Source organism: Oncorhynchus tshawytscha, linkage group LG10 (assembly GCF_018296145.1).
Source record: "Oncorhynchus tshawytscha isolate Ot180627B linkage group LG10, Otsh_v2.0, whole genome shotgun sequence".
NCBI lineage: Eukaryota > Metazoa > Chordata > Actinopteri > Salmoniformes > Salmonidae > Oncorhynchus > Oncorhynchus tshawytscha.
The window spans coordinates 15247565-15535922 of NC_056438.1; the positions used below are offsets into that span (position 1 = coordinate 15247565).

At 42.0% G+C, this 288358-nt stretch overlaps 13 protein-coding genes, 1 long non-coding RNA gene and 1 pseudogene across 26 annotated transcripts in view; 3 read left to right on the forward strand and 12 right to left on the reverse strand.

The window, feature by feature from the left end:
- The window catches only part of LOC112233960 (butyrophilin subfamily 1 member A1-like), a 13096-nt gene extending 10023 nt beyond the window's left edge, over positions 1–3073 (reverse strand). The window contains exons 1-2 of the mRNA XM_042329494.1: positions 2896–3073; positions 2438–2517 (exon numbers count right to left, since the gene is read on the reverse strand). Of these exons, the coding sequence (XP_042185428.1) occupies positions 2438–2517; positions 2896–2957 (142 nt within the window). The 5' untranslated portion in view covers positions 2958–3073. The remainder of the gene's footprint in view (positions 1–2437; positions 2518–2895) is intronic.
- A 26124-nt stretch (positions 3074–29197) lies between these two features.
- On the reverse strand, positions 29198–41341 carry LOC112246448 (butyrophilin subfamily 2 member A1). Of its 3 annotated transcripts, none has more exons than XM_024414765.2 (11): positions 41023–41211; positions 35521–35600; positions 34736–35074; positions 34303–34590; positions 33716–33835; positions 33490–33516; positions 33267–33302; positions 33112–33159; positions 32989–33015; positions 30910–30936; positions 29198–30440 (listed from the first exon to the last, which is right to left on the reverse strand). In XM_024414765.2, the coding sequence occupies exons 2-11, from the start codon at positions 35591–35593 to the stop codon at positions 30184–30186; spliced, it is 1242 nt and encodes a 413-aa protein (XP_024270533.1). In that variant the 5' UTR covers positions 35594–35600; positions 41023–41211; the 3' UTR covers positions 29198–30183. The 3 variants fall into 3 exon arrangements, with proteins under 3 accessions (XP_024270533.1, XP_024270535.1, XP_024270534.1); XM_024414767.2 differs by having other exon boundaries at positions 29198–30353; positions 41023–41210; XM_024414766.2 differs by lacking the exons at positions 29198–30440; positions 30910–30936 and adding an exon at positions 30944–32264 and having other exon boundaries at positions 41023–41341.
- A 5016-nt stretch (positions 41342–46357) lies between these two features.
- Positions 46358–57689, forward strand: LOC112233964 (butyrophilin subfamily 1 member A1-like). Of its 3 annotated transcripts, XM_042329511.1 has the most exons (7): positions 46359–46489; positions 48133–48213; positions 48459–48608; positions 52933–52965; positions 54033–54065; positions 55287–55304; positions 56483–57689. In XM_042329511.1, the coding sequence occupies exons 2-7, from the start codon at positions 48144–48146 to the stop codon at positions 57034–57036; spliced, it is 858 nt and encodes a 285-aa protein (XP_042185445.1). In that variant the 5' UTR covers positions 46359–46489; positions 48133–48143; the 3' UTR covers positions 57037–57689. The 3 variants fall into 3 exon arrangements, with proteins under 3 accessions (XP_024257692.1, XP_042185445.1, XP_042185446.1); XM_024401924.2 differs by lacking the exon at positions 54033–54065 and having other exon boundaries at positions 46358–46489; XM_042329512.1 differs by lacking the exons at positions 48133–48213; positions 48459–48608 and having other exon boundaries at positions 46360–46489.
- A 109-nt stretch (positions 57690–57798) lies between these two features.
- LOC112233962 (butyrophilin subfamily 1 member A1-like) lies at positions 57799–67873 on the reverse strand. 5 transcript variants are annotated; one of them, XM_024401920.2, is made up of 13 exons: positions 67763–67861; positions 64113–64266; positions 63695–63774; positions 62908–63246; positions 62475–62762; positions 62011–62109; positions 61745–61864; positions 61519–61545; positions 61295–61330; positions 61140–61187; positions 61018–61044; positions 59465–59491; positions 57799–59179 (listed from the first exon to the last, which is right to left on the reverse strand). In XM_024401920.2, the coding sequence occupies exons 2-13, from the start codon at positions 64226–64228 to the stop codon at positions 58374–58376; spliced, it is 2013 nt and encodes a 670-aa protein (XP_024257688.2). In that variant the 5' UTR covers positions 64229–64266; positions 67763–67861; the 3' UTR covers positions 57799–58373. The 5 variants fall into 5 exon arrangements, with proteins under 5 accessions (XP_024257688.2, XP_024257689.2, XP_042185417.1 ...); XM_024401921.2 differs by lacking the exon at positions 62011–62109; XM_042329483.1 differs by lacking the exon at positions 67763–67861 and having other exon boundaries at positions 64113–64341.
- Positions 67874–71780: 3907 nt separating this feature from the next.
- LOC112233979 (E3 ubiquitin-protein ligase TRIM39-like) lies at positions 71781–82143 on the reverse strand. 2 transcript variants are annotated; one of them, XM_024401945.2, is made up of 9 exons: positions 82062–82143; positions 80557–80768; positions 79955–80136; positions 79641–79800; positions 79351–79446; positions 74995–75228; positions 74503–74650; positions 72822–72848; positions 71781–72641 (listed from the first exon to the last, which is right to left on the reverse strand). In XM_024401945.2, the coding sequence occupies exons 2-9, from the start codon at positions 80764–80766 to the stop codon at positions 72103–72105; spliced, it is 1596 nt and encodes a 531-aa protein (XP_024257713.1). In that variant the 5' UTR covers positions 80767–80768; positions 82062–82143; the 3' UTR covers positions 71781–72102. The 2 variants fall into 2 exon arrangements, with proteins under 2 accessions (XP_024257713.1, XP_024257712.1); XM_024401944.2 differs by having other exon boundaries at positions 79955–80166.
- A 4268-nt stretch (positions 82144–86411) lies between these two features.
- Positions 86412–89555, reverse strand: LOC112233967 (tripartite motif-containing protein 29-like; the record flags this gene model as incomplete). The annotated part of the gene is made up of 5 exons (XM_042329537.1): positions 86412–87294; positions 88389–88415; positions 88510–88906; positions 89041–89136; positions 89220–89555. Coding segments are annotated over 3 exons (603 nt in total), but the record flags the coding sequence as incomplete, so codon positions are not given.
- A 7419-nt stretch (positions 89556–96974) lies between these two features.
- On the reverse strand, positions 96975–98810 carry LOC121847614 (zinc-binding protein A33-like). The gene is made up of 3 exons (XM_042329534.1): positions 98314–98810; positions 98182–98208; positions 96975–98044 (listed from the first exon to the last, which is right to left on the reverse strand). The coding sequence occupies exons 2-3, from the start codon at positions 98195–98197 to the stop codon at positions 97464–97466; spliced, it is 597 nt and encodes a 198-aa protein (XP_042185468.1). The 5' UTR covers positions 98198–98208; positions 98314–98810; the 3' UTR covers positions 96975–97463.
- A 1864-nt stretch (positions 98811–100674) lies between these two features.
- On the reverse strand, positions 100675–116813 carry LOC121847613 (E3 ubiquitin-protein ligase TRIM47-like). The gene is made up of 3 exons (XM_042329533.1): positions 116795–116813; positions 116112–116207; positions 100675–101437 (listed from the first exon to the last, which is right to left on the reverse strand). The coding sequence occupies exon 3, from the start codon at positions 101433–101435 to the stop codon at positions 100821–100823; it is 615 nt and encodes a 204-aa protein (XP_042185467.1). The 5' UTR covers positions 101436–101437; positions 116112–116207; positions 116795–116813; the 3' UTR covers positions 100675–100820.
- On the reverse strand, positions 108191–119046 carry LOC112233966 (E3 ubiquitin-protein ligase TRIM7-like). The gene is given in 10 exon segments (XM_042329335.1): positions 108191–108703; positions 108706–108768; positions 108771–108782; positions 110533–110680; positions 110858–110969; positions 114346–114467; positions 116112–116207; positions 116808–117032; positions 117195–117814; positions 118970–119046. Coding segments are annotated over 9 exon segments (1872 nt in total). The 5' UTR covers positions 117813–117814; positions 118970–119046; the 3' UTR covers positions 108191–108227.
- A 5755-nt stretch (positions 119047–124801) lies between these two features.
- On the reverse strand, positions 124802–134023 carry LOC112246374 (nuclear factor 7, ovary). Its single transcript, XM_024414674.2, has 10 exons — positions 133847–134023; positions 132955–133082; positions 132392–132732; positions 132095–132290; positions 131627–131722; positions 129777–130010; positions 129472–129619; positions 127661–127687; positions 126776–127043; positions 124802–125945 (listed from the first exon to the last, which is right to left on the reverse strand). The coding sequence occupies exons 1-10, from the start codon at positions 133851–133853 to the stop codon at positions 125675–125677; spliced, it is 1716 nt and encodes a 571-aa protein (XP_024270442.1). The 5' UTR covers positions 133854–134023; the 3' UTR covers positions 124802–125674.
- Positions 134024–135925: 1902 nt separating this feature from the next.
- Positions 135926–145714, reverse strand: LOC112233968 (E3 ubiquitin-protein ligase TRIM7-like). Its single transcript, XM_024401931.2, has 8 exons — positions 145518–145714; positions 140178–140768; positions 139737–139832; positions 139125–139358; positions 138611–138773; positions 138502–138528; positions 137399–137772; positions 135926–136273 (listed from the first exon to the last, which is right to left on the reverse strand). Exons 2-8 carry the CDS (start codon positions 140757–140759, stop codon positions 136061–136063), a joined length of 1689 nt encoding a protein of 562 aa, XP_024257699.1. The 5' UTR covers positions 140760–140768; positions 145518–145714; the 3' UTR covers positions 135926–136060.
- Positions 145715–145726: 12 nt separating this feature from the next.
- Positions 145727–147873, forward strand: LOC112246381. The gene is made up of 3 exons (XR_002952916.2): positions 145727–146049; positions 146595–146678; positions 147027–147873. It is a non-coding gene; the product is annotated as an uncharacterized LOC112246381 (long non-coding RNA).
- A 9727-nt stretch (positions 147874–157600) lies between these two features.
- Positions 157601–169323, reverse strand: LOC112246376 (E3 ubiquitin-protein ligase TRIM41). Of its 4 annotated transcripts, XM_024414678.2 has the most exons (7): positions 169190–169323; positions 166995–167557; positions 162007–162102; positions 161246–161479; positions 160966–161113; positions 158860–158886; positions 157601–158781 (listed from the first exon to the last, which is right to left on the reverse strand). In XM_024414678.2, exons 2-7 carry the CDS (start codon positions 167553–167555, stop codon positions 158237–158239), a joined length of 1611 nt encoding a protein of 536 aa, XP_024270446.1. In that variant the 5' UTR covers positions 167556–167557; positions 169190–169323; the 3' UTR covers positions 157601–158236. The 4 variants fall into 4 exon arrangements, with proteins under 4 accessions (XP_024270446.1, XP_024270445.1, XP_024257700.1 ...); XM_024414677.2 differs by lacking the exon at positions 169190–169323 and having other exon boundaries at positions 162022–162102; positions 166995–168241; XM_024401932.2 differs by lacking the exon at positions 169190–169323 and having other exon boundaries at positions 166995–168240.
- A 31300-nt stretch (positions 169324–200623) lies between these two features.
- LOC112246406 lies at positions 200624–217798 on the reverse strand (annotated as a pseudogene).
- Positions 217799–231506: 13708 nt separating this feature from the next.
- On the forward strand, positions 231507–239326 carry LOC112246458 (E3 ubiquitin-protein ligase TRIM38-like). The gene is made up of 8 exons (XM_024414776.2): positions 231507–231609; positions 234339–234920; positions 235276–235371; positions 235693–235926; positions 236278–236440; positions 237300–237326; positions 238245–238624; positions 238961–239326. The coding sequence occupies exons 2-8, from the start codon at positions 234348–234350 to the stop codon at positions 239174–239176; spliced, it is 1689 nt and encodes a 562-aa protein (XP_024270544.1). The 5' UTR covers positions 231507–231609; positions 234339–234347; the 3' UTR covers positions 239177–239326.
- Positions 239327–288358: the final 49032 nt, after the last annotated feature.

Consider the following 288358-nt stretch of genomic DNA (forward strand, 5'->3'; position numbering starts at 1 on the left):
GTTAATGAGTAACTTCTGAGTGAGTAGCAGTCTTTTTGTGTATTAACCAATAACAGGACGCTGGTATCAGGACAACTGAGGTACAGCCTTGTTCAACGTTAAACCAAATACTCATTTCACATCTAATGTCTATTCTACATAAGCCTTTCTCTAAATGACTCTGCTGCACTGTTCATTCGAAGGCCAAACTCACTGCTGGTGTAAGTCCTCTATTTTTGTGTGATATGACCATAGCACTGGTTCCAATCCAAGTGCCAATGCAGTTTAGCATTTAACTCCAGGCGGTGCTATGGTTAGATTACATACAAATATAACTCTTTGGCAATGCACACCAGTGGTTGGTTTGGTCTTTGAAAGAACAATGGATATAAAGGAAATACGTAACCCTTAAAATAAAATATTGTGGTGGATCTTTGATGTTATGGGGCTATTTTGCTTCCATTGCTCCTTGGGCCCTTGTTAAGATCAACATCATCATTAACTTTAAGAAGTACCAGGACTTTTTTGCTAAAAACCTGGTTGCTGAAACTTGACCGCAAGTGTATCTTCCAGCAAGACAATAACCCCAAGCACACATCAAAATCTACAAAGAAATTGTTAATTGAACACAAAATTTACATTTTGCAATTGCCAATCCAGATTTTGGACATGTACGCTATTGAAAACCAGTGGTTTGAATAGAAGAGAGCAGGCCATAAACGCAGACAAAGGATACCTTACAAAATATCCACATGAATTTCACTTGTGATCACGTGATTTTATGTGGAGTTAATGTGATAACATGTGACAACATTTGAAGCAACAGGTGATGAAACTACACGTGACAACATGTGAGAACATTACATGTTCATTATAATGCTTAGAACATTGTGTCATGGTCCACTGGAGATTTTTGTCTAGGTGTGCTGAAAATATGTTAAATCTAAAAACAAGTTACTGCATTTTTTACAGCTAAATTAAGGTGTTAATGGACATTAAGCTGGGGTATGCTGATTACTTGGGACAACCTCACTTGGGACTGACAACCTCCTGGTTGATAACTACCTGAAGTTCCTGCTGCGCCACCAGGTCTGTGGACGTAAAGTAGATTGGCTATGTATATATTTTTGAACTTTGCCTAAAGTACTGTAAATACTGTACAACAACTTGAAGGTGTTACTTCTATAAAATGACAGTATGCTGCTGTATTCTCATTTCGATTAGTGTTAAACAAATATTGTACTGTGACCACACTTGGGCTCAGATTTGAACTTATAACCTCTTGATCAATAGCAGCCTGAAATGTTCTGCTATATGTCCTGCTACACAACTAGGTCTACGAGCCTGAACGAGACAAGAGCTACAGACTTAGTGGCAAGGAAACAGGTCTGGATTTTGATAAAAGCTGCCCAGAATCAAGTTAATAATTGTCAAATTATTGCCACCAACGTAACATCAATAGAAAACTAGCAGTGGTCAAGGACACTTGACCTAGAGGATACATGAATGCTCAAGCAATTTGAACGTGCAAACTATTGGTTGAGTGCATCATTGTTTCTGCATTGCCACCACATCCATACTTCTTGCTTGGAATATGTATTAACACTCTGTCAAAGAACAAGGGCATGGTTAGGGTACAGTGTTGTTCCCTAGGGTACAAAAAACTCATAGGTAAACTTAACAGGTACACAAATGAACTCACATGGTACAGTTCAGTACATTGTAGGTATAATTGGACATTTTTCCACCCAATATTTTAAATGTAAGGTACAACCACCACTGTGCTTTGATAGATGGGGACAATGTACTGTACTGTGGGGATCATTTACATATTTGGGGGCACGGTCAAATATATGTGTATTTGTGGCAATCGTGTTGTAGCAGTTAAGTGTTTGATGGTTGTGCCAATGCCACTTGAGCACCTCCTTTAAAACGGTCTGTTCTGCAAACTAAACTAAACTTCTACCAACTGAGCCACATGGAACCCCAAAACATCACAATCAATGAAAACCCCAAACTGAGCTTCACTTTCAAGCATTATGTAAAGATTTTAAAAAAATCCAATTTACAAATCAACAACAGACATAATATTCTGTTTTGTATGCGAAATAATTTGATTTATTGTCAATGGTTTACCCCAAGTTCACCTTTGCATAATAATCAGAACATTTCATTATGTTGCACTTAGCACTACTGTCATCCTTGACCATTAAGACAGGTGAAGACATCACCTTTTATTAGTTTACTTTAGCAGATATGAAGGAAGATAAATTGTCAGGTTATGGGGGAATAGCAAAATGGCTGCCACAGGAGGTATTTTTTGCAATGTCTCCCTTTCTGAGAATTCTCAGGGTCCCAAACTTTACAAGTGTACCAAGACTCATGCTTTTATGAAAAAGTTAACATCCTTTTTACATATGCCTGGACTAATACAGTATATGCTTGTAATATTTATTACCTGCAACAGATGAAGTGGCATCGAAGACGACGAGGAAAGTTAGCAAACAGACTTTGTGAATCAAAGGTTCCATTATGCACCTGTCAGAGAAACAAACCAGGTTCTGTTAATCATTGCATTTGCAAAGTCTTAACATAATATATCCAGTTGCATTAAAGCATTGGTTTGTTTTTAATTCACAGTCCCATCTGAGTAATGTTTGCTGACAAAAAATAAGTAATAATTCAAATATTGTGTTTACAATAATGACAGTTGAAGCACAGAAACAAATAGAAGTGAAGCAATGTGTTTTAGTTCAATGCCAATACTAAAGGTATGGTCAAAATATACAATGGAAATATGTAACGGGACATAAAAAAATCCACCTTTACATTTTCATTATACACGCCAACTTTTTTTGAAAAAGAAAATACCTATTAATAAAATGTTTTAGCCATTATTTCACTGGAGCCTCTTACCTGACTGCTGGTCCCAGGAAAGTATACCGGAGAGTCAGTTGTAGATATGAGAACACTTTCATTTTCCATCAATGACTGTATTACACACCCACTTGGACATTTAGTAGGGAAAACACATTTCAAAAGATAGAATATAGTATGGTTTTCAGTTACTGTTAAAGCTGTCTTAACATGTACATATGTATTAATATTCTTTAGATTCATTTATCATGTATGTTAAAGTATAACGTCTGCATACTGTAGCTCCCAGATGTATGGTACACAAGCCCCCTCTACAGGCTGCTGTAGGGGTAATGTGAGAGCAGTTCATGGTCAGTTTCTCTAATACACCAGTTTGTTACAATATGTGGTTATCCTGCTGTGAATGTTAGAATTGTTAGTTAAACATGAAGCCAGGTTAAAATGTATTTTGACAATTAATCTAGTGACTGTTAGTGGAATATTTTATTATGTATATATTTTTAATTCCAACAAGCCAAAGTATATATAGGTGGTTATTAATCATTAAACTCATTGTCATAAACAGCTCGAGAGAAAACTAAAACGTTTTTCATAATATATACAGTACCAGTAAAAGGTTTGGACACACCTAATCATTCTAGGATTCTATTCTTTATTTTTACTATTTTCTACGTTCTAGAATAATAGTGAAGACATCCAAACTTTGAAATAATACATATGGAATCATGTTGTAAGCAAAAAAAAACCTTGAATGAGTTGGTGTGTCCAAGCTTTTGACCGGTTCTGTGTATATACACTGAACAATAATATAAACGCAACATTCAACAATTTGAAAGAATTTATGAAGTTACAGTTCTTATAAGGAAGTCACTCAATTGAAATAAATGAACAAGGCCTTAATCTATGGATTTCACATGGCTGGGAAAACAGATATGCATCTGTTGGTCACAAATGCCAACAACAACAAAAAAGTAGGGATGTGGATCAGAAAACCAGTCAGTAACTGGTGTGAACACCATTTGCGTCATGCAGCGCAACACAACACATTCGCATCTCCTTCAAGTTGATCAGGCTGTTGATTGTGGCCTGTGGAATGTTTTCCCATTTCTCTTCAATGGCTGTGCAAAGTTGCTGTATATATCCGCGGGGACTGGAACACACTGTCGTACACGTCGATCCAGAGCATCCCAAACATGCTCCAATGGGTAAAATGTCTGGTGAGTATGCAGGCCGTGGAAGAACTGGGACATTTTCAGCTTTCAGGAATTGTGTACAAATCCTTGCAATATGGGGCTGTGCATTATCATGCTGAAACATGAGGTGATGGCGGCGGATGAATGGCATGATAAATGGACCTCAGCATCTCGTCACGGTATCTCTGTGCATTCAAATTGCTATCAATAAAATGCAATTGTGTTTGTTGTCCGTAGCTTATGGCTGCCCATACCATAACCCCACTGCCACCATGGGGCACCCACACACACAATGCCATACACGCTGTGTGCCATTAGCCCGGGACAGTTGAAACCAGGGTTCATCAGTGAAGGGAACACTTCTCCAGCGTGCCAGTGGCTGTCGAAAGTGAGCATTTGCCCACTGAAGGCGGTTGCGATGCCGAACTGCAGTCAGGTGAAGACCCTGGTGAGGATGACGAGTATGCAAATAAGTTTGCCAATTGCACGCTCCCTCGAAATTGGGACAACTGTGGCATTGTGTTGTGTGACAAAACTGCACATTTTAGAGTGGCCTTTTATTGTCCCCAGCACAAGGTGCAACTGTGTAATGATCATGCTTTTTAAATCAGCTTCTTGATATTTCACACCTGTCAGGTGGATGGATTATCTTGGTAAAGGAGAAATGCTCACCAACAGGGATGTAAACAAATGTGTGCACAAAAGCTTTGTGAATATCTAACATTTCTGGCATATTTTATTTCAGCTCATTAAACATGGGACCAACACTTTACATGTTACGGATATATTTTTGTTCAGTATATGTACAACTATATACAGTTGATGCCAAATATATTAGTACTATATTAGCATTTCTCTTAAATAATTCCCTGTTTCTTCTAAAATACTATTTATGTGTAAATTGAAATATCCATTTGGTCTTCAGACATAGTTATTGGATTTTTAGCATTTCAGAACCAATTTAGGTTTTTGAAACTTAAGTTTATAATTTTTATTTATAATAGGGAAATTATTAACCCCCAAGACTCCACACAGATTTTGGCTGAGATAACTGCTGACAAACACTTCTTGTAGCCATCAAGGAGCTTGCAGCATCCTTCTACTGGACATTTGGATCACTCTTCAGCCGCAAACTGATCCAATTCTGCAATGTTTAAGGATTGCTCTCAACCATCTGCTGTTTTCAGATCTTATCATAGGTTTTTAGATTCGATTCAACTGTGACCATTCCAGAACAGATGGTTACAAGAAGCATTTGTCACCAGTTATCTCAGGTGAGGGCTGTGCAACCAAGTATAACATGATGACCACACCACCCACGTTGCTTGTGCGAGCGTTGCAAAATAAATGTACACGCGTTATTCACTAATTTCATCCAAACTGCTTGCGCTCGTCAACGAGCGTCTACATAGCCAGGCGCTAAAATAGAACTTGGTTTTATTTTTGATGCATGATGCTCTGCAAGCCCCGCCTCTCTCATCTGCTCATTGGTTTTTATGCGCATATACCCACGTGGGTCATCTAAAGATGAACTGAGGTCCCTGCTCCAGTCCAGTTGGTGGCCGTAATGAACCTTAACGTTGGTTGCCAACCGTCATTTTAAATCTACAGAAGAAGAAGACTGAAGGAGGATAGATTACTAGAAACTAACTACTTTTCCCTTTTTATCTGTGGATTCATTGTTGGGGTAGAGAAAAAATGATTTTGCGTGACTCAAAATGGCTGAAAATTAATATATTACAGTTAATGTTCTGTTGGTAGGATAATCGTAATCGTAGGTCATCAATTTTATTTTCCAATGATTGCATGTTAGCCAGTAGAATGGATGACAGTGGGAATTTACTCGCTCGCCTACAGATTCTCAGAAGCAGCCTGACCTTTTTTATTTTCTTCATGCAAATCACAGGGATTTGGGCATGTTCCCAGGAGAGCTTCTTCCAGTTTGTGGTGAGTAATTGTTGTTCTGATGCCCAGAAGTTATTTTCGATCATAATAGATGGTAACAGAAACATTATATACACAGTAAGTAAAAAAATAAGTTATAAACAACGCAAAAAAACTAACTTTGTTAGTTGGTTAGGCGCATGTAAAACGTCAGCCATCCTCTTAGGCGCCAGTAGAGCTCCGAGACAGGATTGTGCCTCGGCACAGATCTGGAGAAGGGTACCAAAACATTCTGCAGTATTGAAGGTCCCCAAGAACACAGTGGCCTCCATTTTTAAATGAAATAAGAAGCACCAAGACTTCCTAGAGCTGGCCTCCCTGCCAAACTGAGCAATCGGGGGAGAAGGGCCTTTGTCAGGGAGGTGACCAAGAACCTGTTGGTCACTCTAGTAGAGATCCTCTGTGGATCCTCTGTGGAGACTGGAGAACTTTCCAGAAGAACAACCATCTCTGCAACACTCCACCAATCATCCCTTTATGGTAGAGTGGCCAGACGGAAGCGACTCCTCAGTAAGGCACATGACAGCCCACTTGGAATTTGCCAAAAGGCACCTAAAGGGCAATGACCATGAAAAACAAGATTCTCTGGTCTGATGAAACCAAAATTAAACTCTTTGGCCTGAATGCCAAGCGTCACGCCTGGAGGAAACCTGATACCTTTCCTACGGTGAAGCACGGTGGTGGCAGCATCATGCTGTGGGGATGGTTTTCAGCTGCAGGGACTGGAGCTGAAACGATGGAAGGGAAAGATGAACAGAGAAAAGTACAGAGAGATTCTTGATGACAACCTGCTCCAGAGAGCTCAGGACCTCAGACTGGGGCGAAGGTTCATCTTCCAACAGGACAACGACCCTAAGCACACAGCCAAGACAATGGAGGAGTGGCTTCGGGACAAGTCTATGAATGTCCTTGAGTGGCCCAGCCAGAGCCCAGACTTAAACCAGATTGAACATCTCTGGAGAGACCTGAAAATAGCTGTGCAGCGATGTTCCCCTCCAAAGCTGGTAGAGCTTGGAAGGATCTGAATAGCGAAAAGCGCTTTTATTAATAAATGTGATCTAGCAGAGGTAAATGGCAAGTATGAACCATGTATGCTGTCTATATTGCTTATAATTGATTTAAGTCAACATCTAAGTATTGTTATTGTTATGGCAGTATTGTTTTTAAAAACCCAATAATGTTGTGGGTCCATCAGACCTGCGAACATTGGGTGAATAACAAAAACATTACCACCACACGTTAAAAATTGAAAAATTGTCTCCGCCAACAAGAGTGGTGTGAACAGTTTGTGTCATGGACGAATGGGTCCTGAGATGTTTTTTTTACTATGCCAATAAATGAAAATATCCATCTTGAGCTTTGCAACATGGGACATTTGTGTGACTGGACCGCTGACGTAGTACCACACAGCTTTAGATTAATAATACAGTATCCGGATACCTTGCTTTTGGTTAAACAGTAACTAGCTGAAATGAAGTGATTACTTATCTCCAGCTTTTGGTTGTCATATAACCACTTTCTAGCATTAAGCAAACGTATAAGATATCCGAGGATGAAGTGATTAAACGCTGTATGTGAAAACAGGTTGTATCTCTCCCAAACTGAAATGTATACAAATTCAACACTATAAATCAGGTCATGAAAACATTAGCACAACTGCTCGCTGTATGGTGTTTGGGTCATTGTGGACTTTGTGCACAACTGTAATGGTGCTGTCAATCTGTTAGCTGCCATTAATGATTACCTCCTGAATCTGAGTAGATTCCGTTCCGAGGGCACATTCAGGAACGAGACACTCGTATCAGAGAGAACCCAGGTAAAGCCTTTTTTATTATTATTACTGAACATGACCATTTTTATAACAAATCCCTTGAAATATCAAATCAAATTGTATTAATCATATGCGCCGAATACAACAGGTGTAGACAGTGAAATGCTTACTTACGAGCCCCTAACCAACAATGCACTTAAAAAAAATATGAATAAGAATAAGAAATAAATGTAACAAGTAATGAAAGAGCATCAGTAAAATAACAATAGCGAGACTATATACAGGGGGGTACCGGTTCAGAGTCAATGTGTGGGGGCACCAGTTAGTTGAGGTAATATGTAGGGTGAGTTATTAAAGTGACCATGCCTAGATGATGACAACAGAGAGTAGCAGCAGTGTAAAAGAGGGGGAGGGGGGGCAATGCAAATAGTCTGGGTGGCCATTTGATTAGATGTTCAGGAGTCTCATGGCTTGAGGGGTAGAAGCTGTTTAGAAGCCTCTTGGACCTAGACTTGGTGCTCCGGTACCGCTTGCCGTGCGGTAGCAGAGAGAACAGTCCTTGACTTAGGGCTGGGCGAAATTGCCAAAATTTCATATCATGGTATTTAAAAAAATTCTCACGGTATTTGACTGTATTTTATGTTTTTGATTAATACAAGTTATACATTTGCTTCATGAGTAGTGTGTGACCCTAGGCTGGCAACACATAAACTCAGCAAAAAAAGAAACTGTCTTTCAAATTTAATTCATGAAATTCCAAATAATTTAACAGATCTTCATTGTTTAAACACCCTCTTTAATTACACATGTTTATTTCTTAACACTAAATCATTATATCACTATATCAAAAGCATTTTATACCAATTCATTCAGTTATTATCTAAACCATTTGCTCCAAATATTGCTCACATTTGTAAGCATTATGGCGATTGCCTTAATTCCACAATTTCATCTCTCTGCCATTGGGTTTGAAACTACAGTACTATATCTCAGAATAGCATACAGAGTTTCCTGCAATGATACTTTCTTATCAATGTTTTATGGTCAGCATTACCTTCAGTACAATCCGTGTTTCAGGGTATTACAATGATTATCTTGTCTTTTCACCTGAACAGATGCAAAGAATGTGCCTTCAGAAAGTTTTTCACAACCCTTGACCTTTTACACATTCTGTTGTGTTACAAAGTGGGATTAAAGTGTATTTAAGTCTCTAACAGCCTTTTCACACCTGGATTGTACAATATTTTCCCATTATTTAAAAAATTCTTCAAGCTCTGTCAAGTTGGTTGTTGATCATTGCTAGAAAGCCATAGATTTTGAAGCTGATTTAAGTCAAAACTGTAACTAAGCCACTCAGGAACATTCAATGTCATCTTGGTAAATAACTCCAGTGTATATTTGGCCTTATCTTTTAGGTTACTGTTCTGCTGAAAGGTGAATTAGTTTCCCAGTGTCTGGTGGAAAGCAGACTGAACCAGATTTTCCTATATAATTTTTCCTGCGTGTCCTGTTTTCCATTTCTATTTATCCTAAAAAAGTCCATAGTGCTTGCTGATAAAAAACATACCCATAACAGCCACCACCTTGCTTGACAATATGAATAGTGGAACTTCATGATGTGTTGTGCTGGATTTGCTCCAAACATAACGCTTTGTATTCAGGACAAAAAGTGAATTTCTTTGACACATCTTTTGCAGTGTTACTTAACACTAGGAGCAGCGCAATTCCATAACTACTAGAACGGTCATGACGGTCATCATGACCGTTACATTTTCAGTTATGTAAATATTCGATAATAAATAATAAATGGCTCAATTTACCATGGCTCTGTGTGTTCCTCATGGGAAAAGGCTACAGGTGATGATCAGCAATAGCCATTTGGGAAAAATATCCTTTCTTCTCTTAAATTCCATTATATTTTTACTGTAAAATATGTGTGTTGACTATGGTAGGGCAGGGACTGTGATGTTAAATTAACACGTTGATTACATTGGCATGGTGCAGCTACTAAGCACAGATAATTGCAACTCAAAACATGCTATTCTGTTCTTTTTAAATAAATAGTCTTGGATCTTGTTTATGTCCTTCCTAAACAAAATATGAATGGTTTTCTTTGTGATTGTGTATATTAAAACTAGAAAGACACAGAGCATCATAATGTAGCAAAATTAATCGAAATGTTTAAGTGCTCTGCCATTTTTAAAGTCATGTCCCCCTTATCCTTGACTTTCCCCAAATACACTACATACACCTGCTTGTCGAACATCTCATTCCAAATTGATGGGCATTCATATGGAGTTGGTCCCCCCTTTGCTGCTATAACAGCCTCCACTCTTCTGGGAAGCCTTTCCATTAGATGTTGGAACATTGCTGTGGGGACTTGCTTCCATTCAGCCACGAGCATTAGTGAGGTCAGGCACTGATGTTGGGTAATTAGACCTGGCTCATAGTCTGTCTTCCAATTCATCACAAAGGTGTTCCATGGGGTTGAGGTCAGGGCTCTGTGCAGGCCAGTCAAGTTCTTCCACACCGATCAACAAACCATTTCTGTATTGATCTTGCTTTGTGCACGAGGGCATTGTCATGCTGAAACAGGAAAGAGCCTTCCCCAAACTGTTGCCACAAAGTTGGAAGCACAGAATCACATAGAATGTAATTGTATGCTGTAGCGTTAAGATTTCCCTTCACTGGAACTAAGGAGCACGAACCATGAAAAAATAGCCCCAGACCATTATTCCTCCTCCACCAAACTTTACAAATGGTACTATGCAGTCGGGCAGGAGAGTTCTCTTGGCATCCGACAAAAACCCAGATGATTCATCACACCAGAGAACACGTTTCCACTGCTCCAGAGTCCAATGGCAGCGAGCTTTACACCACTCCAGCCGACACTTGGCATTGCGCATGGTGATCATAGGCTTGTGTGTGGCTGCTCGGCCATGGAAACCCATTTCATGAAGCTCCCGACAAACAGTTATTGTGCTGATGTAGCTTCCAGAGGCAGTTTGGAACTCGGGAAGTGAGTGTTGCAAGCGAGGACAGACAATTTTTACACACTATATGTTCAGCACTCATTGGTACCATTCTGTGAGCTTCTGCGGCCTACCACTTCACGGCTGAGCCGTTGTTGCTCCTAGACGTTTCCAATTCACAGCACTTACAGTTGACCGGGGCAGCTCTAGCAGGGCAGAAATTTGACAAACTGACTTGTTGGAAAGGTGGCATCCTATGATGGTGCCATGTTGAAAGTCACTGAGCTCTTCAGTACGGGCCATTCTACTGGCAATGTTTGTCTATGGAGATTGCATGGCTGTGTGCTTGATTTTTTTTTTACACCTGTCAGCAACGGGTGTGGCTGAAATAGCCGAATCCACTCATTTGAAGGGGTGTCCACATACCTTTGTGTATATGTAGTGTTTGTCTATTTATTAACCCACTGCCGTTGTTAGAATCTTAATATCACGACAGAACTGGAGATATAACCAGTTTTAGGAGGGCATGTCATTTTTTAAATGGTTTTCCCTGTTAAGCACATTTTTGGTCAAATTTATTTAAGCTTGCCATAAAAAAGGGGTTGAATACTTTTGTTCTTATTTTCTATTAATTTCCCCAAAATTCTACAAACAAAATTCCACTTTGACATTCTGGGGTACTGTGTGTAGATACATTTGACAAAATGTAAACGTAAATGTAATACATTTTAAATTCAGGCTTTAACAACAAAATGTGGGAAAAATAAACTTGGTGTGAACAATTTCTGAAGGCACTGTATGTCTCTACTTAGTGCAAAACTTGTAGTTGTTTTGCCTTAGCTAATTCTAACAGCAACCTTTTTTGTAATTTGTCCTACTGCTTGCTGAATTTAGCAGTATCTCTCCTCACTTCTTCCCTGTGTTTTTATCCACAGAAGAATAATACAGTACACAGCTGTTTCTGAACTTGGTCCCCATCTACTGTTAGCTATAATGGGTAAATCTGCTGCACAGATTAAACTGTACACTCTTAAAATAAAATAAAAGCCAATTAGGGAGGGAGATATATTTTGGGGTTATACATTTTAGTCTCAAAAATGATATAGTCCCAAAATGTTGTATATGTCAGCAATCAAGTTTAAGAAATGTAACTTTCAAAATACAGAAATCTGTCCCATATGATGCATTTTCCATCATGTGATGCAAATTACATAATGCAGGCCAGATGTCTGTGTTTAGAAAGTTACATATCTTGAAAACGATTGCTGACATATGAAACATTTTGGGACTATATCAACAATGGACTAATGAAATAAATACTAAAAGATAGTTTTGGGTGGAGTTTTCCTTTTAATAATGTAAAAAAAGTAATCTATAACCCAAAAATATATCTCCCACCCTAATTAATATCATTAATCAACTATTACTAATATACTCATGTATGAAGAAAGAGATGCACACATTTTGAACAAAAGAAAGTACATACTGTATATCTCTATCAGATCACGATTACACTGCAGTTTCTTCCTTGTACAGGTGGCTTTGTCAGTAGAAGACCTGTTGACACAGGTACATTAAGTTGGTTGTATTTGCTGCATTAAAATCATAATGGTGGATTTAATCATTGTCTAGTTCAAAAGAGCAAAGTAATATCTTTGGACATTTGGTCATAACTATGTGATTTGAACAACACGTTGTACAGGAGCAGACATCCAAAATAACTATAGTGAACATTTTTTTACTTCAAAAGTAAAAGAATCCCCATGTTGTACATTTAAAATATGATTTCTAGGATTTAAGTGTTTCAGATGAAAACTGTTTTATCAAATTATGAGGAAGTCTTTTTTTTTTACATGAATCATATAACACCGCAGTTATTAAACAGCCAAAGACGTCTACCACACCACCCCGTAAGCAAGGTACTGTAAGGAATGTAAACTACACACACATACATGCGACGATAAGACATACATTTAAATCAAGATATACCATACAGTAAGTACAGCATTATAGGAATACCTGTTATTTACTGTGTATTTCCAGGTTAATATATTTGAATTATTTTGATTCACTTGTAGATGCATCAGTGCAGCCCATGGAGCAGTCAACCGGTAATGACTCTATTTCTTATACAGTATGCTCATCAGGATGATAGTTTGAATGAAATGTGAGCTTTGTTATTGCACTTCTCTGTTTTCATTTTCTTAATTTTTTTTCAGATGAGAAGTTACACGAAGGTACTAAGCTATTTACTATCATTTTTCTTACATGTGGCTATTAATATTTTGTCACGTTTTCTAATCAACAGTCAAAAGTTTTTGACACACCTACTCCAGGGTGATTCTTTATTTTTTATATTTTTTATTTTTTATATTTTTGTAATATATTAGTGAAGACATCTAAACTATGAAATTGCACACATGGAATAATGTAGTAACCAAAAAAGTGTTAAACCAGTCAAAATACATGTTAGATTTGAGATTCTTCAAAGTAGCCACCCTTTGCCTTGATGACAGCTTTGCACACTCTTGGCATTCTCTCAACCAGCTTCATAAGGTAGTCACCTGGAATGCATTTCAATTAACAGGTGTGCCTTGTTAAAAGTTAGTTTGTGGAATGTATTTTCTTCTTAATGTATTTGAGACATTCAGTTGTGTTGTGACATGGTAGGAGTGGTATACAGAAGAAAGCACTACTTGGTAAAATACCAAATAAGCAAAGAGAAACAACAGTCCATCATTACTTTAAGACATGAAGGTCAGTCAATCTGGAAAATGTCAAGAATTTTGAAAGTTTCTTCAAGTGCAGTCGCAAAAACCATCAAGCGCTGAAACTGGCTCTCATGAGGACCGCCACAGGAAATGAAGACCCAGAGTTACCTCTGCTGCAGAGGATAAGTTAATTAGAGTTATCAGCCTCAGAAATTGCAGCCCAAATACATCCTTCACAGAGTTCAAGTAACAGACACATCTCAACATCAACTGTTCAGAGGAGACTACGTGAATCAGGCCTTCATGGTCGAATTGCTGCAAAGAAACCACTACTAAAGGTCACCGATAAAAAGAAGAAACTTGCTTGGGCCAAGAAACACGTTCCAACCGCCGTGTCTTTGTGAGACGCAGAGTAGATGAATAGATGATCTCCTCATGTGTGGGTCAGCAGGCACCCTAGTGGTTAGAGCATTGGGACAGTAACCGAAAGGTTTTTGGATCGAATCCCCGAGCTGACAATGTAAAAATCTGTTGTTCTGCCCCTGAACATGGCAGTTAACCCACTGTTCCCCGGTAGGCAGTCATTGTAAATAAGAATGTGTTCTTAATTAACTTGCCTAGTTAAATAAAGGTTAAACAAATGTGAAGTTGCAAGCATGGAGGAAGAGATGTGGGGGTGCTTTGCTGGTGACACTGTCAGTGATTTGTTTAGAATTCAAGTCACACCAAAGCATTCTGCAGCGATACGCCATCCCATCTGGTTTGCGCTTAGAGGGACTATATTTTGTTTTTCAACAGGACAATGACCCAACACACCTCCAGGCTGTGTAAGGGCTATATGAAGGAGAGGGATGGAGTGCTGCATCAGATGACCTGGCGTCCACAATCACCCGACCTCAACCCAATTGAGATGGTTTGGGGTGAGTTGGACCACAGAGTGAAGGAAAAGCAGTCAACAAGTGTTCAGCGTATGTGGGAACTCCTTCAAGACTGTTGGAAAATAATTCTTCATTAAGCTGGTTGAGAGAATGCTAAGAGTGTGCAAAGCTGTCATCAAGGCAAAGGGTGGCTATTTTGAAGAATCACAAATATATTTTAATTTGTTTAACACTTTTATGGTTACTACATGATTCTATGTGTTATTTCACAGTTTTGATGTCTTCACTCTTATTCTACAATGTAGAAAATAGAAATAATTAAGAAAAACCCTTAAATGAGTCGGTGTCTCCAAACTTTTGACGGGTATTTTTTTAATCAAATATGTTTTCTAATTTTTGTACCTTTTAAATGGGTCCTACAATTCTAAATCAAACAGCTAAATGATCCATGGTATTACCGTCTTAAAACAGTGCCACATGTTAGCTTAGTACCCTTCCCCCTCCACCCCAACGGCTTAGAGGTTTTTAAGATCAAAATAAGAAAAAAGTTTCTTCAACATTATGTATGTGTTTTCTTTCCTCAGTGGATGTAACTCTGGATGTGGACACAGCTCATCCTAACCTACTGATAGATGGGAAAACAGTAAGCTGGATAAAGGAAACACCACAGAGACTGTGTAGTGAGAAGATGTTTGATGAAGATCCCTATGTGCTGGGCATTATGGGCCGTGCTTGGAGGGCCTACTAGAATGTGAATGTGGAGAAGAAGGATGACTGGGTACTTGGTGTTACCAAGGCAACATCTAACAGGAAGGGACAATTGGTTCTCAGCCCTGCCAATGGCTTCTGGGTAATCAGGCTGTCCAATGGGGGAAGACTGAAAGCCATGGATGATAAGGAGCATGTTCTTGACAAAGATATTCCAGATGAAGTTGGGATCTATCTAGATTATAAGGAAAGGAAGGTGACTTTCTACAATGCAGAAGACAGCTCACTCATCTACTCATTTATCAATGGACCAAGTTATCAGGATGATGTCCGCCCACTTTTCTCTCCCTGGAACAACGATGCAAAACCAATCAGAATATTGTCCATTGAAACTAAACAATCTGAATCATCTAAAGCATGAAGGATCACCTCTGCATCAATCAATAGGGTACTTTATTGTGATGGAGAGGTAAACTTGACTGGTCTTAACTACACTAATGATGATTAATATGCCATACATGAATAGGAGTAATTGTCACTAAAGTAATATTTAGGCATTTGCTTTATGGATATAACTGTATGATTCTTTGTGCTGCTCATCAAAATGTGACTCTTCGTCACATCTAAAAAATAATTGCAGACGCTCCTATCCAGAGTGACTTACAGTAGTGAGTGCATATAGTTCTATACGTTTTTTAACTGGTCCCCTTTGTGAATCAGACCCACAACCCTGGCATTGCAATCACCATGCTCTACCAACTGAGCCACACAGGACCAGCAAGGAATTGACTTTATATTCTTCGTCCTAATATAATGGACAGCTATTTCAGTAGTATTTTTTCCAAACCACATGGATGTTATAAATACAAATCATAGTGAACAGGTCATGTTACCTCCATTCATGCACATTTACTGCACGCTGTATTGATTTGTGAATAAGAAAATATTGCTTTTAGGACTTGGATGTGTATCAGTTCATGTCTTGGGATCATGAGGATCAATCAGTTTATGCCAGCTCTTACATAACAAAGTATGTATATGGAAGGTTTGTAATAAGCTATAATAAGTAACCTTGTACAAGCCAGAAGGGCTCATAGAAGCAGGAGCCTATCTCCTGTTTCTGTAGCGAAAAGCAGCATGAGTCTATCGCAGGGCCTTGCCCCAAATGCATCTCCTTGATGCTGATAGCCAAGTAGAGACGCATCAGGTCTCAATTTAAAAGCCTTTGGTAGGACTTGGTCGGATATCAAACCACAAGATTAGCCATAGGTAAGCACAAATTATAATGTCAAGACTGCTGTTCTGCGATCTAATACATATTTTAAAAATACATTTGAAGACAGTGTCACACCCTGATCTGTTTCACCTGTCCTCATTGATGGGTCGGCAGGGTAGCTAGTGGTTAGAGCGTTGGACTTGTAACCAAAAGGTTTGCAAGTTCAAATCTCCGAGCTGACAAGGTAGAAATCTTTCATTCCGCCCCTGAACAGGCAGTTAACCCTAGGCTGTCATTGAAAATAAGAATTTATTCTTAACTGACTTGCCTAGTAAAATAAAAATCTCTCCACCCCCTCCAGGTGTCACTTGCTTTTTCCAGTCTATTTATCCCTGTGTTTCCTGTCCCTCTGTACAAGTGTATTTATCCCTGTGTTTCCTGTCTCTCTGTGAAAGTTTGTCTTGTATGTTCCAAGTCAACCAGCGTTTTTTTCCCGTACTCCTGGCTTTGCTATTCTCCTTTTTCTAGTCCTCCTGGTTTTGACTGTTTACTGTTGGACTCTGTACCCGCCTGCCTGACCATTCTGCCTGCATTGACCACGAGCCTGTCTGCTGCTCTGTACCTCCTGGACTCTGAACTGGTTTTGACTTTTTGCCTGTCCACGACCATTCTCTTGCCTACTCCTTTTTGGTTTATTAAACATCTTAAACTCCAACCATCTGCCTCCTGTGTCTGCATCTGGGTCTCGCCTTGTGTCATGATACACAGATTTAATCATAAATTGTTTGTTTAAAAATATTGTAACAAAGTGATTTTGAAATCATGAACTAGACATGGAAAGATGCAATTCAATTAGATTCTGCATGAAATGTTGTGATTTATAAATTAAACATTATTTTATGTGTGACTAAGGGCAGGTTTCAATCAATTGCAGCATTAACCTGCGTTGGCCAACAACTGCATAGCTCTGTTTTGGCAGTGTTGGAGGGGTAACTGCGGTAAGAGTTGACAAATAGGTGAGCAGCTGCTCTTGTGGATCTTGTCACAAACCACTCCCCTCTTTATTGCGTTAGTAGTATATCTGAATATATATCCCTGCCGCATTAGTAGTTTAACCAGCTATATATATCCCTACCGTGTTAGTAGTTTAACTGGCTATATATATATATCCCTACCGTGTTAGTAGTTTAACTGGCTATATACAGTGGGGAGAACAAGTATTTGATACACTGCCGGTTTTTGCAGGTTTTCCTACTTACAAAGCATGTAGAGGTCTGTAATTTTTATCATAGGTACACTTCAACTGTGAGAGACGGAATCTAAAACAAAAATCCAGAAAATCACATTGTATGATTTTTAAGTAATTCATTTGCATTTTATTGCATGACACAAGTATTTGATACATCAGAAAAGCAGAACTTAATAGGTTGGTACAGAAACCTTTGTTTGCAATTACAGAGATCATATGTTTTCTGTAGTTCTTGACCATCTTCAATGCTCTTACTGAGGGAAGGAGGTTGTTGGCCAAGATCTCGCGATACATGGCCTCATCCATCCTCCCCTCAATACGGTGCAGTCGTCCTGTCCCCTTTGCAGAAAAGCATCCCCAAAGAATGATGTTTCCACCTCCATGCTTCACGGTTTGGATGGTGTTCTTGGGGTTGTACTCATCCTTCTTCTTCCTCCAAACACGGCGAGTGGAGTTTAGACCAAAAAGCTCTATTTTTGTCTCATCAGACCACATGACCTTCTCCCATTCCTCCTCTGGATCATCCGATGGTCATTGGTAAACTTCAGACGGGCCTGGACATGCGCTGGCTTGAGCAGGGGGACCTTGCGTGCGCTGCAGGATTTTAATCCATGACGGCGTAGTGTGTTACTAATGGTTTTCTTTGAGACTGTGGTCCCAGCTCTCTTCAGGTCATTGACCAGGTCCTGCCGTGTAGTTCTTGGCTGATCCCTCACCTGCCTCATGATCATTGATGCCCCACGAGGTGAGATCTTGCATGGAGCCCCAGACCGAGGGCGATTGACCATCATCTTGAACTTCTTCCATTTTCTAATAATTGCGCCAACAGTTGTTGCCTTCTCACCAAGCTGCTTGCCTATTGTCCTGTAGCCCATCCCAGCCTTGTGCAGGTCTACAATTGTATCCCTAATGTCCTTATACAGCTCCTGGTCTTGGCCATTGTTGAGAGGTTGGAGTCTGTTTCATTGAGTGTGTGGACAGGTGTCTTTTATACAGGTAAAGAGTTCAAACAGGTACAGTTAATACAGGAGAACAGGACGGCTTCTTAAAGAAAAACTAACAGGTCTGTGGGAGCCGGAATTCTTACTGGTTGGTAGGTGATCAAATACTTACATCATGCAATAAAATGCAAATTAATTACTTAAAAATCATAGTGTGATTTTCTGGATATTTTTTTAGATTCCGTCTCTCACAGTTGAAGTGTACCTATGATAAAAATTACAGACCTCTACATGCTTTTAAGTGGGATCAGGGTGCTTGACACTGGGCAGCTGTAACAGTGTCGCTGGCAGTAGCTAGAAATGTGGACAATATTTTCCCCTCCCAGGATTATATTTCAAATAGTATTGCAGTTTACAAAATAAATAAATTATATTAGTATCCATCTAGATGTCATCGTGATACAGTCTACTCAATGGGGAGGCATGAATGGCAACAACACCATGACACAGTGTCCTCCTTAGCTGTCACAACCCTGTGTGATTCGGTTCACTCGGCTCTCAGCTGTGCTACATATGCCATTGTTTTGCAGGCCAGGAGTGTCCGAATAGCCTCATCCCGCTAAACAACATTTTCCCATGATGTTACAATATTAGTTAACACTGTTCACTTTATTATTCGTATGCAAACGTTTGGTGGCACAGAAAGAAAGGAAAATATTATGAATCTGTTTAATAATCTGTGGTATTGTGTACACTATAGCAATGTTTTATTAGTTAGCTGTCTTATTTGTATTTATCAATGCCTCAATTGATTTCATTAACCTTACTGGATATATGGCTGTACAGACTCCTGGTCCACATCAACCCAAGAAACAAGAAAGAATCCTCCTTAGCTGTCACAACCCTGCGTGATTTGGTCTGTAGCCATGAACTGCTTTGAAAGACTGGTCATGGCTCACATCAACACCATCAATCCCAGAAACCCTAGATCCACCCCAAAAGATTTACAGATGATGGAGTCTCTATTGCACTCCACACTGCCCTTTCCCACCTGGACAAAAGGAACACCTATATGAGAATGCCATTTATTGACTACAGCTCAGCGTTCAACACCATAGTGCCCTCAAAGGTCATCAATAAGCTAAGGACCCTGGGACTAAACACCTATCTCTGCAACTGGATCCTAGGCTTCCTGACGGGCCGCCCCCAGGTGGTAAGGGTAGGTAAAAACACATCCGCCAGCTGATCCTCAACACAGGGGCCCCTCAGGGGTGTGTGCTCAGCCCCTTTCCTGTACTCCCTGTTCACTCATGACTGTACGGCCAGGCACAACTCCAACACCATCATTCAATTTGTCGATGACATTAACAGTGGTAGGCCTGATCACCGACAACGATGAGACAGCCTGTAGGGAGGACGTCAGATGCCTGGCTGTGTGGTGGCAGGACAACAACCTCAACCTCAACGTGATCAAGACAATGGAGATGATTGTGGATTACAGGAAAAAGAGGACTGAGCACGCCCCCATTCTCATTGACGGGGCTGCAGTGGAGCAGGTTGAGAGCTTCAAGTTCCTTGGTGTTCACATCACCAACAAACTAAGATGGTCCAAACACACCAGGACAGTAGGGAAGAGGGCACGACAAAGCCTATTACCCCTCAGGAGACTGAAAAGATTTGGCATGGGCCCTCAAATCCTCAAACGGTTCTACAACTCCACCATCGAGAGCATGGTTGCATCACTGCCTGGTATGGCAACTGCTCGGTCTCCGACCGCAAGGCACTACAGAGGGTAGTGCGAACGGCCCAGTACATCACTGGGGCCAAGCTCCCTGCCATCCAGGACCTCTATACCTGTCGGTGTCAGGGGAAGGCCCTAAAAAGGTCAAGGACTCCAGCCACCCTAGTCATAGACTGTTCTCACTGCTACTGCACGGCAAGCGGTACCGGAGCGCCACGTCTAGGTCCAAGAGGCTTCTAAACAACTTCTACCCCTAAGCCATAAGACTCCTGAACATCTAGTCAAATGGCTACCCCCCCTCCCCCCTTCACACCACTACCCCTCTCTGTTGTCATCTATGTATAGTCACTTTAAAAACTCTACCTACATGTACATACTACCTCAACTAACCGGTGCCCCTGCACATTGACTCTGTGCGGGCACCCCCCTGTATTTATTGTTTCTGCTGCTCTTTAATTACTTTTATCTCTTATTCTTATCCATTATTTTTTTAAACTGCAATGTTGGTTAGTTGCTCGTAAGTAAGCATTTCACTGTAAGCTGAACACCTGTTGTATTCGGCACATGTGACTTATTAAATTTGATTTGGTTTTGATTTGATTTGAATCCTGGAAATGGAACAAAGTTTTTGACAAGATGGCCCAGAGAAAGTCAGCTGTTCCCAACCCTTCCATTGCCCCATTCTTCCAAGATCTCACTGAGTTTGAATGAAGTCCTCTAGTGAGGTAAGTACACACGCACACACACACACACACCACACAACCTTGATATGTCCCTTGCCAGCTGTATTTCTACTTGTAAATATCTTCACATAACTCTAAACTTAATCACTTTACTCCAACTGAAATCCAGATGACCAAAACATAAATATAGATCCTAGATCAGTGCAGAGGGACATTCCGTTTACTCCGGCTCATGCAGCTTGGTACTTATGGTCTGCACTTTGAGAGATCTTCTGTACACCAATCAAGCTGCATTATGATTCTTTTTGAAAGACCTCAAAGGTGAACCGGAGTACCTTTGGATAGTTCAAGTTAGAGCATACATGTCAGCAAACAGCATGGCGCAAGCAGATGCGACCCAAGTCAGCTCGTTCAGCATTTACACACCTTCAATGGAAAGAGTCCCCTTCTTTCTGTCAGACAAATATTGCTATGGTGGTCTGCTTCAGCTTCGTCTCAGCCTTACCTTTCTGAGTGTCCTGCAAAAGAAAACAAAGAAAAAATTAATTTTAAAAAGGACAGTGCATTCTCTGATCTTGGAAGTAACAAATAATCATATAGTGTGTACACCTCACTAATGAACAGGGAACATATTTAAGAATATTGCACAATTTCATAAAATGACTTGGAATGGGAATTAATATTGAACAAATATCCTTACCAGGTACTATTTTATCAGGTGTTCAACATCTTCACCCAGGTACATGAGCGTTTTCAGTAAGTATTCTCTTCAGGTGAAGATGTCCACACACTGTAAACTCCAATTGGTGTGCTGTTATTACTCAAAATGTTTGTGGCACCCATTACACTACCATATCTAAGTACAGTTACTTGAAGTGATTTATACTGAACAAAAATATAAACACATGTAAAGTGTTTGTCACATGTTTCATGAGCTGAAATTAAAGATCCCAGAAATGTTCCACATTCACAAAAAGCTTATATCTCTAAAATGTTGTGCACAATTATGCTTACATCCCTGTTAGTAAGCATTTCTCCTTTGCCAAGATAATTCATCCATCTGACAGGTGTGGCAGATCCAGAAGCTGATTAAACAGCATTACACAGGTGCTCTTTGTACCGGGTACAATAAAAGGCCACTGTAAAATGTACAGAGTGAGAGAGACAACATACTGTATCACTGCGGTTTAAGAATATCAAGGTGTCAGATAGGGGGCACTACAATGTCAAGGTGTCAGATAGGGGGCACTACAATGTCAAGGTGTCAGATAGGGGGTACTACAATGTCAAGGTGTCAGATAGGGGGCACTACAATGTCAAGGTGTCAGATAGGGGCACTACAATGTCAAGGTGTCAGATAGGGGGCACTACAATGTCAAGGTGTAAGATAGGGGGCACTACAATGTCAAGGTGTCAGATAGGGGGCACTACAATGTCAAGGTGTAAGATAGGGGGCACTACAAATGCCAAGCTAGCTATTTGGATTGGATTCAAGAACCAGCCGTTATGCTACAGGTTACACGTAAGTTAAGACAAAGTATTTAGCAAAGCTAAACTTCTTAATTCAGTGTGGTGCTTACTGTAATTCAGTGTGGTGCTTACTGTAATGCAGTGTGGTGCTTACTGTAATGCAGTGTGTCTGGTACACAAATCATCAACAATGATCCGTTATGATATGGTAATACTGTTCTTCTGCCCATCTTGAGCAGAGCAGGGCAGTGTCCCCAGGATCTCCATGAGGAAGCACCACAGAGTGTTCATCCAGCTCAGCTGTAGCTCAGAGAACTGGTACCCAGAGCCTCACATGCTGTGGACGGATAGCAGTGGGAAGGAGATCACCTCAGCAGAGACAGAGAGACCCAAACAGTAGGACGCGGTGACTTGTACTTCATCACCAGTCACATGAGAATAGGGATGGACCAACTGGAGGGGGTCACATGTGTGGTGATGTCAGAGTACCGGGGAACCAAGATGGAGTCTACACTGCAGATGACTGGTGAGTTGAGGCACTGGATTGTATTGTCAGCTGATTATCTAGGTCCTTTTTGTAATGAAGTTTATCATGCTTAAGTTTGGTACATGTGGTGGTACACTTAGTTGTCATTTGACCCTGATTGTTTCCTATGGAGGAGCTTTACCTCAGCAGTCTGCCTGACTGGGTTTACAGTATGTTAGGCCCAAATACGTTCAGTTACAGATAAAGGCCTAGTACATACCGTAGGTTCACTTAGAATCTAAATTGACACACACAAACCGCACCTCGCAGACATTGTATTTGGATAGTGACAAGAAAATCACACAGATTCTACAGTGACGTTTTTCTTTAATTTATTCAATGTGTACAGTTGGGTATTTCACAAATGTCGATATTATTACTATTATTACATTATGTCATTGTTGTGTGACATATTTTGTCTAGAACATAAAAATATATATTTCTTCACTTCCAGTTTGTCAGGAGAAAAATAAGTAATTCAGTAAGATCTGGCAGATACTGTACATGATGCAACACATTTGTGATTCATTTTGGGGACAAAACTCCCATTTCTATTTGTGTTACAGTACATACAAAGTTTATTAAGTGAATTAACATGATTTTTTAAGCAATTGAGGCTTAATTTGTTTAAAAAAATATTTATTTCACTCTTTTCAATTCCAAGAGTTTTCACTAAATCCATTTTCTGATTAGATATCATTAAAGATGAAGAGAAAGCAAGTTCTTGCAGAAATCACCAAAAAAGATACAGTCCTTGTTAAAAACAATGCTATGAGTATACACAGTATTATAAATGATAGTTACCATCATTTCTTACATCAATGCCCAGTACTTATTTAAATAGTATTGAGCATTGATGTAAATATGGTTATGTATACAGGACTTACTGGAAACATTTCTGGCTTTTATGTTATTTGGCTAAATAAATGTTATTTATCATTTTGTTTACCATACCGTTTAGATGTCTTTTCCGTCATAGTTTGGAGTCTATTTGTTGATCATGCAGTTGATTTCAAACCAACCACTTTCTTTTCACACACACACACACACACACACACACACACACACACACACACACACACACACACACACACACACACACACACACACACACACACACACATGCACACAAACAAACACACACACACACCAGAGTGTTTTATAAAATATATATATATATATATATATATATCTTTTTTCAAAATATTACTTATCATATTTTATTATATGCTTTTTAAATATATAATAGTTCTAAAGACACTAAATATGTTTTTAAGCATTTGGATTACCAGCTTATGATGGGGGGTGTTGAATCGATCCAGAGAACAGCTACTGGATACTATATTATCCAGAGAATGGCTACTGGAGCATGTTATCATCATGGAGAACTGAGAAGTGTTGATGAGCTTCCCATAGAACTGGAACCTGAGAAGCTGGGAGTGTTAGTGGACTAGTAGGGAGGACAGATACCATTTTTCAACGTGGAGAAGAGGTGCCACATCCACTCCTTTTTGGAACATGGACTAAGATAGTCTATCTTTCTTTGGCCCTAATGAAATGTGGAAAGAGTAACTCAAAATCTTTGCATAAATGCATAAATGTATTTTGGGAAACTTCATATAAAGATGAAAATGTAAATGATCATTTATGCTCATCCATTAAAGCTCCACATCTTTAATTTGTAAAAATAAAATAAAAGACTGTTCCACAACTCAGATTCTCTTTAATTGAACAATTTTACAAAATATAAGTATTGAGTGACTGTATTGTTTGTAGTGTTGTAATGTAGTTCTGTAATATTCTTTCACCTGTATCTAATCGACACCATTCTGTATCGACACCATTCTGTATACTTCCGGCCCTTCTTTGGACACTGTGTTAACAACCCTCCAGGCAAGCTTCAATGCCATACAACTCTCCTTCCGTGGCCTCCAATTGCTCTTAAATACAAGTAAAACTAAATGCATGCTCTTCAACCGATCGCTACCTGCACCTAACCGCCTGTCCAACATCACTACTCTGGACAGCTCTGACTTAGAATACGTGGACAACTACAAATACTTAGGTGTCTGGTTAGACTGTAAACTCTCCTTCCAGACCCATATCAAACATCTCCAATCCAAAGTTAAATCTAGAATTGGCTTCCTATTTCGCAACAAAGCATCCTTCACTCATGCTGCCAAACATACCCTTGTAAAACTGACCATCCTACCAATCCTCGACTTTGGCGATGTCATTTACAAAATAGCCTCCAATACCCTACTCAACTAATTGGATGCAGTCTATCACAGTGCAATCCGTTTTGTCACCAAAGCCCCATATACTACCCACCATTGCGACCTGTACGCTCTCGTTGGCTGGCCTTCGCTTCATACTCGTCGCCAAACCCACTGGCTCCATGTCATCTACAAGACCCTGCTAGGTAAAGTCCCCCTTATCTCAGCTCGCTGGTCACCATAGCATCTCCCACCTGTAGCACACGCTCCAGCAGGTATATCTCTCTAGTCACCCCCAAAACCAATTCTTTCTTTGGCCGCCTCTCCTTCCAGTTCTCTGCTGCCAATGACTGGAACGAACTACAAAATCTCTGAAACTGGAAACACTTATCTCCCTCACTAGCTTTAAGCACCAACTGTCAGAGCAGCTCACAGATTACTGCACCTGTACATAGCCCACCTATAATTTAGCCCAAACAACTACCTCTTTCCCAACTGTATTTAATTTTAATTAATTTATTTATTTTGCTCCTTTGCACCCCATTATTTTTATTTCTACTTTGCACATTCTTCCATTGCAAAACTACCATTCCAGTGTTTTACTTGCTATATTGTATTTACTTTGCCACCATGGCCTTTTTTGCCTTTATCTCCCTTCTCACCTCATTTGCTCACATTGTATATAGACGTGTTTATACTGTATTATTGACTGTATGTTTGTTTTACTCCATGTGTAACTCTGTGTCGTTGTATCTGTCGAACTGCTTTGCTTTATCTTGGCCAGGTCGCAATTGTAAATGAGAACTTGTTCTCAACTTGCCTACCTGGTTAAATAAAGGTAAAATAAATAAATAAAAATAAATAAATAATATCTAGTAAACCCCTCAAGCTCTGAGAACTGTTGACAGGTAAGAGGTAAGACCACAACCAAAATACTTTATAAAGGAATAGCAAATGTGTCTGAGTAGTATCTTATCTATAGATGAACATGTACATTCTAAATTCTGCTAGCGTGAGGCAAACCAGGGATAAAGAAATAAATAACAAAGTAGGTCCTCTTGTTGCTATAGCAACCTTAGTTCAACACAACAACACTTACTGATTTTATGCTCTTGGGGAGGTTAAAAGAGGCATAGTTCAGCCATAATCAAAGTGGAAGTTGTATCTCTTTAATGGAAGCTTGAAGGAATCATTTTTGCTATAATAACCTTCAAGCCTCAAAGTCTCATTGTGGTTAAACAATTCTCTCATTGTTATAAGAAGCTCTGGGGAGAATATAACGTTTATTTCATATCTGAAACATACACTCCGTTATAGCTCCGTGCTCTGTTTTCTGCATTCAGGTAAGAGGTTCTAGTTAATTCATTCATTTCTAAAAGCTTATCTTTATCTATTGCGAAATCATGTGATATGTAAAGTACATGTAATAATACTTTGAAATGTCTTGATGGTTTAATTGTATAATACCGTATGAACAAATACATACATAACATTTATTGTATGTTAGTGGAATTCTAAATTCCTCTGTATTATTTCCCAATCAGAATTAATTACTCCGTCAATGCATTCTATGGGATTGTAAAACCCATATTATTATAGGAATGGACAGAGCCCCAGTCTTAAACTCAGGTAAAAGCGTTTAATTCAAGAGAGTACTGACTCAAAATACAAAGAACATTACATTTTAAAGAGAGAACATAAAATGACGTCATCAGTTTCTCACACCCTCTCCGATCCACACAATAGCGCAGTGTCTTCAGGTCTGGAAATTGTCTTCTACTCCCCTCATAAAACAAACATTCCAATCTGTCTAAAAAGACATCTTCTCCTCCACTAATGGAACATCAAAGAACATTCTTATCTGTCTGAAAAGATATGCCATCCCTCTCCCTTAAACCCGCAAGGTACAGACAATTAATTCGTTTTACTTACATTTTCAGTCCTAGTTTAACCAAGAACCCATACATTTCATACCACAATATAATAGTATTAACATAAATGGTTCTAATTTAAATGTATACATAATTAATCATTTCAACTATAATTTCCTCCAACATTGTACCTCAGAAGTACTGCAGTGCTTAATTTGTAAACCGGGAGGTGCTGCGACAAAAAGTGAGCGCTAGAAGGGGGTGACTTGGAGAGTTCTGAGCTACGCATGAGAAAAAAGTCACCTTTATGAAAAACCTTTGCATGCATATCATCGCATTTTCGTAGTGGCACAGAGCAGTAGAGTAGAGACAGAAGTTGCACACATGGTGCATTTTGTTTGTAGCCTAAGGTCCGGGAAAATGTTTTAAAAACGCATTTCGTGCAATTCTATGTAATTTTACCTGACTGGAGACTTTGTCAGAATCATTTTTAATACCGGACAAATTATCAAAATGGCAGGCTACTTTGACACTGACAAACTGAGAATCTGAGATCAATAAAAACGACATTGTCTTGAATCCATCAATAGCCCAGGCCTAGGTTAAATAAAGGTTAAATAAACAAATACAAATAGTTGTGTGGAGACACATTGTAGGCTACAATATGAGGAAATGATGTCTTTAAAATGTGTTCCAGTTTCACTGACACACCCCCTGGGCTGGTCAAGGAGAAAAAGGACTGGGTACTTGGTGTTACCAGGGCAACAGCTAACAGGAAAGGACAGATGGTTCTCAGCCCAGCTAATGGCTTCTGGGTAATCGGGATCTCCGATTGCAAAGACTTTACAGCATTCGTGGATAATGATGATGTCCATAAGGAAATAATTCCACACCGAGTGGGTATCTATGTGGATTATCAGGAAGGGAAGGTGAGTTTCTACAATGCAGAAGATAATTCACTCATCTATTCATTCATAAAAGGACCAAGTTATGAGGATGATATCCGCCCACTTTTCTCACCCTGGAATAACGATGCAGATCCAATCACAAGTTTGTCCATTGAAACAACTAAACAATCTAAATCATCTGAAGCATTAAGGATCACCTCTACATCAATCAATAGGTTACTTTATTGTGTTGGAGAGCTAAACTTGAGTAATGATTGACTAATGGTGGTCAATCACTAATGATTGTCACATCAGTAATATTTACACATTTGCTTGAAGTTGTTTAAATTGTATGATACTTTTTTGCTTATTATAGAAATGTGTTGCTTTCTCACATTGACTTTATATTTGTTGTATTTGACTTGAATAAAATTGAACAGCTATTTCAATTGTTTTTCTCAAACCACGAGGATATTGTCAGAGAAATCATGCATAATGCATAGGTAATGTTATGCCTCCCTTCATACACATATACTGTACACTGTATTGATTTGTGAAAAATGTAATATTGCTTTTAAGACTTGGATGTGTATCAGTTTATTCCTTGTGATCATGAGGGTCAATCAGTTTATGCCAGCTCTTACATAACAATGTATAGACTGGGAAGGTGTGTAATCAGCCATTGGTAAGCACAACTCTGCATCAGAGGCCTTTACAATGTCAAGACGGCTATTCTGGGACCTCATTAATAAAATGTTTGCACACACAGATTTGATTGTAAAGTGTGCATCTAAGAAAATCACCAAGAACAATGGTATTTATAAATCGTGAACCTGACATGCAAATATGGAGTTTACATAAATTCTGCATGATATTTTTTTGCAACTAACACAACCTTATTTATGGGTGTAGACCTTATTATAAAGGACATATGTCTCATATTTTAATAAATCTTAATAAATGTTCCTACAGAGAAATGTAAAAATAAATAATATTTTGCAAATGAGGCCTCTGTGACTTTAAACAAATATCCACTAACATACAAGGACTTTGATCAGTTCATGACACATTTTAAAATGCCTTTTATTATTGCAATAAAAAGTTTTTACATTTTTACAGATTTTATCACATTGAGTGCAGTGAGTGAAAAGCTTTTTTTTAACACATAATTACAGTGAGTGAGTCAATTATTCTATATTGTCATACAGTACTAAAAACAACTAAGACTTTATATTTAAATAGATTAACACTGAGAGCACAAAACATTAACAACTGCTCTTTCCCGATCCCTTATTGATGTCACTTGTTAAATCCACTTCAGTCAGTGTAGATGAAGGGGAGGAGACAGGTTAAAGATGGATTTTTAAGCCTTGAGACAATTGATTGTGTATGTGTGTCATTCAGATGGTGAATGGGCAAGACAAAATATTTAAGTGCCTTTGAATGGGGAATGGTAGCAGGTGCCAAGTGCACTGGTTTGAGTCAAGAATTTGCAGCGCTGCTGCGTTTTTCATGCTCACCAGTTTCCCGTGTTTATCAAGAATGGTCCACCACCCAAAAGACATCCAGTGGGAAGCATCTAGACACCTTGTAGAATGAAATGAGGCTGTTCTGACGGCAACATTAGGAAGGTGTTCTTAATATTTGTACACTGAGTGTATATTCTACACTTTAAAACTAACATGTGTAAAAGCTACATTATAGGATTTACATTTTCAGCTTTAAATTAAGTATCTATAATAAGCTTTGAGTTTTAAACACCTTGTTTTTCAATGACTTTGTCATCTTCCTTTATTTACACTAACAGTTCTTGGAGGTTGAGGGTTTGTCTCTTTTTACCACAGGTGAGATTTTGAGTTCCTCTTTACAATCAATCAAAGGACCAAAGAATGGATAGAGTTTCTTAGTAAACTTGCCACAGAAGGAGTGTATGTGGCATTTCTTCTCCACGTTGAAAAATGTTATCTGTCCCCCTTCATAGTCCATGAAAACTCCCAGCTTCTCAGGTGTCAGTTCAATGGGAAGGAAAGTGGAAGACGGTTCAACTGTTTTCAGTTCTCCATCTTTGTAACATATGCTCCAGAAGCCAGTATCTGGATACATTTGGATGTTGTCTCTCTTCTCTGTTTCCTGAGCGATCCCAACACTCCACTGGCTCTTCTTCCCCAGGTCAACCTCCCAGTAATGTGTACCTTTGTCATATCCTTCCTTTCCCAAGACACATTGATTATATTTAAACTTGTTTTTAGTGCCTTTGCATTTTTCTTCTAAATTCTCAGCGGCCTCTTCTTTGCCTACTTCCTCAACCTTCAGAGTACCTTCGTTGTTTTGTCCTTTTTGCTTTTTCCAGTTAAAAAATCCCATTTTTTTTGTCTTTGTCTTTTCCTGAAACATTTAACCCACTATTTTCTGTAGGTTTTCCTCCAAAACGCTCTGTGTCTTCTTCTTTGTTTTCTTCTTTAAACTTCATGCTGCCGCTTCCTTTGCCTTTTTCTTTGAAATTCTCACAATCCTTTATTTCTTTTAATTCAACAAATTTGAGACATTTGTTATCATCAGATAAAGAGAGTTTGACATGTGCAGTGTCAGCGTCGAATGTCACATCCACTGAAAAAAACGTCAATGTCATTTTTGTTTCAATGTTAAAAATAATTCTGATATTTTAACACAAGATATAAATCCAATAACATTAGCATATTTCAACATGCTATGTTTGTTCTAAAAATTAATTAGCATGACCATTGAAAAAACAATACAATTTATTTGAATTTATGGTAGGCAATGTGATCACGTTAATGTTAAAAAGATAAAATATCAAACATTGTTATTGAATTGAATCTTATTTGTGGTTGGAAATGTGATCACATGTTAAAAATGAAACATACAATGATATAGGCGTGTGTGTGTGTGTGTGTGTGTGTGTGTGTGTGTGTGTGTGTGTGTGTGTGTGTGTGTGTGTGTGTGTGTGTGTGTGTGTGTGTGTGTGTGTGTGTGTGTGTGTGTGTATTCTATTAGTGCCAAACTAATGACACATAGACACATGACACATATGAAATATAAAAGTGTTCATAATTACCTGCATGATCAACCATCAAGCTCCAAACTATGTAGGGGACAACAAAAGGAATTGATGGAAGTATATATACAAAAGTATTGGAACAGTGACACATTTTTGGTTGTTTTAGCTCTGTAATCCAACCCTTTCGATTTGAAATGATATAATGAGTATGCGGTTATGAGAGTCATTTTGGAGACAATTTGATTGTAAATAAGAATAGAAAATGTTTCTAAACACTTAGTTTTGGTTGTGTTTCAGATCATTTTGTGCTCAATAGAAATGAATGGCAAATAATGTATTGTGTCATTTTAGAGTCACTTTTATAAGAATACAATTAGAAGTGTATAAAAGCACATTTTATTCTTATTTCTAATAAAAGTGACTCCAAAATTACACGATACATTATTTACCATTCATTTCTATTGGGCACAAAATAATCTAAAACACAACCAAAACGAATTGAAAATGTATCCAACAAGTTTGTAGATTCACAAGCTTGATGTACTCATTACGTTCTAGGAATATGGCACCAAATACTAAATATTCGACTACTTTATTCATAAGAATCTTTATGGGTGTCAACAATAATTATCAAAAATGTTGACCTCTTCCTTTTTGACAAAAAAAAGGTAAATCACTTGTTCAACAAAATCTATTTCTCTGAGATATTGTATCTGTATAAAATAATATAATTTCAGGATTTTTTTTAACGTACAATATAGCTCAGTATCTGAATTATTTTTTGAATACAGTTATTATTGCTCATCTTTATCAAGGGTGTCAATAATTGCAGTCCCCTTTAAGAAGTAAGCTTTTCTGCTTATGCATTCTCATTTTGACACCAAACCCACCACTGGTGCACGTGGCCAAAGAGCTCTATTTTCATGTCATCCATAAAATGTAAAAAAACTGCAGTTTGCTAAACTACACTGGCATTTGGATTGGAACCAGTGCTTTGTTCAGATTCCATGAAAATAGAGCTATATGGCCACGCACACCTGTGGTGGGTTTGGTGTCGAAAAGAGAATTAATGAGCAGAAAATAACCCCATAACTACTATAACATATGGTGGATCTTTGATGTTATTGGGTTATTTTGTTCCAAAGGTCCTGGGGCCCTTGTTAAGGTGCAACAGCATCATGAACTTTACCCAGTACAATGACATTTTATCCAAAAACCTGGTTTCCTCTGCCAGGAGGCTGACACTTGGCCGCAAGTGAACTTTTCAGCAAGACAAGCACACGACAATGTCAGTCTCCGGACTTGAAACCCATTGAAAACCCATGGTTTGAATTGAAGAGGGAAGTCCAGACGAACTATATCAAATATCTGGAAGGTTTCTGTATGGAAATCCCTCCCAATGTGTTTTCCAACTAATCCTCACAGGGTGAGGTAATGAAATGTATGGAAAACAGGTGAGTCAATCATTTTTACCTCTGCATTTTTGAGAAAAAAAGTTATTGTTAATCAAAATCTGTTTCTCTGTGAAATTAAATAATATAATTCCTTTGAGCATACAATATTACTCAGTATTAGATTTTTTTTTATCCAATCATTGTTGCACATCTTTATCAAGGGTGTCAATAATTTCGTACCACATTATATATATGAAAACCAAACTACATGGATTATATTATAACGACCCTGGGTTTATAAACGCGGAAATCTACTCTGCCGTATGAGCATGCTTTTGCGATACAGTCGATAGCGCACCGGTCCTCGGGCTCGAAGGTCGAGGATTCGAGACCTGCTCCCTGCTGTTTCATTACATTGGTGTCAGAAGTGATCGGACCTTGCATCCACGACAGTGCGTGTGCTTGGCCGGTGAGCGCGTTCCCGTAAGACATAGAGCCGCAAGCTAGCGCGAGGACGCGCTCCTTGAAAGGAGAGCGTAATGTAAGGACCCTGGGTTTATAAGCGCGGAAATCGACTCCGCCGCACGAGCATGCTTTTGCGGCACATTCGATAGCGCGCCAGACATCGGGCTAGAAGGTTTGAGGGTTTGAGGCCTGCTCCCTGCTATTTCATTACAATATATTTAGATGACAAATCACTTGAAGTTTGTGCAGCATTAATGTGAAAGTAGCCGATAGTTACCAGAGTCTGGGATTGTTTCAGTAATTCCTGTGGAAATACAAAATCATGTTTCTGTATCAATTCACTTTTAATACTTGTGAAAAAAAATAATGGTCCATCAATTGTAAAACACATAATACGTACCCATTAACTTATCCTTATAAGTGAGTTCCTCTGTCTTTTTGATGACCTCTGTAATATACAGTGGAGGAAAGTTGTTATTTTGGTTTGAATTAAAACAGTTTTAAATTATTCATTTTAAGGAAATATTGTATATATTGAAGATAAATATTCCATACCTTGATCCATAGCTTTTAATTTTGTATTCATATCGTCTATTGTAAAAAAATAAAAAATCATATATATTTGTAAATGAGTTCTATATACAGCATATTACTTGATATTTTAATTCCTTGTTGACAATTTCATTTTATTTATTTATAAAGAATGAAACTTGAGATGTTAGTGTTTTCAAAAGTGTTACAAAACTCAGTTAATGCATCTTCCAGTATCGGTTCTTACCCAAAGGCTTCAGTTTTTCTCGAACAACTGGAGGTGAAAATATAATATCATCATTGCACAAAGTACTTGCACAACAGTATTGCATGCAGTAATGAAAGTATATGGAATTTAATTCCAATAACATCTGAAATGGCCTACAACAATGTTGAATCATAGAACCTACTAATAAACGTGGTGATCTATAATTATAACCTGATATCATATTTAAACAACAAGTGAACCCGACCTCTTCTCTGATGGATTAAGGAGAGCACAGATGCAGTGATACACAGCAGTCCCAAAAACACAGGAATCATAAATGCAGAGATATACACCCTGTCAGGCAGACTGCTCATGTAGAATTCCTCTGTAACACAAGCAGGGTTAAAGATTAGATTAGACTACCATTGCAATCAATTAGTCCTGCAAAATGTATGAGGTTCAGCATTCCACATTTTTACAAATGTCACATAATTACACTCAAACCTAATTTTAGTCTTATATAAGATGTACCTTGAGTTGGTAACTTTACACATTATCACCATGATGAACAAACCCTGGACCCTGGACCACTTGTTAAGGGCATTGGTCTACAGCAGGGATGGGCAACTTTGATGGGGGTGTAGGCCACAAAAAACAGAACTCAACTAAAACTAAACATTTTGCCACAAGTTTAGATAGCTGGCCAAAAGACTAACTTACCAATCAAAATGTTTGCTGACATGGGCTAATTGAGTGACTGCTGATGCACAATCAAATTTAGAAATTACACCTTGTGTATTCTATTATTCTAACTCTCAACAGTAAGTTGAGACCTAAAGTTCCTAAACTCACCAGTCATCTGCAGCGCAGACTCCATCTTGGTTTCCTGGTTCTGTGACATCACTACACAGGTGATCCCATCCAGTTTGTCCATCCCTATTCTCATGTGACTGGTTATGGAATACAGGATGCTCCCCTCCTTCTGTTTGGGTCTCTCTGTCTCTGCTGAGGTGATCTCCTTCCCACTGCTGTCTGTCCACAACATGTCAGGCTCTGGGAACCAGTTCTCTGAGCTGCAGCTGAGCTGGATGAACACTCTGTGGTGCTTCCTCATGGAGATCCTGGGGACACTGCCCTGCTCTGTAAAGAAACAGGTGAAATAATAGTTTTACCCTATTGTGAAATCTAAAATACTCTACATTCTGTTGATCTGCTTTGATGATTCTGCACTAGAAAGGAATGGATTAAAATTATCTTCTTACTGAGTAAGTTCATATTTACTTACGTTTAACCTGTAGTACAACAGGCAGTTCCTGAATCCAGTCCATGTAGCTGGCTTGGCATTTGTAACTTCCCCTTTCAGAAGCCATGACATTATTCAGCAGCAGTGACATATTGCCTTTCTCCAACTCCTGAGTGAACACACTCACTCTACCCTCATAGCCTTTCCCCTCTGTTACCTTTCCACCCAAATACAGGTACAGGGGGCTAGCGAATTGTCCTTCCTTAAACCACCTGATATCCATGTTAACAGCACTGGTTTGGGGAGACAGGTGACAGGGAAGGATGACATCATGACCAGCAGAGGTAACTACAGGGTCAGGAGGGACAACAAGCTGCTTATCTGGAGGGAGAGAGGAGAAAGTGTTGCGATATCAGTCTAAAGGACACAAACATAAGAGCGGCTCATATCAGGCAATAACTTATCAAGACATTTACACAAAGTTTACTTTTAACATAGGTGACTATCATACTAATGTATACAGCGTACTACTAATACCAAAGAAATAGACATCTATATTTTTTATCAATAGGCTAACTTATTAGTAAGACCTACTGAATACAACATGATAATAACGTTCAAGAGCATCTTATTGGTGATGCATTTACATATAATAATAAATTGTTATTTAATAAGATGCACAGTGATTTGTAGATCACTCTGCAATCGCCAATCTGCAATTGCAGTCAATCTCAAACAAAACCACTGACACATTTAAATGTGTTTATTATATTTAAGTTGTAGGTAAACATTTACATGGATAAAACATTGCTTGTAATCTTAATTACCTGCAACAGATGAACAGGCATTAAAGAAGATGAGGAATGTTAACAAACAGACTTGCCGGATCAAAGGTCCCATGATGCACCTGACATGGAACATAAAACCAGGTCCTGTTAATCACATGGTTCATTAAGTCTACAAAAATATATATTAAGCTATTAAAAAGTCAAAAGATACCAATATTTTACTTGGTATCACAAAAAAAGAATTCTGTGGGGAGGATATTTAAAATGAATTGACATCCATGTGTGAAAACACAGAAATTAATATCAATGTGTTTTCTCACAAAAAAAGCTATGTATTCTGATGACATATAGGGAAGCTGAGGAAGAAGGAACAATGCCGAAGTCAAAGTCAGAACATTGGATTAATCACAACACTTGGGTGGAGGACTAAAATGAATCTGACAAGATCCAGGATGAATTACCTGCAGCGGCAGGTGTGGTGAAGAGGGCTGAGTTTGAGCCAATAATGATAAGGATGATTCTGGCCCAGTTGGAGTGAGAAGTTTGGAGAGAGTGGATCCTAACCTGCTGGCAGTGTCAGGTTGGGTGGAAAAGAGGTTGGGGACTGCTCATTCGGTGAATGTAACTCAAAGTGGACTTGTGGTGATTTTTAGATTGTTTTTGCGCTCCGGACCACACACCTAAATACAAGAATTCCGGAGCAGGGTGCCATTGAAAGGAGTGATAACTTGGCATTAAGTGTTGAGGAGGAGCAACTGAAATTGACGATTCCTGGTGTATGTGACACCTGCGGTTTGGTACGACGCAGAACCAGTGGAGAGCGTGACGAAACAGAGAAGACTTTGTCTGTCCTGATGAGATTTGATGCAGAGTCTTTACCCGACAAAGTTAAGTTAGGATGTCAAATCAAATCAAACTGTATTGGTCACATACACATGTTTAGCAGATGTTATTGCGGGTGAAACGAAAGGGAGGGCAGACGAGGGCCTTGTATGCATCCCAGAAGTTGGAGTTGCAGTGGTCGAGTGTTTTAGCAGCGCGAGTACTACAGTCAAAGTGTTGATAGAACTTGATAACATTTTCCTCAAATGTGATTTGTTAAAATCCCCAGCTACAATAAATGTGTCCTCAGGATATATGGTTTCCAGTGTGCATAGAGTCCAGTGACGTTCTTTGAGGGCCGTCGTGGTATCGGCTAGAGGGGGAATATACACAGAGGTAGTGTGGTCGGCATTTGATTGTGAGGCATTCTAGGTTGATTGATCAAAAGGTCTTGAGTTCCTGTATGTTTTCACAGTCATACAGTAATAGTTAATCATGAAACATACACCACCGCCCTTCTTCTTCCCGGAGAGATGTTTATTCCTGTCTGTGCGATGAACCGAGAACCCAACAGTTCAATTGCCCTGGAGGGTACGAACAAAGGATCCGATTCAGGAAAGTAATATTCCTGGTCGTAATGTTGGTAATGCTGGTGAGTTACCGCAACCCAGATATCCAAAAGTTATTCCTGGCTGTAAGTAATAACACAAACATTATCTGGCCTAATAATGTAAGAAATAACATAAAAAAATGAAATACTGCAAAGTTGCCTAGGGGCTAGAAGCACGGCTGCCCTCTCGATCAGCGACATTTTACAATGTGTCAGTTATCCCGTGAGAGCTTTTGTCCCGAACCCATTAACGTTGTTGTAGATGTCAAGCTTATGGTGATGTTGCAGCGTTGTGTAGGAAGGAGATTCCTAGATGTGGAAAGTGTGCAGGTGGGCACTAATAAACAAAGGAATGTGTAGTTTTATGTCTTAGCTTTGAGTGTGCCCACAGTGCTGGAAATCGGAGTTGGTCGGTGAGAGAAAGGCAGGTTGAGGTTGCCAGGGTCAGAGTAGTACAGAAGGTGTCATGTGCTGAGGCAGTGAAGGGAGTTGTACAGGAAGATGGGTACATGGCGAGGGATCCTGAGAGGCCAATAAAGAGTGAAAGGAATAATATGTTTCAGTGAGGTGGGTTTCTTAGCGTTCATGTCCATGGTTGTCAACTCTACTTTAGAAAATGGACCGCAACTCATAGAAAACAGAGGTTACGGTGGCAGCTGCAGAGATGTACTTGGGACTGCGAGATTTTTCTGCAGAAGAGTTGCAGGGGGTGTTGAGTGGTAGTGTTCTGCCGTTGGCCTGGTGTAGGATTAGATAGGGTGAAATATTAGATAGGGTGAAATATGGTGGTGGATTTTTAAGGATTTTTTAATCAGTTGGCACGGTAGTTTTTCTTTTTCACATTTTATATCACAAAGTATAATGAATATATACCGTGCCTTTGAAAAGCATTCAGACCCCCTTGACATTTTCCACATTTAGTTAGGTTACAGCGTTCTTCTAAAATGTTTTACATGACTTATTTACTCAATCTACACACAATACCCCATAATGACAAAGGAAAAACTGTTCTTTAGAATTTTTTGGAAATGGAAAAAAAAAAAAAAATGGAAATATCACATTTACATAAGTATTCATACCCTTTACTCAGTACTTTGATGAAGCACCTTTGGCAGCAAATAAATCCTTGAGTCTTCTTGGGTATGACGCTACAAGTGTGGCACACATTTATTTGGGGAGTTTCTGTCAGGTTTGATTGGAAGCATTGCTACCTGTTGGAAGGTGAACCTTTGCACCAGTCTGAGGTCCTGAGCACTCTGGAGCAGATCTTCATCAAGGATTTCTCTGTACTTTGCCTGTTCATCTTTTCCTTGATCCTGGCTAGTCTCCTAGTCCTTGCCACTGAAAAACATCCCCACAGCATGACGCTGCCATCACCACGCTTCACTGTAGGGATGGGTCCATGTTTCCTCCAGACGTGACGCTTGGCATTCAGGCCATATCGTCCAATCTTGGTTTCATCAGACCAGAGAACCTTGTTTCTCATGGTCTGTGAGTCTTTAGGCGCCTTTTACTGAGGAGTGGCTTCCGTCTGGCCACTCTACCATAAAGGCCTGGTTGGTGGAGTGCTGCAGAGATGGTTGTCCTTCTGGAAGGTTCTCCCATCTCCACAGAAGAACTCTAGAGCTCTGTAAGAGGTTCTTGATCACCTCCCTGACCAAGGCCCTTCTCCACCGATGTTTCAGTTTGGCAGGGTGGCCAGCTCTAGGAAGAGTCTTAGTGGTTCCAAACTTCTTCCATTTAAGAATGATGGAGGCCACTGTGTTCTTGGGACATCATGGCATGGTTAATGCTCTGACATGCACTGTTAATTGTGGGACCTTATATAGACAGGTGTGTGTCACGCCCTGACCTGAGTATTCTTTGTTTTCTTTATATATTTTGGTTAGCTCAGGGTGTGACGAGGGTGGTATGTGTGTTTTTGTCTCATCTAGGGTTTTTGTACTGTCTAGGGGTTTTGTAGATGGGGTTGTTTCCATCTAGGTGTTTTTGTAGGTCTATGGTTGCCTAGATTGGTTCTCAATTAGAGGCAGGTGTTTATCGTTGTCTCTGACTGGGAACCATATTTAGGCAGCCATCTTCTTTGGGTATTTCGTGGGTTATTGTCTATGTTATGTTGCTAACCACGCTGTGCTTTGGTCTACTCCATACGACGACCGTGACAGTGTGTGCCTTTCCAAATCATGTCCAGTCAATTGAATTTACCACAGGTGGATTCCAATCAAGTTGTAAAAACATCTCAAGGATGATCAATGGAAACAGGATGCACCTGACCTCAATTTCGAGTCTCCTAGCAAAGGGCATGAATACTTAAGTAAATAAGGTATTTCAGTTTTTTATATTTCTAAAAACCTGTTTTCGTGTTGTCATTATTGGGTATTTAGTGTAGATTGACCTTTTATTTATTTAATCCATTTCAGTATAAGGTTTAAACGTAACAAAATGTGGAAAAAGTCAACAACAAAAAAGAAAGTCAAGGGGTCTTGTAATGTAGACACAAGGAGTCAGAAAGTAGGTGCAGTGAGTTCACTAATAATGTACATCGAGCGATACAAAGCAAGAGAAGCGTCTGACATAGAAACAAATACACTACTACCCGATGACTGATAACAAAAGAGTGCTTTATAATGGGTAAGTAATCAAGGGTGTGATGAAGTCCAGGTGTGAGTGATGATTAGACGCCGGTGTGCATACTGATGGTTGCCAGGTGAGTGTAAAGATGTGTTGGCAGGACCGGTGGTTTTCCGGCAACGTTGTGCGCCGGAGCGGGAGTTGACGTGACAGGTCTGAGTACTTTCTGAATGCACTGTATATCCATTATAGTCTAGCTGGTGGTGGTAATGCAACATATATTGGATGCCAACCACCGTTAAACCTCACCAAAGAAGAAGAAGCAATGTATTACAGACCAAAACAAGGATGTGGTGAATACAAAAATGGTTGCATGTATTAGAAGGTATAAAAATACCTTTTGAGCAGATGACAAGATTACCATCTCTAAATCTATTATTTCCATATCTACAATATTTTTGTATTTATTTTTTGTTGCAGAATGCTGTATATGCATTGTTTAGCTGAGATGGAATGTTTGTATCCTATATATTTGACTGTGATATGTGGTTAAGATGATTGCACTTACTGTAAGTCACTCTGGGTAAGAGCATCTGCTAAATGACTAAAATGTCAAATGTAAATGTTTTACATACAGTACAGATCTCATATTACTCTATTGAATACTATTTATTTATGATGTGACAAATGTATAATTTGTACAGTTTATATAATATTTTTTGCTATTTGTTACATTTGACTTTGTATAACCTAACCGTACTACTTTGTTCCCTGAGAGTGAGGAGGATATATAGCATTTTGTACCAATAAAAAAAAGATTATTTGAATCTGGAATGTAACCCATCAAGTGATATACATTTGTTTAAAATCTGTCTGTGTAACGGATGTGAAACGGCTAGCTTAGTTAGCGGTGCGCGCTAAATAGCATTTCAATCAGTGACGTCACTGATAGTAGTAGTTCCCCTTGCTCTGCAAGAGCCGTGGCTTTTGTGGAGCGATGGGTAACGATGCTTCGTGGGTGACTGTTGATGATGTGTGCAGAGGGTCCCTGGTTCGCGCCCGGGTATGGGCGAGGGGACGGTCTAAAGTTATACTGTTACATTGGTGCCGTGACCCGGATCATTGGTTGCTGCGGAAAAGGAGGAGGTCAAAAGGTGGGTGAGTGTAACGGATGTGAAATGGCTAGCTAGTTAGCGGTGTTCGCGCGAAATAGCGTTTCAATCGGTGACGTTACTTTCTCTGAGACCTTGAAGTAGTAGTTCCCCTTGCTCTGCAAGAGCCGTGGCTTTTGTGGAGCGATGGGTAACGATGCTTCGTGGGTGACTGTTGATGATGTGTGCAGAGGGTCCCTGGTTCGCGCCCGGGTATGGGCGTGGGGACGGTCTAAAGTTATACTGTTACATATGTCACATCAATCTCTTTCAGAATTTCTTGAAACAATAAAAGTGAATTTACTAACATTTCTGAAAATGGATATATAGCGTTATGGAATGAAACTCATCATATGCGTTTATAAATGAATGGATAGAAATTGTTACCTGAACGCTGCCACAGCAAGTTTAAAATGGAGAGTCTGTTGAGAATCAGTCAAACTCTTTCCTTTTCTCCGTAGAGCATTTTATTACAATGATTAATGTTTAACCATCAATGGACTTTGGATATCCTTGAGCAATCAATGTGTCGGGAGCTTCCAACGTTGAGCTGAAATGGGGAATCATAGAAAACAACAGGTTAAATCGAATCCAACAAAAGTGTGGAATGGTTTGAAGAAACTAAGGTTCAAGCAGGTGGGTTTTAAAGTTAGAATGCCTTTATTTACTATGCATAGACCATAATAAACACCAACTTGTATATTAAGTTCACTTTTGCATAACTTAACTTCCAAATATGTGGTTTAGAGGCTCCCTCTGGAGGAGTCTGAAGAGTGAAGGTGAGAGCAGTCATGACTAAACAGATCTAAACAGATTTGCATAGTGCCACTGTAATGGGGAAAGTACCCAAATTCACCAGTAAAAACCTACTTGAATAAAAGTTGAAAAGTTTGTTGTAAATATACTTCAGTATCTAAAGTAAATGTAATTGCTAAATGATACTTCATTATCAAAAGTAAATGTAATTGCTAAATTATACTTTAGAATCAAAAGTAAAATAATTAATCATTACAAATTCCTTATATTAAGCAAACCATAGAGCACCAATTTCTATTTTATTACATTTCCGGATATCCAGTGGCATCCTTCAACACTCAGACATAATTTACACACAAAGCATGTCTTTAGTGAATCTTCCAGATCAGAGGCAGTAGTGATGACCAGGGATGTTCTCTTGATAAGTGTGTGAATTAGACCATGTTCCTGTCCTGCCAAGCATTCAAAATGTAACAAGTACTTTTGGATGCCAGGTAAAATGTATGGAGTAAAAAGTACATAATTTTCTTTAGGAAAGTAATGAAGTAAAAGTTGTCAAAAATAGCAATAGTAAAGTACAGATACCCACAAAAACTACTTAAGTAGTACTTTCAAGTATTTTTACACCACTGGGTACTTTATAGGTAAGAGAGAGGAGGTCAAAGGCCTATCCAATTTGCTCCATTAATTACCCTTGTGTAAATGAGTAACCTAGCCTGTAGTCTGGCATCCCAGACATCACATACTATCCTCATATTCTAGAATGAATGGTCAAGAGGCTCCCTCTGGAGGCTGATTCAGTCTAGAGACTAAGTTACACATTAACTCTGATATTTGGCATGACAGTCAAGTAGTTCAGTGTGAATGAGATCACTGAGGTTGATTCTTGTTGACATTTTTTAAATGTTACATTCTAGTCTCAGTAGGTAGCACCAAGGTTTTGGTTTCAGGTCCACATTCAAACACAAAAGTGTACAAAAGATGATAAAACAAGATTACAACAAATGACTGTTAATCATCATGTTACTCATACTGTTAATAAGTGACTTCTGAGTCTGAGTAATATTCCTTGTCTCTAACAAGAATAGGATGCTCGTATCAGGACAACTGAGTTACATCCTTATGCAAAATTAAACCAAATACTCATTTCAAATCTCATGTATATTCTACATCAATAAAATAAGTGTTTTCATCAGTCAATCTTATGAGGTGGGGTTAACGGGGAGACCCTGTGATATAATAGACATCCAAGTGGTAAATTGTATTTTGTTATAAAGAAAGGACTCATCTTTTTGCTAATGCACTTCACAGCCAAAATAATACTCAAATATTTCTGTAAACTCTACAAAGTTGTGTTCTCTGAGTAGGCTGATACCCCATGTCACGAGTGCACAATCTCTAGCTTAGACTGTACAGTCCAAGATGTATGTTGAAGAAGCATAATAGGCTTTATAGTCAAAGTCACAGTCAAAGTCCTGCAATAAGAGCTAAGATGCTAATATTTGTGTAAACTCTACAAGGTTGTGTTCTGTGAGTGTCACTGAGTAGACTGATACCAGGTGCTTAATGTGTAAACCGGGAGGTGCTGGAACATATAGTGAGCGTGAGAGGTTGGGGGGTTATCTGCTGGAACACGTTGAGAAAAAAAGTGTCAAACACAACATTGCAGCCAAGTAGCCTACTATCTATGGTGGTGAAAAGGACACCACTCTCGCTAATTAATTTCAAGCATTTTAGACGTCACTGCAGTATCCCCACATACTTGTGTATAGCTACAGGGTTTACACATGTCGGAATTTCCTAAAGCCTAATTTTCTAGACATCAATGTACAGCAACATTTTTAGATGACACTGCAGAACACCCGCCAAATCAAATCAAATCACATTTATTTATATAGCCCTTCTTACATCAGCTGATATCTCAAAGTGCTGTACAGAAACCCAGTCTAAAACCCAAAACAGCAAGCAATGCAGGTGTAGAAGCACAGTGGCCAGGAAAAACTCCCTAGAAAGGCCAAAACCTAGGAAGAAACCTAGAGAGGAACCAGGCTATTAGGGCTGGCCAATCCTCTTCTGGCTGTGCTGGGTGGAGATTATAACAGAACATGGCCAAGATGTTCAAATGTTTATAAATTACCAATATGGTCAAATAATAATAATCACAGTAGTTGTTGAGGGTGCAGCAAGTCAGCACCTCAGGAGTAAATGTCAGTAGGCTTTTCATAGCCGATCATTAAGAGTATTTCTTCCGCTCCAGCTGTCTCTAGAGAGTTGAAAACAGCAGGTCTGGGACAGGTAGCATGTCCGCTGAACAGGTCAGGGTTCCATAGCCGCAGGCAGAACAGTTGGAACTGGAGCAGCAGCACGACCAGGTGGACTAGGGACCTCAAGGAGTCATCATGCCAGGTAGTCCTGAGGCATGGTCCTAGGGCTCAGGTCCTCCGACAGAGAAAAAGATAGAGAGAGCCTACTTAAATTCACACAGGACACCGGATAAGACAGGAGAAGTACTCCAGATATAACAAACTGACCCTAGCCCCCCATAAACACATAAACTACTGCAGCATAAATACTGGAGGCTGAGACAGGAGGGGTCAGGAGACACTGTGGCCCCATCCGATGATACCCCCGGACAGGGCCAAACAGGAAGGATATAACCTCACCCACTTTGCCAAAGCACCAACTTACCATCCTGAGACAGGGCCGAGTATAGCCCACAAAGATCTCCACCACGGCACCACCCAAGGGGGGGCGCCAACCCAGACAGGAAGATGACGTCAGTGACTCAACCCACTCAAGTGATGCACCCCTCCTAGGGACGGCATGAAAGAGCACCAGTAAGCCAGTGACTCAGCCCCTGTAATAGGGTTAGAGGCAGAGAATCCCAGTGGAGAGAGGGGAACCGGCAAGGCAGAGACAGCAAGGGCGGTTCGTTGCTCCAGAGCCTTTTCGTTCACCTTCACACTCCTGGGCCAGACAACAGTCAATCATATGACCCACTGAAGAGATGAGTCTTCAGTAAAGACATAAAGGTTGAGACCGAGTCTGAGTCTCTCACATGGGTAGGCAGACCATTCCATAAAAATGGAGCTCTATAGGAGAAGGCCCAGCTGTTTGCTTAGAAATTCTAGGGACAATTAGGAGGCCAGCGTCTTGTGACCGTAGCGTACGTGTAGGCATGTACGGCAGGACCAAATCGGAAAGATAGGTAGGAGCAAGCCTATGTAATGCTTTGTAGGTTAGCAGTAAAACCTTGAAATCAGCCCTTGCCTTAACAGGAAGCCAGTGTAGGGAGGTTAGCACTGGAGTAATATGATCAAATGTTTTGGTTCTAGTCAGGATTCTAGCAGCCGTATTTAGTACTAACTGAAGTTTATTTGTTTATCTGGGTAGCTGGAAAGTAGAACATTGCAGTAGTCTAACATAGAAGTAACAAAAAAGCATGGATTCATTTTCTGCATAATTTTTGGACAGAAAGTTTCTGATTTTTGCAATGTTACGTAGATGGAAAAAATCGGTCCTTGAAACAGTCTTGATATGTTAAAAGAGAGATCAAGGTCCAGGTAAAAATCTGTTTTTCTGCCCCTGAACAAGGCAGTTAACCCACTGGTCCTAGGACATCATTGAAAATAAGAATTTGTTCTTAACTGACTTGCCTAGTTACATGAAGGTAAAAAACCAAACATTTTATACATAAATTATTTCAGTAGTTTGTGTTGTGACGTTAAACAAGCGTTTATTTGTGAAAAATACAAGATGTTATTTGGTATCTGGATGTAGTACATTGTCGACCCTGTGTTTGATCTATTGATGACTAGGATTGAGAGAAACAACTACCTTCTACTGATTGTATGTAGTTGTTTTGACAAATTTGGTAATCATCCATCACATTAAAAATACTATCTTGGTCATTGTGAAGATAATAATCTTTACAATGACCAAGAATGAAAGCTAGTTAGCCAGAGACATGACACAATATATTGACCCATATTTTCATTAGAGATATTTCTACCGACATGCTAGTTCAAACAGTCTGTGCCTGTACATATCTAGCATTTAGTAAACCCCTCCAGCTCTGAGAACTATCACAGGCCACACTAAACCAAAATAATCAATAAAGGAACAGGAAATGTGCATCTTATCTATAGATGACAATGTACTGTAACGACCCTGTGTTTATAAGCGTGGAAATCGACTCTACCGCTTGAGCATGCTTTTGCTGCACAGTAGATAGCGCTCCGGACTTCGGGCTCGAAAGTCGAGGGTTCGAGACCTGCTGTTTCATTACAGTACATTCCAAATTCTGCTTGCATAAATTAAAGACATGTATTTTTCTAAATTATTTAACAGGTTTTGCAAGAGGAAGAATCATTTAAAATGACAACTCTTAAATTTCTGACAATAGAAAGCATTACTGAACACTAATTACTTCTCCTTGAGTGATTAGCGTACTTCCATGTTAACAGACATATGAAATAAGCAAAGACGAAATGTTGGACATTTACGTGATTGTGTTACTTTGCCAGTCAGAGTGTACTGCATCTGTTTGGCCATGAGGCCATACACATGGTATTAAATGTTGAACAGATTTCTTCGTTTGTTTATTAAGTGAGGCAAACAACAGAAAAATAAATAAATAAAGTAGATCCTCTTGTTGCTATAGCAACCCTAGTTCAACACTTAACAACACCTAGTGATTTTATGCTCTTGGGGAGGTTAAAAGAGGCATAGTTCAGCCAAAATCAAAGTGGAAGTTGTATCTCTTTAGTGGAAGCTTGAAGGCATCATTTTTGCTATAATAATGCACTTTTTCAGCATAACTTTTCAGTATCTCCGATTTTTATGTAATTAAATGATTTGTTAAATGTGAAGAGGGCCATTGTTAAACATTTAATTACAGTTGTATGGCCAATCCTGTTTTAACGTGTACTGCTGAAAGAAACCTCTAGAGGGAGCCTCTGAACCTTTGAGCGTCAAAGTCCACAGTTGGTGTGGTTAAACACTACTCTCATTGTTATAAGAAGCTCTGGGGAGAAAATAACGTTTATTTCATATCTGAAACTCCGTTATAGCTCCGTACTCTGTTATCTGCATTCAGGTAAGAGATTCTAGTGAATTAATTCATTTCTAAAAGCGTGTCTTTATCTATTGCGAAATAATGTGATATGTAACTTACATTGAATAATGCTTTCAAATGTTTTGATGGTTTAATTGTATATTACTCTGGTTCATAATGAACCACAAAAAGTGGGTGGTAGAGGGGGCTGAACTGGGGAGTTCTGAGATACCCGAACGCATGAGGGGAAAACAATACCTTTGTCATAAAGCATTTCATGCATATCATCGCATTTTCGTATTGGCATTGAGCAGTAGAGTAGAGGCACTTACAGAAATTGAACAAATGGGAAACATTTTTTGTAACCTACGGTCCGGGAAAATGTTGGCCTTTTAAAAATGCATATCATGCAATTCTACGTCATTTTACTTGACTGGAGACTTTGTCAGAATCATTTTTAATATCGCACAAATGATCAAAATGGCAGGCTACTTTGACACTGACAAACTGAGATCAATAAAAACGACCTTGTCTTGAATCCATCAATAGCTTACACCTAGGTTAAATAAAGGTTAACTGCAATTTAACCTACAATAGTTGTAGGCTACAATATGAGGATATTATAGTCCTAAAAATGCTTTCCAGATTCACTAACTCACCCAATGATGCGCAGTTCACAAAAACGTATCTCCCTCTCTCTTTCTTTTGTAAAATATATTTTTAAATTGATCAAATATTTTGGTGGCCTACAGCATAGAGTCTTCTCTTTTCATCAGGAGTCGTGGCTTTTCAACCTATATTTTTTCAATTTTATATGAAATGTTTTGTCTGCATGCTTTTTTTTCACTGACCGATTTGCCATGCGTTCCCGACTGTAGGCTATTCCTTATTATTGGGCTACAATCCAGAACTAGACTAAATTAAACTATTTAACCTTTGTGGCTAAATTATAGGCCTTCTCTTTGTGTAGTGGGCTATTCTGAATGATTTCATTTATTTCTGAACAGCCAGAGGTAATTATATACCTTTGGCAAATGTATTTCAATGTATCAGGTGTACTGCCAGGCTGTGGTACTGCAGTTCCCCCAGAAACCTTCGCGCAGCTATGATTCTATACGGAAATAAATTATGAAGTGCAATGCTGGAGAAATGAGAGTTGCAGGCTCATGTCTATTAGGGCAGAGAGGGAGAGAGTTCATAGAAAGTTAATCTCATTCTAGTTATGTGAGAGATACTGGCGCGCTTCTCACACAGCCACGCGTTGGTCTTAAACATATATGGTTACAATGCTGCGAAAACCATAAACCCGGACCGGCCCAACCCAAATCAACTCATATGATATTCGGCCCGGTCTGAAAAGCTACTTTTTCACAAGACGTTATTTGTGGAGAAAGGAATATTAAAGAAGAGGCAATTCGAATGATCTTCGATAGCTTTTATTTATAAATGATTTGTCATGCCACGATAGGTACTGGATCCTGCCAATTATGTTCCAAACAAAACAGTCGAAAATGGAGAGGTGCCATTAAGCATTAAACTACTGGCACAAAAGTATATCTAAGTAAACTTGTTGACAAAGATTTTGTTGAAAGAGTATTTGTAAAATAAAGGAATGCTATCCATACTTATTCTTTTACAACATTAGTTTAATAATCTTGATGCAGGTCATGGTTTTATGTTCCCAGGCAGGTGCATCATGGGACCTTTGATCCAGCATATCTGTTTGGTAACATTCCTTATCTTTTTTGCCTGTTCATCTGCTCAAGGTAATAAGCTAATAGTAAAGTATTAGGAAGGGCTATGAGGGCAGACTAAGCCATTCACCCTGGTACCACATTTCCAAACGTTGGTTGTCAGTCTCCATTTGAACCATAAAGCAAAATCAAAAAACAACATATCATGTCCATCACCACTTATTTTAATCATCAGCTGAGAGATTGTTTATTTTCTAACAAAGAGGACACATATTTAAATGTTGAGTTCAAGACCTAATTCTGATTAACTATTGCAGATGGAACAGAGACTGAGAGGCAATCAACTTGCAAGTCAACCAGTACACTGTATGGTTTGAATTGCACTGTGTGGTTTGCTGGATGTGTTACATTTGGGATCATTATTATCCTGGGAGTGGTTTTCTTGGTATGGTATAAGTGCTGTAGAGGTAAAGCTTCATTCATTATACTTTATTACTTTTTTAAACAATATATTTATCACTTAAATCAGGGAATCCCACCACATTACTTTTTAACATCATTTTCATTATCTTCAGCATGTTTAGACTATGAGGTTATAAAGTAGTGGAAATCCCCTTAAATTGAAACTGACAGCTTTTTCAACTCTTTTGCAGATATGAAACAAGCAGACAATCATAATATTAGGAAAAAATATCAAATTCCCAGTTTATCTTTAAAAAATTACTTTAGAAAAGGATACACTTAAATGACATGTTTTGTCATTTAACAGATGCAAATCCAAATCTGCTGGGAAGATTTAATGTCATTGGAGGAGAGGGTGATTGACCAATTTTGAATGTATGGCTAAAATGTTACGTTGCTTCTGTAGCCCTTTCCTGCAGTCAAATGACCAAATCGCTCTCTACTGGCCTCATGAGTGGAATGTTATTCATATCTTTTATAATTTCATAATGAATAAACATTCATAACAAAAACAGAAATCTGGTGTTTCTATGTCAAATGGTTTAGTTATATTTCAGTCTTCTGTGATGTATATAAAGTGTACTATTGGAATGCAAACCCAAAATTGAATACATTTAAGTTCTATATCTGCCATGGTACAGGTCTTCTTTTTTAAAAGCCCATAACCATGTACAGAGCCTTGCGAAAGTATTCGGCCCCCTTGAACTTTGCGACCCTTTGCCACATTTCAGGCTTCAAACATAAAGATATAAAACTGTATTTTTTTGTGAAGAATCAACAACAAGTGGGACACAATCATGAAGTGGAACAACATTTATTGGATATTTCAAACTTTTTTAACAAATCAAAAACTGAAAAATTGGGCGTGCAAAATTATTCAGCCCCTTTACTTTCAGTGCAGCAAACTCTCTCCAGAAGTTCAGTGAGGATCTCTGAATGATCCAATGTTGACCTAAATGACTAATGATGATAAATACAATCCACCTGTGTGTAATCAAGTCTCCGTATAAATGCACCTGCACTGTGATAGTCTCAGAGGTCCGTTAAAAGTGCAGAGAGCATCATGAAGAACAAGGAACACACCAGGGAGGTCCGAGATACTGTTGTGAAGAAGTTTAAAGCCGGATTTGGATACAAAAAGATTTCCCAAGCTTTAAACATCCCAAGGAGCACTGTGCAAGCGATAATATTGAAATGGAAGGAGTATCAGACCACTGCAAATCTACCAAGACCTGGCCGTCCCTCTAAACTTTCAGCTCATACAAGGAGAAGACTGATCAGAGATGCAGCCAAGAGGCCCATGATCACTCTGGATGAACTGCAGAGATCTACAGCTGAGGTGAGAGACTCTGTCCATAGGACAACAATCAGTCATATATTGCACAAATCTGGCCTTTATGGAAGAGTGGCAAGAAGAAAGCCATTTCTTAAAGATATCCATAAAAAGTGTTGTTTAAAGTTTGCCACAAGCCACCTGGGAGACACACCAAACATGTGGAAGAAGGTGCTCTGGTCAGATGAAACCAAAATTTAACTTTTTGGCAACAATGCAAAACGTTATGTTTGGCGTAAAAGCAACACAGCTCATCACCCTGAACACCATCCCCACTGTCAAACATGGTGGTGGCAGCATCATGGTTTGGGCCTGCTTTTCTTCAGCAGGGACAGGGAAGATGGTTAAAATTGATGGGAAGATGGATGGAGCCAAATACAGGACCATTCTGGAAGAAAACCTGATGGAGTCTGCAAAAGACCTGAGACTGGGACGGAGATTTGTCTTCCAACAAGACAATGATCCAAAACATAAAGCAAAATCTACAATGGAATGGTTCAAAAATAAACATATCCAGGTGTTAGAATGGCCAAGTCAAAGTCCAGACCTGAATCCAATCGAGAATCTGTGGAAAGAACTGAAAACTGCTGTTCACAAATGCTCTCCATCCAACCTCACTGAGCTCGAGCTGTTTTGCAAGGAGGAATGGGGAAAAAATTTCAGTCTCTCGATGTGCAAAACTGATAGAGACATACCCCAAGCGACTTACAGCTGTAATCGCAGCAAAAGGTGGCGCTACAAAGTATTAACTTAAGGGGGCTGAATAATTTTGCACGCCCAATTTTTCAGTTTTTGATTTGTTAAAAAAGTTTGAAATATCCAATAAATGTTGTTCCACTTCATGATTGTGTCCCACTTGTTGTTGATTCTTCACAAAAAAATACAGTTTTATATCTTTTTGTTTGAAGCCTGAAATGTGGCAAAAGGTCGCAAAGTTCAAGGGGGCCGAATACTTTCGCAAGGCACTGTATATGAGGTTTATACTTTTCATTCAAAGTAGATTTGTTTAAGACTACCAAGAAAGACTCTGTGTGACCCTGATATAGCCCAATGCAGTAAAAGGTTATAAATGCATTTTGGACTGCCCTTCACTAATTTAGAATTGAGTATTCAACAAAAATGTGATGTGAGAAGATGTACTGTATATGTTTACCTTCAAATAAAAAATGTTTTTTTTTGGTTTGGTTATACAGTACCAGTCAAAAGTTTGGACACATCAACTCATTTAAGGGTTTTTCTTTATGTTTACTATTTTCTACATTGTAGAATAATAGAGAAGAAATCAACACAATGAAATAACACATATGGAATCATGTAGTAACCAAGAAAGTGTTAAACAAATCAAAGTATATTTCATATTTGAGATTCTTCAAAGTAGCCACCCTTTGCCTTGATGACAGCTTTCCACACTCTTGGCATTCTCTCAACCGGGTTCATGAGGTAGTCACCTGGAATGCTTTTCAATCAACAGGTGTGCCTTGTTAAAAGTTAATTTGTAGAATTTTTGTTCTTCTTATTGCGTTTGAGCCAGTCAGTTGAGTTGTGAAAGGTAGGAGTGGTATACAGAAGATAGCCCTATTTGGTCAAAGACCAAGTCCATATTATGGCCTGAACAGCTCAAATAAGCAAAGACAAATGACAGTCCATCATTACTTTAAGACATGAAGGTCAGTCAATCCAGTTGCAAAAACCATCAGGCGCTAAGATAAAATTGCCTATCATGAGGACTGCCACGGGAAAGGAAGACACAGAGTTACCTCTGCTGCAGAGGATAACTCAGTTAACTACAACTGCCATGCAGCCCAAATAAATGCCTCACAGAGTTCAAGTAGCAGACACATCAAAACATCACCTGTTCAGAGGAGACTGTGTGAATCAGGCCTTTGTGGTCGATTTGCTGCAAAGAAATCACTATTAAAGGACACCAATAAGAATAAGAGACTTGCTTGGCCAAGAAATACGAGCAATGGACATAGATTTTTGGTTCCAACTGGCATGTCTTCCTTTGTGAGATGCAGAGTAGGTGAATGGATGATCTCCGCATGTGTGGTTCCCACCGTGAAGCATTGAGGAGGAGGTGTGATGGTGTGGGGGTGCTTTGCTGGTGACACTGTCAGTGATTAATTTAGAATTCAAGGTACACTTAACCAGCATGGCTACCACAGCATTCTGCAGCGATTCGCCATCCCATCTGTTTTGCACTTTCTGGGACTATCATTTGTTTTTCAACAGGACAATGACCCAAAACACACCTCCAGGCTGTGTAAGGACTAATTGACCAAGGGAAGTGATGGAGTTACCTGGCCTCCACAATCACCTGACCTCAATCGATTGAGATGGATAGGGATGAGTTGGACCGCAGAGTGAAGAAAAAGTAGCCAACAAGTGCTCAGAATATGTAGGAACTCCTTCAAGACTGGTGAAAAATAATTCCATGTGAAGCTGGTTGAGAGAATGCAAAAGTGTGCAAAGCTGTCCTCAAGGCAAAGGGTGGCTACTTTGAAGAATCTCAAATATACAATATCTTTTGATTTGTTTAATACTTTTTTGGTTACTACATGATTCCATATGTGTTGTTTCATAGTGTAGATGTCTTCACTATTATTCTACAATGTAGAAAATAGTACAAATATAGAAAAACCCTTGAATGAGTAGGTGTGTTCAAACTTTTGACTGGTACGCTATATTTTCAGTTGGTCACACGGATATACAGACAAAAATATATCTCCCCATCCCAAGATGCCTAAGGCAGTTTCAATGAAAGATGAGGCTGAATGAAGGTTACTTAACCATGCTGATATCAATAGGAAATAATCATTTTGTCACAGGACACTTCAATTAAGAACATCTTGAATAAGCAACAGTCAACCAGAAATGAATCTGTTTCAAGTACAGTTTACAAAATAAATAGCAGTACTAGAATAAGAGTGAATTGTGAGATGTATTACTTTTCTAATGTATTTTTATTATGTTCTAATTGTATTGTATTTTTTCAGATAGGAATATGAAATTGGACCTCCCACATAATGGTAATGTGCTAATCAGTATTAACCATTGTATTTACGATACATAAATTAACTTAACCCAATGAGTCCCACCATATCACTGACACATTTTGGACTTCTAACCCCTTTTAAACTCCTTGATTGTTTCTTCCACATCCGTAAATACCAACCATTAGTCTGTGTGATTAACGGGGGCTGAGCTAGAGCCGTGTTGATGAGACAAGGGCAGGTCCCGAAGGGGCCCGGGGCCAGGGTTGAAAATCTGAGAATCTCACAAACATGCACATGTAACATGTTTTGCTCTATGACCTCACAAGCTACACAAGAGTTGTTAGAAGGTAAAGGGTTGTTCTACAGTGAACATCATAGGAAATCCCAGGACATAGTGTCTATACCACTGTAATAAGCTCCCATATTTTCTGTCACAAACTTTAAACTCCACACAGTTGTAACTGACTAGTTAGATATCCATTTCCTTGTGAGCAAACTGGAACTCCTTCAAGACTGTTGGAAAAGTATTCCAGGTGAAGTTGGTTGAGAGAATGGCGAAAGTATGCAAAGCTGTCATCAAGGCAAAGGGTGGCTACTTTGAAGAATCTCAAATATAAAACATATTTTGATTTTTTTAAACACTTTTTTTGGTTACTACATGATTCCATATGTGTTATTTCATAGTTTATATGTCTTCACTAATAGATTACATGTAGAAAATAGTACAGATATAGAAAAACCCTTGAATGAGTAGGTGTGTTCATACTTTTGACTGGTACTCTATATTTTCATTTGGTGACATGGATGGATATACTGCCATTACAGACAAAAATATCTCTCCCCATCCCAAGATGCCTAAGGCAGTTTCAATGAAAGATGAGGCTAAATGAAGGTTACTTAACCATGCTGATATCAATAGGAAATAATAATTTTGTCACAGGACACTTCAAATCTTGAATAAGCAACAGTCAACCAGAAATGAATCTGTTTCAAGTACAGTTTACAAAATAAATAGCAGTACTAGAATAAGAGTGAATTGTGAGATGTATTACTTTTCTAATGTATTTTTATTATGTTCTAATTGTATTGTATTTTTTCAGATAGGAATATGAAATTGGACCTCCCACATAATGGTAATGTGCTAATCAGTATTAACCATTGTATTTACGATACATAAATTAACTTAATCCAATGAGTCCCACCATATCACTGTGTCACGCCCTGGTCAAAGTATTTTGTGTTTATCTTTATGTATTTGGTCAGGCCAGGGTGTGGCATGGGGTTTTTGTAATTGTGGTGTGTTTGTCTTGGGGTTTTGGTGGTGGTATTGGGATTGTAGCTTAGTGGGTTATCTAGCAAAGTCTATGGCTGTCTGGAATGGTTCTCAATCAGAGGCAGGTGCTTATCGTTGTCTCTGATTGGGAACCATATTTAGGCAGCCATATTCTTTGAGTTTGTCGTGGGTGATTGTCCTTAGTGTCCTATGTGTACTCTCGGTTAGTTTGCACTAGATAGGCTGTTTCGGTTTCGATTACGTTTATTGTTTTGTGTAGTGTTCGTGTTTCTTTATTTGATTAAACATGAATCTCAATCGACACGCTGCAGTTTGGTCCGACGCTCCTTCATCACCACTAGAAAACCGTTACACACTGACACATTTTGGACTTCTAACCCCTTTTAAACTCCTTGATTGTTTCTTCCACATCCGTAAATACCAACCATTAGTCTGTGTGATTAACGGGGGCTGAGCTAGAGCCGTGTTGATGAGACAAGGGCAGGTCCCGAAGGGGGCCAGGGTTGAAAATCGGAGAATCTCACAAACATGCACATGTAACATGTTTTGCTCTATGACCTCACAAGCTACACAAGAGTTGTTAGAAGGTAAAGGGTTGTTCTACAGTGAACATCATAGGAAATCCCAGGACATAGTGTCTATAACACTGTAATAAGCTCACATAGTTTCTGTCACAAACTTCAAACTCTACACAGTTGTCACTGACTAGTTGGATATCCATTTCCTTGTGAGCAAACCATTTCTGTACATACAGCATTCATATACATTTCTTTGATCAGGTTGTTGTTTTGGCTGACCTTTTTTTATTATTGACATTTGTCAATACAACTCATGAATGCAACTGTTTATGTCAACTTGTTTTGTGTTCTATTTGTAGCCCTGGTTGTCATGAAAAGGAAACGGTGAAACACTTAATCGTTGGACATTGAGATAAATTAAAGTCAGAATAAAGGAAATTGACGATTTTTGCTGCGGCCTTGGGACTGATAGGGTTAACAAATCACAGTCCTATAATAAGACTGAAACATGTTAAACCTGTCTGTTTCCTTTTCTTTTCTAGAGGCGCGCTCACATGAAGGTAATCCGCTTTAATCATATTCTTTCTATGTGTAAATATTCAACCCTGCTGTGAAAAAGTATTTCCCCTGTTCTGATTTTCTCTATTTTTGCAAATTATTTACACTGAATATTATCAGATCTTCAACCAAAATGATGTTGTGCACAATATAAATTAATGGTAAATGATGTATTTTGTCATTTTGGAGTCACTTTTATGACAAATAACAATCAAAATTAATTGAAACGTATCTACATGAATGTGGATGCTACCATTAGGGAAAATCCTGAATGAATCGTGAATAATGTTGAGTGAGAAAGTTACAGAGGGTCAAAGATCACACCTCCAAGACATGCTAACCTCCCCTGTTATTGGTAATGATGAGAGGTTAGCATGTGGAAAGACATTTTAAGCTGCCATGCCCTTATTAGTCCCACGTTGAGACAGCTTCCTAGCAATCTGTATCTCATCTAACTTGCTCTTTAAGAGTGCAGTTTTTATTTTTATTTTCAAATCATCACTGTATATCTGGTAAATGTGTTTATTTCATGAAAATAACTGTGTATAAATGTATATACATGTATTTCCCTGATTCTCATTTTGCCAAATAACTGTGTGTATATATCTATATACTTGTATTTCCCTGATACTCATTTTGCCAAATAAATGCTCAGCCTGATGATGATGATGATACAAATGTAAATATATTTACATAAACAGCGTTGATTGGTGGATAGGATCGTCTAGACTCAGAGCCTACCTCGCTAGCCCCTTCAAAGTAGGAGGATACATTATGCAAATTAAAGATGATAAGAATCAGAACAGATCGTGATGTCATGCTGTAGGACACAAACTCCATCCTACCTGAACTGGCTGAAATTCCAAGCTCTAACACTAAAATGGCATTATCATAATTTTGGGAATTTCAGAGTCTTATTTTGACTTCATAGTGTGGAAATATTATTAACAAAACAGGAGAATCACGTTTTTGACCGCACTGCCCCTTTAAAGGTATAATGTTTGAATAAGAAAACACTGGATTAAGGCCTACTATATGGCTAGTAAGACATACTCAGGGCCTTATTAGCTACTCATATACACACTTATGAACCACAAATCAGTTGCTAATATGTGTACCTTAAAATGAAGTCTTACCAAATATGACATAATTGGTTGACTCTTTTTTTTGTTATCATCAGTGGATGTTGTTCTAGATGGAAAAACAGCTCACTCTCAGCTGAAGATATCACGCAATGGGAAAGTTGTGGAGTGGGTGACACAAAAAGGAGGACCACAGACAGAGATTGACAAGAATGACATTGACAAGCATTTTGATGAAGACCCCTATGTGTTGGGCAGTATGGTCCGTGCTATGAGGGCCTACTGGGAGGTGTGTGTAAAGGAGAACAAGGACTGGGTACTTGGTGTTACTAGCGCAACAGCTAACAGGAAAGGACAGTTGGTTCTCAGCCCTGACAAAGGCTTCTGGGTAGTCAGGATCTCCAATGGCGAAAACCTTAAAACATTCATGGGTGATGATGTCCTTAATGAAAGAATTCCACACCGAGTGGGTATCTATGTGGATTATCAGGAAAGGAAGGTGACTTTCTACAATGCAGAAGATAATTCACTCATCTATTCATTTACCAATGGACCAAGTTATGAGGATGATGTCCGCCCACTTTTCTCACCCTGGAAGTATGAAAAACAGCCCATCACAATTTTGTCAATTTCAACTAAAAACTGGAAATAATGTAAAACATGAAAGGATCCCCTCTACACCTGTCAGTAGGATACTTTATTGTGATAGAAAGCTTAACTTGGCTGAGTGGTCTTACAGTAATAATGGTCAAATTACAATTATTGAATGTGAATAATTGTCACTTCAGTAATATTTAGGCATATGCTTGAAATTGTTGAAAATGTATGATATTTTTTTCCTCAAATTTACTTTATATTCTTCAACTTTGTTGAATGTAATGCAGCTATTTCAGTTGTATTTTTCTCAAACCACACGGATATTAGAAGAGAAATCATGCATAATGCACAGGTAATGTTATGCCTCCCTTCATACACATATACTGTACACTGTATTGATTTGTGAAAAACAAAATATTGCTTTTAAGACTTGTATGTGTATCAGTTTATACCTTGCGATCATGAGGATCAATCAGTTTGTTAGATTAGGAAGGTTTGTAATCAGCCATTGGTCAGCACAAGCATCAGAGGCCTTCGTAAAGACTGCTATTCTGGGACCACATTAATAAAATGTTTGCACCCACAGATTTGATTGTAAATTGTACATATGACATCTACAGGAACATGTGATTTATAAATCGTGAACTTGAAATGAAAATATGGAATTTACATAAATTCTGCAATAAATATTGGGATTTATAAATTAAACATGTTTTTTTGTGATGAACACACATTTTAATAAATGTAAATGAGGCCTTTGAGTCCTTTGGGCCTTTAACCCAATATCCGCTAACATACAAGTACTTTTCATGACACATTTTTATTAAAATGCCTTTTTTTATTGTCACAAAACTGTTTACATTTTTACAGATTTTGTAAAAATGTGAGTGAAAAGCTTTTAAACAGAATATTACACGTAATTACAGTGAGTGAGTCAATTATTCTATATTGTCATACATATTGTAATTAAAACAACTGCGACTTTACATTTAAATAGATTAACACAGTGTACAAAACATTAAGAACACCTGCTCTTTCCATGACATAGACTGACCAGGTGAATCCAGGTGAAGCTATAATCCCTTATTGATGTCACCTGTTATACCAGTTTAGATGAAAGTGGGAGACAATGCTTAAAAATCCTTCTTCCTAAAACGATTAAGACATGGATTGTGTACGTGTTCCATTCAGATGGTGAATGGGCAAGACAAAAGACTGAGGTGTATTTGAACGGGGTATGGTAGAAGGTACCAGGCGCACCGGCTTTAACTTTTCATGCTAAACAACATTTTAGGATTTACATTTTCATCTTAAATTTAAGTGTCTATAATATACTTTGGGTTCTAAATACCTTTCTGTTTTCACTGACTTTGTCATCTTCCATTATTTACACTAACAGTTCTTGGAGGTTGAGGGTTTGTCTCTTTTTACCACAGGTGAGATTTTGAGTTCCTCTTTACAATCAATCAAAGGACCAAAGAATGGATAGAGTTTCTTAGTAAACTTGCCACAGAAGGAGTGTATGTGGCATTTCTTCTCCACGTTGAAAAATGTTATCTGTCCCCCTTCATAGTCCATGAAAACTCCCAGCTTCTCAGGTGTCAGTTCAATGGGAAGGAAAGTGGAAGACGGTTCAACTGTTTTCAGTTCTCCATCTTTGTAACATATGCTCCAGAAGCCAGTATCTGGATACATTTGGATGTTGTCTCTCTTCTCTGTTTCCTGAGCGATCCCAACACTCCACTGGCTCTTCTTCCCCAGGTCAACCTCCCAGTAATGTGTACCTTTGTCATATCCTTCCTTTCCCAAGACACACGTATTTTGATTAAACCTAATTTTAGTTCCTTTGCATTTTTCTTCTAAATTCTCAGTGGCCTCTTCTTTGCCTACTTCCTCAACCTTCAGAGTACCTTTGTTGTTTTGTCCTTTTTTCATCATCCTGTTAAATATTCCAGTTTTCTTGTCTTTGTCTTTTCCTGAAACATTTAACCTACTATTTTCTGTAGGTTTTCCTCCAAAACGCTCTGTGTCTTCTTCTTTGTTTTCTTCTTTAAACTTCATGCTGCCGCTTCCTTTGCCTTTTTCTTTGAAATTCTCACAATCCTTTTTTTCGTTTAATTCTCCAAATTTGAGAGATTTGTTATCATCAAATAAAGATAGTCTGAGATGTGCAGTGTCAGGATCGAAAGTCACATCCACTGAAAATATTTTTGTGTTATTTTTTTTTCAATGTTAAAAAGAATTCCGATACAATTCACACAAAATATGAATCCAATAACATTAGTATATTTCAAAATGTTATATTTGTTCCATAATGAATTAACATGATTATTGAAAAAACAATACAATATAATCTTATTTGTGGTAGGAAATGTGATCATATATCAAATTGAAACATAAAATAATATAGATGTGTGTGCCTGCACATTATATTAGCATCAAACTTCATGACACATATGAATTATAAAAGTGTTCATAATTACCTGCATGATCAACCATCAAGCTCCAAACTAAGAAGGGAAAACAAAAGGAATTGATGTAAGTATATATACAAAAGTATTGGGACAGTGACACATTTTTGGTTGTTTTAGCTCTGTAATCCAACCCTTTGGATTTGAAATGATATAATGACAATGAGGTTATGACAGTCATTGTGGATACACTTTTATTGTAAATAAGAATAGAAAATATTTCTAAAAACGTAGTTTTGGTTGTGTTTCAGATCATTTTGTGCCCAATAGAAATGAATACTAAAAAATGAATTGAAACATTTTGGAGTCACTTTTATAAGAATACATTGTGCTTCAATACACTTCTACATTAATGTGGATGCTACCAGGATTACAGATAATCCTGATACAATCATGAATAATGATGGGTGAGAACATTACCCCCAAGACATGCTATATAATAAATAATAATAATTACTTTTTCAAAAAATATATTCCCTGAGAAATAGTATCTGTATAAAATAATATAATTTCTGTTTTTTTTTTAAACATTCTATAAAAATGTCAAATACTGAGTTGTGTTGTATACAGTTTTTATTGCTCATCGCTATCAAGGGTGTCAATAATTGCAGACCCCGCTAAGAAGTAATATTTTCTGCTCACGCATTCTCATTTCGACACCAAACTCACCACTGGTACATGTGGCCAAAGAGCTCGATTTTCATCCATGAATTGTAAAAGCCTGAAGTTTTCTAAACTACATTGACATTTGGATTGGAACCAGTGCATTGTTCAGATTACATAAAAATAGAGCTACATGGCCACGCACACCTGTGGTGGGTTTGGTGACGAAATGAGAATTCATGAACAGAAAATAACCCCATAACTACTGTAACATATGGTGGATCATTGATGTTATGGGGTTATTTTGTTCCAATGGTCCTGGGGCCCTTGTTAAGGTGCAACGGCATCATGAAATTTATCAAGAACCAGGACATTTTAGCCAGAAACCTGGTTGCCTCTGCCAGAAGGCTGACACTCGGCCGCAAGTGGACCTTTCAGCAAGACAATGAACCCAAGCACACGACAATGTCAGTCTCCGGACTTGAAACCCATTGAAAACCCATGGTTTGAATTGAAGAGGGAAGTCCAGACGAACGATATCAAATATCTGGAAGGTTTCTGTATGGAGATCCCTCCCAATGTGTTTTCCAACTAAAAAAAACATTTTAGAAATAGTCTCAGTGTCATAATCTCCGCAAGGTTTAGGTATTGAAACAAAAAGGAGTGTAAATAATTTTGACATCTACCTTTTTGAAAAAAAGAGTAGTTCTTAAACAAAATCTCTTTCTCTGAGCAATTGTATTAGTATAAAATAATATAATTTCCAATTTATTTGAACATACAAAATAGCTCAGTATTTGAATGATTTATTTTATCCAGTCATTGTTGCTCATCTTTATCAAGGGTGTCAATAATTCAGTACCACACTGTATATATGAAAAATAAACTGCATGGATTATATGCTTAGATGACAAATCACTTGAAGTTTGTGCAGCATTAATGTGAAAGTAGCCGATAGTTACCAGAGTCTGGGATTGTTTCAGTAATTCCTGTGGAAATACAAAATCATGTTTCTGTATCAATTCACTTTTAATACTTGTGAAATAAATAATGGTCCATCAATTGTAAAACACATAATACGTACCCATTAACTTATCCTTATAAGTGAGTTCCTCTGTCTTTTTGATGACCTCTGTAATATACAGTGGAGGAAAGTTGTTATTTTGGATTGAATTAAAACAGTTTTAAATTATTCATTTTAAGGAAATATTGTATATATTGAAGATAAATATTCCATACCTTGATCCATAGCTTTTAATTTTGTATTCATATCGTCTATTGTAAAAAAAATAAAAAATCATATATATTTGTAAATGAGTTCTATATACAGCATATTACTTGATATTTTAATTCCTTGTTGACAATTTCATTTTATTTATTTATAAAGAATGAAACTTGAGATGTTAGTGTTTTCAAAAGTGTTACAAAACTCAGTTAATGCATCTTCCAGTATCGGTTCTTACCCAAAGGCTTCAGTTTTTCTCGAACAACTGGAGGTGAAAATATAAAATCATCATTGCACAAAGTACTTGCACAACAGTATTGCATGCAGTAATGAAAGTATATGGAATTTAATTCCAATAACATCTGAAATGGCCTACAACAATGTTGAATCATAGAACCTACTAATAAACGTGGTGATCTATAATTATAACCTGATATCATATTTAAACAACAAGTGAACCCGACCTCTTCTCTGATGGATTAAGGAGAGCACAGATGCAGTGATACACAGCAGTCCCAAAAACACAGGAATCATAAATGCAGAGATATACACCCTGTCAGGCAGACTGCTCATGTAGAATTCCTCTGTAACACAAGCAGGGTTAAAGATTAGATTTGATTACCATTGCAATACATTAGTGCTGCAAATTATATAAGGTTCAACATTCCACATTTTTCCAAATGTTACCTAATCACACTCCAACCTAATCTTTGTCTTATATAAGCCGTACCTTGAGTCTGAACTTTACACATTACTAACATGATGAACAAACATCCCCTGGACCCTGGACCACTTGTTAAGGGCATTGGTCTACAGCAGGGATGTGCAACTGTGATGAGGGGGGGGCCACAAAGAAACAGAACTGATCATTTTGCCATCAGGTGGAGGCAAATGTTTGCAGTTTTTTATGATCAATAGGCCCAACGCCAATCAATAATTCAACTATGCTTACTACAATTTTAGATAGCTGGTTACTAGACTAATTTATCAATAAATAATAAAATAGATGACATGGGATAATTGAGTGACTGCTGATGCACAACCAAGTTTATACATTTCCCCTCCAGTATTTTATTATTCTATCTCTAAACAGTAAATTGAGATTTTTTTGGAGGTGGTCAAGTTGGTCCAACACAAGGGGGGCTGCCAGTTGTCTATTCCTGGTCCACAGTATATTCCAGTCCCTAAACTCACCAGTCATCTGCAGTTTAGACTCCATCTTGGTTCCCTGGTACTGTGAAATCACCACACATGTGACCCCCTCCAGTTGGTCCATCCCTATTCTCATGTGACTGGTGATGGAGTACAGGACGCCCCCCTCCTTCTGTTTGGGTCTCTCTGTCTCTGCTGAGGTGATCTCCTTCCCACTGCTGTCTGTCCACAACATGTCAGGCTCTGGGTACCAGTTCTCTGAGCTACAGCTGAGCTGGATGAACACTCTGTGGTGCTTCCTCATGGAGATCCTGGGGACACTGCCCTGCTCTGTAAAGAAACAGGTGAAAGAATAGTTTTACCCTATTGTAAAATCTAAAATACTCTACATTCTGTTGATCTGCTTTGATGATTCTGCACTAGACAGGAATTGATTAAAATGATCTTCTTACTGAGTAAGTTCATATTTACGTACGTTTAACCTGTAGCACAACAGGCAGTTCCTGAATCCAGTCCATGTAGCTGGCATGGCATTTGTAGATTCCCCTTTCAGAAGCCATGACATTATTCAGCAGCAGTGATATATTGCCTTTCTCCAACTCCTGAGTGAACACACTCACTCTACCCTCATAGCCTTTCCCCTCTGTTACCTTTCCACCATCATACAGGTACAGGGGGCTAGCGAATTCTCCTTCCTTAAACCACCTGATATCCATGTTAACAGCACTGGTTTGAGGAGACAGGTGACAGGGAAGGATGACATCATGACCAGCAGAGGTAACTACAGGGTCAGGAGGGACAACAAGCTGCTTATCTGGAGGGAGAGAGGAGAAAGTGTTGCAATATCAGTCTGAAGGACACAAACATAAGAGCGGCTCATATCAAGACATTTGCACATGTATCAAGACATTTACACAAAGTTTCAACAAAAGTGTACATCATACTACTGTATATACCACTAATACCAAAGAAATAGACATCTACATTGTTTTACAAATCTATAAACCTACTTAATAGAAAGCCGTGCTGAATACAACATGACACACATGTTTGAGCGATTCAAGAATTTGTAAGGCATTGTGCTACACAAGGAAAATCTGATTGATCTACCGTACATATAATAATATTTTGTTGTTTTTTAAGATGCAAGGTGATTTTTAGATCCGCAATGCAGTCAATCTCAAACATACGTTTATTATACTTAAGTTGTAGGTGTAGGTAAATGTTAACATGGACAAAATATTACTTGTAATTGTAATTACCTGCAACAGATGAACAGGCATTAAAGAGGATGAGGAATGTTAACAAACAGACTTGCTGAATCAAAGGTCCCATGATGCACCTGACAGGGAACATAAATCCAGGTCCCGTTAAACGCAGAGTTCATTAATCTACAAAAACAAATATTAAGATTTTAAAAAATCACATGATACCATGAACTTAGTTGGTATCACACATTTTCAGGGAGGATATTTAAAATTAATTGTGCATTGACATCCATGTGTGAAAACACAGCAATTCATATACATTTGATTTCTCACAAAAAAGCAATTTATTCTGACGGCAGAAAGGGAACTGAGGAAGAAGGAAATATGCCGAAGTCAAAGTGAGGACGTTGGATAAATCACAACACTTGGGTGGAGGACGAAAATGAATCTGTCAAGACTGACGATGAATTACCTGCGGTGGCAGGTGTGGTGAAGATGGTCGAGGTTGAGCCTCGTCCCAATGATGATGAGGATGAGTTGGAATGAGCTCTTTGGAGAGAATGGATCCTTGCCTTCTGGCGGATCCATGTGTGGTGTCAGGTTGGGTGGAGAGTCAATGAAAGTAACTTGAGGTAAAATCAAATCAAATCAAATCAAATCAAATTTTATTTGTCACATACACATGGTTAGCAGATGTTAATGCGAGTGTAGCGAAATGCTTGTGCTTCTAGTTCCGACAATGCAGTAATAACGAGCAAGTAATCTAACTAACAATTCCAAAAAAAACTACTGTCATACACAGTGTAAGGGGATAAGAATATGTACATAAGGATATATGAATGAGTGATGGTACAGAGCAGCATAGGCAAGATACAGTAGATGATATCGAGTACAGTATATACATATGAGATAAGTATGTAAACCAAGTGGCATAGTTAAAGTGGCTAGTGATACATGTATTACATAAGGATGCAGTCGATGATATAGAGTACAGTATCAACGTATGCATATGAGATGAACAATGTAGGGTAAGTAACATTATATAAGGTAGCATTGTTTAAAGTGGCTAGTGATATATTTACATCATTTCCCATCAATTCCCATGATTAAAGTGGCTGGAGTAGAGTCAGTGTCATTGACAGTGTGTTGGCAGTAGCCACTCGATGTTAGTGGTGGCTGTTTAACAGTCTGATGGCCTTGAGATAGAAGCTGTTTTTCAGTCTCTCGGTCCCAGCTTTGATGCACCTGTACTGACCTCGCCTTCTGGATGGCAGCGGGGTGAACAGGCAGTGGCTCGGGTGGTTGATGTCCTTGATGATCTTTATGGCCTTCCTGTAGCATCGGGTGGTGTAGGTGTCCTGGAGGGCAGGTAGTTTGCCCCCGGTGATGCGTTGTGCAGACCTCACTACCCTCTGGAGAGCCTTACGGTTGAGGGCGGTGCAGTTGCCATACCAGGCGGTGATACAGCCCGCCAGGATGCTCTCGATTGTGCATCTGTAGAAGTTTGTGAGTGCTTTTGGTGACAAGCCGAATTTCTTCAGCCTCCTGAGGTTGAAGAGGCGCTGCTGCGCCTTCCTCACGATGCTGTCTGTGTGAGTGGACCAATTCAGTTTGTCTGTGATGTGTATGCCGAGGAACTTAAAACTTGCTACCCTCTCCACTACTGTTCCATCGATGTGGATGGGGGTGTTCCCTCTGCTGTTTCCTGAAGTCCACAATCATCTCCTTAGTTTTGTTGACGTTGAGTGTGAGGTTATTTTCCTGACACCACACTCCGAGGGCCCTCACCTCCTCCCTGTAGGCCGTCTCGTCGTTGTTGGTAATCAAGCCTACCACTGTTGTGTCGTCCGCAAACTTGATGATTGAGTTGGAGGCGTGCATGGCCACGCAGTCGTGGGTGAACAGGGAGTACAGGAGAGGGCTCAGAACGCACCCTTGTGGGGCCCCAGTGTTGAGGATCAGCGGGGAGGAGATGTTGTTGCCTACCCTCACCACCTGGGGGCGGCCCGTCAGGAAGTCCAGTACCCAGTTGCACAGGGCGGGGTCGAGACCCAGGGTCTCGAGCTTGATGACGAGCTTGGAGGGTACTATGGTGTTGAATGCCGAGCTGTAGTCGATGAACAGCATTCTCACATAGGTATTCCTCTTGTCCAGATGGGTTAGGGCAGTGTGCAGTGTGGTTGAGATTGCATCGTCTGTGGTAGACTCGTGATGGTCTTTTTGTCCAGAGGGAGTGGGCACTCCGAACCAAGCGCCTAGGGACAAGAACTCCAGAGCAGGGTGCCATTGAAAGGAGTTATAACTGGGTGGCATTAAGTGTTGAGGAGCAATTGAAATGGAAGATTCCTGGTGTATGTTTTGCCCAACGTTTGGTGCGAAGCAGACCTGGTGGAGAGCGTGATGACAGGGAAGACTGTCTGTCCTGATGAGTTTTTACCCGACAAAGTTAAGTTAGGATGTGTCAGTTATCCCGTGAAAGCTTTTGTCCCGAACCCATTACGTTGTTATAGGTATGCTGGCAGTTGGATGTGTCTGGTGAGAGAATGGCAGGTTGAGGTTGCCAGGGTCAGAGTAGTACAGAAGGTGTCATGCTGAGGCAATGGTAGAGGAAGATGGGTACAGGGCGAGGGATACTGAGAGGATTCCGGTGAGTAGGCCAATGGAGAGTGATAGGAATAATATGTGCTTCAGTGAGGTGGGAGTCTTAGCATCCATAGCCATGGTTATCAACTCTACTGCAGAAATGGAACGTTAGTTATAGAAGGTAGAGGTTGTGGTGGCAGCTGCAGAGAAGTACTTGGGATTGCGAGGTTTTACTGCAGAAGCGTTGCAGCGGGTGTTGAGTGGTAGTGTTCCGTCCTCCCAGGCGGTAGGCCTGGTGTAGGATTATATAGGGGAATAGGATTGTGGGGTTTTAATGAGTGTAGGGTGAGTTGGCATGGTAGTTTCTTTCCTGTTCCCATTTTGTATCACAGAGTATAATGAATATATACTGTATACTCCAGTCTAGTTGGTGGTGGCAATGCAACATATATTGGATGGCAACCGGTGTTAATCCTCACCAAAGAAGAAGAAATGTATTACAGACCAAAACAAGGATGTGGTGAATACAAAAATGGGTCTAAAAAGTCCTGTTGCAACAGATGACAAGACTAGCATATCTAAATATATTATTTCTATATCTACACATTTTTCTAAGTGGTGTATTTTCATCAGAAATTATATCTTATGGGTACCTTTATGTGTGTGTAAAATATTACTGTTCTTAGATTTTTTATTGATAGATTTTAGATGCGTATGATTCATTTTCTTTTTTTTCTTCAGAATTCTGTATATCCATTGTTTAGCTGGAATGGAATGATTGTATCAAATATATATATATAACTGTGAAATGAGGTTCTCATCTATTTATTTTAAGAGGAATGCACCTACTGTTAGTTGCTCTGGATAAAATGTTAAATGTAAATGGTTTACATACCGTACAGATATCATATTACTGTATTGAATAGTTTTATTTAAATAATGTCACAAATGTATCATTTGTACAGTTCATATAAAATGTTTTGTTATTTGTTCAAATTGACTTTGTAAAACCTAGCAGAGTGAGGCAGACATACAGTACCCGCCAAAAGTTTGGACACACCTACTGAATCAAGGGGTTTTTATTTATTTTTCTATTTTCTACATTGTAGAATAACAGTGAAGACATCAAAACCATGAAAAAACATGTGGAATCATGCAGTAGCCAAAAAAGTGTTAAACAAATTAAATATATTTAAATTTGAGATTCTTCAAAGTAGCCACCCTTGACAGCTTTGCACACTCCCTTGAATAATTAGGTGGGTCCAATCTTTTGACAGATACTGCATAGCATTTTTATAACATGATGTTTTGTCTCTCTGGAAGGAAACCATTAAGTGATAGATTTGAAAGAAAAACATGTCAGTCATTGAACAACCCCATGCCATGATTAGATAGTGAAAAAACACACCACATCAATCTCTTTCATACATTTTTTAAACAATAAAAGTGAATTTACCAACATTTCTGAAAATGGATATATAGCGTTATGGAATGAAACTCATCATATGCATTTATAAATGAATGGATAGAAATTGTTACCTGAACGCTGCCACAGCAAGTTTAAAATGGAGAGTCTGTTGAGAATCAGTCAAACTCTTTCCTTTTCTCCGTAGAGCATTTTATTACAATGATTAATGTTTAACCATCAATGGACTTTGGATATCCTTGAGCAATCAATGTGTCTGGAGCTTCCAACGTTGAGCTGAAATGGGGAATCATAGAAAACAACAGGTTAAATCGAATCCAACAAAAGTATGAAATGGTTTGAAGAAACTAAGGTTCAAGCAGGTGGGTTTTAAAGTTAGAATGCCTTTATTTACTATGCATAGACCATAATAAACACCAACTTGTATATTAAGTTCACTTTTGCAAAACTTCAATTCCAAATATATGGTTTAGAGGCTCCCTCTGGAGGAGTCTGAAGAGTGAAGGTATGAGCATGAAGAGTGAAGGTATGAGCAGTCATTTTTCATTTATTTAACTAGGCAAGCCAGTTAAGAACAAATTCTTATTTACAACAATGGCCTAGGAACAGTGGGTTAACTGCCTTGTTCAGGGGCAAAACAACAGATTTTTACCTTGTCAGCTCAGGGATTTGATCTAGCAACCTTTCAGTTACTGGCCCAACTCTCTAACCACTAGGCTCCCTGCCGCCCCAATCATGACTAAACAGATCTTCAAAACACTATTTTGCATAGTGCCACTGTAATGTAGGTACTTTATAAGTAAGAGCGAGGAGGAGGAGGTCAAAGGGCTAAGAAGATGGCTCCATGAACTACCCTTGAGTAATGAACATTCATATTGCAACGTACAGCCTAACCTATGGATCGTGCACCCATGAAATGGGGTATCAACCTAATTAGTGACACACACAGAACACAACTGTGTAGAGTTTACACAAATATTATCTTCTTAGCTCTTAGCGCAAGACTTTGACTGTGGGAAATCAGCTCACTATGAAGCCTGCTATGCATATTCAACATACATCTTGGACTGTACAGCCTAAGCCAGAAATTGTGCACCCATGACATGGTATCAGCATTTCAGTGACACACACGAGAACACAACTAACATTCATATTGTAGTCTGGCATCCCAGACATCACATACTATACTCATATTCTAGAATGAACGGTCAAGAGGCTCCCTCTGGAGGCTGATTCAGTCTAAAGACTAAGTTACACATTAACCCTGATATTTGGCATTACAGTAAAGTAGTTCAGTGTAAATGAGCTCACTGAGGTTGATTCTTGTTGAAAAAAACATGTTAGATTCTAGTTTCAGTAGGTAGCACCAGGGTTGTGGTTTCAATTCCACATTCAAACACAAAAGTTTACAAAATATGATAAAACAAGATTACAACGAATGACTGTTAATCATCATGCTACTCATACTGTTAAAAAGTCACTTCTGAGTCTGAGTAATATATATATATATACTGTATATACCATTATTTAACTAGGCAAGTCAGTTAAGATATGATTTCAACAAGGATTGAACCCCCAAAGACCAAGATTGAAGGACCTTCCACTGGTGACAAAGTGCTTCATCTGGTTGTTTTGAGTTTTGTATATCAAGAACGCTGCCGACGCCTGATATTAATAAACTGGTTTAACCCGTCACTTGGACTGGTCGTGTGTGATTGTATGCGTAAACCCTGCCTTACAAAGATCTTGGTGCCGAAACTGCCACAATATCTATACTGATTTATTCATGACTTTATATAGCTTCAGCAGTGCAGTGTATGACCTAATTTGCCCCAAAAGTGCTTTGTGAGTTAACAGCAATTGATGTGTGACTTCAGAGATGGCCAGGGTAACTGTTTTGGGTGGGTGTTAAATTGTTTGTTGACTTGCTCCTGTGTGAATAAGAGGCCTGTCAGCAAAAATCTACAGTATACAGGCCTACACAGAGGGTGCAGGATGTATACACTTATGCTTTGCAATGCCAGTTAGAGTTTTCATTTCATACAAAAAGTCTCTCATTGGTTATATATCTGTGTAATTGATTCAAATATTTTCATCAATGTGTAACAAAGTAAAAAGACAAAATACTTATCTGATTGAATTGACAATTCACCATACGTTACTGTACTAACCCCAACCCAACCTTGCCGTGACCGTATTACTGCAACACCAACGGTCACAAGTCATGAAGGCAGTCAACTTCCATGTGAACGTTTAGTCACGTTAATTAAGCTTCTCCAAGTTCTGATGCTTTCTGCTGGTAATTAGTAGCCACCAAACTTGCTAACTGCCTGGTACTAAGCACTCTATTGTCCATCTAATCACGCTGACATCAATGCAAATGTAATCGATCGAATCTAATCAAACACTTCATGCGAGCTCATGTTGCACAACAGAGTGATGGTCTCTATTAAAAGAGGATCACATCAGCTTTCTATAGGCTAGGCCTACTATATTTTTTCTCAACTTTCTGTTTCTGTTTTATTGAGTGTGTTTCCTTAGGTTACTGCTGGAGGGCACCCTTACCTTGTTTCTAGTTTCCAGGTTACCCTGATTGTTTGTTATTGGCTTCACCTGGGTTTGATTGCCCCCTCTGGTCACCTGGTTGCCTGGCTATTTAGGTTCCTCTGTTGGCCTGGATCCTTGCTTTGATCTTATTTTTAGCGCTCTTGTGCTGTTCCCTTGTTTCTGTTAAGACTTTTAGTAAAGATCTGGATTTACCCTTACTTCTGCTTGCGGTGTTTCTCCGCGACTGGGTTCAAGTTCGTACAAGCATCATTGTAACACCTTCTGAATATTATTAAGCACGTTGCTTATATTTATAACAGGAGTATAGCCTACCTGACTGGAATGAAAATGAACCATGGGAAAAGCATCCTCCATTTGCTATTTAAGAGCATAGATGACATGTTTGTCCCGCTGCCCCTGTTTTGATACAGGTGCATGATAATGGTCCATTCTAAATCAAAACTAATGTCATACAAATATTATTTAGTATATGTAAAGATTTAATCAAGAATAGTCTGATGGGTGACAATATTAGCCGATTATATTTTATCCCTTGTGAATGATGCCCAGCATAAGAAACAATTACTTTTTATGCGACTTTTTCTAATCATAGTTGCACACCTCATGTAGCCTAAAGTTGCCAAATAACTTCTTAAAACTAAGCACATTAATCCGCTTTACACAGGGTGTAAAGCCTAACAGACATACATAAGCAGCGTGTGAGTTTAAAGTTTGGGTAAGATCATTTTCACCAGAAAAATGCACCTTTATAATAACAGCATTACAAGCATAATTGTATTTGCGGTCACTTTTGATAAGTGTTTTCCGCTAATTATAGCCTACTACCATTATAGCCTACTACCATTATAGCCTACTACCATGTGCGCATTGCTGCGCTTATGTGAAGAAATAGCCTAATAGCCTAACATTTTAAGCTAAAAGTTCTGATCTGTTGGGTCAGTCATATTGCTAGTGGTTGTATTAATTTGGGATCTATCACATCCCACAATTGGCCCAGACTATGTTTGGAATATTTATTTATCGCATAGAACAAAATAGGTTGACTTTTGCACTATGGGGGATAGTAGATTGACATAGGCTAGTGCTTTTGCTGTTCGTTAGGCCTACTCATCATGTTGGCTGACGAAAAGTAAATGTGGACAGTTCTTCCAATAACTTAAATATGAACCTCGGAATTGGATAAGGACATGCGCAGTTGTGTCCCCCTTCACTTGTAGCTTGTGAGAAAGACTTGATGGAGAGCCATGTGAGTGAGAGGTGATTCAGAGCGAACAGCACTCAGGAAGAAGGGCACAATGGCTACTGGCTGCAAAAGACATGACATTCTTTAGGATGCATTACGGCCACTAAAATTCTAGGCATCATCAAGTGCTTGTCAAATTGTGAATGAGTGACTGATGTAGTGTGTACAGCCTGCACCAAAAAACTAAGCAGAGCTCATGCCTTTTAAATGAACTAGTGTAGCCCACAGCCATTTGGCACAGCCAGATCAGGACCTAAAATAAGGACATATCAAAGTATGCTATTCTGTTCTTCTGAAATAGACTACATTTTCTTAAAATCATGCTTCTTTAGACCTGTCTAAAATAAATAATGGATTTGTTGTGAATTTGTTGGCTATATTACATGGACTTATTAGACTTTTTCAAATGTTAACGTTCCAAAGGTCTGCACCAGTGGCTTGTATATGTGGAAGCCAGGAGATGCTAAATGTGTTTGTTAATTAACGGTCAACTACCTTGACACCGACAGTTATTTGCTTGACAATCATCGGCTGACAATTTTGTGATCGCCACAACCCTAACCCTACCCTAACTCTAGCTGTAGCCCTAATCCTAACCTGAAGTGAATGTCTTTTACCTATAAGGCTGAGCAATGCGTGACATCACCCTGTTTTGGTGATGACCAGTGGGTCTGAGTTCTCCTCCCCATTCAGAAGATGTGGGCTGAGATATGGATATATTTCCCCAATAAAGGAATACCCAGTGAAAGAATGTATGTGAGCCTTAGCCTCCACATCATAAAAAGACACCAACCCCTCCTCATAATCCACAAACACCCCCACCTTCTGGGGCTTTTCTCTCAGTGACAACAGAAAAGGGGGGTCCCCCAAGGCTCCGTATTTGGCACCATTATAATTCACTATAACCCAGTAACCGTTAGTAGGATTCACAGAGAGCTTCCCCTTCCTGTTGGCATCTCCTCTTGCTATTCCCAGATCCCAACCCGTCTTGTTCCCGACATCCACCTCCCAGTATGATCTCCCAGAGGTTAGCTTGTTGTGTCCTAGGACGCTGCCGAAGTGATCGAAGCGATGCGGACAGTCAGGGATGTCCTGTATCTTCCCTCCATCTCTCACTTCTTTCCCGTCCTCAGATAGAATCAGCTGTGTGTTTGCTGTGTCCGGGTCCAATGTCACATCAACTGAATAACATCATATATGGTTGTTATTGTTAGGAAAAGATATATGGGCATATATAAGGCGTATCAGTTGTCCTGAATGAGGTTAACATGTGGCCTACTACAAAATGAATGTGGTTGAGATGTACTCTAAAAAAAATGTATACTAATGTAGTTTTACACTGAAATAAAAACAATATACACCTGCAAACTTCAGGATCCTCTCAAGTTCTGTGGAAGAAATCACAGATTTGTGCTGTCAGGGTACTTGCAACATATCACGCTAAACAGAAAAACACTGGAAAGTAGTCCTATAATATTTACAGATGACGTCAGAATTTTACATACACTTATGTTGGAGTCATTAAAACTTGTTTTTCAACCACTCCACAAATTTCTTGTTAACAAACTATAGTTTTGGCAAGTCAGTTAGGACATCTACTCTGTGCATGACACAAGTAATTTTGCCAACAATTGTTTACAGACAGATTATTTAACTTGTTATTTACTGTATCACAATTCCAGTGGGTCAGAAGTTTACATACACTAAGTTGTCTGTGCCTTTAAACAGCTTGGAAAATTCCAGAAAATAATGTCATGGCTTTACAATCTTCTGATAGGGTGATTGACATCATTTGAGTCAATTGGAGGTGTACCTATGGATGTTTTTCAAGGCCTTCCTTCAAACCCAGTGCCTCTTTGCAAGACATCATGGGAACATCCAAAGAAATCAGCCAAGACCTCAAAAGAAATTGTAGACCACCACAAGTCTGGTTCATTCTTGAGAGCAATTTCCAAATGCCTGAAGGAACCATGTTCATCTGCACAAACAATAGTACACAAGTATAAACACCATGGACCCAAACAGCCGTCATACCGCTCAGGAAGGAGACCCGTTCTGTCTCCTACAGATGAACGTACTTCAGAGCAAAGGACCTTGTGAAGATGCTGGAGGAAACAGGTACAAAAGTATCTATATCCACAGTAAAACGAGTCCTATGTCGACATAACCTGAATGGCCGCTCAGCAAGGAAGAAGCCACTGGTCCAAAACCGTCATAAAAAAGCCAGACTATGGTTTGCAACTGCACATGAGGACAAAGATCATACTTTTTGGAGAAATGTCCTCTGGTCTGATGAAACAGAAATAGAACTGTTTGGCCATAATGATCATCGTTATGTTTGGAGGAAAAGGGGGAGGCTTGCAAGCCGAATAACACCATCCCAACCATGAAGCACAGGGGTGGCAGCACCATGTTGTGCACTTCACAAAATAGATGGCATCAATCAGGAAGTTAAAGCTTGGTCGCAAATGGTTCTTCCAAATGGACATTGACCCCAAGCATACTTTTAAAGTGGCAAAATGGCTTAAGGACAACAAAGTCAAGTTATTGGAGAGGCCATAACAAAGCCCTGATCTCAATCCTATAGATAATTTGCGGGCAGAACCGAAAAAGCGTGTGCGAGCAAGGAGGCCTACAAACCTGACTCTGTTACACCTGCTCTGTCAGGAGGAATCGGCCAAATTTCACTCAAATTATTGTGGGAAGCTTGTGGAAGGCTTCCCAAACATTTGACCCAAGTTAAACAATTTAAAGGCAATGCTACCAAGTACTAATTGAGTGTATGTAAACTTCTGACCCACTGGGAATGTGATGAAAGAAATAAAAGCTGAAATAAATAATACTCTCTACTATTATTCTGACATTTCACATTCTTTAAATAAAGTGGTGATCCTAACTGACCTAAGACAGGGGATTTTTACTATGATTAAATGTCAGGAATTGTGAAAAACTGAGTTTAAATGTACTTGGCTAAGGTGAATGTAAACTTCCGACTTCAACTGTATGATTTTTAGTACAATTTATATTGTCTCATTCCTTTACCAACTGAGGAGAGCTTCTCCAGCTCGTGCTTGATTCTCTCCATCATGGTCGACCAGCTGCTTCTCATGGTGCCAAAGGAGAGTGTAGTATCAATGGAGGCCTCAGTCCAGTCTCTGCCATCACCCAGCCCCGACAGGGATGGGAAAGTCTGGTGGCGAGACAGATGGAGGGACAAGGGAAAGAAAGAGAGGGAGAGAGGAATCAATAGAGAGAAAGAGACACATTAACAGAGATAGATGACAAAGTTCCTTGAACACTTGTTTTTCATTACACTGTATCATTTCTATGAAATTGAAATTCAACCATTTTTAGACAGACAATAGACACTCCAGTCTAGTACAATCCATGTACTGTATTTCACACAATACTGGTACACAAACACATGCATCAACTAACATCGGATCAGCTTGCAGAATGTTCAGAGTGTGGTACCAGTGGAGATCATTTGTGGATCATATATTAAAAGGGTTATGTCAAAGTAAAATTACTCACCTGCAGGAAGTGAATGTGATCCTTGAGGTCAGCAACATCCTCCAATTGACCAATGGTTTCTTTCAGTTCTCTGATCTCTCTCTTCAGCTCCTGGGTGAGTTCTCCTGCCTCTCTCTCCACCTCCTGCTGCCTCTCCTCCATGGGCCTGAGAGCATCTAGATGGGTCTCCTCTACAGTTGCTATCACTGCTTTGAACACAGAGTCAATCTCCCTCCTCTCTCTGTCCACGTGGGCCTAGAGGATGGATGGTGGACAACAACTCAATATTAACTCAATGTCTCTCTCCCGCCTGTGTTTTTGTCTCCGTCTGCCTCTTTTCACTTTACCTTTCTCTCTGTGCTTGTCTGTCTGTTTCATGTCTCTTTTTCTCCCTGTCTATGTGCAACAGGTCTCTCTTTCTCCCTGTCTATATGCAACAGGTCTCTCTTTCTCCCTGTCTATGTGCAACAGGTCTCTTTTTCTCCCTGTCTATGTGCAACAGGTCTCTCTTTCTCCTTGTCCCTGTCTGTGTGCAACAGGTCTCTCTTTCTCCCTGTCTATGTGCAACAGGTCTCTCTTTCTCCTTGTCCCTGTCTGTGTGCAACAGGTCTCTCTTTCTCCCTGTCTATGTGCAACAGGTCTCTATTTCTCCTTGTCCCTGTCTATGTGCAACAGGTCTCTATTTCTCCTTGTCCCTGTCTATGTGCAACAGGTCTCTATTTCTCCCTGTCTATGTGCAACAGGTCTCTCTTTCTCCCTGTCTATGTGCAACAGGTCTCTCTTTCTCCCTGTCTATGTGCAACAGGTCTCTATTTCTCCTTGTCCCTGTCTATGTGCAACAGGTCTCTCTTTCTCCTTGTCCCTGTCTATGTGCAACAGGTCTCTATTTCTCCTTGTCCCTGTCTATGTGCAACAGGTCTCTATTTCTCCTTGTCCCTGTCTATGTGCAACAGGTCTCTATTTCTCCTTGTCCCTGTCTATGTGCAACAGGTCTCTATTTCTCCTTGTCCCTGTCTATGTGCAACAGGTCTCTATTTCTCCTTGTCCCTGTCTATGTGCAACAGGTCTCTCTTTCTCCTTGTCCCTGTCTATGTGCAACAGGTCTCTCTTTCTCCCTGTCTATGTGCAACAGGTCTCTCTTTCTCCTTGTCCCTGTCTGTGTGCAACAGGTCTCTATTTCTCCTTGTCCCTGTCTATGTGCAACAGGTCTCTCTTTCTCCCTGTCTATGTGCAATAGGTCTCTATTTCTCCCTGTCTATGTGCAACAGGTCTCTCTTTCTCCCTGTCTATGTGCAACAGGTCTCTATTTCTCCCTGTCTATGTGCAACAGGTCTCTATTTCTCCCTGTCTATGTGCAACAGGTCTCTCTTTCTCCCTGTCTATGTGCAACAGGTCTCTCTTTCTCCCTGTCTATGTGCAACAGGTCTCTATTTCTCCCTGTCTATGTGCAACAGGTCTCTCTTTCTCCCTGTCTATGTGCAACAGGTCTCTCTTTCTCCCTGTCTATGTGCAACAGGTCTCTCTTTCTCCCTGTCTATATGCAACAGGTCTCTCTTTCTCCCTGTCTATGTGCAACAGGTCTCTTTTTCTCCCTGTCTATGTGCAACAGGTCTCTCTTTCTCCTTGTCCCTGTCTGTGTGCAACAGGTCTCTCTTTCTCCCTGTCTATGTGCAACAGGTCTCTCTTTCTCCCTGTCTATGTGCAACAGGTCTCTATTTCTCCTTGTCCCTGTCTATGTGCAACAGGTCTCTATTTCTCCCTGTCTATGTGCAACAGGTCTCTCTTTCTCCTTGTCCCTGTCTATGTGCAACAGGTCTCTCTTTCTCCTTGTCCCTGTCTATGTGCAACAGGTCTCTCTTTCTCCCTGTCTATGTGCAACAGGTCTCTCTTTCTCCCTGTCTATGTGCAACAGGTCTCTCTTTCTCCCTGTCTATGTGCAACAGGTCTCTATTTCTCCCTGTCTATGTGCAACAGGTCTATCTTTCTCCTTGTCCCTGTCTATGTGCAACAGGTCTCTCTTTGTCCCTGTCTATGTGCAACAGGTCTCTCTTTCTCCCTGTCTATGTGCAACAGGTCTCTCTTTCTCCCTGTCACTGTCTATGTGCAACAGGTCTCTCTTTCTCCTTGTCCCTGTCTGTGTGCTACAGATCTCTCTTTCTCCCTGTCTATGTGCAACAGGTCTCTCTTTCTCCTTGTCCCTGTCTGTGTGCGACAGGTCTCTCTTTCTCCCTGTCTATGTGCAACAGGTCTCTCTTTCTCCCTGTCTATGTGCAACAGATCTCTCTTTCTCCTTGTCCCTGTCTGTGTGCAACAGGTCTCTCTTTCTCCCTGTCTATGTGCAACAGGTCTCTATTTCTCCTTGTCCCTGTCTATGTGCAACAGGTCTCTATTTCTCTTGTCCCTGTCTATGTGCAACAGGTCTCTCTTTCTCCCTGTCTATGTGCAACAGGTCTCTATTTCTCCTTGTCCCTGTCTATGTGCAACAGGTCTCTCTTTCTCCTTGTCCCTGTCTATGTGCAACAGGTCTCTATTTCTCCTTGTCCCTGTCTATGTACAACAGGTCTCTCTTTCTCCCTGTCTATGTGCAACAGGTCTCTCTTTCTCCCTGTCTATGTGCAACAGGTCTCTCTTTCTCCTTGTCCCTGTCTATGTGCAACAGGTCTCTATTTCTCCTTGTCCCTGTCTATGTGCAACAGGTCTCTATTTCTCCTTGTCCCTGTCTATGTGCAACAGGTCTCTCTTTCTCCCTGTCTATGTGCAACAGGTCTCTCTTTCTCCCTGTCTATGTGCAACAGGTCTCTCTTTCTCCCTGTCTATGTGCAACAGGTCTCTATTTCTCCTTGTCCCTGTCTATGTGCAACAGGTCTCTATTTCTCCTTGTCCCTGTCTATGTGCAACAGGTCTCTCTTTCTCCCTGTCTATGTGCAACAGGTCTCTCTTTCTCCCTGTCTATGTGTAACAGGTCTCTCTTTCTCCTTGTCCCTGTCTATGTGCAACAGGTCTCTCTTTGTCCCTGTCTATGTGCAACAGGTCTCTCTTTCTCCCTGTCTATGTGCAACAGGTCTCTCTTTCTCCCTGTCCCTGTCTATGTGCAACAGGTCTCTCTTTCTCCTTGTCCCTGTCTGTGTGCAACAGGTCTCTCTTTCTCCCTGTCTATGTGCAACAGGTCTCTCTTCCTCCCTGTCCATGTGCAACAGGTCTCTCTTTCTCCCTGTCTATGTGCAACAGGTCTCTATTTCTCCTTGTCCCTGTCTATGTGCAACAGGTCTCTCTTTCTCCCTGTCCATGTGCAACAGGTCTCTCTTCCTCCCTGTCCATGTGCAACAGGTCTCTCTTTCTCCCTGTCTATGTGCAACAGGTCTCTCTTCCTCCCTGTCCATGTGCAACAGGTCTCTCTTTCTCCCTGTCTATGTGCAACAGGTCTCTCTTTCTCCTTGTCCCTGTCTGTGTGCGACAGGTCTCTCTTTCTCCCTGTCTATGTGCAACAGGTCTCTCTTCCTCCCTGTCCATGTGCAACAGGTCTCTCTTTCTCCCTGTCTATGTGCAACAGGTCTGGCTTTCTCCTTGTCCCTGTCTCTGTGCAACAGGTCTCTCCGCCTGTCTCATGATTAAATATGTCACTGTTAGAGTCCTCCATCTCTGTGTTTGCAGTGATGTAGTGATTCACACTAGACACATTTGAACATCTTGGCCATGTTCTGTTATAATCTCCACCCGGCACAGCCAGAAGAGGACTGGCCACCCCACATGTGCTCTCTCTAATTCTCTCTTTCTCTCTTTCTTTCTCTCTCTCGGAGGACCTGAGCCCTAGGACCATGCCCCAGGACTACCTGACATGATGACTCCTTGCTGTCCCCAGTCCACCTGTCCGTGCTGCTGCTCCAGTTTCAACTGTTCTGCCTTATTATTATTCGACCATGCTGGTCATTTATGAACATTTGAACATCTTGGCCATGTTCTGTTATAATCTCCACCCGGCACAGCCAGAAGAGGACTGGCCACCCCACATAGCCTGGTTCCTCTCTAGGTTTCTTCCTAGGTTTTGGCCTTTCTAGGGAGTTTTTCCTAGCCACCGTGCTTCTACACCTGCATTGCTTGCTGTTTGGGGTTTTAGGCTGGGTTTCTGTACAGCACTTTGAGATATCAGCTGATGTACGAAGGGCTATATAAATACATTTGATTTCAATTTGATTTGACTAGACTCCCCTTACAGGTATAGTTCCTCATGTCTTTGTGAATACAGTCCAGATTATTTGTACTATCTTGGTTCCCTCTCCCTGTGCTTGTAACACTGTCTCATGTGTACTGTTACAGTCCTCCATCTCTGTGTTTGCAGGTAAACAGGTAATACCTCACACTGACTTAACCAGGCCTCACCTTGCACTGCTCCACAGACACCCTGATCTCCTCCACCTTTCTCTCCATCTCCAGGATTCTCTCCTGCATATCAGCCTTGGTGCTCCCCAGGTTACCCTAGGACATACACACACACAATGAAACTATCTCATCGTTTTGTGCTAGGTTATTTTATGTTTTCATCACTCAATATACACTCTCATTCAGACTCACTCAATACTACACACTTTTTAAACACAACAAAACATCTACAGAATTTATTGAACAAGTTGAATATATGACAGCATGAAAACCCATTGAAAATATGACACCTTCTTCCTGTCCCACTCCATTTCCACGGAGATGACTTCGTGACCCTCCTCCACGCAGAGGGCACAGACACAGCGCCCCTCTGCCCTGCTATACAGCTCCAGGGGACGACCGTGGGTCAGACACGCCCTCCCATCCAGGTCCTTCACAGGGGCCACCAGCCTGTTTATACATTTTAAACAGTACAGTGTATTATCCATCTAAGTGTGTGTTTTCTGATGAAGTTTTCTATGCAATTTTATTGTGAACTGTTAGCAAGAATCAATAAAAGTCCAAGTAAACCAAGCCATTCAGGACATCCACAGGGGCCACCAACCTGTGGCCCTTCAGCCTGCCTGCTGAAGTGTGGGGGCCCAGGTGAGTCTCGCAATATGAGGCCAGACACACCAAACAGGACTTTTGGGCCTTGAGCTTCCTCTCAGTGCAGACGTCACAGGCCACCTCACCTGGAGCTCCAGAATACTCCCCTGGCTTCCTCTCCTGGGCCTTTTTCAACTCCTGAATGAGAGTACTGAGGATGATATTCACCTGTGGGTGATATTGTGCTTTGATGCTGTTACTGTTCATTATCTATCCCGTTGCCTCGTCACTTTATCCCTAGATATATGTAAATATCTACCTCGTGCCCCGGCACATCGACTCGGTACTGGTACCAAGTGTATATAGCTAAGTTGTCATTACTCATTGTGTTTTTATTCCTTGTGTAATATCAGTTCTACTATTTCAAAATTTGTTCTCTCTGCATTGTTGGGAAGGGCCCATAAGTAAGCATTTCCCTGTTAGTATACAGCTCGGTTAGTCTACAAATCATTTGATTTGATTTTAGAACAATACAACCCCCCAAACAACATGTTGATGTAGTGGGGAAAATGGCTGAGACAGGAAGTGTTATATTGACTTTATCTAGCATGAATTCACCTGTGGGTTCCTCCTCAGATGCTCCTTACAGACGGGGCATATGAGGTCATTGAAGTGGAGGTTGCATTCCAGGCAAGTCTGGCAGAAGGTGTGGCCACAGGGGGTGGTGACCGGGTCCTTAAACAGGCCCAGACAGATGGAGCAGTTGAGGTGCTGCTCAATCAGGACAGGGGTGTTGATGGAGATGGAGACTGCAGATGAGAAGGCCATGTCTGAAATGGGATGTTAGAGATATCAGATTCAGTATCCCTCGTTCATTAAACATACAGTCTGCAGTTGCTACATGTTTTTAAATGCCTCATGAGCTTAGTTCAACTGTAGTACTCCATCCGAACCCAAAATATGGGTTGTTTTACTTCAATGTTTGGAAACAAACACTATGTATCCTCAAAACATTTTGATATAATGGATGGTGGGCCCTTACATGGGTGGCAGGGTAGCCTAGTGGTTAGAGCGTTGGACTAGTAACTGGAATGTTGCAAGTTCAAATCCCCAAGCTGACAAGGTACAAATCTGTCGTTCTGCCCCTGAACAGGCAGTTAACTCACTATTCCTAGGCCTTCATTGAATATAAGAATTTGTTCTTAACTGACTTGGCTGGTAAAATAAATAAAAATCCATTAGTCTGTCTATGAATTTAGGAGTGGTTACATTTCTCCAGCCCCATTGAATAGCTTTTTACCGAAACAGGGGCGGGAATCACACTTTGTTATTGTTTCAACTGCTGATTTCCCCTTTAAGAGACTAAAACTCATATTAGAGATGCATTGTTGGTGGTGCACAGTTTGGTTAATGCCCTAGCAGTACACAGCTGATTCAAATAATCAACGTTTTTTATTTGAATCAGATGTTTAGTGTTAGGGCAAAAACCAAAACGTGCACCCCATGAGGTCCCCAGGACCGAGTTTGGAAAACGCTGCTTTACAGAATAGTCACAACTTTGCTGTGTAACTGAGGCACTAAAATGAACAGTGTTTGGTCGCCCTCTGCTGGTACAGGAACAGTACAACACCATCCAGATGTCTATGGAGGTATTTGCATCAGTCACATGAGATTTCACAGTGAGACATATAGCTATGCCCACATATGGTATGACCACTGACACACCCATGTAACGAGAGATGCCTGTAAGACACCTACCTACTGTACCTACCTACTGACCTACCTGCCTACTGTACCTACATACTGACCTACTGTACCTATTTATCGTACTTACCTACTTTTGACTATTCCATGGATTAATGAATGAGGCTAATGTTGACTAGTTTTGATACAGAAATAATAATAAATGTAGTTGTACCATAGTCCTTCAAAGTATAATATGCCTATCAACAGAATTCCACCATGTCATAATGTATTAAATCTATTGTACCTGTACATGGTCAATAACAAACCATCAATAATACATGACAGTTGAACATCATTCCTCGACATCCTATGTCAACACATCCTGACAGTAGCATAATGTACACATAAAAGTCTCTGTATAAGAAAAAGAGTACAACCTTTCAGCTGATGCGATCTTCCTTTACTTTAGGCTCCTATACTCCCTGTGTATCTCTATTTCTCTCTGTCTTTTCTGCCTTGAGTTTCGTTTCTGCAAATAAATCCACACCCCTTTCCCTGAATCAGGTATTTTGACATCAGTACCAGTGTGGGCCTATGCAAACGTGTGTGTGTGTGTGTTTTATGCTTGAAAGTCAAACATCTTTCTTTGAGTGCAGATTTGTTACCAAAGTTTCACTCCTGTGACATTCTGTTAACGTTAATGACAAGCTGCAATATTTACACAAGACAAAGACAAACTGCTAACTGCACAATCACTAAATGGTGACAACCCTGTGTAAAACTTGATTGGTGGGTCATACTGTTTTCTGGCAAAGTTGAAAATAATTTAACATCTTCACATTTACTCTTGGCAAATTATAAGAAGCCATACATTTTAGTGGTGCGCGGGTCAGCTGTTTGTTCACCCGCAATTGCTAATAACCCATCTGCAACAGCCTGACTATATGTAATAAAGTCAAAATCTGAGGCCCGCACACATCCCTAACCCACAAATATAGACAACGCGCTATAGCTACAGTCAAAGACAGCAGAAAGGTTTTTTGACAGGGGATGCAGGATTTTTTTTTTGCTTGATTAAGATATGTTCCTGCTTATAATTTCGGACATTTTGGTTGGCTATTTGTTAGTCAACGTGTCTATAGTTAGATACATGTAGCTTCTCTTTTGTCATTACATGTTGCCATAGAAGACTAAATAAACCCCTGCGAAATAGAATAATGTAATAGTTTGATAGAATGAATGCTTCAATCTATATAGTTAATATCAGTAAAGTTCTCTCTGTCATCAAACATTTTTATTGTATGTACAAAATGTCCAAATGACACCAGTTTGACCGATGGTAAGGAAAAAGAAAGCTGTGAAAACGACGTGTTTCTGATTCTCAGTTAAGTTTCAGTTCTCAACTCCTGTAGCTGGACGCCGCTCGGGCCTGATGGATGTTTCCTGCCTTGTCATCTGTCCCTATCCGACTGGCCTGTGCTACCTGGAACTTGCCTGCCAAGAAAGTCGTTTCCATCTGCTTCTCCTCCTCCATCTTGTAGTGGTGTAGACAAAGAACAGCAAGAGGATTGTTTCAATCAGCGCTGGTCCCATGTCACAAGTCGTGGAAACAGAAGACAGCGGCATGCTGCTAAGCGGACGGGAGTGTGGGTGAGAGGTTCGGAGCAGATTGACATAAATTATAGCTTCGCTGTACTGGCACCTGATCTACCTGTGCCTTTATAGTTGGTATTGCCTGTGTCTGCGACAGTTGTGCTGATTTCAGCTACGCTGACTGCAGCAGCGGCTTTGTCGTCGAGTCTGGATCCTTTCCCTGAGAAATGTCTCAGTACCTGAGCAAAAACGTTGTGCTATCCATGAGCACGAGTATAAGACATTAATAAGCTGCTCCCAAACATTTTAAACTTACATCAGGAATTTGAGTTTATGATAGTTAATGTGAGATTCAATAATATTATGATGGGCAGCTCAACAACAGCTGAAGACGGATTTTAAAGAACTGATTGGGTCTCTGCTTGACACCAACAAACACCCCATAACATCTGGCCAGGTTCCCTCCCCATGGCATGTAACGTTTCAGCAGACTTGTTGCCCTCCATATATGGCTACGAAACTATTGCAGCTCTGGTGGAGTAACATTTTATTGACAATGTTTATACATTCTGGAAACAAAGCAAATGTTATAAGTAGGATGGGATACACCCAAATCATTTGGATTCCTGGATCCTTTCACAGCATTATAAGGCAACGTTGAGACAATGACTTATCAATGACCCAAGCCCAGCTCAGTTAATACCTGCCATTGTCACTAAGTTGCCATAATGCTTAAGCAAATGTACATTATCCTAGGGGCGTTGGAAGACACAATGTAAGTAACCTAATTTATGTCCCTCTAACTGCTCTGAATGCCTCTGCTGATCCTACAGCTAGAGTTATATACAGTTAGCACTGAGGCGGTGTGCCCTAGTAGAAAATGCAAAAAAATAGCCCACATTACATGGATAACGTGTGAAATACTTGATAATGTATGTGATATCAACAGAGAGGTATATTTTCTGAGTGATTTCAATATTGACTGGCTTTACTTTCAGACTTTCAGCACGCTTATAGGGAAGGACATTCAACAAGCACGGCACTTACATAAATGACTGATGATTGGCTGAGAGAAGTGTATGATAAAAAGACTGTGGGGGCTGTTTTGTTAGACTTCAGTGCAGCCTTTGACATTATCCATCATAGTCTGCTGTGGATAAAGAGTAACCTGCCCAAAAGAACACAGACGGTGTTCTTTAATGGAAGCCTCTCCAACATAATCCAGGTAGAATAAGGAATTCCCCAGGGCAGCTGTCTAGGAGCCTTACTTTTTTCAATCTTTACTAATGACATGTTTACTAATGACCTGTGTGTCTATTTCACAGCGAGTGAAATGACTGCAACACTTAAAGAGCTGCAGCTAGTTTCAGAAATGATGGCAAGGAATAAGTTAGTCCTAAATATTTCTAAAACTGAACACATTTTATTTGGGACAAATCACTCACTAAACCCTAAACCTAAATAAAAAATTGAGCAAGTTAAGGTAACAAATTGTCAGACTGTAAACTGTCATGTTCAAAACATGTTGATCCAACAGTAGCGAAGATGGGGAGGAATCTGTCCATAATAAAGCTCTACTCTGCCTTTTTAACAACACTATCAACAAGGCAGGTCCTACAAGCTCTGGACTACTGTTTAGTCATATGGTCAGATGCCACAAAGAGGGACCTCAAAAAATGACAATTGGCTCTTAACGGCTGGCCCTCGGAGGAGGCACAGGATAGACCGGGCCGTGGAGGCGCACTGGAGGTCTCGAACTAAGGGCCTGCACAACCCGTCCTGGCTGGATGGTGATTTTACCCCGGCACATGTGGGGCGCAGGCACAGGATGCACTGGGCTGTGCAGACACACGGGAGACACAGTGCGCAGAGCCGACAGAGGATATCCTGGCCCGAGGAGACGCACTGGCTGTCTGTAGAGCAGGGCTGGCACCATCCACCCTGGCTGGATCCTCACCCTAGCCTTGCAGATGCGGGGAGCTGGGATGTAGCCCACCGGGCTAAGAACGCGTACTGGCAACACCGTGCGCTCCACCGCATAACACGGTGCCTGACCAGTACGACTCCCACCACGGTAAGCACGGGGAGTTGGCTCAGGTCTCCAACCTGACTCAGCCACACTCCCCATGTGGCTCCCCCCAATTTTTGGGAGGGCTGCCTCTTGGGCTTCCTTGCCAGCCGTGTTCCCTCGTATCGCTGGTTCCCTTTTCCTGCTGCCTCCGCTCTCCTGGCTGCCTCCACCTGTTCCCATGGGAGGTGATCCCTTCCAGCCAGGATCTCCTCCCATGTGTAGGATCCCTTGCCATCTAGAATGTCTCCCATGTCCAGTCCTCCTTTCCATGCTGCTTGGTCCTTTGGTGGTGGGTAGTTCTGTAACGGCTGTTGGAAGAAGAGGACCAAGGTGCAGCGTGGTATTTGTCCATATTTATTTAATGAACACTGAAATCACAAAATAAAAACAAGCGAATGACCTGGCTGGTGCAGACACACAACAGAAAACAACTACCCACAAATCATAGAGGGAAAACACGCTGCTTAAGTATGTTTCTCAATCAGAGACAACGATTGCCAGCTGCCTCTGATTGGGAGTCATACCAGGCCAAACACATAGAAATAGAAAACCTAGAAAACACAACATAGAATGCCCACCCCAACTCACGCCCTGACCAAACTAAAACAGAGACATAAAAAAGGAACTAAGGTCAGGATGTGACAGAACCTCTGCAGCTTTATCTGTCTCTAGCTCCTGGTATAACGCTCCTTCTACAGGCATATACAGCATGACACCAGTGTAGAAAACCACAAAAATGAAAAGTATTATATTAATACTTTAATTTATGAATACTCGTGATATTCATATAATATTAAAACATTATAATAAGCTAATGTCACCTACCAGTCCTGTAATGAGGAGAATATAAAGTCAAGCCCTAGGCCTACAGTGGCACAACAAGTGTGTGAGTGTGTGTGCTGTAAAGCGGCACACTCATTGGTGATCTGCTCACCCAATCAAAAGGGTGAGGACACACCTTGTCACTGTCGATAAAAGGGAGGCACATTTGGACTATGAACGTATAGTATTGCATCTTCCTTTCCACCTATTCTAATAAACATGTCCTAAAGTGGAGCTGGTGCTTGTTGTACTTTCGCCTCTAGCAAATCTTACACATGCAAAATAAAATAAATAAAAAATGTAGAATAGAAAAACATTTATTTAGTTTATTTTGATTTATAACATTATACACTCATGGCGTACATACAAACTAAACAGCCATTGATTCAGAAAGGCAACAGTGTCAACAATATTGAATTAGTGTTCAACGATATGTAAAATGTCTATAAAATGTGTTTTGACACTGTCAATAAAGAAACATTAGAAATAAATATTTATGGAATTTATAGAAAGTGAACCACATTATGATGCATTAGAATGACTGGAAGGGAAACTATAAAATCTGATTTCTAGAGTGCTAGAGCCATACAATTAATATGGTTACTCTTTAGCTTTAGAGACGGCTTGCAGGAGTGATAGGTTGCGTGCTCTTGGGTCCTCCATGCAGGAAATTACCAATGCCTCTGACTTTTTGGCCTTGCTATACACGTAAAAGTAAGGGTAGAGTTTCTCTGTGAAAGACTGGTTTGTGAAAGAGTAGATGTGAGATTTTTCATCCACATCATAGAAGGAAACCTGACCCCTCTCATAGTCCACATAGATTCCAATTTTTCTAGGCCTGGGGTTCAGATAAAGATTCTTAAGGGGGGAGGAATGAACCTTATAATCAAATCCATCTTTTCTCAGTGCAAAGAACCCATGCGCTGAGTTAATTTGGACCTCTTCCTTCCTGTTTACTGTTTCCTTGGCAACGCCTACATCCCAGTCATTTCTTAGGCCCACCTGAACCTCCCAGTAATGGCGTTCAGAGTTGAAGCCTTTCTCTCCTAAAATCATGGGGTAGATGTTGAACCTCTCTGGGTTGTCAGATATGATCTGGGGTGTTTCAGAGTCTTTGATGCGTTTGCCACCATCAAACAGGCATATCCAACGACTTGCTGTGTTCGAGTCCAGGGTGATGTCCTCTGTGGAACAGAAAATTGATAGCAACCTTATTGAAAAATATAGTGCTGCGAAAAAGTTTTTGCCTTTCTGATTTTCTCTATTTTTGCACATTTGTGATACTGAATGTTTTCAGTTCTTCAACATAATCCTAATATTAGATAAAGGGAACCTGAGTTTACAAATAACAAAGTTATGCAACACCGAATTCCCCTGTGTGAAAAAATAATTGCCCCCTTACTCTCAATAACTGGTTGTGTCACCACTGCAATGACTGCAACCAAATGCTTCCTGTCATTGTTGATCAGTATCTCACATTGCTGTGTAAGATTTTTGGACCACTCTTCCATGCAGAACTGCTTTAACTCAGTGATATTTGTGGGTTTTCAATAATGAACTGCTTGTTTCAAGTCCTGCCACAGCATCTCAATTGGGATTAGGGCTGGACTTTCTAGTTTAGGCCATTCCAAAACTTCAAATTGGTTGCGTTTTAACAATGTTATCTAGACTTGATTGTGTGCTTTGGAAAATGGTCTTGCTGCATGAACCAACTGTGCTTCAGCTTCAGCTCACAGACGGATGGTCTAATATTCTCTTGTTGAATTATCTGATACAGAGCAGAAATCATGACCTAACCCCAATTGAGATGATGTGGCAGGACTTGAACTGAGCAGTTCATGCTTGAAAACCCACAAATGAGTGAAAGCATTTCTGCATGGAAGAGTGGGCCACAATTCCTCCACAGTGATGTGAGAGACTGATCAACAACTACAGGAAGCATTTGGTTGGAGTCATTGCAGCTAAAGGTGGCACAACCAGTTAGAGTGTAAGGGGGCAATTTATTTTTCACACGGGCATTGGGTGTTTTATAACTTTGTTAATGAAATAAATGAAATAAGTATGTCATTGTTGTGTTATTTGTTCATTCAGGTTCCCTTTATCTAATATTAGATTTTGGTTGAAGATCTCATAACATTCAGTGTCAAAAATATGCACGAGTCGAGAAAATTTGATAGAGGGAAAATACTTCATCATAGCACTGTATTCATTGTTAATGGCAATTACTGCTCTGATTTAAGTTTCATACTGCTTGTAGTTGAAGAATTTAGCATCTTACCTTTAAACCCCCTCATTCTCTTCAGTTCTGAAAAAATATGAAAATGATCCACTACTACTATCCTCCACTATATTTACATTCAGAAATATATATATTTTTTAATAATTTAACATAAGCTTACCCATGTCTGTTAGTGTTTTCAATTCTCTCTTGAATATCTCCACCGGATTGGACACGGCTCTCCTCACTGTCCCAACACACAGATCTGAGTACACACTGATCTCAGAAATGTCCTTGGTGGATGGAGGGGCACATAGGGTCAGGTAAGTCTGCAGTGAAGGAGATCAGAAAGCCAACAACACTAAGTTACAGTATATACAGTATAGTAATCTTCTGACACATTGACATCAACCACTGAGAGTGATACTGGCCTGTAGGAAGTGGAGATGGTCCTCAGTGTGTGAGAGCTGCTCCAGCTCAGTACTTCTCCTCTGTAACTCAGTGATTTCCTGCTCCAGGTCATTGTTGAGCCCTTCAGCCCTTTTCTCTGCTGCTGTTTGCATCGCCTCCATCACCTGCTTTAGATTGGTTCGTCTTTCTTCAACCGAACACTATTTATTAACTGATTGAATTGTTATACCCATTTTCCCATTGATTACATTGACATTGTGTATTGGTGATATTTTTTATTACGACATTTCTAAAGACTTACCCTACTGAGCTCCACGGAGTGTTTGATTTCATCCACCTTTTTCTGTCTGACCTGGACAATCTTTTCAACCTCTGCTTTAGCGGCTGCAAGCTCACCCTATAGACAGACATTATTGAAATAAATCAATTCTGTTTTTGCAGAAAAATACATGTTAACTGTGTGGTTTCAACAAATCTTACCTTCTGGTGTGCTCCCATGTCTTCAATGGGCACAGTATCGTGAGACTTGTGGTCTGTCTCAGTACAAAACTGACACACACATGTCTGGTCGCTCCTACAGAACAGCTCCAGCAGCCTATCATGCTTGCACATCCTGTCCTCCAGGTTCTCCGCTGGGTCGATCAGCTTGTGTCTCTTCAGATTCACCACTCTCTGATGATGCTCCAGGTGAGTCTCACAGTAAGAGGTGAGACACACCAGGCAGGACTTCAGGGCCTTGATGTCACGAATCCCGCTTCCTGAGTCTGTGTTTGCCTGTGTTTCTGTCCTGGAGTGTGTTTCCGGTGTCCTGGAACGCACCCTGTCTGGTTGCCGGGCGAATTAGCTTGTTGGGAGATCGATGTTCACTCGCACCTGTATCCCATCAGTAATCTGCACACCTGTCCTGATCATCACCTCTCCCCTTCAAAAGCTCTGAGCTGACATCCATTCCCTGCCGGATCGTTAGCCATGAACATTACTCACCCGGATCATTTACCCCATTCCCGCCTGGTCGTCGGAGGATTCCGCTACCCCATTGGATCCACCTATTTACTCCCATCAACTCACCACCGCTGCCCGCTACGCCACCTGGATATATCTACCCATTCACATTCACTTGTAAATAAATACTCACCTTCTTCCTACTCTCCTTGTCCTGGTCTGCTTCTGGGTTCGATTTTGAAAGAACGTGACACTTGAGCTTTCTTGTAGAACAAACATCACAAGCAACCTCCCCAGGAGCAGCTAAGCATTCTGGTACATTAAGTCTTCTTCTTTTGATATGCACAGAGATCTCTTCTATCACAGAGTTGGTGGAGACCTCTGACCTCACATAGAATCGTTTCTGACATTTTGGACAGTGGCATAATATCTCACTGTTATCCCAGTGTCCACTAATACAGGCTTTGCAGAAGGTGTGGCCACAAGGAGTGGTAACTGGATCAGTGAACACATTCAGGCAGATAGAGCACAGGAACTGCTCTTCTGGTAGAAGGCTGCTGTCAACATTCAATGATGACATCTCTATGGGGGAAGATATGTTATTATTCAATTATTATGGCTCTTGAATCATCCATATACTTTGAGTCCATATACATTTAGTCCATTTGCTTACTTTAGGTTGATAAGAAATTACTTCAACCCAAATACTGTGAAAATGCTGTAAAATACACATGTAGAAATATGTATAAAAAAAGCACATGCACAACATTTTAAGCAGATGGAACTGAGCTACACTGCAAGCAAAGGCTTGTACCTATATCATCATTAATAAGACTGTTCTCCATCCTGTTGAGAGTGACTCACTGTACGTGCATGTAACCAAACACCTCTTGCCAATTAATGAAACCTAAAGTTGACCATCACTTTCTTTCACTTCACTGAACAAACGTAAAAAGTAAGACAAAAAGCTACTACCTGTTTTGTCTTTTTTTTAGCTAGATTTGTCCCGGCATACTTTTCAAACACAGACAGGAATCATCAGGACAGGAAATAAAACTATCACACACACATACAGTACTCCAAGAAGATAAATGCTGTTCCTTTTAGAAGGGAGAAGGCTGAGCATTTGAAAAGTAGGAGCTACATTTCATAATTTCACTGAAAATGAAACTTAAAACTCTCACTGGAAACATTCACATGTGACTGTAACAACGTGTGTGTAGGTGACAGGGAAGTCAGGTGCAGGAGAATCGAACTTGGTATAAATGGAGTCGTTTAACTTCTTCGATATAGGGGGTGCTCTTTTAATTTTTGGATGAAAAACGTTCCCATTTTAAACAAGATATTTTGTCACGAAAAGATGCTCGACTATGCATATAATTGACAGCTTTGGAAAGAAAACACTCTGACGTTTCCAAAACGGCAAAGATATTGTCTGTGAGTGCCACAGAACTGATGTTACAGGCGAAACCCAGATAAAAATCCAATCAGGAAGTGCCGCATTTTTTGAAACCGCCTCATGCCAATGACTCCTTATATGGCTGTGAAGGAGCTAGCAGTCAGCTTACATTTTCCATGTTTTCCGCAAGGTGTCTACAGCATTGTGACGTATTTGTAGGCATATCATTGGAATATTGACCATAAGAGACTACATCTACCAGGTGGTCGCTTGGTGTCCTCCGTTGCAATTATTGCGTAATCTCTAGCTGCAGTATTTTTCCGTTTGCTTCTGATGAGAAGCCAACTGCCACCAATGATAGATTATTGAACAGATATGTGAAAAACACCTTGAGGATGGATTCTAAACAACGTTTGCCATGTTGCTGTCGATATTATGGAGCTAATTTGGAAAAAAGTTTGGCGTTGTAAGTGACTGCATTTTCCGGTCTTTTTCTTAGCCAAACGTGATGAACAAAATGGAGCTATTTCGTCTACACAAATCATCTTTTTGGAAAAAATGAACATTTGCTATCTAACTAAGAGTCTCGTCATTGAAAACATCCGAAGTTCTTCAAAGGTAAATTATTTTATTATAATGCTTTTCTTGTTTTTCTGAAAATGTTGCCTGCTGAATGCTAGGCTTAATGCTATGCTAGGCTATCAATACTCTTACACAAATCCTTGTGTAGCTTTGGTTGAAAAGCATATTTTGAAAATCTGAGATGACAGTGTTGTTAACAAAAGGCTATGCTTGTGTTGGAATATATTTATTTCATTTCATTTGCGATTTTCATGAATAGGAAACGTTGCGTTATGGTAATGAGCTTGAGGCTATGATTACGCTCCCGGATACGGGAGGTTAATAAACTTAACAAAACTCCAAAAACCAAAATACAACATAAATAAAAGTGGGTACAAGAACCCATCGCGCACCAATACATAATACACAAACATACAAACAAACAATCTCTGACAAGGACATGATGGGAAACAGAGGGTTAAATACACAACATGTAATTGATGGGATTGGAACCAGGTGTGAAGGAAGACAAGACCAATGGAAAATGAAAAATGGGTCAGGGATGGCTAGAAGATTGGTGACGTCGACCGCCGAACACCGCCCGAAGAGAGGGACCGACTTCGGCGGAAGTCATGACAGTACTACCCCCTGACGCGTAGCTCCAGCAGCGCGTCGGCACTGACCTCGGGGACAACCCGGAGGGCGAGGCGCAGGGCGAACCAGATGGAGATGGTGGAAATCTCGCAGCATGGAAGGATCCAACACGTCCTCCACCGGAACCCAGCATCTCTCCTCCGGACCATACCCCTCCCAGTCCACGAGGTACTGAAGGCCCCTCGCCCGCCGTCTCGAATCCAGTATGGAATGAACGGAGTATGCCGGGGGCCCCTCGATGTCCAGATAGGGCAGAGGAACCTTCTGCACCTCAGACTCCTGGAGCGGGCCAGCCACCACTGGCCTGAGGAGAGACACATGGAATGAGGGGTTAATGGTAATCGGGGGGAAGTTGTAACATGTAACATACCTCGTTCACTCTCCTCAGGACTTTAAATGGCCCCACAAACCGCGGACCCAGTTTCCGACAGGGCAGGCGGAGGGGCAGGTTTCGGGTCGAGAACCAGACCCTGTCCCCCGGGGCCTCACTGCGGTGAAAGTCTTCGCCAACTTTCTGGCACAGTACTGCGCGCTGAAGGTGGACATGGGCAGCGTCTCATGTTTCTTCTGCGCACCGGAACCAGTCGTCCACCGCAGGAGTCTCAGTCTGACTCTGACGCCAAAGAGCCAGAACCAGCTGATACCCCAATACACACTGAATGGGAGAAAAGTTAGTGGAGGAGAGGCAGAGCGAGTTCTGGGCCATCTCTACCCAGGGCACGAACGCCGCCCACTCCCCCGGCCGGTCCTAGCAAAAAGACCTCAGAAACCTACCCACATCCTGGTTAACTCTCTCCACCTGCCCATTACTCTCGGGGTGAAAACCTGAGGTAAGGCTGACCGAGACTCCCAGACTTTCCATGAACGCCTTCCAGACCCTTGACGTAAACAGGGGACCCCGATCAGACACTATATCCTCAGGCACCCCGTAATGCCGGAAGACGTTTGTAGAGCCGTAGGGAGACCGGGCAAAGGGAGGAGACAACAGGACTTAGAAAAACGATCCACAACGACCAGGATCGTGGTGTTACTCTGTGAAGGTAGAAGATCGGTTAAGAAATCCACCGACATGTGCGACCACTGTGTGCGACCGTTGTGGAATGGGTAAGGGTTGTAACTTACCTCTGGGCAGGTGTCTAGGAGCCTTGCACTGTGCGCACACAGAGAAGCGGGAAACATAAACCCTCACATCCTTAGCTAAAGTGGGCCACCAGTACTTCCCACTAAGACAGCGCACCGTCCGACCGATCCCAGGATGACCAGAGGAGGGTGATGTGTGTGCCCAATAGATCAGCAGATGGCGGACAGAACGTACAGATGCCCAGCTGGACACTAAGGGGGAGCGGGCTCTAAACGTGACACCCGCTGAATGTGCGCGTCCAGCTCCCACACTACCGGTGCCACCAAACAAGAGGCAGGGAGTATGGGAGTGGGATCCATGGGCCGCTCTTCTGTGTCATACATCCGGGACAATGCGTATGCCTTAATGTTCTGGGAGCCTGGTTTGTAAGAAAGGGTAAACACAAAACGGGTGAAAAACATGGCCCACCTTGCCTGGCGAGGGTTCAGTCTCCTTGCCACCCGGATGTACTCCAGATTGTGGTGGTCAGTCCATATGAGAAAATGGTGTCTAGCACCCTCAAGCCAATGTCTCCACGCCTTCAGGGCCTTAACGACAGCCAACAACTCCCGGTCCCCCACGTCATAGTTTTGCTCCACCGGGCTGAGCTTCTACGAGAAGACACATGGGCGGAGCTTCGGTGGCATACCAGAGCACTGAGAGAGCACAGATCCTATCCCAGCCTCGGACGCATCCACCTCCACTATGAACGCCAACAAGGGATCCGGATGGGCCAGCACGGGAGCCGAGGTAAACAAAACCCTCAGGTGACTGAAAGCCCTGTCCACCTCAGCTGTTCACTGCAAGCGCACCGGGCCCCCTTCAGCAGTGAAGTAATGGGAGCCGCAACCTGACCAAAACCCGGGATAAACCTCCGGTAGTAGTTGGCAAACCCTACATATCGCTGCACCTCCTTTACCATGGTGGGAGTTGGCCAATTACGCACGGCTGCAATGCGGTCACTCTCCATCTCCACCCCTGACGTGGAAATGCGATACCCTAGGAAGGAGATGGACTGTTGGAAAAACAGGTATTCTCAGCCTTGACGTGCAGGTCATGTTCCAACAGGTGACCAAGCACTTTGCACACCAGGGACACATGCCCGGCGCGTGTAGTGGAGTATATCAAAATGTCATCAATATACACCACTACACCCTGCCTGTGCAGGTCCCTGAAAATCTCGCCTACAAAAGCTTGGAAGACTGATGGAGCATTCATCAACCGGTACGGCATGACGAGGTACTCATAGTGCCCAGAGGTGGTACTGAAAGCCATCTTCCACTTGTCTCCCTCTCGGATACGCACCAGATAGTAAACGCTCCTGAGATCTAGTTTGGTGAAGAAGCGCGCCCTGTGCATTGACTATCGCTGTGCCTATGAGCGGTAGCGGGTAACTATACCTCACCGTGATCTGATTTATACCCCGGTAGTCAATACACTGACGCAGACCTCCCACCTTCTTCTTCACGAAAAAGAAACTCGGGGAGTTGGGTGAAGTGAAGGACCGAATGTACCCCTGATGCAGGAATTCGGAGACATATGTTTCCATAGCCTCCGTCTCTGCCTGTGAGAGGGGATACACCCGACTCCTGGGAAGTGCAGCGTCTACCAGGAGATCTATCGCACAATCGCCCCGTCGATGAGGTGGTAAATGAGTCGCCTTCTTTTTAGATAAGGCGAGAGCCAAATTGGCATTTTCAGAGGGATGCGCATGGTGAGGACCTGGTCTGGACTCTCCACCGTAGTAGCACCAACAGAAACCCCTAAACACCTCCCTGAGCACTCTCGCGACCACCCCGTGAGAGTGGGGTGTGTCCAAGAAACAGTGGGGTTATGACAAGCCAACCAGGGTAGGCCAAGCACCATGGGAAACGCAGAAGAGTCAATAAGGAAATTAGTATTTTTCTCCGTGTGACCCCCCTGCGTCACCATACCCAAAGGAGCGTTGACCTCCCTAATTAACCCTGACCCTAATGGTCGACTTTCCGTGAATGGGAAAGGGCACATCTACGTGAACAACTGGGGTCCCTAAACTACCTGAATCGACGAGTGCCTTTTGCTGGGAATGCGGAGAAAACTCAGGAAAAGTGACAGACACAAACATATGTGCAACAGAGGACTCTGTTGACTCTGAGAATGGTGCCAGCTCACCTGGGGTGACGCCAGAGTGCTCTGCCTGCTGACTCGATTCCCAGAGGAACCAACCCGGCACTGACCAGCAGTGTGACCTCTGCGGCAACAGATGGTGCGTGAGCGGAAAACCTCTCTAATCTCCCTGCGCACCGCCCCTCCTAGCTCCATGGTTATCGGAGAGTGGGTGCGGGAGGATGGAACCACCAGACCCCGATCTGGATGTCCGCGAGTAGCCAGCAGGTTGTCCAGCCGGATGGACAGGTCCACCAGCTGGTCGAAAGTGAGGGTGGTGTCTCTGCAGGCCAGCTCCCAACGGACGTCTTCGCGCAGACTGCAGCGGTAGTGGTCGATCAGGGCCCTGTTGTTCCATCCCGCACAGGAAGCCAGGGTCCTTAACTCCAGGGCAAACTCCTGTGTGCTCCTCGTCTCCTGTCTCAGATGGTAGAGGTGCTCTCTACGGCCAACTCCGTGTGGAGAGAGGGAGATGCAGTGTTGGACCATTTTGAGGAGTTCACCCGCCGTTTCCGGGCAGTCTTCGACCCCCACCCAAGGGCAGAGCGACGGGTGAACTCCTCAAAATGGTCCAACACTGCATCTCCCTCTCTCCACACGGCGTTGGCCCACTCCAGGGCTTTCCCGGTGAGGCACGAGACAAGGGCGGACACCTTCTCACGGTCTGATGGAGCTGGGTGGACCGTGACCAGATAGAGGTTTAGTTGGAGGAGGAAACCCTGGCAGTAGGCAGCACTCCCATCGTACTCCTGTGGCATGGAGAGACGGATCCCACTGGGTTTAGGCGGGAAAGGGGCGCTCAAGAGAGACCCCGGTTGTGCTGGTAGAGGCGCTGGAAGAACTCCCTGTCTCTCCCAGCGGTCCATAGTCTGGACAACGCGATCCATGGCGGCAGCCAGATGGTAAAGCTTTACCGCATGATCTTCGACATGCTCCTCCACCTCCATGGCCGGGGTACCTTCTCCTGCTGACTCCATAGGTGGTCGGAGATTCTGTAACAACGTGTGTGTAGGTGGCAGGAAGTCAGGCGCAGGAGAATCGAATTTGGTATAAATGGAGTTTGGTATAAAAGTGGGTATAAAAACCCATTGCGCACCAATACATAATACACAAACATTCAAACAAACAATCTCCGACAAGGACATAATGGGAAACATACGGTTAAATACACAATCTGTAATTGATGGAATTGGAACCAGGTGTGAAGAAAGACAAGACAAAACCAATGGAAAATGAAAAATGGATCAGTGATGATTAGAAGATCAGTGACGTCGACCGCCGAACACCGCCCGAACAAGGAGAGTTACCGACTTCGGCAGAAGTCGTGACAGTGATGGCCAAATTTTCAACTTGAGGTGTAGGTTTTTCATACTTTATGATAACAATCTTACACGACATGGAGAATAGATAAACATATATTGTTGAAAATCTATGTACATGTTTTTACATAGAATGCAATACACATCTGAGAGAGTAGGTAGATTATGCAAATAGGCATTTAATGCTAAATGGCAAGGCAGAGAATAATAATGTAATAATCAGAGATACAATCAAGTCACGGCCACAGCAGGCCTGGGTGCAAATAATAGTTCACGCTGTTCGAGTTGTTCTTTCCTTGTTCAATGTCATCAATTGTACTTTCCTCTCTTGCAAATCTTATGCATACAACAATGTTTGAAACATGTAAATACAGCAGAATTTCACACACATATTTGATGACAACATAACTTTATGTAACATTTTATAACTTTTACTGTTGTTTATGAGGAAACACATGCTATATAAACATGATATAGTATTATACTACATCAGAGGAAACTAGTGAGGTGTGACAAGTAAATGAATTTTGTGTAATATTGAGTACTATTGAGTAATAGTATCTAGCCTTTTATGGTGAGTATCTTCACTTTGCGGTATTAGCGAGTCTCCTCAAATGGTCTTCGTACACCTTTGTCCAATCGATGTAAATGACCAGCGACTCAGACTTCTTTTTCATGCTGTAGAGGTAAAAGTAAGGGTAAAGTTTCCCGGTGAAGGACAGGCCAAGGAATGAGTAGAGGTGTAAGTTTGCCAGCACATCATAAAAAGACACCTGCCCTTTCTCGTAATCAACATACACACCGACTCTTCTCGGTATGGGGTTCAGATTGAGGGTGGTAGAGGGTGAAGAACCAGCCTCATACCCCAAGTATCCGCTCTTTGACAGAAGAAAGAAGACATGTTCGGGATTCTTTTTCACCGCCTTCTTCCGGTTGACGGCCCTCATGGCAATGCCGACCTCCCACCTCCCACTCACGCCCACCTGGACCTCCCAGTAATGGCGTCCAGAGTTGAAGCCCTTCTCTCCTAAGACCGCTGAGTAGTAGTCAAACCTCTTTGGATTGTCAGACACCCTCTGGGCTGTTTTGGCGTACTTTATTCGTGTTCCGTCTTCAGAGAGCTGTCGCCAACGATTTGCAGTGTTGGGGTCCAGAGTGACTTCATCTGAGGAGCAGCGATATGGGCCAATATATCATTTAGATAACATTTACAAAACATATAGCACAATTATGGGCTATATCATGGTTGTTAATGACCATTAACTTCGTTATCATTCTCAAAGAAATTACAATTTATGTCACCTTTGAACTCTCGCATTCTTGTGAGTTCTGTAAGAAAATAGACAGCACATCATTAAACAATACAGACAGAATACAATAGGACAGATTTTTTAAAATGCTTCTTTAAAAACTATTGGTCAAAATGAATCTTACCTATTTCTGTAAGAACTTTTAGTTCTCCTCTTATGTTTTCCTCAATTTGAGACAAGGCTCTTCTCAAAGTCCCCACACACAGATCAGTGTGAACACTCACCCTGGACCATTTCTTAGTAGACGGAGGAGTGCGAAGGGACAGCAAACTCTACAACTCCCCAAAATGTATTCATTATCTCAGGAGTTCAGCAAGTTTTCACTTCATGCATTTACAGTATATTGAGGATATAGATTAACCCTAACCTATTGATCACAGAGAGGGACACTGACCTGTAGGAGGTGGAGGTGGTCCTCAGTGTGTGAGAGCTGCTCCAACTCAGTGCTTCTCTTTTGTAGCTCAGTGATTTCCTGCTCCAACTGTTGGGTGAGCCCTTCAGCTCTCCTCTCCGCTGCTTTTTGCCTCTCCTCTATTACCTTGACAAGCTTAGTTCTCCTTTTTTTATAGACTGTAACAGTTCAGTGAAAAGCTTTTCACTGTCCTCCACTTCTTTCACAGTACTTTTCTAATGGAATAAAAATTGCATGTAGAGTTAATTACTTCAAAAGCAGAATATTTGGTTAATACTCTACTATAAACTGCTTGAATACAGAAGATACAGTGCCTTGCGAAAGTATTCGGCCCCCTTGAACTTTGCGACCTTTTGCCACATTTCAGGCTTCAAACAAAGATATAAAACTGTATTTTTTGTGAAGAATCAACAACAAGTGGGACACAATCATGAAGTGGAACGACATTTATTGGATATTTCAAACTTTTTTAACAAATCAAAAACTGAAAAATTGGGCGTGCAAAATTATTCAGCCCCTTTACTTTCAGTGCAGCAAACTCTCTCCAGAAGTTCAGTGAGGATCTCTGAATGATCCAATGTTGACCTAAATGACTAATGATGATAAATACAATCCACCTGTGTGTAATCAAGTCTCCGTATAAATGCACCTGCACTGTGATAGTCTCAGAGGTCCGTTAAAAGCGCAGAGAGCATCATGAAGAACAAGGAACACACCAGGCAGGTCCGAGATACTGTTGTGAAGAAGTTTAAAGCCGGATTTGGATACAAAAAGATTTCCCAAGCTTTAAACATCCCAAGGAGCACTGTGCAAGCGATAATATTGAAATGGAAGGAGTATCAGACCACTGCAAATCTACCAAGACCTGGCCGTCCCTCTAAACTTTCAGCTCATACAAGGAGAAGACTGATCAGAGATGCAGCCAAGAGGCCCATGATCACTCTGGATGAACTGCAGAGATCTACAGCTGAGGTGGGAGACTCTGTCCATAGGACAACAATCAGTCATATATTGCACAAATCTGGCCTTTATGGAAGAGTGGCAAGAAGAAAGCCATTTCTTAAAGATATCCATAAAAAGTGTCATTTAAAGTTTGCCACAAGCCACCTGGGAGACACACCAAACATGTGGAAGAAGGTGCTCTGGTCAGATGAAACCAAAATTGAACTTTTTGGCAACAATGCATAACGTTATGTTTGGCGTAAAAGCAACACAGCTCATCACCCTGAACACACCATCCCCACTCTCAAACATGGTGGTGGCAGCATCATGGTTTGGGCCTGCTTTTCTTCAGCAGGGACAGGGAAGATGGTTAAAATTGATGGGAAGATGGATGGAGCCAAATACAGGACCATTCTGGAAGAAAACCTGATGGAGTCTGCAAAAGACCTGAGACTGGGATGGAGATTTGTCTTCCAACAAGACAATGATCCAAAACATAAAGCAAAATATACAATGGAATGGTTCAAAAATAAACATATCCAGGTGTTAGAATGGCCAAGTCAAAGTCCAGACCTGAATCCAATCGAGAATCTGTGGAAAGAACTGAAAACTGCTGTTCACAAATGCTCTCCATCCAACCTCACTGAGCTCGAGCTGTTTTGCAAGGAGGAATGGGAAAAAATGTCAGTCTCTCGATGTGCAAAACCGATAGAGACATACCCCAAGCGACTTACAGCTGTAATCGCAGCAAAAGGTGGTGCTACAAAGTATTAACTTAAGGGGGATGAATAATTTTGCACGCCCAATTTTTCAGTTTTTGATTTGTTAAAAAAGTATCCAATAAATGTCGTTCCACTTCATGATTGTGTCCCTCTTGTTGTTGATTCTTCACAAAATAATACAGTTTTATATCTTTATGTTTGAAGCCTGAAATGTGGCAAAAGGTCGCAAAGTTCAAGGGGGCCGAATACTTTCGCAAGGCACTGTACCTGCCTTCTGATCAATTGATTGAATAATATTAATTTTGGTTTAAAAAAATGTATACACATTTTCCCACTGGCTAAATAAACATTATGGCAATCCAGTGTGGTAATGTAACATCTTCTATTTTTGTCAGAACTTACTTTGCTGAGTATCACTGAGCATTTGATCTCCTCCATCTTTGCATGTCTGTCCTGAATCATTTTCTGCACCTCTGCCTTAGTGGACACAAGCTCAGCGTGTGGAAAATCATATCAAGTATGCATGAAGGAAATTAAGATGTCGTGGAAAAATAATTATATAATTTTTTTTAAATTAAAAGGTCTTACCTTTTGTTTGACTCCCTCCTCTTCAATGGATACAGTATTGTGACACTTGTGGTCAGTCTCAGTACACAAAACACACACACATGTCTGATCAGTCCTACAGAACAGCTCCAGGCCTCTTTCGTGCTTCTTACACATCCTGTCCTCCAGGTTCTCCACAGGGTCGATCAGCTTGTGTCTCTTCAGATTCACCACTCTCTGATGAGGCTCCAGGTGAATCTCACAGTAAGAAGTCAGACACACCAGGCAGGACTTCAGGGCCTTGAGCTTGATTGTGGAACAAACATCACAAGCCACCTCCCAAGGAGCAACTAAGCATTCTGGTATATCAAGTTTTCTTCTCTTGATATGCATTGAGATCCCCTCTATCACAGAGTTGGTGGAGACCTCTGGTCTCACATAGAATCGTTTCTGACATTTTAGACACTGGCATATCTCACTGTTATCCCAGTGTCCACTGATACAGGCTTTGCAGAAGGTGTGGCCACAAGGAGTGGTAACTGGATCAGTGAACACATTCAGGCAGATAGAGCACAGGAACTGCTCTTCTGGTAGAAGGCTGCTGTCAACATTCAATGATGACATCTCTATGGGTTGAGATATGTTATTATTCAATTATTATGGCTCTTGAATAATCATATGATTTTAGTACCTTTAGCCCATATACTTTAGCACAGTATTGATGAGGTTCATAAGAAATGACTTCAGCTCAATTACAGTGAAAATACTGTAAACACACAAGTAAATATGTAGAAAATGAAAGTACACGCACAACATTTTAAGCAGCTAAAACTGAACTACACGGCAAGCAAAGGCTTGTACCTACATCATCAATAATAAGACTGGTCTCCACCCTGTCGAGTGACTCACTGTATATACATGTAACCCAACATCTCCAGCCAATTAACCAAAACCTCAAGATGAAAAACATCAGTTTCTTTCACTTTTTCTAGGAAAGCAACAACCCGAAAATAACAAAATAAGTCCAAAGTAAAACAAAAAAACATATGCCTACCTGTTTTGTGAAGAAGAAAAAATAATAAAAAGTGTCTATAGCACGATTTGTCTGGGCTCACTTTTCAAAATGCACCACAAGAATGACAACAGCGAAACACACATACTCACAAACAGTACTGTATTATATTCCCTTTATAAAGAGAGGAGGGTGAATGTTTGAGAGGGAGGAGCTAAGTGACATTATTTTGCTGAAAGTGAAACTTTAAACTAACACAAAACATTCCCATGTGAAACCTACATTTTCAGATTGAGTGTGTTCAAATTTTTCAAAATTTCACAAGACATGGACCAAAGACAAAAATACATTTATTGTTGAAAATCATTCATATTTTTTTCACTGTAAGTTGAATATGTAAATAGGTGCTAAAGTGCAAGTTAGAGAACAGTACTGTCATCCTCAGATACATTCAAGGACCTTGGATGAAACCAATGTCTGTTAGAGTCATCTTCTTTCAGATATTTAATCTAGACTTTAACGAACAGGAAATATGCCATAAAAAAAAACAAAGAAAAAAATAACCACTTTTCCTACCAAGATTATATTTGAAGTTATTTTCTAGGATGTGAGAACTCTGTTTGACCTGACAAAGATCTGTTATGGATCAAAACGTTGTCAATAAATCATTGAATTGGGAGCTTTAACAGTGTGCAGGCCTTGTTCTATAAAGGTATTTTCTGCTCAAAGAATTGTAGTCTTTCAGCGTTGTTCGTCATCGCTGCAGTCTTTCTCAACAAGGTTCAACTGACATGGGGAATAGGGGAGGGGGGAGGGCTGGACACCACCAAAATAAATACCATTGTTATCACCATGAAACAAATATTAAAACGTGAGCCCCTCCTAAAATCGTAAAAATATATTGACGTCTGGCACTCACACCCAGGGCACTTTGGGCTACCCCTAAGAGTCTACAGCGCATTCGGAAAGTACTCAGACGCCTTCCCCTTTTCCACATATTGTTAAGTTACAGCCTTAATCTAAAATGTAAAAAAAATATTTAAAAAAAAAAGGAATAGTTTTTTTTCTCAATCTACACACAATACCCCATAATGTCAAAGCAAAACAGGTTTTTAGACATTTTTGCAAATGTATTAAAAATAAAGAACAGAAATACCTTTACATAAGTATTCAGACTCATTGCTATGAGACTCACAATTGAGGTCAGGTGCATCCTGTTTCCATTGATCATCCTTGAATCAAATCAAATCAAATTTTATTTGTCACATACACATGGTTAGCAGATGTTAATGCGAGTGTAGCGAAATGCTTGTGCTTCTAGTTCCGACAATGCAGTAATAACGAACAAGTAATCTAACTAACAATTCCAAAAACTGCTGTCTTATACACAGTGTAAGGGGATAAAGAATATGTACATAAGGATATATGAATGAGTGATGGTACAGAGCAGCATAGGCAAGATACAGTAGATGATATCGAGTACAGTATATACATATGAGATGAGTATGTAAACCAAGTGGCATATTTAAAGTGGCTAGTGATACATGTATTACATAAGGATGCAGTCAATGATATAGAGTACAGTATCTACGTATGCATATGAGATGAATAATGTAGGGTAAGTAACATTATATAAGGTAGCATTGTTTAAAGTGGCTAGTGATATATTTACATCATTTCCCATCAATTCCCATTAATAAAGTGGCTGGAGTTGAGTCAGTGTCATTGACAGTGTGTTGGCAGTAGCCACTCAATGTTAGTGGTGGCTGTTTAACAGTCTGATGGCCTTGAGATAGAAGCTGTTTTTCAGTCTCTCGGTCCCAGCTTTGATGCACCTGTACTGACCTCGCCTTCTGGATGACAGCGGGGTGAACAGGCAGTGCCTCGGGTGGTTGATGTCCTTGATGATCTTTATGGCCTTCCTGTAGCGTCGGGTGGTGTAGGTGTCCTGGAGGGCAGGTAGTTTGCCCCCGGTGATGCGTTGTGCAGACCTCACTACCCTCTGGAGAGCCTTACGGTTGAGGGCGGTGCAGTTGCCATACCAGGCGGTGATACAGCCCGCCAGGATGCTCTCGATTGTGCATCTGTAGAAGTTTGTGAGTGCTTTTGGTGACAAGCCAAATTTCTTCAGCCTCTTGAGGTTGAAGAGGCGCTGCTGCGCCTTCCTCACGATGCTGTCTGTGTGAGTGGACCAATTCAGTTTGTCTGTGATGTGTATGCCGAGGAACTTAAAACTTGCTACCCTCTCCACTACTGTTCCATCGATGTGGATGGGGGTGTTCCCTCTGCTGTTTCCTGAAGTCCACAATCATCTCCTTAGTTTTGTTGACGTTGAGTGTGAGGTTATTTTCCTGACACCACACTCCGAGGGCCCTCACCTCCTCCCTGTAGGCCGTCTCGTCGTTGTTGGTAATCAAGCCTACCACTGTTGTGTCGTCCGCAAACTTGATGATTGAGTTGGAGGCGTGCGTGGCCACACAGTCGTGGGTGAACAGGGAGTACAGGAGAGGGCTCAGAACGCACCCTTGTGGGGCCCCAGTGTTGAGGATCAGCGGGGAGGAGATGTTGTTGCCTACCCTCACCACCTGGGGGCGGCCCGTCAGGAAGTCCAGTACCCAGTTGCACAGGGCGGGGTCGAGACCCAGGGTCTCGAGCTTGATGACGAGCTTGGAGGGTACTATGGTGTTGAATGCCGAGCTGTAGTCGATGAACAGCATTCTCACATAGGTATTCCTCTTGTCCAGATGGGTTAGGGCAGTGTGCAGTGTGGTTGAGATTGCATCGTCTGTGGACCTATTTGGGCGGTAAGCAAATTGGAGTGGGTCTAGGGTGTCAGGTAGGGTGGAGGTGATATGGTCCTTGACTAGTCTCTCAAAGCACTTCATGATGGACGGATGTGAGTGCTACGGGCGGTAGTCGTTTAGCTCAGTTACCTTAGCTTTCTTGGGAACAGGAACAATGGTGGCCCTCTTGAAGCATGTGGGAACAGCAGACTGGTATAGGGATTGATTGAATATGTCCGTAAACACACCGGCCAGCTGGTCTGCGCATGCTCTGAGGGCGCGGCTGGGGATGCCGTCTGGGCCTGCAGCCTTGCGAGGGTTAACACGTTTAAATGTCTTACTCACCTCGGCTGCAGTGAAGGAGAGACCGCATGTTTTTTGCAGGCCGTGTCAGTGGCACATTGGCGGGCAAAAAAGTTATTTAGTCTGCCTGGGAGCAAGACATCCTGGTCCGTGACTGGGCTGGGTTTCTTCCTGTAGTCCGTGATTGACTGTAGACCCTGCCACATGCCTCTTGTGTCTGAGCCGTTGAATTGAGACTTTGTCTCACTGGCGCTTAGCTTGTTTGATAGCCTGCGGAGGGAATAGCTGCACTGTTTGTATTCAGTCATGTTACCAGACACCTTGCCCTGATTAAAAGCAGTGGTTCGCGCTTTCAGTTTCACACGAATGCTGCCATCAATCCAAGGTTTCTGGTTAGGGAATGTTTTAATCGTTGCTATGGGAACGACATCTTCAACGCACGTTCTAATGAACTCGCACACCGAATCAGCGTATTCGTCAATATTGTTATCTGACGCAATACGAAACATCTCCCAGTCCACGTGATGGAAGCAGTCTTGGAGTGTGGAGTCAGCTTGGTCGGACCAGCATTGGACAGACCTCAGCGTGGGAGCCTCTTGTTTTAGTTTCTGTCTGTAGGCAGGGATCAACAAAATGGAGTCGTGGTCAGCTTTTCTGAAAGGGGGGCGGGGCAGGGCCTTATATGCGTCGCGGAAGTTAGAGTAACAGTGATCCAGGGTCTTTCCACCCCTGGTTGCGCAATCGATATGCTGATAAAATTTAGGGAGTCTTGTTTTCAGATTAGCCTTGTTAAAATTCCCAGCTACAATGAATGCAGCCTCCGGATAAATCGTTTCCAGTTTGCAGAGAGTTAAATAAAGTTCGTTCAGAGCCATCGATGTGTCTGCTTGGGGGGGATATATACGGCTGTGATTATAATCGAAGAGAATTCTCTTGGTAGATAATGCGGTCTACATTTGATTGTGAGGAATTCTAAATCAGGTGAACAGAAGGATTTGAGTTCCTGTATGTTTCTTTCATCACACCATGTCACGTTGGCCATGAGGCATACGCCCCCGCCCCTCTTCTTACCAGAAAGATGTTTGTTTCTGTCGGCGGGATGCGTGGAGAAACCCGCTGGCTGCACCGCTTCGGATAGCGTCTCTCCAGTGAGCCATGTTTCCGTGAAGCAGAGAACGTTACAGTCTCTGATGTCCCTCTGGAATGCTACCATTGCTCGGATTTCATCAACCTTGTTGTCAAGAGACTGGACATTGGCAAGAAGAATGCTAGGGAGTGGTGCATGGTGTGCCCGTCTCCGGAGTCTGACCAGAAGACCGCTTCGTTTCCCTCTTTTTCTGAGTCGTTTTTTTGGGTCGCTGCATGTAATCCACTCCGTTGTCCTGGTTGTAAGGCAGAACACAGGATCGCGTCGCGAAAAACATATTCTTGGTCGTACTGATGGTGAGTTGACGCTGATCTTATATTCAGTAGTTCTTCTCGACTGTATGTAATGAAACCTAAGATGACCTGGGGTACTAGTGTAAGAAATAACACGTAAAAAAACAAAAAACTGCATAGTTTCCTAGGAACGCGAGCGAGGCGGCCATCTCTGTCGGCGCCGGAAGTAATGTTTCTACAACGTGATAGGAGTTCAGCTGGGGTAAATTCAATGAATTGGACATGATTTGGAAAGGCACAGGCCTGTCTATATAAGGTCCCACAGTTGACAGCGCATGTCAAATCAAAAACCAAAAAGTTGTGAGGTCCGAGGCAGGATTGTGTCAAAGCACAGACCTGGGGAGGGTACCAAAACATTTCTGCAGCATTGAAGGTCCAAGAATACAGTGGCCTCCATCATTCTTAAATGGAAGAAGTTAAGGAACCACCAAGACTCTTCCTAGAGCTGGCCGCATGGCCAAACTGAGCAATCGGGGGAGAAGGGCCTTGGTCAAGGAGGTGACCAAGAACCCAGTGGTCACTGACAGAGCTCCGGTTTCTCTGTGGAGATGGGAGAATCTTCCAGAAGGACAACCATCTCTGCAGCACTCCACCAATTAGGAATTTATGGTAGAGTGGCCAGACGGAAGCCAATCCTCAGTAAAAGGCACATGAAAGCCTCCTTGGAGTTTGCCAAAAGGCACCTAAAGGCTCTCAGATCATGAGAAACAAGATTCTCTGGTCTGATGAAACCAATATTGTGTTTCAGCAGCAGGGACTGGGAGGATTGAGGGAAAGATTAACAGAGCAAAGTACAGAGAGATCTCTGATGAAAACATGGTTCAGAGCGCTCATGACCTCCGACTGGGGCGAAGGTTAACCTTCCAAAGGGACATCAACCCTAAGCGCACAGCCAATGATAATGCAGGAGTGGCTTCAGGACAAGTCTCTCCGTGTCCTTGAGTGACCCAGCCAGAGCCCGGACTTGAATCCAATCTAACATCTCTGGAGAGACCTGAAAATAGCTGTGCGGCAACGCTCCCCATCCAATCTGACAGAGCTTGAGATGATCTGCAGAGAAGAATGGGAGAAACGCCCCAAATACAGGTGTGCCAAGCTTGAGGCGTAATAATTAAGAAGACTCGAGGCTGTAATCGCTGCAAAAGTGCTTCAACAAAGTATTGAGTGACAGTCGGAATACTTATGGAAATGTGATATTTCAGCGTTTTTATCTTTAATACATTTGCAACATTTTCAATTTATTGGGGGGAAGGGTTGTCATGAAAGGCTATAGTGTGTAGATTGATGAGGGAATTTTTTTTTAACCATTTTAGAATGAAGCTGTAACGTAACAAAATGTGCAAAATGGATCTGAATACTTTCTAAATGCACTATATATATATATATATATATATATATATATATATATATATATATATATATATATATATATATATATATATACACACACACACACACACACACACACATACACACAATGGGGCAAACAATTATTTAGTCAGCCACCAATTGTGCAAGTTCTCCCACTTAAAAATGAGACCCCTGTAATTTTCATCATAGGTACACTTCAACTATGACAGACAAAATACTTATTTTCCACCATAATTTGCAAATAAATTCATTAAAAATCCTACAATGTGATTTTGTGGATTTTTTTCCCTCATTTTGTCTGTCATCGATGAAGTGTACCTATGATGAAAATTACAGGCCTCTCATCTTTTAAGAGGGAGAACTTGCACAATTGGTGGCTGACTAAATACTTTTTTGCCCCACTGTAATTAGAACTTGGTTTCCCTACCAAGATCATTTGTACATGTATTATCTGCACACAGAATTGTAGGCTTTCAGAGTTCCAGTCTTTCAGAGTTGCAGTCTTTCTCAGCATTGCTTGATCTGAGTCTTCTCATTGGCCGGACAGATTACCATGGTATCCGACTGTTTATTACAACAGTACAAATAAAAGAAGGGAAACAACTTTTCCTTAAAGCTGTCCTCCATGAACGTATAGATATGACTCCTCTCCCTCACATTGTAAAATGACACCTGTTCCTCCTCACAGTCCACGTACACCCCGACCCTCTTCGGCTTGGGGTCAAGGGTCAGCGGTAACGGCGGGGTCGTGGAGGCCTTATACTCCAGACCTTTCTTCATGGCCAGCGCCCAGTAGCCCTGGGAGGAGCTGATGGCGATCCGGCCCTTCCTGTTGACCGACGTCTTGGCCACGCCTAGGTACCAGTCATCTTTGTCTCCCACCTGAACCTCCCAGTAGTGCCGCCCAGTGCTGAAGCCCTTGCAGCCCAGGACGATGACAACTGTATCAAAACGCTCTGGGACGTCCGGAAGGTCCTGCCACGCCCGAGGTGTCGTACCTGTCGACCGTCCTCTGAGAGCTGGAGCCACGGGTTGGCTGTGTCCGGTCAAGTGTCAGGTCAACTGAGAATGGGGAGGAGAAATGTGTGAGCTACAGTATGTAATGCAATGAAATTACATTGAAAGTACTGTAAAAACAACGGTTAGTCTCAATATACATTTTTCAGGAGAGACCTGGTAAAGGTGTTAGGGATGTGTGGAATATATAGGAATAGGATGCAATTGCACCTGCCCACTGTTCTTAGGTCAATTATGTGTAACTCCCTAATGGTTGAGCTTAGTTTTTCAGGCAAGGTAAACTGATCATAGATCTGCTTCTACCCACAGCTTCAGTTGACCCTTCGCTATGCCCTGCCCCAGAACTTTGGGCCATTAACCGCAGCGGTCCAATGGATAGCAACTGTTGTCGAGTCCGACTACGCGTAAACAACTCCAAGATGTTTGTAGTCAACTCAAACTTCTGTTTGGAGTGGAAGGAGTTGGCACTCGCTCGACACCCAGAGCACACTGAAATGGCTGTGCATAAGTAGGCGAATACACCACCTCGTTATTGCAGAATCCTACTGTGTGATTGTGAGGTGCTATACAAATTCCACAGACATTTCAAATAGACCTATGGCACGTTGAGGGAACTGTAGCCTACTCTTCAGATGGTTAACTGGAAACTGAAATCAGTACACCGACTGTATGTCTAAGCTATCACATGGCCTTAATATTAACTCCTGCAGAATTAAGCATTTCTTTCAAAGAACAGAAGTGGAGAAATATGATTTATTTTCTTCAATTTCTTGAGATAATGCAAATGCAGCTAGATACTGGTCTTTAACCTCCATCCATTTAAAAACAAAAACATTTTTCAACCACATAAAATAATCTATTTCCTTACAACCGGTCAAACTGAATTCATATGGACATTTTAGACAGAAACATTTTGATTTCTTTAGTTTTTTGTTATTAAATTTCCTCCCGGTCCCTAAATGCCTTTGCTCCGCGAAAGAAGCAGAGATGACAGAGAAAGCATTTGTTCTTTCGATTTATTACATTATTCTGGTGAGCAAGGGTTTATTTAGTCTACTAGAACAGGGTTTGCCACACTTGGGGGGCCCCCGCAATATAATTTATAATGGCAAAAAAAACTGCATCTGATTATAGACAAGTTGACTAACAAATAGCCTACCAAAATATCCTAAAATCATAAGCAGAAATTTAGACAACAAAAAAATCCTGCTCCACCGGTTAAAAAAATCATTGAGATCTGACTGTAGCCTAGTGCATTTTCTATATTAGCGGGTTAGTGTCGGGTGTGGGCCTTTGATTTTCACTTTATCACATCTAGTCGGGTGGTTGCGGATGGGTTACTAGCAATTTCAGGCAGGTGCAGGTGAACAATTAGCTGACCGTGCACCACTAGTCGGGGAAGGTAAACTGATCCTAGGTCTGCATCTACAGAAAACTTCTATGAACAGCTTCAATTGTACCAGTTACAATATTGCTTGTGACTTTAAGGACTAGAATTGTGGATAATTTCACAGGCACATCTATGGATCAGAGGGAAAAGAAAAGTGTTCACCTGAGTATTTTGGAATTCTCTTCAGCTCTGTAAAATAAAGAAATACTCAATATCAGTGTATAATTTGCTATATAGAACATTGGGGGAATGTTTCCTTGACACAGATTAAGCCTATTTCTGGACCGAAAAGCACAGTCAATGGGGAATCTCCATTGAAAATGATTTTTATTTTAAGGCGAGACTGTGTCCTGGAACACACCCCTAAAGGTGTGGACCTCATGTACAGAGGAATCAGAAACCTACCAGTGTCCACCAGTTTCTCAATTTCTTTAGCCAGTGTTTCTTCCAGTTCTGACACTGCTCTTCTGATGATCCCAACACACACTTCAGATTGAACCCTGGTCCCAGACCAGTCCTTAGTGGCTGGAGGGCTGCACAGGGCTGGGAAACTCTACACCGAGAGATATGAAAAAAAAACGGTGAGTCAGTCTACCTATGCAATATATTTGTGTGCCATATTTCTACAGTATCTAGACTCTAAAATGAGTGGACATTCTGATGATGCTTGGGTCCCACGCAAATATATTCTGCTATGCATTGGCAATGAAAGGAATGTATTAATTCCAACCTGTAGGAAGTGGATGTGGTCTTCTGTGCATGAGAGGTATTCCAGGTCTTTATTCCTCCTCTGTAGCTCAGTGATCTCCTGCTCCATATCCCCTATGAGGCCCTGGGACCACCTTGTATTATTAAAGAGACAGGACACCATAGTGTTACCTTAAAATAAAATCACATTTTATTGGTGAAATAAACATTTAGCAGACAATATTGCGGGTGTAGCGAAATGCTTATGTTCCTAGCTCCAACAGTGCAGTAATATCTAACAATTCACAACAATACAGACACATCTAAAAGTAAAAGAATGGAATGAAAATACAGTAGAGTACAGCTTATACATATTAAATGAGTAAAACAGTATGTAAACATTATTAAAGTGACCAGTGTTCCATTTAAAGTGACCAGTGTTCCATTTAAAGTGACCAGCAACTCTATGTGTATAGGGCAGCAGCCTCTAAGGTGCATGGTTGAGTAACCGGGTGGTAGCCAGCTAGTGATATTTAGCAGTCTGATGTACTTAAGATTGAAAAAAAAAACAGCTTCTGTCTCTCGGTCCCAGCATCGATGCACCTGTACTGACCTCGCCTTCTGGATGATAGCAGGGTGAGTGGCCGTGGCACGGGTGGTTGACGTCCTTGATAATCTTTTTGGCCTTCCTGTACATCGGGTGCCGCAGGTATCTTGAAGGGCAGACAGTGTGCCCCCGGTGATGCATTGGGTAGACTACAACACCCTCTGGAGAGACCTGTGGTTGCGGGCGGCGAAGTTGCCGTACCAGGCTGTGATACAGCCCGACAGGATGCTCTCAAATGTACATCTGTAAATGTTTGTGAGGGTCTTAGGGGCCAACCCATATTTCTTCAGCCTCCTGAGGTTGAAGAGGCGCTGTTGCGCCTTCTTCACCACACTGGCTGTGTGGGTGGACCATTTCAGATTGTCAGTGATGTGTACGCTGAGAAACTTGAAGCTTTCCACCTTTTCCACTGCGGTCCCGTCAATGTGAATATGGGCGTGCTCTGTTGTCCATGATCAGCTCCTTCGTTTTGTTGACATTGAGGGAGAGGTTTTTACTGGCACTACTCCACCAGGGCCCCCACTTCCTCCCTGTAGGCTGTTTTATCATTGTTGTTAATCAGGCCTACTACTGTTGTGTTGTCTGCAAACTTGATGATTGAGTTTGAGATGTGCGTGGCCAAGCAGTCATGGGTGAACAGGGAATACAGGAGGGGCTGACCACGCAACCTTGTGGGGACCCTGGTTTGAGGATCAGCGTAGTTGAGGTGTTGTTTCCTACCTTCCCCACCTGGGGGCGGTCCGTCGAAGTCCAGGACCCAGTTGCACAGGGCGGGGATGAGACCCAGGGCCCCAAGCTTAATGATGAGCTTGGAGGGTACTATGGTGTTGAAGGCTGAGCTATATTCAATGAACAGCATTCTTACACATGTAATCCTCTTGTCCAGATGGAATAGGGCAGTGTGCAGTGCAATGGAAATTGCATAATGTGTGGATCTATTGGGGCGGTATGCAAATTGAAGTGGGTCTAGGGTGTCCGGTAAGGTGAAGGTGATATGATCCTTAACTAGCCTCTCAAAGCATTTAATTTTGTCAGAAGTGAGTGCTACAGGGTGATAGTCATTTAGTTCAGATACCTTTGCTTTCTTGGGTACAGGGACAATGGTGGACATATTGAAGCAAGTGGACTCGGATAGGTAGAGATTGAATATGTCCGTAAATATTCCAGCCAGCTGGTCTGCACATGCTCTGAGGACGCAACTAGGGATACTGTCTGGACTGGCAGCCTTGCAAGGGTTAACACGATTAAAATGTCTTACTCACGTCGGCCATGGAGAACGAGAGCCCACAGTCCTTGGGAGCGGACTGTGTCGGTGGCACTGTGTTATCCTCAATGCGGGCGAATAAGGTGTTTATTAGCTTGCCCGGGAGCAAGACGTCGGTGTCCGTGACATGGCTGGTTTTCCCTTTGTAATCGGTGATTGTATGTAGACCCTGCCACATACTACATCTCGTGTCTGAGCCATATAATTGCAATTCCACTTAGTCTCTGTACTGATGTTTTGCCTGTTTGATTGCCTTACGGAGGAAGTAATTACACTGTTTGTATTGGACCATATTTCCAGTCATCTTGCAGTGGTTAAACGTGGTGGTTCGCACTTTATGTTTTGTGAGAATGCTGCCATCTATCCACAGTTTTTGGTTAAGGTAGGTTTTAATAGTCACAGTGGGAAAAACATTCCCTACACACTTCTTGATGTACTCAGTTACCCTGTCGTGAATACGTCAATGTTATTCTCAGAGGCAACCCGGAACATATCCCAGTCCACCTGAAAATAATCTTGAAGCATGGATTCTGATTGGTCAGCGTTGAAAAGACCTTAGCACGGGTACTTCCTGTGTGAGTTTATGCCTATAGGAAGGGAGGAGCAGAATGGAGTCAGGATCTAATTTGCTGAAGGAAGGGTGGGGGAGGGCCTTGCAGTCATCCCGGAAAGGAGAGTAACAATGGTCAAGAATTTTTGTGGCGCGGGTACTACAGTCAAAAGGGTGATAGAACTTTGGTAGCGTTTTCCTCAAATTTGCTTTGTTAAAATCCCCAGCTACAATAAATGCGGCCTCAGGATATGTGGTTTCCAGTTTGCACAAGGTCCAGTGTAATTCCTTGAGGGCCGTCATGGTATCAGCTTGAAGGGGAATATACACGCTGTGACTATAACCAAAGAAAATTCTCTTGGGAGGTAATACGGTAGACATTTAATTGTGAGATATTCTAGGTTGGGTGAACAAAAGGACTTGAGTTCCTGTACGTTATCACAATCACACCATGAGTAGTCAATCATGAAACAAACACTACTTCCTTTCTTCTTCTCATAGAGTTCTTTATTCCTGTCTGTGCAATATACTGAGAACCCAGCTGGCTATATGGACGGGGACAATATTTCTGGAGAGAGCCATGATTCCGTGAAAGATTTTGTTACAGTCCCTGATGTCTCTCTGGAAGGAGTTCCTCACCCTGAGCTTGTCTACTTTATAGGTCAAGGACTGAACATTAGCTAGTAAAATACTCTGAAGTGGTGGATGGTGTATACGCCTCCTTAGTCGGCTAGAAGTCCACTCCGAATACCGCTTCTTTGCCGGTGGTGTCTTGGAGCAGCCTTTGGGATAAGTTCAATTGCCCTGTGGGGTATGAACAAAGGATCCGATTCGGGAAAGTCATATTCATAGTCGTAATGCTGGTGAGTTACCCCGATCTGATATCCAAATGTTATTTCCCAGCTGTATGTAATAACACAAAAAGCTTTCTGGGCTAATAATGTAAGAAATAACAGACAAAAAAAACAAAATACTGAAAAGTTGCTTAGGCGCTAGAAGCAGAGCTGCCATCTGTCAGCGCCATTTTCTCCATCAGGAACCTCTTTAGTAAGATAACACCGGATACACAACACAGAGCATTATGGGTACTGTAGTACCTTCCATACACACCTCTCTGTCTCGCTCTGCTTCTCCTTGATGGCCAGCACCAGCTCAGTCTGGGTCCTCTGGATGGAGCGAATCAGCTCCTGGAACATCTGCTTGCTGTCCTCGATCTCCCTCTGGGCGCTGGACTATAGCAGGGAGTACCATTACTTAAGGTGAAGCAGTATTGCATTCTGGGGTCCCATTTATACCATAGTAATTACAATGTTATTATACATTGTTACATGATATTTACATATTTATTATTGCATACTTGAGACTAGGGTCGCAAAATTCCTTTAACTTTCTATAAATTCCCTGGTTTTCTTGGTTGGAGGATTCCTGGAATCAGAAGGGAATAATCAGGACATCTCCAACCAGGATTTTGGTTTCAGGAATTTTGTAACCCCAGTTGTGACTGCACAAGTGTGCATACTAGTTGTTTATATTATGATATTCCCTCTGGGTACTGGATCATACTTCACAATATTTAGACTTCATAACATGATAAAAACCATTTTAGAGCAATATTACAATGAGTCAATTATCATTGTGTATTAATTCCCTGTGTTATTATCTTTCAATTTTTTCTATCTGCATTGTTGGGTAGGGGCCCGTAAGTAAACATTTGTTTGTGTGTTAGTCTACACCTGCTGTTTACGAAGCATGTGACAAATTTGATTTGATTATTACACGTTTGAATATTGCTTACTTCTTAGCAACTGGCTATCATCAATGTTATTATTATACTGTTTTGGGACACCCCTCTAGAGTGTAGAAGAGGATATCATTTCTTGAGCAGCAGCTGCAGCGGCAGTAGTATACTACAGTATTCTGTCTAACGCTCTATAGTAAGCACATCAATAAGGTTAACACGACAACCCTGCCAAGAGGTCCAGGTTGCGTACCAAACGACACCCTATTCCCTAATAAGTGCAGTACTTTTAACCAGGATCCTGGTCAAAAGTAGTGCACAACATAAGGAATAGGGGGCTGTTTGGGATGCACCCCACTCCAGACTCTTTGGTCTTTAAGGCTGAAGTGTTGGCTTTGAGTGTCCAGGACGTTATTGAGATCCACCCCTTCTGTCAGATGACCTTTAGGTTGCCTGAAGAGGATACATTTACACTGTGTGTTTTTCTACATCTCGATAAAGGAAGGAAATACTTTGAAGCTAAAATATGGATCTACACTACAAAATCTAACAGCAATGTATTGGGTCAGCCCTGCTCACCACATTGGACCAATGTACAAAGCTAAATTATGTCCTAGAATCCAGCAGTGTATTATGTTAACCCTGGTCCTTAAAGGGATTCTTCAGGATTTTGGCAATGAGGCCCTGTATCAACTTCCCCAGAGTCAGATGAACATTTGGGTACCATTTTTATGTCTCTGCGTGCAGTTTGAAGGAAGTGGCTAACTAGTTAAATTGCTCATGAGCGTTAGCATAATGAGCTAATGCTGGTCAGGCAACGTGACAACTGGGTGGTAGGTAGCTTTGTGGTTAGTGTGTTGGGCCAGTAACCGAAAGGTTGGTGGATTGAATCCCCGAGCTGAAAAGGTACAAATCTGTTGTTCTGCCCCTGATCAAGGCAGTTAACCCACTGTTCCTAGGCCGTCATTGTAAACAAGAATTTGTTCTTAACCGACTTGCCTTGCTATATAAAAATATATAACTTCTGTTTCCTATATGCTGTAGAGTACTGCTTTTAACCAGGACCCAAGGCTGTGATGAAAAGTAGTGCACTATGTAGGGAATAGGGTACCATTTTCCTAGCAGCCAAATAACTCACTTTATTCAGTTCCACTGAGTGTTTGATCTCCTCTACCTTCTTCAGTCTGTCCTGGATCATCTGCTGTACAGCAATCTCTGTCTTCTTTACCGGAGCCTGATGTGGAAAACGGAGGTGAGAGATAATTCATCTTACAGCAGGCAGTCTATAGCCTGGTCCCAGATCTGCTTATACAACATGTTGACAATGACCAACAAGGACTTGGCATGATAGCGCAAGCAGACTGGAATTCAGGGTAGGCAGCATATTCTCTTCCAATAAAATCTAGGGCTAGGCCTCACAAATTTTAGTGTTTTATTGGTATTTAACAAATACACTTGATCTCTTCTGAAAGTTACTTTTACAAGCACAATGGAAATCACTGTATGTCAGTTTTATTAGTAGTGGACTATAAATGTCTGAAATCTTCTGGCCATAATGTGATGCAACATCAGGATTAGACTATACTCTTTTGCTTTCCATGCTATGTGCATCAGGGCTTGACATCAGAAGAGTTGCTATGTCTTCTAAAATTATAAACCAATTCAATGAACGCCAATTCATTCTCAACACGTTCATATACAGTATAGTGTTTGCACAGTATGGGGCAAATCCTAACTTGCAGTCTCTCACTGACATCAATGCATGACTAAGAGAAAATTGGATGTTAGGATTTAACCTCAAGTCTAGGGGTTTCCTCTCACCTTTTTGTCAGACCACTCCCTCTCCACAGGGACAGTATAGTGGGCTCTGTGGTCTGTCTCGGTGCACAGCACACACACACACACACATCTGGTCCTTCTTACAGAAGAGCTCCAGGAGCCTCTCATGCTTTGGACACATTCTATCTTCCAGGTTAGCCACAGGCTCAATCAGCTTGTGCTTAGTGAAGCGGGTGTTGTGGTTCTTCATGTGTTCCTCGCAGTACGAGGTCAGACACACCTACGAATAATTATCCAAATAAATTATTACAATTGTTATGCACTTTTCAGAACAAACATCAACTTGAATAATTTTCATCATCAAAATATAACAGACAAAAAATGTATAAATTATATATTATCCAAAACACAACAAACAAATCTAATAAGAATCATATATCACCAGGCAGGACTTGACAGCCTTCATGCGATCACCCATGCAGACATCACAAGAAACCTCGCCCCAGGGAGTGTGGGGTGGAGAGGGCAGAGCAAGGGCTGGTGGTGCCTTTGGCTTTTCCTCTGGTTTTGAATCCATTAATTTCTCTGGTTCCTGGCTGGTCGTTCGCTGCAGCTGTAGCTTCTGCATCTTTTGATTCAGCCTCAGCTCCTGAAGAAGTTTCTGCTGCTTTTGAACCAGATCCTGCTGTTCATTCTCAGTTTCCTGCTCCATCTTTTTCTCCTCCTGCTCCTTTCTCTGTTCCTCCATCTTTTGTAGCTCACGTTCCTCTTTCAGCTCCTGCTGTTGGAGACGCTCTGCATTAATAACCCTGATGTCCTTGAATTGCTCTACAATCTCCCTCAGGACGGTGTTGATGCTAATGTCGGGCCTCTTGAAGAAGGTCTTCTTGCACATGGGGCATTGGAACAGGGCGGGGGTCTTCCAGTAGTCTAGGATGCAGCAGCAGCAGAAGTTATGTCCACAGGGGATGGAGACAGGGTTGGTGAACACGTCCAGACAGATGGAACAATGGACCTGCTCCTCCGCCAGATGTCCATTATTTCCTGCAAGGTAAGCCATTGCTGGCAAAGAACACCATGCACTGTCACACTTTACATTGCAGTGTTCTGTGACACTATTGACATTGGGAACGTTGTCCAACCTGTGATATCTGACCTGTGAGATGCAGGCCATAAAGCAGGCAGTAACATCAGGTGTATTTTAAAACAAAAAGGTCTCCATGAAGTATGGATGGATGTTAATATCGTCTCCAAAATCTATTTCTCAAACCAGGATATTGAATATTAACTTCTAGTGTTTATTGAAGAATTACTATTATAACACTAACAACAAATGTGGTCCTCGCCACGTCTGATGACGAGCCAAGCGAGATCTGTTGATAAGCGTGTGGGCATTCATTACTTGAATTATCCCCCATGTTAAATAGACTAGGCAAGAGTTGTTTGATTTGGAAAGCAGGTTGTCAGCATGTTAAAACCCACCCGCTCTGGCCCACCCGCTTTGGAATTTGGGCAACAAGCATTTATGAACACATGGCCTACATTCCAAATGGAACCATAATACCCTATGCAGTGCACTACTTTTGACTAGTGCCCACATGGCTCTGGTCAAAAGTAGTGCACTATAAAGGGAATATGGTGCCATTTGGAATGCACACCATGGATAGAAGGTTGGCTATTCATATATCTGCTCTGTTCTCTGTCATAAACAACTTGGGTGCATCCGTATAAGCTCTTCTTTTTCCAGACGTGTGCACTTCTCTTCATGGATTTGAAAGATGACTGGTACCGGTATATCAAAGTGAAGTATAAGTGAATGAGTGTTAATCTATTTTTCCTCCAGAAGTTATATTATAACCACAAAGAGACTTTCTGGATCTTGTCAAGCCATTTAATTACAAATGGTTTGTTTTCATCTGCATCCTCCAATCCGCCTGTAGTACACAATCAAGATATTTCAACAGCTTAGTACAAAAGCAAAAAGCTGAGATCAAGCTTAAGTTGAAGCCTCACATTATCAACGATATTAAACTCTTTCCCATCGGTCCTGATGGAATACAAAACACAATCAAAAATACATTATAGAATTCCCTATACCTTTAGTGTATTCTTGCTGAAGCAGTTGTAGAGAAAGGTATAGAGAAAACGTGCAGAGAAAGAGAGAGACAGAGACAGACAGAGCTAGACAGAGAAAAATAGAGATATGGGAACACTCACCAGAAGGCAGCTGCTGTAGAGAACCACTGTAGAGACTGCTCTGACCAACACTGACACTAATGCCCCCAACAGCCCCACTCCCCAAAATATACCCCTCTCCCGCCGCCTCTTCATCAATTTATACTTCCACGACCACTGTGCAGAAAGGGGAACAAGATTAACCCTTTATTAGGCAATGTCTTTTACCATTCTTTGCCCACAGTCCTAGGTCACTTTTTCATTGATTAACATTTAGAAGATTCATACACTCAACACAAAAATTAGTAACACATAGAATAGACATGGCGGTTAGCGTAGCAGGTAAGAGGGTTGGGCTAGTATCCGAAAGCTGGTTTGAATCCCCGAGCCGACTTGGTGAACCATCTGTCAATGTGCCCTTGAGCAAGTTACTTAACTCTAATTGTTGGGTAAGAGCATCTGCTAAGTTACTCAAATGTGAACGTCAAATTGTAATACGCTATGGAGGTACATGTGTTTTTTTGTCGAGAACAAAACATTTTTATTTTCAATTTAAATTCTGAAAGCAACTTTTTTCCGACATTTATGAAGTCATAGCGGAAACCTACGAAGAAGGACTGTGTGATGATGACATCTCAGGTAAGCAGCACTGGGCTTTCTTCTGTCCAACTTTTACATAGCTCCTAAGATTCAGTGTAGGTTCATAACATTCTCCTATATTACATACACCGTAGAATGATAAATCATAGGAGCAATTATTATTCTCAAGCTAACCAAAAGCATTTAGCTATGAATGCCTGTTCTTGCCATTTTCAATTGAATTATTCAAACTTTATTTTATAGCAACTCATAAGCAGGCCATGTCCTATTTGTTTCATAGTCGATATGTAGTCATATTTCATGACAGTGTAACGGTTAGCTTTGTTTACAGAAGGATGAAAGGTCACTGTGTCTGTCAGGGAATGCTATTCTGATATGTCAGATGAAGATTTAGACCAGGAACGTCAGAACTAGTAAGGCAAGGATGCCCCATGTGGGCTTTATAATGGTCAAATAAGTCTGAGCAATGGGCCATCGTGTACAATGGCTAAGAGTCTTTGCAGAGTGTAGATGGTGCAGCTATCATTGCCAGCTTCGTTGCATTGCTCGGCAAAAATACTGTTCCTGCTCCCGTCTCTCATCCACACTGATACAAATCATAAATTGATAAGGTACTAAGATGTATGTTTTCAAAAAATCTAAGAAGTTACCTTTTTTATTCTTATTCATAGACAAATGTTCAATGATGTACGAAATTGGAGAAGTTCCTCAACTGGTAATACATAAATAATGAAGCAGGTTAAACATTTCACTTTTAATTCCAATGCTTTTTTTCAAGATACCAGTGGTAAGTACATTATTTTGTATACATACAGCATATTTCCCATCACCTAATGAACAACCACAATACCAGTCTGGTGTTAAGCTTTCTGTGCTGTGTTGACGTATCCTGAATATGACATCTGCTGCTTTAGATTAAACGGTCATCTCAGTTATTGTTTTCATATCTACAAAAACTAGATAGCAACTGCAACTATGATAGCAGAGGTTCATAGAATGGTATGAATATTAGTTCAGAACCTAAGGTTTTAGGGTCCATAAACAGATCGGCTGCATACTGTAGCTAGCTACACATCCATAGGCAGAGTTATTTTTATCCTCCACTACACAATTTGCAAGTAAATATTTAGCTGTTACTTCAGCTGCATTGCACGGCAAGGCCATTCATGTTGCTGTAAATGCTTTAGCAAGCTAGATTCTTTACATTCAAATCAAATCAAATCAAATTTTATTTGTCACATACACATGGTTAGCAGATGTTAATGCGAGTGTAGCGAAATGCTTGTGCTTCTAGTTCCGACAATGCAGTAATAACGAGCAAGTAATCTAACTAACAATTCCAAAAAAAAACTGTCTTATACACAGTGTAAGGGGATAAAGAATATGTACATAAGGATATATGAATGAGTGATGGTACAGAGCAGCATAGGCAAGATACAGTAGATGATATCGAGTACAGTATATACATATGAGATAAGTATGTAAACCAAGTGGCATAGTTAAAGTAGCTAGTGATACATGTATTACATAAGGATGCAGTCGATGATATAGAGTACAGTATCAACGTATGCATATGAGATGAACAATGTAGGGTAAGTAACATTATATAAGGTAGCATTGTTTAAAGTGGCTAGTGATATATTTACATCATTTCCCATCAATTCCCATGATTAAAGTGGCTGGAGTAGAGTCAGTGTCATTGACAGTGTGTTGGCAGTAGCCACTCAATGTTAGTGGTGGCTGTTTAACAGTCTGATGGCCTTGAGATAGAAGCTGTTTTTCAGTCTCTCGGTCCCAGCTTTGATGCACCTGTACTGACCTCGCCTTCTGGATGACAGCGGGGTGAACAGGCAGTGGCTCGGGTGGTTGATGTCCTTGATGATCTTTATGGCCTTCCTGTAGCATCGGGTGGTGTAGGTGTCCTGGAGGGCAGGTAGTTTGCCCCCGGTGATGCGTTGTGCAGACCTCACTACCCTCTGGAGAGCCTTACGGTTGAGGGCGGTGCAGTTGCCATACCAGGCGGTGATACAGCCCGCCAGGATGCTCTCGATTGTGCATCTGTAGAAGTTTGTGAGTGCTTTTGGTGACAAGCCGAATTTCTTCAGCCTCCTATGCCGAGGAACTTAAAACTTGCTACCCTCTCCACTACTGTTCCATCGATGTGGATGGGGGTGTTCCCTCTGCTGTTTCCTGAAGTCCACAATCATCTCCTTAGTTTTGTTGACGTTGAGTGTGAGGTTATTTTCCTGACACCACACTCCGAGGGCCCTCACCTCCTCCCTGTAGGCCGTCTCGTCGTTGTTGGTAATCAAGCCTACCACTGTTGTGTCGTCCGCAAACTTGATGATTGAGTTGGAGGCGTGCATGGCCACGCAGTCGTGGGTGAACAGGGAGTACAGGAGGGGGCTCAGAACGCACCCTTGTGGGGCCCCAGTGTTGAGGATCAGCGGGGAGGAGATGTTGTTGCCTACCCTCACCACCTGGGGGCGGCCCGTCAGGAAGTCCAGTACCCAGTTGCACAGGGCGGGGTCGAGACCCAGGGTCTCGAGCTTGATGACGAGCTTGGAGGGTACTATGGTGTTGAATGCCGAGCTGTAGTCGATGAACAGCATTCTCACATAGGTATTCCTCTTGTCCAGATGGGTTAGGGCAGTGTGCAGTGTGGTTGAGATTGCATCGTCTGTGGACCTATTTGGGCGGTAAGCAAATTGGAGTGGGTCAAGGGTGTCAGGTAGGGTGGAGGTGATATGGTCCTTGACTAGTCTCTCAAAGCACTTCATGATGACGGATGTGAGTGCTACGGGGCGGTAGTCGTTTAGCTCAGTTACCTTAGCTTTCTTGGGAACAGGAACAATGGTGGCCCTCTTGAAGCATGTGGGAACAGCAGACTGGTATAGGGATTGGTTGAATATGTCCGTAAACACACCGGCCAGCTGGTCTGCGCATGCTCTGAGGGCGCGGCTGGGGATGCCGTCTGGGCCTGCAGCCTTGCGAGGGTTAACACGTTTAAATGTCTTACTCACTTCGGCTGCAGTGAAGGAGAGACCGCATGATTCCGTTGCAGGCCGTGTCAGTGGCACTGTATTGTCCTCAAAGCGGGCAAAAAGTTATTTAGTCTGCCTGGGAGCAAGACATCCTGGTCCGTGACTGGGCTGGGTTTCTTCCTGTAGTCCGTGATTGACTGTAGACCCTGCCACATACCTCTTGTGTCTGAGCCGTTGAATTGAGATTCTACTTTGTCTCTGTACTGGCGCTTAGCTTGTTTGATAGCCTTGCGGAGGGAATAGCTGCACTGTTTGTATTCAGTCATGTTACCAGACACCTTGCCCTGATTAAAAGCAGTGGTTCGTGCCTTCAGTTTCACACGAATGCTGCCATCAATCCACGGTTTCTGGTTAGGGAATGTTTTAATCGTTGCTATGGGAACGACATCTTCAACGCACGTTCTAATGAACTCGCACACCGTATCAGCGTATTCGTCAATGTTGTTGTCTGACGCAATACGAAACATCTCCCAGTCCACGTGATGGAAGCAGTCTTGGAGTGTGGAGTCAGCTTGGTCGGACCAGCGTTGGACAGACCTCAGCGTGGGAGCTTCTTGTTTTAGTTTCTGTCTGTAGGCAGGGATCAACAAAATGGAGTCGTGGTCAGCTTTTCCGAAAGGGGGCGGGGCAGGGCCTTATATGCGTCGCGGAAGTTAGAGTAACAATGATCCAGGGTCTTTCCACCCCTGGTTGCGCAATCAATATGCTGATAAAATTTAGGGAGTCTTGTTTTCAGATGTTTCAGATGTCACTGTTTTCCAAGATGACAAGCCTGGTTTGCTAGTTCTCAGGAGTTCCTAAAACATTAAATAACATCAAATAACTGACCAGCTAGCCATCTTGATAAATAGCAATTTTTGCAAATGAACTTTAACAAAAAAAATATGCACAATCGTTTGTCTCTACATTAACTAACATTTTCCTCTCAGTTCTATATTTTTGCTTGACTCATGACGTTATAATTACTTACATTTGCTTCCACCTTAATGTTTTGTCAGCCATCTTTGCTGAAGAAAGTCACCAGGGACGGGTGGCTGACTTCAAACTCAATGGAACCACTTGATATGATTGGTCATATAAACCTTGGGAGCCAAATTCATGAGTGCTCTAACTCCCCCTTGTGGTGGTCTGGAGCAATAAAGCCGTGATGCTGGTTACCTCTAAGTCCCCAACGGTGTAAGCTCACAAGGAACCACTAATACTGCCATGCAGTATTGAGGGAGAGAGTCTACCAGAACAAAGAGCTTCTCCTAATTCCCAAAATGGAGAACTAAATATTCTATTTTTGAGAATGTGGGAATGGTCCGTGGACACTTAAGGGAAAGTCATGTCGAGTGTGTTTCATGGAGGACAGGAAACACACATAACCCTGTCTCTTATTGTGTACATTTCCCTGCTGGGAAATCAAAATATGTGAAACGTGTGATTAAATATGAAGCTATTTGAGAAAATATGTAGGACGAGAATACCGACAACCGTCGAAGCATCTACTCTATGAGAACATTTCCAAACGTTACTCTGAAGTATACATTCTAACCACCTACAACCACAAAAGACAATGTGACTTCTGGGAACGTTAACTAGAGACTGATGAACTCTGCAGGACGATTGAGTATTCCAACAGAGAAGACCGACATACAGGGATAAATATATACATTGAATGAGCGGCCATTCATTGCAAAGGATTAGAATTTCAATGATTATAATTATCCCCACCCCTTTGTCTACCAAGCAGTCATTTTGGCTTAACCCACTAGGGACTTTCAATCAGTGTTGGTAACCAAATTCTACTGTTTGTTATGCATTTCTGTGATGAGTTAGTTAGTACATAAAGAATTAAGCCAAATTGTATATTGCTGATTCATTACGGAAACTAGGGTCCGTGCAGATATTCAAGGGTTTGCGACGTTCAGTAATGAGAACTGATGACATAAAAGTAAAAATTCATTAAATCTAAGAGTAATTGATCAGATATTTTAATATCTCAAGAGTTATATTCGGGAAATTAGAAACATTTTTCCGTGGTGCCCTGACTTCCTAGTTAATGTTTACATTATTATTTTAGTCACATAATAATTAAACCTAGAGAATTGATTTGATAATATACAGTCTTCACATTTAATGATAGTCCAGACACATTTATATAACTCCAAGTCCACTGTGAATTTCACAACTTTGCTGTAGTGGTTTTCTTTCCTAGGACTTGGGTTGAATATAATATCAGGGGCCATTTACTTGATAGAACATCTTTATTTAAAAGCTGCAGATTGAAGTACAAAAGTAAAAACTCTGAATTTTCTGTACTGTATTTACATATTTAAGAGGTTATTGTGTATGTAGTGAAACACTTGTGTTCCTAGCGCCAACTGTGCAGTAATATCTAAGAATACACACCAATCAAAAAGTAAAACAATGGAATAGAAGTTTTAGCATAAGCAATGTCGGAGTCAGGACTCCATTCGTACACACACAAAGTTGCTGTACTGTAGTTATGTTTATAGCTTTCAATTTACTTCTAGACTTATTAAAAATATATAATGAGACATAAAAAAGGTCAACTGTTCCACAGTAAGGATTTTTAGAAAATACATTTTTATCCAAAGATCGATCCCTTTAACAAATACTTAACATGTTTAGTTGTTTAGTAAAGCAATCAAATTAAAGTATGGCAATACCCAACTAAATGACCATTTAGATTAATCCAGCTATCAAAATAGTTCAAATGTAAAGCATTAGACTTCTGTGTATTAAAGCAAGTAAGAATCTGGACAGTAAGGTCAATCAAACATTAGCTTTCCTGGCCATGTTACCTAACCTGAGGAAAACTCTGGGCCTTAGTTATATAGTATATTGGCTATCACTTGGGTACCACAGTTTTTCCTGGTAAGATCACACAGTGAGGAAGAACTCAGGCCCCTAATCAAGTGGCTGAACTGTGATTGGTCAACCTCTGTGCAGAATGGGTTGTCGTCAAGTTGCATCCCAAATGGCACTCTATTCCCTGCACTACGTTTGACCAGGGCCCATAGGAGTGCAGTCAAACTTAGTGCACTGTATAGGGAATAGGGTGCCATTTGGGACACAACCCATGCCATGTTTTGTCTCAGCTATGTTTCACAGCACTGATGATGAGCGGGGCCATGTTCTTTCCATCCTGGTTGAGACAGGGACTGAATATCGGATACAAACTCTCACTGAAAGTATCCACGAACGTGAAGAGGTGCGTGCGCGCCTTGACGTCGTAGAACAACAACTGGCCACCTTCATAGTCAAGGAAGATGCCAATCTTCTGGGGGTGAGAGGTCAGCTGGAGGGGCTGTCGAGTGGATGCCAGAGCCTTGACCTCCCCACTCTTCAGCCACAGGCACCAGTACCTTTGTGATGAATTGACATTAGATTATTATTCTTGCTAAATATCACATCCATAAATTATCTGTAAATGTATTAACTAATGTTAACTAGCTATTTGTTCATGTCTATTCATGTACCCTTATCGGCAAGTGTTAACAATAAAATTAAAATAAAACAATATTTGAAAAAGGTAGGATGAAAAATTACTTTGCTACACTGAATAATACGCTTTGTAACAATAAGGTCATGAAATCTAGACTCTGAAGCTTTTTGAATATGTTATTGTTATTTTACATTTTGTATACATTTGTTTGCCCCCTTTTTCTCCCCAACTTCAATCTTGTCTCATCGCTGCAACTTCCCAACGGGCTTGGGAGGCAAACAAAGGTCGAGACATGCGTCCTAAGAAACATGACCAGCCAAACCGCACTTATTAACACCCTCCCGCTTAACCCGGAAGCCAGCCTTTCGAATGTGTCGGAGTAAACACCGTTCAATTGACAAGAGGTCAGCTTGCAGGCGCCCGGGTCCACCACAAGGAGTCGCTAGTGCACAATGAGCCAAGTAAAGTCCCCCCTAACCCGGGCGATGCTGGGCCAAATGTAAACTGCCCTATGGGACTCTCAATCACGGCCAGTTGTGATAAAGCCTGGGACTGAACCCGGGTCTGTAATGGCGCCTCTAGCACTGTAATGCAGTGCCTTAGACCACTGCGCCACTTGGGCAATTTGTGATATTTTGTGTTCAAATTTGTGGAAGGATGTGTTGCTTTTTGTATTACATTTGAACTTTTATCCTTAATATGACATTTTAATTGAAAAATTAAAACAATTAAATAGAAAGTCAGCATTACCCTCCGTCAGGGCTCAGCTTTATCTCTCCTTTCCGGCGGGCCGATGCCCGCATCACACCCACAGTCCAGGCAGTCTTGCGGCCCACCTCAACCTCCCAGTAATGGCGTCCAAAGGAGAGGCCCTCGCGAGCGAGCACAAAGAGTGCAGGGCTGAAGCGCCGAGTGCCTTCCGACTGGTTGTGCTTCCGTTCCTCGTATATCACCTGGCGACCGTCCTCTGACAGGACCAGGTTCCTCTGGGCAGTGCCCGGGTCCAGGTACACTTCAGCTGGAGGAGCAGAGAGACAGCCATGTTGAGAACAGTGCTGATTCTATTTAGAACAGCATTGATTCTTATGAGAAGAGAGTAAGTTATATTTGGAAGAGGGTGGGTTATATTGTGACCAGTCCAAGTTCCATTTAAAACAATGTATGTACTGTAGTTGACCAAACAAAATGGAGGAGTGGACATATTCCTGGAGTAAACAACCGGTGGAGGCTGCTGAGGGGAGGACGGCTCATAATAAATGTCTGGAACGACGCGAATGGAATGGCATCAAACACATTGAAACCATGTGTCTGATGTTGTTGATACCTTTCCACTTACTCTGCTCAGCCCTTACCGTGCCGTCCTCCCCAATTATGGTGCCACCAACCTCCACTGCAGGTTTGGATCAAATCCTGTTATCATGACCAAGTACTGACAGTGAAGTATAGACAAAGCTGAATTACGGAGGTTCAAACAAAGCCTTACAATTTTCCTCTAATATCGACCAACATTTTAGAAGTCCACTGGATTCTGTCATTAACGATAAAAAAGTTGTTTCAAAGAGTGTTTAGCAAAATCACAGTTGAAAGTAAAATTCGCACCAATCTAAAAAACAAAATACAGGTAACTGTACTCACTTGCATAGTTCTGCAGCTGCCTGAGCTCTGCAAAAGACAGAGCGAGAACAAAAATAGTTACTTGAAATTGGAAAGAATGAACCAAAAGACAGCAAACTAGAATGCTATTTGACCATAAACAGAGAGAACATAGTGGCATAATACCTGACCACTGACTGACACAAAATTAAGGAAAGCTTTGACTATGTACAGACTCAGTGAGAATATCCCGGCTATTGAGAGCTGCAGCCGTAGGCAGACCTGGCTCTAAAGAGAAGACAGTCTACAGGATGTGCCCACTGCCAACAAAATGAGGTTGGAAACTGAGCTGCAATTTCTAACTTCCTGCCAAACGTGTGACCTAAGAGACACATATTTCCCTCAGATTACACAGACCCACAAAGAATTTGAAAACAAATCATATGTTGATATCTCCCATATCTATTAGGTGAAATGCCACAGTGTGCCATCACAGCAGCAAGATTTGTGACCTGTTGCTACAAGAAAAGGGCAACCAGTGAAGAACAAAAACCATCCATATTTATGTTTATTTAATTTCCATTTTGTACTTTAAAACTTCTTCAGGATTGGTGGGTCCCCTGCGGGACGGTTGAGCTAACGTAGGCTAATGCGATTAGCATGAGGTTGTAAGTAACGAACATTTCCCAGGTCATAGACATATGTAATATTGGCAAAAAGCATAAATTCTTGTTCATCTAACTGCACTGTCCAATTTACAGTAGTTATTAGTGAAAGAATACCATGCTATTGTTTGAGGAGAGTGCACAGTTTTGAACATGAAAAGTTATTAATAAACAAATTAGGCACATTTGGGCAGTCTTGATACAAAATTCTGAACAGAAATGCAATGGTTAATTAGATCAGTCTGAAACTTTGCACAATCACTGCTGTCATCTAGTGGCCAAAATCTAAATGTGTTTTTCTAGCCCAGCTGAAATTATGGCCTTTCTCTTGCATTTCAAAGATGGTACCAAGAAAAGCGACAGTCGGCGCGGCCGGGCGAGTGACAGTCAGAGTCAAAGTCAACAATGGAGGTAAACAAACAGTGCTAATCCCACCTTCATGTGGCGCTGTCAGTAATGAGATGGAAACAGGTGACTAACAGATGGCTGACCTTTGGCATCTACTTCCAGCTGATGACTCACTCTTTATATTTAGAGGTGCTAGTCCAATGCCCTACATCTACATAGACACCACAGGAGGTTAGTGGCACCTTCATTGGGGAGGACGGGCTCATGGTAATGGCTGGAGTGGAATAGTATCAAATACATCAACCCAATGCCATTCCATTGATGCCATTCCATTTGCTCCTTTCTGGCCATTACTATGAGCCGTGATAAACACTGATGTAAGGTCAGTTTGGTGGGTTTTTTCTTCCCTGCAGTTGAGGTAAGGATTGAGTGAAACTAACTGATCCTAGATTGGTGCCTACAGGTATATTCTATCTGGAGAGAAATGGGATTTGGAAACAGAAAGTGAGGTCACAGTAAGCAAGTGAAAATGGTTGTCTCTCGATTGTCAGTTTTACACATTTGATTAAAGCCTTATACTGTAGATCAGGGGTAGGCAACCCTGGTATTGGAGTGCCGTAGAACTTCATGTTTTTGATTTAACCGATGTGGAAAACCAGGTGTGTTGAATTTAGGCAATCACTGGACTGATCAATTAGCTGAGTTGGTCAGGAGTGGTGCCCAGTGGCAACAAAATCCTGCAGTACCTGTAGCCTACCCCTGCTGTGGGTAGTGCAGCACTAGTTTACCCTGAAAAACAAGGTATCATTTGCTCTATATAATAATGGTTGATTTTCCCACCTTTTCCATACAGACTCTTCAGTTCTTCCTGGAACCTGTCGACAAGGGTGCTTACGGATGATTGGATGGTTCCTAGGTAGAGGTCTGTGTTCACACTCACGCCTGACCAATTACTGGGCTCTGGGAGGGGCGCCAGGGTGGGCAGGCTCTGCAGGGGAGGGCGAGGAGGGGTTTAACTGCGGGTGTGTGTGTGTGTGTGTGTGTGTGTGTGTGTGTATATATATATATATATATATATACACACACACACACACACACGTGTTTGTGTGTGGGTCTGTGTATCCCCTCGTCATGTCTTAGCCTACCTGGAGGAAGATGACTTTATCCTGGTTCTGTGCCAGGGCGTCCAGCTCTCCGCTCCTCTTCCGGAGCTGGCTCAGTTCGTCCTCCAGACCTCTGGCCAGATCCTGGGCATGCCTCTCCGCCTCACGCTGTCTCGTAGCGATCAGCTCCACCAGCTCAGCCTGGCTCTGCTCCACTAGACGCTGCAGCTCTGCATACACCTGCCAGCTGTCCTCCAACTCCCTCTGGGCAGTGCTCTATAAAGACAGGTGATAGACATACAGACATTGAGGCATTGTTCTATTTTCTAAAACGTTTTATTTCACCTTAATTTAACCAGGTAGGCCAGATGATAACAAGTTGTCATTTACAACTAAGACCTGGCCAAGATAAAGCAAAGTGACAGAGTTACACATGGAAAAAACATTTAAATAAATACATTTGCAAATATATAAAAATAAAAAAAAGTTTTCACATTGTCATTATGGGGTAGTGTGTGTAGATTGAGGAAAACTATTAGAATAAGAATAAGGTTGTAACGTAACAACATGTGGAAAAAGTCAAGGGTTCTGAATACTTTGAATGCACTGTACACAGACATTGTATAGATGGAGGAGAGTGAAGGATTTATCTCCCTCTGAGCACTGCTATAAAGACGTGATGGGGTGATGCAGGAGAGAGGTTGTGGTGTGAAAACACACACGGCTGAGGTAGGTGACTAAAGCTGTGGACACACCCACCCCGGTTTGCCAACAGTACAACTCGCCAAACAGGTCTGGCTGCCTTATCTCCCTCAGCCCACATTCAAATATCTACCGGTTTGAGTTGGAGGAAACCGTGTGTGTTTTGTTATACTTCCTTTCCATTTCACATGTTCATGTTCACACAGGAAAAGTGTATAATACAAAAACATTGAAAATCAGAACCTATTAACAGAATTGGTTGTCATGCCCCCCCCCATCCCTTCCAGTCAGAAAATAACCCACCAATATATTCCCTCCCTCTGTAAACTCATCCTCATCGTATTTTTAAACATGGCTCAAGTGAACTGCAGTTGCACTGTGCTCTATTTACAGTCAATGTCTGACCAGGAGACTGGTCACCCAGTGAACTTAGGAAGCTTTAGTGAGTGGAAAGTACTGCTACAGAGAGAACTGGAGTTGTTTACTACCATTTAGCCTAGTCTCAATTGGCTGTGTCTACAGTATGTAATCCCTGCAGGAATTGACGCCACGACCTTGGCTACTGCCTGTCTATGCATTTGAGAGTGGCTACATTCTCTCTAGTCTCATGCCTCAGCTGTTTACCTAAACAAGTGGCAGGGGTGGTCTCTTGCTGTTATTCGAATACCGGATTTCCCCTTTAAAACCTACAGATATTCTACCTTATTAACCTCTTTGGTCCACAAAGGGAGTTTCCAGGAGGTTCTAGCTAAGGAGTATAGGATTAAAACAGGGTGTGGGCACTCAGGTAAATGTTTACACTGGCCACGCCGGTTAGTCTGCCTAGGCCTAGGGGATGGACCAGAGCCATTACAAACATGGGAGCAAAAACACTTTCTATGGTCGTCAACTGTAAGACCTAGCGTAAGGGCTGGGGACACTATGCAAATGTATTCCATTTAATTTATACATCGTATAACTTTATTCACCATATGTCAAGATAGATGTTTATGTTACAGAAATAATAGAACAAAGAAAAAAGTCTGATCAAGAGGCAGTATGCCAATCAACTAAACTGTACAATGCACTATTGTTGATTTGCTACGGTTTGCCCTAATGAATACAATCCAGTTTACACTCACTCAACGAAACACCACAAAAGTCAAAGGTTGTGCATTTTGATGAAATCACCATTTATACAAAGAACTCACTTTTATGACCCGTATGGACTGGTTGATCTCCTCCAACTTCTTGGCCCGCTCCTTGATTAGGTGTTTAAGCTCCGACCTCCACTTGCCCAGATGACTCTGTGTGAGGGCAGAAAATATCCAAGTCTGATGTATAGTACAGTACAATTCCAAACATACACAAAAGGGGGTGCTTCTGTTGCAATTACTGGCTAGATATGATACAGATGCTAGGTGTGATGAATCACCAAACCTCCTCCATTACCCCAATGGCTGGCTGTACCCAACAATAATGTATCCACAAGTTATATAGTGTTACACATCTCAGCTTGCCCATCTGTCTGTCTGCCTGCTGAGCTAATGCACTGTAGTGCTACACAATTTCTGTAATTATAATCAACCAGGGTATCCTGTGCACTACAAGACTGTTAGCACGCTGAGCTAAAGCCTGGCTATCAAGCCTATATTTTTGCTGTATCTGTCTGGACTCACCATCTTCTTCTTCCACTCACGGTCGACGGAGACGATCTCGTGGGTCTTGTGTGAGGCTTCTGCGCAGGAGATGCAGACGCAGCCATGGTCGTTACGACAGTAGACCTCCAGCAGGCGCTCGTGCTTCTTACAGATCTTCTCATCCAGGCGGTGCATGGGCTCAACCAGGCGGTGGGATGTCAGAGACTTCACCTTCCTGTGTTTAGGTCAAGTTTAGCTTATGTGTCAGGGTGGGGGTCAATTACATTTCAATCATAGGGAGAAGGTGGAAAAATATTTATATTCTTTATTTCTCACTTGTGATGTCGGAGATGTGCGTCGCAGTATGACCCGGGACAGTTGAGACAAGACTTCAATGCCCTCATCTTCCTCCCAATGCATGCATCACATGGCACCTCGCCCGCCCGGGCGAACTCTCCACCCTCCGCCGCAGGTGACTCTCCGTGAAACCCATGTCCCACCGCCAGAGACCCAGCCACCGCACCTGCCTTCGTGTTCGGTGAAGTCACCCCCACATCGAGCCCCTGGAACTGGGAAGAGATCTCGGCGAGGACACGGTTTATGCTGAGCTCCGGCCTCCGGGTGTAGCTCTTCTTACACATGGGGCACTGGAACTTCTTGCTGTGATCCCAGTAGCCCTACAGAACAGAGGGAGGAGGAGAAAGAGGAGAAGGACTAAAGAAAATGTGTAGTCAATGGAAACACACACGAGGGGTTGGAAGCACGTAGTCTAGTATTCTTCCTAGGTTCCTTAATACCTTCTAGAATGTTTTCTTTGCTTTTTAGGGTCTAGGCCACGTAACTGTAAAGCATTTTGTGACAACTGCTGATGTAAAAAAGGCTTTATAAAATAGTGATACCTGAAGACAGGCCTTGCAGAAGCTGTGTCCGCAGGGGGTCGAGACAGGCTCTACGAAGACCTCCAGACAGATAGAACATTGGAATGACTCCTCTGATAAGGTGCCCCCCCTCCCTGGGGATCTCACACCTGATGGGGGAGGGGGGAGGAGAGCGAGTGTGCGAGAGCGTGCGTAAGAGAGAGACAAAAAAGCCAGTATGTTGGAAATGAGCACCACAGCCCTAACTTTTTAAACATCAACACAATGCTCACTCCCATCAGCAAACAGGTCATGAAAGAGCTTGTTCCAAACGCTTCAGCTGTAAACCACCCCTGGAATGTAGAAATGCAGGCTGTACGTCTACCTTGTATCTGCTCTAGGTTTTAAAAGAATCTGCACGGATGCCTACTGTCCGTGTCTCTAATAGCACCGTATTCACTGTACAGTGCACTCTGGTCAAATGAAGTGCACGGATAGAGGATATGGTGCCCTTTGGGACACAGCCTACTTGAACAGAAATGACATGCCATGTTTTGATAAATACCTTTTCAACTTCAAATAATAATATTAACCAAACAGCTTCACAAATACAGGAAGTTTGAAGTTTTACAGGGAGAGCATATGTCAATTTCCACAGAACTATTATCAAATTCATGCTAAAACAAAACACTGACACTATTCTTTCATGTTGACTTTAAAAATAATATCTCCACCCATACCATTGATTCATACTTTTGTAAATTGTTCTATATACTAGATCAACATTTCTTTAAATGCACTTATGAAAACACTCCTCACATGCTGTGAAAAAAAGCTGTCCAAACAAGTTTACAATCATTCTTGGTAACCAACTTGATGACATATTACAATAAAAGGGATAAAAATGTTTATAAATATAAAAAGGTTGACTTACTCTGCATGCTGATTAAGGTATCCTGTTTCTCATGTGTCCACACAGTCCCGTGTCTCTGTACAGGACTCCGGAGCGTTCTCCCTACTCCACTGTATTGGATTTGTCTCTATGGAAATACACAACAGGTTTAGGCCCTGTGAAACTCACTAGTGTCTCTCCACTCGAGCTCAACATCACACCCTGCAGTATCTCCCGCCCTCTCTCACTTTGATCTGAGCAGTGTGGGTGTGTCCAAACTTCACCTGAGCCTGTATTCACGAAGCAGGAGTGCAGATCTAGGATCAGGCCCCTTATCCAAGTCCATATAATCATATTACGGTCAAAATGCAAAACTGATCCTTGATCAGCAATCCTAGTCAAATGCTTTACGAACACAGGACATGGTAGGAAATTAGTGCTTCTCTAGTCGCCACCTTTACGCACGCCCTACTCAACCCCAATACCACGACATCACAATCACTCCAGAAGCCTAAGCAAAGTTGTCAGAATTGTCACAATTAGGCCTAGGCTATAATGGATTGTAATTTTGTTCCTTTCCATGAAAACATTACAAAAACTAACCAGATTAAGTCAATATATACCTGTGACAATGCACACTGAAGTAGCCTAAGCACGAGTCTGTCGTTTCACTCCATTGCCATCAGTTAGAGCTAAACACAGATTGGAAATATTTGATAAGTCGCAAGAGATATGGGTTTTGGTTCAAGATTCACATGACATTGACCAACACACTATTCTATTATCAGATATAGCTTCCTCTAGAAAACAGTCTGCTTGAAAGACAGTTCAATTGCTCAGTCTGGAATTGTTCACTAATCAAGTCACTACTCCTCATGGCCTTAACTTCTGTAAGAATTGTACTGGTCAATGATTTGTCCAGTCATATACAGTGTATATTTAAATTCAACATTGAGTGTAAAATGGAGGAAAGTTGAGGTGATGTAGAAATTACCTAGGCAGCATCCCGATTCCCAACTTGTCGCTTACACTTGCATACTCCCAGTCATGATTGAGTGCCAACAATATCTCCTTCCTCCTGAAGTGTACACTCCCAGTTACAGATTCAAATACATGAACGCTCAAGTACACTTTGAGAAATGTGTAGAAGTGGAATGCAGCCCAGATAAAATTTAAAAAACATTGCCCTCTTACCATCTGCAGCATTCTGAACAGATCACCCCAATCAATTTGGTTTGGGAATAGACAGTCTACTTTATTAGGACTACCTGACATGACTCCTTGCTGTCCCCAGTCCACCTGACCGTGCTGCTGCTCCAGTTTCAACTGTTCTGCCTTATTATACGACCATGGTGGTCATTTATGAACATTTGAACATCTTGGCCATGTTCTGTTATAATCTCCACCTGGCACAGCCAGAAGAGGACTGGCCACCCCTCATAGCATGGTTCCTCTCTAGGTTTCTTCCTAGGTTTTGGCCTTTCTAGGGAGTTTTTCCTAGCCACCGTGCTTCTACACCTGCATTGCTTGCCGTTTGGGGTTTTAGGCTGGGTTTCTGTACAGCACTTTGAGATATCAGCTGATGTACGAAGGGCTATATAAATAAATTTGATTTTTGATTTGATTTACTGTGACCGTCACCTTTGCAAGTACCCAGTTACTGTGAGCTCCTGCCCAAGTCTCGCACTACATCAGCCTAAACCTTGGCTGTCTGAAAACATTACTAGCATTCAACCCTTGCTTCCCCCATCCTGGAAAAGAGCACAATTTCATACCCCTCGCGTAGCCGCCTCCTCAAAACTGATTGGAGGAAGAGTTCAGAGGGACCCCTGGCTTACTCATCCAGTGGGTTTTGAGAATGAGACTAGAGAGGACACGAGGAGTATGCAATTGAGATCTTCCCCTGGGTCTCCTGAACTCCATTAGAGGGGAAGATGACTCCTTCAGACCTCCTTCAGTAAGATTCATTGAGAAAACAAGGACAGAGGAAGCAAAGGTAAATCTTTTTTTTCTTTTCAAATTCAGCTCCCGTTAAATGAGAATAAGGCAATGCCACTATACGGTCCTGTTAGACGGGAAGGGAGAGATCGGTTTTCTACATGCAACAATAAGGAGCTTGAGTTAAGAGTTTTACTTTTATTAAGACATATTTAAAAACATTAATTGGATAAAAAATAATTGACAAGAAAAACAAAAAAAGTAAAGTGATCTTGACCAGAATTCTCCCCAAAAGGCTTGGACTGGCTCTGAGCATCATCATCCAGGTTGGTGGTTTGTAGCAGCAAAGGGTCTAACAATCATGACGTGGTTGGCGGGGTTGTCTCCAGGACTGAAGAAATCAGGGCTGAAGACAGGGAAGAGTTTTTTATTGGTTGGCACGTGGTGGTATGTGTAGAGGTGATGACCGAGATTCACGTCGTAGAAAGACACGCGCCGCTCCCGCCCGTCAAAGTACACACCCACATGTGCCTGTAAAGTATAAAATAAGTTTATTAATAGTTATTACTTAAAGTAAACAAATTGTATTTGAATAAAATTGCCCCTCCGGAATAAATACATTTGACTTGAATTTAAAGGTGTAGATATGATTCTGGATTTAGCCAACGTTTCAACTCCTCTCATTATGAAATGCGACAGAGCAGGATTTAGGAGGCATGTTTTGATGTGGGCATCTCGAGTGCGCCCACGTTTGTGTGTGTTCAAACGAGGGAAGCGTTTGTACTTCCCTGCCAAAACCCACAGTCAAATCACCCCTCTAGAAAATTTGAGAGCGTCTAACCAGGTCATGTCTGGAAGTAGACTAGCTAGCCAGCCAACTTTTCGCCAGATGGTATGCTACCTTTGTAAAATTGGTTTGACTTTGGATAGCCAATCTATGGGGCTAGTTAGCGACCATCAATATCAACATCAACTTACAATGTAAGTGGAACAATATCTTCATGTTACACACCTTTTCGTTGTCTCATTAAATGGTTTCAATATGTATATAGACATTTCTACAATGTATAGTTGGTTTGAAGTCAATAAAATAAAAATAGCTATTGACCTTTTAAAAGGTCTCCTAGTCTCCAACTAGCCCCATAGGGATATCCACTGTCAAACCAAATTGACCAAGGGTATTACGATCGGGTCGTGTTCTGCTGCAGCCAACTTGAGTGATGCCAGCTGTGGGCAGGATTGAAATAAACCCATGGACTTTTACAGTACCCCTTCATTCTGTGATATACATTTTTTCCATTTAGCAAATCTCAGTTTTGGACTTTGACCAAACTTATTCTATTTACATTTTTTTTTGAGACTAGAATAAAATGTTTGACTCATATCTATGCCACATATTGAGTGATCAAACATTAGACATATTCAACTTGTATCTTCAAATATTCATCATGACACTTTAAAGGCTAGCTCCAAAAGACATGCATGAATCAAAATGAGAACCTTTTCCCCAGTTCAAATATTCCAGTGTGATTGTGGCCTCTCCTGGTGAGGAACTTTTAAAGTATTGTTGTATTTATCTATATAATCATAGAGGTGTATTAGACTCGAGAACAGTTTGGGCCAAGTGCCCTCTGTCCAACTATGCCATTAACATACCATTCTCCTTTGTGTTCCGAGAGCCACAGGGGTTGTGTTGGTGGAGGGCCAAAGCTTTCCCCCGCGGTGTACCAGGACCCAGAACCCCTTCTCAGGGGTGAGATCCACACCTTGTGATGTCATGGAGGATTTAGCTGCCACACCCACACACCACACACCAGATCCCATCGAAGTCCAGTTCTCCACCTCCACCTCCCAGTATGCTCGGTGGCTGCTGAACCCCTGGGGGGCGAGGACGCACAGCACCTGGGTGAAGTGCTGAGCAGACATGGGCCAGACGTTTCCCCTCGTGCTCTGGTCCACTCGGATCTCACGTGACGCCTGTTTGAACAGGAGCGATGGGTGGGCTGTGCTGGGGTCAGGAGTCACCTCAACTGAGAGGAGGAGAAGAGAAAGGTTGGGCTAGAGGAACGCAACAATCGTTCCCTATTATAGGTATTTGGCCAGCAGATCCAAAGGTTACGTAAGGGTTCATTTTGGGAGGGGGTATGGCTAGAGGACAACTTTATGATCAGTGGTTAGATTCATTTCAATCCAATAGCAGACAAATTCCTTAGTTTTGCCATATTGTACACTGCTCTGTTATTAAAATATATAAATCACTAGCACAGCATGACCCAATTCCAGCTCCAAAAAAAAAAAATGTTTTAACGAAAAAAGTAGATTGTGTCAATTTACTGTTATATTGAATCATGTCGAACACCATAGTTAAACTCTGTGGGTAGTGCTAAAACAATGACTTCATAGTTGAATTCCTCCATTTTATGCACCTTTGCCATTATAGACAAGTGTATATTTGTCCCTGGTACATAAACAAGTTCAGTAAGGGTTAAGGTCAAAGTTTAGAATACATGAGGTTTACAGGCAGCACCTTCATTTGGGGAGGACAGGCTCATAGTAAATCGGTGGAACGGAATGGTATAAAACACGCTGTCTCCATCTGGTTGATACCATTCCATTTACTCCATTCTATTATGAGCAGTCCTCCCTCACCGGCCTCCTGTGATGAGGTTAGCAATCCACCTTCCAGAATCATTCAATCTGCTGGGTGGATACAAAACATAAAACATGGGACACAGACTCAGGAGTACACCTTCGCTCACCTGTGAACTTTTTAACCACAGCAATCTCTGTGGGATAAACACAGAAAGGTTACAAAAAAAATGAAAACATAACCGCAAAATGTTGTACATCAGACTGAGAAAAAAAGACCTGGGGCAGCATAGCCATTTGTAGACAAGTTGCCCATCTTGGCTAGTTTGTTCATGTCTTTCATAAAGGTATACAGAAGGTTTCCCAGTAGGTCCGGGGGGATGTTGATGCTGCATTGTTCTCCGACCCCATCTGGAAGAGCAGAAGGGAGAGAGGGAAGAATCTAAAAAGAGAAGAAACAAAGAGATATGGAATGAATGGGGTTGAACACACAAGCCAGTTGACCTGCAACAATGCCGTGTTTAGATTCTCCACACTTGTACCCTTCTTGGATTTAAAAGAGTTCGATTTTTGTAAGCATTGGCTGTAGGAAGTTTCCACCATAGCTACATCTGACTTGGAGTGTAATTCAAAAAAACACTTTGGGAGAAGTGGAAGCAATTCAGAGTGCAGCCAATGGCCATGTACAAGAGCATCAAAACCATGATGCATAATTAGTCAATTGTGACATTTATAGATGCAAGGGGATTTGCAGAAAAGTCACTCTGGACTCAAGTCGGCTGCAATGACTCACATTAAGAAACGCAAAGGAGTCTGAGGAGCCAATCAGCCGCTCCAGCTCGGCATCTCTGCTCGTCAGAGCTGTTATGTTATCTTCAAGCACACGTCTCCGACGGGAGGCTGTGCTCTTCATCTCATCCACCCTCCTACGGGCCTCAATGTTGTAGCGTTCACAAATCTGCCCCACCTTGCTGACCAGGTCTAGTCGGAACCCATTCACAAACCGGATCTGGCTCGTCGCTACATCCTGCAAGGGGCAAGTACACAAAACAGATCTAGGAGGTGTTTTCATTGATGTGATAACTTCTGAAAGTTCCAGAGAAATACATTAGATGGACAATCATTTAATCTCAATCAGCATGTTCTACACAACACATTTATCTGAATGTTCCAAAGCATTACACCATCCTGAACACATCCTAAGGCAAAATATATTCTCAGTAGGCACAACAATGTAAGCAAATGCCCCGAAGCAGTGACTAACCCAAGTGCATAGGGAAAACTGTCCCAGTCTTTGTAATCCCATGTGAGGTTTCTTGGAATGTTTTACAATTGAATGCTATGACAAAAGACTGCACAATTACAACGGCCGTGACTATAGACAATTCATTTTTTTTTAACTCACCTTGCAGTGATGGAATGAAGAGTTGAATTGCTCTGCTTCTTTCCGAGTGGCCTTCAGCTTCTCCTTTACCTTTCCGTGGGCTTCAGTCAGCTGAGCCTGAAGTGAAGACCATACGTGTTAGCATTAGTGCTGGGATAGAACAAAATCAAACACACGGTCCCCATGGGCAGATTCATTAGGCACCAAACTAAATAATACAAAAATGGATGAAACACGTGAGGACCTACTTGAACAATGTTCTGTTCCAAAATGTTTTGATATAGTGTGCCTTAATGAATACAAATAAGGACCAGGATCGAAGGAAATCATTTCACATCAGAAACAATTATTTATTGGACAAGTTCAGCTAGTCCCTCTTGGTTTCAGTCAGTTTGCTTCCGTTTGTTGCCTAGTGAATCAGACCTTGGATTGAGGAACCATGGCTCTAAAACTCATTCTTACCTTTTGAGCCAAGAACTCTACCTGCATCGACACAACCTGGTGGGCTGGCTCCGGGTGAGTATCACACCCCGCACACAGCATGGTCTTGTCAGTGCGGCAGTAACGCTCCAGGAGCCTCTCATGGTTCGAACACATCCTCTTCTCCAGGTTAGCCAGGGGCCTGACCAGCTGATGCCTGGAGAACCGGGCATTGTGAACCACTTCATGCTCCGGGCAGTACGACGACACACACACCAGGCAGGTCTTGACAGCCTTGGTCATCCCGTATCCTAAGCACGCGTCACAGGAGACCTCTCCCGGAGCCACAGTGGGAATGTCTACGGTCGAGCCGCCACATCTACTCGCCCCCTTGAAACTTTCCACAAGGTCTCTCAGGACTATGTTGACCAAGATGGTGGGGGTAGGTGTGAACCTCATATTGCACACAGCACAGACTGCATAGTCTCCACTGCTGTTCCAGTCACCCTCGAGACAAGACTTGCAAAAGGTGTGTCCACACGGGATTGTGGCCGGGTTGGTGAAAACACCAAGACAGATGGAGCACAGGAACTGGTCCTCTGACATGGCGCTGTAAGACACCATCTCTTCAAGCTGGGGACAACCGGTTAGAAAACATTGAAATAAATTTAAGTTGAATTAGTCTGAGGCAGTCCGATAAACACCCCCTCCCCTAATTGGATCTTTTGAACAATCACATCAGATCTTTTTCACAGCTAATACAATCGGTCTAAATATCAATTCATGAAAACATCAGATTTGGGCTGCCTGTCTAAACACAAACAGCCTGTGAATATTGCATTGACAAAAATGAATGTGAATATTGAAAATGATAAGGTTGGAGACAACCAAAAACTGGTACATTGTTCAGCCTATTGCTTGCATTCACATTTGTCCCAAAATTATGGTAAGGTATCAAAAGTTTTAGTGACTTAAAGTAACTGCCCAGAGAAAAGTGCACTTTCTAAAGTTTATAGTCTGTTCTCATATGCAAATAAATGTAAACTTGCATTGACAAAGCATAAATTGAAAAAAAAAAAAAAACCTCAAACTTGTATCTCAAAGACAGTAAATTGGTTTCGCCATTTCCTCAGAACGTGATGTCATTTCCCTAAGGAGAATGAGTTGGCCAATCAGCAGCACAGAGGATGAGCTGGTCAATCAGCAGTTTACTTGCATTAATATTTTTTATGACGATATATGCCCACACCATTCTATTTTTAGGGGTACGCACACACCACAGGAGGTTAGTGCCATCTTAATTGGAGAGGACGGGCTCGTGTTGATAGCTTGACTGGAGTGGTATCAAATGCCATTCTAACCATTGTTATGAGCCATTCTTCCCTCCACAGCCTCAAATATTGCTCCTGAGTGGCGCAGTGGTCTAAGGCACTGCATCTCTGCACTAGCTTTAAGAGCAGCTCACAGATTACTGAACCTGTACATCGCCCATCTATAATTTAGCCCAAACAACTACCTCCTCCGACTATTTATTTTGCGCCTCATTATTGCACATTTTTCCACTGCAAATCTACCATTCCAGTGTTTTACTTGTTATATTGTATTTACTTTGCCACCATTGCCTTTTTTTGCCTTTACTTCCCTTATCTCACTTCATTTGTTCACATCATATGTAGACTTCTTTTTCTACTGTATGTTTGTTTTACTCCATGTGTACCTCTGTGTTGTATGTGTCGAAATGCTTTGCTTTATCTTGGCCAGGTCGCAATTGTAAATAAGAACGTGTTCTCAACTTGCCTACCTGGTTAAATAAAGGTGAAATTAAAAATAAATAAAAAGTGCTACAAACTTCAGACTGTCAAGAGTTCAATTTATATGTCCGACAGTGGCAAGGGAATAATTCTGCTTTCATAACCAAGTGGGAGTTCACAACACGCGTTCACAAAATGTAAATACACTTGAACGGCCCTCCAACTGGATATTACTAGTGGGAAACTAGCTGCATTTTCAGTAGGTAAATGCAACATGTTAAAAACCAATATATTAATATTTTTTATATGCCAACTTGTTTACAAGCATGATAGTAGAGGTCAACCGATTATGATTTTTCAACGCCGATACCGATTATTGGAGGACCAAAAAACTCTGCTACCGATTAATCGGCTGGTTTTTAAAATGCATTTGTAATAATGACAATTACAACAATACTGAATGAACATTTAAACTTAATATAATACATCAATAAAATCAATTTAGCCTCAAATAAAGAAACATGTTCAATTTGGTTTAAATAATGCAAAAACAAAGTGTTGGAGAAGAAAGTAAGTGCAATATGTGCCATGTAAGAAAGCTAACGTTTAAGTTCCTTTCACAGAACATGAGAACATATGAAAGCTGGTGGTTCCTTTTAACATGAGTCTTCAATATTCCCAGGTAAGAAGTTTTAGGTTGTAGTTATTATAGGACTATTTCTCTCTATACCATTTCTATTTCATATACCTTTGACTATTGGATGTTTTTATTGTCACTTTAGTATTGCCAGTGCAACAGTATAGCTTCCGTCCCTCTCCTCGCTCCTACCTGGGCTCAAACCAGGAACACAACGACAACAGCCTCCCTCGAAGCAGCGTTACCCATCGCTCCACAAGAGCTGCGGCCCTTGCAGAGGAAGGAGAACAACCACTCCAAGTCTCAGAGCGAGTGACGTTTGAAACGCTATTAGCACGCACCCCACAAACTAGCTAACTAACCAGCCATTTCACATCGGTTACACAAGCCTAATCTCTGGAGTTGATAGGCTTGAAGTCATAAACAGCTGCTGGCAAACACACGAAAGTGCTGCTTGAATGAATGCTTACGAGCCTGACCTGCTCTATCAAATCATATTATAACTAGGTCAAACACACAGAAATACGAGCCTTAAGTCATTAATATGGTCGAATCTGGAAACTATCCTCTCGAAAACAAGACATTTATTTTTCAGTGAAATACAAGTGTTCCATATTTTATCTAACGGGTGGCATCCATAAGTCTAAATATTCCTGTTACATTGCACAACCTTCAATGTTAAGTCATAATTACGTAAAATTCTGGCAAATTAGGCGTCCCAAACTGTTGCATATACACCGACGCCACGTGCAATGAACGCAAGAGAAGTGACAATTTCACCTGGTTAATATTGCCTGCTAACCTGGATTTCTTTTAGCTAAATATGCAGGTTTAAAAATATACTTCTGTGTATTGATTTTAAGAAAGGCAATGTTTATGGTTACGTACACATTGGAGCAACAATACGCGACCGCATCGATTATATGCAACGCAGGACACGCTAGATAAACTAGTAATATCAACCATGTGTACTTAACTAGTGATTATGATTGATTGATTGTTTTTTATAAGATAAGTTTAATGCTAGCTAGCAACTTACCTTGGCTTACTGCATTCGCGTAACAGGCAGTCTCCTCGTGGAGTGCAATGAGAGGCAGGTGGTTAGCGCGTTGGACTAGTTAACTATAAGGTTGCAAGATTGAATCCCCCGAGCTGACATGGTAAAAATCTGTCGTTCTGCCCCTGAACGAGGCAGTTAACCCACCGTTCCTAGGCCATTATTGAAAATAAGAATGTGTTAACTGACTTGCCTAGTTAAATAAAAAGGTAAAAAAAAAAGCCAAATCGGTGTCCAAAAATACCGATTTCCGGTTGTTATGAAAACTTGAAATGGGCCCAAATGAAATCAGCCATACTGAATAATCGGTCGACCTCTACAGGATAGCTGTACTTTTAGCTTATGGTTTACGTAGCTTGGTGGCTATTAGCCAGCCAGTCTGTTTCTCAACGAGTTCAAAGAACGTGAATGCAGCCAACTAGTAGTTGAGACTTCACAAAATGGTATATTCCCACCCATATCGTTACAAACACAGAGTTAGACTAAAAGGCCATATGAATTCCATTTGGGGAGTGTGCAGCGTAGTTCACATTTGACAAACGCTCATAACAAGAGCTTCCAAGTACAGGTTGTCATAAATAGAAGTTGATAGTATAGCCTGAACTTACACTCCCAAAACAGGCTAAACCATTCTGATCAGCAGGTATGCCTAGGTTTTAGGCTAGACAGAGACCAGTCGAGACTCACATGACAAAATTAAAATAGACACCGTTAAACATGTAAAACCACATAAATAACTTAAGCATGAACAAATAACAATAATCTGAAACTGAATAAACCAATGCATTTTACCAGAGGAAGAGGCAAAGCCGAGAGGAAAATCTGTCCACGAAAATAAGCCCAATAAGTAAATCATTTTTGTATGGAGGTCAATAAGTGTGTCGAATTTGGAAAAACAAAACATTTCGCTAATTTGCTACGCAAGACTTATTTGACAGAATCGAAGTTTCACAATGGCTCGGGTTGTTACATATGCACTAATAAGTGGATGCTTGTGGATTTAAAAATCAGAGTTTCCCGCTGTCATAGAGACTCATGGACGTAATTTTTTTTTTAAATGGCAATAATATTTAACCCATATAAAAGTCAGTTAAGAACAAATTCTTATTGACAATGACGGCCTACTTGTAAAGTCGCCTCCAGTGTCATACCCTCCCCTAACCCGGACGACTCTGGGCCTATTGTGCACTGCCCTATGGCACTAGAGATCTTAGCCAGATGTGATACAGCCCAGGATCAAACCCAGATCTGCCGTGACACCTACTAGCACTGCCTTAGACCACTGTGCCACTCAGGAGCAAAAAGGGCTTCCACCATTTTAAATTAGCAACTGATGGGGGATTCATACAAGTTGGGAACAAATCAACCAATTAATAAAGAAACGGACGATTTTAAAGTGGAGACAGACTCATTAGCACTGCCCATTGTCACAGATCCTTTAATGGCACAGATACAAAGATGAGTCCTAAGACTCATTGGTCACATGCTTCTGCCCCATTGGCAAGAATGGCCCCACCTTTTCGCACGTTCTCCTGCCTTCCATATTTGAGAACATGCATTCCCATTAAAGCATTCACTCGACCATTTTGTCAAAATATGACAATCTTTGACTTTACCAGTCACCGAAATAATAGATAGTGACGTGCGCTCGCACCCTCTAAAACAGCGCTAAACTGTGACCAAAAACACAGGTGGACAAACGATTGTTGCAATAAATGGTTAATGTTTTTTTTGTGAAGTCCTTTTGTATATATGTTGTAATCCTCATGTTGTAATCTAACAAAGTATAGGCTGTACATGGACGCAAGTGCTTAAAAGTTGTCAAGAGTTCCGTTTGTGTTTGACTCAGTTGAGAGGAAATTAAGGGTCTTGTGAATGCCATGTGGGGATGGTGCGGCATAGATCACATTTGACAAAAGTATTCAATTGAAACTCACCTGTCTATGTATGCAGAACACAGCTCACAAGGAAACAATTACCTTCCACTTCTGGGCGGAAAACACAATCTGATGAATTTTCTTGATTGAGTTCAGGTGGCATTTTGAAGACTGGTAAACTCCTCCCTCTTTCATGAAAAAACCTCATCACTGGAAGTTTTTAGTACGGTTATGTGCTCAACAACCATTGGTCTCACCGTACAGGACACAGAATGAAATCTTTGTAAGGCTTTGTCCCGGGCTGTGTTCAGTGCGTGTTGAAAATAAACAGAAACAGTGCTGTGACCCGAATGACCAATTGGAAAACCGGGAGGTTTTGGATTGTGGGTTGGGGAACGCCGACAACATGACCACTTCCGTTTAAATACGCCACTCATTGCTTCACCCATCGACCGGAAGAAAACGTACCTCAAGTCTGTTCAAGAATGTGTTATTCAGTACAAATAGTTCCTCAACGTAGCAAACGTTTAAGCGAACTGAACGCACCTCCTGTTCAGAGGTAACACTACACTGAAGAGGCATACAACCACAGGTAAGGACTCTAATTTTAAACGAAAAGGAGACAACATCACATACATTAAAAGAGCAAAATGCAGTTGCTATATCAATTTTTGGACTTAACTTATGACTCATGAACTTAGTTCAACAGAACCCACCTACCTGATCAGAACCCAAAATACAAGCTTGTTTTGGTCCAATGTTTGTCAACAACGTAAATGTAAACAAACACTGTATACCCTTAAAACATGGTTAAAACCATACAATTTTGATATCATGGATAGTCAGTCCTTTCATCCATAACTCTGTCTATCAGTTTGAGAGTGATTACATTTCTCCAGCACAATCCCTCAGCTTTTTACCGAAACAGTGGTGGGGAGTGTGTTGTGTTAGTGTTTCAACCACTAACTGCCCCTTTAAACCTTATCAAGGATAAAACAGCGAGATCAAACCACAACTGTTGGATTTGCTGGACTGTTACCTTTCATGCCATCTTACAGTCGCTCAGAGGAAGAGCAAATCTATAGTTTTTTTGGATAGGCCATAAAATGTGACTTGTCACTCCCTATGCAAATGTAGGATATGAATCCTGACACTTCAAGTCAGCTCCGCTTAGAGAGTGGGAGCGGAGAGCAGACAGACGGGGCTTGCTGAAACTATAAGGTACGGGACCCTAAGACGTTCAGAGTGCTTTGTACTGTACACCAAAATGTGAGTCAGAAACAGTCCTGAACCACTCAACACTTCAATGCTTGAAAAACATTGTCTTTTTGCAATCATTACCAATTTGGGATAAAAAATTACACCAGTTGGTACTTTTATGCTAAAAATACTGTATGTTGCCACTTTCAGGGTTAAATCAATTCATCAGTTCGTTAGTGGTTCTCAAAGCTCTCCTCGGAGAGTCATTTAAAATGTTGTTGTAACCCTGAACTAGCACACCTGATTCATCTAATCAACAGCTTGATGATTTGATTACTAAATAATTTAGGTTTCCTATCTTTGGAGTAGATCACAAACATTGAACATCTGGGGGTTCCTGAGGAGGGGGTTGAGAACCACCTAGCAGACCAGTGTGTACCTGTGGTCTCAGGTCTCTGTGAAGAAGGCCCAGGTAGGTCATGGACATGCTTCAGGGCCATGCAGATTTTGACAAACCAGTCCATGATCTGGGATGAAATCCAGTCAGTAATTTAGGTTTAGCCTAAAACAAAATAATTTAGATGTAGTGTCATAAATAGAAATGGCTGTGTTCCAGGCTGACTACATTACAGAAGCCTGCCAGATCTCACAACAATTTGATAGGTGAACATATCAGCTAAGCTATGATATATCAATCTGACAACCGATTGCACAGTAGATGACTTGGCATGCAACAATTGGTTGATGCAATGCGACATCTGCAATGTAGTCAGTTTGGAACGCAATCAATATGTGTATGTGTCCAATAACATTTGATTTGGATAACAAGCTCAACAATTATTTTGTCATTTTAATCATTTTACCTATATTAAACTGTATTGTTATGAAATGCAGCCGACAATAAATTGTTAATTAAATGCAGAGGTAGGATCAATTAGTTAGCCAATTCACTTAAATGAACAACCAGAAATATGTATAGCTTTTCTGGTTTATTAAGAAAGCTAAACGTATGTATCTTTGGTTGTTGTTGTTGTTTTGTCAATTAGACCAGTGATTCTCAACTGGGAGGATTTTAAGGGGTCACAGGACTTGTGCATGATGAATTGATGGGAAATGATGTAAATATATCACTAGCCACTTTAAACAATGCTACCTTATATAATGTTACTTACCCTACATTGTTCATCTCATATGCATACGTTGATACTGTACTCTATATCATCGACTGCATCCTTATGTAATACATGTATCACTAGCCACTTTAACTATGCCACTTGGTTTACATACTTATCTCATATGTATATACTGTACTCGATATCATCTACTGTATCTTGCCTATGCTGCTCTGTACCATCACTCATTCATATATCCTTATGTACATATTCTTTATCCCCTTACACTGTGTATAAGACAGTAGTTTTTTTGGAATTGTTAGTTAGATTACTTGCTCGTTATTACTGCATTGTCGGAACTAGAAGCACAAGCATTTCGCTACACTCGCATTAACATCTGCTAACCATGTGTATGTGACAAATAAAATTTGATTTGATTTGCAAGAACATATTTTAATTTAAAACAACATTATTTTGAAAGGTAACCGCTGTCGTACCTCATATTGTTGCTGGCAGTGAATCCGCAGTGGTGAAATGGCTGGCTATGTTCGGTCTCAGAAGGTTTTTGCGCTACACACGCTCACTGACCAATACAATAACACCCCCCCCCTCACCACACACACACACACACTGATCCAATGAAATTACATTCTGCAACATTGTTCAGTTTTAAATGTGCCACATCCAATCAGATAATACAGATCTTCTTCTGAAAGCTAGCTTGGTTGACAGCTAACTAAGCAAATGTGTTCTGAAGGCATTGTACACCTGGATAGTTAGCTGTCATTTAAATCATGTAGGCTAGCTGTCAGAGTAAAATCGTGGACACGTTCTTAAATGTGCAGCCCCCTCTTCGTCTACTGCTGCTTCCAATGTTAAGAACAACAGCCCGGTCCCTGTCAAGAAGAGAAAATACCACCCCGACTTCGTAAAATACGTCCTATGCAACAAGCTTTTAGCTAATGAGAGCATGAAAGGCATCTGAACAACAAGCGTCCATGCCACAAAAATAACACCACTGACTTAAAAAAAAAAAGTAAATATCTGGAGACCTCACAAGATTAATTGAAGAACGTATCGATGGTACAAGAAAAGGCACTTCGCTCATCATAGCTATGCGATGGGCCACAAGATAAGTACAACACCAACAAAAAACACACCAGCACAGAGGATCTCACAATCCCTGCTGTGGTTGATATGTGCAGTGAAATCTTGGGAGAGTCAGCCGCCAACCAACTTAAAACCATACCCCTATCCAAATGACACCGTGAGGAGGAGAATACAGGACATGTCTGAGGACACAACACGCCAGACATCAGAGCGCGTTAGTGCAAATGGCCATTACGCACTGCAGCTTGATGAATCCCCAGATGTGGCTAACCATGCAATTCTAATGGTCTATGTCAGACACGTCTGGGATAATAACTTTGCGGAGCAATTCCTTTTTAGTGGTGATTTCCCCACCACCAACAATGCAGAGGCTGTCTTTAACACAATGGATATGTACCTGGGCTTCGTGGGGCTGGCCTGGGATGGGTGTGACCACTGATGGGGCAGCTACCATGACGGGAAAGCACTCCAGGGTAGTAAAGCAGATCCTGGAGAGAGCACATAGTGCGACATGGAACCACTGCTTCCTACACATGGAGTCACTGGCAGCGAAGGACATGGTGTGAGTTCCACGCCACTCTCCAGGATGTGATCAAGTGTGTCAACTTTATCAAAAAAGAGTTCCACGAAAATCAGGTGTTTCCATGCCTTCTACATGGATATGGGGAGGGAGCACCAGCAGGTGTCTCCAGGCCTTCTGCAGGGATATGGGGAGGGAGCACCAGCAGGTGTCTCCAGGCCTTCTACAGGGATTTGGGGAGGGAGCACCAGCAGGTGTCTCCAGGCCTTCTACAGGGATATGGGGAGGGAGCACCAGCAGGTGTCTCCAGGCCTTCTACAGGGATATGGGGAGGGAGCACCAGCAGGTGTCTCCAGGCCTTCTACAGGGATTTGGGGAGGGAGCACCAGCAGGTGTCTCCAGGCCTTCTACAGGGATATGGGGAGGGAGCACCAGCAGGTGTCTCCAGGCCTTCTACAGGGATATGGGGAGGGAGCACCAGCAGGTGTCTCCAGGCCTTCTACAGGGATATGGGGAGGGAGCACCAGCAGGTGTCTCCAGGCCTTCTACAGGGATATGGGGAGGGAGCATCAGCAGGTGTCTCCAGGCCTTCTGCAGGGATATGGGGAGGGAGCACCAGCAGGTGTCTCCAGGCCTTCTGCAGGGATATGGGGAGGGAGCACCAGCAGGTGCTTTATTATGCAGAGGTCCGCTGGCTTGTTGGATCGCTTTTATGAGCTTTGAACGGAGATTGCTGCGTTTCTTTCAGAAAACGAGTCACCTCTCTGGCCGAACATTTAGATTGTTAGGAATGGCTCGCACAGGTTGCCGAGCTGGCGGTTATTTTTGAGAATCTGAATTCACTCAATGTGTCAATGCAAGGGAGGGGCACAATCTACACTGCTCAAAAAAATAAAAAAATAAATAAAAATAAAAATAAAATAACACATCCTAGATCTGAATGAATGAAATATTCTTATGAAATACTTTTTTCTTTACATAGTTGAATGTGCTGACAACAAAATCACACAAATTATCAATGGAAATCAAATTTATCAACCCATGGAGGTCTGGATTTGGAGTCACACTCAAAATTAAAGTGGAAAACCACACTACAGGCTGATCCAACTTTGATGTAATGTCCTTAAAACAAGTCAAAATGAGGGTCAGTAGTGTGTGTGGCCTCCACGTGCCTGTATGACCTCCCTACAATGCCTGGGCATGCTCCTGATGAGGTGGCCGATGGTCTCCTGAGGGATCTCCTCCCAGACCCAGACCTGGACTAAATCATCTGCCAACTCCTGGACAGTCTGGTGCAACGTGGCGTTGGTGGATGGAATGAGACATGATGTCGAAGATGTGCTCAATTGGATTCAGGTCTGGGGAACGGGCGGGCCAGTCCATAGCATCAATGCCTTCCTCTTGCAGGAACTGCTGACACACTCCAGCCACATGAGGTCTAGCATTGTCTTGCATTAGGAGAAACCCAGGGCCAACCGCACCAGCATATGGTCTCACAAGGGGTCTGAGGATCTCATCTCGGTACCTAATGGCAGTCAGGCTACCTCTGGCGAGCACATGGAGGGCTGTGCGGCTCCCCAAAGAAATGCCACCCCACACCATGACTGACCCACTGCCAAACCGGTCATGCTGGAGGATGTTGCAGGCAGCAGAACCTTCTCCACGGCGTCTCCAGACGCTCTCCAGACGCTCCGTCTGTCACATGTGCTCAGTGTGAACCTGCTTTCATCTGTGAAGAGCACAGGGCGCCAGTGGCGAATTTGCCAATCTTGGTGTTCTCTGGCAAATGCCAAACATCCTGCACGGTGTTGGGCTGTAAGCACAACCCCCACCTGTGGACGTCGGGCCCTCATACCACCCTCATGGAGTCTGTTTCTGACTGTTTGAGCAGACACATGCACATTTGTGGCCCGCTGGAGGTAATTTTGCAGGGCTCTGGCAGTGCTCCTCCTGCTCCTCCTTGCACAAAGGCGGAGGTAGCGGTCCTGCTGCTGGGTTGTTGCCCTCCTACGGCCTCCTCCACGTCTCCTGATGTACTGGCCTGTCTCTTGGTAGCGCCTCCATGCTCTGGACACTACGCTGACAGACACAGCAAACCTTGCCACAGCTCGCATTGATGTGCCATCCTGGATGAGCTGCACTACCTGAGCCACTTGTGTGGGTTGTGGACTCCGTCTCATGCTACCACTAGAGTGAAAGCACCGCCAGCATTCAAAAGTGACCAAAACATCAGCCAGGTAGCATAGGAACTGAGAAGTGGTCTCTGGTCACCACCTGCAGAACCACTCCTTTATTGGGGGTGTCTTGCTAATTGCCTATAATTTCCACCTGTTGTCTATTCCATTTGCACAACAGCATGTGAAATTTATTGTCAATCAGTGTTGCTTCCTAAGTGGACAGTTTGATTTCACAGAAGTGTGATTGACTTGGAGTTACATTGTGTTAAGTGTTCCCTTTATTTTTTTGAGCAGTATATTTGAACAGAGGGACAAAGTGGATGCCTTCAAGATGACGCTTGCTGTTTGGGCAAATTATGTTTCTAACAGGAGGATTGACATGTTTCCCAATGCTGATTTTGACATTCAGAATCTGATCAACAAAGCGCACTGCGACACACAGGGGGGGAAAAAAAACATTAAACAGCATCTTGTCAAGCTGCAGGGAAAGTTTTGACTACTTCCCAGTGTAGAACAGGAGACAAGACAACTGGCTACGGGACCCCTTTCGAGTGGAGATGTGAAGCATCACGTTGCCAAGCAATGAAGCGGATCAGCTGGTGGAGCTGTCGTTTGATACTGGACTGAACATGCACTTCCCTGAAATGACACTGCCATAGTTCTGGTGCAGTGGGAGAATATCCTTCTCTCGCATGTCATAAAATCAGAATCATGCTACCTTTCAGCATGATGGTGACTTCTCTGCTGTGGTCTTGCTGAAAGTAAAAGCAGAAACAAACTGGAAAGCCAGCATGATCTCTGAGTTTCCCTGGAAACCATCACACCAGACTTCTGTCGTGACGTTGTATTCGTTAATGTGATGACTGTTGCTCATCGAATGATTAAAGGTTTCTAATTGCGTGATTAAATTAATCAAGCAATTAACTCATTAACCTGGGGCACCATGGGAAAATTTGTTTTATTGAGTTTCTATTTTCCAAATGAACTCTATCAGAATATCGATTTTACAACAGTTGCTAATTAATCAGTTTCCTCTACAATCTCATTCTGAACATCGCATAAATATAACGGCTGTTGTTGGAAGAAGACCAAAGCGCAGCGTGGTACGTGTTCATACTTTTATTTAGAACTGAACACTGAACAATGAAGAGAATGAACGAAACAGTTCTGTCTGGTGCAGACACAAAACCGAAAACTACCCACAAAAACCCCAAGGGGAGAAGCTACCTAAGTATGGTTCTCAATCAGAGACAACGATAGACAGCTGTCCCTGATTTGAGAACCATACCGACCAAAAACACAGAAATACAAAAACATAGAAAAAAGAACATAGAATGCCCACCCTAGTCACACCCTGGCTTAACCAAAATGGAGAATAAAAGCCTCTATGGCCAGGGCGTGACAATAATCAGGGAATCTGCACGGACCTGGGTCCCACCAATGAGTTCGTACCATACCAATCTTAGTTGATTATTTATTAACTAGAAAGCTAAAATTATGTTAAAATATGCACAAAAACACAGTCTAGGCTATTGATCAGAACTTAGTATAACGGGCCAACACTATGGTGCGTGTCACCCAAAATGGGGATTTAAGAGAGAGAAAGAGAAAGTACATGAGAGAAATATACATTTGGGTGCATTTGTCAGCTATGCTTATTTTAACCCTAGCCTTGCCCCAAACTGCCGCTCTTATGGGTCAGAATATAATGATGTAATTATGTGTTGGAGGTCTGATGTGAAGCTCCGCGTGGGTCGTTTAGGCTTCTCAATGACGCACTTCTCCTGCGCAACTCTCTGGTTGTCCTCACGATGTCAGTTTATTTTTGGTTTAGTGGTCTGATTCCTCGCCCTTGCTCTGATAGGGGTCTACTGAGGACAGACAGTTCTGTAGCTCAGAGCTCACAGCGTAGGAATGAAACCGTGTAGATACCACGATTCGATGGAGAGTGGAGGCTAGGTGGTCCGGCTTGAATTCAACCGCTTAAACAGCTACTGATCAGTAGCATGGGTAGAAAAAGATTTTTGTCTTCAACCTTGGGTTGAGTTTTGGGTTCGTTGACTTTTTTGACCTCGGCTGCAGCTCTGGTCACTTAGTCTGATCTGTTCATTCTTAACTCACAGGTCTTATACCCTTGGGTCAGAAGTGGGCGTAACCACCTTTATGGCAAATCTCTGGGCGTACCAAGTTAAGAGGCAAGGTCTAGATAGTTGTCTAAAATTGGATTTGAGTACAAACTTCGCATTTCATCTATACCAAAACATTCTCTTTGATTTGGATATTTTCCACACAACGTATATCCTAGGAAAACTCTTACAGTTACAATGTTTTTGTAATAACGTCATCTATTAACCTTTAATAACAAAACAAAAATGGAATACATTTCCATAGATGGAATATCGTCATGACCACCATTGTGGCTGACAGAAACCATTGTTCCAAAGTCCCTTTATTGCATGTTTAATGTTCTGAGGCTGGTTCTCCATAGTGAGAGGACAAAGGAATGTTGTCTGTGGCCTAAGATTTACCAGGGGCGTGAGGGGTCATAAACCCCCCACATCTTCAGACCCCTACGTCTCTCCTCCTATGTTGGGGGTGAGAGTTAATCTGTAAGGTTGTGGTCTCCTGTAACCTAACCTGATCAGGACAGTCATGACACTTCAATAAACTTATCAAACTGAACCAGCTTTCCCACTGTAGCCTCCCCCCCCACACACACACACACACACAATAAAATAAAAGGTTAATGAGTTACTGTTCACTATGTTAATTCTGACATTCATACATTTTATTGAACTGGTTAAATAGTCTTGTCCCATCGCTGCGACTCGGGAGAGGCAAAGGTCAAGAGCCGTGCGTCCTCCGAAACACGACCCCGCCAAGCCGCACTGCTTCTTGACACAATGCTTGCTTAACCTGGAAGCCAGCAGCACCAATGTGTCGGAGGAAACACCGTACACCTGGCGACCGTGTCAGCGTGCATGTGCTCCTGTTGCCCGCCACAGGAGTCTCTAGAGCACGATGGGACACGGACATCCCGGCCGGCCGGCCAAACCCTCCCCTAACCCGGACGATGCTGGACCAATTTCGTGCCACCTCATGGGTCTCCGGGTCGCGGCTGGCAGCAACACAGCCCGGTATCGAACCAGGATCTGTAGTGATACAGCTAGTACTGCGATGCAGTGCCGTAGACCGCTGTGCCACTTTGGGAGGCCTGGACTAAATTTGCAGAAGGTTACCCATGATCTGCCCCTTTCCCCCCACAATTTTCGCCTAAAATGACATACTCAAATCGAACTGCCTGTAGCTCTGGACCTAAAGCAAGGAAATGCAAATTCTTGATATCATTTGAAAGGATACACTTTGAAGTTTTTGGAAATATGAAATGAATGTAGGAGAATAACGCATTAGATCAGGTAAAAGATTATACAAAGAAAAAGTGCTTTTTTTGTATTGACTTAGGCCATAATGGGCCTAATAGGCCATAATAGGCCATAATAGGCCATAATGCATTATTCAAGCCCAGGCGCAATTTAGATTTGACACTAGATGGCAGTGTATGTGCAACGTTTTAGACTGATCCAATGAACTATTGCATTTCTGTTCAAAATGTTGTTTTAAGACTGCCCAAATGTGCCTAGTTGGCTTATTAATAACTAAGTTTATAACTGTGCACTCTCCTCAAACAATAGCATGGTATTCTTTCACTGTAATAGGTACTGTTAATTGAACAGTGCAGTTAGATTAACAAGAATGAACAAGAATAAGATTTTCATATGTCTATGTCCTAGGAAATGTTCTTGTTACTTACAACCTCATGCTAATCGCATTAGCCTACGTTAGTTCAACCATCCCACGTGGGACCCACCGATCCTGTAGAGGATTTATCTTCCAGTAAATTTGAGCTAATGTCACACACTAGTGCATATATTTACTTTGTGTTAGAAACACACACACATCCGTCTAAGCTGAGAGATTGGCAACAGTATGGCCACGGGAAGATGTTTTAGGGTGAGGGGGGTATTTTTCTCTGCTCTGCTGACAAATATGTATATTTGTCTCCGTTCTAATAAAGACAGCGTGCACTATTATGGTGGATTTTTTATTTTTGTATATTTTTTTGTATTAATTTTGATTCATCAGGGGATGCTCTCTGCACCACTACTTCCCGTAGCTATGGACAAAAGTGGCTTAATATTGAAACATAGATGCATTCATACCATATCATTTACAAGAATTTCACTAGGGTACCTATTTACTTTGTTGGAAAAACACACTTATCCATCTTAGCTGACAAAGTGGCAATGTCACTAGGCAGGTTACCCAGGTTTATTTGACAAAAACAAAGTCGCAAAAAAGTCCTTGCGACAGGTATAATGGAAACAGCATTTATAAGAAAAACATTGTAAAGATCACCCGAAAAGTGATTGGTGGATTTGTTGTCGAACTTTATTTATTGCGACAAATTTATGATGGTAATTGTGCTTTTCGAAATAAATTATGATGGCCAAATAATTAACGTCTGCGGGGCAAGTAATTTATCGACTAGTAAAAAAAAATCTTTGCAGGAAAATAATTGTCCTGACTTTCAAGAATTTCAGATCTACAGGAGTTCAAGTTTCACCAAAGCATGGATGTATAGATACGTTGGCACATGAGAATGATTAGAATAAGCCTATTGCAAATATTTGTAAATTCTTGAGTTCTATCCATGCTTGCATTTGCGGATTACCGAAGAAAATATTCAGACCCTTTGACTTTTTCCACATTTTGTTACATTACAGACTTATTCGAAAATGGATTAAATAAAATACAAATCCTCAACCTACACAAAACACCGCATTATGACAATGTGAAAACAGGTTTAGACATAGTTGCAAATGTATTTAAAAAAAACACATACAGTTGAAGTCGGAAGTTAACATACACCACAGCCAAACACATTTAAACTCATTTAACGTTTTATACAATTCCTGACATTTAATCCTAGTAAACATTTCCTGTCTTATGTCAGTTAGAATCACCACTTAATTTTAAGAATATGAAATGTCAGAATAATAGTAGAAAATGATTTATTTCTTTCTTTCATCGCATTCCCAGTGGGTCAGAAGTAGCATTGCCTTTAGCATTGCCTTTAAATTGTTTAACTTGGGTCAAACGTTTCGGGTAGCCTTCCACAAGCTTCCCACAATAAATTGGGTGAATTTTGGCCCATTCCTCCTAACAGAGCTGGTGTAACTGAGTCAGGTTTGTTGGCCTCCTTGCTCGCACACGCTTTTTCAGATCTGCCCACAAATTTTCATCATTGCCAAACAGTTCTATTTTTGTTTCATCAGACGAGAGGAAATGTATCCAAAAATATGATCTGTGTCCACATGTGCAGTTGCAAAACATAGTCTGGCTTTTTTGGAGCAGTTGCTTCTTCCTTGCTGACCGGCCTTTCAGGTTATGTTGATATAGGATTCGTTTTACTGTGGATATAGATATTTTCGTACCTGTTTCCTCCAGCATCTTCACAAGATCCTTTGCTGTTTTTCTGGGATTGATTTGCACTTTTCGCACCAACGTACGTTCATCTCTAGGAGACAGAACGCGTCTCCTTCCTGAGCGGTATGACAGCTGCGTGGTCCCATGGTGTTTATACTTGCGTACTATTGTTTGTACAGATGAACGTGGTACCTTCAGGCATTTGGAAATTGCTCCCAAGGATGAACCAGACTTGTGGGGGTCTATAGTTTTTTTTCCTGAGGTCTTGGCTGATTTCTTTTGATTTTCCCATGATGTCAAGCAAAGAGGCACTGAGTTTGAAGGTAGGCCTTGAAATACATCCACAAGTATACCTTCGATTGACTCAAATTATGTCAATCAGCCTATCAGAAGCTTCTAAAGCCATGACATAATTTTCTGGAATTTTCCAAGCTGTCAACTTAGTGTATGTAAACGTCTGACCCACTGGAATTGTGATACAGTGAAATAATCTGTCTGTAAACAATTGATGGAAAAATTACTTGTCATACACAAAGTAGAAGTCCTAACCAACTTGCCAAAACTATAGTTTGTTGACAAGACATTTGTGTGGAGTGGTTGAAAAATGAGTTTTAATGACTCCAACCTAAGTGTATGTAAACTTCCGATTTCAACAGCTGATACTATGCACACCGATACAAATAAAAATCGTTATTCTTTTTGTGTTACTTTTTATTTTAGCCTACTTGGTAAATATTTTGTTCTTCTTGAACTGCACTGTTGGTTAAGGGCTTGTAAGTCAGCATTTCATGGTGAAGTCTACATCTTTTGTATTCGGTGCATGTGGCAAATTTTGATTTGAAATACAGTATTTCCATTTGATAAACCGTACATTTCAAAAATGGATTTAGAATAATTAGGATTACATTTCATTTTGTCACAATAAGGAAGGTAAATATAATCAAGATATTTGCAAAATGTATTACAATAAATATAAAAGTTTCAGACCCCCAAAGTAAACTATAGTTGAAATGAGTCCACGTCCCATGTCCCCCATTGCGTAGATGCCTCTATTCCAAATGAGAGTGAAAGAAAAGATGGGAACATTTGACCGTGCCCATCTAATTTATCTACGGTTGAAGCATATACAGTACATTGTAGCTGGAGCTACACTATGCATGGAGTGAACTGTCACTAATTTACCTGCACCATAGTAATCATAAGAGGAAGGTCTTCATTTATTTCTGCAGTATGACAAGGATCAAATATGGGAAAGATTTTCTCTGAGAATTTGCACCCTGTGTAAGTGAATAGGTGAGACTTTGCATCAACATCAAAGAATGACACTTGGCCTTCCTTATAATCCAGGAAGACACCGACTTTCTGGGGTCGGGGAAAAGGTAAAATAAGGCGTGGAATTTTTGTGCACGCCAGATATTCCTTGCCATCCCTGTGACACAGAGTCCATAACCCTTTCTCAGGCTCAGCTGAAATTAATTCCTTCCTAGGCACTGTCTCGCAAGCTACTCCTATAACCCAGTTTGATTTCTCCTGTAACCCAACTTCCCAATAATGTTTCCCATAGTTGTACCCTTGTTTGGCCAGGATACAGACATCCTCAGTGAATCTCTCAGGATTATCTGGGACCTTCAATTTCCTTGGTGATTTTCTCACTTGTTTTCCATCATTAGAGAGGATAAGCCATGGGCCTGCAGTGTTGGGGTCCATCGTCACGTCCACTACATTAATGTAGAAAAGTGAAACATCACATGCTATTCTCTGCACTGAAATTACATTTCTTAAATTATGTTCTGTACCTGCATATTTCTGCATCTCTTTCAGTTCTGTGGAAAAACAAGCCAAATTAGCGGTTAACTGTTACAATGAGAGGGAAGTTTTAATGTCCTGACTGTCCTTATTTGTTGTTAAACCAAGAGAACAGTGCCTTGCGAAAGTATTCAGCCCCCTTGAACTTTGCGACCTTTTGCCACATTTCAGGCTTCAAACATAAAGATGTAAAACTGTATTTTTTTGTGAAGAATCAACAACAAGTGGGACACAATCATGAAGTGGAACGACATTTATTGGATATTTCAAACTTTTTTAACAAATCAAAAACTGAAAAATTGGGCGTGCAAAATTATTCAGCCCCCTTAAGTTAATACTTTGTAGCGCCACCTTTTGCTGCGATTACAGCTGTAAGTCGCTTGGGGTATGTCTCTATCAGTTTTGCACATCGAGAGACTGACATTTTTTCCCATTCCTCCTTGCAAAACAGCTCGAGCTCAGTGAGGTTGGATGGAGAGCATTTGAACAGCAGTTTTCAGTTCTTTCCACAGATTCTCGATTGGATTCAGGTCTGGACTTTGACTTGGCCATTCTAACACCTGGATATGTTTATTTTTGAACCATTCCATTGTAGATTTTGCTTTATGTTTTGGATCATTGTCTTGTTGGAAGACAAATCTCCGTCCCAGTCTCAGGTCTTTTGCAGACTCCATCAGGTTTTCTTCCAGAATGGTCCTGAATTTGGCTCCATCCATCTTCCCATCAATTTTAACTTTCTTCCCTGTCCCTGCTGAAGAAAAGCAGGCCCAAACCATGATGCTGCCACCACCATGTTTGACAGTGGGGATGGTGTGTTCAGGGTGATGAGCTGTGTTGCTTTTACGCCAAACATAACGTTTTGCATTGTTGCCAAAAAGTTCAATTTTGGTTTCATCTGACCAGAGCACCTTCTTCCACATGTTTGGTGTGTCTCCCAGGTGGCTTGTGGCAAACTTTAAACGACACTTTTTGGATATCTTTAAGAAATGGCTTTCTTCTTGCCACTCTTCCATAAAGGCCAGATTTGTGCAATATACGACTGATTGTTGTCCTAAGGACAGAGTCTCCCACCTCAGCTGTAGATCTCTGCAGTTCATCCAGAGTGATCATGGGCCTCTTGGCTGCATCTCTGATCAGTCTTCTCCTTGTATGAGCTGAAAGTTTAGAGGGACGGCCAGGTCTTGGTAGATTTGCAGTGGTCTGATACTCCTTCCATTTCAATATTATCGCTTGCACAGTGCTCCTTGGGATGTTTAAAGCTTGGGAAATCTTTTTGTATCCAAATCCGGCTTTAAACTTCTTCACAACAGTATCTCGGACCTGCCTGGTGTGTTCCTTGTTCTTCATGATGCTCTCTGCGCTTTTAACGGACCTCTGAGACTATCACAGTGCAGGTGAATTTATACGGAGACTTGATTACACACAGGTGGATTGTATTTATCATCATTAGTCATTTAGGTCAACATTGGATCATTCAGAGATCCTCACTGAACTTCTGGAGAGAGTTTGCTGCACTGAAAGTAAAGGGGCTGAATAATTTTGCACGCCCAATTTTTCAGTTTTTGATTTGTTAAAAAAGTTTGAAATATCCAATAAATGTTGTTCCACTTCATGATTGTGTCCCACTTGTTGTTGATTCTTCACAAAAAAATACAGTTTTATATCTTTATGCTTGAAGCCTGAAATGTGGCAAAAGGTTGCAAAGTTCAAGGGGGCCGAATACTTTCGCAAGGCACTGTATATCACAGATTTATGACTGGCATGTTATTAACACTTACACTTGACTGCTGACATGCACCATTTTTTTGGATTGTATTAACAGTGGACTAATGAACAAAATACAGAAAAAAATTGTATTTTAAGCCAGGGGTGTCAAACGCAATCCATGGACGGCCTAGTGTCTGACGTTTTTAGTTTTTTCCTTTCAATTAAGACCTAGAAACCAAGTGAGGAGAGTTCCTTACTAAATCAGTGACCTTACTTCTATCAACTACAACGGAGGAGTGAAAACCCGCAGACACTCTGCCCTCTGTGTAATTAGTTTGACACCTGTGTTTTAAGGCAAAACATTTAAAAACCCTGTGATTCAAACGTACCAATAGCTGACAGCTTTCTTATTTGGTCTTCGGTGGAGTCTTTCACTTGAAGCACTGTATTTCGAACACAGCCCAAGAAGTTGACTTGATAAACAGCAACATTAGTCCAGCTTTTAGATTTTGGAAGTGTAGTTTGCTTGTAAAAGCTCTGTTAAAAGGAAGGTAAAATGTTACTGTCAAAATATCTCACAGGCCTGAAATACATAGCTTTTTCTTTCAGGTTTCCAGCATAAGGAATGAACAAGATGAGTTTACATTTTTAAAAAGTACTTCCACTGACCTGTAGAAGGTCGAGATGGTCCTCAGTGTGTGAGAGCTGCTCCAGCTCAGTACTTCTCCTCTGTAACTCAGTGATTTCCTGCTCCAGGTCATTGATGAGCCCTTCTGCCTGCCTTTCTGCTGATTTCTGCTTCTCCTCAATCACCTCTATGAGTTCAGCCTGGCTTGACTCAATAGATCGCATCAGTGCAGTGAAGACTTCAACACTGTCCGCTATTTCACTCTCTGCATTGTCCTGATAGGAATTGACATTGATTACATCATAGACATCGACAGTAGATTTAGACTAATACCCAATGTGGTTTAGTTATACATGTAGATAAATTGTCCAGCATAATACATCTTGAAAAATTACATTTATGATTGGAAACGCATCAGCGCTGCAACAACAAATAATGCTGAATTCTTGAATCAGTCCCTCCTGGATTCTGCAATATGCATTTTGACAAAACTATCCCCGGCATATGTTAAGGCTATTTCCACAGCAAACATTTTAAATCTTTGCGATATTGTAGCATAAAACTGACCTATTACCACAGTACAAAAAGATGGCTCGCAATTTCAACCAATCACTGCACATGAACGACATATGGTTCAATCATGCCCCATGTCAACACACCTTTTCCTCATCAGTGCATTCGTGTCAAATTGGAAAACATTTTGTCATGTTGTCATGCAAAATGTCAGAATAGCTGCAGCAAATTCAAGCATCACAAAAAATCCCTGCGGAATCCTGGGGGGACTGTTAATCTAAGGATTTACTCTATTTAACTTCACTGAAGCGTTGATCTCCTCCACCTTCAGCTGCCGGTCTTGGATCATCTGCTGCACATCCGCCTTTGACCTCCGAATAAGAGCCTGTGGACAACACGAGGCTACATCCTTCAAACTCAACGCTGGACCTCAAACCCATTTTTTCCCATTGTTCCACTCTAATCAGGGAATGATTTAGAGCTAGGACACCAGGTGTATGCAATAATTATCAGGTAGAATAGAAAACCAGCAGGCTCTGGACCTCGTAGGGTAAGAGTTGAGTACCCCTGGGCTACACTCTTTCATTTATTCCCAAAACGTTGCTGGTGTAGGGCAGTTTCTTGGGATAAGATAACCTTATGTAAGGGATAATCAACAAGGGGCTCTACGTTCCATGGAAAGTAATAAAATACATGGAAGGTGTGTTCCACGACATGCTAGCGGAGTGGAACTGACATTACACGAAGTTGCATTATTTTCTAGATATCTCATAGACACCTAATTGAATATCCCTTTTATACCATGGCTATAATTGAACACTAGAAATGTGTTCAACATACACGAAAGTAGTTACTAATGCTACTAGATAGCTACAGCAGTCACCATGGTAACCAAACAGACAGACCTGCTGGGTTAGTTGACCAAACCATAAGTGCTATGTAGCTTGTTTTAGGTCGCAGGTTTAGAAATGGCTGAAAAATGGCATTTGATATAGAGCCAACTCTGCAAATAGCACTGCTGGGTGAATAGAAAGGTTCAGCACAATTGAAAAATATATGGCAAGTAGAAGTTCTAATTGGATGGTTTTCAGAGATGGATGGGAGGGGTTGAAGGTAACTGAAACAGATAACTATTGTAAAATGTACAGTGTATATATTACACTGAACAAAAATTCAATTGCAACATGAAACAATTTCAAAATTTTTACTGACAGATGAAGTCGGAAGATTACGTACACACATGCCACCTTATGATGCCAGTCCTGAGTATGCTTCCCATGTTTAAAATGTTGTGTGAAACATGCTAATATAGGTACCATGACTTGGGATTTGTGCCTTGTACCTTGTTCATAGACTGCTTACGGGGTAAGGAAACCAAATATGTAATTTTGCAATTTGAGTGAACTATCAATAAAAAAAATTTTGCTAAATAATTTTAGTTTCTATGACTTCATATAAAGAAATGTATACCTGTACCTCACAAATGTTTAGATACAAATGTATAATATCTTAAACTGTCACTTCTATTTCTTTCAGTACTCGATTACTAAATCCAACACTACTATGCACTCTGTTCAAATGGAAAGGTAGCATTTACAGTTGAAGTTGGAAGTTGACATACACCTTAGCCAAATACATTTAAACTCAGTTTTTCACAATTCCTGACATTTAATCCTAGTAAAAATTCCCTGTTTTAGGTATGTTAGGATCACCACTTTATTTTAAGAATGTGAAATGTCTTGCACACGCTTTTTCAGTTCTGCCCACAAATTTTCTATGTGATTGAGGTCAGGGCTTTGTGATGGCCACTCCAATACCTTCACTTTGTTGTCCTTAAGAAATTTTGCAACAAGTTTGGAAGTATGGAAGTTATTGTTCATTTGGAAGAAACATTTACAACCAAGCTTTAACTTCCTGAGTAATGTCTTGAAATGTTGCTTTAATATATCCATATAATTTTCCCACCTCATGATGCCATCTCTTTTGTGAAGTGCACCAGGCCGTCGTGCAGCAAAGCACCCCCACAACATGATGCTGCCACCCCTGTGCTTCATGGTTGGGATGGCGTTCTTTGGCTTGCAAACCTCCCCCTTTTTCCTCCAAATATATGGCCAAACAGTTCTATTATTGTTTCATCAGACCAGAGGACATTTCTCCAAAAAGTACGATCTTTGTCCCCATGTGCAGTTGCAAATCGTAGTCTGTCTTTTTTGTAGCAGTTGTGTAGCAGTGGCATTTTCCTTGCTGACCGGCCTTTCAGGTTATGTTGATATAGGAATCTTGAAGCATGTGGGAACAGCAGACTGGTATAGGGATTGATTGAATATGACTGCGCATGCTCTGAGGGGCGGCTAGGGACCGCCTGGGCCTGCAGCCTTGCGAGGGTTAACACGTTTAAATGTCTTACTCACTTCGGCTGCAGTGAAGGAGAGACCGCATGTTTCCGTTGCAGGCCGTGTCAGTGGTTTCACTGTGGATAAAGATACTTTTGTAGCTGTTTCCTCCATCTTCACAAGGTCCTTTCTCTGTTGCTCTGTGATGGATTTGCACTTTTTGCACCAAAGTACATTCATCTCTAGGAGACAACACATTACCTTCCTGAGCAGTATGACGGCTGCGTGGTCCCATGGTGTTTATACTTGCATACTATTGTTTGTACAGATGAACGTGGTATTTTCAGGCATTTGGAAATTGCTCCCAATGATGAACTAGACTTGTGGAGGTCTACAATTCTTTTTCTGTGGTCTTGGCTGATTTATTTGGATTTTCCCATGATGTCAAGCAAAGATGCACTGAGTTTGAAGGTAGGCCTTGAAATACATCCACAAGTATACCTTCGATTGACTCAAATGATGTCAATTAGCCTATCAGAAGCTTCTAAAGTCATGACATCATCTTCTGGATTTTTCCAAGCTGTTTAAAGTTAGTTTATGTAAACTTCTGACCCACTGGAATTGTGATACAGTGTCAATTAGCCTATCAGAAGCTTCTAAAGTCTAAAGTCATGACATCATCCTCTGGATTTTTCCAAGCTGTTTAAAGTTAGTTTATGTAAACTTCTGACCCACTGGAATTGTGATACAGTGAAGTAATCTGTCTGTAAACAATTGTTGGACAAATTCCTTGTGTCATGCACAAAGTAGATGTCCTAACTGACTTGCCAAAACTATAGTTTGTTAAGGGCTAGGCCCCTTCGTTCTCCATTTCTGCCTGAATGACGTGCCCAAAGTAAACTGCCTGTAGCTCAGGCCCTGAAGTCAGGGTATGCAAAAATTGGTACCATTGGAAAGAAAACACTTGTTAAAATAATGTAGGAGGATATAACACAATAGATATGGTAGGATAATATAATACAATAGATATGGTAGGAGAAAATCCAAAGAAAAACCAACTGTATATTTTCCATCCTCTTAGAAATGCAAGAGAAAGGTCATATTGTAAATTATCTCCGTGGATGGAATTCCTATTGCTCCCATAGGGTGTCAGCAGTCTAAATTCAAGGTTTCAGGCTTGTAACATCAAAAACAAATAAGAAATAACAGTTTTTTAGTAGAAGGACACAGTCTTGGAAATCCGTGTTTGCGCACTCCATGAAGAAATTACACACCTGCTAAAAACATGCTTCTTTCCAAAATAAATATTATAGTTTGATTAAATTTGAGGGTATCTGAGGAGTAAATAGAATCATATTTTGACTTGTTGAAACAAAGTTTAGGGGTAGATTTTTGGAATCCTTTCTCTGCAAGTTGAACGAGTGGATTACTCTAATCGCTGTCGCCAACTAAACAGACTTTTTGGGATATAAATAAGGATTTTTATCTAACAAAACGTCACCATGTTATAGCTAGGACCCTTTTGGATGACAAATTTGAAGATTTTCAAAAAAGTAGGTGGATATTTAATCTTTATATGTGAATGTATAAAACCTGTGCTGGTGTAAAAAATATTTTGATATGGGGCGCTGTCCTCAAACAATCACATGGCATGTTTTCACTGTAATAGCTACTGTAAATCGGAGAGAGCAGTTAGATTAAGAAGAATTTAAGTTTTCAGCCGATATAAGACACTTATATGTACCTAAATGTTTAAAATCCATAATATTTGAATTGCGCGCCCTTCAGTTCCACCAGAAGTTGTCCCGCTAGCGGGACACTGATTCTTAAGAGGTTTAGCAAGACATTTGTGGAGTGGTTGAAAAGTTAGTTTTAATGACTCCAACCTAAGTGTATGTAAACTTCCGACTTCAACTGTAGTTACGGTTCATATATGGAATTCAGTCAATTTAAATGAATTCATTAGGCCCTAATCTATGGATTTCACATGACTGAGTAGGGGAGCAGCAGGGCCTTGGAGGGCCCACCCACTTAGGAGCCAGGCCCAACCAATCATAATGAGTTTTTCCCCATAAAGAGTTTTTATTTCAGACAGAAACACTCCTCAGTACCCGCCCCCAACCAGACAGTCCTGCAGGTGAAGAAGCTGGACATGTGGGTCCTTGGCTGGCGTGTTGCCAATTGAACGCTCCCTCAACTTGAGACATCTGTGGCATTGTGTTGTGTGACAAAACTGCACATTTTAAAGTGGCCTTTTGTCCCCAGCACAAGGTGCACCTGTGTAACAATCATGCTGTTTAATATTCTTGATATGGCAAACCTGTCACGTGGATGGATTATTTTGGCAATGGAGAAATGCTGCCTAACAGGGATGCAAACAAATTTGTGCACAAAACTTAAGAGCTTTTTGTGCGTATGGAACAATTCTGCGATTTTATTTATTTATTTTTTATTTCAGCTCATGATGCATGGGACCAACACTTTTGATGTTGCGTTCATATTTTTGTTCAGTGTTGCATTGTTGTCCGTTAGTTTACTCCAATTAGGGGAGGGGTGATTGGGTTATGGGAAAGTAATGAAGAAGGAAAATTATATCAAAATTATAAAATCATATAACTATATGGGCGATTGGATATGATGCAGACATTAACATTGATAGAACCCACAATCTGCAATAGTAAAGCTGATCTACCCCCTAAGCCTAGTGGTTAGAGTGGTGGACTAGCAACCAGAAGGTTGCAAGTTCAAAACTCTCGAGCTGGCAAGTGTGTTGTTCTGCCCCTGAACAGGCAGTTAACCCACTGTTCCTAGGCCGTCATTGAAAATAAGAATATGTTCTTAACTGACTTGCCAAGTTAAATAAAGGTTAAAAAAAAGAAGAAAAAAAAGAGGTTTGTATATTTAGTGTTAAAAGGAAAATGTTAACGTCGTTAGGAAAAGGTACCATCTTTAGTTGCGATTCTGTTTGTAGTGGCACAGTGTGGTGATGTTTGTGGTCTGTCTCAGCACAAAACTGACACACACATGTCTGGTCGCTCCTACAGAACAGCTCCAGCAGCCTATCATGCTTCTTGCACATCCTGTCCTCCAGGTTCTCCACAGGGTCAATCAGCTTGTGTCTCTTCAGATTCACCACTCTCTGATGAGGCTCCAGGTGAATCTCACAGTAAGACGTCAGACACACCAGGCAGGACTTCAGGGCCTTGAGCTTCCTCCCAGAGCAGATGTCACAGGCCACTTCTCCAGTTGCAGCAATGCACCCTTCATTAACTCTCATATTCCTAAAATGATCAACAACTTCTCTGAACGACGTGTTGATTCGAAGCTCAGGCCTTCTGTAAAATGTCTCCTTACACAAAGGACACTGGCACAGGTCACTGATATCCCAATACCCTCCGATACAATTCTTACAGAAGTTGTGGCCACATGGAGTGGAAACTGGGTCAGTGAACAACTCTAGACAGATGGAGCACTGGAATTGGCTTTCATTCAGGGAGGAAGCCATATCTGAAAATAGATACATTTGTTTGTCAGGCCATGTGAATCTTGACCCAAACCCCAAATATCCCATCATTTACAAAATTATCGTAACGCTTATGCTTGTGTTCACAATTTTTTAAAATCAGTTTGTCAATGAGTGAGATGAAAAATGTCTTTAAAGGAAAATTTCAACTTAACATTTGTGTCTGAGGCACTTCCAGGTCACAGATATGTTTCACACATAATTGGCCAACAGGACGCACCGAATGACCACATCCGGTATATTGACTGCGTGGACAACATTTATAAGGTAAAAGCAGTCCTGTTCTGCAAGGCCTCTGTTATAGCGATCACACGATACATGTGTACATGTGTGTATTTTAGATATGGTTGCCCGTGTTCGATAGAGCCATTGTTCCTATCAGATGATTCATTGCTAGATGTCGAAGGTGACCAGTGTGGTATCACCTGAAAAGCATCAGTCTGGTATACTTTTGCAAAAAATATATGCTTCACGAGATGTCTGCCTGGCTGTCTGAGAGGGTATGTCTGTATGTCAGGTTGAGTCTTTCACTATTTTACCGATTGCAGCTTTGTCATCAGACGTTTTGTCTTGAATGCAATGTTTGAACTCAAGATATTTGACACATACAATACACTACCGGTCAAAAACACCTACTCGTTCAAGAGCTTTTCTTTATTTTGACTATTTTCTACATTATAAAGTAACAGTGAAGCCATCAAAACTATGAAATAACACATGGAATCATGTAATAACCAAAAAAGTGTTAAACAAATACATTTTATATTTGAGATTCTTCAAATAGCAACCCTTTAACCAACCTGTTGATGCATTCACTAAAATTCTACAATCTAGAAAATAGTAAAAAATAAAGAAAATCCCTTGAATGAGTAGGTGTTCTAAAACTTTTGACCGGTAGTGTATATGCAAAATCTTTCCAGACGGATGCTTATCAATGATATAATTTTGTTCAACTCTTGGTGAGGACTTGTGGTTTATGACAAAACAAACTGTTGTTATTAAAGTAATGAATATATACTGTAGAATGGCAGAGCTAAGGTGAAATGTCCCTTTAATGCCCTTGGTTTCTAAGACCATATCAGATGATCTCTAGAACAGGTTTAACAACATACTGTAAAAGTACAGGGTGACACATCAAGAATGGGAACAAACCAACATTAAGCAATTAGGTTCCTGAGAAATGACACTATCTTTTACAAACATGAGGAAATATCATACTTGGTAAATGTATACACTTAAGAACTGTTCAGCCCCAAACAAATTCACTTGAAAGCGATTATATTCATCCATATACAACAATAAGCGGTGCATTGCAACAATGAATTTAGCACTTTCAGGCATTGTAGAAAACCCAAACTGCATATTCCATGACAGGAAAACTACTACAAGTTATAACACCGAACAAAAAAACATCTGACATTTATTATAATGGTTGGGATTAAGGCAACTTTTCCCCTAAGGACAGAGGAAGGCATTTTTTAATATATTTTTTTTAGGAAATGTACTCATTTACTGCATAAGTATTAGAATACCATGATAAAGTTCTAAAAAAGTATGCTGTTTTAGTATTAATTTATGTTGATAATATGAAATTCCATTACAAGGAACGTTCCTACCTGTGAATGTGTTGTCTTTCACTTTACATCAGGGACAAAGAATTAAATACTCCTCCCCCCTCCATTTTAAAGTAGTGAATTTCTACTTCCGTGAATTTATTGGTACATACCGCCACCTACTGTGCAGGATTGTGTATAGTTTAAACAGGTATAAAGCCAAGCAGCTAAACACTGCTGGAAAATTTGCTCAGAAATATAATCAAAGATGGTGGATAAATAAGATACTCCGTCTGTTTTCCATTGAAATAAATTGGCAAGGTTCCTGTCTGTAAGTTCATGGTTCCTCAATCTCTGGCATGCTAACAAGAGAGTTGAACAGTTGACTCTAGGCTACTTAGTGTCACCGGAGTGGCCCCACCCAAATAGAAAACATTTGGGAGTAGAGTGTTTTGCTTTCTCTTCTGTCTCTGGTATAATGCATTGGCTGATCCCTCCTGCTGACCGAGAAAGAATTCTATGATTCCTCCTGGGGTAGCCTAGCGGTTAAGAGCGTGGGACCAGTAACCTAAAGGTTGTTGGTTAGAATCCCTGATATGACTAGGTGAAAAATCTGATATGCCTTTGAGCAACCCTAGTCGCTCTGGATGAGAGGATCTGCTAAATTAATAAGTGTAAAATATTACACCAACAGGAGGCTGGTGAGGGGAGGATGGCTCATCAATGGCTGGAATGGAGTGAATTGACACATGGAAATAATGTGTCTGATACCATTCTGTTTCAGTTATTATTATGAGCGCTTCCTCCCCAAATAAGGCAGCCACCAGCTAGCTGCCTGTTCTGAAGTAGAACCCCGTTGACTACTTTGAAATGGTGGAAACCATAATTGGCACTGGCCATGATAAAACTGGCTTTGTGCTTTCAGAAGCATTCTAGACTGTGCTATCCAAAGATAAATAAATGCTACCTTTCCTGTTGAACAGAGTGCATAGTAGTGTTGGATTTAGTAATGGAGTACTGAGAGAAATAGAAGTCACTGTTTTAAATATCATTCATTTTTATCTAAACATTTGAGGTACAGGTATACATGTCTTTATATGAAGTCATAGAAACTAAAATTATCTTGCAAAAATATAAATCATTTGAACATAAAAGGATAGTTCACTCAAATTGCAAAATCACATATTGGTTTCCTTACCCCGTAAGCAGTCTATGGACAAGGTACAAGGCACAAATCCCAAAATGTAAAACAACAGGGGAAGCATACTCGGGACTACACCTTTGCTGACATGTGAATTATTTAACCATGGCAAGCACTGAGGGATAAACGGAAGAGTTAAACGGATTATTAAAACGTACAACTGCTAAATGTTCTGGGCCTGTATTCATATGTTGTCAGGAGGAGTGCTGATCTACAGTAAATCCAGCAGTTCCCCTCTGAATGTATAATCTGACTCTGGCTTTTGGTCTGACTCTTTCACTATTTGGTATTTTGACCAATCACATCAAAACTTTTTCAAATGACCAGTTAGTGAAAAACAATATCAGAATTGGTTTCCTTGTGTAAACACAGCCTAATTGGTCTTTTGACTATTCAGATCAGGGGCACATTCCTCCTCATACCTTACAATGCCTGGATAGGTATTTTAAGTATAAGCTAACAACATATTTGACCTGTTTCAAGAAGCTAGGCATATGCTGCACGTCACTTTCAGAGGAGAGCCATTACAGGTTACTTTGACAAATTGTTTATCGAAATTTGTTTCGTACTGATGATTTACCTCTCCAGAGAACGCATTCCCACTACTCCAGAATCCAATTGCGTCAAGCTGTACACCACTCCAGCTGACATTTGGCATTGCAGATGGTGCTCTTCTATGGAAAATCATTTCATGAAGCTTCCAACAAACAGTTATTGTGCTAAAGTTGCTTGCAGAGGCAGTTTGGAACTCCGTAGTGAGGGTTGCAACTGAGGAAAGACGATTTTAACATGCTTTAGCACTCGGTGGTCTCTTCGGTCTTCTGTGAGCTTGTGTGGCCTACCACTTTGCGGCTGAGCCGTTGTTATTCCTAGACTTTTCCACTTAACAATAACAGCACTTACAGTTGACCAGGGCAGCTCGAGCAGTGCAAAAATTGATGTCTTATTGGAAAGGTGGCATCCTATGACGGTGCCACTTTGAAAGTAACTGAGCTCTTTAGTAAGGCCATTTACTGCCAGTGTTTGTCTATGGATATGGCATGGCTGTGTGTTCGATTGTATACCCCTGTCAGCAACAGGTGTGGCTGAAATAGCCAAATCCACTAATTTGAAGAGGTATCCACATACTTGTTTATTTGTAGTGTACCTTAATATATGACCCTTTTCAAGAAGCTAGGCAAATGTCGCATGTCACGACTTCACAGGTAAGGTATTTGAAGTTTATTTTTTTCATTTTTTTGTAAAAATATTTTCATTGAACCAGACATTGTAGAGTCTTCCCCCATCACTGTCAGCAAAAGAAACGGTGATCAACAGTGTTGTCACTGAAGTTGACCCAGTTTTGAAATCGGTGGAAGCAGAGAAACGATTTACAAGTGCGGAGAGAGTCGAAAAGAGAACACAGGATGCTGTTGTAAAAAACACCTGTCTCTGTACTAATAGCTAGCTAACGTTAGCTGGCTGGCTCACTAGCTAATGTTACGTGCATAATCTGTGTAGTAATATTATTTGTATCTCAGAAAACCATTTGCATTGCTAGATGTAGCCTAATGTTAGCTAGGTAGCTACAGTAACATTGAACCTACTGTAGTTGGTTAGCTTTAGCTACCGGCAGATTCATGCATGGTGCATGCGTGGAATTATGAGATTGGATTATGGTTCATAGTTTAGCTAGCTAAATATCTTAACAAAAGACTCCACTATTTAAGTAATCATTTCACCATATCGCTTACACATTCTGTATGCTGTGCAGGTGACAAACAAACATTTCATTTATTGTGATATAGTGTGTGATTACCAGAGATGGTAATGTGAAGAACAACACGACTGGCACCAAAGTCAGATTAGAATAAAGGCCAAGGACTAGATGAAGTGTATTTTTACCTAGAGTTTTTCCTTATTGTTGGCTACTCCTTTCACCACTTTTAGTCTTGAAATCTTTGGGTGTTTACTACATTACCATAATCACTCTGTTTAGTACATGGACCCCATGTCACTCCTTAAAGACATGGGTGGGGCTAACATGGTGACCACACTGCTCGCGTTGCAAAATAAATGCACACATATATGTTTATTTTAGGAATAAGGCCTGTTTTTCTTTTGAAGCCAGAAGGAGGCTAGTATCAGCTACATGTATGCCTTTACTAGACTATGGGGATATTTTATATATGAATGCTTCCGCTCAGTGTTTGAGATCAATTGACACTCTTTTTACCATGGCACTTTGAGATTTATTTTAAACTGCAAAACCCTTACGCACCACTGCACGTAGTATACCAGGGTTGGCTGGCCTTCTCTAGTCACTCGTAGGCTCAGTCACTGGTATACTTTTATTTATAAAGCCATTTTGGGGGTACTACCTATTTATTTGTGCATTTTTATTGTTCAGAAATGCAGGCAATCTCAACGCTGTGTATTTCAGGGAAAACATCCTCCTCCCTCATGTGGTACCCTTCCTGCAGGCTCCTCCTGACATGACTCTCTAGCATGACAATGCCACCAACCATACTGCTCGTTCTGTGCGTGGTTTCCTGCAAGACAGGAATGTCAGTGTCCTGCTATGGCCAGCGAAGAGCCCGGATCTCAGTTCCATTGAGCACATCTGGGACCTGTTGGATCGGAGGGTGAGGGCTAGGGCTAGGGCCATTCCCCCAAGAAATATCAAGAACATGGAGGTACCTTGGTGGGAGTAACATCTCACAGCAAGAACTGGCACATCTGGTGCAGTCCATGAGGAGGAGATGCACTGCAGTATTTAATGCAGGCTGAGATTTAGGCTTCTTTTCCCCTGAAGTACAAAGGAAAGCATATATTTGTTTTTTGGAGTCATGTACTCATTCTTTAGGAACATTAGAATACCATCATTGACTTCTAAAAGGGTATGCTGTTTTAGTATTCAGTTACCTGTTTATAGTACGGAATTCTATTACAAGGAACATTCCTACCTGTGAATTTGTTGTCTCCTATTTACTTTCACTTTACATCAGGGACAAAGCATACATACTCCTTCAGAAGTTTTGTCACCCTAAAGCTGTAAAGAGGACACATCCCTATCTTTGCCATTTCCGTGTATGTGACAGTATGACCAGAGCCATTGAGTGATCTCTCCATTTTAAAGTAGTACAATGTTATTCTACTTCTAGGAGATTATTGGTGGTTCGTTAAACTGAAAAGGTGCATAATGCCTACTATTGTGATGTATGTTGTATAGTTTCAACAGGCATAAAGCAAAGCACCTGTACGGTGCTGGAATATTTGCTCAGAAGTATAATGCATTGGCTTATCACTCCCGCTGACCTGGATGAAATTCTGCTTAACCCATCAGAAGTTGATGTGTTTGATACCGTTTTCCATGTATTCCATTCCGTGTATGTTTGTTAACTTGCTATGTGTATAAAAAAAGTGTTATTTTTGTTCCCTTTTATTACAACTGTATTCCTATGACTGTTTATTGTTGAAGTGATAATGCCTGAGAAGCTGGTGTTTGGAGGATATATTGGCACGGGTGTTGTTAGGCCTGAGATGAAGTCGAGGGCTGGCAAACCGCACCAATATATCCTCCAAAAACCAGACTTGAGGGCTTTATGACTTTTATACAACCGGTTACCAACATATTCAAATAATGATTGACATATCTTCATGAAAAACTTGAAAAACAAGCGTTCGTTCTATCGGTTTAGTTGCCAGAGACACTACCAAGTCGTTAAGTCTTTTGTTCTCTATCTATGGACGCCACCCAGTCGTTTGTTCTAAATGTTCCATTGCCATACTGGCTGGCAATGTTCTTATCCCTTGTTTGCTTGCTAGTAAACTACGGCAAACTTGCAGTTACTTCAAACAGTGCAGCCAGAATAACAGCAAAGTAACTGCATTTGCGTTTGTTAAAGCTGTTTTCTAGTGACATTTATTTGGATACATCCATAACAATGAGCTAATGATGTGTGATTTCGACTGGCATAGAACATGTGCTCTCTTGTCAGGACACTGTTGTTCAGAGGAGCTAGGCAACAACACAGTTAACACAATCACTTCAAACTGAAGCTGGAAAGACAGCAAACTACAGTAGCTGCATTCCATTTCGTTTAACCTGTTTTTTTTAAATGGACATTTCTCTGTGTAGATCAATACAAATGATGCCAGTTGTCTGTCTCATCCCTCTTCCCGACACGTGTTGGGGATTAATCAGAATTAGTTGGGTAACATAGATAGGATGTTTTATTTTCATGATATGCTTATGAGTTAGTTCTCATAAGAATGTATTTCGTTGTACTATAGTGGTGGCCATTGGCAGTTATCTGTTCTCTGTCAGGACTAAGTTGCTTGGGCTGCAGAGAGGGGAGAGGTCAAGGTGTCATCATGTGTAAACATATCTTTTGCTCCACTGTGTCTGTGTGCCAGTCACTCCCTACTTTTCCCATCGGGGAGAGGAGGATGGCAGTGTCTGGAATCATTCTATGCTCCCTCTTTTGTTGCTCCTATCTTGACCTATAGCCTCACTCTCCTCTCCATGAGCTTGTCCAGGATTGGTTGTATTTAGAATTGGTTGTATCTAAATGACAATTTGATATATATCATAGGGTGGGGGTAATGTCTTGGTACCATTTTGTACCAAGGACTAGATAAGAGCTTTGTTTAGGAGACCAAACTAAACGATAATTTATAGCCAACTCTGTCTGGCTAGGGGATATTCCTCTCTGAAATAAAGTCTTTCTTTGTGTAAGTTCCTAAGACCTGTGGTTTGTCATGTCGTCTAGGGGGGGTGGATCTTTGCAATAAAGGATCCCATTTGTCATTATGTTGACCACTCTCAACTTTTCATTAGAGATACTGAACTGTTGAAAGTCAAAATGCTATTGCAAAAGCTTAATTATTATTAAAGGTGAAGATTAAGCATAACTCTGACTGGTGTGTGATTTGCTCTCTCATAATTTGGTAATTAAGGAAATTTCCACGACACACGTTTTACTATGGGGGACAGCTGGAGATCGACTTGCAATATTGAAACAATGTTGCAAATGTCGACGGGACAAACAGCAAGGTTTATACAAATCTCCGCTTTTGAAAACCAAATGCTAGTCTAAAAGAAATGGGAGATAATGTCAAGATGCTTTGCATAGTGGAGATCAAGTTTATCAGCCCAACCAGGCAATGTATAAGACTAGATTGCGCAGTGAGATGGAACAGAGTAAATATGCATTTCAACATCATAGCTTAAGCTTTGGTGGTAACTTGTTGAATAGACATCACCTGGAATGAGGTTTTAACCAATCAGTACCCATGATTAGATCCTCCCGATTAGGACACATAAAGTAGACTTGGGTTTAAAACTCCTTAACTATGTTTATTTTTAGACCAAACTTATTGTAAACACTTTGTTTTCCCTAAATCCTTCCAGCAACATTCTTCAAAATGTTTTTTGCAACAATTACAATTTGACACAATCACCATCCCTTCATGTACGCTATTATTTCATTGAAATAACTGACTTTACTTTAAAATATATGTACGTATACAATGTCCTCCATAATTATTGGGACAGTGAAGCATTTGTGTCTTTTGGCCCTGTACTCCAAAAGGTTAGATTTGAAATCAAACCTTGACTATGAAGTTAAAACTTCTTCGGGATCGGTGTCCCATCCATGGGACGGTTGAGCTAATGTAGGCTAATGCGATTAGCATGAGGTAGTAAGTAACAAGAACATTTCCCAGGACATATCTGATATTGGCAGAAAGCTTAAATTCGTGTTAATCTAACTGCACTCTCCAATTTGCAGTACATATTACAGTTAAAGAATACCATGTATTGTTTGAGGAGAGTGCACAACATGAAACTTTATTAATAAACACATGAAGCACATTTGGGCCGTCTTGATACAAAATGAACAGAAATACAATGGTTCACTAGATCAGTCTAAAACTTTTAAATCTAAATTGCAGCTGAGTTGGCTGGAATAATACATTATGGTCTTTCTCTTGCATTTCAAAGATGATGGTACACAAAAAATGTAGAGTCACAATCTTGATGTTGGCATTGCCTGCTAGTAATATTGGACCACATTCTTCACTTTCTATACTTTAATACACATTGTGTGCATTGCCCCCCCCCCTTTTACAAAGTGCTTTAATTTTGAAACAGTTATACCGATATGGATGAAAAGTCCAAAAGAGTACAGAGCCAAAACAACAAGAAATGTGTCCATGTCCCAATACTTTTGGAACTCACTTTATTACAATGCATTCGTACAGTATTTGGACCCCTTGACCTTTTCCATGTTTTGTTACATTCTAAAAAAAATTTAATTGATATTTCTCCTCATCAATATAAATACAATACCCCATAATGTCAAAGCAAAAACAGTTTAAAAAAAAACGTGTGCAAATGTGTATATATATATATATAAATATAAACTGATTTAGATAAGTATTCAGATTCTTTACTCAGTACTTTGTTGAAGCACATTTGGCAGCAATTAGACTAGATTCTTCTTGGGTATGACACTACAAGCTTGGCACACCTTTTATTTGGGAAGTTTCTCCCAGTCATCCCTGCAGATCCTGTCAAGCTCTTTCAGTTTGGATGGGGAGCATCGCTGCACAGCTATTTTCAGGTCTCTCCAGAGATGTTTGATTGGGTTCAAGTCCGGGCTCTGGCAGGGCTACTCAAGGACATTGAGACTTGTCCCGAAGCCACACCTGCGTTGTCTTTGCTGTGTGCTTAGAGTCATTGTCGTGTTGGAAGGTGAACCTTCACACCATTCTGAGGTCATGAGCGCTCTGGAGCAGGTTATCAAGGATATATCTGTACTTTGCTCCGTTCATCTTCCCTCGATCCTGACAAGTCTCCCAGTCTGTGCCGCTGAAAAACATCCCCACAGCATGATGCTACCACCACCATGATTCACCGTAGGGATTGTGCCAGGTTTCCTCCAGACATGACACTTGGCATTCAGGCCAAAGAGGTCAATCTTGGTTTCATCAGACCAGAGACCAGAGAAACTTCAAGCGGGCTGTCATGTGCCATTTACTGAGGATTGGCTTCCGTCTGGCAACTCTACAATTAATTCCTAAATGTTGGAGAGGTACAGATATTGGAAGGTTCTAAATGTACATATATTGATAAAAACTTGTTTTTGCTTTGTCATTATGGGGTATTGTGTGTAGATTGAGGATTTGTATCTATTTAATCCATTTTAGAATAAGGCTGCTTGGCATTCAGGCCAAAGAGTTCAATCTTGGTTTCAACCAGTCACTCACCCCGTTACAAAAGGACTCTCATGGTCTGAGGGGGGTGAGTGACTGGTTGCCGGGAAGTCAGGCGCAGGAGAGCAGAGAACTTTAATTTACACCCTGGCCCAAAGGCACAGGTGAGGCAGCACAAAGCACAACCACGGTAAACATGAACCGGATTAAACAAAACAAACAGACCTAGGTTTGAAAGAAACCTAGCGCAAGCCAGCCTGTAGCGTAACACCCTACACAAAGAACAATTCCACAAACAGACATTGTGTTGTTTAAGTGTTCCAAACAGGAAGTGGGAATTCTGAGACTGGTCGATTTTCAACCAAGATCCTATTGAATTCACAGCGAGATATGGATGAGTTTGCACTTCTTATGGCTTCCACTAGATGTCAACGGTCTGTAGAACCTTGTCTGATGCCTCTACTGTGAAGGGGGGCCGAATGAGAGGGGAATTAGTCAGGTCTGCCATGACCTGACCATGCTCTAACCATGCGCGTTCACATGAGAGGGAGCTCTGTTCCATCGCTCATCTGAAGTCGATGTAATTCTCCGGTTGGAACGTTAGTCAAGATTTATGTTAAAAACATTCTAAAGATTGATTCAATACATCGTTTGACATGTTTCTACTGACTGTTACGGAACTTTTGGACATTTCGTCAGCTTTTAGTGAACGCTCTTCCTGACGTTGTATTTGTTTACCAAACACACTAACAAAAATAGCTATTTGGAAATAAATGATGGACATTACCGAACAAAACGAACATTTCTTGTGGGAGTCCTGGGAGTGCATTCCAACGAAGATCAGCAAAGGTAAGTGAAGATTTATAATGCTTTTTATGAGTTTTGTTGACTGCACAATTTGGCGGATAACTGTATGGCTTGCTTTTGTGGCTGAACGCTGTTTTCAGATTATTGAATCTTGTGTTTTGCCGTAAAGCTTTTTGAAATCTGACACAGCGGTTGCATTAAGAACAAGTGTATCTTTAATTCTATGTAAAACATGTATCTTTCATCAAAGTTTATGATGAGTATTTATGTTATTTCACGTGGCTCTCTGCAATTTCTCTGGATATTTTGGAGGCATTTCTGAACATGGCGCCAATGTAAACTGAGATTTTTGGATATAAATATTAACTTTATCGAACAAAAAATATATGTATATACGATACCGTTAACGGGATTACAGCCATAAGAAGGTCCAAACTATATAGAAAGAGGTCATTCATGTTTTACATAATTGGTCTTCTCTCAGGAACAAACTATATGAGGTATAATCAAATGAATATCACATTGACTTGGGAAAGGAGCATATAGTGTCTGAAATGTTTCCAGTTATTCCTGTGTGGATACAAAATAACTTTGTTACTGTACATCATTCTGCATTTGACATTAATGAACTAAATAATGTTAAATTGACTGTATATATAGTATGTTATATATCATCAAGATCATCAAGGACAACAACCACCTGATCCACTGCCTGTTCACCCTGCTACCATCCTGAAGACGAGGTCCGTACAGGTGCATCAATACTGGGACTGGGAGACAGAAAAACAGCTATCTCAAGGCCATCATAGAGTTAAACCTTTTAGGGATAGGGGGCAGCATTTTCACTTTGGATGAATTGCGTGCCCATAGTGAACTGCCTCCTACTCTGTCCCAGGTGCTAATATATGCATATTATTATTACTATTGGATAGGAAACACTCTGAAGTTTCTAAAACTGTTTGAGTTATGTCTGTGAGTATAACAGAACTCATAGGGCAGGCAAACTTCCAAACAGGAAGTGGAAATTCTGGGGCTGGTTGATTTTCAACTCATCGCCTATTCACATCCAAATAAGATATGGATCTGTTCGCACTTCCTATGCCTTCCACTACATGTCAACAGTCAGTAGAACGCGGAATGAAGCTTCTAGTGTGATGTGGGACCGGATGGCAGCTATTTGAGTCACTGGTCTGGCAGAATGCCAGTTCCTGGTTATGCGCAGTAGTCATTATATCGCCTTGCGTTCCATTACTCTGTAGACAAAAATGAATGCTCCGGTTGGAACGTTATTGGATATATATGATAATAACATCCTGAAGATTGATTCTCTACTTAGTTTGACCAATTAATTTGACCTGGAATATAACTTTTTGAAGTTTTCGTCCGAGTTCACCTGGACCGGCGCCAGCTGAACAAAACGTGCTAGCAAAAGCAGCTAATTGTACACGAGTAATGGACATTATGGAACAAAACAACGATTTATTGCGGAACTAGGATTCCTTGCACTGCATTCTGATGAAGGTAAGGGAATATTTATGATGTAATTTCGTATTTCTGTTGACTCCAACATGGCAGAGAAATATATTTACTTCTGAGCGCCGTCTCAGATTATTGCATGGTATTCTTTTTTCGTAACGTTTAAAAAAATTCTGACACAGCGGTTGCATTAACAACCAGTGTATCTTTAATTATATGTAAAACATGCATCTTTCGTCAAAGTTTATGATGAGTATTTCTGTTATATGACGTGGCTCTTTGTAATTACTCCGGATATTTTGGAGACATTTCTGAACATGGCGCCAATGTAAACCGAGATTTGTGGATATAAATATGAATATTATCGAACAAAACATAAATGTATTGTGTAACATGATGTCATTTGAGTGTCATCTGATGAAGATTATCAAAGGTTAGTGATTAATTTTATCGCTAATTCTGCTTTTGTGACTATCTTTGGCTGGGAAAAATGGAAAATTGGATTTTGGATTTGGTGGTGATCTAACATAAATATATGTTGTGTTTTAGCGTAAATGTGCTGCTGGAAACAATTTAATTACCCTTTTTTCCCCCCGAGTTTACTGACTCGGCCATATTCAACGGGTATTGAGCGCTCATAAATTCATTATTCTGTGCTCTGATACACTCAGACTAGAGTGCTCTGAAATTCGTGTAGATATTAGGCTGGACACGACATTTGTAACGTTATTTTTGAATAAAAATGAGTTCATTGCATCTGCCGTGGAACCCAGTTTTATACTATGACCATATTTCCCAGCTGCTTGCTGTCTTTTTGAAGTAATCACGAAAAAACAGTCCTTATTTTCAAGCATTTTTCACCCTGCCAGCTCCTATTTGTTATGTTCGACGTTGGGAGAAAGAGAGGAGGACCAAGGTGCAGCGTGGTAAGTGTTCATCTCTTTTTAATAAGAAATACTGAACAAAACAATAAAACAACAAAACGAACAGTCCTGAACGGTGAAACATAACACAGAATATGCACCCACAACTCAAAAGTGAAACCAGGCTACCGAAGTATGGTTCACAATCGGGAACAACGATTGACAGCTGCCTCTGATTGAAAACCATACCAGGCCAAATACAGAAATCCCAAATCATAGAAAAAAGAACATAGACAACCCACCCAACTCACACCCTGACCATACTAAAACGAAGACATAACAAAAGAACTAAGGTCAGAACGTGACACTATTAGTTCTATTGAGCACCGTGGCATTCCGAATTTTCTATTCCCAGCTTATTGTTCAACGTCACAATGCCTGCTTCACTATTGTTGGCAATGAGAGCTGCTCAGTTGTTTTATAGTTAAAATGTAAACAACAAAATGTAAATAACAAAAATAATATTGGGACTCTGCGGTCTTCATTGTTTCCTATGGGGGAATATTTTGCCAAAATATCTCGCAATGTGTATATTTAGATTTTTTTCAGGTCGGGAGACGAGATGAGTTTGGTCTGTTTATAGTATGCATGTTGAAGGGGGTGTGTCATCTACAATCATCCACTTCCCTTCATTCACTTCCGGAGGTTTTCCCGAAAGATGAGTGAACCATTCCTTCACCTCATTATAACATCTTTGATCTGACAGAATGCATTGTATAATGTCAACAAACATGGCGCCACACATAGCTGGCAAATAGGTTAGCTTATTATAATCAGTACAGCATTCAAAAAAGTATTTTACACACATCATAGGTATCCATTACAATATTTGCAATAATCAGAATGCATTATTTGTCACTAGTAATTGAAAACAAGTGAATAAAACTGTAAATACATGATCCCCTTTACATACATACTGTATGCGCCTACAGTAGAAACGAGAACACGATATACAGAAAATAGGGAACTTACTTATGTGTAAGGAAAACAACAAGGAAGGCAAAGCGAGTGCCACCAAGAACATGTTCAAATTCTTGCAAGAATGCGCAAATATATGCACACTAGATCTGCGCAAACATGAGTGAAGTGCAGTGGGCTCAGTAAAGTTAAGCCTCAAACATAAATTGTCCGCAACGCAGAAATGGGCTCCTTCTATGTGAATTAATGAGGAGGCGGAACACACCTCAATTCAACCTGTTTTTAGAAAATACAACTTGCTAGAAAATAATTTGAAATTGACAAGTTGAAACATGGCATATAGATATTTATCAGGCAGCGCATGTTAACTGTAGTGTTGTGTAAAATCACATTTTGGAACAGTGTTCGCATTCTGACATTACGTGCATAAAACAACTCATGCTGGGGAGACCTTTAGAACTCACGTGTGAAAAGGTTAAGGCGTCTCATTTGCAGAATATGCTTACATGTTTTACTTACTGTTGATATGTCTCCCTTCAGACTCTGGTGTTGGCGGCTGCACTTCCTCCCTCATATGGGCCTGTGGTTAGGCGGGGGTGAAAGCTTCTGCTTTAGTGAGCTAAGCTGTAGCATTGAGGAGGTTGACAAAGTACATGTGTTTAACTTGTGACACACCTCTGTGTTTCACCATGATTTGGGGAGTATCATATGCTCAAGCACTACTGAGCACATCTCCAGCAATTACTGACTAACTGACCTGACAGGTGACCTGCCATGATACTATGCCTTTAGAGGTGGGGGGGTGGAAATGCAGTTGTTGTTCAATCACTGCATTAATATGAAATATGGGTTATATTATATGCATATTCATAATCCATCTTTTCTTGCAGTTTTTTTTCCTCTAGTTAAACAAGTTGTTGTTGTTGTTCGACCACCACCAATTCAAACACCAAAATACACAACTATTACATATTGGCCTACAGTATGTGTTTTCTTGATGTGTTTTCATCCAGTAAATCTGTTAAGGAGTGTACGCTAGCATACACAAGCTGTCCTCAATCTTCAGCTCCAAAGATGTCCAGTTGCAGTTATGATATTGACAAATAACGTTCAATACTGTTCGTGTGTGTGGTTTCTGAAAGTACAGAATAAAGATGCATTATTAGTAGTTAGAATACAATATCAGGATATAGCAATAAAACAATATTACAAAGAAGTAACAATAACCCTGATATAAAAATAATATAATGCATTCACAAAATCACATATGAGTTATATAACAGTAAGAAACAGTAATTGTTGAGCCACATAAGGGGGCAGGGCAGGACAGAACAGAGCTATACAGGCCAAACGAAAACAAAACATGGTCATTAGGCCAGGGTAGCTTCAAAAGACAACACAAGTTAATACTTCTGACACAATTAACAGTGTTTTACAGAGCTAATAGAATAATGTAGCTAGCTACATAAGCCGATTTGAATATAACACCATAAAGGTTATGAAATTAGTAACGTTACCTCACGTGTCCATGGTTATAAGGAATGTACATAAAGATTATGCTCCATACATACAGTGAGCTACAGTAGAAACAACATAAGACATACAGAAACTATAACGTAATAAGGCTTTGATAGAAACACTTTTCCATTTATTATCAGTAATGAAAACAACAATGAATGCAATGCAGGCACTTGCGAACAGCCCCTGTTCTGACTGGAGCAGCACAAATCTCTACTGAAACAAATGGGAAGTGTTTGGGGAAGTTTGTCCAGGTCAGTAATACCTAAAAAGTTCATTGTCCGCAAAAGTGAAATGGCCTCCTTTTTTGGGGGAATTAATGAGTAGGCGGAACACACCGCAATTCAAAGTGTTGTTTGAAAATAAAAATAGAATAGAAAAACATTTGAAATTGACAGAGTGAAACAGCCTATAAATAAAAGCAGGCAGCGTGCCTTGGTTTGAGGGCAGCGCAGATTTACTGTCCTGTTGCTTAAACAATCACATTTTGGAACAGTGAGCACATTCTGACATCACACGCCTAAAAAACTCACGCTGGGGGGACCGTTAGAGATATTTGGAACTCACATATGAAAAGATTAACCTCACTAGGGTAGGGGGCACTATTTTCACCTCCGGATGAAAAGCGTGCCCAAAGTAAACTGCCTGCTACGAGTATAATTGGCAGATTTGGAAAGATAACACTCTAAAGTTTACAGAACTGTTAAAATGATGTCTGTGAGTATAACAGAACTGATATGGCAGGCGAAAAGCTAAGGAGAATCCATCCAGGAAGTGCCATTATTTTGAAATGGCTGTTTTTCCAATGAAAGCCTATCCACCATTTAAAGGGATAGGACCCAGATTCCGTTCCCTATGGCTTCCGCTAGTTGTGAAGTCTTTAGACATTGTTTCAGGATTTTATTCTGAAAAATTAGGGAGAATGACAACTTTGAGATAGTGGGATGCCTCCAGAGCTGTTTGCTGCGCGCAACCAAGAGTGCGCATTTCTTGTTTTTCTTTTGTATTGATGACACTATTGTCCAGTTTAAATATTATCAATAATTTAGGCTAAAAACAACCTGAGGATTGATTATAAACATTGTTTGACATGTTTCTACAAACTTTACTGATACTATTTGGAATTTTTGTCTGCCTGTAGTGACTGCCTTTGAGCCATTGGATTACTGAAAAAAACGCGCCAACAAATTGAGGTTTTTGGATGTAAACAGGGACTTTATCGAACAAAATTAACATTTATTTTGTAACTGGGAGTCTTGCGATTGCAACCATACGAAGATCAAAGGTAAGTGATAAATTGTATTGCTATTTCTGACTTTCGCAACTAATCTACTTGGATGGTAACTGTATGTAATGTTTTGTGTGCTGTCCTCAGGAAATCGCATAGTTTGCTTTCGCCATTAAGCCTTTTTGAAATCTGACATGGCGGCTGGATTAACAACACGTTAAGCTTTATTTTGATGTATTACACTTGTGATTTCATGAATGTTAAATATTTATAGTAATTTCATTTGAATTTGACGCAATTTCACCGGATCAAATCAAATCAAATCCGGATGTTGACCAGGTGGGACGCTACCGTTCCAGGAACCCATATTAAGTGAGGTATCCTTGTACATAATTGTTAACTAGCCAGTTGCGGGCAGTCAAAAGTCCATGGAACGAGGGACTAGAGCGCAGGTGTGACGCCTTACGAGGGCACCTGGCTTGGCAAAGTTCAAATTATAATGTGTAATGTTTTGAAAAATGGGGGACACAGGAATGCCCTTGGTTACAATTGTTATATGCTATTTTTAGTGTTTTGTTATTCCTGGTGTTGATGTTGTATTGGATTTTTGGGACCATGTTACACAGTTAGATAGGAGACACAGGTGCTCTGTTGGTAGTTTTGCACATTTGGATAGACATTAGAGAATCTATACCACAGTAATTGCAGTAGGTGATATTCCCGTATGGAAATAACACCTCATTCTGGGGCCACTAAGTAGGCAATATTTTAATGGATATATGAAATTCCCTGTTCATATGGATAAAATATCAAATCAGAAAAGTGGTAACCTGTTTATTCTGTTTGTTCTTTCGCTCTGTGTATGTGTTCTGTGTTTCTGTGAGTGTGTGAGTGAAGGAGCAGGAGCCATGGGAGCACATGGGAGCAGAGGACACAGCTTGCCAGACCCCTTGACGGCATCGGGTCTCCCCTTCAGGGAACATGTAACTATGCCCTTGCCAGTCTCCTTTTTGTGAGGAGAAATGGCAGCATCAATTCCTCTTGTCTGATCACTGCCCTTTCAATCTAATGGGCAGAGACATCCTATGTAAGTTGGGTATTAACATAACGTGTGGGCCGACTGGGCTGACAGTTATACATGAGGAGGAGGGGGAGCAATTGATGTTGATGTCTGAGTTCTGTGACTGGTATTATGCGTTAACAATGAGGTGCCCAATATTGCTCGTCTTTTCTCAATGGCCAAAACCCATTGGGGCCACAAGGGCAGTTTCATGCCTGAGACAGGCTTACAATTGCATTTCCAATTTCTCACCATTGACAAGAGATTTACACTCTGAGAAGGAATGGTTCTCAAAGAGTATAGGTGAAGAGCAATTTGTGTGCTTTAGGGTTTAATTTAACCCCTGCAAGGAAGAAGCTCCACTTGTTTGAAGACAGTGCTCCTCATGTGTCCCTTGCTAAATCACAGAGTTGAGTGGGTGGATACTGGATGAAGGGGCTGGGGAATGCTGTTGATTGGGAAATGCATCCGGATGTGTCAACCTATTCACCTAGCACATTAATGTTTTGGGATACGCCAGTTGACAGGGGTGTGCATGGACTTCATTGTGGTTCCCAATCCAACTAGGTTGTTATCTGCAGTTCCAGCCACAGCTAAGTGGTTTCCTGTTATTGTTCTGGCTAATGTGTTTCTAAGCATTCCCGTTGCACCAGAGTCACAGTTCAGGTTTGCTTTCACGTTCTTCGGAAAGAGTTACACTGAGTCTCTGGCAATATCCTTAGCTACATTAGCACAACATTTGAAGCACTTCATTATCACAGCGGGGAGCACTCTAATAAAGTACTTTGATGACTTGTTATTGTGCTCTGAAACTCTTGAGGTGTGTGAAACTGATACTCAAACTCTTTTGACCTTTCTGGCAGAGAACCACCAAAAAGTTTCAAAAAATAAGTTGCAACTTGTCTCCCAAACTGTAAAGTATTTGGGGGTCCAGAGAGAGTGCAAACTATTCTGTCTGTCCCCCAGCCTGTTACCAGACACCACATGATGTCACTGTCTGGTAAGGTGTGGCTGCCTGACTATGCCGAGGTTGTCCAGCCTCTCTCAGATCTCATTGATGGTGACAAGATGGCTATGAATTAAAAAATAAAATGGACCTCTGAAGGACAAACTGCTCTGATGAAACTGAAACAACTCATGACTACTTCCCCATGTCTGGGTCTCCCTGACCATTCTAAACCATTTCACCTGCTTGTGTGTGAAAAAAAGGGGTTTATGTCATCTGTGTTGACACAGGACCATGGGGGCAATCAGAGACCCGTGGGTTACCATTCTGAGCAATTAGATAGTGTTGCTAAAGGCCTGGTGTGCTGTTTGAGAGCGGTAGCTGCTGCTTTTGAAGCTGTACTGGTTTGTGCTGACACTGTTGCTATGAGTCAACTAACTGTGAATGTGCTTCACACTGTTCATGCTCTCATCTTACAGGCAAAGACTGCTCATCTGACTCCAGCAAGGCTGCTCCTCTATCAGTATGTGCTTCTTAATATGTCTCATGTGACCCTGAAAAGAGCTTGCATCAAAACCAAAATGCTGATTTGGAACTATTTGTGGATGATTCAGCTCAGATGTCTGAGAAAGGAGAATCACTTTATTGCCTATACTATAACATCAGCTTCAACCACACTTGAATTGGCATCACACCTCTCAGCTCATGCTGCAGAACTGTATGCACTCTTAAGCACTTGTATCCTGGCTAAAGGCCACAATCTATACTGACAGCAGGTATGCATTTGGGGTCATGTATGATTTTGGTACTCTGTGGAAACGGTGTGGGTTCCTCACATCCTCTGGTATAAAACAATTGCCTATCGAAACTGGTTGATAACCTCTTGAAAGCAATTCCTCTCCCCTCTGAAATAGCAGTGTGTAAGTGTCTGTCACATACTAACTCTTCTGATCCTGTCTCCAAAGGCAATGCAGTGTCTTATCTGGCTGGAAACGCAGCAGCTGTGTGCTGCTGATTCTCCTGTTTTGCAGATGGTTTTACTGGACCGTTCCAGGTGTTGCTGACAACCCCCACCGCTTGCTCCCAGGCAGACTAAATAACTTTTTTGCCCGCTTTGAGGACAATACAGTGCCACTGACACGGCCTGCAACGGAAACATGCGGTCTCTCCTTCACTGCAGCCGAAGTGAGTAAGACATTTAAACGTGTTAACCCTCGCAAGGCTGCAGGCCCAGACGGCATCCCCAGCCGCGCCCTCAGAGCATGCGCAGACCAGCTGGCCGGTGTGTTTACGGACATATTCAATCAATCCCTATACCAGTCTGCTGTTCCCACATGCTTCAAGAGGGCCACCATTGTTCCTGTTCCCAAGAAAGCTAAGGTAACTGAGCTAAACGACTACCGCCCCGTAGCACTCACATCCGTCATCATGAAGTGCTTTGAGAGACTAGTCAAGGACCATATCACCTCCACCCTACCTGACACCCTTGACCCACTCCAATTTGCTTACCGCCCAAATAGGTCCACAGACGATGCAATCTCAACCACACTGCACACTGCCCTAACCCATCTGGACAAGAGGAATACCTATGTGAGAATGCTGTTCATCGACTACAGCTCGGCATTCAACACCATAGTACCCTCCAAGCTCGTCATCAAGCTCGAGACCCTGGGTCTCGACCCCGCCCTGTGCAACTGGGTACTGGACTTCCTGACGGGCCGCCCCCAGGTGGTGAGGGTAGGCAACAACATCTCCTCCCCGCTGATCCTCAACACTGGGGCCCCACAAGGGTGCGTTCTGAGCCCTCTCCTGTACTCCCTGTTCACCCACGACTGCGTGGCCATGCACGCCTCCAACTCAATCATCAAGTTTGCGGACGACACAACAGTGGTAGGCTTGATTACCAACAACGACGAGACGGCCTACAGGGAGGAGGTGAGGGCCCTCGGAGTGTGGTGTCAGGAAAATAACCTCACACTCAACGTCAACAAAACTAAGGAGATGATTGTGGACTTCAGGAAACAGCAGAGGGAACACCCCCCATCCACATCGATGGAACAGTAGTGGAGAGGGTAGCAAGTTTTAAGTTCCTCGGCATACACATCACAGACAAACTGAATTGGTCCACTCACACAGACAGCATCGTGAGGAAGGCGCAGCAGTGCCTCTTCAACCTCAGGAGGCTGAAGAAATTCGGCTTGTCACCAAAAGCACTCACAAACTTCTACAGATGCACAATCGAGAGCATCCTGGCGGGCTGTATCACCGCCTGGTATGGCAACTGCACCGCCCTCAACCGTAAGGCTCTCCAGAGGGTAGTGAGGTCTGCACAACGCATCACCGGGGGCAAACTACCTGCCCTCCAGGACACCTACACCACCCGATGCTACAGGAAGGCCATAAAGATCATCAAGGACATCAACCACCCGAGCCACTGCCTGTTCACCCCGCTGCCATCCAGAAGGCGAGGTCAGTACAGGTGCATCAAAGCTGGGACCGAGAGACTGAAAAACAGCTTCTATCTCAAGGCCATCAGACTGTTAAACAGCCACCACTAACATTGAGTGGCTACTGCCAACACACTGTCAATGACACTGACTCTACTCCAGCCACCTTAATCATGGGAATCGATGGGAAATGATGTAAATATATCACTAGCCACTTTAAACAATGCTACCTTATATAATGTTACTTACCCTACATTGTTCATCTCATATGCATACGTTGATACTGTACTCTATATCATCGACTGCATCCTTATGTAATACATGTATCACTAGCCACTTTAACTATGCCACTTGGTTTACATACTTATCTCATATGTATATACTGTACTCGATATCATCTACTGTATCTTGCCTATGCTGCTCTGTACCATCACTCATTCATATATCCTTATGTACATATTCTTTATCCCCTTACACTGTGTATGACAGTAGTTTTTTTTGGAATTGTTAGTTAGATTACTTGCTCGTTATTACTGCATTGTCGGAACTAGAAGCACAAGCATTTCGCTACACTCGCATTAACATCTGCTAACCATGTGTATGTGACAAATAAAATTTGATTTGATTTGATTTGAGTAGCTATAGAGGTCCTTGTGGATCCATGCTAGCCCCTGCAGGATGCTGCCATACCACCAGGGGTGGTCGTCGAGGGACTAGATGGCCAGGGGGGAGCCAAGCTGAGACTCTGAGCATCATGGTGTTTGCCCTTGTTCTTATCTCTCTCGTTACAGTTGCCATATGGACGTGGTGACCGAAGAGGTGCCATAGGATGAACTGAATGGAAAGGCTGGACAAAAGGGGATCAGCACTTATATCATGCAGACCCATTGGACTGTACCAGATGCCAGAGACATGACTGTACCATTTGATCTGATGAGGTGTGTATCTAGCAATCTGTATTGTCTGATTCTCATTTCTATTTTTTCAAATTGTGATAATGTCCTGAGGAATAAAGGTTGTAAACTTAGTTTCCCAACGGAGGTAGTTTACATGGAAATATAGTTTAATTCATTCATTTTATTGATTTTTATAACCTGTACCATGTAAGTTGCCATATTCTTATTTTCTCAAGAAAGAACATAGTCCCTTTGAGAGAGGAATATAGGAGGGAAATCAGAATTAGCTAAGTAACATTGAAATAATTAAGGTGTCTCATTTGCAGAATATGCTTACATGTTTTAATTACTGTTGATATGTCTCCCTTCAGACTCTGTTGTTGGTGGCTGTATTTCCTCCCTCATATGGGCCTGTGTTTAGGTGGGGTGAAAGTGTTTGCTTTCACATCCTCCTCAGACACCACTCACCACTCTTTTGGACCTCAGTCACTTTTTGACCTCAGCAACACATGTTGCTGTGGAGAGTAGCTGAAAGAGAACATGGCTTTTATATGTGAAGGTGTATCTAATATGAACCCAGGGATGGCGTGCGTGTAGGAACCAATAATATTCCTTGTGTCAGCACCCCTCCACCCTCTGGCCCATGGTGAGGGATTAAGTCTCCCTTTCGGTCCCCTTTTATGTTCTTCTTCTTTTTTTACCTTAATTTAACCAGGCAAGTCAGTTAAGAACAAATTCTTATTTTCAATGACGGCCTAGGAACAGTGAGTTAACTGCCTGTTCAGGGGCAGAACGACAGACCTTGTCAGCTCGGGGATATGAACTTGCAACCTTTCGGTTACTAGTCCAATGCTCTAACCACCAGGGCTACCCTGCCGCCCCAAAGTAAGTAAGTAACAATATATGTCCTTTTATGTTCTTAGTACTGAACAAAACAACACGTTCTTTGTACTGGAGGCCAAGTGCTATCACAGGATCTGTGGGGTTAGTGGTTGGAACACCACGTCACCTCGGAGGTTACACCCACCTTTGTTCTGATAGTATTTAACCCAGAGGCTCACTCCACTCAGTGGGGTCTCACTCTTTTCACGTTGTATATGTATTGTGACTTGCTCCCTGAGATTGACCCTGATTCTGAGGTCAGCTTTGGGTACAATTTCCTAAATCTCTAAGTTAAAAAATGTAACATGCAACAATTTCAAATATTTTACTGAGTTATAGTTCATATGAGGAAATCAGTCAAACAGGGATGTAAATAGATTTGTTCACAGAATGAGAGAAATAAGCTTTTGTGCGAATGGAAAATTAATATTTATTTCAGCTCATGAAACATGGGACCAACACTTTACATGTTGCGTTTATATTTCTGTTCAGTGTATATACTGGATCGTGATTGATGACTGGGTTTTAGAAACATTTGTGTCACCCTGGTGACGTTCCCTGGTTTAGGAATCATACTTCATGTTCTGGTTTATACTTGCCTACGACGCCGCTTGACCCACAGTCTGTAATAATGGAATTAAGCTATGCCTATTTTGGTCATTAATGTGGGATTGACACGTGGCCTGGAATGATCGACTCATTTCGATATTAGACCAATTTTGAGGTCTGCAGTGACATGAGTGATATATCACTTTAACATCTGACTGAAGCTCAGTTCTCCCTAGTCCCAGTTTTTCCTATGGGTATGAATCTAATGCTACTTGGCAATGGCCCTACAAAAAATAAAGAGAAAACCCTGTACACAGCAGTACATCTAGATCATAAAAATGGAACCAAAGTCAAGGTCGATCATATATCATATCTATAATAGTTTCCATTTTTTACACTTGTTTTTGGCTACTAGGCCCTATATTGCAGACCAGTCATCTGCAGTGATGCAGTCTCCATCTTGGTTCCCTGGTCCTTTGACATCACCACACATGTGACCTCCTCCAGTTGGTCCATCCCTATTCTCATGTGACTGGTGATGGAGTACAGGACTCCCCCTCCTTCTGTTTGGGTCTCTGTCTCTGCTAAGGTTATCTCAGCACTGCAGTCTGTCCACAGCATTTGAGGGTAACAGTTCTCTGAGCTGCAGCTGAGCTGGATGAACACTCTGTGGTGCTTCCTCATGGAGATCCCGGGGACACTGCCCTGCTCTGCTCACAAAGGATGGAATTACTGTATATACATCAGGAAGATATTTTTAAAATTATTTTATGTGGCTCTGCCAAGGCTAATCTAGATCAAAAAGTTGTCAGACAAAATCGAGAAAGTTCCTGCATAGCTTCTGATTATCCTGAACTGCCTAATTTTAAACATCTATTGTCAATGGTTGGCTTCTCTAAGATTCAGCATGTCAACATCTTCAGGAAAGATTCAAAGACGAGTCAGATCTGTTTAACCAATTCTGTCTAAATTTGGTTAGACTTTATTTTACGGTTGAGTAAAATATCATATATCACTAGCCACTTTAAACAATGCTACCTTATATAATGTTACTTACCCTACATTATTCATCTCATATGCATACGTAGATACTGTACTCTATATCATCGACTGCATCCTTATGTAATACATGTATCACTAGCCACTTTAACTATGCCACTTGGTTTACATACTCATCTCATATGTATATACTGTACTCGATATCATCTACTGTATCTTGCCTATGCTGCTCTGTACCATCACTCATTCATATATCCTTATGTACATATTCTTTATCCCCTTACACTGTGTATAAGACAGTAGTTTTTTTTGGAATTGTTAGTTAGATTACTTGTTCGTTATTACTGCATTGTCGGAACTAGAAGCACAAGCATTTCGCTACACTCGCATTAACATCTGCTAACCATGTGTATGTGACAAATAAAATTTGATTTGATTTGATTGATTTGATTTGAGTCATTATACCCATAAAACCTAGCGATCAAACAGGCAAATGACTTCAATTGTTATTCCACCATACATTTTTCCCCTAGGGGATTTTAGATACACGAAACACTGCCCTTATTTTAAGTGTAGGCTTACCCTGGTGTGATGTTTTGATAACAAAGTAACTTTTATTGATGTATTCGCATGTATTTACCCTCAACAATTGAAATGCTACTTAGCTGCTAATGTTTAAAGAATAAAAATGATGTGATTCGCATGTATTTACCTGGATTAACAACTAATTGTTAAAAATAGGGCTATCCCGTTAATGGGCTGCTGAAAGTGCAGGGCACCAAATTCAAAACAACAGAAATCTCATAATTAAAATTCCTCAAACATACAAGTATCTTATACCATTGTAAAGGTATTCTTGTTGTAAATCCCACCACAGTGTCCGATTTCAAATAGGCTTTAAAGCGAAAGCGCCACAAACAATTATGTTAGGTCAGAGCCAAGTCACAGAAAAAAACAGCAATTTTTCCAGCCAAAGAGTGGAGTCACAAAAATCAGAAATAGAGATAGAATTAATCCCTAACCTTTGATAGTCTTCATCAGATGGTACTCATAGGACTTCATGTTACACAATACATGTATGTTTTGTTCGATAAAGTTCATATTTATATAAAAAGATCTCCGTATATATTGGCGCGTTATGTTCAGTAGTTCCAAAAACATCCAGTGATTTTGCAGAGAGCCACATCAATTTACAGAAATACTCATTATAAATGTTGATGAAAATACAAGTGTTATGCATGGAACTTTAGATGCACTTCTCCTTAATGCAACCGCTGTGTCCGATTTCAAAAAAGCTTTACGGAAAAAGCAAACCATGCAATAATCTGAGTACGGCGCTCAGAGACCCAACAAGCCAAAAAGATATCCGCCATATTGTGCAGTCAACAGAAGTCAGAAATAACATTACAAATATTCACTTACCTTTGATGACCTTCATCAGAATGCACTCCCAGGAATCTCAGTTCCACAAATGTTTGATTTGTTTGAAAATGTCCATCATTTATGTCCAAATAGCTACTTTTGTTAGCGAGTTTTGTAAACAAATCCAAAGTCACGAAGCACGTTCACTAGGAGCAGATGAAATGTCAAAAAGTTCCGTTACAGTCCATAGAAACATGTCAAACGATGTATAGAATAAATCTTTGGGATGTTTTTAACATAACACTTAAATAATGTTAGTGACCAGCTTGGCAATCTGCCAAACCACTGATTCAAAGAGCCCTTATGAGCCCCCACCTTTACAGTAGAAGCCTCAAACAAGTTTCTAAAGAAGCCTTAGGAAGTGCAACATGACCAATATCCCACTGTATCTTCAATAGGGAATGAGTTGAAAATCGACCAACCTCAGATTTAAAGGTTTTTGCCTGCCATATGTGTTCATTCACAGACATCATTCAAATAGTTTTGGAAACTTCAGAGTGTGTTCTATCCAAATATTGAATACTATGCATATATTACCAACTTGAGGAGCAGGCAGCAAGTTTTAAGAAGTTAAATGTACACTTTAAAATGTATTCTTTGAACTGTCTTGGGCAAGTTTTAAATTGACACAATACCTGTTAGCTGTAATGCCCGGGATGTAGTGGAGGAAGAAGTCAGACGCAGGAAACAGGCCAGGCGGGCCAGCTGGATAATAAAGCCCAACCAATTAACCTAACTAAAGACAGGTGTAACTAATAAACAGACAATGGGGAGGAAAAAGGATCCGTGGCAGCTAGTAGGCCGGTGACGACGACCGCCGAGCGCCACCCGAACAGGAAGGGGAGCCACCTTCAGTAGGATTCGTGACATTAGCAAAGGTGCTGGCTAGAGATAACATGCAGGAGCTAGCAGGGAGTTGTAATCTTGCATGAGGTCTACTTTGATACTAGTTAGCAGTTTTTGAATCTGAGATTTCATAGAGACAAATGTATTGATAAGTCTGAAAGAGATTTGCATTGTCAATCAAAATGTCCTGCCAGGGTTAGTCTACACAAAACACAGCCCTTATTTCAAGTGTTTCTAAAATCCCCTAAGGGAAAAATGAATAGTGGAAAAATGATTGGGGCTTTATTGGACAATTGTTAGGTTTTTGATAAGCTTCTGTTACTTGTAACACACATCGGCTGGTTCCTGGATCCAATCTAAGTGGCTGGCCTGCCATTTGTGGCGTCCCATATCTGACATCTTGACATTATTCAACAACAGTGATATGTTGCCTCTCTCCAGCTCCTGGGTGAACAGACTCACTCTGCTCTTACAGCCGTCCCCCTCTTCCCCCATTCTGCTCTTATACAAATACAGGAGGTAAGTGAATTCTCCCTCCTTAAACCACCTGATATCCATGTCAACAGCACTACTTTGAGGAGATCGGTGAGAGGAGAGGAAGATGTCATCACCAGCAGAGGCAACTACAGGGTCAGGAGGGACTATGAGGAAGAGGACTGGAGGGAGAAGGACGAGAAAGTGTTACAGAAGGTAGGAAGTATGGGGTGTGAAGGTCAAAGTTAAGAGCGGCTCATATTGATCACAAAGACAGTTTCATCTTTACAGTTCTCTTTTACCAGTGCTAACCATCAGTGCCCCAAACATCATTGATGTTTGATAAAGATGAGCAAAAAGACTGAATAAAATAAATAATACTAATACTGATCTACAGATATAGGATCTGAATTTGATCCCTCTTTTGTTACGAGAATTTTCCAGCAAGCAGGAAATGCAAACTTGAAGTAAATATGACTCAAAAATGCTTCTAAAGATTGGAATTTCCACTTTGAAGTTTCAGACTTGATTTGCCCTAACTTAAGGAAGTAATGGCGACAATGGCATTCGCTACGTCCCTGTCCTTCACCACTTCTGAGACCTGAATCCGAGCCAGCAACCTGTGGACGGGCGGAAAGAGTGTGGCTAGAGTCCTGAGACTGTCCACGATGATTGAGCATGGAGAGAGATCACATAAGTCAAATGTATTTATATACAGTGGGGGAAAAAAGTATTTAGTCAGCCACCAATTGTGCAAGTTCTCCCACTTATAAAGATGAGAGGCCTGTAATTTTCATCATAGGTACACTTCAACTATGACAGACAAAATGAGAAAAACAAATCGAGAAAATCACATTGTAGGATTTTAAATGATTTTATTTGCAAATTATGGTGGAAAATATATCAGGAGTAAATATCAATTGACTTTTCATAGCTGATCATTCAGAGTATCTCTACCACTCCTGCTTTCTCAAGAGAGTTGATAACAAAAGGTCTGGGACAGGTAGCCCGTCCGGTGAACAGGTCAGGGTTCCATAGCCGCAGGCAAAACAGTTGAAACTGGAGCAGCAGCACGGCCAGGTGGACTGGGGACAGCAAGGAGTCATCAGGCCAGGTAGTCCTGAGGCATGGTCCTAGGGCTATAGTACGCAAGTATAAACACCATGGGACCACGCAGCCGGCATATCGGTCAGGAAGAAGACGCGTTCTGTCTCCTAGAGATTAGCGTACTTTGGTGAAAAAAAAGTGCAAATCAATACCAGAACCACATCAAAGGACATTGTGAAGATGCTGGAGGAAACAGGTACAAAAGTATCTATATCCACAGTAAAACAAGTCCTATATCGACATAACCTGAAAGGCAGCTCAGCAAGGAAGAAGCCACTGCTCCAAAACCACCATAAAAAGCCAGACTACAGTTTGCAACTGCACATGGGGACAAAGATCTTACTTTTTGTGTCCTCTGGTCTGATGAAACTGGTCTGATGAAACAAAAATATAACTGTTTGGCCATAATGACCATCGTTATGTTTGGAGGAAAAAGGGGGAGGCTTCCAAGCCGTAGAACACCATCCCAACGGTGAAGCACGGGGGTGGCAGCATCATGTTGTGAGGTTGTTGTGCTGCAAGAGGGACAGCTGCACTTCACAAAATAGATGGCATCATGAGGGAGGAAAATGATGTGGATATATTGAAGCAAATCTCAAGCCATAAGTGAGGAATGACAATGACCCCAAGCATACTTTCAAAGTTGTGGCAAAATGGCTCAAGGACAACAAAGTCAATGATTTGGAGTGGCCACCACAAAGCCCTGACCTCAATCCTATAGAAAGCTTGTGGAAGGGTACCTGAAGCATTTGACCCACATTAAACCATTTAAAGGCAATGCTACCAAATACTAATTGAGTGTATGGAAACTTGCTGACCTGAAGACAGGGAATTTTATGAGGATTAAATGTCAGGAATTGTGAAAAACTGAGTTTAAATGTATTTGGTTAAGGTGTATGTAAACTTCCGACTTCAACTGTATCCTCTGCAGCAGAGAACTCTGAGTCTTCCATTCCTGTGGCGGTCCTCATGAGAGCCAGTTTCATCATAGCGCTTGATGGTTTTTCCCACTTCACTTGAAGAAACTTTAAAAAGTTCTTGACATTGTCTGAATTTATTGACCTTCATGTCTTAAAGTAATGGTGGACTGTCGTTTCTCTTTGATAATTTGAGCTGTTCCTCCCATAATATGGACTTGGTCTTTTAACAAATAGGGCTATCTTCTGTATACCACCCTACCTTGTCACAACACAACTGACTGGCTGAAACACATTGAGGAAAGAAATTCCACAAATGAACTTTTAAGAAGCCACACCTGTTAATTGAAAGGCATTCCAGGTGACTACCTCATGAAGCTTGTTGAGAAAATGCTAAGTGTGCAAAGCTGTCATGAAGGCAAAGGGTGGCTACTGACCGGTAGTGCAGTTCCACAACGTAACAAACGTTCATGCGAACTGAACCCACCTCCTGCTCAGAGGTAAAATTACAATGAAGAGAAATACAATCACAGGTAAGGACTCTGATTAATTCAACAAAAAAAGGTTTGAATTGATCATTTAAAATGGAAGGAGAAAACATCACATACATTAAAAGGGAATCTGCAGTTGCTATATTCATTTTTTTACCTAAATTAATAAATTCATGATACAGTATTTACCCGTTGATTCTTGAAGAATATAACTTTTGAATGCGTCATGAGCTTAGTTCAACAGTCGTACAGTACCTGATCAGAACTCAAAACATAAGCTTGCTTTAGTCCAATGTTTGTAAACAAACACTGTATAGCCTTAAAACATGGTTAAAACTATACATTTTATATCGTGGATAGTCGGTCCTTGCATCCATAACTCTGTCTATGAGTTTGAGAGTGACTACATTTCTCCAGCCCCATCCCTCAGCTTTTTACCATTTTGTTAATGTTTCAACTGCTAATTGCCCCTTTAAATCAAGGGCTCCCAAGTGGCGAAGCGTTGTAAGGCACTGCATCTCAGTGCAAGAGGCGTCCCTACAGTCCCTGGTTCCAATTTAGGCTGTGTCACATCCGGCCGTGATTTGTAGTCACATAGGGCGGTCCGCAATTGGCCCAGCGTCATCCGGGTTTGGCCTGGGGTAGGCCGTCATTGTAGAATGACAGAATTTGTTCATAACTGACTTGCCTAGTTATATAAAGGTTAAATAAAATGTCAAAATAAACGATTAAACACAAAGCCCAAAGGTGTATTTCCATTGTGGTCCTCTGTCAACAAGATGGTAAGATTGACACTGAATATAGTGTACTCTCAATGTCTTCCAAAATGCTTTCCTTGTTATATAATATCATATTATCAATAGGTAATTGCCCAGCTAGCACATTTAAGTTTTTTGTTTCCCATTGGATCTGGGAAAGAAGCCATTAGTTTCCGGAATGTTAAAACTGAACGTGAATATGTTGCCTATTCTGGAAACATACATTTTTAGGTTGTATGGAGATTCTGAGAACATTTACAATGGTTCCCTGAAAGTTTTCCTGGGAGGTTTTATTAACGTCTGAGAATGGAAATGACAGGTTATTGGTAGTTAGTTCAATTACATTCTAACAATATGTTTCCATAGTTTGATTAACACTGCTAGCTTAGTTTGGGTTGACTGTTTTGAACTCCAAAAACAGATATGACACATGGATAAGCATTTTCATTGATATTAATCATGCAAACAAATGTCTTTTTTTATTGTGGCATTGCTTTAGTGAGATTCAAATCTATGATCTTCTGTTCTCTATCCATGGAATTAGCCCACTATTCCTCCAGGATGTACCTAGCATGCCATGTGTTTTTGACTCATAGAAAGCTGTTAATTTGTGTCTATTCAAACAGATCCCAGTTTTGTTGACGCTGAGAATGGAATGTACAGTGCATTTGGAAAGTATTTAGACCACTTGACTTTTTCCACATTTTGCTACATTAGTCTTATTCTAAAATGGATTAAATAAAGAAATTGTCTCGTCAATCTACACACAATACCCAATAATGACAAAGTGAAATCAGTTTTTTAGAAATTATTTGTAGATAATAAAATCAACCATACATTATTTACTTAAGTATTCAGACCCTTTGCTATGAGACTGGAAATTAAGCTTGGGGGCATCCTATTTCATCATTGCTGAGATGACTTGGAGTCCACCTGTGGTAAATTCAATTAATTGGACATGATTTGGGAAAAGGCACACACCTGTCTATATAAGGTCCCACAGTTGACAATGCATGTCAGAGCAAAAACCAAGCCATGAGGTTGACGGAATTGTCCATAGACCTCTGAGAGAGGATTTTGCAGATCTAGGGAAGGGTACTAAAAAATGTCTGCAGCATTAAATGTCCCAAAGAACACCGTGGCCTCTATTAATCTTAAATGGAATAAGTTTGTAACCACCGAGACTCTTCCTAGAGCTGTCCGTCAAGGCCAAACTGAGTAATCGGGGGAGAAGGACTTAGCCAAAAGGCACCTAAAGATTCTCAGACCATGAGAAACAAGATTCTCTGGTCTGATGAAACCAAGACTGAACTCTTTGGCCTGAATGCCAAGCTTCACGTCTGGAGGAAATCTGGCACTATCCCTACGGTGAAGCATGGTGTTGGCAGCAGCATGCTGTAGGGATGTTTTTCATCGGCAGGGACTGGGAGACTAGTCAGGATCAAGGAAAAGATGAACGGCGTAAAGCACGAGAGATCCTTGATGAAAACCTGCTCTAGAGTGCTCAGGACTCCAGACTGGGGCAAAGGTTCACCTTCCAACAGGACAATGACCCTAAGCACACAGCCAAGACAATGCAGGAGTGGCTTTGGGACAAGTCTCTGAATTTCTTTGAGTTGCCCAGCCAGAGCCCGGACTTGAACCCGATCGAACATCTCTGGAGACACCTGAAAATAACTGTGCAGCGACACTCCCTATCCAACCTGACAGATCTTCAGAAGATCTGCAGAGAAGAATGGGAGAAACTCCCCAAATACAGGTGTGCCAAGCTTGTAGCATCATACCCAAGAAGACTTGAGGCTGTAATCGCTGCCAATGGTGCTTCAACAAAGTAGTGAGTAAAGGGTGTAAATACTTATGTAAATGTGGTATTTCACTATTTCACTATTTTAATCAATTTTAGAATAAGGCTGTAACGTTTCAAAATATGGAAAAAGTCAAGGGGTGTCAATACTTTCCGAATGCACCGTATACAGTAGGTGAAATGGGAGGAGTATGTACACAAAGTGCTGTAATTTTGAAACGTTTCACCTGATATGAATGAAAATTCCCTCAAATGAAAGCAGCTGTTAGTCTGCACTTTATCCTCATAGTCATTAAATGACACAAAGTCCAAAGGGCTGGAGTACAAAGCCAAAAAACAACAAATGTTGCCCTTTCCCAATACTACTGGAGCTCACTCTATATAATAAATGTATACTTTCATCCACTTAACATTGTTTTCAAACTTTTTATAGGACTTTTTAGGTGATGTTGAATTGAATTTCCAAGGTCATATTTTGAACTTTATTTTCTGTTTAACTGATTTACTGTTTTATAAATAATAAATGTAGCAATCATGGACACAGCAGAAGTTGGACAAAAATATGTTTGTTAATTTTTCTTTTTTCTATATGATCTGTTTAAGATGTTCAATTAAGACAGAAGGTATATTGAGTTTAAAACATGCTTTTTATTTTTTGAAGCAGACATTTATAGATTATGATTGTATTATATATATATGTTGTTTACCCAGGATAATTTCATAAAAATTACTAAATCTTTCATTGCAACAATTACACTTTTATACAATCACCATCACCACTTCATGTAGGCTATTATTAGATTGAAACAACTGACACTTTTGTAGTTGTGTAATACACCTGATATCATTTTACGTGAGAAAAAATATGCACAGATCAAATCATGTCAACTGTAATAACCTGAAAGGAAAGTGCTTCAGTACTAAAGCTGAGATATACTGTATACTTATGTTTCTACAACCTACTTATTATCAGAGCTGATTTTTGCAAGAATTGAAGTACAGAAAAGGGATTTTGCTCAGAATTTAAACCGAAAGGCTTATCTGGGTGTCAAAGTCGAACCGCACACACCTGTGTTTTACAGTTAAATTGTGTATCAAGGACTGATTCAATCTGCTCTATTTCTTGTTTCTGATTCTTTTACAATCACTACAACTGAGTATAGTTTCAATTGTCTAAGTGACAGCCCTCTATCTTAGGAATGAATGAGATGACGTCACTCAGCTCGTCCAGGCACTGCTGTAGCTGATCAGCTGTCTGTCTGATCATCTGGATGAACTTCATGGTCTCTGACTTGACCTCAGCCTTTGGTTCTTCACATTCAGGGTTCAGCTTAGTCATGGAGTCTGTGTCCATCAAGTGTAATTACTGCTATCACTAGACTGTTTCTCAGCCTTCGCCTGTCGTATGTTGTGGATCTCTTTTGCATCCATGGCGATGAAGAAGATATCAACTGCTACAAAGAAAGCAGAGAATATTGCTGTTGCCATCTCTAGAACACGCACTGCCCTAGCAGTTTGAGCTGCCACCTTGCCAATGGAGGCCACATGGATCAATCGGACAAGCTCTGGGATGCTCCCTAGGCCCCTCCCAACCCTCGCCCCAGTATTTGCTAGCTTCTCTGCATTTAAAATGTCTCTTTCTGAGACACCACTCATCCGCGGTGTCTCCAAACCCTCAGCTATGTTTTGTAGAGATGTCACCGCAGAGTTCATCTTCTCCTGGAACTCCTTGATGATGTTCTTGATGACTTTGTGGTCGGTAGACTGATTGACCATGTTGGTGATGTTGGATACTCCGGCTGTGGCTCCACCGGCGACAGCCACCCCAATACCCACTCCTGTGACGATCAGGGAGGCGCCCAGAGTGAAGGGAGCCAGGATGAGGCCTACTATGGAAGTGATTCCTCCAGCTGCCCCAATAACACCTCCAGTCAGACTGCCTATGGTGGTGCCCTGGTGCACACACTCCAAGCTGTCTGCCAGAGTTCTCAGAGTGTTCAAGTTTGTCTGGAGCTCCTCCACAGTTTCTTCATTCTGTAAGAAAATTAATTTAGACAGATGGATGAATGGGTGGACAGACAAACATATCATTTGATTGAAGGATTTGTAAACCCTTGGTTTGATCGTTAACAAACATTAGGATGTTGTCAAGTAACTAGCTTCCGACCACAAAACACAATTTATCATTATTTCTGTGTTAATATGGAAGAATGAAATATTATATATATATTATATATATATATATATTGTATACTAGTGGTGTGTGGGCGGCTCCACCACAGATGTGGCCCCTGGGGTGCGTGGAAGCCACGAACTCAAAAATGACAAAAACATGTAAATACATATTTAGCCCCATGGGGCTCATATGAAGTTCGTACCGTCGACGTGCCAACTTCTGTTTGTAGCGTCCGAACTGTTTGGGCTACAAACTAATGTGACCCCACTGTGAAAAGGGGAGATTCTCACAAACACGATGGTGTTCTCCATTTATTAATTTTTAAATGTTTTATTTCACCTTTATTTAACCAGGTAGACTAGTTGAGAACAAGTTCTCATTTACAACTGCGACCTGGCTAAGATAAAGCAAAGCAGTGTGACACAGACAACAAAAAAAGAGTTACACATGGAGTAAACAATAAACAAGCCAATAACACTGTAGAAATAAAAGAAAGTCTATATACAGTGTGTGCAAAAGGCACGAGGCGGCAATAAATAGGCCATAGGAGCGAATAATTACAATTTAGCAGAATAACACTGGAGTGATAAATGAGCATATGATGATGTGCAAGTAGAGATACTGGTGTGCAAAAGAGCAGAAAATAAAAACAGTATGGGGATGAGGTAGGTAGATTGGGTGGGCAATTTACAGATTTACAATTTACAGATGGACTATGTACAGTTGCAGCGATCGGTTAGCTGCTCAGATAGCTGATGTTTAAAGTTAAAGTTGGTGAGGGAAATAAAAGATTCCAACTTCAGCGATTTTTGCAATTCGTTCCAGTCACTCGCAGCATAGAACTGGAAGGAAAGGCGGCCAAATGAGGTGTTGGCTTTGGGGATGATCAGTGAGATATACCTGCTGGAACAAGTGCTACGGGTGGGTGTTGTTATCGTGAACAGTGACCTGAGATAAGGTGGAGATTTACCTAGCCTAGACTTATAGATGACCTGGAGCCAGTGGGTCTGGCGACGAATATGTAGTGTGGGCCAGCCGACTAGAACATACAGGACGCAGTGGTGGGTGGTATAAGGTGATTTGGTAACAGAACGGATGGCACTGTGATAGACTGCATCCAGTTTGCTGAGTAGAGTATTGGAAGCTATTTTGTAGATGACATCGCCGAAGTCGAGGATCGGTAGGATAGTCAGTTTTACTAGGGTAAGTTTGGCGGCTTGAGTGAAGGAGGTTTTGTTGCGAAATAGAAAGCCAATTCTATATTTGATTTTGGATTGGAGATGTTTAATATCAGTCTGGGAGGAGAGTTTACAGTCTAGTCAGACACCTAGGTATTTATAGTTGTCCACATATTCTAGGTCGGAACCGTCCAGGGTGGTGATGCTAGTCGGGCGGGCGCTGGCAGCAAACAGTTGAAAAGCATGCATTTGGTTTTACTAGCGTTTATGAGCAGTTGGAGGCCACGGAAGGAGTATTGTATGGCATTGAAGCTTGTTTGGAGGTTAGTTAGCACAGCGTTCAAGGAAGGGCCAGAAGTATACAGAATGGTATCGTCTGCGTAGAGGTGGATCAGGGAATCGCCCGCAGCAAGAGTGACATCATTGATATATACAGAGAAAAGAGCCGTCCGAGAATTGAACCCTGTGGTACCCCCATAGAGACTGCCAGAGGTCCGGACAACATGCCCTCCGTTTTGACACACTGAACTCTGTCTGCAAAGTAGTTGGTGAACCAGGCGAGGCAGTCATTAGAAAAACCAAGGCTACTGAGTCTGCCGATAAGAATACGGTGATTGACAGAGACGAAAGACTTGGCCAGGTCGATGAAGACGGCTGCACAGTACTGTCTTTTATCGCTGGTGGTTATAATATCGTTTAGTACCTTTAGCGTGGCTGAGGTGCACCCATGACCGGCTCAGAAACCAGATTGCACAGCGGAGAAGGTACGGTGGGATTTGAAATGTTCAGTGATCTGTTTATTAACTTGGCTTTTGAAGACTTTAGATAGGCAGGCAGGGCAGGATGGAAACAGGTCTGTCACAGTTTGGGTCTAGGGTGTCACCCCCTTTGAAGAGGGGGATGACCGCGGCAGCTTTCCAATCTTTAGGGATTTCGGATGATACGAAAGAGAGGTTGAACAGGCTGGTAATTTCCTGAACAGTTGCTTATCGCGGGGACTATTTGATGCTATTGCAGTCCTCCACAAGATGTTTTTGTGCTGGTCAAGAGCAGTCAGGTCTGGAGTGAACCAAGGGCTATATCTGTTCTTAGTTCTGCATTTTTTGAACGGGGCATGCTTATCTAAGATGGTGAGGAAATTACTTTTAAAGAATGACCAGCCATCCTCGACTGACGGGATGAGGTCAATATCCTTCCAGGATACCCGGGCCAGGTCAATTAGAAAGGCCTGCTCTCAGAAGTGTTTTAGGGAGCGTTTGACAGTGATGAGGGGTGGTCGTTTGACCGCGTACCCATAGCGGATACAGACAATGAGGCAGTGATCACTGAGATCCCGATTGAAAACAGTGGAGGTGTATTTGGAGGGAAAGTTGGTCAGGATAATGTCTGAGGGTGCCCATGTTTACGGATTTAGGGTTGTACCTGGTGGGTTCCTTGATGATTTGTGTGAGATTGAGGGCATCTAGCTTAGATTGTAGAACTGCCGGGGTGTTAAGCATATCCCAGTTTAGGTCACCTAACAAAACGAACTCTGAGGCTAGATGGGGGGGCGATCAATTCACAAATGGTGTCCAGGGCACAGCTGGGAGCGGGGGGGTCGATAGCAGGCGGCAACAGTGAGAGACTTATTTCTGAAATTAGAGGTTCGGGTATAGACCTGGAAAGTATGACAGAATTTTGCAGGCTATATCTGCAGTAGATTGCAACTCCTTCCCCTTTGGCAGTTCTATCTTGGCGGAAAATGTTGTAGTTGGGTATTTTTGGTGGCATTCCTAAACCAGGATTCAGACACGGCAAGGACATCAGGGTTGATGGAGTGTGCTAAAGCAGTGAGTAAAACAAACTTAGTTTTATGAGCCTCGTCTGAAGATAACCGGTACAGGTTAAAAAAAAATGAATGAAAGTATGGAGGTAATTTTCTGCCTACCCCCCAAAAAGGGTTAAATATGTGTAAAAAAAATGTACAGTGCCTTGCGAAAGTATTCGGCCCCCTTGAACTTTGCGACCTTTTGCCACATTTCAGGCTTCAAACATAAAGATATAAAACTGTATTTTTTTGTGAAGAATCAACAACAAGTGGGACACAATCATGAAGTGGAACGACATTTATTGGATATTTCAAACTTTTTTAACAAATCAAAAACTGAAAAATTGGGCGTGCAAAATGATTCAGCCCCCTTAAGTTAATACTTTGTAGCGCCACCTTTTGCTGCCATTACAGCTGTAAGTCGCTTGGGGTATGTCTCTATCAGTTTTGCACATCGAGAGACTGAAATTGTTTCCCATTCCTCCTTGCAAAACAGCTCGAGCTCAGTGAGGTTGGATGGAAAGCATTTGTGAACAGCAGTTTTCAGTTCTTTCCACAGATTCTCGATTGGATTCAGGTCTGGACTTTGACTTGGCCATTCTAACACCTGGATATGTTTATTTTTTAACCATTCCATTGTAGATTTTGCTTTATGTTTTGGATCATTGTCTTGTTGGAAGACAAATCTCCATCCCAGTCTCAGGTCTTTTGCAGACTCCATCAGGTTTTCTTCCAGAATGGTCCTGTATTTGGCTCCATCCATCTTCCCATCAATTTTAACCATTTTCCCTGTCCCTGCTGAAGAAAAGCAGGCCCAAACCATGATGCTGCCACCAACATGTTTGACAGTGGGGATGGTATATTCAGGGTGATGAGCTGTGTTGCTTTTACGCCACACATAACGTTTTGCATTGTTGCCAAAAAGTTCAATTTTGGTTTCATCTGACCAGAGCACCTTCTTCCACATGTTTGGTGTGTCTCCCAGGTGGCTTGTGGCAAACTTTAAACAACACTTTTTATGGATATCTTTAAGAAATGGCTTTCTTCTTGCCACTCTTCCATAAAGGCCAGATTTGTGCAATATACGACTGATTGTTGTCCTATGGACAGAGTCTCCCACCTCAGCTGTAGATCTCTGCAGTTCATCCAGAGTGATCATGGGCCTCTTGGCTGCATCTCTGATCAGTCTTCTCCTTGTATGAGCTGAAAGTTTAGAGGGACGGCCAGGTCTTGGTAGTTTTGCAGTGGTCTGATACTCCTTCCATTTCAATATTATCGCTTGCACAGTGCTCCTTGGGATGTTTAAAGCTTGGGAAATCTTTTTGTATCCAAATCCGGCTTTAAACTTCTTCACAACAGTATCTCGGACCTGCCTGGTGTGTTCCTTGTTCTTCATGATGCTCTCTGCGCTTTTAACGGACCTCTGAGACTATCACAGTGCAGGTGCATTTATACGGAGACTTGATTACACACAGGTGGATTGTATTTATCATCATTAGTCATTTAGGTCAACATTGAATCATTCAGAGATCCTCACTGAACTTCTGGAGAGAGTTTGCTGCACTGAAAGTAAAGGGGCTGAATAATTTTGCACGCCCAATTTTTCAGTTTTTGATTTGTTAAAAAAAAGTTTGAAATATCCAATAAATGTCGTTCCACTTCATGATTGTGTCCCACTTGTTGTTGATTCTTCACAAAAAAATACAGTTTTATATCTTTATGTTTGAAGCCTGAAATGTGGCAAAAGGTCGCAAAGTTCAAGGGGGCCGAATACTTTCGCAAGGCACTAATATACAGTACCAGTCAAAGTTTGGACACACCTACTCATTCAAGGGTTTAACTTAATTTGTACTATTTTTGTAAATTCTATAATAATAGTGAAGACATCAAAACTATGAAATAACACACATGGAATCATGTAGTAACCAAAAAATATATTTGAGATTCTTCAAAGTCGCCACCCTTGCCTTGATGACATTGGTGTTCAATGGTGGTTCTCAAACCTCTCCTCGGAGAGTCATTTTAAATGTTGTTGTAACCCTGAACTAGCACACCTGATTCATCTAATCAACAGCTTGATGAATTGATGACTAAATAATTTAAGTTTGTTATCTTTGGAGTAGATCATAAACATTGAACATCTGGGGGTCCCCGAGGAGAGGGTTGAGAACCACCTAGCAGACCAGTGTGTACCTGTGGTCTCTGTGAAGAAGGCCCAGTTCATGCACATGCTTCAGAGCCATGCAGATCTTGACAAAACAGTCCATGATCTGAGAAGTAAAACAGTCCAGAATTTGTTTAGCCTAAAACATTTTTTTTTTTAAATGTCATAAATAGAAATGGCTTTGTTCCAGGCTGACTACATTGCAGAAGCCTGACAGATCTCACAACACCTTGATAGGTGAATATATCAGCTAATATATGATATAGTAATCTGATGCCCAACTGCAGAGTTGATGACTTGGCATGCAACCATTGGTTGAGGCAATGCGACATCTGCAATGTAGTCAGTCTGGAACACAACCAATATGTTATTCCATCAGAAACCTGTTCTTCTGAAAATGGGTTCCCCTCTTTGATCTTCTGTGCAAGATTTCCACCGTCACAATGGTCCATCACTACATAGTCACTTTCATCATCTGTAAAAATGCAGAGTTTGTGTGAATGTATTATTGTGGGACATATTGTTATAGCATGCTAGCTTACTTGCAAACATATTGGAGTGGTTTCCCAGACAGACATTAAGCCTAGTCCTGGACTTAATTAAAAACAATTTTAGTCCAGGATTATGATTAATCTGTGTCAGAGAAACTGCCCCTAACGTTGTCTCTCTAAACTGAAAAGGAAACACGAGTCACCTCGGAAAGAGTTCTTGTGGCTTGAAATATGGGGGTGATTTATCTGCAGAAGAGTTTCAACCTCATCGATTATGGCTCCAGCACTGGAGTTCATGACTGAGGTCTATTAAAGCAAAAAAACACAGTACTAAATCAAAACCAATCACTTTACTTTATAACGTTTTCTAAATTAAGCATAGCTGTGTCTTCCTTCAAATCAAACTGTATTTAAACCTCTAGAGTCTATTGACACACTGGTGCGTCAATCTAAGTAACATAATGAAAAAATCCTCATCAAAATCTGTCAATTTAAACTAGAGATATCTGCTTCTCAATCCACCACATCTGCATAAGGGGGCCTTCCGCATCTGTGGTTAAGGTGCCCGAGCTACAACTGTGTTTGTCAGACCATGAGACATCCCGAAAACTGGTCTTCTCACGAAAACGTTTGTAGCGTCCGAACAGTTTGGCCTACAAAACTAATATTGCCACTCCATGTAAAGACGAGACTCTCAATAACATGACAGGAGTCTCACATGAATGGAAGTATGGAGTTAGGTTTGACCCTACCCAGAAAAAGGAGTTAAATATTGTATATGTAAAAAAAAATGCTAAGAATATTATCTATCTGTATATATATTTCCTGAGCTACTTATATCTCCTACATATAGGACAGGCACTTCTAAACCTTAATCCTAATACATTTGTTGACTCTTTTTTTGCCATTTATGAATGTGTTACTCAATGCGTTTCTATAGGCTATTGTAGTAAAGGCCCAATTCAATATTTTATTTTTTAAACATTTTTTTTTATACCTAAATGTGTCCTAAAATCAAATTGGTCTAAGATTGGATCATTTAACTTATACAGTATCATATTAAACCATAAAGTAACAGTTAGTATCTGGGGTGGCCACCAGCTGCATTAAATACAGCAGTGCATCCCCTCCTCATGGACTGCACCAGATTTGCCAGTTCTCGCTGTTAGATGTTATCCCTCTCTTCCACCAAGGCACCTGCAATTTCCTGGACATTTCTGGGGGGGATGGCCCTAGCCCTCACCCTCCGATCCAACAGGTCCCAGACATGCTCAATGGGATTGAGATCCGGGCTCTTCGCTGGCAATGGCAGAACACTGACATTCCTGTCTTGCAGGAAATCACACACAGAATGATCAGTACGGCTGGTGGCATTGTCAGGCTGGAGGGTCATGTCAGGATGAGCCTGCAGGAAGGGTACCACATGAGGGAGTAGGATGTCTTCCCTGTAACTCACAGCGTTGAGATTGTCTGTTATGACAACAAGCTCAGTCCGATGATGCTGTGACACACCGCACCAGACCTTGATGGACCCTCCACCTCCAAATCGATCCCGCTACAGAGTACAGGCCTCGGTGTAACGTTCATTCCTTCGATGATAAACGCGAATCTGACCATCACCCCAGTGAGACAAAACCGCAACTCATCAGTGAAGAGCACTTTTTGCCAGTCCTGTCTGGTCCAGCGATGGTGGGTTTGTGCCCATAGGCAATGTTGTTCCCGTGATGTCTGGTGAGGACCTGCCTTACAACAGGCTACAAGCCCTCACTCCAGCCTCTCTCTGCCTATTGTGGACAGTCTGAGCACTGATGGAGGGATTGTGCATTCCTGGTGTAACTCGGGCTGCTGTTGTTGCCATCCCGTACCTGTCCCGCAGGTGTGATGTTTGCATGTACCGATCCTGTGCAGATGTTGTTACACGTGGCCTGACACTGTGAGGACGATCAGCTGTCCATCCTGTCTCCCTGTAGTGCTGTCACAGTACGGACATGGCAATGTTTTGCCCTGGCCACATCTCCAGTCCTCATGTCTCCTTGCAGCATGCCTATGGCACATTCACGCAGATGAGCAGGGACCCTGGGAATATTTTTTTTTTTTTTTCCAGAGTCAGTAGAAAGGCCTCTTTAGTGTCCTAAGTTTTCATAACTGTGACCTTAATTGCCTACCGTCTGTCAGCTTTTAATGTCTTAACGACTGTTTCACAGGTGCATGTTCATTAATTGTTTATGGTTCATTGAACACGCTTGGGAAACAGTGTTTAAACCATTTACAATGAAGATCTGTGAAGTGAATTTTTATGAATTATCTTTGAAAGACAGGTTCCTGAAAAAGGGACGTTTATTTTTTTGCTGAGTTTGTGTCCTCTGTTCACCATTGTCTTGTTGGTTAATGTTCCCATGTCCGTTGGTCCTGCTTTGTTGTTGCGGCTTCTGTCCCGCGTGTATTGTGCTCTTGTTTACAGGTCTCGTCCCGTGTACTCAGAGGTTTACCCTCGCTCTTTTGTTTGGGTTACATCCCTGTGTTTTTGTATTCGTGTTTGTTTTGTGCTTCGTCCCCGTCCCTTTTCATGGCATTTTGTATTTTGGGCGGAGTCTTAAAAACGTATTCCTGCGCTTGTCGCCAATCATTTATACAACTTGTTAAGCTTAGTCTTTTAAGATTTAACGTTGATTTAAAATTGCAACACACTTTACAGTAAAACAATTGAATGAAACAAGTAAATTAAGTACAAAAAGAGACTCACATGTGGTGGCCTACAGTATGTTGGAATTTACAGAGCAAAAGCAGACAAGTGCCAAATTCCTTATAAATGATCTATAGTCACATAAAAAACATACCTTATTTATTTAAAAGCGTTGCCCACTTACCTCATTCAGTTTGATCTCTTTAATGACAAACTGGTCCCCATTTTTGTCAGTAGCAATGACACCATTCTCTACCTTCCTCAGGATAGTGTATCCTTTCTTCTTAAGGACACTGTCTATTCCCCATCTTTGGATTTAGCTAGAATACAGTATGGTGTCCTTGGTAAATAATTAAAATGTGAAATGTGTGTTCAGTACAATAATTCAAATTATAAATAAGAAGTTGATGAATAAGAAGCTCAACAATTATTTTGTAATTAGTCTGCATTCCACAGTAAAAAAAACTCATAGAAACGGTCAAACGTGGTGTTAGTGTGAAAGTTTGGGGATGCTTTGCCACCTCAGGACCTGGACAACTTGCTGTAATAGAAGGAACCATGAATTCTGCTGTGTATCAGAGAATTCTACAGAAAAACTTCAGACCATCCGTCTGTGAGCTGAAGCTGAAGCGCAGCTGTGTTATGTAGCAAGACAATGATCCAAAACACACACTCAAGTCTACATGAAAATGGCTAAAAATCGACACATTTAAAGTTCTAGACCTAATCACAATTGAGATGTTGAGAAAGGACTTGAAACGAGGAGTTCATGCTTGAAATCCCACAAATGTCACTGAGTTAAAGCAGTTATGCATGGAAGAGTTGGCCAAAATTCCTCTACCGCGACTAGAGAGAATGATCAACAACTACAAGAAGCGTTTAGTTGGAGTCATTGTAGCTAAAAGGTGGCAATTCGTCTTTTTACACAGGGGTATTGGACAGTTTGTTTATGAAATAGATTATATGTATGTAATTGTGTAATTTGTTCACTCAGGTTCCCTTTATCTAATGTTACATTTGGTATCAAAATATGCAAAAGTAGAGGAAATTGGAAAGGAGGCAAATAGTTTATCACAGCACTGTATATGCAAAATCAATGATATCATGTTTGGTGGTGCTTCCTGCTCTGTCCCCATCCTACACTTGCTACGAATGTCCAACCTTGTGGTCCACTATAAAAAGACAAATGCACAGAAAGTGGAATCTTCCTGATTCTTGCAATTAAATTAAAATGCAGCTTGTGCTGAGACTTGTGGTTTATGACAAAACATAATGTTGTTAATATAGTAGTGAATATAAACATTGTTAGAGCTACGGGGAAATGATCCTTTAATGCCCTTGGTTTCTAAGACCATATCTGATGATCTCTAGAACAGGTTTAACAACATACTGTTTCCCAGAAATGACACCATCTTTGATAAACATCCCAAAATATCACTCCTGGTAAAGGCCTGTAAACAAGTTGAATTTAATTACCATACAAATCTATCAAAAGGCCGTTTGTAACTGCTCAGCCCCAAACAAATTTGCTTGAAAGCAATTATATCCATCCACATACAACAATAAGAGGTGCACTTCACTTTTACAACAACTGCATATTCCATGATAGGAAGATATAACACAGATCAAAAACTTCTGACATTTCTTATAATAGCTGGGATTTAAGCTACTTAAAATAAATGTGGAAATGTAGTCATATTGTGCAATAGTATTAGAATACCATGATATACTTCTAAAAGGGTATGTCGTTTCAGTATTAAATGACCTGTTTATAATATTAATTTTTATTACAAGGAAAGTTCTTACCAATGAATGTGTTGTCTCTTCTATTTACCTTTTACTTTACATCTGGAAAAAAAACATTAAATACTCCTCTTTAAATGTTCTGTCATCCTAAATTTGGACGAGGACACACCCCCTATATTTTCCGTTATCGTTTTTGTGACATTATAGGCAGGGCTCTCTCTATTTTAAAGTAGTCAATTTCCGCCACCTACTGTGCAGGATTGTGTATAGTTTAAACAGCAATAAAGCCAAGTCCCTAAACAGTGCTGGAATATTTGTTCAGAAATACAATCAGCGATGGTGTCAAGGATACTGTCTGTATAAGTGGGTGTTCCCTCTCGTGCGACCTCACAGTTCCTCAATAATCTCTGGCATGCTCACGCGAGAGAGGGAACAGTTGACTCTGGGCTATTTAGCTCGCCAGAGGGGCTTTAAGTAGACCAGAGTGGCCCTGCCCAATCAGAAAATTTTAGGGAGCCGAATGTTTTGCTTTCTCTTCTGTGTCTGATATAATACATTGGCTCATCTCTCTTGCTGACCTGGATGGAATTTTGTGATTCCTCCTGGGGGTGGCAGGTAACCTAGCGGTTAAGAGTGTCGTGTCTGTGACTATCATTAAATGTAAAGACATTAATTTGATAAAATAACATATCTGTGTAATTATTATTATGTGATTAAACTAATCATGTAAACATTAATTAACTAGGAAGTCGGGGCACCACGATTTAAAAAAAATAAAGTCTCTATTTCCCGAATCGACTCTTCAGATATTTTCATATCTTATCAGTCTTCTATAAATTATTTTAATTGTTACCTGATTAGTTTCCTTCCAAATGTCGTACAATTATTGGTAATCTGCACGAACCCTAGTTTTCATAACGAATCAGTAATATACAAAATTGGCTTAATTATTAATTTACTGACTAACTAAAAATCACAGAAATACATCACAAACAAACAGTAGATATTGGTTAGTAACAATGATAGAAAGTCCCTAGTGGGCTAAGCAGATATGACGGCTTGGTCGGCAAAGTAAAGGGGTGAGGACTGAGAAAGAGCTGGAAAGACAGAAGTGATTCACTACACAGTCTATAATTCTATTCTTTGAAATGATAAGTCTTTGCAAATGAACGGCCGCTCATTCGAGAATCATTGCAGTTCATTTATTTATGACCATATATCGTTGTGTCTTCTCTGTTGGGAACACTGGCTCGTCCTGTAGATTTCATCAGTCTCTGTTTAACTTTCCCAGAAGTCACAATTATGAAGTGCTTTGCTCAAAGTGGCCACACCCCGTGTGCCTAGAGATTACATCAGGCGACAAGATAATAGGCGTTGTGCTTTCACACCCATTCTAGATGGTGATAAAGACAGATAAATATGTGCTACCTTTCACTTTGAACAGAGTGCATTGTAGTGTTGGATTTAGTAATAGAGTACTGAGAGAAATAGAAGTGACAGTTTAAGATAGTGAATATTTATCTAAACATTTGTGAGGTACAGGCTGTATCCTTTAATGCCCTTAGTTTCTAAGACCATATCAGATTATCTCTAGGTCAATTTAAGCAACATACTGTTTCTCAGAAATGACACCATCTTTGATAAACATGAGGAAATATCTCTCCTGGTAAATGCCTGTAAACATTTAGAATATAATTACCATACAAATCTATCAATATACTGTTTAGAACTGCTCAGCCACAAACAAATTAGCTTCAAAGCAATTATATCCATCCACATAAAACAATAAGAGGTGCACTGTACCAATGAACTTTGCAATTTGATGGATTGTAAAAAACAACAACCTCATATTCCATGATAGGAAGATATAACACAGAACAAAAACATCTGACATTTCTTATAATGGCTGGGATTTAAGCTACTTTTCCCCACAAGTACAAAGGAAGACATTTTATTTATTTTTCAGGAAATAACTCATTCTGCATGAGTATCAGAATACCTTAGACTTCTAAAATGGTATGTTCTTTCTGGATTGTCCTGTTGATGGTATGAATTTCTATTTCAAGTAATGTTCTTACCTTTGAATGTGTTGTCTCTTATCTGCTTTCACTTTGCATCCGGATAAAATATGAAATACTCCTCTTTCAAAATGTATGTCCTCCTAGAGTTGAACAACCCCCTGTATTTTCCGTTATTTTTTTGTGAAGGTATGGGCAGTACCATTGAGGGCAAGCTCCATATTAAATTAGTACATTTTTTCTTCAACAAACTTATTGGTGCATACTGCCACCTACTGTGCAGGATTGTGTATAGTTTAAACAGGCATAAAGCCAAGCACCTAAACAGAGCTGGGATATTTGCTTAGAAATATAATCAAAGATGGTGGATAAATAAGATACTCAGTCCGTTTTCCATTGAAAAACATTTTCAAGGTTCCTGTCTGTAAGTGGGCATTCCATCTCTTGCGTGAGCAGGCTTTTCCCGAGCGAGCTCACTGGTCCTCCATAATATCTAGCATGCTCATGAGAGAGAGAGAGAACAGTTGACTCTGGGCTACTTAGTGTCCCATCCCTGCTCGCCTCAACGGGGAAAATAAGTAGACCTGAGTGGCCCCGCCCAATTAGAAAAAAAATAGGGAAACGTGTGTTTTGCTTTCTCTTCTGGTATAATGCGTTGGCTGATCCATCCTGCTGATCTGGATGGAATTCTATGTTTCCTCCCGGGGGTGGCAGGTAGCCTAGCATTTAAGAATGTTGGACTAGTCATCAAAAGGTTGTTGGTTCAAATCTCCGATATGACTAGGTGAAAAATCTGTCTATGTGCCATTGAGCAAGGCAGCCACCAGCTGCGGGGGTCCAAGTCCGGCCCAGATGACTACTTAGAAACAATGGAAGCCATTATTGACACTGGACATGATAAAACAGACTTTTAAAAGGTACACAGACTTTTAAGGTATACAGTTGAAGTCAGAAGTTTACATGCACTTAGGTTGGAATCATAAAAACTAGTTTTTCAACCACTCTTTTATGTTAAACTTCTCTGGGATATGTGGGACGGTAGTGTCCCACTTGGCCAAAAGCCAGAAAAAATGTACCGCGCCAAATTCAAATATATTACTTTAAAAATCAATCTTTCATGAAATCACACATGAAAGACACCAAATTAAAGCTACACATGTTGTGAATCCAGCCAACAGGTCTGATTTCAAAAAGGATTTACAGCGAAAGCACATCAAACGCTTATGTTAGCTCAGTACATAGCCACAGAAAAACACAGCCATTATCAAAGATAGTAGTCACAAAAAGCAGAAATGAAGATAAAATTAATCACTAACCTTTGATGATCTTCATCAGATGACACTCATAGGACTTTGTTACACAATACATTTATGTTTTGTTCGATAATGTGCATATTTATATCCACAAATCTCAGTTTACATTGGCGCCATGTTCAGAAATGCCTCCAAAATATCCGGAGAAATTGCAGAGAGCCACGTCAAATAACAGAAATACTCATAGACATACTCAAATACTCACAGACATAATTCAAACAGTTTTAGAAACTTCAGAGTGTTTCCTATCCAATACTAATAATAATATGCATATATTAGCATCTAGGACAGAGTAGGATGCAGTTCACTATGGGCACGCAATTCATCCGAAGTGAAAATGCTGCCACCTATCCCTAACAGGTTTTAATCAGATATTGTAAAACAGGCTAGAGTTTAATTAATTATAGTTTGTTTAAATGTACACATTGTTTAGTCATTATTCATAAAATTCCTAACAAGGAGGCAGTTCACTATGGGCACAGAATTCATCCAAAAGTGAAAATACTTCCCCCTATCACAAAACAGTTTTAACAAACTATAGTTTTGGCAAGTAAGTTAGGACATTAAATGTGTGCATGACACAAGTAATGTTTCCAACAATTGTTTACAGACAGATTATTTCACTTATACTTCACTGTATCACAATTCCAGTGGGTCAGAAGTTTAGAGCCAAAAATGTGACTAGTCACAATGATTCACACCCACCTGCATATTGTTGCATCTCTTTCAGCTCTGAGGAAGAAAACATTGATTCTTATCCAATTTCACAAATAGAATTTAAAGACTGCCAACCCACACATTAAAATACTTGGTAAGACTTTAAAATAGTTTTTCATAAATAAGCCTTTATAAATTATTATAAAAGCTTACTTTCAGCTAATAACTCTCTCACTTCCTTCATGAGATAATCCTATATCGCATATATTCCCCTTTCCACCAAGCCCGGATACTGGTTTTTTTTCATGATATGCTTGATGTGTACAATACATATTGTAAAAACATATATTTTCACAGACTCACAAACAACTTCTAAGACCGGTGAGAAATACATATCCAAAACGATGCTTAGAACAAAGTGGCTTGTGGTTTTGTACCTGTATGAGGTAGACGTGGTCCTCGGTGTGTGACAGCTGCTCCAGAGCACCGCTTCTCTTCTGTAGATCAGTGATTTCCTCCTCCAGCTCTTTGACGAGCCCTTCAGCCTGTGTCTCTGCTGCTTTCTGCTTCTCCTCAATCACATCATAGAGCTCAATATGGATCTTGGAAATTGACTTTATTAAATCACTGGATATCTGGGTACTGTCCATTAACTTTTTATTAGCACTCGTCTGGTAAGATAAATACAACACAAATGACAGATCAAAAATAAGTTAAAGAACAAATAGGTAAATATACTTTGATTATATAGGGGCAAGAAATGACACCTCATGAATAATGTATCAGCAGGATAAGAATATATTAAAGTTGATCCCACATAGAGGAGAACGATACAAGTCAGGATGCTTATGTGAGAACTCACTCTGCTGAGATCCACTGATTGTTTGATCTCCTTCATCTTCTTCTCTCTGCCCTGGGGCATCTGCTGAACATTTACCTCAAGTGTGCTTGACCTGGGCCTGGGGAAACAACAGTAAACAAAATTGTTACTAATCAATGGTTGACAAATTCCCAGGTTTTCTAGAAATCCCGATTGGATGACTCCTGGAATCAGGAGGAAATCCGGGAGTCCTGCAACTTGGATATCTGGATAACCTATGCATTTTGGGGTAAAGTTACTGGAATTATCTAACCTTATTCATGCCCCATATTTTCTCATTCATTTTCTTCTGTTATGTACAGTTTCTTTTAAATATAATTTTTGAATTTAGAAAGGTGCTGTGGGTACGTTTTCATCCACAAGATCATCTTCACTTCTGACTCTTTTTCCACAGTTAAAATTAAGTGATTTTTGTGGTCCGTCTCAGCACACATCTGGCACAGACACGTCTGGTCGTTCTGACAGAATAAGTCCCGGAGCCTCTTGTGCTTCTTGCACATCCTGTCCTCCAGGTTCTTCACAGGGTCCACTAGCATGTGTCTCTTCAGGGTTGCCACTATGGTGAGGCTCCAGGTGAATCTCACAGAAAGAGGTCAGACACACCAGGCAGTAATTCAGGGACTTGAGCTTCCTCCCAGAGCAGAGGTCACAGGCCATATCGCCAGGACCAGCGAAGACAGGGCCCTTCATATCCTTAACACTCAAGACTTAAAATGACCAACTACTTCTCTGTATGACGTGTTGACCCGGAGCTTTTGAAGAACTCCTCTTTACACATAGGGCACTGGGGTATATCACTGGAATCCCAGTAACTTTCGATACAATTCTTTCAGAAGTTGTGGCCACAGGGAGTGGTGACTGGGTTCATGAATAAATCTAGACAGGCAGTTCAATTGCTCTGTCTCTCAAGCAGACCACTTCTAGAGGAAGCCATATCTGAAAATAGAATATTGTGTTGGTCAATGTCATTTGAATCTTGACCCAAAACCCATATCTCTTGCAAGGTAATCAAAGCCCAGAGAACAATTGAAGTCGATTGGGGCGGCAGGGTAGCCTAGTGGTTAGAGCGTTGGCCTAATAACTGGAAGGTTGCAAGGTACAAATCTGTCGTTCTGCCCCTGAACAGGCAGTTAACCCACTGTTCCTAGGCCGTCATTGAAAATAAGAATTTGTTCTTAACTGACTTGCCTAGTTAAATAAAGGTAAAGAAAAATTAAAAGTCAATACATTTGGTAAGAAAATTATTCAATACCCTAGGATTCTTAGCCTGTTCCCAGATCAGTTTGTACTCTTGCCAACTCCATTTCTGTCATTGTCAAGCCAAACATGACAATGAGTTAGCATGATCGCAGAAACAGACTGCCACTTTGGCATGAGGATTTTATGACCATATCAGATGGTCTCTTCCTTAAAGGTACAGACACACCGAGAAATATCACTGCAGATAGGTACTTAGCACAGTAGGAGGCCGTTCCATCTCTTGCTAGAACAAAAGACATTCCTGCTGTGTACTGAGCTGGTGCCGACAAACCGTTTCTACTTGTAGAATCGCAATGCTGGTTAGTGACTGAGAACCTCTATGTGGGGGAGCATACAGAAGAGACAAGAAAAAGAGGACCCTTTTACCAGTGTAATCCACCCCCTTTTAAATCAGAATTGTTCTAATTAAACAATAAAGCTGAAAAATACATGTTTTTTCGCAATCAAGTCTTTACATATTTACATCTAGATAAGGAGTTTTGTGCTCGAGGGATTTTTTGTTAGGTTGAGTGATCATGTGCACCTGTTCATTAGTTAACTAGCTAGCGTTAGCTTGCTAACTGAGCCATGCAGTAACACATGTCATATGAAATTAATGGGGTGATAGACGGAATAGATGAGGTTAACTTTGATTCTAAGTAAAAGACCAACAAAATCCGACTTATCACATGGAATATGCATGGGCTCCATGATGGGGGGAAAACACGTATGGTTCTGAAACACATAAAGAGATTGTCAGCAGGTTTTCTTGCAAGAGAAACATTTTAAATTTTAAGAGGATCTTGGTTGGAGAGGCCTATGCTGTCACCTAGTGTAGTAACAGCAGAGGTGTAGGCATCCTGATAAAAAAAGAATACACAATTTTCCTTTATATCCCAGCACGTGGACCATGAAAGCCATTTTTAAATGTGGAATTGTATCTTACATGGTGAAAAATACACATTGATTTCATTGTATATCCCACCAGGGGGTAAATCTGGTGTTTTTAGATATAATTCAAGCTTTATTAGATCAAATCTAGAAAGGAACTATTATTTTAGCAGGTGACCTAAATCATACATTTGATAAGATCACATTTAGGGAGACTCCAAAGAGGCTGGGAAATGTTCATCTCTACAAATAATGTACAGGACACCTGGAGTTTACCACTCCCGACTACAAAGGACTATTCCTTTTTTCCCTCAAACTAAATAAAGGTATTCAAGAATTGACTACATGCAAAAATTCACTCAACAATTTACTGGATTAAAAATATTCATAATATAGTGATATCTCATTCTCCGGTATCATGCATCAATAGAAAATATACTTAGAAACAGATTTTGGAGAATGAACAGAGTGCATCTGATATGTATAAAATAAGTAAATTAAAAATTAAAAACGTTACTCTTAGAGGACAGAGAAAAGCCAACCCTGGAAAGAATTTGGGATGCCATTAAGGCGTACATCAGGGGAATGTTAATCTCATACTCGGCAAAAGTTACATCTGATTTAGAAATTAAAATTAAATAACAATACATTACTATCTTTGAAAAAGCACCTTTTAAAATCTTCACAAGGTGAAGAATAAAATAAAATATCTGAACTTAAGCAGAAATACGCTATTTTGCTTTTGAAAAGAAACAAATAAAACATTCTACTTAACGGCAAATAAACCTAGTAAATATCTTGCAGCTATCAAAAAACGCATACATGCTAAACCAGTTATAATTTTAAAGGTTAAAGATACAAAAGCGGTAGTTAGAAACAACAATGCAATTAATTACATGAAAACATATTTGAATCAGAATTAGCAGTAGGACGGATCCTATAGCCTTCTAAGACTCAATAACAGCAGACAAAAAATGATCAATAAAAACATAGATCACGCAAGAAGAAACTGGTAAAACATTCGCATGGAGGAAAGCACCAGGAACAGATAGCTTTCCCATAGAATTCTGTTCAACATTTAGGGACAAAGTAACCCTCTATTTACACAAATCACAACACACATGTAACTAAATTCACTACTCCTAGTTCCATGTATCAAACAGTTATTTAAGTGACAATAAAAACAGGATACTCTGGAGTGTCCCCTGCTTATTATAGACCCATAAATGTATTCAATTGTGCGAATAATATAATAACAAAGTTTAAAACCAATAGAATGGCAAAGTCTTAACAGTATTTATACATATCAATCAAACAGGGTTTATCAAAATAGACACTCACAAACAAATACAAGAACATGGTTCAGATTAATACGATAAACCAATAAACAAGATATTGATTTATCAATCATGGTTGTTGAAGCCGAAAAGGCTTCCGGCCATCTTGGAAGGCCATTCCTATTCAAAACTTTAGAAGCTTTCAATTTTCCGGCTGAAATGATAAACATGTAATACAAATATTGTATAACTGTCCTCGAGAAAAAATATACACAACAGTGGAGGCTGGTGGGAGGAGCGATAGGAGGATGGGCTCATTGTAATCAAACATATGGAAAGCACATTTGACTCCGTTCCATGAATTCCATTCCAGCCATTACAATGACCCCGTACACCTATAGCACCTTCCACCAGCCTCCACTGATACACAAATAATACAATTATTAAACTGTCACGTCCTGACCTTAGTTCCTTTTTTATGTCTCTGTTTTAGTTTGGTCAGGGTGTGAGTTGGGGTGGGCATTCTGTGTTTTGATTTCTATGTTTGCATTTCTGTGTTTGGCCTGGTATGGTTCCCAATCAGAGGCAGCTGTCGATCGTTGTCTCTGATTGAGAACCATACTTAGGTTTTTCCCATTTTGAGTTGTGGGTGATTGTTTTCTGCTGTGTGTCTGCACCAGCCAGAACTGTTTCGGTTGTTCTCTTTGTTATTCTCGTGTTCATTTAATAAATACTGACATGTACCACGCTGCACCTTGGTCCTCTCCTTCCAACAGCCGTTACTGGCAATTGAACCACTTGCAGAAAGAATTACACAGGACCCAAATGTAACAGGTATCAGTATTGGTAAGCATGAATATCAACTAAATGTATTTGCAGATGATCTCCTGATATACAGTGCATTCGAAAGTATTCAGACCCCTGGACTTTTTCCACATTTTGTTAAATGACAGGCTTCTTCTAAAATTGATGAGAAAAACAAGAATTTAATCCATCTACACACACAAGGCCACATAATGACAAAGCAATAACAGGTTTAGTCATTTTTGCAAATTCATTCAATATATAAACATTTTTAAATCCCATTTACATATGTATTCAGACTGTTTATGCAGTACTTTGTTGAAGTACCTTTGGCAGCGATTACTGCCTTGAGTCTTCTTGGGTATGAAGCTACAAGCCTGGCACACCTGTATTTTGGGATATTCTCCCATTCTTCTCTGCAGATCCTCTCAAGCTCTGTCAGGTTGGATAGGGAGTGTTGCTACACAGCCATTTTCAGGTCTCTCCAGTTGTTAGATGGGGATCAAGTCTGGGTTCTGGCTAGGCCGCTCAAGGACATTTGTCCCGAAGCCACTCCTGCATTGTCTTGGCTGTGTGCGTAAGGTCATTGTCCTGTTGGAAGGTGAAACTTTGCCCCAGTCTGGAGTCCTGAGCACTCTAGAGCAGGTTTTCATCAAGGATCTCTCTGTGCTTTACGACCATTCATCTTTCACCTTGATCCTGACTAGTCTCCCAGTCCTTGCTGCTGAAAAACATCCCCACAGCATGATGCTGCCTCCACCATGCATCACCGTAGGGATGGTGCAAGGTTTCCTCCAGACGTGATGTTTGACATTCAGGCCAAAGAGTTCAATCTTTGTTTCATCAGACCAGAGAATCTAACCAAGCTCTAAAAACATCAAGAATGATCAATGGAAACAGGATGCATCTGAGCTCAATTTCGAATAGCATAGCAAAAGGTTTGAATACTTATGTAAATAAGGTTTCTTTTTTTTATATATACATTTGCTAAATGTGCTTAGTCAGTATGGGGTACTGTGTGCAGATTGATGGGAAAATCAAATATTTCATACATTTTAGAAGACTAACGTAACAAAATGTGGAAAAGGGGAAGGTGTCTGAATTCTTTCTGAATGCACTGTATATGGTGAAGGATTAAAATTGACCCCCACCATTGATTGTTATTAATTTGCTTACGTGCCATTGCACTTATGCTCACTGTATAGCTGAATATTGAGGCCTCTGTCTGTGTCTAGCTCTCTGCCAAAACCTGCAGCCCCGCATCTGTGAGAAAAGGGACTGCGGGTGATAGCAAGACACAGTGTCTGTTTTCTCTGAAACAAAGGCAGATTTGCATGCCACTGAGACAGGTTCTCAGAAACCTTGTGTTAAGAATAACTTTTTAGCTGCACATGCAGGGTTTGACATAGGAGATCACACCATAAGGTCTCGGGTATATAAGATCCTGTGTTTCTTTTGTTCGGGGCAGAACACAGGAGAGACATCAGTTGTATGTCTATTGTTTGATCTTTGACTTCTGTCTACAGCTTTATTTTGATTAACATTGTTATTATTTACACGTGCACATTGAGTGGAACCAACAATGGGCAAATGAAATGAATAGAATAAAAAGGAAAGTTTTACATCTTTCTAAGGCTGAGGGTTGTTTTAACCTTCCAGACTTGGAATTGTATCAACTCGCTACCCAAGGCTTTTACTTTGGACATATGGTTAAATGCACTAAAGAGGAACAATGGGTATATATTGAAGATGCGCATGCTCATCCCCAGAATATTTGTATGTGTCTATTTTTAAAAGAATAAAGCTAAGCACATGAACAATTTCATAGTTAAGAACACCATAACAATATGGAAGACAATGAATTATATTCTAAAAGAACCAATATCGCTCTCTAAAACACAACCTTATGGAACGATCCTTCGATAGATTTTGGTACAAGGAAAAACATGTATTTTTTTGACAGAATTCAAATGTAATTTTGGATATTACTAGTGATGAACCGATATGACAATTTTGGCCGATACCCGATATTTCCCTTGCCCCCCAAAAAAACGACACCGATTCCGATAACTGATATTTAGAATTGTAGAGGTATTTTAAGCATTCTAGCACAGTTACACAAACACAGCGGTCTAAGGCACTGCGTCTCAGTGCAAGAGGTGTCACTACAGTCCCTGGTTCGAATCCAGTCTGTATCACATCCGGCTGTGATTGGGAGTCCCATATGGTGGCGCACAATTGGCCCAGCACGTTCTGGGCCGTCATTGTAAATAAGAATTTGTTCTTAACTGACTTGCCTAATTAAATAAAGGTTACACACACACACACACACACACACACACACACACCACACTGACCAAAAAGTTATTTTGTTGGCATTTACGTATGTCCCCAATACCAGTAAATCATAATCAAAACCTATTTATTTCACTTATTTTCTGTGCTGTTTTGTTGTTCAGTTGTTTCATTCTCAACCAGTATTTCTATGGAATGCCGTTTGGGACTTTGCGTGTCAAAAAAGATACATGTCAAAAAACACTGTTTGACGTGTCAAATAACACAACATAATCTGGTTCTAACTCTATAGCTAGTTGTCATCTAGAATAACCCTCATTTATTAGACCGTTCTTATTTGATTAACAGTGGTCGGACCCATCTATGTGAAGGGTTAGCCACAATGGTGGATTTTGCGGTTAGCCTTCAAAATAAAGGTATGGCATAATTCTACTATTTGTATTCATTGGCATCACTGTCAATTACAGTTTTATTTTGAAGGCAAACCGCAAATCCCACTATTAAAAAAATATATATATTATTATTTTATTTTTTTAAGGAGTGGATCAGCTTAATATTGCGGAAAGAATGTTTCTTCCATCAATGTAATTGTCTGCATCATTTCCAATCCCCCATATTGTTTTGGTAAATATATACAGTGGGGAGAACAAGTATTTGATACACTGATTTTGCAGGTTTTGCAGGTTTTCCTACTTACAAAGCATGTAGAGGTCTAATTTTTATCATAGGTACACTTCTACTGTGAGAGACGGAATCTAAAACAAAAATCCAGAAAATCACATTGTATGATTTTAAGTAATTAATTTGCATTTTATTGCATGACATAAGCATTTGATCACCTACCAACCAGTAAGAATTCCGGCTCTCACAGACCTGTTAGTTTTTCTTTAAGAAGTCCTCCTGTTATCCACTCATTACCTGTATTAACTGCACCTGTTTGAATTCGTTACCTGTATGAAAGACACCTGTCCACACACTCGAACAGACTCCAATCTTATTATGTTATGTACCTATGTTATAGGTATGTGCGTTAGCTTTGACATCAGTTTTTAACATTGGTGTTACACTAGACATCAGCCGGATTTCATTCATTCAGATCTAGGATGTGTTATTTTAGTGTTCCCTTTATTTTTTGAGCAGTGTACCTATTTGAAGGTTTGTGTCGACTTTGAATCAAGTTTAGGGCGGTGCTAAAGTGATCTTAGAAGTAAACAGTAGCTTTGATAATGATGATCGCATGCAATGATGACGCAAAAAATGACTAGATATCCCCCCTTACCCCTGGCACTGTCCATTTCTTGTTTTTAAACGATGAGAGAAGTGCTACACCTGGTGGAGAGAGATTGTAAGACAGTTGCTTTATATGTGCTGTACGTTACGACATGACACGATGTAACGGAGGGTCCATTTTTTTTTCAACTTTTCTCCAATACTATAGAGCCATTAGCATGTCGATCAACACTTGAATAGAAACCTAGCTCACACCCCCGATTTTGAAGTCAACACAGTCGCTACAGTCCCATTAGCTTTCTTTGTATGCTCGTTTGAATGTTGTGATTGCGCACATTTGTACGGAATGGGGTGAGTTTACGTTACTACTCTTTCTCTTGACTGCTAACAGGTGGCTAGTTCATTTGAGTTAATACATTGTGATTTAATTATAATATTGCTAGTTATCTAGTTGTGGCCATCTGGTTAGTATCAACAAGGGCTTACAAACCAATTCTAGCTCTCTTTGCAACAACATTACCGCAGCTTGCTAGTTAGCTTACATAAGCTACAGCAGGCACAAGCCAAACAACAAATTAATGTGCATTTCGCCACCTACTGTGCGGGTGGATATTTCTCTGATTGGTTTCAGGTGGCATTTTGAAGACTGAAGTACTTAAACAAAGCAAATTGGAGGTACAACTCTTCTGTTTGAACAACAAAAAGTAAACTGTTGTGTCTAACCCTGTCTGGCATTTTATACAAACCGGAATACAAAAGTACAGGACGCCCCAAAAATGCTGCCAATGTAAAATAGGCAACACCAAGCAATGAGATGTGTCAGACATGTATGTCAGACTCATTCTGAACAAGTTGTAATCAAGTTGTAATCTGGGTTTCTTCCCTTGACATGCACGCTTGTGGAAGCATAAACGCACATGCACAACGGAACATCCAATTAGGATTTATGCTAGGATCACTTAAGGGTCCAAGCAAAATACCAGCCTTAGTAAAGTTGAACATTTACTTCTAGGCCTTTGACTCTACAGCTACAGCACTCACCAGTTTTCTTCCCAGAAGTACATACATCATCCCTGTAGACTGCCTAAAACTAGTGCCTTACAGCTGTAAACTTATCATATAGTTATCAACTTAGGATAGTGCCTAAGCAACACACCAAGTAGGAAAACCTTAGATATGGCATTAGAGACAATGCCATGATAGTCATTTTGCCAGAACATTGGTCGTATATAGAATACAGTCCAATTAGATTTGTGTGAGAACTATATTTTGTGTATCTTTTGTTTATCCTTTCATTCCTTTTCGGTTCAGTTCCTTTGACACTTAAGAAGTGATAGAGCCATAAACAAAGTCCCCGTACAACCATCACTTAGTGCCACAACGCCGCTCATTGGGTAATGAATGTAATTGTATACATTTCATGAGTGTGTGTGCGTTGTTAACATCTGCCTAAGTTACTGCCCAGATCTTCCAGTCTGGACGACGACCAGACGACGGATCCGGAACAGCGACCCCAAATCCGGACACCCACGGCCCATCCTTGTGGCGGCACGCTCCGCTGTCAGAGAGCTTACCAAGGTAAACCACCAGATGGGGGACCGCAACGGCGATCACCAACCAGGACATCCCCTGGCCCTCCCTGGGGTACTTTGCAGATTCCAGGGAACCTACCAAGGTACATCACTAGAAGGGACCGCAACGGCGATCACCAACCAGGACATCCCCTGGCCCTCCCTGGGGTACTTTGCAGATTCCAGGGAACCTACCAAGGTACATCACTAGAAGGGACCGCAACGGCGATCACCAACCGGACATCAACTGCCATCCTTGTGGTGGACTGCTCCGCTTTCAGAGAAGCCTACCAAGTTCAACCACCAGAGGGGACTGCAAAGATGATCTACAAACATGACATCACGTGTTCATGATTTTATGTTGATTTGTAACTTGCAGGACAAACAAGATCCAAACCACCAGGGGGGGTATGTCATGACGTTGCCCTCTTTGGGTACAGCGAGCACCATCCCCCGCTCTCTGCTTCTACAACCAGACTGCTGTGGTCAGAGTGAGGTCGTAAATTCCTAGGGAAGACTCTGACTCATGGCCACACAGTATAGAGATAGTGAAGTTTCATAGAGAACAAAGGAATTTCTTCCACGTCACAGAACTTGAGGTCTGAACAACATTTGTGTTCCGGAGAAGGTATAAAAGATCGGTGAAGAATCCAGCTACGAACTGGTCTTGCACTACAAATGATTATGTTAGGTCTCCACCAAACCACAATAAGCACAGCCATTTTCCAGCAAAATATAGCCTTCAAAAAAAAACCAGGAATAAAGATCAAATTAATCACTAACCTTGAATTATATTCACCAGATGACACTCATAGGACTTCATGTTACACAATACATGCATGTTTTGTTTGATAAAGTTCATATTTATGTAAAAAAAAATAATCGGAGTTTACATTGGCGCGTTAGATTCACTAGTTCCAAAAACATCAAGTGATTTTGCATAGCCACATCATTCAACAAAATACTCATAAATGTAGATGATAATATAGTTATACACATGGAATTATAGATATACCTCTCCTTAATGCAACTGCTGTGTCAGATTTTTTTTTTAAACTTACGTAAAAAGAAATGCATGCAATAATACGAGACGGCGCTCAATTTAAAAACACCACAGCCGCAAAGATGGCGTCAACATAAACAAGAAATTTCATGATAAATATTCCCTTACCTTTGATGATCTACATCAGAAAGCACTCCAGGAATCCCAGATCCACAATACATTTTTGTTTTGTTCGAAAATGTCCAAATTCCTTCTTTTGTTAGAGCGTTTGGTATACATATCCAAACGCTAATTCTGGTCAGCGTTATATCGGACAAAACTTCAAAAAGTTATATTACCGGTCGAAGAAACATTTCAAACTAAGTACAGAATCAATCATTAGGATGTTTTTAACATATAGCTTCAATAAAGTTCCAACCGGAGTATTCTTTCTTCTTTCTTGTATTCATGAGCAATGGAATGCAAGTGACTACCATGAGGAAAAAGTGGGATCACAAAATGGCTGCTTGATGGACAGCTGATATATTCTGCTCTCATTCACTCCCACAACAACATAGGAGCCTCATTATAATTTCTATTGATGGTTGACATCTAGTGGAACCCCTAGGTAGTGCAACATCATTCATATCTCAAGGGGACTTCATTGGGGACTCTGGTGAATACATACAAGCTCAGATTTCTGACTTCCTGTTTTGATTTCAACTCAGGATTTTGCCTGCCAATATGAGTTCTGTTATACTCCCAGACATCATTCAAACAGTTTTAGAAACTTCAGAGTGTTTTCTATCCAATAGTAATAATAATATGCAAATATGAGCAACTATGACTGAGGAGCAGGCTGTTTGATATGGGCACCTTTTCATCCAAGCTACTCAATACTGCCCCTGCAGCCATAAAAAGTTAATCAGTTTGATCGCGTAATACTAATTACAGAGAATCTTTGATAAAAACGAAGTCTTCAATTTAATGATAGTAAAGACACTACAGACCGGTCGTAAATATATGGTTTAGGTTCCGTGTAGGATAGGTCCCTAGTCGGGGTATTTCCCTGCGAGATCTGTGTGAGGGACGAAAGTCCCAGCTACTGTGAGGCAGTAGAGTGTATGTGGATAATGATAAGACGGTTACCTATAAATTCTGAAGGAATGCCACATGCATGGTAAAATGAAAAGCAATAAGATATTTGAACACTTTGAGTTACGTGTATGAGCAATAGTAATAAGGAGAGAGGTTTGTTTATGCCCTTTTGGGGTGGGGAACCATGACAGATTATGTGGAAATGGGAAGATAGGTGTGAATAACTTTGGGAATGTGTTTAATCAACAACAGTGATAATTGAGGCGCAACACTGGAATAAGACATTAGGTCATCCGTATTCTCCAGTAATACATTTGCAGACGCTATAGTATTGGGTCTAATACAATGTATTAAGTGCTGTGACCAATTAATAGGCACAAATACCATAACTATTCTCTGGGAAAGTGGGTAGCTCTACCTTGGACAACAGTTAATAGAAGGTGTGTATTAGAGACGGGAGTGAAGAAATCTAAACACAGTAGACACCGATTGGAGAGGTTCGGGAATAATAACTATTGATATGGTGACAGGCGGTCCTGATTCTCCCTGTAAAGCAGAGCTAGAGGACTTAAGAAGTTAAAGACATGGAGGTGCTGAAAGAAGCGCACAAGCATTCTACCAATTCAGCTCAAATATGGGAAAAATATTGTTCAAATAATGAGATTCTGTTGTGGTATGGCACAATGACATTAAGCAAGCTCAATATACAAGTGTTTTGATGTCGGTGTTTTATCAACAAGAGTATAACCGATAACTAAATTAGTAGATATACTCCTTTGCATGAGTACATTGATAGAATTTATACTATAGCTTTGAAGGCAGGTTTGAAACCTGTGATTAAAATGACAATTGTGGGGGTAGTGGATGAAATAGAGCAGGATGCTTTGATTGTCTAAAATAACTACACTCACTTCGCAGATGTGCGAGAGGTTAATACGGCCACAGGGGAAGTCACTATAGTTTCAATGGCCAAGGTAAGACAAAGAAACGTAGAGAAAAACATCAAAGCATATGGGGAGAGATCCCTGTTTTAGATGTGGGGCCGATGGGCATTGGAAGTTTGAGTGTAGAGTGGGAATGGAGCCTGCTGCATTCGGAGGAAATGTTGCCATGTAAAGCGTTTGCCTCTTTTTCAAAAGAGCAGCAACAAATCCTTCTGAAAGTAGTGGGACAAGAAACTTACACACAGCAGTGTATGGCTTTGGTTCGATCGATAATGGTCCATATAGATTACAGTTTCTATGTGAATGAAGACATAGGAAACCACGTTTTACATAACTTTTTAATAGATGCCAGGGATCAAATGTCAAAAATTCCTTATGAGAAATTGGCTAAATTTGCCACAGGAAAAAGTATTTTGGGTTCAAGAATCTAGGTGAAATGCCAGGGGGATGGATTCTAAAGAGGTAACAATTTTAAATTCTTGCCAAACTGTCACAGCTGTTTGAAGAAGAGGACCAAGGTGCAGCGTGGTACATTTTCATGATTTTTAATCAAACTGAACACTAGAAAAAAAAATAACAAAGTGGAAAAACAAAACAGTTCTATCTGGTGCAAACACACAAAAACAGAAAATAACTACCCACAAAACACAGGTGGGAAAAAGCTAACTAAGTATGGTTCTCAATCAGAGACAACGATAGACAGCTGCCTCTGATTGTGAACCACACCTGCCCAAACACACAGAAATAGAAAACATAGAACACAAAACATAGAATGCCCACCCCAACTCACGCCCTGACCAAACCAAAATAGAGACATAAAAAAGATCTCTAAGGTAAGGGCGTGACACAAACACTCCTGGCAACTCAGAAAACCTTGGGGGATTTAATATCATGAGACATTTTGTCATTTTATTCTGAAAAATATTTACATGTTATGTCTTATTCTGAAATAGATTCCTAGAATGGACAAAAGGGTGGAGGGGTCACGAGGATTTAGCATAGGGGTCACCAAAGCTAAAAATTAACTTATTTTTTTTAGTTCATGAACATGGTGGTGCAGTGGTTATGGGGAAAAGAAACCAGCGAAACGTTAGACTCGGTGGCAAGATAAGGGTGGTACATGCTAAATAAAGGATTAAAACAAATGTTAAATGATTGGATTAAGGACAGCTTCAGGACCACCATTGCGGTGCCAGGACAAAGAAGAGCTTGGACTGGGCTGAGCGAGAGCTGCCCTCCCGTAGGGATGGGAGGGCCAAGAGAGCTGAGATGGCCGAACGGAGTGCTCGGGTTGGGGTATAGGGTTTGAGCATAGCCTGAAGGTAGAGAGGGGCAGTTCCTCTTGCTGCACCGTAGGTTAGTACCATGGTCTTGTAGTGGATGCAAGCGTAGACTGGAAGCCACTGGAGTGTGAGGAGGAGCGAGGTGACATGAGAGAACTTGGGAAGGTTGAGAATCAAGCGGCTGCAGTGTTCTGGATAAGTTGCAGGGGTTTGATGGCACAAGCGGGGAGCCCATCCAATAGTGAGTTGCAGTAGTCCAGAAGGGACAGGACAAGTGCCTGGATTACGACCTGCACCGCTTCCTCTGTGAGGTATGGTTGTACTCTGCGGATGTTGTAGAGAATGAACCAGCAGGAGCGGGTCCCTGCTTTCATGTTTGCATAGAACAAGTTCATCGGACTCTGGGGAGTTAGAAAAATAATTCAGTCAATTTGTAGTCAAATTCAGTCAATTTCAGTGCGTTCCAGACAACTCTGAAATAAACGTCGAAGAATCTCCAACTGGGAAAAATAGTTTTGAATGGTCATCCAATTTGGAATTACAAGTTGGGAACCCTGGCCTCTTTCTCAAGATCCGACTTTCTGATCTGAAAATCACAGAAGTCATGTTTTTACCTAGTTTTTAACCGAGTTCCCAGTTGTCTTCAAAGTACCAAAAGCATTACAATGTTTTCAATCTGTGTACTGCAGGGTTAAACCAATAGTTGTTGAGCACAGATGTGGGTATGGGAATCATAATGGCACTTCCACTGATTTATTGCTTCATGAAAGAGGGAGGAGCTTACAGTACAAAATGCAACCTGAAACCAAGGAAACTCATTAGATCACTTCCCACCCCAGAAGAAGAAAACATTTTCTGTTTGGTTGTTGCGCTGCATACACAGAAAGGTGAGTTTCAAAGGAATACTTTTGACAAGACTAACAGAAAAGTTTGTCAAATGTGAACTATGCTGTACCATCCCCATGTGGAATTCTTAAGGCCTTTTAGTCAAATGTTGTGTTTGGAACTAAGTGGCAGGTGGGAATTTACCATTTGTGAAGTCTCACATACCAGTTGGATGCATTCACATGCTTCTTACTCGTTGAAACGCCGATTGGTTAATGGCCAAGAAGTTGCTTAAAACATGAGGTACAGCTGTCATGCTTGTGAACAACTTAGTCTTAAAAATATATGGGTTTCATGTTTTTGTTGCTGCATTTAACTACTGAAAATGCAGTTGTCAAGAGAATTTCCTTTTTGTTGGTGAAAGCATGTGGGAGATCAGGATGAGCGACACATTTCCTATTGGTACTAATTAATTGGCGGGCTGTTCACGTGTGTATGTGTGGTAAATTCACTTTGTTATGAGAGCAGCATGACGAGGGAATCTGTTGTAGCCTACAGTTTGGCCTACAATGCTATGCGTGCAAGGTTGATTACACTTATTTTTGGAACAGTTTAACCATTTATTGCAACAATCGTTTAAAGATATAAAATACATACACTACCATTCAAAAGTTTGGGGTCACTTAGAAATGTCTGTGTGTTTAACCTCTTAAGAATTACCCCCTTTCAATTTTCACCTAAAATTACATACCCAAATCTAACTGCCTGTAGCTCAGGCTCTGAAGCAAGGATATGCATATTATTGGTACCATTTGAAAGGAAACACTTTGACATTTGTGGGAATGTGAAAGGAGCGTAGCAGAATAATACAGGTTTTTTAAAGAAAAGCATATTTTTGTCCAATAAAATCACATCAAATGTATCAGAAACAGTGTAGACATTGTTAAAATTGTAAATTACTATTCTAGCTGGAAATGGCTTTAAATAAAACATTATGGAATATCTAGAGGCCCATTATCAGCAACCTTCACTCCTGTGTTCCAAGGGCACGTTGTGAGCTAATACAAGTTTATACATTTAAAAGGCTAATTGATCATTAGAACCCTTTTGCAACTATGTTAGCACAGCTGAAAACGGTGGTGCTCATTAAAGAAGCAATACAACTGGCCTGCTTTAGACTTGGGTATCTGGAGCATCAGCATTTGTGGGTTCGTTTACAGGCTCAAATGGCCAGAAACACAACTTAATTCTGAAACTTGTCAGTTTATTCTTGTTCTGAGAAATGAAGGCTATTCCATGTGCGAAATCAGCTGTTTCCAGCTACAATAGTAATTTACAACATTAACAGTGTCTACATGGTAATTCTAATCAATTTATTTTAATGTACCAAAAATATGGTTCTTTCAAAACAAGTTTATTTCTAATTGACCATAAACCTTAATGGTAGTGTATATACACTAGATGACTAACAGGGGGTGCTGTGTTTAAGCCATCACACCTCCATATTGGTATTCATTCACCACTGTAAAATATTTGGAAGCTATAGAAATGAATTTGTTCCTATTTTTGTCATGTTTATTCTTTTAGACTTTCCATTATTATGTGAGCTAAACATATTAACATATGTTTAAAAAAAAGGACATTTTTGAGACGACTGTTACACTCCCTACTACAACACAAAACTTAAACATAAATGATTTTGTCCGTAACATTTAATTGAAGTACTGCTCCTACTAGAGTACCAATATGGCTGACCAGTGGTTTAAAAGCTGCCAGATGGCCAATACCATGCTGATGCTGTTATCTGGAGTTCAGAAATTCTTGCCAACCTGTTTATTTGCTTTCTCCTGTTTTGAGGCTGTGTGCATGTGCACATCAGCTCTATTGTGTCAGTGACTCTGATAAAATGTATTGCTTTGGGCAGTTATGGATTAATTGTTTATTATTCATGTCTTCAATTGAACGATCAGTGCTTGACTTGGACTGAAATAAATGCCTGTACTCAATTTGGGTGCTCAGACTGTTTAGGTCCAGGAGCTACACAATACTTAGTGTAGGAACAGGAGCCCGAGCAGTAGAACATTTGAGGGGCTAGTACTTTTCCGGTGAGCCCCTGCCCAAGTTGCTGGTTATGGTTTCTGTTAGCTTTCTGTAAGGTTTTGACTAGTCTTTGTATGGCCTATAGGGGCGGCAGGGTAGCCTAGTGGTTAGAGTTGGACTAGTAACCGGAAGGTTGTAAGTTCAAATCCCCGAGCTGACAAGGTACAAATCTGTCTTTCTGCCCCTAAACAGGCTGTTAACCTTGTTAAATTTGTTCTTAACTGACTTCCCTAGTTAAATAAATAGTCAAACCTTGGCATATCTGATGGTTTAGACTGTTTTTGGAGTGTATGTTCCAGCACGCTACACATGCAGACTTCCATTCATGAGTTGAAGCTTTTGTTATACGCTCAGCTGAGTGACTTAAAGCATGATTTAAGGCTAGCCAAGTATTTTTGTGTCCAATGGAGACTATTTATTTTTATTTTTCCACATTGTCATTTTGCCATTTCTAGGCTTGTACACAACCCACATTATTTGAGGGATCTTTTTACTCTGTGCTCAAATATTATTATTAAAAGATTTTGGTGTTTTCAAATGTGACTTTTGGCCATAATGTTAATATTTAATGGTTTTTTTTTTTACAGGCTAGTCACTTTATATAATGGTGTGTCTGTGCCACTATGAAATGACAGACTAATTAATTTGAAACTCAAAGGGATTGCAATGTTTTCTAACCCTTTGCCCACAGCCTGAGGAGATGGCCTTGTCAATGTCAGAGGACCAGTTCCTGTGCTGCATCTGTCTTGGTGTTTTCATCGACCCAGCCACAATCCCGTGTGGACACACCTTTTGCAAGCCTTGTCTCGAGGCCTATTGGAACACGAGAGACACTGCGATCTGTGCTCTGTGCAAGACTAGCTTCACACCAGCCCCCAACATCCAGGTCAACATGGTCATGAGAGACCTTGTGGAAAGCTTCAAGGGGGCAAGTGGAGGGGACGAGGTCGTCGACCAGTCATCGACTCTGGCTCCGGGAGAGGTCTCCTGTGACATATGCATCGGAGACAGGATGTCCAAGGCCGTCAAGACCTGCCTGGTGTGTGTGTCGTCGTACTGCCTGGAGCATGCAAGGGTCCACAATGCCCGGTTTTCCAGGCACCAGCTAGTCAGACCGCTAGCTAACCTGGAGGAAAGGATGTGTCCGACCCACAACAGGCTCCTGGAGCTTTACTGCTGCTTTGACAAGACCATGTTGTGTGTGGCGTGTGACTCTCACCAGGCGCCGGCCCACCTGGTTGTGACTATGCGGGTAGAGTTCTTGGTTCAAAAGGTAAGAATGAGTTTTGGAGCAACTGTTCATCAATCCAGGGTTGTATTCATTAGTCACCAAATGGAAGCAAACTGACTTAAACCAGGAAGGACTACCTGAACTTGTCCAATAAATGCTTGTTTTCCGTTGCGTTATATTTTGCTTTATCCCTGGTTCTGAGCTGTATTCCGTATGACACACTAACAAATTTGTAACAGAACATTGTTTCCTATTGGAATAGTTTGGGTAGTTGTCCCACCCTGTTTTGGCTCTCCATTGGGTTTTCTTTCATTTGGTGCATTAAAAATAATTATTGGGAACCATGTGCCGCTTTTTGTTCCAGCACGAATGCTAACACCTATTGTCTTTACTTCAGGCTCAGCTGGCTAAAGCCAAGAGAGTGGTCAAGGAGAAGCTGAAGGCCACTCGGATTGAGGCAGAGAAATTAAACTCTTCAGTCCTACTCTGTGAGGTGACTTCATTTGAATTGGCTATGTTACGCTGTTGTAATTTTGCAATCTTTTGCCATAGAATTCAAAACTAATTCATTCCAACTTCCCATGGGTCTTACATTGTTCTGCTACTGAAAATTACCATGGCTTGAAGACCGCTCTTTGACCTCTTCGGCGGTGGGGTGGAATGCTGCAGAACGTTCAGAAATGTATCATGTAGAACAGAAAGTCTGTCAAATTTATCAAGAAGTTGCGTCTGTGCTATTTATTGCATTTCTATCTGCAATTTCCAGAAGGTATCAAATCTCATGAATCCTCACTTCTGTTTGATCTACTTGTAGAATAAAGCAGCGAGGCAAATCGAGTTTGTGAATGCCTTCCACCTAGCCCTGGTCAGCAAGGTGAGTATGCTCTACGATCGCTACAACACTGAGGCCTCGAGGAGAGTGGACGAGCTGGAGAGGACAGCTTCCCATTGGAATTGTGCGCTTGAAGAAGACATTACAGCTCTGATGAGCAGAGTTTTTGCATTGGAGCGAGTGATTGGCTCCTCAGACTCCTTTGAGCTTCTTAATGTGAGTTCTTGGGCGTGTTTGACTTTGCTGCCAACTTGCGAGTTGATTGACTGATCTGCAAATCCCTTTTATATCATAAATGACTAAATGTTTTTTGTAGCTCAATCAACTTACCCTGTGAGGAATCATGGTTTAGATTCTTCAGAAATATAGCCTGTCTTACAGTCCCGGTCATGGATGCAACTATGGTGGAAACTTCTGGAAACTTCTTCCAGCCAATGCTTACACCAATCTAATACGCTGTAGATTATCCACACGTCTTGCATCCAACTCGGTCATCGTTGTAGGTGGATCAACATGCGTGTATGATGCATTTGTTTAACTCTATTCATTCTCGCTCTCTACTTTTAGAATCTACCCTCTCTCCCTCCTGCTCCTCCAGATGGCATCAGAGGACCATGCAGCGTCAATATCCCCACAGATCTACTTGGGAACCTTGCGGAGCATTTCATGCAAAACATGGCCAAACTACCCAAGATGGGATACTTCACTACAAATGGCAGTGCTGGCTCAGGTCTGTGTGAACACAGCCATAGTCAGATTATACACAGAATCCTAAACATTAAGAACACCTGCTCATTCCTTGATACTGACCAAGTGAAAGGAATGACTTATTGATGTCATTTGTTACAATCCCTTCAGTCAGTGTAGATGACAATTGAAACATGGCTTGTGTGCTGTTCAGAATGAATGGACAAGACAAAATATTTAAGTGCCTTCGAACGGGGTATGGTAGGTGCTACATGCACCGGAATGTGTATCAATAATAGTCCACCACCCAAAGGACATCCAGCCAACTTGAGGACTGTGGGAACCATTGGAGTCAACATGAGCCAGCATCCCTATGGGATGGTTATTGACTTTTTGTCGATTTCATGTACCAATCAATTGAGGCTATTCTGAAGGCATGAGGACCTCTTTCCCCACACCTATTGACGTAATTATATTGAGTCGTACAAAAGTTTAAACTGCATTTGGTCATTCCTAAATGAGGTATTTTAATGAAGATTTGATGAACACATTTTTGATTCTTCCTCAGTTGAAGGAGACTATGATATCTTTGCAATAGGGGGGGAAAATCAGACTTCATTCACTGGTCCTCAACTCTGACACTTAAATCAGAGTAGTTAGCCTGCCCGGGAGCAGGTTGGTTCTGAAGGATTTGTTGCCTTAAACATTTACCTGACTGGTTATCCCGGGTTGCACTCAGACCTGACCTAAGCCACCTCACAACTCCTCAAACCTGATTAGTAGGATACACCTCTGGTTCTAGATAAGCATTCATAGTCTGACAACATGAGTATGGGCCAGATGTGCAACATTAAACATTTGCAATTGCGTTTTCTAATTGTTACCTTCTGTTTATCCCTCAGAGATTACCTTGGTTAAAGAGTTCACAGGTGAGCTAATGTGTAGTCCTGAGTCTGCCTCCATGTTGTGTATTATACACTGCTCAAAAAATAAAGGGAACACTAAAATAACACATCCTAGAGCTGAATGAAACATTCTTATTAAATACTTTTTTCTTTACATAGTGGAATGTGCTGACACCAATCACACAAATTATCAATGGAAATCAAATGTATCAACCCATGGAGGTCTGGATTTGGAGTCACACTAAAAAATGAAAGTGGAAAACTGACTTTGCTGTAATGTCCTTAAAACCAGTCAAAATGAGGCTCAGTAGTGTGTGTGGCCTCGTGCCTGTATGACCTCCCTACAATGCCTGGGCATGCTCCTGATGAGGTGGCATGACTCCTGGACAGTCTGTGGTGCAACGTGGCGTTGGTGGAGGGAGCGAGACATGTGCTCAATTGGATTCAGGTCTGGGGAACGGGCGGGCCAGTCCATAGTATCAATGCCTTCCTCTTGCAGGAACTGCTGAGACACTCCAGCCACATGAGGTCTAGCATTGTCTTGCATTAGGAGGAACCCAGGGCCAACCGCACCAGCATATGGTCTCCCAAGGGGTCTGAGGATCTCATCTCTGTACCTAATTGGCAGTCCGGCTACCTCTGGCGAGCACATGGAGGGCTGTGCGGCTCCCCCCCAAAGAAATGCCACCCCACACCATGACTGACCCACCGCCAAACCGGTCATGCTGGAGGATGTTGCAGTCAGCAGAACATTCTCCACGGCGTCTCCACACTGTCACGTCTGTCACATTGGAGTTACATTGTGTTTAAGTGTTCCCTTTATTTTTTGAGCAGTGTATTTAGTTCCTGGTGTTGAGATTCCTATATGCTCAACTTTGAAAAATGAATTCAACATTTGATTGTAGTTTTCCTCTACCCCTACAAATCCCTTCTCCTCCTCAGTTGAGGTGACTCCTGACCCCAGCACAGCCCACCCATCGCTCCTGTTCAGAAGGGGGTCCCATGGTTGTGAGATTCGTGTGGACCGGGGCAAGATTGCTAGGACGTTCCCCATGTCGACCCAGCGCTTCACCCAGGTGCCGTGTGTCCTCGCCATCCAGGGGTTCAGCAGCCATCGAGCCTACTGGGAGGTTGAGGTGGAGGACTGGGTTGGAAATGGATCTGATGTGTGGTTTATAGGTGTGGCAACTGAGTCCTCCATGACTTCTCAAGGGGTGAGTGTCACCCCTGGGAATGGGTTCTGGGTCCTGGTACACCGTGAGGGGAGGCTTTGGCCAACCGCTGCCAACAACCCTATGGCCATCGTAACACAAATGAGAAAGGTATGTAGAAGAATAGTTGAATACAGGGCACAAAGGGCGCTCTAGTCTAGTACATTTTCTATGATGGGTGTTTTAAGAAATAAAATAAATAACTTTCCTTTAAACATCTCGTTGCCAATAGGGGGTGAAATCTCACCGGGATATTTGTCCTGGCGAAATAGTTCATTTTAGTTGGCTTCATGCATGTCTTTGTAGCTAGCCTTTTGTCAAGTCTAGATATTTGACATTATTGAAGTGGTGGTTTTGCTTATCTTTAATTTCAAGTCAAATGTACTAAATATCAGAGGGGCAATTTTTCTCTAACTTTTTATTCATGAGCTTCATTACACGTTACAGGCACATGTTGGTGTGTACTTTGACGGGCGGAAGCGACTTGTGTCATTCTACGACATTCATCTCGGTGATCACCTCTACACGTACCAACATGTGCCAACCAATGAAAGACTATTCCCTGTCTTCAGCCCTGACTACTTCCGTCCTTCATTCAAATACGCCAACCATGCCATGATTGTTAGAACCCACACTGCAACAAACCCCCTATGTGGACGATGATGCTCATTGACAGTCCAATCCTTTTCGGGCAGAGTTCTTGTCAGAATCATTAGAAAATGGTGAATTCAAAAATGTTTTAGAGGTTGACTTATTGTTCTACGAATATTTCTTTTGTGTGAAGTTTTACAAAATAAAATATTTTTTTATTTACCTCCAGCTCATTCTTTCATGTAGAAAAAGTACAGCTGTCTGTCTCCCATCTAACAGGACTGTATATTACTATAGTGGCATCGCCTAAATTACCATTCACGTGGGATGAGTCAGTGTGACTGGCTTCTCAGACTTTGCTTCCTCTGTCCTTAATGTCTACATTTTGTCATTGGATGCGGTCTGAAGGGACCTTGGTCCTCTCCTCAATGGAGTTGAGACCCGGGAAAGATCAATTGCTCCCTCATCACTTAAACCATTGCATGAAAACATGTCCCACTCCTCTGACCTTCTCCTCCAGTGGATTTTGAGAAGGAGCGAATGCGTGTACTATGCAATTGAAGCCCTATTTCAGTCCGAGTGTGTAGAACTGGGCACATGTTTTGTCTAGACTCTTGCCAGTTAAATCAATTGGTTATCCATTCAGCATGTTGTAGCCCACTTCTCCACATTTGTGTACACTTGCACACCAGCTCATGGATTTAAAAGCATTGGTTCGGTGTGTGTTTCCACCGTTTCTGTTAAATCCATTACTGGGAGTGACGTGCACACTGCATGAGGAGATTTATTGGGAAGCAATCCATTGGTGAATACCAAACCTCTCCCCTACCAACTCACTCGGAGGGCCCTCCATTAGCACAGGCTGCTGACGAAACTGAGGGTGACTTCCAGGGTGGCAAGGTGATGAATAAACCCTTCAACTTTGGAATATACTATTGACTTGAGGTGACTAATGTTAAATGACATTCTATCAAAGTCCTGTGTTTAAACAAGCTGTTAAAACATATCCTGGGAAGTGTTAAATTAAAATGCACTTGTCAGACACTCCGTTTGTACTAACTGGCAATTGACACTTCAGCCTATTTATCCCCAGCATCAAACCAGGGTCTACAAATGTGAAAATGGCTTTTCATGTGGTTAAACATTGGTTCAGAATGTGTACGGACAGCAGTGTTCTAGGATATTGAACTGTTGGCTTATTCATTCTCATTGCAGCTCAAGGAATTTCTCCATATCAAAATATTCAAATGAATACTCTCTTACTGGAATCGCGTTGGTTGAGAATTGTGGAGAGTTGCCGATACAGGCTGTGCGTCTGGATGGTGTTCTGAGCCGTGTCACAATGAGACACCGGACTAAAACGTCTATGGATGGTGTTCTGAGCCGTGTCACAATGAGACACCGGACTAAAACGTCTATGGATGGTGTTCTGAGCCGTGTCACAATGAGACACCGGACTAAAACGTCTATGGATGGTGTTCTGAGTGTGTCACAATGAGACACCGGACTACAACGTCTATGGATGGTGTTCTGAGTGTGTCACAATGAGACCCCAGGCTAAAACGTCTATGGATGGTGTTCTGAGCTGTGTCACAATGAGACACAGGACTATAACATCTAGGGATGGTGTTCTGAGTGTGTCACAATGAGATACAATGAGACACCGGACTATAGCCGTGTCACAATGAGACACCGGACTATAATGTCTATGGATGGTGTTCTGAGCCGTTTCACAATGAGACCCCGGACTACAACGTCTATGGATGGTGTTCTGAGTGTGTCACAATGAGACCCCAGACTATAACGTCTATGGATGGTGTTCTGAGCTGTGTCACAATGAGACACCGGACTATAACGTCTATGGATGGTGTTCTGAGTGTGTCACAATGAGACACCGGACTATAACGTCTATGGATGGTGTTCTGAGCTGTGTCACAATGAGACACAGGACTATAACATCTAGGGATGGTGTTCTGAGTGTGTCACAATGAGATACAATGAGACCCCGGACTATAATGTCTATGGATGGTGTTCTGAGTGTGTCACAATGAGACACTGGACTATAACGTCTATGGATGGTGGGCTGAGCCGTGTCACAATGAGACACCGGACTATAACGTATATGGATGGTGTTCAGAGTGTGTCACAATGAGACACCGGACTATAACGTCTATGGATGGTGGTCTGAGCCGTGTCACAATGAGACACCAGACTATAACATCTATGGATGGTGTTCTGAGTGTGTCACAATGAGACACCGGACTATAACGTCTATGGATGGTGTTCTGAGCTGTGTCACAATGAGACCCCGGAATACAACGTCTATGGATGGTGTTCTGAGTGTGTCACAATGAGACCCCGGACTACAACGTCTATGGATGGTGTTCTGAGCTGTGTCACAATGAGACACCGGACTATAACGTCTATGGATGGTGTTCTGAGCTGTGTCACAATGAGACACCAGACTATAACGTCTATGGATGGTGTTCTGAGTGTGTCACAATGAGACACCGGACTATAACGTCTATGGATGGTGTTCTGAGTGTGTCAAAATGAGACACCGGACTATAACGTCTATGGATGGTGCTCTGAGCCGTGTCACAATGAGACCCCGGACTACAACGTCTATGAATGGTGTTCTGAGTGTGTCACAATGAGACACCGGACTACAACGTCTATGGATGGTGTTCTGAGCCGTGTCACAATAAGACACCGGACTATAATGTCTATGGATGGTGTTCTGAGCTGTGTCACAATGAGACACCGGACTATAACGTCTATGGATGGTGTTCTGAGTGTGTCACAATGAGACACTGGACTATAACGTCTATGGATGGTGGGCTGAGCCGTGTCACAATGAGACACCGGACTATAACGTCTATGGATGGTGTTCAGAGTGTGTCACAATGAGACACCGGACTATAACGTCTATGGATGGTGTTCTGAGCTGTGTCACAATGAGACCCCGGACTACAACGTCTATGGATGGTGTTCTGAGTGTGTCACAATGAGACCCCGGACTACAACGTCTATGGATGGTGTTCTGAGCTGTGTCAAAATGAGACACCGGACTATAACGTCTATGGATGGTGCTCTGAGCCGTGTCACAATGAGACCCCGGACTACAACGTCTATGAATGGTGTTCTGAGTGTGTCACAATGAGACCCCGGACTACAACGTCTATGGATGGTGTTCTGAGCCGTGTCACAATGAGACACCGGACTATAACGTCTATGGATGGCGTTCTGAGTGTGTCACAATGAGACACCGGACTATAACGTCTATGGATGGTGTTCTGAGCTGTGTCACAATGAGACCCCGGAATACAACGTCTATGGATGGTGTTCTGAGTGTGTCACAATGAGACCCCGGACTACAACGTCTATGGATGGTGTTCTGAGCTGTGTCACAATGAGACACCGGACTATAACGTCTATGGATGGTGTTCTGAGCTGTGTCACAATGAGACACCAGACTATAACGTCTATGGATGGTGTTCTGAGTGTGTCACAATGAGACACCGGACTATAACGTCTATGGATGGTGTTCTGAGTGTGTCAAAATGAGACACCGGACTATAACGTCTATGGATGGTGCTCTGAGCCGTGTCACAATGAGACCCCGGACTACAACGTCTATGAATGGTGTTCTGAGTGTGTCACAATGAGACCCCGGACTACAACGTCTATGGATGGTGTTCTGAGCCGTGTCACAATAAGACACCGGACTATAACGTCTATGGATGGTGGGCTGAGCCGTGTCACAATGAGACACCGGACAATAACGTCTATGGATGGTGGTCTGAGCAGTGTCACAATGTGAAACCGGACTATAACGTCTATGGATGGTGTTCTGAGCCGTGTCACAATGAGACACCGGACTATAACGTCTATGGATGGTGTTCTGAGCCGTGTCACAATGAGACCCTGGAATACAACGTCTATGGATGGTGTTCTGAGCCGTGTCACAATAAGACACCGGACTATAATGTCTATGGATGGTGTTCTGAGCTGTGTCACAATGAGACACCGGACTATAACGTCTATGGATGGTGTTCTGAGTGTGTCACAATGAGACACCGGACTATAACGTCTATGGATGGTGGGCTGAGCCGTGTCACAATGAGACCCCGGACTACAACGTCTATGGATGGTGTTCTGAGTGTGTCGCAATGAGACCCCGGACTACAACGTCTATGGATGGTGTTCTGAGCTGTGTCACAATGAGACACCGGACTATAACGTCTATGGATGGTGTTCTGAGCTGTGTCACAATGAGACACCAGACTATAACGTCTATGGATGGTGTTCTGAGTGTGTCACAATGAGACACCGGACTATAACGTCTATGGATGGTGTTCTGAGTGTGTCAAAATGAGACACCGGACTATAACGTCTATGGATGGTGCTCTGAGCCGTGTCACAATGAGACCCCGGACTACAACGTCTATGAATGGTGTTCTGAGTGTGTCACAATGAGACCCCGGACTACAACGTTTATGGATGGTGTTCTGAGCCGTGTCACAATAAGACACCGGACTATAACGTCTATGGATGGTGGGCTGAGCCGTGTCACAATGAGACACCGGACAATAACGTCTATGGATGGTGGTCTGAGCAGTGTCACAATGTGAAACCGGACTATAACGTCTATGGATGGTGTTCTGAGCCGTGTCACAATGAGACACCGGACTATAACGTCTATGGATGGTGTTCTGAGCCGTGTCACAATGAGACCCTGGAATACAACGTCTATGGATGGTGTTCTGAGCCGTGTCACAATAAGACACCGGACTATAATGTCTATGGATGGTGTTCTGAGCTGTGTCACAATGAGACACCGGACTATAACGTCTATGGATGGTGTTCTGAGTGTGTCACAATGAGACACTGGACTATAACGTCTATGGATGGTGTTCTGAGCTGTGTCACAATGAAACACAATGAGACACCGGACTATAACGTCTATGGATGGTGTTTTGAGTGTGTCACAATGAGACACCGGACTATAACGTCTATGGATGGTGTTCTGAGCCGTGTCACAATGAGACCCCGGACTACAACGTCTATGGATGGTGTTCTGAGCCGTGTCACAATGAGACACCGAACTATAACGTCTATGGATGGTGTTCTGAGTGCGTCACAATGAGACACCGGACTACAATGTCTATGGATGGTGTTCTGAGTGCGTCACAATGAGACACAATGAGACACCGGACTATAGCCGTGTTACAATGATACACCGAGACAACGTCTACGGATGGTGTTCTGAGTGTGTCACAATGAGACACCGAACTATAACGTCTATGGATGGTGTTCTGAGCCGTGTCACAATGAGACACCGAACTATAACGTCTATGGATGGTGTTCTGAGTGTGTCACAATGAGACACCGAACTATAACGTCTATGGATGGTGGTCTGAGCCGTGTCACAATGAGACACCGGACTATAACGTCTATGGATGGTGGACTGAGTGTGTCACAATGAGACACCGGACTATAACGTCTATGGATGGTGTTCTGAGCCGTGTTACAATGAGACACCGGACTATAACGTCTTTGGATGGTGTTCTGAGCCGTGTCACAATGAGACACCGGACTATAACGTCTATGGATGGTGGGCTGAGCCGTGTCACAATGAGACACCGGACTATAACGTCTATGGATGGTGGGCTGAGCCGTGTCACAATGAGACACCGGACTATAACGTATATGGATGGTGTTCAGAGTGTGTCACAATGAGACACCGGACTATAACGTCTATGGATGGTGTTCTGAGCTGTGTCACAATGAGACCCCGGACTACAACGTCTATGGATGGTGTTCTGAGTGTGTCGCAATGAGACCCCGGACTACAACGTCTATGGATGGTGTTCTGAGCTGTGTCACAATGAGACACCGGACTATAACGTCTATGGATGGTGTTCTGAGCTGTGTCACAATGAGACACCGGACTATAACGTCTATGGATGGTGTTCTGAGTGTGTCACAATGAGACACTGGACTATAACGTCTATGGATGGTGTTCTGAGCTGTGTCACAATGAGACACAATGAGACACCGGACTATAACGTCTATGGATGGTGTTTTGAGTGTGTCACAATGAGACACCGGACTATAACGTCTATGGATGGTGTTCTGAGCCGTGTCACAATGAGACCCCGGACTACAACGTCTATGGATGGTGTTCTGAGCCGTGTCACAATGAGACACCGAACTATAACGTCTATGGATGGTGTTCTGAGTGCGTCACAATGAGACACCGGACTACAATGTCTATGGATGGTGTTCTGAGTGCGTCACAATGAGACACAATGAGACACCGGACTATAGCCGTGTTACAATGATACACCGAGACAACGTCTACGGATGGTGTTCTGAGTGTGTCACAATGAGACACCGAACTATAACGTCTATGGATGGTGTTCTGAGCCGTGTCACAATGAGACACCGAACTATAACGTCTATGGATGGTGGTCTGAGCCGTGTCACAATGAGACACCGAACTATAACGTCTATGGATGGTGGACTGAGTGTGTCACAATGAGACACCGGACTATAACGTCTATGGATGGTGTTCTGAGCCGTGTTACAATGAGACACCGGACTATAACGTCTTTGGATGGTGTTCTGAGCCGTGTCACAATGAGACACCGGACTATAACGTCTATGGATGGTGGGCTGAGCCGTGTCACAATGAGACACCGGACTATAACGTCTATGGATGGTGGGCTGAGCCGTGTCACAATGAGACACCGGACTATAACGTATATGGATGGTGTTCAGAGTGTGTCACAATGAGACACCGGACTATAACGTCTATGGATGGTCTTCTGAGCTGTGTCACAATGAGACCCCGGACTACAACGTCTATGGATGGTGTTCTGAGTGTGTCGCAATGAGACCCCGGACTACAACGTCTATGGATGGTGTTCTGAGCTGTGTCACAATGAGACACCGGACTATAACGTCTATGGATGGTGTTCTGAGCTGTGTCACAATGAGACACCGGACTATAACGTCTATGGATGGTGTTCTGAGCTGTGTCACAATGAGACACCAGACTATAACGTCTATGGATGGTGTTCTGAGCTGTGTCACAATGAGACACAATGAGACACCGGACTATAACGTCTATGGATGGTGTTTTGAGTGTGTCACAATAAGACACCGGACTATAACGTCTATGGATGGTGTTCTGAGCCGTGTCACAATGAGACCCCCGACTACAACGTCTATGGATGGTGTTCTGAGTGTGTCACAATGAGACCCCGGACTACAACGTCTATGGATGGTGTTCTGAGTGCATCACAATGAGACACCGGACTATAACGTCTATGGATGGTGTTCTGAGTGCGTCACAATGAGACACAATGAGACACCGGACTATAGCCGTGTTACAATGATACACCGAGACAACGTCTACGGATGGTGTTCTGAGTGTGTCACAATGAGACACCGAACTATAACGTCTATGGATGGTGTTCTGAGCCGTGTCACAATGAGACACCGAACTATAACGTCTATGGATGGTGTTCTGAGTGTGTCACAATGAGACACCGAACTATAACGTCTATGGATGGTGTTCTGAGTGTGTCACAATGAGACACCGAACTATAACGTCTATGGATGGTGTTCTGAACTGTGTCACAATGAGACCCCGGACTATAACGTCTTTGGATGGTGGTCTGAGCCGTGTCACAATGTGAAACCGGACTATAACGTCTATGGATGGTGTTCTGAGCCGTGTCACAATGAGACACCGGAATATAACGTCTATGGATGGTGTTCTGAGCCGTGTCACAATGAGACCCTGGAATACAACGTCTATGGATGGTGTTCTGAGTGTGTCACAATGAGACACCGGACTATAACGTCTATGGATGGTGTTCTGAGCCGTGTCACAATGAGACACCGGACTATAACGTCTATGGATGGTGTTCTGAGCTGTGTCACAATGAGACACCAGACTATAACGTCTATGGATGGTGTTCTGAGTGTGTCACAATGAGACACCGGACTATAACGTCTATGGATGGTGTTCTGAGTGTGTCAAAATGAGACACCGGAATATAACGTCTATGGATGGTGTTCTGAGCTGTGTCACAATGAGACCCCGGAATACAACGTCTATGGATGGTGTTCTGACTGTGTCACAATGAGACCCCGGACTACAACGTCTATGGATGGTGTTCTGAGCTGTGTCACAATGAGACACCGGACTATAACGTCTATGGATGGTGTTCTGAGCTGTGTCACAATGAGACACCAGACTATAACGTCTATGGATGGTGTTCTGAGTGTGTCACAATGAGACACCGGACTATAACGTCTATGGATGGTGTTCTGAGTGTGTCAAAATGAGACACCGGACTATAACGTCTATGGATGGTGCTCTGAGCCGTGTCACAATGAGACCCCGGACTATAACGTCTATGGATGGTGTTCTGAGTGTGTCACAATGAGACACAATGAGACACCGGACTATAGCCGTGTTACAATGAGACACAGAGACAACGTCTACGGATGGTGTTCTGAGTGTTTCACAATGAGACACCGAACTATAACGTCTAAGGATGGTGTTCTGAGCCGTGTTACAATGAGACCCCGGACTACAACGTCTATGAATGGTGTTCTGAGTGTGTCACAATGAGACCCCGGACTACAACGTCTATGGATGGTGTTCTGAGCCGTGTCACAATAAGACACCGGACTATAATGTCTATGGATGGTGTTCGGAGCTTTGTCACAATGAGACACCGGACAATAACGTCTATGGATGGTGTTCTGAACCGTGTCACAATGAGACACCGGACTATAATGTCTATGGATGGTGTTCTGAGCTGTGTCACAATGAGACACCGGACTATAACGTCTATGGATGGTGGGCTGAGCCGTGTCACAATGAGACACCGGACTATAACGTCTATGAATGGTGTTCTGAGTGTGTCACAATGAGACACCGGACTATAACGTCTATGGATGGTGTTCTGAGCTGTGTCACAATGAGACCCCGGAATACAACGTCTATGGATGGTGTTCTGAGTGTGTCACAATGAGACCCCGGACTACAACGTCTATGGATGGTGTTCTGAGCTGTGTCACAATGAGACACCGGACTATAACGTCTATGGATGGTGTTCTGAGCTGTGTCACAATGAGACACCAGACTATAACGTCTATGGATGGTGTTCTGAGTGTGTCACAATGAGACACCCGGACTATAACGTCTATGGATGGTGTTCTGAGTGTGTCAAAATGAGACACCGGACTATAACGTCTATGGATGGTGCTCTGAGCCGTGTCACAATGAGACCCCGGACTACAACGTCTATGAATGGTGTTCTGAGTGTGTCACAATGAGACCCCGGACTACAACGTCTATGGATGGTGTTCTGAGCCGTGTCACAATAAGACACCGGACTATAATGTCTATGGATGGTGTTCTGAGTGTGTCACAATGAGACACCGGACTATAACGTCTATGGATGGTGGGCTGAGCCGTGTCACAATGAGACACCGGACTATAACGTCTATGGATGGTGTTCTGAGAGTGTCACAATGAGACACCGGACTATAACGTCTATGGATGGTGTTCTGAGCTGTGTCACAATGAGACCCCGGAATACAACGTCTATGGATGGTGTTCTGAGTGTGTCACAATGAGACCGCGGACTACAACGTCTATGGATGGTGTTCTGAGCTGTGTCACAATGAGACACCGGACTATAACGTCTATGGATGGTGTTCTGAGCTGTGTCACAATGAGACACCAGACTATAACGTCTATGGATGGTGTTCTGAGTGTGTCACAATGAGACACCGGACTATAACGTCTATGGATGGTGTTCTGAGTGTCAAAATGAGACACCGGACTATAACGTCTATGGATGGTGCTCTGAGCCGTGTCACAATGAGACCCCGGACTACAACGTCTATGAATGGTGTTCTGAGCCGTGTCACAATAAGACACCGGACTATAATGTCTATGGATGGTGTTCTGAGCTGTGTCACAATGAGACACCGGACTATAACGTCTGTGGATGGGGTGCTGAGCTGTGTCACAATGAGACACCGGACTATAACGTCTATGGATGGTGTTCTGAGTGTGTCACAATGAGACACAATGAGACACCGGACTATAGCCGTGTTACAATGAGACACAGAGACAACGTCTACGGATGGTGGTCTGAGTGTTTCACAATGAGACACCGAACTATAACGTCTAAGGATGGTGTTCTGAGCCGTGTTACAATGAGACACCGGACTATAACGTCTATGGATGGTGTTCTGAGCCGTGTCACAATGAGACCCCGGACTACAACGTCTATGAATGGTGTTCTGAGTGTCACAATGAGACCCCGGACTACAACGTCTATGGATGGTGTTCTGAGCCGTGTCACAATAAGACACCGGACTATAATGTCTATGGATGGTGTTCGGAGCTTTGTCACAATGAGACACCGGACAATAACGTCTATGGATGGTGTTCTGAACCGTGTCACAATGAGACACCGGACTATAATGTCTATGGATGGTGTTCTGAGCTGTGTCACAATGAGACACCGGACTATAACGTCTATGGATGGTGGGCTGAGCCGTGTCACAATGAGACACCGGACTATAACGTCTATGAATGGTGTTCTGAGTGTGTCACAATGAGACACCGACTATAACGTCTATGGATGGTGTTCTGAGCTGTGTCACAATGAGACCCCGGAATACAACGTCTATGGATGGTGTTCTGAGTGTGTCACAATGAGACCCCGGACTACAACGTCTATGGATGGTGTTCTGAGCTGTGTCACAATGAGACACCGGACTATAACGTCTATGGATGGTGTTCTGAGCTGTGTCACAATGAGACACCAGACTATAACGTCTATGGATGGTGTTCTGAGTGTGTCACAATGAGACACCGGACTATAACGTCTATGGATGGTGTTCTGAGTGTGTCAAAATGAGACACCGGACTATAACGTCTATGGATGGTGCTCTGAGCCGTGTCACAATGAGACCCCGGAATACAACGTCTATGAATGGTGTTCTGAGTGTGTCACAATGAGACCCCGGACTACAACGTCTATGGATGGTGTTCTGAGCCGTGTCACAATAAGACACCGGACTATAATGTCTATGGATGGTGTTCTGAGTGTGTCACAATGAGACACCGGACTATAACGTCTATGGATGGTGGGCTGAGCCGTGTCACAATGAGACACCGGACTATAACGTCTATGGATGGTGTTCTGAGAGTGTCACAATGAGACACCGGACTATAACGTCTATGGATGGTGTTCTGAGCTGTGTCACAATGAGACCCCGGAATACAACGTCTATGGATGGTGTTCTGAGTGTGTCACAATGAGACCGCGGACTACAACGTCTATGGATGGTGTTCTGAGCTGTGTCACAATGAGACACCGGACTATAACGTCTATGGATGGTGTTCTGAGCTGTGTCACAATGAGACACCAGACTATAACGTCTATGGATGGTGTTCTGAGTGTGTCACAATGAGACACCGGACTATAACGTCTATGGATGGTGTTCTGAGTGTCAAAATGAGACACCGGACTATAACGTCTATGGATGGTGCTCTGAGCCGTGTCACAATGAGACCCCGGACTACAACGTCTATGAATGGTGTTCTGAGCCGTGTCACAATAAGACACCGGACTATAATGTCTATGGATGGTGTTCTGAGCTGTGTCACAATGAGACACCGGACAATAACGTCTATGGATGGTGGTCTGAGCAGTGTCACAATGTGAAACCGGACTATAACGTCTATGGATGGTGTTCTGAGCCGTGTCACAATGAGACACCGGACTATAACGTCTATGGATGGTGTTCTGAGCCGTGTCACAATGAGACCCCGGACTACAACGTCTATGGATGGTGTTCTGAGCCGTGTCACAATAAGACACCGGACTATAATGTCTATGGATGGTGTTCTGAGCTGTGTCACAATGAGACCCCGGACTATAATGTCTATGGATGGTGTTCTGAGTGTGTCACAATGAGACACTGGACTATAACGTCTATGGATGGTGGGCTGAGCCGTGTCACAATGAGACACCGGACTATAACGTATATGGATGGTGTTCAGAGTGTGTCACAATGAGACACCGGACTATAACGTCTATGGATGGTGTTCTGAGCTGTGTCACAATGAGACCCCGGACTACAACGTCTATGGATGGTGTTCTGAGTGTGTCGCAATGAGACCCCGGACTACAACGTCTATGGATGGTGTTCTGAGCTGTGTCACAATGAGACACCGGACTATAACGTCTATGGATGGTGTTCTGAGCTGTGTCACAATGAGACACCGGACTATAACGTCTATGGATGGTGTTCTGAGTGTGTCACAATGAGACACCAGACTATAACGTCTATGGATGGTGTTCTGAGCTTTGTCACAATGAGACACAATGAGACACCGGACTATAACGTCTATGGATGGTGTTTTGAGTGTGTCACAATGAGACACCGGACTATAACGTCTATGGATGGTGTTCTGAGCCGTGTCACAATGAGACACCGGACTATAACGTCTATGGATGGTGTTCTGAGTGTGTCACAATGAGACACCAGACTATAACGTCTATGGATGGTGTTCTGAGCTTTGTCACAATGAGACACAATGAGACACCGGACTATAACGTCTATGGATGGTGTTCTGAGTGCGTCACAATGAGACACAATGAGACACCGGACTATAGCCGTGTTACAATGATACACCGAGACAACGTCTACGGATGGTGTTCTGAGTGTGTCACAATGAGACACCGAACTATAACGTCTATGGATGGTGTTCTGAGCCGTGTTACAATGATACACCGAGACAACGTCTACGGATGGTGTTCTGAGTGTGTCACAATGAGACACCGAACTATAACGTCTATGGATGGTGTTCTGAGCCGTGTCACAATGAGACACCGAACTATAACGTCTATGGATGGTGTTCTGAGTGTGTCACAATGAGACACCGAACTATAACGTCTATGGATGGTGTTCTGAGTGTGTCACAATGAGACACCGAACTATAACGTCTATGGATGGTGTTCTGAGCTGTGTCACAATGAGACCCCGGACTATAACGTCTATGGATGGTGGTCTGAGCCGTGTCACAATGAGACACCGGACTATAACGTCTATGGATGGTGGACTGAGTGTGTCACAATGAGACACCGGACTATAACGTCTATGGATGGTGTTCTGAGCCGTGTTACAATGAGACACCGGACTATAACGTCTTTGGATGGTGTTCTGAGCCGTGTCACAATGAGACACCGAACTATAACGTCTATGGATGGTGTTCTGAGCTGTGTCACAATGAGACCCCGGACTATAACGTCTATGGATGGTGGTCTGAGCCGTGTCACAATGAGACACCGGACTATAACGTCTATGGATGGTGGACTGAGTGTGTCACAATGAGACACCGGACTATAACGTCTATGGATGGTGTTCTGAGCCGTGTCACAATGAGACACCGGACTATAACGTCTATGGATGGTGGGCTGAGCCGTGTCACAATGAGACACCGGACTATAACGTCTATGGATGGTGTTCTGAGCCGTGTCACAATGAGACACCGGACTATAACGTCTATGGATGGTGTTCTGAGCCGTGTCACAATGAGACACCGGACTATAACGTCTATGGATGGATGTTCTGAGCCGTGTCACAATGAGACACCGGACTATAACGTCTATGGATGGTGTTCTGAGCCGTGTCACAATGAGACACCGGACTATAACGTCTATGGATGGTGGCTGAGCCGTGTCACAATGAGACACCGGACTATAACGTCTATGGATGGTGTTCTGAGCCGTTTCACAATGAGACCCCGGACTACAACGTCTATGGATGGTGTTCTGAGTGTGTCACAATGAGACCCCAGACTATAACGTCTATGGATGGTGTTCTGAGTGTGTCACAATGAGACACCGGACTATAACGTTATTGGATGGTGTTCTGAGCCGTGTCACAATGAGACCCCGGACTATAACGTCTATGGATGGTGTTCTGAGTGTGTCACAATGAGACCCCGGACTACAACGTCTATGGATGGTGTTCTGAGCTGTGTCACAATGAGACACCGGACTATAACGTCTATGGATGGTGTTCTGAGCTGTGTCACAATGAGACACCGGACTATAACGTCTATGGATGGTGTTCTGAGTGTGTCACAATGAGACACCGGACTATAACGTCTATGGATGGTGTTCTGAGTGTGTCACAATGAGACACAATGAGACACCGGACTATAGCCGTGTTACAATGAGACACAGAGACAACGTCTATGGATGGTGTTCTGAGTGTTTCACAATGAGACACCGAACTATAACGTCTATGGATGGTTTTCTGAGCCGTGTCACAATGAGACCCCGGACTATAACGTCTATGGATGGTGTTCTGAGCCGTGTCACAATGAGACACCGGACTATAACGTCTATGGATGGTGTTCTGAGTGTTTCACAATGAGACACCGAACTATAATGTCTATTGATGGTGTTCTGAGCCGTGTCACAATAAGACACCGGACTATAATGTCTATGGATGGTGTTCTGAGCGTGTCACAATGAGACACCGGACTATAATGTCTATGGAGGGTGGTCTGAGCCGTGTCACAATGAGACACCGGACTATAACGTTATTGGATGGTGTTCTGAGCCGTGTCACAATGAGACCCCGGACTATAACGTCTATGGATGGTGTTCTGAGTGTGTCACAATGAGACCCCGGACTACAACGTCTATGGATGGTGTTCTGAGTGTGTCACAATGAGACACCGGACTATAACGTCTATGGATGGTGTTCTGAGTGTGTCACAATGAGACACAATGAGACACCGGACTATAGCCGTGTTACAATGAGACACAGAGACAACGTCTACGGATGGTGTTCTGAGTGTTTCACAATGAGACACCGAACTATAACGTCTATGGATGGTGTTCTGAGCCGTGTCACAATATGGATGGATGGTGTTCTGAGTGTGTCACAATGAGACACCGAACTATAACGTCTATGGATGGTGTTCTGGATGAACTATAACGTCTATGGATGGTGTTCTGAGTGTGTCACAATGAGACCCCGAACTATAACGTCTATGGATGGTGTTCTGAGTGTGTCACAATGAGACACCGAACTATAACGTCTATGGATGGTGTTCTGAGCTGTGTCACAATGAGACCCCGGACTATAACGTCTATGGATGGTGGTCTGAGCCGTGTCACAATGAGACACCGGACTATAACGTCTATGGATGGTGGACTGAGTGTGTCACAATGAGACACCGACTATAACGTCTATGGATGGTGTTCTGAGCCGTGTTACAATGAGACACCGGACTATAACGTCTATGGATGGTGTTCTGAGCCGTGTCACAATGAGACACCGGACTATAACGTCTATGGATGGTGTTCTGAGCTGTGTCACAATGAGACACCGGACTATAACGTCTATGGATGGTGTTCTGAGCCGTGTCACAATGAGACACCGGACTATAACGTCTATGGATGGTGTTCTGAGTGTGTCACAATGAGACACCGGACTATAACGTCTATGGATGGTGTTCTGAGCCGTGTCACAATGAGACACCGGACTATAACGTCTATGGATGGTGGGCTGAGCCGTGTCACAATGAGACACCGGACTATAACGTCTATGGATGGTGTTCTGAGCCGTGTCACAATGAGACACCGGACTATAACGTCTATGGATGGTGTTCTGACGTGTCACAATGAGAACCGGACTATAACGTCTATGGATGGTGTTCTGAGCCGTGTCACAATGAGACACCGGACTATAACGTCTATGGATGGTGTTCTGAGCCGTGTCACAATGAGACACCGGACTATAACGTCTATGGATGGTGGCTGAGCCGTGTCACAATGAGACACCGGACTATAACGTCTATGGATGGTGTTCTGAGCCGTTTCACAATGAGACCCCGGACTATAACGTCTATGGATGGTGTTCTGAGTGTGTCACAATGAGACACCGGACTATAACGTCTATGGATGGTGTTCTGAGCCGTGTCACAATGAGACACCGGACTATAACGTCTATGGATGGTGTTCTGAGCCGTGTCACAATGAGACCCCGGACTATAACGTCTATGGATGGTGTTCTGAGTGTGTCACAATGAGACCCCGGACTACAACGTCTATGGATGGTGTTCTGAGCTGTGTCACAATGAGACACCGGACTATAACGTCTATGGATGGTGTTCTGAGCTGTGTCACAATGAGACACCGGACTATAACGTCTATGGATGGTGTTCTGAGTGTGTCACAATGAGACACCGGACTATAACGTCTATGGATGGTGTTCTGAGTGTGTCACAATGAGACACAATGAGACACCGGACTATAGCCGTGTTACAATGAGACACAGAGACAACGTCTACGGATGGTGTTCTGAGTGTTTCACAATGAGACACCGAACTATAACGTCTATGGATGGTTTTCTGAGCCGTGTCACAATGAGACCCCGGACTATAACGTCTATGGATGGTGGTCTGAGCCGTGTCACAATGAGACACCGGACTATAACGTCTATGGATGGTGTTCTGAGTGTTTCACAATGAGACACCGAACTATAATGTCTATTGATGGTGTTCTGAGCCGTGTCACAATAAGACACCGGACTATAATGTCTATGGATGGTGTTCTGAGCGTGTCACAATGAGACACCGGACTATAATGTCTATGGAAGTGTGTCACAATGAGACACCGGACTATATGGATGGTGTTCTGAGCCGTGTCACAATGAGACACCGGACTATAACGTCTATGGATGGTGTTCTGAGCCGTGTCACAATGAGACACCGGACTATAACGTCTATGGATGGTGTTCTGAGCTGTGTCACAATGAGACCCCGGAATATAACGTCTATGGATGGTGTTCTGAGTGTGTCACAATGAGACACCGGACTATAACGTCTATGGATGGTGTTCTGAATGTGTCACAATGAGACACAATGAGACACCGGACTATAGCCGTGTTTCAATGAGACACAGAGACAACGTCTACGGATGGTGTTCTGAGTGTGTCACAATGAGACCCCGAACTATAACGTCTATGGATGGTTTTCTGAGCCGTGTCACAATGAGACCCCGGACTATAACGTCTATGGATGGTGGTCTGAGCCGTGTCACAATGAGACACCGGACTATAACGTCTATGGATGGTGTTCTGAGTGTTTCACAATGAGACACCGAACTATAATGTCTATGGATGGTGTTCTGAGCTGTGTCACAATGAGACCCCGGACTACAACGTCTATGGATGGTGTTCTGAGTGTGTCGCAATGAGACCCCGAACTATAACGTCTATGGATGGTGTTCTGAGCCGTGTCACAATGAGACACCGAACTATAACGTCTATGGAATGTGTCACAATGAGACACCGGACTATAACGTCTATGGATGGTGTTCTGAGCCGTGTCACAATGAGACACCGGACTATAACGTCTATGGATGGTGTTCTGAGCCGTGTCACAATGAGACACCGGACTATAACGTCTATGGATGGTGTTCTGAGTGTGTCACAATGAGACACCGGACTATAACGTCTATGGATGGTGTTCTGAGTGTGTCACAATGAGAGACTACCGGACTATAACGTCTATGGATGTGTGGGCTGAGCCGTGTCACAATAAGACACCGGACTATAATGTCTATGGATGGTGTTCTGAGCCGTGTCACAATGAGACACCGGACTATAACGTCTATGGATGGTGTTCTGAGTGTGTCACAATGAGACACCGGACTATAACGTCTATGGATGGTGTTCTGAGTGTGTCACAATGAGACACAATGAGACACCGGACTATAGCCGTGTTACAATGAGACACAGGACAATACGGATGGTGTTCTGAGTGTTTCACAATGAGACACCGAACTATAACGTCTATGGATGGTTTCTGAGCCGTGTCACAATGAGACCCCGGACTATAACGTCTATGGATGGTGGTCTGAGCCGTGTCACAATGAGACACCGGACTATAACGTCTATGGATGGTGTTCTGAGTGTTTCACAATGAGACACCGAACTATAATGTCTATTGATGGTGTTCTGAGCCGTGTCACAATGAGACACCGGACTATAACGTCTATGGATGGTGTTCTGAGTGTTTCACAATGAGACACCGAACTATAACGTCTATGGATGGTGTTCTGAGTGTTTCACAATGAGACACCGGACTATAATGTCTATGGATGGTGTTCTGAGCGTGTCACAATGAGACACCGGACTATAACGTTATTGGATGGTGTTCTGAGCCGTGTCACAATGAGACCCCGGACTATATCGTCTATGGATGGTGTTCTGAGTGTTTCACAATGAGACACCGGACTATAACGTCTATGGATGGTGTTCTGAGTGTTTCACAATGAGACACCGAACTATAACGTCTATTGATGGTGTTCTGAGCCGTGTCACAATAAGACACCGGACTATAATGTCTATGGATGGTGTTCTGAGCTGTGTCACAATGAGACCCCGGACTATAACGTCTATGGATGGTGTTCTGAGCCGTGTCACAATAAGACACCGGACTATAATGTCTATGGATGGTGTTCTGAGCCGTGTCACAATAAGACACCGGACTATAACGTCTATGGATGGTGTTCTGAGTGTGTCACAATGAGACACCGGACTATAACATTATTTGATGGTGTTCTGAGCCCTGTCACAATGAGACCCCGGACTACAACGTCTATGGATGGTGTTCTGAGCTGTGTCACAATGAGACACCGGACTATAACGTCTGTGGATGGGGTTCTGAGCTGTGTCACAATGAGACACCGGACTATTACGTCTATGGATGGTGGTCTGAGCCGTGTCACAATGAGACACCGGACTATAACGTCTATGGATGGTGTTCTGAGTGTGTCACAATGAGACACAATGAGACACCGGACTATAGCCGTGTTACAATGAGACACAGAGACAACGTCTACGGATGGTGTTCTGAGTGTTTCACAATGAGACACCGAACTATAATGTCTATGGATGGTGTTCTGAGCCGTGTCACAATGAGACCCCGGACTATAACGTCTATGGATGGTGGTCTGAGCCGTGTCACAATGAGACACCGGACTATAACGTCTATGGATGGTGTTCTGAGTGTGTCACAATGAGACACAATGAGACACCGGACTATAGCCGTGTTTCAATGAGACACAGAGACAACGTCTACGGATGGTGTTCTGAGTGTGTCACAATGAGACCCCGGACTATAACGTCTATGGATGGTGTTCTGAGCTGTGTCACAATGAGACCCCGGACTATAACGTCTATGGATGGTGTTCTGAGCTGTGTCACAATGAGACCCCGGACTATAACGTCTATGGATGGTGTTCTGAACCGTGTCACAATAAGACACCGGACTATAATGTCTATGGATGGTGTTCTGAGCCGTGTGACAATAAGACACCGGACTATAATGTCTATGGATGGTGTTCTGAGCCGTGTCACAATGAGACCCCGGACTATAACGTCTATGGATGGTGTTCTGAACCGTGTCACAATAAGACACCGGACTATAATGTCTATGGATGGTGTTCTGAGCCGTGTGACAATAAGACACCGGACTATAATGTCTATGGATGGTGGTCTGAGCCGTGTCACAATGAGACACCGGACTATAACGTCTATGGATGGTGTTCTGAGTGTGTCACAATGAGACACAATGAGACATCGGACTATAGCCGTGTTACAATGAGACACAGAGACAACGTCTACGGATGGTGTTCTGAGTGTGTCACAATGAGACCCCGGACTACAACGTCTATGGATGGTGTTCTGAGCCGTGTCACAATAAGACACCGGACTATAATGTCTATGGATGGTGTTCTGAGCTGTGTCACAATGAGACACCGGACTATAACGTCTATGGATGGTGGGCTGTCACAATGAGACACCGGACTATAACGTCTATGGATGGTGTTCTGAGCCGTGTCACAATGAGACCCGGACTATAATGTCTATGGATGGTGGTGGGCTGAGCCGTGTCACAATAAGACACCGGACTATAATGTCTATGGATGGTGTTCTGAGCCGTGTCACAATGAGACACCGGACTATAACGTCTATGGATGGTGTTCTGAGTGTGTCACAATGAGACACCGGACTATAACGTCTATGGATGGTGTTCTGAGTGTCACAATGAGACACAATGAGACACCGGACTATAACGTGTTCAATGGACACAGAGACAACGTCTACGGATGGTGTTCTGAGTGTTTCACAATGAGACACCGAACTATAACGTCTATGGATGGTTTTCTGAGCCGTGTCACAATGAGACCCCGGACTATAACGTCTATGGATGGTGTTCTGAGCCGTGTCACAATGAGACACCGGACTATAACGTCTATGGATGGTGTTCTGAGTGTGTCACAATGAGACACCGAACTATAACGTCTATGGATGGTGTTCTGAGCCGTGTCACAATGAGACCCCGGACTATAACGTCTATGGATGGTGGGCTGAGCCGTGTCACAATAAGACACCGGACTATAATGTCTATGGATGGTGTTCTGAGCCGTGTCACAATGAGACACCGGACTATAACGTCTATGGATGGTGTTCTGAGTGTGTCACAATGAGACACCGGACTATAACGTCTATGGATGGTGTTCTGAGTGTGTCACAATGAGACACAATGAGACACCGGACTATAGCCGTGTTACAATGGACACAGAGACAACGTCTACGGATGGTGTTCTGAGTGTTTCACAATGAGACACCGAACTATAACGTCTATGGATGGTTTTCTGAGCCGTGTCACAATGAGACACCGGACTATAACGTCTATGGATGGTGTTCTGAGCCGTGTCACAATGAGACACCGGACTATAACGTCTATGGATGGTGTTCTGAGTGTTTCACAATGGAACTATAATGTCTGATGGTGTTCTGAGCCGTGTCACAATGAGACACCGGACTATAACGTCTATGGATGGTGTTCTGAGTGTTTCACAATGAGACACCGAACTATAACGTCTATGGATGGTGTTCTGAGTGTGTCACAATGAGACACCGGACTATAACGTCTATGGATGGTGTTCTGAGCGTGTCACAATGAGACACCGGACTATAACGTCTATGGATGGTGTTCTGAGCCGTGTCACAATGAGACCCCGGACTATAACGTCTATGGATGGTGTTCTGAGTGTTTCACAATGAGACACCGGACTATAACGTCTATGGATGGTGTTCTGAGTGTGTCACAATGAGACACCGGACTATAACGTCTATGGATGGTGTTCTGAGCCGTGTCACAATGAGACACCGGACTATAACGTCTATGGATGGTGTTCTGGTGTCACAATGAGACCCCGGACTATAACGTCTATGGATGGTGTTCTGAGCCGTGTCACAATGAGACACCGGACTATAACGTCTATGGATGGTGTTCTGAGCCGTGTCACAATGAGACACCGGACTATAACGTCTATGGATGGTGTTCTGAGTGTGTCACAATGAGACACCGGACTATAACGTCTATTTGATGGTGTTCTGAGCCCTGTCACAATGAGACCCCGGACTACAACGTCTATGGATGGTGTTCTGAGCTGTGTCACAATGAGACACCGGACTATAACGTCTATGGATGGTGTTCTGAGCTGTGTCACAATGAGACACCGGACTATAACGTCTATGGATGGTGTTCTGAGCCGTGTCACAATGAGACACCGGACTATAACGTCTATGGATGGTGTTCTGAGTGTCAATGAGACACAATGAGACACCGGTAGCCACAATGAGACACGGACTATAACGTCTATGGATGGTGTTCTGAGTGTGTCACAATGAGACACCGGACTATAACGTCTATGGATGGTGTTCTGAGCCGTGTCACAATGAGACACCGGACTATAACGTCTATGGATGGTGTTCTGAGTGTGTCACAATGAGACACCGGACTATAACGCCTGGATGGTGATGAGGTGTCACAATGACTATAACGTCTATGGATGGTGTTCTGAGTGTGTCACAATGAGACACCGGACTATAACGTCTATGGATGGTGTTCTGAGCCGTTCACAATCACAATGAGACCCCGGACTACAACGTCTATGGATGGTGTTCTGAGTGTGTCACAATGAGACCCCGGACTATAACGTCTATGGATGGTGTTCTGAGCCGTGTCACAATGAGACACCGGACTATAATGTCTATGGATGGTGTTCTGAGCTGTGTCACAATGAGACACCGGACTATAACGTCTATGGATGGTGTTCTGAGCAGTGTCACAATGAGACACCGGACTATAACGTCTATGGATGGTGTTCTGAGCCGTGTCACAATGAGACACCGGACTATAACGTCTATGGATGGTGTTCTGACCGTGTCACAATGAGACCCCGGACTAACGTCTATGGATGGTGTTCTGAGTGTGTCACAATGAGACACCGGACTATAACGTCTATGGATGGTGTTCTGAGCTGTGTCACAATGAGACACCGGACTATAACGTCTATGGATGGTGTTCTGAGTGTGTCACAATGAGACACCGGACTATAACGTCTATGGATGGTGTTCTGAGCTGTGTCACAATGAGACACCGGACTATAACGTCTATGGATGGTGTTCTGAGTGTGTCACAATGAGACACTATGGAATGAGACAGACTATAGCCGTGTTACAATGAGACACAGAGACAACGTCTACGGATGGTGTTCTGAGTGTTTCACAATGAGACACCGAACTATAACGTCTATGGATGGTGTTCTGAGCCGTGTCACAATGAGACACCGGACTATAACGTCTATGGATGGTGTTCTGAGCCGTGTCACAATGAGACCCCGGACTACAACGTCTGGATGGTGTTCTGAGTGTGTCACAATGAGACCCCGGACTACAACGTCTATGGATGGTGTTCTGAGCCGTGTCACAATGAGACACCGGACTATAATGTCTATGGATGGTGTTCTGAGTGTGTCACAATGAGACACCGGACTATAACGTCTATGGATGGTGGGCTGAGCCGTGTCACAATGAGACACCGGACTATAACGTCTATGGATGGTGTTCTGAGTGTGTCACAATGAGACCCCGGACTATAATGTCTATGGATGGTGTTCTGAGCTGTGTCACAATGAGACACCGGACTATAACGTCTATGGATGGTGTTCTGAGCCGTGTCACAATGAGACACCGGACTATAATGTCTATGGATGGTGTTCTGAGTGTGTCACAATGAGACACCGGACTATAACGTCTATGGATGGTGGGCTGAGCCGTGTCACAATGAGACACCGGACTATAACGTCTATGGATGGTGTTCTGAGTGTGTCACAATGAGACACCGGACTATAACGTCTATGGATGGTGTTCTGAGCTGTGTCACAATGAGACCCCGGACTATAACGTCTATGGATGGTGTTCTGAGTGTGTCACAATGAGACCCCGGACTACAACGTCTATGGATGGTGTTCTGAGCTGTGTCACAATGAGACACCGGACTATAACGTCTATGGATGGTGTTCTGAGCTGTGTCACAATGAGACACCAGACTATAACGTCTATGGATGGTGTTCTGAGTGTGTCACAATGAGACACCGGACTATAACGTCTATGGATGGTGTTCTGAGTGTGTCAAAATGAGACACCGGACTATAACGTCTATGGATGGTGCTCTGAGCCGTGTCACAATGAGACCCGGAATACAACGTCTATGAATGGTGTTCTGAGTGTGTCACAATGAGACCCCGGACTACAACGTCTATGGATGGTGTTCTGAGCCGTGTCACAATAAGACACCGGACTATAATGTCTATGGATGGTGTTCTGAGCTGTGTCACAATGAGACACCGGACTATAACGTCTATGGATGGTGGTCTGAGCAGTGTCACAATGAGAAACCGGACTATAACGTCTATGGATGGTGTTCTGAGCCGTGTCACAATGAGACACCGGACTATAACGTCTATGGATGGTGTTCTGAGCCGTGTCACAATGAGACCCCGGACTACAACGTCTATGGATGGTGTTCTGAGCCGTGTCACAATAAGACACCGGACTATAATGTCTATGGATGGTGTTCTGAGCTGTGTCACAATGAGACACCGGACTATAACGTCTATGGATGGTGTTCTGAGTGTGTCACAATGAGACACCGGACTATAACGTCTATGGATGGTGGGCTGAGCCGTGTCACAATGAGACACCGGACTATAACGTATATGGATGGTGTTCAGAGTGTGTCACAATGAGACACCGGACTATAACGTCTATGGATGGTGTTCTGAGCTGTGTCACAATGAGACCCCGGACTACAACGTCTATGGATGGTGTTCTGAGTGTGTCACAATGAGACCCCGGACTACAACGTCTATGGATGGTGTTCTGAGCTGTGTCACAATGAGACACCGGACTATAACGTCTATGGATGGTGTTCTGAGCTGTGTCACAATGAGACAGACTATAACGTCTATGGATGGTGTTCTGAGTGTGTCACAATGAGACACCAGACTATAACGTCTATGGATGGTGTTCTGAGCTGTGTCACAATGAGACACAATGAGACACCGGACTATAACGTCTATGGATGGTGTTCTGAGTGTGTCACAATGAGACACCGGACTATAACGTCTATGGATGGTGTTCTGAGCCGTGTCACAATGAGACACCGGACTATAACGTCTATGGATGGTGTTCTGAGTGTGTCACAATGAGACCCCGGACTACAACGTCTATGGATGGTGTTCTGAGCCGTGTCACAATGAGACACCGGACTATAACGTCTATGGATGGTGTTCTGAGTGTCACAATGTCACAATGAGACACCGGACTATAACGTCTATGGATGGTGTTCTGAGTGTGTCACAATGAGACACCGGACTATAACGTCTATGGATGGTGTTCTGAGCCGTGTCACAATGAGACACCGGACTATAACGTCTATGGATGGTGTTCTGAGCCGTGTCACAATGAGACACCGGACTATAACGTCTATGGATGGTGTTCTGAGTGTGTCACAATGAGACACCGGACTATAACGTCTATGGATGGTGTTCTGAGCCGTGTCACAATGAGACCCCGGACTATAACGTCTATGGATGGTGTTCTGAGTGTGTCACAATGAGACACCGGACTATAACGTCTATGGATGGTGTTCTGAGTGTGTCACAATGAGACACCGGACTATAACGTCTATGGATGGTGTTCTGAGCCGTGTCACAATGAGACCCCGGACTATAACGTCTATGGATGGTGTTCTGAGTGTGTCACAATGAGACACCGGACTATAACGTCTATGGATGGTGTTCTGAGCCGTGTCACAATGAGACACCGGACTATAACGTCTATGGATGGTGTTCTGAGTGTGTCACAATGAGACACCTATGGACTAGAACGGACTATAACGTCTATGGATGGTGTTCTGAGCTGTGTCACAATGAGACCCCGGAATACAACGTCTATGGATGGTGTTCTGAGTGTGTCACAATGAGACCCCGGACTACAACGTCTATGGATGGTGTTCTGAGCTGTGTCACAATGAGACACCGGACTATAACGTCTATGGATGGTGTTCTGAGCTGTGTCACAATGAGACACCGGACTATAACGTCTATGGATGGTGTTCTGAGTGTGTCACAATGAGACACCGGACTATAACGTCTATGGATGGTGTTCTGAGTGTGTCAAAATGAGACACCGGACTATAACGTCTATGGATGGTGCTCTGAGCCGTGTCACAATGAGACCCCGGACTACAACGTCTATGGATGGTGTTCTGAGTGTGTCACAATGAGACCCCGGACTACAACGTCTATGGATGGTGTTCTGAGCCGTGTCACAATGAGACACCGGACTATAATGTCTATGGATGGTGTTCTGAGCTGTGTCACAATGAGACACCGGACTATAACGTCTATGGATGGTGGTCTGAGCAGTGTCACAATGAGACACCGGACTATAACGTCTATGGATGGTGTTCTGAGCCGTGTCACAATGAGACACCGGACTATAACGTCTATGGATGGTGTTCTGAGCCGTGTCACAATGAGACACCGGACTATAACGTCTATGGATGGTGTTCTGAGCTGTGTCACAATGAGACACCGGACTATAACGTCTATGGATGGTGTTCAGAGTGTGTCACAATGAGACACCGGACTATAACGTCTATGGATGGTGTTCTGAGCTGTGTCACAATGAGACACCGGACTATAACGTCTATGGATGGTGTTCTGAGTGTGTCAATGAGACACAATGAGACATCGGACTATAGCCGTGTTACAATGAGACACAGAGACAACGTCTATGGATGGTGTTCTGAGTGTTTCACAATGAGACACCGAACTATAACGAGGATGGTGTTCTGAGCCGTGTTACAATGAGACACCGGACTATAACGTCTATGGATGGTGTTCTGAGCCGTGTCACAATGAGACCCCGGACTACAACGTCTATGAATGGTGTTCTGAGTGTGTCACAATGAGACCCCGGACTACAACGTCTATGGATGGTGTTCTGAGCCGTGTCACAATAAGACACCGGACTATAATGTCTATGGATGGTGTTCTGAGCTGTGTCACAATGAGACACCGGACTATAACGTCTATGGATGGTGGGCTGAGTGTGTCACAATGAGACACCGGACTATAACGTCTATGGATGGTGTTCTGAGCCGTGTCACAATGAGACCCCGGACTATAATGTCTATGGATGGTGTTCTGAGCTGTGTCACAATGAGACACCGGACTATAACGTCTATGGATGGTGGGCTGAGCCGTGTCACAATGGACACCGGACTATAATGTCTATGGATGGTGTTCTGAGTGTGTCACAATGAGACACCGGACTATAACGTCTATGGATGGTGGGCTGAGCCGTGTCACAATGAGACACCAGACTATAACATCTATGGATGGTGTTCTGAGTGTGTCACAATGAGACACCGGACTATAACGTCTATGGATGGTGTTCTGAGCTGTGTCACAATGAGACCCCGGAATACAACGTCTATGGATGGTGTTCTGAGTGTGTCACAATGAGACCCCGGACTACAACGTCTATGGATGGTGTTCTGAGCTGTGTCACAATGAGACACCAGACTATAACGTCTATGGATGGTGTTCTGAGTGTGTCACAATGAGACACCAGACTATAACGTCTATGGATGGTGTTCTGAGTGTGTCACAATGAGACACCGGACTATAACGTCTATGGATGGTGTTCTGAGTGTGTCAAAATGAGACACCGGACTATAACGTCTATGGATGGTGCTCTGAGCCGTGTCACAATGAGACCCCGGACTACAACGTCTATGAATGGTGTTCTGAGTGTGTCACAATGAGACCCCGGACTACAACGTCTATGGATGGTGTTCTGAGCCGTGTCACAATAAGACACCGGACTATAATGTCTATGGATGGTGTTCTGAGCTGTGTCACAATGAGACACCGGACAATAACGTCTATGGATGGTGGTCTGAGCAGTGTCACAATGTGAAACCGGACTATAACGTCTATGGATGGTGTTCTGAGCCGTGTCACAATGAGACACCGGACTATAACGTCTATGGATGGTGTTCTGAGCCGTGTCACAATGAGACCCCGGACTACAACGTCTATGGATGGTGTTCTGAGCCGTGTCACAATAAGACACCGGACTATAATGTCTATGGATGGTGTTCTGAGCTGTGTCACAATGAGACACCGGACTATAACGTCTATGGATGGTGTTCTGAGTGTGTCACAATGAGACACCGGACTATAACGTCTATGGATGGTGGGCTGAGCCGTGTCACAATGAGACACCGGACTATAACGTATATGGATGGTGTTCAGAGTGTGTCACAATGAGACACCGGACTATAACGTCTATGGATGGTGTTCTGAGCTGTGTCACAATGAGACCCCGGACTACAACGTCTATGGAATGGTGTTCTGAGTGTGTCGCAATGAGACCCCGGACTACAACGTCTATGGATGGTGTTCTGAGCTGTGTCACAATGAGACACCGGACTATAACGTCTATGGATGGTGTTCTGAGCTGTGTCACAATGAGACACCGGACTATAACGTCTATGGATGGTGTTCTGAGTGTGTCACAATGAGACACCAGACTATAACGTCTATGGATGGTGTTCTGAGCTGTGTCACAATGAGACACAATGAGACACGGACTATAACGTCTATGGATGGTGTTTTGAGTGTGTCACAATGAGACACCGGACTATAACGTCTATGGATGGTGTTCTGAGCCGTGTCACAATGAGACCCGGACTACAACGTCTATGGATGGTGTTCTGAGTGTGTCACAATGAGACCCCGGACTACAACGTCTATGGATGGTGTTCTGAGTGTGTCACAATGAGACACCGGACTATAACGTCTATGGATGGTGTTCTGAGTGCGTCACAATGAGACACAATGAGACACCGGACTATAGCCGTGTTACAATGATGAGACAACGTCTACGGATGGTGTTCTGAGTGTGTCACAATGAGACACCGAACTATAACGTCTATGGATGGTGTTCTGAGCCGTGTCACAATGAGACACCGGACTATAACGTCTATGGATGGTGGGCTGAGCCGTGTCACAATGAGACACCGGACTATAACGTCTATGGATGGTGTTCTGAGTGTGTCACAATGAGACACCGGACTATAACGTTATTGGATGGTGTTCTGAGCCGTGTCACAATGAGACCCCGGACTATAACGTCTATGGATGGTGTTCTGAGTGTGTCACAATGAGACACCAGACTATAACGTCTATGGATGGTGTTCTGAGCTGTGTCACAATGAGACCCCGGACTATAACGTCTATGGATGGTGTTCTGAGTGTGTCACAATGAGACACCGGACTATAACGTCTATGGATGGTGTTCTGAGCGTCACAATGAGACACAATGAGACACCGGACTATAGCCGTGACTGATACACGAGACAACGTCTACGGATGGTGTTCTGAGTGTGTCACAATGAGACACCGAACTATAACGTCTATGGATGGTGTTCTGAGCCGTGTCACAATGAGACACCGGACTATAACGTCTATGGATGGTGGGCTGAGCCGTGTCACAATGAGACACCGGACTATAACGTCTATGGATGGTGTTCTGAGTGTGTCACAATGAGACACCGGACTATAACGTTATATGGATGGTGTTCTGAGCCGTGTCACAATGAGACCCCGGACTATAACGTCTATGGATGGTGTTCTGAGTGTGTCACAATGAGACCCCAGACTACAACGTCTATGGATGGTGTTCTGAGCTGTGTCACAATGAGACCCCGGACTATAACGTCTATGGATGGTGTTCTGATGTGTCACAATGAGACACCGGACTATAACGTCTATGGATGGTGTTCTGAGTGTGTCACAATGAGACACAATGAGACACCGGACTATAGCCGTGTTACAATGAGAACAGAGACATGTCTACGGATGGTGTTCTGAGTGTTTCACAATGAGACACCGAACTATAACGTCTATGGATGGTTTCTGAGCCGTGTCACAATGAGACCCCGGACTACAACGTCTATGGATGGTGTTCTGAGCTGTGTCACAATGAGACACCGGACTATAACGTCTATGGATGGTGTTCTGAGCTGTGTCACAATGAGACACCAGACTATTCTATGGATGGTGTTCTGAGTGTGTCACAATGAGACACCGGACTATAACGTCTATGGATGGTGTTCTGAGTGTGTCAAAATGAGACACCGGACTATAACGTCTATGGATGGTGTTCTGAGCCGTGTCACAATGAGACCCCGGACTACAACGTCTATGAATGGTGTTCTGAGTGTGTCACAATGAGACCACCGGACTACAACGTCTATGGATGGTGTTCTGAGCCGTGTCACAATAAGACACCGGACTATAATGTCTATGGATGGTGTTCTGAGCTGTGTCACAATGAGACACCGGACAATAACGTCTATGGATGGTGGTCTGAGCAGTGTCACAATGTGAAACCGGACTATAACGTCTATGGATGGTGTTCTGAGCCGTGTCACAATGAGACACCGGACTATAACGTCTATGGATGGTGTTCTGAGCCGTGTCACAATGAGACCCCGGACTACAACGTCTATGGATGGTGTTCTGAGCCGTGTCACAATAAGACACCGGACTATAATGTCTATGGATGGTGTTCTGAGCTGTGTCACAATGAGACACCGGACTATAACGTCTATGGATGGTGTTCTGAGTGTGTCACAATGAGACACCGGACTATAACGTCTATGGATGGTGGGCTGAGCCGTGTCACAATGAGACACCGGACTATAACGTATATGGATGGTGTTCAGAGTGTGTCACAATGAGACACCGGACTATAACGTCTATGGATGGTGTTCTGAGCTGTGTCACAATGAGACCCCGGACTATAACGTCTATGAATGGTGTTCTGAGTGTGTCACAATGAGACCCCGGACTACAACGTCTATGGATGGTGTTCTGAGCTGTGTACAATGAGACACCGGACTATAACGTCTATGGATGGTGTTCTGAGTGTGTCACAATGAGAACCGGACTATAACGTCTATGGATGGTGTTCTGAGCTGTGTCACAATGAGACACCGGACTACAACGTCTATGGATGGTGTTCTGAGTGTGTCACAATGAGACCCCGGACTACAACGTCTATGGATGGTGTTCTGAGTGCGTCACAATGAGACACCGGACTATAATGTCTATGGATGGTGTTCTGAGTGCGTGTCACAATGAGACACACCGGACTATAGCCGTGTTCTATGGATGGATGGTGTTCTGAGTGTGTCACAATGAGACACCGGACTATAACGTCTATGGATGGTGTTCTGAGTGTGTCACAATGAGAGACTATAACGTTATTGGATGGTGTTCTGAGCCGTGTCACAATGAGACCCCGGACTATAACGTCTATGGATGGTGTTCTGAGTGTGCACAATGAGACACCGGACTATAACGTCTATGGATGGTGTTCTGAGTGTGTCAAAATGAGACACCGGACTATAACGTCTATGGATGGTGCTCTGAGCCGTGTCACAATGAGACCCCGGACTACAACGTCTATGAATGGTGTTCTGAGTGTGTCACAATGAGACCCTGGACTACAACGTCTATGGATGGTGTTCTGAGCCGTGTCACAATAAGACACCGGACTATAATGTCTATGGATGGTGTTCTGAGTGTGTCACAATGAGACACCGGACTATAACGTCTATGGATGGTGGGCTGAGCCGTGTCACAATGAGACACCGGACTATAACGTCTATGGATGGTGTTCTGAGCTGTGTCACAATGAGACCCCGGAATACAACGTCTATGGATGGTGTTCTGAGTGTGTCACAATGAGACCCCGGACTACAACGTCTATGGATGGTGTTCTGAGCTGTGTCACAATGAGACACCGGACTATAACGTCTATGGATGGTGTTCTGAGCTGTGTCACAATGAGACACCAGACTATAACGTCTATGGATGGTGTTCAGAGTGTGTCACAATGAGACACCGGACTATAACGTCTATGGATGGTGTTCTGAGTGTGTCAAAATGAGACACCGGACTATAACGTCTATGGATGGTGTTCTGAGCCGTGTCACAATGAGACCCCGGACTACAACGTCTATGAATGGTGTTCTGAGTGTGTCACAATGAGACCCCGGACTACAACGTCTATGGATGGTGTTCTGAGCCGTGTCACAATGAGACACCGGACTATAACGTCTATGGATGGTGTTCTGAGCTGTGTCACAATGAGACACCGGACTATAACGTCTATGGATGGTGTTCTGAGCAGTGTCACAATGAGACACCGGACTATAACGTCTATGGATGGTGTTCTGAGCCGTGTCACAATGAGACACCGGACTATAACGTCTATGGATGGTGTTCTGAGCCGTGTCACAATGAGACCCCGGACTACAACGTCTATGGATGGTGTTCTGAGCCGTGTCACAATAAGACACCGGACTATAATGTCTATGGATGGTGTTCTGAGCTGTTTCACAATGAGACACCGGACTATAACGTCTATGGATGGTGTTCAGAGTGTGTCACAATGAGACACCGGACTATAACGTCTATGGATGGTGTTCTGAGCTGTGTCACAATGAGACCCCGGACTACAACGTCTATGAATGGTGTTCTGAGTGTGTCGCAATGAGACACAATGAGACATCGGACTATAGCCGTGTTACAATGAGACACAGAGACAACGTCTACGGATGGTGTTCTGAGTGTTTCACAATGAGACACCGAACTATAACGTCTAAGGATGGTGTTCTGAGCCGTGTTACAATGAGACACCGGACTATAACGTCTATGGATGGTGTTCTGAGCCGTGTCACAATGAGACCCCGGACTACAACGTCTATGAATGGTGTTCTGAGTGTGTCACAATGAGACCCCGGACTACAACGTCTATGGATGGTGTTCTGAGCCGTGTCACAATAAGACACCGGACTATAATGTCTATGGATGGTGTTCTGAGCTGTGTCACAATGAGACACCGGACTATAACGTCTATGGATGGTGGGCTGAGCCGTGTCACAATGAGACACCGGACTATAACGTCTATGGATGGTGTTCTGAGCCGTGTCACAATGAGACCCCGGACTATAATGTCTATGGATGGTGTTCTGAGCTGTGTCACAATGAGACACCGGACTATAACGTCTATGGATGGTGGGCTGAGCCGTGTCACAATGAGACACCGGACTATAATGTCTATGGATGGTGTTCTGAGTGTGTCACAATGAGACACCGGACTATAACGTCTATGGATGGTGGGCTGAGCCGTGTCACAATGAGACACCGGACTATAACGTCTATGGATGGTGTTCTGAGCTGTGTCACAATGAGACACCGGACTATAACGTCTATGGATGGTGTTCTGAGCTGTGTCACAATGAGACCCCGGAATACAACGTCTATGGATGGTGTTCTGAGTGTGTCACAATGAGACCCCGGACTACAACGTCTATGGATGGTGTTCTGAGCTGTGTCACAATGAGACACCGGACTATAACGTCTATGGATGGTGTTCTGAGCTGTGTCACAATGAGACACCAGACTATAACATCTATGGATGGTGTTCTGAGTGTGTCACAATGAGACACCGGACTATAACGTCTATGGATGGTGTTCTGAGTGTGTCAAAATGAGACACCGGACTATAACGTCTATGGATGGTGCTCTGAGCCGTGTCACAATGAGACCCCGGAATACAACGTCTATGAATGGTGTTCTGAGTGTGTCACAATGAGACCCCGGACTACAACGTCTATGGATGGTGTTCTGAGCCGTGTCACAATAAGACACCGGACTATAATGTCTATGGATGGTGTTCTGAGCTGTGTCACAATGAGACACCGGACAATAACGTCTATGGATGGTGGTCTGAGCAGTGTCACAATGTGAAACCGGACTATAACGTCTATGGATGGTGTTCTGAGCCGTGTCACAATGAGACACCGGACTATAACGTCTATGGATGGTGTTCTGAGCCGTGTCACAATGAGACCCGGACTACAACGTCTATGGATGGTGTTCTGAGCCGTGTCACAATAAGACACCGGACTATAATGTCTATGGATGGTGTTCTGAGCTGTGTCACAATGAGACACCGGACTATAACGTCTATGGATGGTGTTCTGAGTGTGTCACAATGAGACACCGGACTATAACGTCTATGGATGGTGGGCTGAGCCGTGTCACAATGAGACACCGGACTATAACGTATATGGATGGTGTTCAGAGTGTGTCACAATGAGACACCGGACTATAACGTCTATGGATGGTGTTCTGAGCTGTGTCACAATGAGACCCCGGACTACGACGTCTATGAATGGTGTTCTGAGTGTGTCGCAATGAGACCCCGGACTACAACGTCTATGGATGGTGTTCTGAGCTGTGTCACAATGAGACACCGGACTATAACGTCTATGGATGGTGTTCTGAGCTGTGTCACAATGAGACACCGGACTATAACGTCTATGGATGGTGTTCTGAGTGTGTCACAATGAGACACCAGACTATAACGTCTATGGATGGTGTTCTGAGCTGTGTCACAATGAGACACAATGAGACACCGGACTATAACGTCTATGGATGTTGTTTTGAGTGTGTCACAATGAGACACCGGACTATAACGTCTATGGATGGTGTTCTGAGCCGTGTCACAATGAGACCCCGGACTACAACGTCTATGGATGGTGTTCTGAGTGTGTCACAATGAGACCCCGGACTACAACGTCTATGGATGGTGTTCTGAGTGCGTCACAATGAGACACCGGACTATAACGTCTATGGATGGTGTTCTGAGTGCGTCACAATGAGACACAATGAGACACCGGACTATAGCCGTGTTACAATGATACACCGAGACAACGTCTACGGATGGTGTTCTGAGTGTGTCACAATGAGACACCGAACTATAACGTCTATGGATGGTGTTCTGAGCCGTGTCACAATGAGACACCGGACTATAACGTCTATGGATGGTGGGCTGAGCCGTGTCACAATGAGACACCGGACTATAACGTCTATGGATGGTGTTCTGAGTGTGTCACAATGAGACACCGGACTATAACGTTATTGGATGGTGTTCTGAGCCGTGTCACAATGAGACCCCGGACTATAACGTCTATGGATGGTGTTCTGAGTGTGTCACAATGAGACCCCAGACTACAACGTCTATGGATGGTGTTCTGAGCTGTGTCACAATGAGACCCCGGACTATAACGTCTATGGATGGTGTTCTGAGTGTGTCACAATGAGACACCGGACTATAACGTCTATGGATGGTGTTCTGAGTGCGTCACAATGAGACACAATGAGACACCGGACTATAGCCGTGTTACAATGATACACCGAGACAACGTCTACGGATGGTGTTCTGAGTGTGTCACAATGAGACACCGAACTATAACGTCTATGGATGGTGTTCTGAGCCGTGTCACAATGAGACACCGGACTATAACGTCTATGGATGGTGGGCTGAGCCGTGTCACAATGAGACACCGGACTATAACGTCTATGGATGGTGTTCTGAGTGTGTCACAATGAGACACCGGACTATAACGTTATTGGATGGTGTTCTGAGCCGTGTCACAATGAGACCCCGGACTATAACGTCTATGGATGGTGTTCTGAGTGTGTCACAATGAGACCCCAGACTACAACGTCTATGGATGGTGTTCTGAGCTGTGTCACAATGAGACCCCGGACTATAACGTCTATGGATGGTGTTCTGAGTGTGTCACAATGAGACACCGGACTATAACGTCTATGGATGGTGTTCTGAGTGTGTCACAATGAGACACAATGAGACACCGGACTATAGCCGTGTTACAATGAGACACAGAGACAACGTCTACGGATGGTGTTCTGAGTGTTTCACAATGAGACACCGAACTATAACGTCTATGGATGGTTTTCTGAGCCGTGTCACAATGAGACCCCGGACTACAACGTCTATGGATGGTGTTCTGAGCTGTGTCACAATGAGACACCGGACTATAACGTCTATGGATGGTGTTCTGAGCTGTGTCACAATGAGACACCAGACTATAACGTCTATGGATGGTGTTCTGAGTGTGTCACAATGAGACACCGGACTATAACGTCTATGGATGGTGTTCTGAGTGTGTCAAAATGAGACACCGGACTATAACGTCTATGGATGGTGCTCTGAGCCGTGTCACAATGAGACCCCGGACTACAACGTCTATGAATGGTGTTCTGAGTGTGTCACAATGAGACCCCGGACTACAACGTCTATGGATGGTGTTCTGAGCCGTGTCACAATAAGACACCGGACTATAATGTCTATGGATGGTGTTCTGAGCTGTGTCACAATGAGACACCGGACAATAACGTCTATGGATGGTGGTCTGAGCAGTGTCACAATGTGAAACCGGACTATAACGTCTATGGATGGTGTTCTGAGCCGTGTCACAATGAGACACCGGACTATAACGTCTATGGATGGTGTTCTGAGCCGTGTCACAATGAGACCCCGGACTACAACGTCTATGGATGGTGTTCTGAGCCGTGTCACAATAAGACACCGGACTATAATGTCTATGGATGGTGTTCTGAGCTGTGTCACAATGAGACACCGGACTATAACGTCTATGGATGGTGTTCTGAGTGTGTCACAATGAGACACCGGACTATAACGTCTATGGATGGTGGGCTGAGCCGTGTCACAATGAGACACCGGACTATAACGTATATGGATGGTGTTCAGAGTGTGTCACAATGAGACACCGGACTATAACGTCTATGGATGGTGTTCTGAGCTGTGTCACAATGAGACCCCGGACTACAACGTCTATGAATGGTGTTCTGAGTGTGTCGCAATGAGACCCCGGACTACAACGTCTATGGATGGTGTTCTGAGCTGTGTCACAATGAGACACCGGACTATAACGTCTATGGATGGTGTTCTGAGCTGTGTCACAATGAGACACCGGACTATAACGTCTATGGATGGTGTTCTGAGCTGTGTCACAATGAGACACAATGAGACACCGGACTATAACGTCTATGGATGTTGTTTTGAGTGTGTCACAATGAGACACCGGACTATAACGTCTATGGATGGTGTTCTGAGCCGTGTCACAATGAGACCCCGGACTACAACGTCTATGGATGGTGTTCTGAGTGTGTCACAATGAGACCCCGGACTACAACGTCTATGGATGGTGTTCTGAGTGCGTCACAATGAGACACCGGACTATTAATGTCTATGGATGGTGTTCTGAGTGCGTCACAATGAGACACAATGAGACACCGGACTATAGCCGTGTTACAATGATACACCGAGACAACGTCTACGGATGGTGTTCTGAGTGTGTCACAATGAGACACCGAACTATAACGTCTATGGATGGTGTTCTGAGCCGTGTCACAATGAGACACCGAACTATAACGTCTATGGATGGTGTTCTGAGTGTGTCACAATGAGACACCGAACTATAACGTCTATGGATGGTGTTCTGAGTGTGTCACAATGAGACACCGAACTATAACGTCTATGGATGGTGTTCTGAGCTGTGTCACAATGAGACCCCGGACTATAACGTCTATGGATGGTGGTCTGAGCCGTGTTACAATGAGACACCGGACTATAACGTCTTTGGATGGTGTTCTGAGCCGTGTCACAATGAGACACCGGACTATAACGTCTATGGATGGTGGGCTGAGCCGTGTCACAATGAGACACCGGACTATAACGTCTATGGATGGTGTTCTGAGCCGTGTCACAATGAGACACCGGACTATAACGTCTATGGATGGTGTTCTGAGCCGTGTCACAATGAGACACCGGACTATAACGTCTATGGATGGTGTTCTGAGCCGTGTCACAATGAGACACCGGACTATAACGTCTATGGATGGTGGGCTGAGCCGTGTCACAATGAGACACCGGACTATAACGTCTATGGATGGTGTTCTGAGTGTGTCACAATGAGACCCCAGACTATAACGTCTATGGATGGTGTTCTGAGTGTGTCACAATGAGACACCGGACTATAACGTCTATGGATGGTGTTCTGAGTGCGTCACAATGAGACACAATGAGACACCGGACTATAGCCGTGTTACAATGATACACCGAGACAACGTCTACGGATGGTGTTCTGAGTGTGTCACAATGAGACACCGAACTATAACGTCTATGGATGGTGTTCTGAGCCGTGTCACAATGAGACACCGAACTATAACGTCTATGGATGGTGTTCTGAGTGTGTCACAATGAGACACCGAACTATAACGTCTATGGATGGTGTTCTGAGTGTGTCACAATGAGACACCGAACTATAACGTCTATGGATGGTGTTCTGAGCTGTGTCACAATGAGACCCCGGACTATAACGTCTATGGATGGTGGTCTGAGCCGTGTTACAATGAGACACCGGACTATAACGTCTTTGGATGGTGTTCTGAGCCGTGTCACAATGAGACACCGGACTATAACGTCTATGGATGGTGGGCTGAGCCGTGTCACAATGAGACACCGGACTATAACGTCTATGGATGGTGTTCTGAGCCGTGTCACAATGAGACACCGGACTATAACGTCTATGGATGGTGTTCTGAGCCGTGTCACAATGAGACACCGGACTATAACGTCTATGGATGGTGTTCTGAGCCGTGTCACAATGAGACACCGGACTATAACGTCTATGGATGGTGGGCTGAGCCGTGTCACAATGAGACACCGGACTATAACGTCTATGGATGGTGTTCTGAGTGTGTCACAATGAGACCCCAGACTATAACGTCTATGGATGGTGTTCTGAGTGTGTCACAATGAGACACCGGACTATAACGTTATTGGATGGTGTTCTGAGCCGTGTCACAATGAGACCCCGGACTATAACGTCTATGGATGGTGTTCTGAGTGTGTCACAATGAGACCCCAGACTACAACGTCTATGGATGGTGTTCTGAGCTGTGTCACAATGAGACCCCGGACTATAACGTCTATGGATGGTGTTCTGAGTGTGTCACAATGAGACACAATGAGACACCGGACTATAGCCGTGTTACAATGAGACACAGAGACAACGTCTACGGATGGTGTTCTGAGTGTTTCACAATGAGACACCGAACTATAACGTCTATGGATGGTTTTCTGAGCCGTGTCACAATGAGACCCCGGACTATAACGTCTATGGATGGTGTTCTGAGCCGTGTCACAATGAGACACCGGACTATAACGTCTATGGATGGTGTTCTGAACCGTGTCACAATAAGACACCGGACTATAATGTCTATGGATGGTGGGCTGAGCCGTGTCACAATAAGACACCGGACTATAACGTCTATGGATGGTGTTCTGAGCCGTGTCACAATAAGACACCGGACTATAATGTCTATGGATGGTGTTCTGAGCCGTGTCACAATAAGACACCGGACTATAACGTCTATGGATGGTGTTCTGAGTGTGTCACAATGAGACACCGGACTATAACGTTATTTGATGGTGTTCTGAGCCCTGTCAAATGAGACCCCGGACTACAACGTCTATGGATGGTGTTCTGAGCTGTGTCACAATGAGACACCGGACTATAACGTCTGTGGATGGGGTTCTGAGCTGTGTCACAATGAGACACCGGACTATAACGTCTCTGGATGGTGTTCTGAGCTGTGTCACAATGAGACACCGGACTATAACGTCTATGGATGGTGTTCTGAGTGTGTCACAATGAGACACAATGAGACACCGGACTATAGCCGTGTTACAATGAGACACAGAGACAACGTCTACGGATGGTGTTCTGAGTGTTTCACAATGAGACACCGAACTATAACGTCTATGGATGGTTTTCTGAGCCGTGTCACAATGAGACCCCGGACTATAACGTCTATGGATGGTGGTCTGAGCCGTGTCACAATGAGTCACCGGACTATAACGTCTATGGATGGTGTTCTGAGTGTTTCACAATGAGACACCGAACTATAACGTCTATGGATGGTTTTCTGAGCCGTGTCACAATGAGACCCCGGACTATAACGTCTATGGATGGTGGTCTGAGCCGTGTCACAATGAGTCACCGGACTATAACGTCTATGGATGGTGTTCTGAGTGTGTCACAATGAGACACCGGACTATAACGTTTATGGATGGTGTTCTGAGCCGTGTCACAATAAGACACCGGACTATAACGTCTATGGATGGTGTTCTGAGCCGTGTCACAATAAGACACCGGACTACAACGTCTATGGATGGTGTTCTGAGCCATGTCACAATGAGACACCGGACTATAACATCTATGGATGGTGTTCTGAGCCGTGTCACAATGAGACACCGGACTATAACGTCTATGGATGGTGTTCTGAGCCGTGTCACAATGAGACACCGGACTATAACGTCTATGGATGGTGGGCTGAGCCGTGTCACAATGAGACACCGGACTATGACGTCTATGGATGGTGGGCTGAGCCGTGTCACAATGAGACACCGGACTATAACGTCTATGGATGGTGTTCTGAGCCGTGTCACAATGAGACCCCGGACTACAACGTCTATGGATGGTGTTCTGAGTGTGTCACAATGAGACCCCGGACTATAACGTCTATGGATGGTGTTCTGAGTGTGTCACAATGAGACACCGGACTATAACGTCTATGGATGGTGTTCTGAGTGTGTCACAATGAGACACCGGACTATAACGTTATTGGATGGTGTTCTGAGCCGTGTCACAATGAGACCCCGGACTATAACGTCTATGGATGGTGTTCTGAGTGTGTCACAATGAGACACCGGACTATAACGTCTATGGATGGTGTTCTGAGCTGTGTCACAATGAGACACCGGACTATAACGTCTATGGATGGTGTTCTGAGCTGTGTCACAATGAGACACCGGACTATAACGTCTATGGATGGTGTTCTGAGCTGTGTCACAATGAGACACCGGACTATAACGTCTATGGATGGTGTTCTGAGCTGTGTCACAATGAGACGCCGGACTATAACGTCTATGGATGGTGTTCTGAGCCGTGTCACAATGAGACCCCGGACTACAACGTCTATGGACTGTGATTTACTCAACTCCTGCTTCCTCTACCGGCTCCTTTCAAAAAAGGACAAATGTAATCAAGGAGAGGTGCTGAAAGGGAATGTGGGAGAAAATGCGTTTGTATTAAGCAACTTGCCTATACTCACGTCATCAGGCGTTTACAGGGGTAGATACCAAATGTGTAAAGTGATAAAACAAATGAAGTTGTGCAATACATTTGATAAAATTGTAAATAGTTTTTTAAGACGTGTGCATATTTTCTCTTCTGACAAAAGAAACGCTGATTCAAGGAGGTGTGGCAGATATCTGATATCTGGCATTATGGGAGCCATTACGTCCAAAAGGTTCTACTTTTTACTCGTCTCTCAGTTTTGGACTGTTTCATTCCGGAACATATTTGCCTGGATCCAGTACCTCTTGTGCCATGAAAAGTACTTTTAACTGTTTGTAATGTAAAAATTCTATCAAAAGCGATCAGCGTTTGGCTAATTCAAGTTCACTCCATAATTCTCCTGGTTGCCCCCTTCAAAACCTAATGTGAAAATGTGCCTGATAATTGATTCATGCTTGGCCAGACGGGATTTATGATTTGCGTAACATAGACCAACGCGTGGCCATTGCTGTGATGAGTGAGAGAAACGCGCCTGTGTCGCACAGCACAAAAATTTGATTTAAAAAGAGAAGACTAATCTGTCTGTTGGCTACCAAGTTATCAACTTCCAAATAGGGCTATTGAGCGAACAGCATTATTTTACCAAGTATAACTAAATACTATTTTGGCATGAGCGCATTGGCCATCGCTGGTGAGTGAGCTGAGCATCACTGGGTGAGTCAGTGACAATGGAATGCTTTTTTTAGGACTAGAATTTCATATTGTACAATGTGTCTCCACACACCTGCAGTAAGTCTAGGCTATTGATGGATTGAAGACAAGGTCGTTTTTATTGATCTCAGTTTGTCAGTTATGGTAGAAAAAAATACAAGATTATGTTATATTGTTTATGCATGGAATAGCTTTCATCTGTGTGAGTGTGACTGAGTTGTGCATCTGGGGCTTGGCGCTAGCAATTGATTTGTGATGGTTTGGTGATAAAACCTACAGCTTGCATTCCACCGATGGGGTGGTCAATGACTAGCTTTATTATTGCAATTCTTAATCGATAATAAGTATTGAATGTTTGAAGAAATAACAGTCTCTCTCACCTAATAAAGCATTTTCCACGACAGTGTCAAAGTAGCCTGTCATTTTGATCATTTGTGAGCTATTAAAATATATTCTGCAAAAGTCTTCAGTCATCTAAAATGATATAGAATTGCATGAAATGTGTATAAAAAGGCCACCTTTTCTTGAACTCAAAAAATGTTCCCCTTGGGTGCAACTTCTACAAACGCCTCTACTCTACTGATCTATGCCTGTATGCAAAAGCCATGATAATGCATGCAATGGTTTATTATAAAGGGATTTTCTTTTGGTGGATTCTGGAACCGCAGAGTACCCCTGGTCACCCCCTTCTCTGGCCCACTTTTTGTTCCAGCACGTCCCAATTTACGAAGTAAGCACTGACTAACAGTCAGGCATGGTGGTGGTAGTAGTGTGATGTTTTGTGGATGCTTTGCTGCCTCAGGACCTGGACGTCTTACCTTAATAGAAGGAACCATGAATTCTGCGCTGGGTCAGAGAATTCTACAGGAGAATGTCAGGCCATCCGTATGTGAGCTGAAGCTGAAGTGCAGCTGGGTCATACAGCAAGACAATGATCCAAAATACACAATCAACTCTATGTGAAAATGGTTAAAAAGCCTCAAATTTAAAGTTTTGTAATGGCCTAGTCAAAATCCAGACCTAATCCCAATAGAGGAGATGTGGCATTACTTGAAGTGAGCAGTTCATGCTTGAAAACTCACACACGTCACTGAGTTAAAGCAGTTCTCTATGCAAGAGTGGCCTAAAATTCCTCCACAGTGAGAACCTGATCAACATCTACAGGAAGCATTTGGTTGCAGTCATTGCAGCTGAAGGTGGCACAGCCAGTTATTGAGTGTAATGGGGCAATAACATTTTCACACATTGGAATTGGGTGTTTCACAACTTTGATAATTAAATCAATTAAATAATTCTATATATTTTTTGTTATTCGTAAACTCTTTTATCTAATATTAGGTTTTAGTTGAAGATCTGATAACATTCAGTATCACAAATATGCAAAAAAATTGAGAATCTGATATGTGGCAAATACTTTAGACTTTTTCAGGTAGCCTACCATAGGAGAGGGAGCATTACCTAAGGCCTATATTTGTGCCTACATTAATGTTTAGGCTCACTGATGCTATTCGAAGCCATGTGTTCCCAATGCCCAAATTATATTCAACATACGGTATATGAAGCCGCTCTCTCGTGTGTGTGTGTTCTATTCCATAAGCCTCTCAGGTTTATAAATAGCTGCAATAACCCCACTCCCTCCCTCCCTCTCTTTCTCCTTCACTTCCTGTTCTTCTCTCCTCCCCCACACTCTAGCACTTAGCAGCGCTGCTGGAAGCACTGCTGCACTGTTTGTCCTGTCTTGATCCCCCTTCTCTCTCACCTTCCTTTTTGTCTCTCAATCCCTCTCTTTTTGTCTCTCAATCCCTCTCTTTCTGTCTATTGATCGCTCTCTCCCCTTTCTCTCTTTCTATCTCTCACACACATACTCATCTGAGCTCTACCCATAGTGGATCTCTGCTTTCCCAGGAGAATCACATAGCCGATTCCCAAACACAAACACACACACACACACACACACACACACACACACACACACACACACACACACACACACACACACACACACACACACACACACACACACACACACACACACACACACACACACACACACACACACACACACACACACACACACACAGTCTGTTCCTCACTTCTCTGTGCAGCCCACATCTGCATGCTGTCAAGTTTGTGGGTCTCTCCCCATACGAACACTATAAACAATCCTTCTGCATGCTGTGGATCCCTCTCCATTCGCTAAGTAGGGTGATCAGTGTTCTGTTGTGACCATAGATATTGATGATGGTAACCATAGGTTGTGTGTGTGTACCCACCCTTTATGTTACTGACAACATAAACTGGGATTACAGTTACGATATGGGACTTCAGATGATAGTACTAAGCGGTTTGTGAAAGGAGCGCATCTGTGATGCACCAAGCATATTTCTAGCCCTTAGTCAATTGTAAGAACATTTGTATTTTGACTATTAATGAGTGCACATTGGAAAAGTTCATACTGTTTATATGCAAATTGGATTTGACCTTTACTGCTATATTCCATAGAAACTAATTGAATAACACATTCATAGATGGCAAAAAAGACTGTAATAAATAAAGGTGTCTGTCCTATATCTGAGAGCAGTAATAACATTTAGTAGGGAAAAAATATTTTTTAGACCCATGTTTCGTAACGTTGATTTTGGCACATTTGACCCCCTATTCACTTTTTGCAATTTTTACAGCTCAGTACTGGGTTACCTTCAGACAACTCCCCTGAACTTTGGGCGTGTAGAGCAGAAGAAACAACACCTTAGTGTTCATGAGCATTTCCACTTTCAATATTAATTTAATTTACATTTTATTGGTAACATATGCATCTTGCCATCTTTATGTAATACATGTATCACTAGCCACTTTAAACTCTGCCACTTTTATGTTTACATACCCTACATTACTCATCTCATATGTATATACTGTACTCGATACCATCTACTGCATCTTGCCTATGCCGTTCTCTACCATCACTCATTCATATATCTTTATGTACATATTCTTTATCCCTTTACACTTGTGTGTATAAGGTAGTAGTTGTGGAATTGTTAGGTTAGATTACTCGTTGGTTATTACTGCATTGTCGGAACTAGAAGCACAAGCGTTTTGCTACACTCGCATTAACATCTGCTAACCATGTGTATGTGACCAATAAATCTGATTTGATTTAGTTTGGAGCTCCAACAGTTCGGTCTGGATAGTTGGCTTTGTGAGAAGAACTCTTTGAAATGAGGAACTGCTGCGAAGTCTACAGCCCGCTACTGTGTTACCTTCAGATGACTCCCCTGAAGCCTGTGTGCATCATAGAGCAGAACAACTGACTTATATTTGTGAGTCTCCCCTTTCGATTTCGTAACAATTTTCTTGTCCGTACCCTCTTGTGTAAACAGAACAAGGCCGCTTTCACAAGCCCAAAGTTGTGGAATAAGCACAAACTTTATATTGGCAGACAGAGGGGATTGAGGCATTAGAAGAAGACAAAAAGGATCCATCAAACGCATTTGTTGTGTCATCATAGTGGTCTCTGTCTCTTGGGTCAGACTCGCTCAGGCGGAACAAACTTAAACTTGCGCCTTTTTAAAATTCTGAATTGAATGTGATTGAGAAAACACAATGTATTTTTTTAACAAACATGCTTTCAATATTTAAAAGTAATCCAAGAAGTGATCATCTAGATTTTCAGAAAGTAGCTGTAATCTGACTGACCAGTTAAACCAGGAGGTTAACCCCTAAAGAGGGACCGATCAGTTAAACCAGGAGGTTTACCCCTAGAGAGGGACCGACCAGTTAAACCAGGAGGTTAACCCCTAGAGAGGGACCGATCAGTTAAACCAGGAGGTTAACCCCTAGAGAGGAACCGATCAGTTAAACCAGGAGGTTAACCCCTAAAGAGGGACCGATCAGTTAAACCAGGAGGTTTACCCCTAGAGAGGGACCGACCAGTTAAACCAGGAGGTTAACCCCTAGAGAGGAACCGATCAGTTAAACCAGGAGGTTTACCCCTAGAGAGGGACCGATCAGTTAAACCAGGAGGTTTACCCCTAGAGAGGAACCGACCAGTTAAACCAGGAGGTTAACCCCTAGAGAGGAACCGATCAGTTAAACCAGGAGGTTTACCCCTAAAGAGGGACCGATCAGTTAAACCAGGAGGTTAACCCCTAGAGAGGAACCGATCAGTTAAACCAGGAGGTTAACTAAAGAGGGACCCAGTTAAACCAGGAGGAGAGAGGGACCGACCAGTTAAACCAGGAGGTTAACCCCTAGAGAGGAACCGATCAGTTAAACCAGGAGGTTTACCCCTAGAGAGGGACCGACCAGTTAAACCAGGAGGTTAACCCCTAGAGAGGAACCGACCAGTTAAACCAGGAGGTTAACACCTAGAGAGGGACCGACCAGTTAAACCAGGAGGTTAACCCCTAGAGAGGAACCGATCAGTTAAACCAGGAGGTTTACCCCTAGAGAGGGACCGACCAGTTAAACCAGGAGGTTAACCCCTAGAGAGGGACCGACCAGTTAAACCAGGAGGTTAACCCCTAGAGAGGGACCGACCAGTTAAACCAGGAGGTTAACCCCTAGAGAGGAACCGACCAGTTAAACCAGGAGGTTAACACCTAGAGAGGGACCAACCAGTTAAACCAGGAGGTTAACCCCTAGAGGGACCGACCAGTTAAACCAGGAGGTTAACCCCTAGAGAGGGACCGACCAGTTAAACCAGGAGGTTAACCCCTAGAGAGGGACCGACCAGTTAAACCAGTAGGTTAACCCCTAGAGGGACCGACCAGTTAAACCAGGAGGTTAACCCCTAGAGAGGGACCGGCCAGTTAAACCAGGAGGTTAACCCCTAAAGAGGGACCGAACAGTTAAACCAGGAGGTTAACCCCTAGAGATGGACCGACTAGTTAAACCAGGAGGTTAACCCCTAGAGAGGGACCGTAATGGAGCCGTGACCCCCAGAGAGGGACCACAATGGAATTGTGACCCCTAAAGAAAGACCACAATGGAACCACAACTCCTGCAGAGGGACTGCAATGGAACAGTGACTTCTAGACAGGGACCGCAATGGAATCATGAGTCTAGAGAGTGACGTAGAACCACAACCCCTAGAGAGAGACATCATTGGAATCTCAACCCCTAGAAAATGTCAGCAACGGAATCATAACCCTAGAGAGGGGCTGCATTGGAGACAAGTGTGTATTCCCTTGTGTGAGCGTGTGCAGAGTTAGGTGGGTTACTTCTAAATGTCATCTGTTACAGTTACTAGTAACCTGTCCAATATTGTAATCAGTAACCTAACTTTTGTATTACCCAAACTCAGTAATGTAACTGAATTACGTTCAGTTAGAAGAATACAAAAAGGATCCATCAAACGTATATCCACTTTCTCAGGTGGGACAAACTTAAATGTGTGCCTTTCTTCAATGCTGAATTGAGTGCCATTGAGAAAACAGAAAGGTGTCATAATGTATTTTTTTCACAAACATCCTTTCTGAATTTTTATTTGATGACTGGCTTGGTAGCTAACATTTAACCAATTTAGTTAACTTTAGCTAGCTATGACATCCACTTACCAAGACATAGCAAAATATTGATGTATAAAATGAATATTGATATGTGTGGTCGCAACATGATTTTGTGACATACCACAACTATCGTGTAACCGTATCCAGTGTCCACCACATCAGTGTATGGTGCATGCCTCTGTTTATGTACTGTACATGTGCACCTCACTCAGGTTTCCACTCAAGTTGCATGGCCTTAACTTATATATGGAATACTATGTGATACTAAGTCGTGTGTAACAGTATATATAGTATACTAATGTATTGGTGTGAAGGCATTTGGGGAGTGGTGTTTTTTTGGGTATCTGTACATTACTATTTATATTTGTGGATCTTTTACTTTTACTTCACTACATTCCTAAATCAAATAATGTACTTTTTACGCCATACATTTTCCCTGACACCCAAAAGTACTTGTTACATTTTAACAGGAAATTTGTCCAATTCTCACACTTTTCCAATTCTCACATTTCCTGTATCATCCCTACTGCATTTGATCTGGCAGACTCACTAAACACAAATGCTTTGTTTGTAAATTATTTCTGAGTGTTGGAGTGTGCCCCTGGCTATCCGTCAATTAAATTGTTTTAATAAAATAGGGCCGTTTGGTTTAATATAAGCAATTTGAAAGGAAATTATTTATACTTTTTACTTTTGATATTTTTAAAACCAAATACTTTTAGACTTTTACTCAAGTAAAATCTTACTGGGTGACTTTTACTTTTAATTCAGTCATTTTCTACTAAGGTATCTTTACAAGGTAAAACTATGTTGTTCTGCCCCTGAACAAGGCAGTTAACCCACTGTTCCTAGGCCATCATTGAAAATAAGAATTTGTTCTTAACTGACTTGCCTAGTTAAATAAAGGTAAAATAAAAATACGACTGTCACGGATTTCCTCCTCTTGTCCGGCAGCGGCGCCGGACAGGCGGGAGGCTCCGGCAGCGGCGCCGGACAGGCGGGAGGCTCCGGACAGGCGGGAGGCTCCGGCAGCGGCGCCGGACAGGCGGGAGGCTCCGGCAGCGGCGCCGGACAGGCGGGAGGCTCCGGCAGCGGCGCCGGACAGGCGCGACCACCTGCAGGGAGGAGACGGAGAGACAGCCTGGTGCGTGGGGCTGCCACAGGAACCACCAGGCTGGGGAGACCTTCAGGAGGCTTGGTGTTAAAAGGAGGCAACTGAAGGACCGGGCTGTGGGGGAGCACTGGAGCTCTGGTGCACAACCTTGGCACCACTTCCCCAGGCTGGACAACTACTCTAGCCCGGACCCTCCAGAGTGCAGGCACAGGTTGAACCGGGCTGTGGATAAGCACGGGAGATCTAGTGCTCACTACACGCATCTCTCCCCTAGGCTCCACTCCCACATTTGCCCGGCACGAGCGGATCGCAGGCAGAGGACGCACTGCACCCTCCCAGCGCCCCGGAGACATAGCACGCAGAGCCGGCGCAGGATAACCTGGACCAAAACTGCGTACCGGCGACCAGACCCGCTGAGCAGGCACCATACGCCCTGGCTCAATGCCCACACTCACATGGCACTTTCGGGGGGCTGCCCTATAGCGCACCGGGCTATGGGCACGCACTGGCGACACCGTGCGCTTAACCGCATAACACGATGCCTGACCAGTAATGCGCTGCTTATAATAAGCACGAGGAGTGAGCTCAGGTCTGCTACCTGGCTTAGTACCACACCTCGTCTGCCCCCCTAAAAAAATTTTTTGGGGCTGCCTCTCGTACCTGTCGCACTGTCGTGCTGCCTCCTCATATCGCCGCCGCTCAGCTTTCGCTACCTCCAGCTCTGATTTCGGACGGCGATGTTTCCCAGCCTGTGCCCAGGGTCCCTCTCCGTTCAGTATCTCCTCCCATGTCCAGGAGTCCTGTGATGCTGGCCGCTGTTGTTGCTGCTGCTGCTGTCGTCGCTGCTGTTTACCACGCCGCTTGGTCCGAGTTGGGTGGGTGATTCTGTCACGGATTTCCTCCTCTTCATCTGAAGAGGAGAGGCGAAACGGATCAGAGGACCAATATGCGGCGTGGTAAGTGTCCATGGTAAATCTTTAATAAAGAAAGTACTGACACTGCATACAAAACAATAAACAAATGACGACCGTGAAGCTACAACATAGACAATCACCCACAAACAAACAGTGCAACCCAGGCTACCTAAGTATGATTCTCAATCAGAGACAACTAATGACACCTGCCTCTGATTGAGAACCATACTAGGCCGAAACATAGAAATAACCAAATTATAGAAAAACAAACATAGACTGCCCACCCAACTCACGCCCTGACCATACTAAATAAATACAAAACAAAGGAAATAAAGGTCAGAACGTGACAACGACAATTTCATACTTTTCCACCACTGGATG

Coding starts and splice junctions, on each gene's coding strand:
- LOC112233979 (XM_024401944.2), bottom strand. CDS start 80,766: ATGGCCTTCTCATCTGCAGTCTCCATCTCCATCAACACCCCTGTCCTG. Junction 74,651..74,994: donor ATCACATTCACTTCCTGCAG/GTGAGTAATTTT, acceptor TCTCGCCACCAG/ACTTTCCCATCCCTGTCGGG. Junction 72,642..72,821: donor GAGGATCCTGAAGTTTGCAG/GTGTATATTGTT, acceptor GATGTTATTCAG/TTGATGTGACATTGGACCCG.
- LOC112246376 (XM_024401932.2), bottom strand. CDS start 167,624: ATGATGGGATATTTGGGGTTTGGGTCAAGATTCACATGGCCTGACAAA. Junction 161,480..162,006: donor CTTCAGTGAAGTTAAATAGA/GTAAATCCTTAG, acceptor AATTCCTATCAG/GACAATGCAGAGAGTGAAAT. Junction 161,114..161,245: donor ACCATCTCGACCTTCTACAG/GTCAGTGGAAGT, acceptor TCCTTTTAACAG/AGCTTTTACAAGCAAACTAC.
- LOC112233962 (XM_024401920.2), bottom strand. CDS start 64,228: ATGGATCCGCCAGAAGGCAAGGATCCATTCTCTCCAAAGAGCTCATTC. Junction 62,763..62,907: donor TGTTGTGCTACAGGTTAAAC/GTACGTAAATAT, acceptor GTTTCTTTACAG/AGCAGGGCAGTGTCCCCAGG. Junction 61,188..61,294: donor ATTAAAAGCTATGGATCAAG/GTATGGAATATT, acceptor TGTATATTACAG/AGGTCATCAAAAAGACAGAG.
- LOC121847613 (XM_042329533.1), bottom strand. CDS start 101,435: ATGTCATCATTGAATGTTGACAGCAGCCTTCTACCAGAAGAGCAGTTC.
- LOC112233968 (XM_024401931.2), bottom strand. CDS start 140,759: ATGGTGTCTTACAGCGCCATGTCAGAGGACCAGTTCCTGTGCTCCATC. Junction 138,774..139,124: donor ACTCCTTTGCGTTTCTTAAT/GTGAGTCATTGC, acceptor TTCTCTTTTTAG/ATTCTTCCCTCTCTCCCTTC. Junction 137,773..138,501: donor TGTGGTTAAAAAGTTCACAG/GTGAGCGAAGGT, acceptor TCCTCCTCTCAG/TTGAGGTGACTCCTGACCCC.
- LOC112246448 (XM_024414765.2), bottom strand. CDS start 35,593: ATGGGACCTTTGATCCGGCAAGTCTGTTTGTTAACATTCCTCATCTTC. Junction 34,591..34,735: donor TGTTGTACTACAGGTTAAAC/GTAAGTAAATAT, acceptor GTTTCTTTACAG/AGCAGGGCAGTGTCCCCAGG. Junction 30,937..32,988: donor TGAAACAATCCCAGACTCTG/GTAACTATCGGC, acceptor TCCCCTACATAG/TTTGGAGCTTGATGGTTGAT.
- LOC112246374 (XM_024414674.2), bottom strand. Junction 132,733..132,954: donor TCTGCAAGGCCTGTCTTCAG/GTATCACTATTT, acceptor TCTGTTCTGTAG/GGCTACTGGGATCACAGCAA. Junction 129,620..129,776: donor ATAAAGTCATCTTCCTCCAG/GTAGGCTAAGAC, acceptor CCTCCCCTGCAG/AGCCTGCCCACCCTGGCGCC.
- LOC112233964 (XM_042329511.1), top strand. CDS start 48,144: ATGGGACCTTTGATCCAGCATATCTGTTTGGTAACATTCCTTATCTTT. Junction 48,214..48,458: donor TGCCTGTTCATCTGCTCAAG/GTAATAAGCTAA, acceptor TAACTATTGCAG/ATGGAACAGAGACTGAGAGG. Junction 52,966..54,032: donor ATTGGACCTCCCACATAATG/GTAATGTGCTAA, acceptor GTATTTTTTCAG/ATAGGAATATGAAATTGGAC.
- LOC112246458 (XM_024414776.2), top strand. CDS start 234,348: ATGGCCTTGTCAATGTCAGAGGACCAGTTCCTGTGCTGCATCTGTCTT. Junction 236,441..237,299: donor AAATGGCAGTGCTGGCTCAG/GTCTGTGTGAAC, acceptor TTTATCCCTCAG/AGATTACCTTGGTTAAAGAG. Junction 238,625..238,960: donor TCGTAACACAAATGAGAAAG/GTATGTAGAAGA, acceptor TACACGTTACAG/GCACATGTTGGTGTGTACTT.